The 262,108-nt window shown below is 44.1% G+C and overlaps 4 protein-coding genes and 2 long non-coding RNA genes across 9 annotated transcripts; 3 read left to right on the forward strand and 3 right to left on the reverse strand.

Annotated features, from left to right (window-relative positions):
- The first annotated feature begins 82,108 nt into the window (after positions 1 to 82,108).
- On the forward strand, positions 82,109 to 85,083 carry foxg1b (forkhead box G1b). Its single transcript, XM_024804615.2, has one exon. The coding sequence runs from the start codon at positions 82,521 to 82,523 to the stop codon at positions 83,700 to 83,702; it is 1,182 nt and encodes a 393-aa protein (XP_024660383.1). The 5' UTR covers positions 82,109 to 82,520; the 3' UTR covers positions 83,703 to 85,083.
- Positions 85,084 to 118,977: 33,894 nt separating this feature from the next.
- LOC101464861 (uncharacterized) lies at positions 118,978 to 153,807 on the reverse strand. Of its 2 annotated transcripts, XR_013101306.1 has the most exons (5): positions 153,652 to 153,807; positions 153,279 to 153,564; positions 150,078 to 150,229; positions 149,768 to 149,985; positions 118,978 to 124,075 (listed from the first exon to the last, which is right to left on the reverse strand). It is a non-coding gene; the product is annotated as an uncharacterized LOC101464861 (long non-coding RNA). The 2 variants fall into 2 exon arrangements; XR_013101307.1 differs by lacking the exons at positions 153,279 to 153,564; positions 153,652 to 153,807 and adding an exon at positions 150,556 to 151,122.
- A 1,083-nt stretch (positions 153,808 to 154,890) lies between these two features.
- On the reverse strand, positions 154,891 to 162,928 carry LOC111501244 (uncharacterized). Its single transcript, XR_002721444.2, has 3 exons — positions 162,764 to 162,928; positions 155,321 to 155,550; positions 154,891 to 155,210 (listed from the first exon to the last, which is right to left on the reverse strand). It is a non-coding gene; the product is annotated as an uncharacterized LOC111501244 (long non-coding RNA).
- Positions 162,929 to 169,238: 6,310 nt separating this feature from the next.
- Positions 169,239 to 231,142, reverse strand: slc30a6 (solute carrier family 30 member 6). Of its 2 annotated transcripts, XM_014411834.3 has the most exons (15): positions 230,888 to 231,142; positions 229,537 to 229,583; positions 228,286 to 228,372; positions 219,559 to 219,643; positions 205,194 to 205,236; positions 204,495 to 204,560; positions 196,041 to 196,121; positions 189,339 to 189,374; positions 186,097 to 186,191; positions 181,966 to 182,014; positions 173,694 to 173,813; positions 173,210 to 173,312; positions 173,057 to 173,104; positions 172,247 to 172,315; positions 169,239 to 170,016 (listed from the first exon to the last, which is right to left on the reverse strand). In XM_014411834.3, exons 1-15 carry the CDS (start codon positions 231,069 to 231,071, stop codon positions 169,384 to 169,386), a joined length of 1,746 nt encoding a protein of 581 aa, XP_014267320.1. In that variant the 5' UTR covers positions 231,072 to 231,142; the 3' UTR covers positions 169,239 to 169,383. The 2 variants fall into 2 exon arrangements, with proteins under 2 accessions (XP_014267320.1, XP_076747517.1); XM_076891402.1 differs by lacking the exons at positions 219,559 to 219,643; positions 229,537 to 229,583; positions 230,888 to 231,142 and having other exon boundaries at positions 228,286 to 228,354.
- A 7,146-nt stretch (positions 231,143 to 238,288) lies between these two features.
- sult6b1 (sulfotransferase family, cytosolic, 6b, member 1) lies at positions 238,289 to 245,510 on the forward strand. Its single transcript, XM_004570618.3, has 7 exons — positions 238,289 to 238,583; positions 239,735 to 239,847; positions 241,966 to 242,055; positions 242,370 to 242,496; positions 244,075 to 244,169; positions 244,253 to 244,409; positions 244,534 to 245,510. Exons 1-7 carry the CDS (start codon positions 238,388 to 238,390, stop codon positions 244,659 to 244,661), a joined length of 906 nt encoding a protein of 301 aa, XP_004570675.2. The 5' UTR covers positions 238,289 to 238,387; the 3' UTR covers positions 244,662 to 245,510.
- Positions 245,511 to 247,067: 1,557 nt separating this feature from the next.
- znf365 (zinc finger protein 365) lies at positions 247,068 to 256,727 on the forward strand. Of its 2 annotated transcripts, none has more exons than XM_004570620.2 (6): positions 247,068 to 247,429; positions 248,245 to 248,906; positions 248,989 to 249,298; positions 249,769 to 249,940; positions 250,165 to 250,211; positions 251,423 to 256,727. In XM_004570620.2, exons 2-6 carry the CDS (start codon positions 248,255 to 248,257, stop codon positions 251,646 to 251,648), a joined length of 1,407 nt encoding a protein of 468 aa, XP_004570677.1. In that variant the 5' UTR covers positions 247,068 to 247,429; positions 248,245 to 248,254; the 3' UTR covers positions 251,649 to 256,727. The 2 variants fall into 2 exon arrangements, with proteins under 2 accessions (XP_004570677.1, XP_004570676.1); XM_004570619.2 differs by having other exon boundaries at positions 247,072 to 247,429; positions 250,162 to 250,211.
- The last annotated feature ends 5,381 nt before the right edge of the window (positions 256,728 to 262,108 follow it).

A 262,108-nucleotide genomic window follows, 5' to 3' on the forward strand; every position in this document is an offset into this window, starting at 1 on the left:
CGAAAATTGTGACTTTAAACTGAACGGCGCACCCTGGTGGCAACGCTGTTCACCATGAAAAATGAAGTGGCTTTTAAGGGGCTTGGAAAGTTTAAAAAGTCTTGAAATTTGGCGCACACCTCCAATGTGCATAAGGCTTTGTTGTTATGTGATCATTTTCATTGAATAGCGCAAAATGGCTCCACAGCGCCCCCTACAAAATTTCAAAACATCAGCCCCAGCTCTGTGTTTTATGTATGAGTCTGAAACCTGGTAAGCTTATAGGAGATATCAAGATGTACAAAAAAGTCTCTTGGAGCAATATCCCAAATCCAACAGGAAGTCAGCCATTTTAAAATTAATGTGTAATTTTGGCGACATTTTCCCCTCTTTCCAGGTATTGTTCTTTGACGAACTCCTCCAAGGGATTTCATCATATTGAACCAATCTCCAGTGTGTGGAATCTAAAGACCTTTGTGATGTTAAATTGCGAAGGTTTTTACGTTCAGAGAAACGGGGTGGTCATGGCGGCACGTGGAGTTTGAATCACTCTCCAAAAAGCAGTAATCTGCTGTCACTCAAAAACACAATGTCCAATCTCTCCCAAACGTCTAAGGTGTGATGAGACTCGAGCTCGGAAATGTTTGGTATGCCATTTGTCGGTAATAGTTAGAGCGCCACCTATTGGGACGACTATAATCATGGTTCAATGAGATGAAATGTTAGCTGGTGGTTAAATGCATGAATTCCATCAATGTCACATCAGATCGGACGTGCTGGTTTTAGGTGTTGGGCGTGGCTCGACGCGCCGGGGGTGCGAGGGCCCTCATAACGCTGCTTGCAGCTTTAATTATTATTATTATTATTCACCCCAAACAAGGGCCTTTTTGAGGGCCTAAACATGCTCAAAAACTCATGAAATTTTGCACACATGCCAGGTCTGGTGAAAAATTTTGTATTTTAATGGTTTTACATATGAGCACTGGGAAATGGCTCTACGGCGCCACCTATGCCTTGTTAAATGCAGCCCTACGACCACATCGTTTGAGCTACATGTATGAAATTTGGCACACATGTGTATCATGCCAAGACGAACAAAAAAGTCAGTGGGCCCATTGACGCAAACCCAACAGGAAGTCCGCCATTTGGAAGAGAAGGTGACATTTTGTCTCTAATTTTGCCATTTCCATGCCTCGAACTTTAACGAACTCCTCCTTGGCATTTGTTCCTATAAGCTTCAAATTTGGACAGTGTCAACTACACCCTTGTGCCATGTTAAATTGCGGAGCTTTTGAGTTTTCACAATACTATGAGGCCGTGGCGCCATGGCGAATTTCGATGACTCGCCATGAAAATCTTATTGCCTCTCATTCTGTCATACATGTTCCAATCTGGACCAAAGAGCACACATATGATAAGGCTCCACCCCTGAACATATTTCAACTGCCATATTTGACATCAAGGACAGCGCCACCTAGTGGGAACAGGAAATGTCATGTTTTACACTTTGGGGTACAGTATAGTGATGGGTGACATCTGCAGCCTCAAATTTCTCCAGGAAAGCCTTAAGGAGTTGGTCTTGGGTTACAGTGAAAACTGTGAGTTTTCGCGAAAGGGTGTGACCCCAGCAGCATGGCGAACTTTGATGTCACGCCATGAAGAAACAAATTAGTATAACTCAATGAAATCCAGTCTGATCAGTACCAGACTTTACAGGCATGATGTCAGACGTGCCCTGAACAGATTGATGTGCCCATTGTCGGAAATACGGACAGCGCCACCTAGTGGCAACAGGAAATGTCATGGCTTTAATTTTGTTGTACTGATTTTCACAGGTTCATCGTGGCCACCTCAAAAGCGGTGAATATCACCATCAGTCCCTCGTGATGCTTCAGTGCAAAAATTGTGACTTTAAACTGAACGGCGCACCCTGGTGGCAAAGCTGTTCACCATGAAAGATGAAGTGGCTTTTGAGGGTCTTGGCAAGTTTATAGAGGCTTGAAATTTGGCGCACACCTCCAATGTGGTTAAGGCTTTGTTGTTATGTGATCATTTTCATTGAATATCCCAAAATGGCTCCACAGCGCCCCCTACAAAATTTCAAAATCACAGCCCCTGCTCTGTGTTTTATGTATGAGTCTGAAACCTGGTAAGCTTATAGGAGATATCAAGATGTACAAAAAAGTCTCTTGGAGCAATATCCCAAATCCAACAGGAAGTCAGCCATTTTAAAATTAATGTGCAATTTTGGCAACATTTTCCCCTCTTTTAAGGCATCGTTCTTTGACGAACTCCTCCAAGGGATTTCATCAGATTGCACTATTCTTCAGTGTGTGGAATCCAAAGACCTTTGTGTTGTTAAATTGCGAAGCTTTTTACGTTCAGGGAAACGGGGTGGTTATGGCGGCACGTAGGCTCTCAATCACTCGCCAAAACGCAGTAATCTGCTGTTACTCAAAAACACAATGTCCAATCTCACCCAAAGGTCGCAGGCATAATGAGACTCGAGTTCAGAAGTGTTTGTTATGCCATTTGTACATAATGGTTAGAGTGCCACCTAGTGGAACGACTAGCTAATCATGAATGAATGAGTTGAAATGTTAGCTGGTGGTTAAATGCATGAATTCCATCAATGTGACATCAGATCGGACGTGCTGGTTGTAGGTGTTGGGCGTGGCTCGACGCGTCGGGGGTGCGAGGGCCCTCATAACGCTGCTTGCAGCTTTAATTATTATTATTATTATTATTCACCCCAAACAAGGGCCTTTTTGAGGGCCTAAACATGCTCAAAAACTCTTGAAATTTTGCACACATGCCAGGTCTGGTGAAAAATTTTGTATTTTAATGGTTTTACATATGAGCACTGGGAAATGGCTCTACAGCGCCACCTATGCCTTGTTAAATGCAGCCCTACGACCACATCGTTTCAGCTACATGTATGAAATTTGGCACACATGTGTATCATGCCAAGACGAACAAAAAAGTCAGTGGGCCCATTGACGCAAACCCAACAGGAAGTCCGCCATTTGGAAGAGAAGGTGACATTTTGGCTCTAATTTTGCCATTTCCATGCCTCGAACTTTTGCGAACTCCTCCTTGGGGTTTGATTTCATAACCTTCATATTTGGTCAGTGTCAACTACACCCTTGTGCCATGTTAAATTGCGGAGCTTTTGAGTTTTCACAATACTATGAGGCCGTGGCGCCATGGCGAATTTCGATGACTCGCCATGAAAATCTTATTGCCTCTCATTCTGTCATACATGTTCCGATCTGGACCAAAGAGCACACATATGATAAGGCTCCACCCCTGAACATATTTCAACTGCCATATTTGACATCAAGGACAGCGCCACCTAGTGGGAACAGGAAATGTCATGTTTTACACTTTGGGGTACAGTATAGTGATGGGTGACATCTGCAGCCTCAAATTTCTCCAGGAAAGCCTTAAGGAGTTGGTCTTGGGTTACAGTGAAAACTGTGAGTTTTCGCGAAAGGGTGTGACCCCAGCAGCATGGCGAACTTTGATGTCACGCCATGAAGAAACAAATTAGTATAACTCAATGAAATCCAGTCTGATCAGTACCAGACTTTACAGGCATGATGTCAGACCCGCCCTGAACAGATTGATGTGCCCATTGTCGGAAATACGGACAGCGCCACCTAGTAGCAACAGGAAATGTCATGGCTTTAATTTTGTTGTACTGATTTTCACAGGTTCATCTTGGCCACCTCAAAAGCGGTGAATATCACCATCAGTCCCTCGTGATGCTTCAGTGCAAAAATTGTGACTTTAAACTGAACGGCGCACCCTGGTGGCAACGCGGTCCACCATGAAAGATGAAGTGGCTTTTGAGGGGCTTGGAAAGTCTATAGAGGCTTGAAATTTGGCACACCCCTCCAATGTGATGAAGGCTTTGTTGTCATGTGATCATTTTCATTGAATAGCGCGAAATGGCTCCACAGCGCCCCCTACAATATTTCAAAACATCAGCCCCAGCTCTGTGTTTTATGTATGAGTCTGAAACCTGGTAAGCTTATAGGAGATAATAAGATGTACAAAAAAGTCTCTTGGAGCAATATCCCAAATCCAACAGGAAGTCAGCCATTTTAAAATTAATGTGTAATTTTGGCGACATTTTCCCCTCTTTTCAGGCTTCATACTTTGACGAACTCCTCCAAGGGATTTCATCACATTGATGCGATCTCCTGTGTGTGGAATCTAAAGACCTTTGTGATGTTAAATTGCGAAGCTTTTTACATTCAGGGAAACGGGGTTGTTATGGCGGCACGTGGAGTTTCAATCACTCGCCAAAAAGCAGTAATCTGCTGTCACTCAAAAACACAATATCCAATCTCTCCCAAAGGTCGCAGGTGTGATGAGACTCGAGCTCGGAAATGTTTGTTATGCCATTTGTCAGTAATAGTTAGAGCGCCACCTAGTGGGACGACTATAATCATGGTTCAATGAGATGAAATGTTAGCTGGTGGTTAAATGCATGAATCCATCAATGTGACATCACATCGGACGTGCTGGATTTAGGTGTTGGGCATGGCTCGACACGCCAGGGTGCGAGGGCCCTCATAACGCTGCTTGCAGCTTTAATTATTATTATTATTATTATTATTCAGGCGAAACAAGGGCCTTTTTGAGGGCCTAAACATGCTCAAAAACTCATGAAATTTTGCACACATGCCAGGTCTGGTGAAAAATTTTGTATTTTAATGGTTTTACATATGAGCACTGGGAAATGGCTCTAGAGCGCCACCTATGCCTTGTTAAATGCAGCCCTACGACCACATCGTTTGAGCTACATGTATGAAATTTGGCACACATGTGTATCATGCCAAGACGAACAAAAAAGTCAGTGGGCCCATTGACGCAAACCCAACAGGAAGTCCGCCATTTGGAAGAGAAGGTGACATTTTGGCTCTAATTTTGCCATTTCCATGCCTCGAACTTTTGCGAACTCCTCCTTGGGGTTTGATTTCATAACCTTCATATTTGGTCAGTGTCAACTACACCCTTGTGCCATGTTAAATTGCGGAGCTTTTGAGTTTTCACAATACGGTGAGGCCGTGGCGCCATGGCGAATTTCGATGACTCGCCATGAAAATCTTATTGCCTCTCATTTTGTCATACATTTTCTGACCTTGACCAAAGTGAACACATATGATAAGGCTCCACCCCTGAACATATTTCAACTGCCATATTTGACACCAGGGACAGCGCCACCTAGTGGGAACAGGAAATGTCATGTTTTACACTTTGGGGTACAGTATTGTGATGGGTGACATCTGCAGCCTCAAATTTCTCCAGGAAAGCCTTAAGGAGTTGGTCTTGGGTTACAGTGAAAACTGTGACTTTTCACGAAAGGGTGTGACCCCAGCAGCATGGCGAACTTTGATGTCACGCCATGAAGAAACAAATTAGTATAACTCAATGAAATCCAGTCTGATCAGTACCAGACTTTACAGGCATGATGTCAGACCCGCCCTGAACAAATTGATATGCCCATTGTCGGAAATACGGACAGCGCCACCTAGTGGCAACAGGAAATGTCATGGCTTTAACTTTGTTGTACTGATTTTCACAGGTTCATCGTGGCCACCTCAAAAGCGGTGAATATCACCATCAGTCCCTCGTGATGCTTCAGTGCAAAAATTGTGACTTTAAACTGAACGGCGCACCCTGGTGGCAACGCAGTTCATCATGAAAGATGAAGTGGCTTTTGAGGGGCTTGGAAAGTTTATAGAGGCTTGAAATTTGGCACACACCTCCAAATGGATGAAAGCATTGTTGTTATGTAACCATTTTCCTTGAATAGCGCAAAATGGCTCCACAGCGCCCCCTACAATATTTCAAAACATCAGCCCCTGCTCTGTGTTTCATCTATGAGTCTGACACTTGGTAAGCTTGTGTAAGATATCAAGATGTACAAAAAAGTCTCTTGGAGCAATATCCCAAATCCAACAGGAAGTCAGCCATTTTAAAATTAATGTGTAATTTTGATGACATTTTCCCCTCTTTTCAGGCTTCATACTTTGACGAACTCCTCCAAGGGATTTCATCATATTGAAGCATTCTTCAGTGTGTAGAATCTAAAGACCTTTGTGATGTTAAATTGCGAAGCTTTTTCCGTTCAGGGAAACGGGGTGGTCATGGCGGCACGTAGAGTTTCAATCACTCGCAAAAAGCAGTAATCTGCTGTCACTAAAAAACACAATGTCCAATCTCTCCCAAAGGTCGCAGGTGTGATGAGACTCGAGCTTGGAAATGTTTGTTATGCTATTTGTCAATAATGGTTAGAGCGCCACCTAGTGGCATGACTATAATCCTGGTTGAATAAGATGAAATGTTAGCTGGTGATTAAAAGCATGAAATCCATCAATGTGACATCACATCGGACGTGCCGGTTTGAGGTGTTGGCAGTGGCTCGACGTGCCGGGGGTGCGAGGGCCCTCATAACGCTGCTTGCAGCTTTAATTATTATTATTATTAGGGCCCGAGCACTGAGAGTGCGAAGGCCCTATTGTATCTGCTCCGTTTCTTATTATTAGGGCCCGAGCACTGAGAGTGCGAAGGCCCTATTGTATCTGCTCCGTTTCTTATTATTAGGGCCCGAGCACCGAGAGTGCGAAGGCCCTATTGTATCTGCTCCGTTTCTTATTATTATTATTATTATTATTATTATTATTATTATTATTATTATTCACCCCAAACAAGGGCCTTTTTGAGGGCCTAAACATGCTCAAAAACTCATGAAATTTTGCACACATGCCAGGTCTGGTGAAAAATTTTGTATTTTAATGGTTTTACATATGAGCACTGGGAAATGGCTCTACAGCGCCACCTATGCCTTGTTAAATGCAGCCCTACGACCACATCGTTTGAGCTACATGTATGAAATTTGGCACACATGTGTATCATGCCAAGACGAACAAAAAAGTCTGTGGGCCCATTGACGCAAACCCAACAGGAAGTCCGCCATTTGGAAGAGAAGGTGACATTTTGGCTCTAATTTTGCCATTTCCATGCCTCGAACTTTTGCGAACTCCTCCTTGGGGTTTCATTTCATAACCTTCAAATTTGGACAGTGTCAACTACACCCTTGTGCCATGTTAAATTGCGGAGCTTTTGAGTTTTCACAATACTATGAGGCCGTGGCGCCATGGCGAATTTCGATGACTCGCCATGAAAATCTTATTGCCTCTCATTTTGTCATACATTTTCTGACCTTGACCAAAGTGAACACATATGATAAGGCTCCACCCCTGAACATATTTCAACTGCCATATTTGACACCAGGTACAGCGCCACCTAGTGGGAACAGGAAATGTCATGTTTTACACTTTGGGGTACAGTATTGTGATGGGTGACATCTGCAGCCTCAAATTTCTCCAGGAAAGCCTTAAGGAGTTGGTCTTGGGTTACAGTGAAAACTGTGACTTTTCACGAAAGGGTGTGACCCCAGCAGCATGGCGAACTTTGATGTCACGCCATGAAGAAACAAATTAGTATAACTCAATGAAATCCAGTCTGATCAGTACCAGACTTTACAGGCATGATGTCAGACCCGCCCTGAACAGATTGATATGCCCATTGTCGGAAATACGGACAGCGCCACCTAGTGGCAACAGGAAATGTCATGGCTTTAACTTTGTTGTACTGATTTTCACAGGTTGATCGTGGCCACCTCAAAAGCGGTGAATATCACCATCAGTCCCTCGTGATGCTTCAGTGCAAAAATTGTGACTTTAAACTGAACGGCGCACCCTGGTGGCAACGCGGTTCATCATGAAAGATGAAGTGGCTTTTGAGGGGCTTGGAAAGTTTATAGAGGCTTGAAATTTGGCACACACCTCCAAATGGATGAAGGCATTGTTGTTATGTAACCATTTTCCTTGAATAGCGCAAAATGGCTCCACAGCGCCCCCTACAATATTTCAAAACATCAGCCCCTGCTCTGTGTTTCATCTATGAGTCTGACACTTGGTAAGCTTGTGTAAGATATCAAGATGTACAAAAAAGTCTCTTGGAGCAATATCCCAAATCCAACAGGAAGTCAGCCATTTTAAAATTAATGTGTAATTTTGATGACATTTTCCCCCCTTTTCAGGCCTCATACTTTGACGAACTCCTCCAAGGGATTTCATCATATTGAAGCATTCTTCAGTGTGTAGAATCTAAAGACCTTTGTGATGTTAAATTGCGAAGCTTTTTCCGTTCAGGGAAACGGGGTGGTCATGGCGGCACGTAGAGTTTCAATCACTCGCAAAAAGCAGTAATCTGCTGTCACTAAAAAACACAATGTCCAATCTCTCCCAAAGGTCGCAGGTGTGATGAGACTCGAGCTTGGAAATGTTTGTTATGCTATTTGTCAATAATGGTTAGAGCGCCACCTAGTGGCATGACTATAATCCTGGTTGAATAAGATGAAATGTTAGCTGGTGATTAAAAGCATGAAATCCATCAATGTGACATCACATCGGACGTGCCGGTTTGAGGTGTTGGCAGTGGCTCGACGTGCCGGGGGTGCGAGGGCCCTCATAACGCTGCTTGCAGCTTTAATTATTATTATTAGGGCCCGAGCACCGAGAGTGCGAAGGCCCTATTGTATCTGCTCCGTTTCTTATTATTATTATTATTATTATTATTATTATTATTATTATTATTCAGGCGAAACAAGGGCCTTTTTGAGGGCCTAAACATGCTCAAAAACTCATGAAATTTTGCACACATGCCAGGTCTGGTGAAAAATTTTGTATTTTAATGGTTTTACATATGAGCACTGGGAAATGGCTCTAGAGCGCCACCTATGCCTTGTTAAATGCAGCCCTACGACCACATCGTTTGATCTACATGTATGAAATTTGGCACACATGTGTATCATGCCAAGACGAACAAAAAAGTCAGTGGGCCCATTGACGCAAACCCAACAGGAAGTCCGCCATTTGGAAGAGAAGGTGACATTTTGGCTCTGATTTTGCCATTTCCATGCCTCGAACTTTTGCGAACTCCTCCTTGGGGTTTGATTTCATAACCTTCATATTTGGTCAGTGTCAACTACACCCTTGTGCCATGTTAAATTGCGGAGCTTTTGAGTTTTCACAATACTATGAGGCCGTGGCGCCATGGCGAATTTCGATGACTCGCCATGAAAATCTTATTGCCTCTCATTTTGTCATACATTTTCTGACCTTGACCAAAGTGAACACATATGATAAGGCTCCACCCATGAACATATTTCAACTGCCATATTTGACATCAAGGACAGCGCCACCTAGTGGGAACAGGAAATGTCATGTTTTACACTTTGGGGTACAGTATAGTGATGGGTGACATCTGCAGCCTCAAATTTCTCCAGAAAAGCCTTAAGGAGTTGGTCTTGGATTACAGTGAAAACTGTGACTTTTCGCAAAAGGGTGTGACCCCAGCAGCATGGCGAACTTTGATGTCACGCCATGAAGAAACAAATTAGTATAACTCAATGAAATCCAGTCTGATCAGTACCAGACTTTACAGGCATGATGACAGATCCGCCCTGAACAGATTGATGTGCCCATTGTCGGGAATACGGACAGCGCCACCTAGTGGCAACAGGAAATGTCATGGCTTTAATTTTGTTGTACTGATTTTCACAGGTTCATCGTGGCCACCTCAAAAGCGGTGAATATCACCATCAGTCCCTTGTCATGCTTCAGTGCAAAAATTGTGACTTTAAACTGAACGCCGCACCCTGGTGGCAACGCGGTTCAACATGAAAGATGAAGTGGCTTTTGAGGGGCTTGGAAAGTTTAAAAAGTCTTGAAATTTGGCGCACACCTCCAATGTGGTTAAGGCTTTGTTGTTATGTGATCATTTTCCTTGAATATCCCAAAATGGCTCCACAGCGCCCCCTACAAAATTTCAAAATCACAGCCCCTGCTCTGTGTTTTATGTATGAGTCTGAAACCTGGTAAGCTTATAGGAGATATCAAGATGTACAAAAAAGTCTCTTGGAGCAATATCCCAAATCCAACAGGAAGTCAGCCATTTTAAAATTAATGTGCAATTTTGGCAACATTTTCCCCTCTTTTCAGGCATCGTTCTTTGACGAACTCCTCCAAGGGATTTCATCAGATTGGACCGATCTGCAGTTTGTGGAATCTAAAGACCTTTGTGATGTTAAATTGCGAAGCTTTTTACGTCCAGGGAAACGGGGTGGTTATGGCGGCACGTGGAGTTTCAATCACTCGCCAAAAAGCAGTAATCTGCTGTCACTCAAAAACACAATGTCCAATCTCTCCCAAAGGTCTCAGGTGTGATGAGACTCGAGCTTGGAAGTCTTTGTTATGCCATTTGTACATAATGGTTAGAGCGCCACCTAGTGGAACGACTAACTAATCATGAATGAATGAGTTGAAATGTTAGCTGGTGGTTAAATGCATGAATTCCATCAATGTGACATCAGATCGGACGTGCTGGTTTTAGGTGTTGGGCGTGGCTCGACGCGCCGGGGGTGCGAGGGCCCTCATAACGCTGCTTGCAGCTTTAATTATTATTATTATTATTATTATTCACCCCAAACAAGGGCCTTTTTGAGGGCCTAAACATGCTCAAAAACTCATGAAATTTTGCACACATGCCAGGTCTGGTGAAAAATTTTGTATTTTAATGGTTTTACATATGAGCACTGGGAAATGGCTCTACAGCGCCACCTATGCCTTGTTAAATGCAGCCCTACGACCACATGGTTTGAGCTACATGTATGAAATTTGGCACACATGTGTATCATGCCAAGACGAACAAAAAAGTCAGTGGGCCCATTGACGCAAACCCAACAGGAAGTCCGCCATTTGGAAGAGAATGTGACATTTTGGCTCTAATTTTGCCATTTCCATGCCTCGAACTTTTGCGAACTCCTCCTTAGGGTTTCATTTCTTAACCTTCAAATTTGGACAGTGTCAACTACACCCTTGTGCCATGTTAAATTGCGGAGCTTTTGAGTTTTCACAATACTATGAGGCCGTGGCGCCATGGCGAATTTCGATGACTCGCCATGAAAATCTTATTGCCTCTCATTTTGTCATACATTTTCTGACCTTGACCAAAGTGAACACATATGATAAGGCTCCACCCCTGAACATATTTCAACTGCCATATTTGACCTCAAGGACAGCGCCACCTAGTGGGAACAGGAAATGTCATGTTTTACACTTTGGGGTACAGTATAGTGATGGGTGACATCTGCAGCCTCAAATTTCTCCAGGAAAGCCTTAAGGAGTTGGTCTTGGGTTACAGTGAAAACTGTGAGTTTTCGCGAAAGGGTGTGACCCCAGCAGCATGGCGAACTTTGATGTCACGCCATGAAGAAACAAATTAGTATAACTCAATGAAATCCAGTCTGATCAGTACCAGACTTTACAGGCATGATGTCAGACGCGCCCTGAACAGATTGATGTGCCCATTGTCGGAAATACGGACAGCGCCACCTAGTGGCAACAGGAAATGTCATGGCTTTAATTTTGTTGTACTGATTTTCACAGGTTCATCGTGGCCACCTCAAAAGCGGTGAATATCACCATCAGTCCCTCGTGATGCTTCAGTGCAAAAATTGTGACTTTAAACTGAACGGCGCACCCTGGTGGCAACGCTGTTCACGATGAAAGATGAAGTGGCTTTTGAGGGTCTTGGCAAGTTTATAGAGGCTTGAAATTTGGCACACACCTCCAATGTGACGAAGGCTTTGTTGTTATGTGATCATTTTCATTGAATATCCCAAAATGGCTCCACAGCGCCCCCTACAAAATTTCAAAACCACAGCCCCAGCTCTGTGTTTTATGTATGAATCTGAAACCTGGTAGGCTTATAGGAGATATCAAGATGTACAAAAAAGTCTCTTGGAGCAATATCCCAAATCCAACAGGAAGTCAGCCATTTTAAAATTAATGTGCAATTTTGGCGACATTTTCTCCTCTTTTCAGGCTTCATACTTTGACGAACTCCTCCAAGGGATTTCATCATATTGAACCATTCTCCAGTGTGTGGAATCTAAAGACCTTTGTGATGTTAAATTGCGAAGCTTTTTACGTCCAGGGAAACGGGGTGGTTATGGCGGCACTTAGAGTTTGAATCACTCGCCAAAAAGCAGTAATCTGCTGTCACTCAAAAACACAATATCCAATCTCTCCCAAAGGTCGCAGGCGTGATGAGACTCGAGCTCGGAAATGTTTGTTATGCCATTTGTACATAATGGTTAGAGCGCCACCTAGTGGAACGACTAACTAATTATGAATGAATGAGTTGAAATGTTAGCTGGTGGTTAAATGCATGAATTCCATCAATGTGACATCAGATCGGAGGTGCTGGTTTTAGGTGTTGGGCGTGGCTCGACGTGCCGGGGGTGCGAGGGCCCTCATAACGCTGCTTGCAGCTTTAATTAGGGCCCGAGCACTGATAGTGCGAAGGCCCTATTGTAATTGCTCTGTTTATTATTATTATTAGGGCCCGAGCACTGAGAGTGCGAAGGCCCTATTGTATCTGCTCCGTTTCTTATTATTAGGGCCCGAGCACTGAGAGTGCGAAGGCCCTATTGTATCTGCTCCGTTTCTTATTATTATTATTATTATTATTATTATTATTATTCACCCCAAACAAGGGCCTTTTTGAGGGCCTAAACATGCTCAAAAACTCTTGAAATTTTGCACACATGCCAGGTCTGGTGAAAAATTTTGTATTTTAATGGTTTTACATATGAGCACTGGGAAATGGCTCTACAGCGCCACCTATGCCTTGTTAAATGCAGCCCTACGACCACATCGTTTCAGCTACATGTATGAAATTTGGCACACATGTGTATCATGCCAAGACGAACAAAAAAGTCAGTGGGCCCATTGACGCAAACCCAACAGGAAGTCCGCCATTTGGAAGAGAAGGTGACATTTTGGCTCTAATTTTGCCATTTCCATGCCTCGAACTTTTGCGAACTCCTCCTTGGGGTTTGATTTCATAACCTTCATATTTGGTCAGTGTCAACTACACCCTTGTGCCATGTTAAATTGCGGAGCTTTTGAGTTTTCACAATACTATGAGGCCGTGGCGCCATGGCGAATTTCGATGACTCGCCATGAAAATCTTATTGCCTCTCATTCTGTCATACATGTTCCGATCTGGACCAAAGAGCACACATATGATAAGGCTCCACCCCTGAACATATTTCAACTGCCATATTTGACATCAAGGACAGCGCCACCTAGTGGGAACAGGAAATGTCATGTTTTACACTTTGGGGTACAGTATAGTGATGGGTGACATCTGCAGCCTCAAATTTCTCCAGGAAAGCCTTAAGGAGTTGGTCTTGGGTTACAGTGAAAACTGTGAGTTTTCGCGAAAGGGTGTGACCCCAGCAGCATGGCGAACTTTGATGTCACGCCATGAAGAAACAAATTAGTATAACTCAATGAAATCCAGTCTGATCAGTACCAGACTTTACAGGCATGATGTCAGACCCGCCCTGAACAGATTGATGTGCCCATTGTCGGAAATACGGACAGCGCCACCTAGTAGCAACAGGAAATGTCATGGCTTTAATTTTGTTGTACTGATTTTCACAGGTTCATCTTGGCCACCTCAAAAGCGGTGAATATCACCATCAGTCCCTCGTGATGCTTCAGTGCAAAAATTGTGACTTTAAACTGAACGGCGCACCCTGGTGGCAACGCGGTCCACCATGAAAGATGAAGTGGCTTTTGAGGGGCTTGGAAAGTCTATAGAGGCTTGAAATTTGGCACACCCCTCCAATGTGATGAAGGCTTTGTTGTCATGTGATCATTTTCATTGAATAGCGCGAAATGGCTCCACAGCGCCCCCTACAATATTTCAAAACATCAGCCCCAGCTCTGTGTTTTATGTATGAGTCTGAAACCTGGTAAGCTTATAGGAGATAATAAGATGTACAAAAAAGTCTCTTGGAGCAATATCCCAAATCCAACAGGAAGTCAGCCATTTTAAAATTAATGTGTAATTTTGGCGACATTTTCCCCTCTTTTCAGGCTTCATACTTTGACGAACTCCTCCAAGGGATTTCATCACATTGATGCGATCTCCTGTGTGTGGAATCTAAAGACCTTTGTGATGTTAAATTGCGAAGCTTTTTACATTCAGGGAAACGGGGTTGTTATGGCGGCACGTGGAGTTTCAATCACTCGCCAAAAAGCAGTAATCTGCTGTCACTCAAAAACACAATATCCAATCTCTCCCAAAGGTCGCAGGTGTGATGAGACTCGAGCTCGGAAATGTTTGTTATGCCATTTGTCAGTAATAGTTAGAGCGCCACCTAGTGGGACAACTATAATCATGGTTCAATGAGATGAAATGTTAGCTGGTGGTTAAATGCATGAATCCATCAATGTGACATCACATCGGACGTGCTGGATTTAGGTGTTGGGCATGGCTCGACACGCCAGGGTGCGAGGGCCCTCATAACGCTGCTTGCAGCTTTAATTAGGGCCCGAGCACTGACAGTGCGAAGGCCCTATTGTAATTGCTCCGTTTATTATTATTATTATTATTATTATTTCGGCAAATGAATCGGCCTTTTGAGGACCTAAACATGCTCGAAAACTCATGAAATTTTGCACACGCGTCAGGTCTGGTGAAAATTTACGTATTTTAATGTTCTCAGACATGGCCAGGGAAAATTAGCTCAGTAGCGCCACCTAGAAAAATGAAAAATGCGAGCCCCCGGTATGGGTATCACCTACATGTTTGAAAGTCGGTACACCTATATAACGTTCAGAGTCGAACAAAAAAGTCTATTATGGCAATGTCCTAAACCCAACAGGAAGTCCGCCATTTTGGATTGAATGTGACATATTGGCTCTGATTTTACCGTTTCCATGCCTTGTACTTTAACGAACTCCTCCTTGGGATTTGGTCGTATAAGCTTCAAATTTGGACAGTGTCAACTACACCCTTGTGCCATGTTAAATTGCGGAGCTTTTGAGTTTTCACAATACTATGAGGCCGTGGCGCCATGGCGAATTTCGATGACTCGCCATGAAAATCTTATTGCCTCTCATTCTGTCATACATGTTCCGATCTGGACCAAAGAGCACACATATGATAAGGCTCCACCCCTGAACATATTTCAACTGCCATATTTGACATCAAGGACAGCGCCACCTAGTGGGAACAGGAAATGTCATGTTTTACACTTTGGGGTACAGTATAGTGAAGGGTGACATCTGCAGCCTCAAATTTCTCCAGGAAAGCCTTAAGGAGTTGGTCTTGGGTTACAGTGAAAACTGTGACTTTTCGCCAAAGGGTGTGACCCCAGCAGCATGGCGAACTTTGATGTCACGCCATGAAGAAACAAATTAGTATAACTCAATGAAATCCAGTCTGATCAGTACCAGACTTTACAGGCATGATGTCAGACCCGCCCTGAACAGATTGATGTGCCCATTGTCGGAAATACGGACAGCGCCACCTAGTGGCAACAGGAAATGTCATGGCTTTAATTTTGTTGTACTGATTTTCACAGGTTCATCGTGGCCACCTCAAAAGCGGTGAATATCACCATCAGTCCCTCATGATGCTTCAGTGCAGAAATTGTGACTTTAAACTGAACGGCGCACCCTGGTGGCAACGCGGTCCACCATGAAAGATGAAGTGGCTTTTGAGGGGCTTGGAAAGTTTATAGAGGCTTGAAATTTGGCACACACCTCCAATGTGATGAAGACTTTGTTGTCATGTCATCATTTTCATTGAATAGCGCAAAATGGCTCCACAGCGCCCCCTACAATATTTCAAAATATCAGCCCCTGCTCTGTGGTTTATGTATGAATCTGAAACCTGGTAGGCTTATAGGAGATATCAAGATGTACAAAAAAGTCTCTTGGAGCAATATCCCAAATCCAACAGGAAGTCAGCCATTTTAAAATTAATGTGCAATTTTGGCGACATTTTCCCCTCTTTTCAGGCTTCATACTTTGACGAACTCCTCCAAGGGATTTCATCATATTGAACCATTCTCCAGTGTGTGGAATCTAAAGACCTTTGTGATGTTAAATTGCGAAGCTTTTTACGTCCAGGGAAACGGGGTGGTTATGGCGGCACTTAGAGTTTGAATCACTCGCCAAAAAGCAGTAATCTGCTGTCACTCAAAAACACAATGTCCAATCTCTCCCAAACGTCTCAGGTGTGATTAGACTCGAGCTCGGAAGTGTTTGTTATGCCATTTGTACATAATGGTTAGAGCGCCACCTAGTGGAACGACTAACTAATCATGAATGAATGAGTTGAAATGTTAGCTGGTGGTTAAATGCATGAATTCCATCAATGTGACATCAGATCGGACGTGCTGGTTTTAGGTGTTGGGCGTGGCTCGACGCGCCGGGGGTGCGAGGGCCCTCATAACGCTGCTTGCAGCTTTAATTATTATTATTATTATTATTATTCAGGCGAAACAAGGGCCTTTTTGAGGGCCTAAACATGCTCAAAAACTCATGAAATTTTGCACACATGCCAGGTCTGGTGAAAAATTTTGTATTTTAATGGTTTTACATATGAGCACTGGGAAATGGCTCTAGAGCGCCACCTATGCCTTGTTAAATGCAGCCCTACGACCACATCGTTTGAGCTACATGTATGAAATTTGGCACACATGTGTATCATGCCAAGACGAACAAAAAAGTCAGTGGGCCCATTGACGCAAACCCAACAGGAAGTCCGCCATTTGGAAGAGAAGGTGACATTTTGGCTCTAATTTTGCCATTTCCATGCCTCGAACTTTTGCGAACTCCTCCTTGGGGTTTGATTTCATAACCTTCATATTTGGTCAGTGTCAACTACACCCTTGTGCCATGTTAAATTGCGGAGCTTTTGAGTTTTCACAATACGGTGAGGCCGTGGCGCCATGGCGAATTTCGATGACTCGCCATGAAAATCTTATTGCCTCTCATTTTGTCATACATTTTCTGACCTTGACCAAAGTGAACACATATGATAAGGCTCCACCCCTGAACATATTTCAACTGCCATATTTGACACCAGGGACAGCGCCACCTAGTGGGAACAGGAAATGTCATGTTTTACACTTTGGGGTACAGTATTGTGATGGGTGACATCTGCAGCCTCAAATTTCTCCAGGAAAGCCTTAAGGAGTTGGTCTTGGGTTACAGTGAAAACTGTGAGTTTTCGCGAAAGGGTGTGACCCCAGCAGCATGGCGAACTTTGATGTCACGCCATGAAGAAACAAATTAGTATAACTCAATGAAATCCAGTCTGATCAGTACCAGACTTTACAGGCATGATGTCAGACGCGCCCTGAACAGATTGATGTGCCCATTGTCGGAAATACGGACAGCGCCACCTAGTGGCAACAGGAAATGTCATGGCTTTAATTTTGTTGTACTGATTTTCACAGGTTCATCGTGGCCACCTCAAAAGCGGTGAATATCACCATCAGTCCCTCGTGATGCTTCAGTGCAAAAATTGTGACTTTAAACTGAACGGCGCACCCTGGTGGCAACGCTGTTCACGATGAAAGATGAAGTGGCTTTTGAGGGTCTTGGCAAGTTTATAGAGGCTTGAAATTTGGCACACACCTCCAATGTGACGAAGGCTTTGTTGTTATGTGATCATTTTCATTGAATATCCCAAAATGGCTCCACAGCGCCCCCTACAAAATTTCAAAACCACAGCCCCAGCTCTGTGTTTTATGTATGAATCTGAAACCTGGTAGGCTTATAGGAGATATCAAGATGTACAAAAAAGTCTCTTGGAGCAATATCCCAAATCCAACAGGAAGTCAGCCATTTTAAAATTAATGTGCAATTTTGGCGACATTTTCTCCTCTTTTCAGGCTTCATACTTTGACGAACTCCTCCAAGGGATTTCATCATATTGAACCATTCTCCAGTGTGTGGAATCTAAAGACCTTTGTGATGTTAAATTGCGAAGCTTTTTACGTCCAGGGAAACGGGGTGGTTATGGCGGCACTTAGAGTTTGAATCACTCGCCAAAAAGCAGTAATCTGCTGTCACTCAAAAACACAATATCCAATCTCTCCCAAAGGTCGCAGGCGTGATGAGACTCGAGCTCGGAAATGTTTGTTATGCCATTTGTACATAATGGTTAGAGCGCCACCTAGTGGAACGACTAACTAATTATGAATGAATGAGTTGAAATGTTAGCTGGTGGTTAAATGCATGAATTCCATCAATGTGACATCAGATCGGAGGTGCTGGTTTTAGGTGTTGGGCGTGGCTCGACGTGCCGGGGGTGCGAGGGCCCTCATAACGCTGCTTGCAGCTTTAATTAGGGCCCGAGCACTGATAGTGCGAAGGCCCTATTGTAATTGCTCTGTTTATTATTATTATTAGGGCCCGAGCACTGAGAGTGCGAAGGCCCTATTGTATCTGCTCCGTTTCTTATTATTATTATTATTATTATTATTATTATTCACCCCAAACAAGGGCCTTTTTGAGGGCCTAAACATGCTCAAAAACTCATGAAATTTTGCACACATGCCAGGTCTGGTGAAAAATTTTGTATTTTAATGGTTTTACATATGAGCACTGGGAAATGGCTCTACAGCGCCACCTATGCCTTGTTAAATGCATCCCTACGACCACATCGTTTGAGCTATATGTATGAAATTTGGCACACATGTGTATCATGCCAAGACGAACAAAAAAGTCTGTGGGCCCATTGACGCAAACCCAACAGGAAGTCCGCCATTTGGAAGAGAAGGTGACATTTTGGCTCTGATTTTACCGTTTCCATGCCTCGAACTTTTGCGAACTCCTCCTTGGGGTTTCATTTCATAACCTTCAAATTTGGACAGTGTCAACTACACCCTTGTGCCATGTTAAATTGCGGAGCTTTTGAGTTTTCACAATACTATGAGGCCGTGGCGCCATGGCGAATTTCGATGACTCGCCATGAAAATCTTATTGCCTCTCATTCTGTCATACATGTTCCGATCTGGACCAAAGAGCACACATATGATAAGGCTCCACCCCTGAACCTATTTCAACTGCCATATTTGACATCAAGGACAGCGCCACCTAGTGGGAACAGGAAATGTCATGTTTTACACTTTGGGGTACAGTATAGTGATGGGTGACATCTGCAGCCTCAAATTTCTCCAGGAAAGCCTTAAGGAGTTGGTCTTGGGTTACAGTGAAAACTGTGAGTTTTCGCGAAAGGGTGTGACCCCAGCAGCATGGCGAACTTTGATGTCACGCCATGAAGAAACAAATTAGTATAACTCAATGAAATCCAGTCTGATTAGTACCAGACTTTACAGGCATGATGTCAGACCCGCCCTGAACAGATTGATGTGCCCATTGTCGGAAATACGGACAGCGCCACCTAGTGGGAACAGGAAATGTCATGGCTTTCATTTTGTTGTACTGATTTTCACAGGTTCATCGTGGCCACCTGAAAAGCGGTGAATATCACCATCAGTCCCTCGTGATGCTTCAGTGCAAACATTGTGACTTTAAACTGAACGGCGCACCCTGGTGGCAACGCTGTTCACCATGAAAGATGAAGTGGCTTTTGAGGGTCTTGGCAAGTGTATAGAGGCTTGAAATTTGGCACACACCTCCAATGTGACGAAGGCTTTGTTGTCATGTCATAATTTTCATTGAATATCCCAAAATGGCTCCACAGCGCCCCCTACAAAATTTCAAAACCACAGCCCCAGCTCTGTGTTTTATGTATGAATCTGAAACCTGGTAGGCTTATAGGAGATATCAAGATGTACAAAAAAGTCTCTTGGAGCAATATCCCAAATCCAACAGGAAGTCAGCCATTTTAAAATTAATGTGTAATTTTGGCGACATTTTCCCCTCTTTTCAGGCTTCATACTTTGACGAACTCCTCCAAGGGATTTCATCAGATTGGACCGATCTGAAGTTTGTGGAATCTAAAGACCTTTGTGATGTTAAATTGCGAAGCTTTTTACGTCCAGGGAAACGGGGTGGTTATGGCGGCACTTAGAGTTTGAATCACTCGCCAAAAAGCAGTAATCTGCTGTCACTCAAAAACACAATGTCCAATCTCTCCCAAACGTCTCAGGTGTGATGAGACTCGAGCTTGGAAGTGTTTGTTATGCCATTTGTACATAATGGTTAGAGCGCCACCTAGTGGAACGACTAACTAATCATGAATGAATGAGTTGAAATGTTAGCTGGTGGTTAAATGCATGAATTCCATCAATGTGACATCAGATCGGACGTGCTGGTTTTAGGTGTTGGGCGTGGCTCGACGCGCCGGGGGTGCGAGGGCCCTCATAACGCTGCTTGCAGCTTTAATTAGGGCCCGAGCACTGACAGTGCGAAGGCCCTATTGTAATTGCTCTGTTTATTATTATTATTATTATTATTATTTCGGCAAATGAATTGGCCGTTTGAGGGCCTAAACATGCTCGAAAACTCATGAAATTTTGCACACGCGTCAGGTCTGGTGAAAATTTACGTATTTTAATGTTCTCAGACATGGCCTGGGAAAATTAGCTCAGTAGCGCCACCTAGAAAAATGAAAAACGCGAGCCCCCGGTATGGGTATGACCTACATGTTTGAAAGTCGGTACACCTATATAACGTTCAGAGTCGAACAAAAAAGTCTATTATGGCAATGTCCTAAACCCAACAGGAAGTCCGCCATTTTGGATTGAAGGTGACATTTTGGCTCTGATTTTACCATTTCCATGCCTCGAACTTTAACGAACTCCTCCTTGGGGTTTGATTTCATAACCTTCATATTTGGTCAGTGCCAACTACACCCTTATGCCATGTTAAATTGCGGAGCTTTTGAGTTTTCACAATACCATGAGACCGTGGCGCCACGGCGAATTTCGATGACTCGCCATGAAAATCTTATTGCCTCTCATTCTGTCATACATGTTCCGATCTGGACCAAAGAGCACACATATGATAAGGCTCCACCCCTGAACATATTTCAACTGCCATATTTGACATCAAGGACAGCGCCACCTAGTGGGAACAGGAAATGTCATGTTTTACACTTTGGGGTACAGTATAGTGAAGGGTGACATCTGCAGCCTCAAATTTCTCCAGGAAAGCCTTAAGGAGTTGGTCTTGGGTTACAGTGAAAACTGTGAGTTTTCGCGAAAGGGTGTGACCCCAGCAGCATGGCGAACTTTGATGTCACGCCATGAAGAAACAAATTAGTATAACTCAATGAAATCCAGTCTGATCAGTACCAGACTTTACAGGCATGATGTCAGACCCGCCCTGAACAGATTGATGTGCCCATTGTCGGAAATACGGACAGCGCCACCTAGTGGCAACAGGAAATGTCATGGCTTTAATTTTGTTGTACTGATTTTCACAGGTTCATCTTGGCCACCTCAAAAGCGGTGAATATCACCATCAGTCCCTCGTGATGCTTCAGTGCAAAAATTGTGAGTTTAAACTGAACGGCGCACCCTGGTGGCAACGCTGTTCAACATGAAAGATGAAGTGGCTTTTGAGGGTCTTGGCAAGTTTATAGAGGCTTGAAATTTGGCACACACCTCCAAATGGATGAAGGCTTTGTTGGCATGTGATCATTTTCATTGAATAGCGCGAAATTGCTCCACAGCGCCCCCTACAAAATTTCAAAACCACAGCCCCTGCTCTGTGTTCTATGTATGATTCTGAAACCTGGTAAGCTTATAGGAGATATCAAGATGTACAAAAAAGTCTCTTGGTGCAATATCCCAAATCCAACAGGAAGTCAGCCATTTTAATATTAATGTGTAATTTTGGCAACATTTTCCCCTCTTTCCAGGCACCGTTCTTTGACGAACTCCTCCAAGGGATTTCATCATATTGAACCAATCTCCAGTGTGTGGAATCTAAAGACCTTTGTGATGTTAAATTGCGAAGCTTTTTACGTTCAGTGAAACGGGGTGGTTATGGTGGCACTTAGAGTTTGAATCACTCGCCAAAAAGCAGTAATCTGCTGTCACTCAAAAACACAATGTTCAATCTCTCCCAAAGGTCACAGGCGTGATGAGACTCGAGCTAGGAAATGTTTGTTATGCCATTTGTCAGTAATGGTTAGAGCTCCACCTAGTGTGACAACTATAATCATGATTGAATGAGATGAATTGTTAGCTGGTGGTTGAATGCATGAATTCCATCAATGTGACATCAGATCGGAGGTGCTGGTTTTAGGTGTTGGGCGTGGCTCGACGCGTCGGGGGTGCGAGGGCCCTTATAACGCTGCTTGCAGCTTTAATTATTATTATTATTATTATTATTCACCCCAAACAAGGGCCTTTTTGAGGGCCTAAACATGCTCAAAAACTCATGAAATTTTGCACACATGCCAGGTCTGGTGAAAAATTTTGTATTTTAATGGTTTTACATATGAGCACTGGGAAATGGCTCTACAGCGCCACCTATGCCTTGTAAAATGCAGCCCTACGACCACATCGTTTGGGCTACATGTATGAAATTTGGCACACATGTGTATCATGCCAAGACGAACAAAAAAGTCTGTGGGCCCATTGACGCAAACCCAACAGGAAGTCCGCCATTTGGACGTGAAGGTGACATTTTGGCTCTAATTTTGCCGTTTCCATGCCTCGAACTTTAACGAACTCCTCCTTGGGATTTGGTCGTATAAGCTTCATCTTTGGTCAGTGTCAACTACACACCTGGGCCATGTTAAATTGCGGAGCTTTTGAGTTTTCACAATACCATGAGGCCGTGGCGCCACGGCGAATTTCGATGACTCGCCATGAAAATCTTATTGCCTCTCATTTTGTCATACATTTTCTGACCTTGACCAAAGTGAACACATATGATAAGGCTCCACCCCTGAACATATTTCAACTGCCATATTTGACACCAGGGACAGCGCCACCTAGTGGGAACAGGAAATGTCATGTTTTACACTTTGGGGTACAGTATAGTGATGGGTGACATCTGCAGCCTCAAATTTCTCCAGAAAACCCTTAAGGAGTTGGTCTTGGGTTACAGTGAAAACTGTGACTTTTCGCAAAAGGGTGTGACCCCAGCAGCATGGCGAACTTTGATGTCACGCCATGAAGAAACAAATTAGTATAACTCAATGAAATCCAGTCTGATCAGTACCAGACTTTACAGGCATGATGACAGACCCGCCCTGAACAGATTGATGTGCCCATTGTCGGGAATACGGACAGCGCCACCTAGTGGGAACAGGAAATGTCATGGCTTTAATTTTGTTGTACTGATTTTCACAGGTTCATCGTGGCCACCTCAAAAGCGGTGAATATCACCATCAGTCCCTTGTGATGCTTCAGTGCAAAAATTGTGACTTTAAACTGAACGCCGCACCCTGGTGGCAACGCGGTTCACCATGAAAGATGAAGTGGCTTTTGAGGGGCTTGGAAAGTTTAAAAAGTCTTGAAATTTGGCGCACACCTCCAATGTGGATAAGGCTTTGTTGTTATGTGATCATTTTCATTGAATATCCCAAAATGGCTCCACAGCGCCCCCTACAAAATTTCAAAACCACAGCCCCTGCTCTGTGTTTTATGTATGAGTCTGAAACCTGGTAAGCTTATAGGAGATATCAAGATGTACAAAAAAGTCTCTTGGAGCAATATCCCAAATCCAACAGGAAGTCAGCCATTTTAAAATTAATGTGCAATTTTGGCAACATTTTCCCCTCTTTTCAGGCATCGTTCTTTGCCGAACTCCTCCAAGGGATTTCATCAGATTGCACTATTCTTCAGTGTGTGGAATCCAAAGACCTTTGTGTTGTTAAATTGCGAAGCTTTTTACGTCCAGGGAAACGGGGTGGTTATGGCGGCACGTAGACTCTCAATCACTCGCCAAAACGCAGTAATCTGCTGTTACTCAAAAACACAATGTCCAATCTCACCCAAAGGTCGCAGGCATAATGAGACTCGAGTTCGGAAATGTTTGTTATGCCATTTGTACATAATGGTTAGAGTGCCACCTAGTGGAACGACTAGCTAATCATGAATGAATGAGTTGAAATGTTAGCTGGTGGTTAAATGCATGAATTCCATCAATGTGACATCGATCGGACGTGCTGGTTTTAGGTGTTGGGCGTGGCTCGACGCGCCGGGGGTGCGAGGGCCCTCATAACGCTGCTTGCAGCTTTAATTATTATTATTATTATTATTCACCCCAAACAAGGGCCTTTTTGAGGGCCTAAACATGCTCAAAAACTCATGAAATTTTGCACACATGCCAGGTCTGGTGAAAAATTTTGTATTTTAATGGTTTTACATATGAGCACTAGGAAATGGCTCTAGAGCGCCACCTATGCCTTGTTAAATGCAGCCCTACGACCACATCGTTTGAGCTACATGTATGAAATTTGGCACACATGTGTATCATGCAAAGACGAACAAAAAAGTCTGTGGGCCCATTGACGCAAACCCAACAGGAAGTCCGCCATTTGGAAGAGAAGGTGACATTTTGGCTCTAATTTTGCCATTTCCATGCCTCGAACTTTTGCGAACTCCTCCTTGGGGTTTCATTTCATAACCTTCAAATTTGGACAGTGTCAACTACACCCTTGTGCCATGTTAAATTGCGGAGCTTTTGAGTTTTCACAATACTATGAGGCCGTGGCGCCATGGCGAATTTCGATGACTCGCCATGAAAATCTTATTGCCTCTCATTTTGTCATACATTTTCTGACCTTGACCAAAGTGAACACATATGATAAGGCTCCACCCCTGAACATATTTCAACTGCCATATTTGACCTCAAGGACAGCGCCACCTAGTGGGAACAGGAAATGTCATGTTTTACACTTTGGGGTACAGTATAGTGATGGGTGACATCTGCAGCCTCAAATTTCTCCAGGAAAGCCTTAAGGAGTTGGTCTTGGGTTACAGTGAAAACTGTGAGTTTTCGCGAAAGGGTGTGACCCCAGCAGCATGGCGAACTTTGATGTCACGCCATGAAGAAAGAAATTAGTATAACTCAATGAAATCCAGTCTGATCAGTACCAGACTTTACAGGCATGATGTCAGACCCGCCCTGAACAGATTGATGTGCCCATTGTCGGGAATACGGACAGCGCCACCTACTGGCAACAGGAAATGTCATGGCTTTAACTTTGTTGTACTGATTTTCACAGGTTGATCGTGGCCACCTCAAAAGCGGTGAATATCACCATCAGTCCCTCGTGATGCTTCAGTGCAAAAATTGTGACTTTAAACTGAACGGCGCACCCTGGTGGCAACGCGGTTCATCATGAAAGATGAAGTGGCTTTTGAGGGGCTTGGAAAGTTTATAGAGGCTTTAAATTTGGCACACACCTCCAAATGGATGAAGGCATTGTTGTTATGTAACCATTTTCCTTGAATAGCGCAAAATGGCTCCACAGCGCCCCCTACAATATTTCAAAACATCAGCCCCTGCTCTGTGTTTCATCTATGAGTCTGACACTTGGTAAGCTTGTGTAAGATCTCAAGATGTACAAAAAAGTCTCTTGGAGCAATATCCCAAATCCAACAGGAAGTCAGCCATTTTAAAATTAATGTGTAATTTTGATGACATTTTCCCCCCTTTTCAGGCCTCATACTTTGACGAACTCCTCCAAGGGATTTCATCATATTGAAGCATTCTTCAGTGTGTAGAATCCAAAGACCTTTGTGATGTTAAATTGCGAAGCTTTTTCCGTTCAGGGAAACGGGGTGGTCATGGCGGCACGTAGAGTTTCAATCACTCGCAAAAAGCAGTAATCTGCTGTCACTAAAAAACACAATGTCCAATCTCTCCCAAAGGTCGCAGGTGTGATGAGACTCGAGCTTGGAAATGTTTGTTATGCTATTTGTCAATAATGGTTAGAGCGCCACCTAGTGGCATGACTATAATCCTGGTTGAATAAGATGAAATGTTAGCTGGTGATTAAAAGCATGAAATCCATCAATGTGACATCACATCGGACGTTCCTGTTTGAGGTGTTGGCAGTGGCTCGACGTGCCGGGGGTGCGAGGGCCCTCATAACGCTGCTTGCAGCTTTAATTATTAGGGCCCGAGCACCGAGAGTGCGAAGGCCCTATTGTATCTGCTCCGTTTCTTATTATTATTATTAGGGCCCGAGCACTGAGAGTGCGAAGGCCCTATTGTATCTGCTCCGTTTCTTATTATTAGGGCCCGAGCACTGACAGTGCGAAGGCCCTATTGTAATTGCTCTGTTTATTATTATTATTATTATTATTATTCCGGCAAATGAATCGGCCTTTTGAGGGCCTAAACATGCTCGAAAACTCTTGAAATTTTGCGCACGCGTCAGGTCTGGTGAAAATTTACGTATTTTAATGGTTTTACATATGAGCACTGGGAAATGGCTCTAGAGCGCCACCTATGCCTTGTTAAATGCAGCCCTACGACCACATCGTTTGAGCTACATGTATGAAATTTGGCACACATGTGTATCATGCCAAGACGAACAAAAAAGTCTGTGGGCCCATTGATGCAAACCTAACAGGAAGTCCGCCATTTTGGATTGAAGGTGACATTTTGGCTCTGATTTTGCCATTTCCATGCCTCGAACTTTTGCGAACTCCTCCTTGGGATTTGGTCGTATAAGCTTCAAATTTGGACAGTGTCAACTACACCCTTGTGCCATGTTAAATTGCGGAGCTTTTGAGTTTTCACAATACTATGAGGCCGTGGCGCCATGGCGAATTTCGATGACTCGCCATGAAAATCTTATTGCCTCTCATTCTGTCATACATGTTCCGATCTGGACCAAAGAGCACACATATGATAAGGCTCCACCCCTGAACATATTTCAACTGCCATATTTGACATCAAGGACAGCGCCACCTAGTGGGAACAGGAAATGTCATGTTTTACACTTTGGGGTACAGTATAGTGAAGGGTGACATCTGCAGCCTCAAATTTCTCCAGGAAAGCCTTAAGGAGTTGGTCTTGGGTTACAGTGAAAACTGTGACTTTTCGCCAAAGGGTGTGACCCCAGCAGCATGGCGAACTTTGATGTCACGCCATGAAGAAACAAATTAGTATAACTCAATGAAATCCAGTCTGATCAGTACCAGACTTTACAGGCATGATGTCAGACCCGCCCTGAACAGATTGATGTGCCCATTGTCGGAAATACGGACAGCGCCACCTAGTGGCAACAGGAAATGTCATGGCTTTAATTTTGTTGTACTGATTTTCACAGGTTCATCGTGGCCACCTCAAAAGCGGTGAATATCACCATCAGTCCCTCATGATGCTTCAGTGCAGAAATTGTGACTTTAAACTGAACGGCGCACCCTGGTGGCAACGCGGTCCACCATGAAAGATGAAGTGGCTTTTGAGGGGCTTGGAAAGTTTATAGAGGCTTGAAATTTGGCACACACCTCCAATGTGATGAAGACTTTGTTGTCATGTCATCACTTTCATTGAATAGCGCAAAATGGCTCCACAGCGCCCCCTACAATATTTCAAAATATCAGCCCCTGCTCTGTGGTTTATGTATGAATCTGAAACCTGGTAGGCTTATAGGAGATATCAAGATGTACAAAAAAGTCTCTTGGAGCAATATCCCAAATCCAACAGGAAGTCAGCCATTTTAAAATTAATGTGCAATTTTGGCGACATTTTCCCCTCTTTTCAGGCTTCATACTTTGACGAACTCCTCCAAGGGATTTCATCATATTGAACCATTCTCCAGTGTGTGGAATCTAAAGACCTTTGTGATGTTAAATTGCGAAGCTTTTTACGTCCAGGGAAACGGGGTGGTTATGGCGGCACTTAGAGTTTGAATCACTCGCCAAAAAGCAGTAATCTGCTGTCACTCAAAAACACAAAGTCCAATCTCTCCCAAACGTCTCAGGTGTGATTAGACTCGAGCTCGGAAGTGTTTGTTATGCCATTTGTACATAATGGTTAGAGCGCCACCTAGTGGAACGACTAACTAATCATGAATGAATGAGTTGAAATGTTAGCTGGTGGTTAAATGCATGAATTCCATCAATGTGACATCAGATCGGACGTGCTGGTTTTAGGTGTTGGGCGTGGCTCGACGCGCCGGGGGTGCGAGGGCCCTCATAACGCTGCTTGCAGCTTTAATTATTATTATTATTATTATTATTCACCCCAAACAAGGGCCTTTTTGAGGGCCTAAACATGCTCAAAAACTCATGAAATTTTGCACACATGCCAGGTCTGGTGAAAAATTTTGTATTTTAATGGTTTTACATATGAGCACTGGGAAATGGCTCTACAGCGCCACCTATGCCTTGTTAAATGCAGCCCTACGACCACATCGTTTGAGCTACATGTATGAAATTTGGCACACATGTGTATCATGCCAAGACGAACAAAAAAGTCTGTGGGCCCATTGACGCAAACCCAACAGGAAGTCCGCCATTTGGAAGAGAAGGTGACATTTTGGCTCTAATTTTGCCATTTCCATGCCTCGAACTTTTGCGAACTCCTCCTTGGGGTTTCATTTCATAACCTTCAAATTTGGACAGTGTCAACTACACCCTTGTGCCATGTTAAATTGCGGAGCTTTTGAGTTTTCACAATACTATGAGGCCGTGGCGCCATGGCGAATTTCGATGACTCGCCATGAAAATCTTATTGCCTCTCATTTTGTCATACATTTTCTGACCTTGACCAAAGTGAACACATATGATAAGGCTCCACCCCTGAACATATTTCAACTGCCATATTTGACATCAAGGACAGCGCCACCTAGTGGGAACAGGAAATGTCATGTTTTACACTTTGGGGTACAGTATAGTGATGGGTGACATCTGCAGCCTCAAATTTCTCCAGGAAAGCCTTAAGGAGTTGGTCTTGGGTTACAGTGAAAACTGTGAGTTTTCGCAAAAGGGTGTGACCCCAGCAGCATGGCGAACTTTGATGTCACGCCATGAAGAAACAAATTAGTATAACTCAATGAAATCCAGTCTGATCAGTACCAGACTTTACAGGCATGATGTCAGACCCGCCCTGAACAGATTGATGTGCCCATTGTCGGAAATACGGACAGCGCCACCTAGTGGCAACAGGAAATGTAATGGCTTTAATTTTGTTGTACTGATTTTCACAGGTTCATCGTGGCCACCTCAAAAGCGGTGAATATCCCCATCAGTCCCTCGTGATGCTTCAGTGCAAAAATTGTGACTTTAAACTGAACGGCGCACCCTGGTGGCAACGCTGTTCAACATGAAAGATGAAGTGGCTTTTGAGGGTCTTGGCAAGTTTATAGAGGCTTGAAATTTGGCACACACCTCCAAATGGATGAAGGCTTTGTTGGCATGTAACCATTTTCCTTGAATAGCGCAAAATGGCTCCACAGCGCCCCCTACAAAATTCCAAAATATCAGCCCCAGCTCTGTGTTTTATCTATGAGTCTGAAACTTGGTAAGCTTATGGAAGATCTTAAGATGTACAAAAAAGTCTCTTGGAGCAATATCCCAAATCCAACAGGAAGTCAGCCATTTTAAAGTTAATGTGTAATTTTGGCGACATTTTCCCATCTTTTCAGGCACCGTACTTTGACGAACTCCTCCAAGGGATTTCATCACATTGGACCGATCTGCAGTTTGTGGAATCTAAAGACCTTTGTGATGTTAAATTGCGAAGCTTTTTACGTCCAGGGAAACGGGGTGGTTATGGCGGCACTTAGAGTTTGAATCACTCGCCAAAAAGCAGTAATCTGCTGTCACTCAAAAACACAATGTCCAATCTCTCCCAAACGTCTCAGGTGTGATGAGACTCGAGCTTGGAAGTGTTTGTTATGCCATTTGTACATAATGGTTAGAGCGCCACCTAGTGGAACGACTAACTAATCATGAATGAATGAGTTGAAATGTTAGCTGGTGGTTAAATGCATGAATTCCATCAATGTGACATCAGATTGGACGTGCTGGTTTCAGGTGTTGGGCATGGCTCGACGCGCCGGGGGTGCGAGGGCCCTCATAACGCTGCTTGCAGCTTTAATTATTATTATTATTATTATTATTCACCCCAAACAAGGGCCTTTTTGAGGGCCTAAACATGCTCAAAAACTCATGAAATTTTGCACACATGCCAGGTCTGGTGAAAAATTTTGTATTTTAATGGTTTTACATATGAGCACTGGGAAATGGCTCTAGAGCGCCACCTATGCCTTGTTAAATGCAGCCCTACGACCACATCGTTTGAGCTACATGTATGAAATTTGGCACACATGTGTATCATGCCAAGACGAACAAAAAAGTCTGTGGGCCCATTGACGCAAACCCAACAGGAAGTCCGCCATTTGGAAGAGAAGGTGACATTTTGGCTCTAATTTTGCCATTTCCATGCCTCGAACTTTAACGAACTCCTCCTTGGGATTTGGTCCTATAAGCTTCAAATTTGGACAGTGTCAACTACACCCTTGTGCCATGTTAAATTGCGGAGCTTTTGAGTTTTCACAATAGTATGAGGCCGTGGCGCCATGGCGAATTTTGATGACTCGCCATGAAAATCTTATTGCCTCTCATTCTGTCATACATGTTCCGATCTGGACCAAAGAGCACACATATGATAAGGCTCCACCCCTGAACATATTTCAACTGCCATATTTGACCTCAAGGACAGCGCCACCTAGTGGGAACAGGAAATGTCATGTTTTACACTTTGGGGTACAGTATAGTGATGGGTGACATCTGCAGCCTCAAATTTCTCCAGGAAAGCCTTAAGGAGTTGGTCTTGGGTTACAGTGAAAACTGTGAGTTTTCGCGAAAGGGTGTGACCCCAGCAGCATGGCGAACTTTGATGTCACGCCATGAAGAAACAAATTAGTATAACTCAATGAAATCCAGTCTGATCAGTACCAGACTTTACAGGCATGATGTCAGACCCGCCCTGAACAGATTGATGTGCCCATTGTCGGAAATACGGACAGCGCCACCTAGTGGCAACAGGAAATGTCATGGCTTTAATTTTGTTGTACTGATTTTCACAGGTTCATCGTGGCCACCTCAAAAGCGGTGAATATCACCATCAGTCCCTCGTGATGCTTCAGTGCAAAAATTGTGACTTTAAACTGAACGGCGCACCCTGGTGGCAACGCTGTTCACCATGAAAGATGAAGTGACTTTTGCGGGTCTTGGCAAGTTTATAGAGTCTTGAAATTTGGCACACACCTCCAAATGGATGAAGGCTTTGTTGTCATGTGATCATTTTCATTGAATATCCCAAAATGGCTCCACAGCGCCCCCTACAAAATTTCAAAACCACAGCCCCAGCTCTGTGTTCTGTGTATGAGTCTGAAACCTGGTAAGCTTATAGGAGATATCAAGATGTACAAAAAAGTCTCTTGGAGCAATATCCCAAATCCAACAGGAAGTCAGCTATTTTAAAATTAATGTGTAATTTTGGCGACATTTTCTCCTCTTTCCGGGCATTGTTCTTTGACGAACTCCTCCAAGGGATTTCATCATATTGAACCAATCTCCAGAGTGTGGAATCTAAAGACCTTTGTGATGTTAAATTGCGAAGCTTTTTACGTCCAGGGAAACAGGGTGGTTATGGCGGCACTTAGAGTTTGAATCACTCGCCAAAAAGCAGTAATCTGCTGTCACTCAAAAACACAATGTCCAATCTCTCCCAAACGTCTAAGGTGTGATGAGACTCGAGCTCGGAAATGTTTGTTATGCCATTTGTCTATAAGGGTTAGAGCGCCACCTAGTGGAACGACGAACAAATCATGAATGAATGAGTTGAAATGTTAGCTGGTGGTTAAATGCATGAATTCCATCAATGTGACATGAGATCGGACGTGCTGGTTTCAGGTGTTGGGCGTGGCTCGACGCGCCGGGGGTGCGAGGGCCCTCATAACGCTGCTTGCAGCTTTAATTATTATTATTATTATTCACCCCAAACAAGGGCCTTTTTGAGGGCCTAAACATGCTCAAAAACTCATGAAATTTTGCACACATGCCAGGTCTGGTGAAAAATTTTGTATTTTAATGGTTTTACATATGAGCACTGGGAAATGGCTCTACAGCGCCACCTATGCCTTGTTAAATGCAGCCCTACGACCACATCGTTTCAGCTACATGTATGAAATTTGGCACACATGTGTATCATGCCAAGACGAACAAAAAAGTCTGTGGGCCCATTGACGCAAACCCAACAGGAAGTCCGCCATTTGGAAGAGAAGGTGACATTTTGGCTCTAATTTTGCCATTTCCATGCCTCAAACTTTTGCGAACTCCTCCTTGGGGTTTCATTTCATAACCTTCAAATTTGGACAGTGTCAACTACACCCTTGTGCCATGTTAAATTGCGGAGCTTTTGAGTTTTCACAATACTATGAGGCCGTGGCGCCATGGCGAATTTCGATGACTCGCCATGAAAATCTTATTGCCTCTCATTTTGTCATACATTTTCTGACCTTGACCAAAGTGAACACATATGATAAGGCTCCACCCCTGAACATATTTCAACTGCCATATTTGACACCAGGGACAGCGCCACCTAGTGGGAACAGGAAATGTCATGTTTTACACTTTGGGGTACAGTATTGTGATGGGTGACACCTGCAGCCTCAAATTTCTCCAGGAAAGCCTTAAGGAGTTGGTCTTGGGTTACAGTGAAAACTGTGACTTTTCGCAAAAGGGTGTGACCCCAGCAGCATGGCGAACTTTGATGTCACGCCATGAAGAAACAAATTAGTATAACTCAATGAAATCCAGTCTGTTCAGTACCAGACTTTACAGGCATGATGTCAGACCCGCCCTGAACAGATTGATGTGCCCATTGTCGGAAATACGGACAGCGCCACCTAGTGGCAACAGGAAATGTCATGGCTTTAATTTTGTTGTACTGATTTTCACAGGTTCATCGTGGCCACCTCAAAAGCGGTGAATATCACCATCAGTCCTTGATGATGCTTTAGTGCAAAAATTGTGACTTTAAACTGAACGGCGCACCCTGGTGGCAACGCTGTTCACCGTGAAAAATGAAGTGGCTTTTGAGGGGCTTGGAAAGTTTAAAAAGTCTTGAAATTTGGCGCACACCTCCAATGTGGTTAAGGCTTTGTTGTTATGTGATCATTTTCATTGAATATCCCAAAATGGCTCCACAGCGCCCCCTACAAAATTTCAAAATCACAGCCCCTGCTCTGTGTTTTATGTATGAGTCTGAAACCTGGTAAGCTTATAGGAGATATCAAGATGTACAAAAAAGTCTCTTGGAGCAATATCCCAAATCCAACAGGAAGTCAGCCATTTTAAAATTAATGTGCAATTTTGGCAACATTTTCCCCTCTTTTCAGGCATCGTTCTTTGACGAACTCCTCCAAGGGATTTCATCAGATTGATGCAATCTCCTGTGTGTGGAATCTAAAGACCTTTGTGTTGTTAAATTGCAAAGCTTTTTACGTTCAGGGAAACGGGGTGGTTATGGCGCCACGTAGACTCTCAATCACTCGCCAAAACGCAGTAATCTGCTGTCACTCAAAAACACAATGTCCAATCTCACCCAAAGGTCGCAGGCATAATGAGACTCGAGTTCGGAAATGTTTGTTATGCCATTTGTACATAATGGTTAGAGTGCCACCTAGTGGAACGACTAGCTAATCATGAATGAATGAGTTGAAATGTTAGCTGGTGGTTAAATGCATGAATTCCATCAATGTGACATCAGATCGGAGGTGCTGGTTTTAGGTGTTGGGCGTGGCTCGACGCGCCGGGGGTGCGAGGGCCCTCATAACGCTGCTTGCAGCTTTAATTATTAGGGCCCGAGCACTGACAGTGCGAAGGCCCTATTGTATCTGCTCCGTTTCTTATTAGGGCCCGAGCACTGACAGTGCGAAGGCCCTATTGTAATTGCTCTGTTTATTATTATTATTATTATTATTATTATTATTATTCCGGCAAATGAATTGGCCGTTTGAGGGCCTAAACATGCTCGAAAACTCATGAAATTTTGCACACGCGTCAGGTCTGGTGAAAATTTACGTATTTTAATGTTCTCAGACATGGCCAGGGAAAATTAGCTCAGTAGCGCCACCTAGAAAAATGAAAAACGCGAGCCCCCGGTATGGGTATGACCTACATGTTTGAAAGTCGGTACACCTATATAACGTTCAGAGTCGAACAAAAAAGTCTATTATGGCAATGTCCTAAACCCAACAGGAAGTCCGTCATTTTGGATTGAAGGTGACATTTTGGGTCTGATTTTACCGTTTCCATGCCTTGTACTTTAACGAACTCCTCCTTGGGATTTGGTCCTATAAACTTCAAATTTGGACAGTGTCAACTACACCCTTGTGCCATGTTAAATTGCGGAGCTTTTGAGTTTTCACAATACTATGAGGCCGTGGCGCCATGGCGAATTTCGATGACTCGCCATGAAAATCTTATTGCCTCTCATTCTGTCATACATGTTCCGATCTGGACCAAACAGCACACATATGATAAGGCTCCAGCCCTGAACATATTTCAACTGCCATATTTGACATCAAGGACAGCGCCACCTAGTGGGAACAGGGAATGTCATGTTTTACACTTTGGGGTACAGTATAGTGATGGGTGACATCTGCAGCCTCAAATTTCTCCAGGAAAGCCTTAAGGAGTTGGTCTTGGGTTACAGTGAAAACTGTGAGTTTTCACGAAAGGGTGTGACCCCAGCAGCATGGCGAACTTTGATGTCACGCCATGAAGAAACAAATTAGTATAACTCCATGAAATCCAGTCTGATCAGTACCAGACTTTACAGGGATGATGTCAGACCCGCCCTGAACAGATTGATGTGCCCATTGTCGGAAATACGGACAGCGCCACCTAGTGGCAACAGGAAATGTCATGGCTTTAATTTTGTTGTACTGATTTTCACAGGTTCATCGTGGCCACCTCAAAAGCGGTGAATATCACCATCAGTCCCTCGTGATGCTTCAGTGCAAAAATTGTGACTTTAAACTGAACGGCGCACCCTGGTGGCAACGAGGTTCACCATGAAAGATGAAGTGGCTTTTGAGGGGCTTGGAAAGTTTATAGAGGCTTGAAATTTGGCACACACCTCCAATGTGACGAAGGCTTTGTTGTCATGTGATCATTTTCATTGAATATCCCAAAATGGCTCCACAGCGCCCCCTACAAAATTTCAAAACCCCAGCCCCAGCTCTGTGTTTTATGTGTGAATCTGAAACCTGGTAGGCTTATAGGAGATATCAAGATGTACAAAAAAGTCTCTTGGAGCAATATCCCAAATCCAACAGGAAGTCAGCCATTTTAAAATTAATGTGCAATTTTGGCAACATTTTCCCCTCTTTTCAGGCATCGTTCTTTGACGAACTCCTCCAAGGGATTTCATCAGATTGCACTATTCTTCAGTGTGTGGAATCCAAAGACCTTTGTGTTGTTAAATTGCGAAGCTTTTTACGTTCAGGGAAACGGGGTGGTTATGGCGGCACGTAGACTCTCAATCACTCGCCAAAACGCAATAATCTGCTGTTACTCAAAAACACAATGTCCAATCTCACCCAAAGGTCACAGGCATAATGAGACTCGAGTTCGGAAATGTTTGTTATGCCATTTGTACATAATGGTTAGAGTGCCACCTAGTGGAACGACTAGCTAATCATGAATGAATGAGTTGAAATGTTAGCTGGTGGTTAAATGCATGAATTCCATCAATGTGACATCAGATCGGACGTGCTGGTTTTAGGTGTTGGGCATGGCTCGATGCGCCGGGGGTGCGAGGGCCCTCATAACGCTGCTTGCAGCTTTAATTATTATTATTATTATTATTATTCAGGCGAAACAAGGGCCTTTTTGAGGGCCTAAACATGCTCAAAAACTCATGAAATTTTGCACACATGCCAGGTCTGGTGAAAAATTTTGTATTTTAATGGTTTTACATATGAGCACTGGGAAATGGCTCTAGAGCGCCACCTATGCCTTGTTAAATGCAGCCCTACGACCACATCGTTTGAGCTACATGTATGAAATTTGGCACACATGTGTATCATGCCAAGACGAACAAAAAAGTCAGTGGGCCCATTGACGCAAACCCAACAGGAAGTCCGCCATTTGGAAGAGAAGGTGACATTTTGGCTCTAATTTTGCCATTTCCATGCCTCGAACTTTTGCGAACTCCTCCTTGGGGTTTGATTTCATAACCTTCATATTTGGTCAGTGTCAACTACACCCTTGTGCCATGTTAAATTGCGGAGCTTTTGAGTTTTCACAATACGGTGAGGCCGTGGCGCCATGGCGAATTTCGATGACTCGCCATGAAAATCTTATTGCCTCTCATTTTGTCATACATTTTCTGACCTTGACCAAAGTGAACACATATGATAAGGCTCCACCCCTGAACATATTTCAACTGCCATATTTGACACCAGGGACAGCGCCACCTAGTGGGAACAGGAAATGTCATGTTTTACACTTTGGGGTACAGTATTGTGATGGGTGACATCTGCAGCCTCAAATTTCTCCAGGAAAGCCTTAAGGAGTTGGTCTTGGGTTACAGTGAAAACTGTGACTTTTCACGAAAGGGTGTGACCCCAGCAGCATGGCGAACTTTGATGTCACGCCATGAAGAAACAAATTAGTATAACTCAATGAAATCCAGTCTGATCAGTACCAGACTTTACAGGCATGATGTCAGACCCGCCCTGAACAAATTGATGTGCCCATTGTCGGAAATACGGACAGCGCCACCTAGTGGCAACAGGACATGTCATGGCTTTAACTTTGTTGTACTGATTTTCACAGGTTGATCGTGGCCACCTCAAAAGCGGTGAATATCACCATCAGTCCCTCGTGATGCTTCAGTGCAAAAATTGTGACTTTAAACTGAACGGCGCACCCTGGTGGCAACGCAGTTCATCATGAAAGATGAAGTGGCTTTTGAGGGGCTTGGAAAGTTTATAGAGGCTTGAAATTTGGCACACACCTCCAAATGGATGAAAGCATTGTTGTTATGTAACCATTTTACTTGAATAGCGCAAAATGGCTCCACAGCGCCCCCTACAATATTTCAAAACATCAGCCCCTGCTCTGTGTTTCATCTATGAGTCTGACACTTGGTAAGCTTGTGTAAGATATCAAGATGTACAAAAAAGTCTCTTGGAGCAATATCCCAAATCCAACAGGAAGTCAGCCATTTTAAAATTAATGTGTAATTTTGATGACATTTTCCCCTCTTTTCAGGCTTCATACTTTGACGAACTCCTCCAAGGGATTTCATCATATTGAAGCATTCTTCAGTGTGTAGAATCTAAAGACCTTTGTGATGTTAAATTGCGAAGCTTTTTCCGTTCAGGGAAACGGGGTGGTCATGGCGGCACGTAGAGTTTCAATCACTCGCAAAAAGCAGTAATCTGCTGTCACTAAAAAACACAATGTCCAATCTCTCCCAAAGGTCGCAGGTGTGATGAGACTCGAGCTTGGAAGTGTTTGTTATGCCATTTGTCAGTAATGGTTACAGCGCCACCTAGTGGGAACAGGAAATGTCATGTTTTACACTTTGGGGTACAGTATAGTGATGGGTGACATCTGCAGCCTCAAATTTCTCCAGGAAAGCCTTAAGGAGTTGGTCTTGGGTTACAGTGAAAACTGTGAGTTTTCGCGAAAGGGTGTGACCCCAGCAGCATGGCGAACTTTGATGTCACGCCATGAAGAAACAAATTAGTATAACTCAATGAAATCCAGTCTGATCAGTACCAGACTTTACAGGCATGATGTCAGACCCGCCCTGAACAGATTGATGTGCCCATTGTCGGAAATACGGACAGCGCCACCTAGTGGGAAGAGGAAATGTCATGGCTTTCATTTTGTTGTACTGATTTTCACAGGTTCATCGTGGCCACCTCAAAAGCGGTGAATATCACCATCAGTCCCTCGTGATGCTTCAGTGCAAAAATTGTGACTTTAAACTGAACGGCGCACCCTGGTGGCAACGCTGTTCACCATGAAAGATGAAGTGGCTTTTGAGGGTCTTGGCAAGTGTATAGAGGCTTGAAATTTGGCACACACCTCCAATGTGACGAAGGCTTTGTTGTCATGTGATAATTTTCATTGAATATCCCAAAATGGCTCCACAGCGCCCCCTACAAAATTTCAAAACCACAGCCCCAGCTCTGTGTTTTATGTATGAATCTGAAACCTGGTAGGCTTATAGGAGATATCAAGATGTACAAAAAAGTCTCTTGGAGCAATATCCCAAATCCAACAGGAAGTCAGCCATTTTAAAATTAATGTGTAATTTTGGCGACATTTTCCCCTCTTTTCAGGCTTCATACTTTGACGAACTCCTCCAAGGGATTTCATCAGATTGGACCGATCTGAAGTTTGTGGAATCTAAAGACCTTTGTGATGTTAAATTGCGAAGCTTTTTACGTTCAGGGAAACGGGGTGGTCATGGCGGCACTTAGAGTTTCAATCACTCACCAAAAAGCAGTAATCTGCTGTCACTCAAAAACACAATATCCAATCTCTCCCAAACGTCGCAGGTGTGATGAGACTCGAGCTCGGAAATGTTTGTTATGCCATTTGTCGGTAATAGTTAGAGCGCCACCTAGTGGGACGACTATAATCATGGTTCAATGAGATGAAATGTTAGCTGGTGGTTAAATGCATGAATTCCATCAATGTGACATCACATCGGACGTGCTGGTTTTAGGTGTTGGGCGTGGCTCGACACGCCAGGGTGCGAGGGCCCTCATAACGCTGCTTGCAGCTTTAATTATTATTATTATTATTATTCACCCCAAACAAGGGCCTTTTTGAGGGCCTAAACATGCTCAAAAACTCATGAAATTTTGCACACATGCCAGGTCTGGTGAAAAATTTTGTATTTTAATGGTTTTACATATGAGCACTGGGAAATGGCTCTACAGCGCCACCTATGCCTTGTTAAATGCAGCCCTACGACCACATCGTTTGAGCTACATGTATGAAATTTGGCACACATGTGTATCATGCCAAGACGAACAAAAAAGTCTGTGGGCCCATTGACGCAAACCCAACAGGAAGTCCGCCATTTGGAAGAGAAGGTGACATTTTGGCTCTAATTTTGCCATTTCCATGCCTCGAACTTTTGCGAACTCCTCCTTGGGGTTTCATTTCATAACCTTCAAATTTGGACAGTGTCAACTACACCCTTGTGCCATGTTAAATTGCGGAGCTTTTGAGTTTTCACAATACTATGAGGCCGTGGCGCCATGGCGAATTTCGATGACTCGTCATGAAAATCTTATTGCCTGTCATTCTGTCATACATGTTCCGATCTGGACCAAAGAGCACACATATGATAAGGCTCCACCCCTGAACATATTTCAACTGCCATATTTGACATCAAGGACAGCGCCACCTAGTGGGAACAGGAAATGTCATGTTTTACACTTTGGGGTACAGTATTGTGATGGGTGACATCTGCAGCCTCAAATTTCTCCAGGAAAGCCTTAAGGAGTTGGTCTTGGGTTACAGTGAAAACTGTGACTTTTCACGAAAGGGTGTGACCCCAGCAGCATGGCGAACTTTGATGTCACGCCATGAAGAAACAAATTAGTATAACTCAATGAAATCCAGTCTGATCAGTACCAGACTTTACAGGCACAATGTCAGACCCGCCCTGAACAGATTGATATGCCCATTGTCGGAAATACGGACAGCGCCACCTAGTGGCAACAGGAAATGTCATGGCTTTAACTTTGTTGTACTGATTTTCACAGGTTGATCGTGGCCACCTCAAAAGCGGTGAATATCACCATCAGTCCCTCGTGATGCTTCAGTGCAAAAATTGTGACTTTAAACTGAACGGCGCACCCTGGTGGCAACGCGGTTCATCATGAAAGATGAAGTGGCTTTTGAGGGGCTTGGAAAGTTTATAGAGGCTTGAAATTTGGCACACACCTCCAAATGGATGAAGGCTTTGTTGTCATGTGATCATTTTCATTGAATAGCGCGAAATTGCTCCACAGCGCCCCCTACAATATTTCAAAACCACAGCCCCTGCTCTGTGTTCTATGTATGATTCTGAAACCTGGTAAGCTTATAGGAGATATCAAGATGTACAAAAAAGTCTCTTGGAGCAATATCCCAAATCCAACAGGAAGCCAGCCATTTTAAAATTAATGTGTAATTTTGATGACATTTTCCCCCCTTTTCAGGCCTCATACTTTGACGAACTCCTCCAAGGGATTTCATCATATTGAAGCATTCTTCAGTGTGTAGAATCTAAAGACCTTTGTGATGTTAAATTGCGAAGCTTTTTCCGTTCAGGGAAACGGGGTGGTCATGGCGGCACGTAGAGTTTCAATCACTCGCAAAAAGCAGTAATCTGCTGTCACTAAAAAACACAATGTCCAATCTCTCCCAAAGGTCGCAGGTGTGATGAGACTCGAGCTTGGAAATGTTTGTTATACTATTTGTCAATAATGGTTAGAGCGCCACCTAGTGTCATGACTATAATCCTGGTCGAATAAGATGAAATGTTAGCTGGTGATTAAAAGCATGAAATCCATCAATGTGACATCACATCGGAGGTGCCGGTTTGAGGTGTTGGCAGTGGCTCGACGTGCCGGGGGTGCGAGGGCCCTCATAACGCTGCTTGCAGCTTTAATTATTATTATTATTATTAGGGCCCGAGCACTGAGAGTGCGAAGGCCCTATTGTATCTGCTCCGTTTCTTATTATTATTATTATTATTATTATTATTATTATTATTCACCCCAAACAAGGGCCTTTTTGAGGGCCTAAACATGCTCAAAAACTCATGAAATTTTGCACACATGCCAGGTCTGGTGAAAAATTTTGTATTTTAATGGTTTTACATATGAGCACTGGGAAATGGCTCTAGAGCGCCACCTATGCCTTGTTAAATGCAGCCCTACGACCACATCGTTTCAGCTACATGTATGAAATTTGGCACACATGTGTATCATGCCAAGACGAACAAAAAAGTCTATGGGCCCATTGACGCAAACCTAACAGGAAGTCCGCCATTTTGGATTGAAGGTGACATTTTGGCTCTGATTTTACCGTTTCCATGCCTTGTACTTTAACGAACTCCTCCTTGGGATTTGGTCGTATAAGCTTCAAATTTGGACAGTGTCAACTACACCCTTGTGCCATGTTAAATTGCGGAGCTTTTGAGTTTTCACAATACTATGAGGCCGTGGCGCCATGGCGAATTTCGATGACTCGCCATGAAAATCTTATTGCCTCTCATTCTGTCATACATGTTCCGATCTGGACCAAAGAGCACACATATGATAAGGCTCCACCCCTGAACATATTTCAACTGCCATATTTGACATCAAGGACAGCGCCACCTAGTGGGAACAGGAAATGTCATGTTTTACACTTTGGGGTACAGTATAGTGAAGGGTGACATCTGCAGCCTCAAATTTCTCCAGGAAAGCCTTAAGGAGTTGGTCTTGGGTTACAGTGAAAACTGTGACTTTTCGCCAAAGGGTGTGACCCCAGCAGCATGGCGAACTTTGATGTCACGCCATGAAGAAACAAATTAGTATAACTCAATGAAATCCAGTCTGATCAGTACCAGACTTTACAGGCATGATGTCAGACCCGCCCTGAACAGATTGATGTGCCCATTGTCGGAAATACGGACAGCGCCACCTAGTGGCAACAGGAAATGTCATGGCTTTAATTTTGTTGTACTGATTTTCACAGGTTCATCGTGGCCACCTCAAAAGCGGTGAATATCACCATCAGTCCCTCATGATGCTTCAGTGCAGAAATTGTGACTTTAAACTGAACGGCGCACCCTGGTGGCAACGCGGTCCACCATGAAAGATGAAGTGGCTTTTGAGGGGCTTGGAAAGTTTATAGAGGCTTGAAATTTGGCACACACCTCCAATGTGATGAAGACTTTGTTGTCATGTCATCATTATCATTGAATAGCGCATAATGGCTCCACAGCGCCCCCTACAAAATTTCAAAATATCAGCCCCTGCTCTGTGGTTTATGTATGAATCTGAAACCTGGTAGGCTTATAGGAGATATCAAGATGTACAAAAAAGTCTCTTGGAGCAATATCCCAAATCCAACAGGAAGTCAGCCATTTTAAAATTAATGTGCAATTTTGGCGACATTTTCCCCTCTTTTCAGGCTTCATACTTTGACGAACTCCTCCAAGGGATTTCATCATATTGAACCATTCTCCAGTGTGTGGAATCTAAAGACCTTTGTGATGTTAAATTGCGAAGCTTTTTACGTCCAGGGAAACGGGGTGGTTATGGCGGCACTTAGAGTTTGAATCACTCGCCAAAAAGCAGTAATCTGCTGTCACTCAAAAACACAATGTCCAATCTCTCCCAAACGTCTCAGGTGTGATTAGACTCGAGCTCGGAAGTGTTTGTTATGCCATTTGTACATAATGGTTAGAGCGCCACCTAGTGGAACGACTAACTAATCATGAATGAATGAGTTTAAATATTAGCTGGTGGTTAAATGCATGAATTCCATCAATGTGACATCAGATCGGACGTGCTGGTTTTAGGTGTTGGGCGTGGCTCGACGCGCCGGGGGTGCGAGGGCCCTCATAACGCTGCTTGCAGCTTTAATTATTATTAGGGCCCGAGCACCGAGAGTGCGAAGGCCCTATTGTATCTGCTCCGTTTCTTATTATTATTAGGGCCCGAGCACTGAGAGTGCGAAGGCCCTATTGTATCTGCTCCGTTTCTTATTATTATTATTATTATTATTATTATTATTATTCACCCCAAACAAGGGCCTTTTTGAGGGCCTAAACATGCTCAAAAACTCATGAAATTTTGCACACATGCCAGGTCTGGTGAAAAATTTTGTATTTTAATGGTTTTACATATGAGCACTGGGAAATGGCTCTACAGCGCCACCTATGCCTTGTTAAATGCAGCCCTACGACCACATCGTTTGAGCTACATGTATGAAATTTGGCACACATGTGTATCATGCAAAGACGAACAAAAAAGTCAGTGGGCCCATTGACGCAAACCCAACAGGAAGTCCGCCATTTGGAAGAGAAGGTGACATTTTGGCTCTAATTTTGCCATTTCCATGCCTCGAACTTTTGCGAACTCCTCCTTGGGGTTTCATTTCATAAGCTTCAAATTTGGACAGTGTCAACTACACCCTTGTGCCATGTTAAATTGCGGAGCTTTTGAGTTTTCACAATACTATGAGGCCGTGGCGCCATGGCGAATTTCGATGACTCGCCATGAAAATCTTATTGCCTCTCATTTTGTCATACATTTTCTGACCTTGACCAAAGTGAACACATATGATAAGGCTCCACCCCTGAACATATTTCAACTGCCATATTTGACATCAAGGACAGCGCCACCTAGTGGGAACAGGAAATGTCATGTTTTACACTTTGGGGTACAGTATAGTGATGGGTGACATCTGCAGCCTCAAATTTCTCCAGGAAAGCCTTAAGGAGTTGGTCTTGGGTTACAGTGAAAACTGTGAGTTTTCGCGAAAGGGTGTGACCCCAGCAGCATGGCGAACTTTGATGTCACGCCATGAAGAAACAAATTAGTATAACTCAATGAAATCCAGTCTGATCAGTACCAGACTTTACAGGCATGATGTCAGACCCGCCCTGAACAGATTGATGTGCCCATTGTCGGAAATACGGACAGCGCCACCTAGTGGGAACAGGAAATGTCATGGCTTTCATTTTGTTGTACTGATTTTCACAGGTTCATCGTGGCCACCTGAAAAGCGGTGAATATCACCATCAGTCCCTCGTGATGCTTCAGTGCAAAAATTGTGACTTTAAACTGAACGGCGCACCCTGGTGGCAGCGCTGTTCACCATGAAAGATGAAGTGGCTTTTGAGGGTCTTGGCAAGTGTATAGAGGCTTGAAATTTGGCACACACCTCCAATGTGACGAAGGCTTTGTTGTCATGTGATCATTTTCATTGACTATCCCAAAATGGCTCCACAGCGCCCCCTACAAAATTTCAAAACCACAGCCCCAGCTCTGTGTTTTATGTATGAATCTGAAACCTGGTAGGCTTATAGGAGATATCAAGATGTACAAAAAAGTCTCTTGGAGCAATATCCCAAATCCAACAGGAAGTCAGCCATTTTAAAGTTAATGTGTAATTTTGGCGACATTTTCCTCTCTTTTCAGGCTTCATACTTTGACGAACTCCTCCAAGGGATTTCATCAGATTGGACCGATCTGAAGTTTGTGGACTCTAAAGACCTTTGTGATGTTAAATTGCGAAGCTTTTTACGTTCAGGGAAACGGGGTGGTCATGGCGGCACTTAGAGTTTCAATCACTCGCCAAAAAGCAGTAATCTGCTGTCACTCAAAACCACAATATCCAATCTCTCCCAAACGTCGCAGGTGTGATGAGACTCGAGCTCGGAAATGTTTGTTATGCCATTTGTCGGTAATGGTTAGAGCGCCACCTAGTGGAACGACTAGCTAATCATGGTTCAATGAGATGAAATGTTAGCTGGTGGTTAAATGCATGAATTCCATCAATGTGACATCAGATCGGAGGTGCTGGTTTTAGGTGTTGGGCGTGGCTCGACGCGCCGGGGGTGCGAGGGCCCTCATAACGCTGCTTGCAGCTTTAATTATTATTATTATTATTATTATTATTATTATTCACCCCAAACAAGGGCCTTTTTGAGGGCCTAAACATGCTCAAAAACTCATGAAATTTTGCACACATGCCAGGTCTGGTGAAAAATTTTGTATTTTAATGGTTTTACATATGAGCACTGGGAAATGGCTCTACAGCGCCACCTATGCCTTGTTAAATGCAGCCCTACGACCACATCGTTTGAGCTACATGTATGAAATTTGGCACACATGTGTATCATGCCAAGACGAACAAAAAAGTCTGTGGGCCCATTGACGCAAACCCAACAGGAAGTCCGCCATTTGGAAGAGAAGGTGACATTTTGGCTCTAATTTTGCCATTTCCATGCCTCGAACTTTTGCGAACTCCTCCTTGGGGTTTCATTTCATAACCTTCAAATTTGGACAGTGTCAACTACACCCTTGTGCCATGTTAAATTGCGGAGCTTTTGAGTTTTCACAATACTATGAGGCCGTGGCGCCATGGCGAATTTCGATGACTCGCCATGAAAATCTTATTGCCTCTCATTTTGTCATACATTTTCTGACCTTGACCAAAGAGCACACATATGATAAGGCTCCACCCCTGAACATATTTCAAGTGCCATATTTGACATCAAGGACAGCGCCACCTAGTGGGAACAGGAAATGTCATGTTTTACACTTTGGGGTACAGTATTGTGATGGGTGACATCTGCAGCCTCAAATTTCTCCAGGAAAGCCTTAAGGAGTTGGTCTTGGGTTACAGTGAAAACTGTGAGTTTTCGCGAAAGGGTGTGACCCCAGCAGCATGGCGAACTTTGATGTCACGCCATGAAGAAACAAATTAGTATAACTCAATGAAATCCAGTCTGATCAGTACCAGACTTTACAGGCATGATGTCAGACCCGCCCTGAACAGATTGATGTGCCCATTGTCGGAAATACGGACAGCGCCACCTAGTGGCAACAGGAAATGTCATGGCTTTAACTTTGTTGTACTGATTTTCACAGGTTGATCGTGGCCACCTCAAAAGCGGTGAATATCACCATCAGTCCCTCGTGATGCTTCAGTGCAAAAATTGTGACTTTAAACTGAACGGCGCACCCTGGTGGCAACGCGGTTCATCATGAAAGCTGAAGTGGCTTTTGAGGGGCTTGGAAAGTTTATAGAGGCTTTAAATTTGGCACACACCTCCAAATGGATGAAGGCATTGTTGTTATGTAACCATTTTCCTTGAATAGCGCAAAATGGCTCCACAGCGCCCCCTACAATATTTCAAAACATCAGCCCCTGCTCTGTGTTTCATCTATGAGTCTGACACTTGGTAAGCTTGTGTAAGATATCAAGATGTACAAAAAAGTCTCTTGGAGCAATATCCCAAATCCAACAGGAAGTCAGCCATTTTAAAATTAATGTGTAATTTTGATGACATTTTCCCCCCTTTTCAGGCCTCATACTTTGACGAACTCCTCCAAGGGATTTCATCATATTGAAGCATTCTTCAGTGTGTAGAATCTAAAGACCTTTGTGATGTTAAATTGCGAAGCTTTTTCCGTTCAGGGAAACGGGGTGGTCATGGCGGCACGTAGAGTTTCAATCACTCGCAAAAAGCAGTAATCTGCTGTCACTAAAAAACACAATGTCCAATCTCTCCCAAAGGTCGCAGGTGTGATGAGACTCGAGCTTGGAAATGTTTGTTATGCTATTTGTCAATAATGGTTAGAGCGCCACCTAGTGGCATGACTATAATCCTGGTTGAATAAGATGAAATGTTAGCTGGTGATTAAAAGCATGAAATCCATCAATGTGACATCACATCGGACGTGCCGGTTTGAGGTGTTGGCAGTGGCTCGACGTGCCGGGGGTGCGAGGGCCCTCATAACGCTGCTTGCAGCTTTAATTATTAGGGCCCGAGCACTGACAGTGCGAAGGCCCTATTGTAATTGCTCTGTTTATTATTATTATTATTATTATTATTATTATTTCGGCAAATGAATTGGCCGTTTGAGGGCCTAAACATGCTCGAAAACTCATGAAATTTTGCACACGCGTCAGGTCTGGTGAAAATTTACGTATTTTAATGTTCCCAGACATGGCCAGGGAAAATTAGCTCAGTAGCGCCACCTAGAAAAATGAAAAACGCGAGCCCCCGGTATGGGTATGACCTACACGTTTGAAAGTCGGTACACCTATATAACGTTCAGAGTCGAACAAAAAAGTCTATTATGGCAATGTCCTAAACCCAACAGGAAGTCCGCCATTTTGGATTGAAGGTGACATTTTGGGTCTGATTTTACCGTTTCCATGCCTTGTACTTTAACGAACTCCTCCTTGGGATTTGGTCCTATAAACTTCAAATTTGGACAGTGTCAACTACACCCTTGTGCCATGTTAAATTGCGGAGCTTTTGAGTTTTCACAATACTATGAGGCCGTGGCGCCATGGCGAATTTCGATGACTCGCCATGAAAATCTTATTGCCTCTCATTCTGTCATACATGTTCCGATCTGGACCAAAGAGCACACATATGATAAGGCTCCACCCCTGAACATATTTCAACTGCCATATTTGACATCAAGGACAGCGCCACCTAGTGGGAACAGGAAATGTCATGTTTTACACTTTGGGGTACAGTATAGTGATGGGTGACATCTGCAGCCTCAAATTTCTCCAGGAAAGCCTTAAGGAGTTGGTCTTGGGTTACAGTGAAAACTGTGAGTTTTCGCGAAAGGGTGTGACCCCAGCAGCATGGCGAACTTTGATGTCACGCCATGAAGAAACAAATTAGTATAACTCAATGAAATCCAGTCTGATCAGTACCAGACTTTACAGGCATGATGTCAGACGCGCCCTGAACAGATTGATGTGCCCATTGTCGGAAATACGGACAGCGCCACCTAGTGGCAACAGGAAATGTCATGGCTTTAATTTTGTTGTACTGATTTTCACAGGTTCATCGTGGCCACCTCAAAAGCGGTGAATATCACCATCAGTCCCTCGTGATGCTTCAGTGCAAAAATTGTGACTTTAAACTGAACGGCGCACCCTGGTGGCAACGCTGTTCACCATGAAAGATGAAGTGGCTTTTGAGGGTCTTGGCAAGTTTATAGAGGCTTGAAATTTGGCACACACCTCCAATGTGACGAAGGCTTTGTTGTTATGTGATCATTTTCATTGAATATCCCAAAATGGCTCCACAGCGCCCCCTACAAAATTTCAAAACCACAGCCCCAGCTCTGTGTTTTATGTATGAATCTGAAACCTGGTAGGCTTATAGGAGATACCAAGATGTACAAAAAAGTCTCTTGGAGCAATATCCCAAATCCAACAGGAAGTCAGCCATTTTAAAATTAATGTGCAATTTTGGCAACATTTTCTCCTCTTTTCAGGCTTCATACTTTGACGAACTCCTCCAAGGGATTTCATCATATTGAACCATTCTCCAGTGTGTGGAATCTAAAGACCTTTGTGATGTTAAATTGCGAAGCTTTTTACGTCCAGGGAAACGGGGTGGTTATGGCGGCACTTAGAGTTTGAATCACTCGCCAAAAAGCAGTAATCTGCTGTCACTCAAAAACACAATGTCCAATCTCTCCCAAACGTCTCAGGTGTGATGAGACTCGAGCTTGGAAGTGTTTGTTATGCCATTTGTACATAATGGTTAGAGCGCCACCTAGTGGAACGACTAACTAATCATGAATGAATGAGTTGAAATGTTAGCTGGTGGTTAAATGCATGAATTCCATCAATGTGACATCAGATCGGACGTGCTGGTTTGAGGTGTTGGGCGTGGCTCGACGCGCCGGGGGTGTGAGGGCCCTCATAACGCTGCTTGCAGCTTTAATTATTATTATTATTATTATTCACCCCAAACAAGGGCCTTTTTGAGGGCCTAAACATGCTCAAAAACTCATGAAATTTTGCACACATGCCAGGTCTGGTGAAAAATTTTGTATTTTAATGGTTTTACATATGAGCACTGGGAAATGGCTCTACAGCGCCACCTATGCCTTGTTAAATGCAGCCCTACGACCACATCGTTTGAGCTACATGTATGAAATTTGGCACACATGTGTATCATGCCAAGACGAACAAAAAAGTCTGTGGGCCCATTGACGCAAACCCAACAGGAAGTCCGCCATTTGGAAGAGAAGGTGACATTTTGGCTCTAATTTTGCCATTTCCATGCCTCGAACTTTAACGAACTCCTCCTTGGGATTTGGTCCTATAAGCTTCAAATTTGGACAGTGTCAACTACACCCTTGTGCCATGTTAAATTGCGGAGCTTTTGAGTTTTCACAATAGTATGAGGCCGTGGCGCCATGGCGAATTTTGATGACTCGCCATGAAAATCTTATTGCCTCTCATTCTGTCATACATGTTCCGATCTGGACCAAAGAGCACACATATGATAAGGCTCCACCCCTGAACATATTTCAACTGCCATATTTGACATCAAGGACAGCGCCACCTAGTGGGAACAGGAAATGTCATGTTTTACACTTTGGGGTACAGTATTGTGATGGGTGACATCTGCAGCCTCAAATTTCTCCAGGAAAGCCTTAAGGAGTTGGTCTTGGGTTACAGTGAAAACTGTGACTTTTCACGAAAGGGTGTGACCCCAGCAGCATGGCGAACTTTGATGTCACGCCATGAAGAAACAAATTAGTATAACTCAATGAAATCCAGTCTGATCAGTACCAGACTTTACAGGCATGATGTCAGACCCGCCCTGAACAGATTGATATGCCCATTGTCGGAAATACGGACAGCGCCACCTAGTGGCAACAGGAAATGTCATGGCTTTAACTTTGTTGTACTGATTTTCACAGGTTGATCGTGGCCACCTCAAAAGCGGTGAATATCACCATCAGTCCCTCGTGATGCTTCAGTGCAAAAATTGTGACTTTAAACTGAACGGCGCATCCTAGTGGCAACGCGGTTCATCATGAAAGATGAAGTGGCTTTTGAGGGGCTTGGAAAGTTTATAGAGGCTTGAAATTTGGCACACACCTCCAAATGGATGAAGGCATTGTTGTTATGTAACCATTTTCCTTGAATAGCGCAAAATGGCTCCACAGCGCCCCCTACAATATTTCAAAACATCAGCCCCTGCTCTGTGTTTCATCTATGAGTCTGACACTTGGTAAGCTTGTGTAAGATATCAAGGTGTACAAAAAAGTCTCTTGGAGCAATATCCCAAATCCAACAGGAAGTCAGCCATTTTAAAATTAATGTGTAATTTTGGCAACATTTTCCCCTCTTTTCAGGCATCGTTCTTTGACGAACTCCTCCAAGGGATTTCATCATATTGCACTATTCTTCAGTGTGTGGAATCCAAAGACCTTTGTGTTGTTAAATTGCGAAGCTTTTTACGTTCAGGGAAACGGGGTGGTTATGGCGGCACGTAGACTCTCAATCACTCGCCAAAACGCAGTAATCTGCTGTTACTCAAAAACACAATGTCCAATCTCTCCCAAAGGTCGCAGGTGTGATGAGACTCGAGCTTGGAAATGTTTGTTATGCTATTTGTCAATAATGGTTAGAGCGCCACCTAGTGGCATGACTATAATCCTGGTTGAATAAGATGAAATGTTAGCTGGTGATTAAAAGCATGAAATCCATCAATGTGACATCACATCGGACGTGCCGGTTTGAGGTGTTGGGCGTGGCTCGACGTGCCGGGGGTGCGAGGGCCCTCATAACGCTGCTTGCAGCTTTAATTATTATTATTATTATTATTCACCCCAAACAAGGGCCTTTTTGAGGGCCTAAACATGCTCAAAAACTCATGAAATTTTGCACACATGCCAGGTCTGGTGAAAAATTTTGTATTTTAATGGTTTTACATATGAGCACTGGGAAATGGCTCTACAGCGCCACCTATGCCTTGTTAAATGCAGCCCTACGACCACATCGTTTGAGCTACATGTATGAAATTTGGCACACATGTGTATCATGCCAAGACGAACAAAAAAGTCAGTGGGCCCATTGACGCAAACCCAACAGGAAGTCCGCCATTTGGAAGAGAAGGTGACATTTTGGCTCTAATTTTGCCATTTCCATGCCTCGAACTTTTGCGAACTCCTCCTTGGGGTTTCATTTCATAACCTTCAAATTTGGACAGTGTCAACTACACCCTTGTGCCATGTTAAATTGCGGAGCTTTTGAGTTTTCACAATACTATGAGGCCGTGGCGCCATGGCGAATTTCGATGACTCGCCATGAAAATCTTATTGCCTCTCATTTTGTCATACATGTTCCGATCTGGACCAAAGAGCACACATATGATAAGGCTCCACCCCTGAACATATTTCAACTGCCATATTTGACATCAAGGACAGCGCCACCTAGTGGAAACAGGAAATGTCATGTTTTACACTTTGGGGTACAGTATAGTGATGGGTGACATCTGCAGCCTCAAATTTCTCCAGGAAAGCCTTAAGGAGTTGGTCTTGGGTTACAGTGAAAACTGTGAGTTTTCGCGAAAGGGTGTGACCCCAGCAGCATGGCGAACTTTGATGTCACGCCATGAAGAAACAAATTAGTATAACTCAATGAAATCCAGTCTGATCAGTACCAGACTTTACAGGCATGATGTCAGACGCGCCCTGAACAGATTGATGTGCCCATTGTCGGAAATACGGACAGCGCCACCTAGTGGCAACAGGAAATATCATGGCTTTAATTTTGTTGTACTGATTTTCACAGGTTCATCGTGGCCACCTCAAAAGCGGTGAATATCACCATCAGTCCCTCGTGATGCTTCAGTGCAAAAATTGTGACTTTAAACTGAACGGCGCACCCTGGTGGCAACGCTGTTCACGATGAAAGATGAAGTGGCTTTTGAGGGTCTTGGCAAGTTTATAGAGGCTTGAAATTTGGCACACACCTCCAATGTGACGAAGGCTTTGTTGTTATGTGATCATTTTCATTGAATATCCCAAAATGGCTCCACAGCGCCCCCTACAAAATTTCAAAACCACAGCCCCAGCTCTGTGTTTTATGTATGAATCTGAAACCTGGTAGGCTTATAGGAGATATCAAGATGTACAAAAAAGTCTCTTGGAGCAATATCCCAAATCCAACAGGAAGTCAGCCATTTTAAAATTAATGTGCAATTTTGGCGACATTTTCTCCTCTTTTCAGGCTTCATACTTTGACGAACTCCTCCAAGGGATTTCATCATATTGAACCATTCTCCGGTGTGTGGAATCTAAAGACCTTTGTGATTTTAAATTGCGAAGCTTTTTACGTCCAGGGAAACGGGGTGGTTATGGCGGCACTTAGAGTTTGAATCACTCGCCAAAAAGCAGTAATCTGCTGTCACTCAAAAACACAATATCCAATCTCTCCCAAAGGTCGCAGGCGTGATGAGACTCGAGCTCGGAAATGTTTGTTATGCCATTTGTACATAATGGTTAGAGCGCCACCTAGTGGAACGACTAACTAATCATGAATGAATGAGTTGAAATGTTAGCTGGTGGTTAAATGCATGAATTCCATCAATGTGACATCAGATCGGAGGTGCTGGTTTTAGGTGTTGGGCGTGGCTCGACGTGCCGGGGGCGCGAGGGCCCTCATAACGCTGCTTGTTAGGGCCCGAGCACTGAGAGTGCGAAGGCCCTATTGTATCTGCTCCGTTTCTTATTAGGGCCCGAGCACCGAGAGTGCGAAGGCCCTATTGTATCTGCTCCGTTTCTTATTATTATTATTAGGGCCCGAGCACCGAGAGTGCGAAGGCCCTATTGTATCTGCTCCGTTTCTTATTATTATTATTATTATTATTATTATTATTATTATTATTATTATTCACCCCAAACAAGGGCCTTTTTGAGGGCCTAAACATGCTCAAAAACTCATGAAATTTTGCACACATGCCAGGTCTGGTGAAAAATTTTGTATTTTAATGGTTTTACATATGAGCACTGGGAAATGGCTCTACAGCGCCACCTATGCCTTGTTAAATGCAGCCCTACGACCACATCGTTTGAGCTACATGTATGAAATTTGGCACACATGTGTATCATGCCAAGACGAACAAAAAAGTCAGTGGGCCCATTGACGCAAACCCAACAGGAAGTCCGCCATTTGGAAGAGAAGGTGACATTTTGGCTCTAATTTTGCCATTTCCATGCTTCGAACTTTTGCGAACTCCTCCTTGGGGTTTCATTTCATAACCTTCAAATTTGGACAGTGTCAACTACACCCTTGTGCCATGTTAAATTGCGGAGCTTTTGAGTTTTCACAATACTATGAGGCCGTGGCGCCATGGCGAATTTCGATGACTCGCCATGAAAATCTTATTGCCTCTCATTTTGTCATACATTTTCTGACCTTGACCAAAGTGAACACATATGATAAGGCTCCACCCCTGAACATATTTCAACTGCCATATTTGACACCAGGGACAGCGCCACCTAGTGGGAACAGGAAATGTCATGTTTTACACTTTGGGGTACAGTATAGTGATGGGTGACACCTGCAGCCTCAAATTTCTCCAGGAAAGCCTCAAGGAGTTGGTCTTGGGTTACAGTGAAAACTGTGACTTTTCGCAAAAGGGTGTGACCCCAGCAGCATGGCGAACTTTGATGTCACGCCATGAAGAAACAAATTAGTATAACTCAATGAAATCCAGTCTGATCAGTACCAGACTTTACAGGCATGATGTCAGACCCGCCCTGAACAGATTGATGTGCCCATTGTCGGAAATACGGACAGCGCCACCTAGTGGCCACAGGAAATGTCATGGCTTTAATTTTGTTGTACTGATTTTCACAGGTTCATCGTGGCCACCTCAAAAGCGGTGAATATCACCATCAGTCCCTCGTGATGCTTCAGTGCAAAAATTGTGACTTTACACTGAACGGCGCACCCTGGTGGCAACGCGGTTCAACATGAAAGATGAAGTGGCTTTTGAGGGGCTTGGAAAGTTTATAGAGGCTTTAAATTTGGCACACACCCCCAAATGGATGAAGGCTTTGTTGTCATGTGATCATTTTCATTGAATAGCACGAAATTGCTCCACAGCGCCCCCTACAAAGTTTCAAAATATCAGCCCCTGCTCTGTGTTTTATCTATGAGTCTGAAACTTGGTAAGCTCATGGAAGATATTAAGATGTACAAAAAAGTCTCTTGGAGCAATATCCCAAATCCAACAGGAAGTCAGCCATTTTAAAATTCATGTGTAATTTTGGCGACATTTTCCCCTCTTTTCAGGCTTCATACTTTGACGAACTCCTCCAAGGGATTTCATCATATTGAACCAATCTCCAGTGTGTGGAATCTAAAGACCTTTGTGATGTTAAATTGCGAAGGTTTTTACGTTCAGGAAAACGGGGTGGTCATGGCGGCATGTGGAGTTTCAGTCACTCGCCAAAAAGCAGTAATCTGCTGTCACTCAAAATCAAAATGTCCAATATGTCCCAAAGGTCGCAGGCGTGATGAGACTCGAGCTCGGAAATGTTTGTTATGCCATTTGTCAGTAATGGTTAGAGCGCCACCTAGTGGGACGACTATAATCATGGTTCAATGAGATGAAATGTTAGCTGGTGGTTAAATGCATGAATTCCATCAATGTGACATCACATTGGACGTGCTGGTTTTAGGTGTTGGGCGTGGCTCGACACGCCAGGGTGCGAGGGCCCTCATAACGCTGCTTGCAGCTTTAATTAGGGCCCGAGCACCGAGAGTGCGAAGGCCCTATTGTATCTGCTCCGTTTCTTATTATTATTATTATTATTATTATTATTATTCACCCCAAACAAGGGCCTTTTTGAGGGCCTAAACATGCTCAAAAACTCATGAAATTTTGCACACATGCCAGGTCTGGTGAAAAATTTTGTATTTTAATGGTTTTACATATGAGCACTGGGAAATGGCTCTACAGCGCCACCTATGCCTTGTTAAATGCAGCCCTACGACCACATCGTTTCAGCTACATGTATGAAATTTGGCACACATGTGTATCATGCCAAGACGAACAAAAAAGTCTGTGGGCCCATTGACGCAAACCCAACAGGAAGTCCGCCATTTGGAAGAGAAGGTGACATTTTGGCTCTAATTTTGCCATTTCCATGCCTCGAACTTTTGCGAACTCCTCCTTGGGGTTTCATTTCTTAACCTTCAAATTTGGACAGTGTCAACTACACCCTTGTGCCATGTTAAATTGCGGAGCTTTTGAGTTTTCACAATACTATGAGGCCGTGGCGCCATGGCGAATTTCGATGACTCGCCATGAAAATCTTATTGCCTCTCATTTTGTCATACATTTTCTGACCTTGACCAAAGTGAACACATATGATAAGGCTCCACCCCTGAACATATTTCAACTGCCATATTTGACCTCAAGGACAGCGCCACCTAGTGGGAACAGGAAATGTCATGTTTTACACTTTGGGGTACAGTATAGTAATGGGTGACATCTGCAGCCTCAAATTTCTCCAGGAAAGCCTTAAGGAGTTGGTCTTGGGTTACAGTGAAAACTGTGAGTTTTCGCGAAAGGGTGTGACCCCAGCAGCATGGCGAACTTTGATGTCACGCCATGAAGAAACAAATTAGTATAACTCAATGAAATCCAGTCTGATCAGTACCAGACTTTACAGGCATGATGTCAGACCCGCCCTGAACAGATTGATGTGCCCATTGTCGGAAATACGGACAGCGCCACCTAGTGGCAACAGGAAATGTCATGGCTTTAATTTTGTTGTACTGATTTTCACAGGTTCATCCTGGCCACCTCAAAAGCGGTGAATATCACCATCAGTCCCTCGTGATGCTTCAGTGCAAAAATTGTGACTTTAAACTGAACGGCGCACCCTGGTGGCAACGCTGTTCACGATGAAAGATGAAGTGGCTTTTGAGGGTCTTGGCAAGTTTATAGAGGCTTGAAATTTGGCACACACCTCCAATGTGACGAAGGCTTTGTTGTTATGTGATCATTTTCATTGAATATCCCAAAATGGCTCCACAGCGCCCCCTACAATATTTCAAAACCACAGCCCCAGCTCTGTGTTTTATGTATGAATCTGAAACCTGGTAGGCTTATAGGAGATATCAAGATGTACAAAAAAGTCTCTTGGAGCAATATCCCAAATCCAACAGGAAGTCAGCCATTTTAAAATTAATGTGCAATTTTGGCGACATTTTCTCCTCTTTTCAGGCTTCATACTTTGACGAACTCCTCCAAGGGATTTCATCATATTGAACCATTCTCCAGTGTGTGGAATCTAAAGACCTTTGTGATGTTAAATTGCGAAGCTTTTTGCGTCCAGGGAAACGGGGTGGTTATGGCGGCACTTAGAGTTTGAATCACTCGCCAAAAAGCAGTAATCTGCTGTCACTCAAAAACACAATGTCCAATCTCTCCCAAACGTCTCGGGTGTGATGAGACTCGAGCTTGGAAGTGTTTGTTATGCCATTTGTCAGTAATGGTTAGAGCGCCACCTAGTGGGAGGACTATAATGATGATTGAATGAGATGAAATGTTAGCTGGTGGTTAAATGCATGAATTCCATCAATGTGACATCAGATCGGAGGTGCTGGTTGTAGGTGTTGGGCGTGGCTCGACGCGATGGGGTGCGAGGGCCCTCATAACGCTGCTTGCAGCTTTAATTAGGGCCCGAGCACTGAGAGTGCGAAGGCCCTATTGTATCTGCTCCGTTTCTTATTATTATTATTATTATTATTATTATTATTCACCCCAAACAAGGGCCTTTTTGAGGGCCTAAACATGCTCAAAAACTCATGAAATTTTGCACACATGCCAGGTCTGGTGAAAAATTTTGTATTTTAATGGTTTTACATATGAGCACTGGGAAATGGCTCTACAGCGCCACCTATGCCTTGTTAAATGCAGCCCTACGACCACATCGTTTGAGCTACATGTATGAAATTTGGCACACATGTGTATCATGCCAAGACGAACAAAAAAGTCTGTGGGCCCATTGACGCAAACCCAACAGGAAGTCCGCCATTTGGAAGAGAAGGTGACATTTTGGCTCTAATTTTGCCATTTCCATGCCTCGAACTTTTGCGAACTCCTCCTTGGGGTTTCATTTCATAACCTTCAAATTTGGACAGTGTCAACTACACCCTTGTGCCATGTTAAATTGCGGAGCTTTTGAGTTTTCACAATACTATGAGGCCGTGGCGCCATGGCGAATTTCGATGACTCGCCATGAAAATCTTATTGCCTCTCATTTTGTCATACATTTTCTGACCTTGACCAAAGTGAACACATATGATAAGGCTCCACCCCTGAACATATTTCAACTGCCATATTTGACACCAGGGACAGCGCCACCTAGTGGGAACAGGAAATGTCATGTTTTACACTTTGGGGTACAGTATTGTGATGGGTGACATCTGCAGCCTCAAATTTCTCCAGGAAAGCCTTAAGGAGTTGGTCTTGGGTTACAGTGAAAACTGTGACTTTTCACGAAAGGGTGTGACCCCAGCAGCATGGCGAACTTTGATGTCACGCCATGAAGAAACAAATTAGTATAACTCAATGAAATCCAGTCTGATCAGTACCAGACTTTACAGGCATGATGTCAGACCCGCCCTGAACAGATTGATATGCCCATTGTCGGAAATACGGACAGCGCCACCTAGTGGCAACAGGAAATGTCATGGCTTTAACTTTGTTGTACTGATTTTCACAGGTTGATCGTGGCCACCTGAAAAGCGGTGAATATCACCATCAGTCCCTCGTGATGCTTCAGTGCAAAAATTGTGACTTTAAACTGAACGGCGCACCCTGGTGGCAACGCGGTTCATCATGAAAGATGAAGTGGCTTTTGAGGGTCTTGGCAAGTTTATAGAGGCTTGAAATTTGGCACACACCTCCAAATGGATGAAGGCATTGTTGTTATGTAGCCATTTTCCTTGAATAGCGCAAAATGGCTCCACAGCGCCCCCTACAATATTTCAAAACATCAGCCCCTGCTCTGTGTTTCATCTATGAGTCTGACACTTGGTAAGCTTGTGTAAGATATCAAGATGTACAAAAAAGTCTCTTGGAGCAATATCCCAAATCCAACAGGAAGTCAGCCATTTTAAAATTAATGTGTAATTTTGATGACATTTCCCCCCCTTTTCAGGCCTCATACTTTGACGAACTCCTCCAAGGGATTTAATCATATTGAAGCATTCTTCAGTGTGTGGAATCTAAAGACCTTTGTGATGTTAAATTGCGAAGGTTTTTCCGTTCAGGGAAACGGGGTGGTCATGGCGGCACGTAGAGTTTCAATCACTCGCAAAAAGCAATAATCTGCTGTCACTAAAAAACACAATGTCCAATCTCTCCCAAAGGTCGCAGGTGTGATGAGACTCGAGCTTGGAAATGTTTGTTATGCTATTTGTCAATAATGGTTAGAGCGCCACCTAGTGGCATGACTATAATCCTGGTTGAATAAGATGAAATGTTAGCTGGTGATTAAAAGCATGAAATCCATCAATGTGACATCACATCGGACGTGCCGGTTTGAGGTGTTGGCAGTGGCTCGACGTGCCGGGGGTGCGAGGGCCCTCATAACGCTGCTTGCAGCTTTAATTATTATTATTATTATTATTCACCCCAAACAAGGGCCTTTTTGAGGGCCTAAACATGCTCAAAAACTCATGAAATTTTGCACACATGCCAGGTCTGGTGAAAAATTTTGTATTTTAATGGTTTTACATATGAGCACTGGGAAATGGCTCTACAGCGCCACCTATGCCTTGTTAAATGCAGCCCTACGACCACATCGTTTGAGCTACATGTATGAAATTTGGCACACATGTGTATCATGCCAAGACGAACAAAAAAGTCAGTGGGCCCATTGACGCAAACCCAACAGGAAGTCCGCCATTTGGAAGAGAAGGTGACATTTTGGCTCTAATTTTGCCATTTCCATGCCTCGAACTTTTGCGAACTCCTCCTTGGGGTTTCATTTCATAACCTTCAAATTTGGACAGTGTCAACTACACCCTTGTGCCATGTTAAATTGCGGAGCTTTTGAGTTTTCACAATACTATGAGGCCGTGGCGCCATGGCGAATTTCGATGACTCGCCATGAAAATCTTATTGCCTCTCATTTTGTCATACATGTTCCGATCTGGACCAAAGAGCACACATATGATAAGGCTCCACCCCTGAACATATTTCAAGTGCCATATTTGACATCAAGGACAGCGCCACCTAGTGGAAACAGGAAATGTCATGTTTTACACTTTGGGGTACAGTATAGTGATGGGTGACATCTGCAGCCTCAAATTTCTCCAGGAAAGCCTTAAGGAGTTGGTCTTGGGTTACAGTGAAAACTGTGACTTTTCGCAAAAGGGTGTGACCCCAGCGGCGTGGCGAACTTTGATGTCACGCCATGAAGAAACAAATTAGTATAACTCAATGAAATCCAGTCTGATCAGTACCAGACTTTACAGGCATGATGTCAGACCCGCCCTGAACAGATTGATGTGCCCATTGTCGGAAATACGGACAGCGCCACCTAGTGGCAACAGGAAATGTCATGGCTTTAATTTTGTTGTACTGATTTTCACAGGTTCATCTTGGCCACCTCAAAAGCGGTGAATATCACCATCAGTCCCTCGTGATGCTTCAGTGCAAAAATTGTGACTTTAAACTGAACGGCGCACCCTGGTGGCAACGCTGTTCAACATGAAAGATGAAGTGGCTTTTGAGGGTCTTGGCAAGTTTATAGAGGCTTGAAATTTGGCACACACCTCCAAATGGATGAAGGCTTTGTTGGCATGTGATCATTTTCATTGAATAGCGCGAAATTGCTCCACAGCGCCCCCTACAAAATTTCAAAACCACAGCCCCTGCTCTGTGTTCTATGTATGATTCTGAAACCTGGTAAGCTTATAGGAGATATCAAGATGTACAAAAAAGTCTCTTGGTGCAATATCCCAAATCCAACAGGAAGTCAGCCATTTTAAAATTAATGTGTAATTTTGGCAACATTTTCCCCTCTTTCCAGGCACCGTTCTTTGACGAACTCCTCCAAGGGATTTCATCATATTGAACCAATCTCCAGTGTGTGGAATCTAAAGACCTTTGTGATGTTAAATTGCGAAGCTTTTTACGTTCAGTGAAACGGGGTGGTTATGGCGGCACTTAGAGTTTGAATCACTCGCCAAAAAGCAGTAATCTGCTGTCACTCAAAAACACAATGTCCAATCTCTCCCAAAGCTCATAGGCGTGATGAGACTCGAGCTCGGAAATGTTTGTTATGCCATTTGTACATAATGGTTAGAGCGCCACCTAGTGGAACGACTAACTAATCATGAATGAATGAGTTGAAATGTTAGCTGGTGGTTAAATGCATGAATTCCATCAATGTGACATCAGATCGGATGTGCTGGTTTTAGGTGTTGGGCGTGGCTCGACGCGCCGGGGGTGCGAGGGCCCTCATAACGCTGCTTGCAGCTTTAATTAGGGCCCGAGCACCGAGAGTGCGAAGGCCCTATTGTATCTGCTCCGTTTCTTATTATTATTATTAGGGCCCGAGCACCGAGAGTGCGAAGGCCCTATTGTATCTGCTCCGTTTCTTATTATTATTATTAGGGCCCGAGCACTGAGAGTGCGAAGGCCCTATTGTATCTGCTCCGTTTCTTATTATTATTATTATTATTATTATTATTATTATTATTATTCACCCCAAACAAGGGCCTTTTTGAGGGCCTAAACATGCTCAAAAACTCATGAAATTTTGCACACATGCCAGGTCTGGTGAAAAATTTTGTATTTTAATGGTTTTACATATGAGCACTGGGAAATGGCTCTAGAGCGCCACCTATGCCTTGTTAAATGCAGCCCTACGACCACATGGTTTGAGCTACATGTATGAAATTTGGCACACATGTGTATCATGCCAAGACGAACAAAAAAGTCTGTGGGCCCATTGACGCAAACCCAACAGGAAGTCCGCCATTTGGAAGAGAATGTGACATTTTGGCTCTAATTTTGCCATTTCCATGCCTCGAACTTTTGTGAACTCCTCCTTGGGGTTTCATTTCATAACCTTCAAATTTGGACAGTGTCAACTACACCCTTGTGCCATGTTAAATTGCGGAGCTTTTGAGTTTTCACAATACTATGAGGCCGTGGCGCCATGGCGAATTTCGATGACTCGCCATGAAAATCTTATTGCCTCTCATTTTGTCATACATTTTCTGACCTTGACCAAAGTGAACACATATGATAAGGCTCCACCCCTAAACATATTTCAACTGCCATATTTGACATGAAGGACAGTGCCACCTAGTGGGAACAGGAAATGTCATGTTTTACACTTTGGGGTACAGTATAGTGATGGGTGACATCTGCAGCCTCAAATTTCTCCAGAAAAGCCTTAAGGAGTTGGTCTTGGGTTACAGTGAAAACTGTGACTTTTCGCAAAAGGGTGTGACACCAGCACCATGGCGAACTTTGATGTCACGCCATGAAGAAACAAATTAGTATAACTCCATGAAATCCAGTCTGATCAGTACCAGACTTTACAGGCATGAAGTCAGACCCGCCCTGAACAGATTGATGTGCCCATTGTCGGGAATACGGACAGCGCCACCTAGTGGGAACAGGAAATGTCATGGCTTTAATTTTGTTGTACTGATTTTCACAGGTTCATCGTGGCCACCTCAAAAGCGGTGAATATCACCATCAGTCCCTTGTGATGCTTCAGTGCAAAAATTGTGACTTTAAACTGAACGCCGCACCCTGGTGGCAACGCAGTTCACCATGAAAGATGAAGTGGCTTTTGAGGGGCTTGGAAAGTTTAAAAAGTCTTGAAATTTGGCGCACACCTCCAATGTGGTTAAGGCTTTGTTGTTATGTGATCATTTTCATTGAATATCCCAAAATGGCTCCACAGCGCCCCCTACAAAATTTCAAAATCACAGCCCCTGCTCTGTGTTTTATGTATGAGTCTGAAACCTGGTAAGCTTATAGGAGATATCAAGATGTACAAAAAAGTCTCTTGGAGCAATATCCCAAATCCAACAGGAAGTCAGCCATTTTAAAATTAATGTGCAATTTTGGCAACATTTTCCCCTCTTTTCAGGCATCGTTCTTTGACGAACTCCTCCAAGGGATTTCATCATATTGCACTATTCTTCAGTGTGTGGAATCCAAAGACCTTTGTGTTGTTAAATTGCGAAGCTTTTTACGTTCAGGGAAACGGGGTGGTTATGGCGGCACGTAGACTCTCAATCACTCGCCAAAACGCAGTAATCTGCTGTTACTCAAAAACACAATGTCCAATCTCACCCAAAGGTCGCAGGCATAATGAGACTCGAGTTCGGAAATGTTTGTTATGCCATTTGTACATAATGGTTAGAGTGCCACCTAGTGGAACGACTAGCTAATCATGAATGAATGAGTTGAAATGTTAGCTGGTGGTTAAATGCATGAATTCCATCAATGTGACATCGATCGGACATGCTGGTTTTAGGTGTTGGGCGTGGCTCGACGCGCCGGGGGTGCGAGGGCCCTCATAACGCTGCTTGCAGCTTTAATTAGGGCCCGAGCACCGAGAGTGCGAAGGCCCTATTGTATCTGCTCCGTTTCTTATTATTATTATTATTAGGGCCCGAGCACTGACAGTGCGAAGGCCCTATTGTATCTGCTCCGTTTCTTATTATTATTATTATTCACCCCAAACAAGGGCCTTTTTGAGGGCCTAAACATGCTCAAAAACTCATGAAATTTTGCACACATGCCAGGTCTGGTGAAAAATTTTGTATTTTAATGGTTTTACATATGAGCACTGGGAAATGGCTCTACAGCGCCACCTATGCCTTGTAAAATGCAGCCCTACGACCACATCGTTTGGGCTACATGTATGAAATTTGGCACACATGTGTATCATGCCAAGACGAACAAAAAAGTCAGTGGGCCCATTGATGCAAACCCAACAGGAAGTCCGCAATTTAGAAGTGAATGTGACATTTTGGCTCTAATTTTGCCATTTCCATGCCTCGAACTTTTGCGAACTCCTCCTTGGGATTTGGTTGTATAAGCTTCATCTTTGGTCAGTGTCAACTACACACCTGGGCCATGTTAAATTGCGGAGCTTTTGAGTTTTCACAATACTATGAGGCCGTGGCGCCATGGCGAATTTCGATGACTCGCCATGAAAATCTTATTGCCTCTCATTTTGTCATACATTTTCTGACCTTGACCAAAGTGAACACATATGATAAGACTCCACCCCTGAACATATTTCAACTGCCATATTTGACACCAGGGACAGCGCCACCTAGTGGGAACAGGAAATGTCATGTTTTACACTTTGGGGTACAGTATAGTGATGGGTGAGACCTGCAGCCTCAAATTTCTCCAGGAAAGCCTTAAGGAGTTGGTCTTGGGTTACAGTGAAAACTGTGACTTTTCGCAAAAGGGTGTGACCCCAGCAGCATGGCGAACTTTGATGTCACGCCATGAAGAAAGAAATTAGTATAACTCAATGAAATCCAGTCTGATCAGTACCAGACTTTACAGGCATGATGTCAGACCCGCCCTGAACAGATTGATGTGCCCATTGTCGGGAATACGGACAGCGCCACCTAGTGGCAACAGGAAATGTCATGGCTTTAATTTTGTTGTACTGATTTTCACAGGTTCATCGTGGCCACCTCAAAAGCGGTGAATATCACCATCAGTCCCTCGTGATGCTTCAGTGCAAAAATTGTGACTTTAAACTGAACAGCGCACCCTGGTGGCAACGCGGTTCACCATGAAAGATGATGTGGCTTTTGAGGGGCTTGGAAAGTTTATAGAGGCTTGAAATTTGGCACACACCTCCAAATGGATGTAGGCTTTGTTGTCATGTGATCATTTTCATTGAATAGCGCGAAATTGCTCCACAGCGCCCCCTACAAAATTTCAAAACAACAGCCCCTGCTCTGTGTTTCATCTATGAGTCTGAAACCTGGTAAGCTTATGGAAAATATCAAGATGTACAAAAAAGTCTCTTGGAGCAATATCCCAAATCCAACAGGAAGTCAGCCATTTTAAAATTAATGTGTAATTTTGGCGACATTTTCCCCTCTTTTCAGGCTTCATACTTTGACGAACTCCTCCAAGGGATTTCATCATATTGAACCATTCTCCAGTGTGTGGAATCTAAAGACCTTTGTGATGTTAAATTGCGAAGCTTTTTACGTTCAAGGAAACAGGGTGGTCATGGCGGCACGTGGAGTTTCAATCACTGGCCAAAAAGCAGTAATATGCTGTCACTCAAAGACACAAAGTCCAATCTCTCCCAAAGGTCGCAGGTGTGATGAGACTCGAGCTCGGAAATGTTTGTTATGCCATTTGTCAGTAATGGTTAGAGCGCCACCTAGTGGGACGACTATAATCATGATTGAATGAGATGAAATGTTAGCTGGTGGTTGAATGCATGAATTTCATCAATGTGACATCAGATCGGAGGTGCTGGTTGTAGGTGTTGGGCGTAACTCGACGCGATGGGGTGCGAGGGCCCTCATAACGCTGCTTGCAGCTTTAATTATTATTATTATTATTATTATTATTATTATTCACCCCAAACAAGGGCCTTTTTGAGGGCCTAAACATGCTCAAAAACTCATGAAATTTTGCACACATGCCAGGTCTGGTGAAAAATTTTGTATTTTAATGGTTTTACATATGAGCACTGGGAAATGGCTCTAGAGCGCCACCTATGCCTTGTTAAATGCAGCCCTACGACCACATGGTTTGAGCTACATGTATGAAATTTGGCACACATGTGTATCATGCCAAGACGAACAAAAAAGTCTGTGGGCCCATTGACGCAAACCCAACAGGAAGTCCGCCATTTGGAAGAGAAGGTGACATTTTGGCTCTAATTTTGCCATTTCCATGCCTCGAACTTTTGCGAACTCCTCCTTGGGGTTTCATTTCATAACCTTCAAATTTGGACAGTGTCAACTACACCCTTGTGCCATGTTAAATTGCGGAGCTTTTGAGTTTTCACAATACTATGAGGCCGTGGCGCCATGGCGAATTTCGATGACTCGCCATGAAAATCTTATTGCCTCTCATTTTGTCATACATTTTCTGACCTTGACCAAAGTGAACACATATGATAAGGCTCCACCCCTAAACATATTTCAACTGCCATATTTGACATGAAGGACAGCGCCACCTAGTGGGAACAGGAAATGTCATGTTTTACACTTTGGGGTACAGTATAGTGATGGGTGACATCTGCAGCCTCAAATTTCTCCAGAAAAGCCTTAAGGAGTTGGTCTTGGGTTACAGTGAAAACTGTGACTTTTCGCAAAAGGGTGTGACCCCAGCAGCATGGCGAACTTTGATGTCACGCCATGAAGAAACAAATTAGTATAACTCCATGAAATCCAGTCTGATCAGTACCAGACTTTACAGGCATGAAGTCAGACCCGCCCTGAACAGATTGATGTGCCCATTGTCGGGAATACGGACAGCGCCACCTAGTGGGAACAGGAAATGTCATGGCTTTAATTTTGTTGTACTGATTTTCACAGGTTCATCGTGGCCACCTCAAAAGCGGTGAATATCACCATCAGTCCCTTGTGATGCTTCAGTGCAAAAATTGTGACTTTAAACTGAACGCCGCACCCTGGTGGCAACGCAGTTCACCATGAAAGATGAAGTGGCTTTTGAGGGGCTTGGAAAGTTTAAAAAGTCTTGAAATTTGGCGCACACCTCCAATGTGGTTAAGGCTTTGTTGTTATGTGATCATTTTCATTGAATATCCCAAAATGGCTCCACAGCGCCCCCTACAAAATTTCAAAATCACAGCCCCTGCTCTGTGTTTTATGTATGAGTCTGAAACCTGGTAAGCTTATAGGAGATATCAAGATGTACAAAAAAGTCTCTTGGAGCAATATCCCAAATCCAACAGGAAGTCAGCCATTTTAAAATTAATGTGCAATTTTGGCAACATTTTCCCCTCTTTTCAGGCATCGTTCTTTGACGAACTCCTCCAAGGGATTTCATCATATTGCACTATTCTTCAGTGTGTGGAATCCAAAGACCTTTGTGTTGTTAAATTGCGAAGCTTTTTACGTTCAGGGAAACGGGGTGGTTATGGCGGCACGTAGACTCTCAATCACTCGCCAAAACGCAGTAATCTGCTGTTACTCAAAAACACAATGTCCAATCTCACCCAAAGGTCGCAGGCATAATGAGACTCGAGTTCGGAAATGTTTGTTATGCCATTTGTACATAATGGTTAGAGTGCCACCTAGTGGAACGACTAGCTAATCATGAATGAATGAGTTGAAATGTTAGCTGGTGGTTAAATGCATGAATTCCATCAATGTGACATCGATCGGACATGCTGGTTTTAGGTGTTGGGCGTGGCTCGACGCGCCGGGGGTGCGAGGGCCCTCATAACGCTGCTTGCAGCTTTAATTAGGGCCCGAGCACCGAGAGTGCGAAGGCCCTATTGTATCTGCTCCGTTTCTTATTATTATTATTATTCACCCCAAACAAGGGCCTTTTTGAGGGCCTAAACATGCTCAAAAACTCATGAAATTTTGCACACATGCCAGGTCTGGTGAAAAATTTTGTATTTTAATGGTTTTACATATGAGCACTGGGAAATGGCTCTAGAGCGCCACCTATGCCTTGTTAAATGCAGCCCTACGACCACATCGTTTGAGCTACATGTATGAAATTTGGCACACATGTGTATCATGCCAAGACGAACAAAAAAGTCTGTGGGCCCATTGACGCAAACCCAACAGGAAGTCCGCCATTTGGAAGAGAAGGTGACATTTTGGCTCTAATTTTGCCATTTCCATGCCTCGAACTTTTGCGAACTCCTCCTTGGGGTTTCATTTCATAACCTTCAAATTTGGACAGTGTCAACTACACCCTTGTGCCATGTTAAATTGCGGAGCTTTTGAGTTTTCACAATAGTATGAGGCCGTGGCGCCATGGCGAATTTCGATGACTCGCCATGAAAATCTTATTGCCTCTCATTTTGTCATACATTTTCTGACCTTGACCAAAGTGAACACATATGATAAGGCTCCACCCCTGAACATATTTCAACTGCCATATTTGACACCAGGGACAGCGCCACCTAGTGGGAACAGGAAATGTCATGTTTTACACTTTGGGGTACAGTATAGTGATGGGTGACACCTGCAGCCTCAAATTTCTCCAGGGAAGCCTTAAGGAGTTGGTCTTGGGTTACAGTGAAAACTGTGACTTTTCGCAAAAGGGTGTGACCCCAGCAGCATGGCGAACTTTGATGTCACGCCATGAAGAAACAAATTAGTATAACTCAATGAAATCCAGTCTGATCAGTACCAGACTTTACAGGCATGATGTCAGACCCGCCCTGAACAGATTGACGTGCCCATTGTCGGAAATACGGACAGCGCCACCTAGTGGCCACAGGAAATGTCATGGCTTTAATTTTGTTGTACTGATTTTCACAGGTTCATCGTGGCCACCTCAAAAGCGGTGAATATCACCATCAGTCCCTCGTGATGCTTCAGTGCAAAAATTGTGACTTTACACTGAACGGCGCACCCTGGTGGCAACGCGGTTCAACATGAAAGATGAAGTGGCTTTTGAGGGGCTTGGAAAGTTTATAGAGGCTTTAAATTTGGCACACCCCCCCAAATGGATGAAGGCTTTGTTGTCATGTGATCATTTTCATTGAATAGCGCGAAATTGCTCCACAGCGCCCCCTACAAAGCTTCAAAATATCAGCCCCTGCTCTGTGTTTTATCTATGAGTCTGAAACTTGGTAAGCTCATGGAAGATATTAAGATGTACAAAAAAGTCTCTTGGAGCAATATCCCAAATCCAACAGGAAGTCAGCCATTTTAAAATTAATGTGTAATTTTGGCGACATTTTCCCCTCTTTTCAGGCTTCATACTTTGACGAACTCCTCCAAGGGATTTCATCAGATTGGACCGATCTGAAGTTTGTGGAATCTAAAGACCTTTGTGTTGTTAAATTGCGAAGCTTTTTACGTTCAGGGAAACGGGGTGGTCATGGCGGCACTTAGAGTTTCAATCACTCGCCAAAAAGCAGTAATCTGCTGTCACTCAAAAACACAATATCCAATCTCTCCCAAACGTCGCAGGTGTGATGAGACTCGAGCTCGGAAATGTTTGTTATGCCATTTGTCAGTAATAGTTAGAGCGCCACCTAGTGGGACGACTATAATCATGGTTCAATGAGATGAAATGTTAGCTGGTGGTTAAATGCATGAATTCCATCAATGTGACATCACATTGGACGTGCTGGTTTTAGGTGTTGGGCGTGGCTCGACACGCCAGGGTGCGAGGGCCCTCATAACGCTGCTTGCAGCTTTAATTATTAGGGCCCGAGCACCGAGAGTGCGAAGGCCCTATTGTATCTGCTCCGTTTCTTATTAGGGCCCGAGCACCGAGAGTGCGAAGGCCCTATTGTATCTGCTCCGTTTCTTATTATTATTATTATTATTATTATTATTCACCCCAAACAAGGGCCTTTTTGAGGGCCTAAACATGCTCAAAAACTCATGAAATTTTGCACACATGCCAGGTCTGGTGAAAAATTTTGTATTTTAATGGTTTTACATATGAGCACTGGGAAATGGCTCTACAGCGCCACCTATGCCTTGTTAAATGCAGCCCTACGACCACATCGTTTGAGCTACATGTATGAAATTTGGCACACATGTGTATCATGCCAAGACGAACAAAAAAGTCAGTGGGCCCATTGACGCAAACCCAACAGGAAGTCCGCCATTTGGAAGAGAAGGTGACATTTTGGCTCTAATTTTGCCATTTCCATGCCTCGAACTTTTGCGAACTCCTCCTTGGGGTTTCATTTCTTAACCTTCAAATTTGGACAGTGTCAACTACACCCTTGTGCCATGTTAAATTGCGGAGCTTTTGAGTTTTCACAATACTATGAGGCCGTGGCGCCATGGCGAATTTCGATGACTCGCCATGAAAATCTTATTGCCTCTCATTTTGTCATACATTTTCTGACCTTGACCAAAGTGAACACATATGATAAGGCTCCACCCCTGAACATATTTCAACTGCCATATTTGACATCAAGGACAGCGCCACCTAGTGGGAACAGGAAATGTCATGTTTTACACTTTGGGGTACAGTATAGTGATGGGTGACATCTGCAGCCTCAAATTTCTCCAGGAAAGCCTTAAGGAGTTGGTCTTGGGTTACAGTGAAAACTGTGAGTTTTCGCGAAAGGGTATGACCCCAGCGGCATGGCGAACTTTGATGTCTCGCCATGAAGAAACAAATTAGTATAACTCAATGAAATCCAGTCTGATCAGTACCAGACTTTACAGGCATGATGTCAGACCCGCCCTGAACAGATTGATGTGCCCATTGTCGGAAATACGGACAGCGCCACCTAGTGGCAACAGGAAATGTCATGGCTTTAATTTTGTTGTACTGATTTTCACAGGTTCATCGTGGCCACCTCAAAAGCGGTGAATATCACCATCAGTCCCTCGTGATGCTTCAGTGCAAAAATTGTGACTTTAAACTGAACGGCGCACCCTGGTGGCAACGCTGTTCACGATGAAAGATGAAGTGGCTTTTGAGGGTCTTGGCAAGTTTATAGAGGCTTGAAATTTGGCACACACCTCCAATGTGACGAAGGCTTTGTTGTTATGTGATCATTTTCATTGAATATCCCAAAATGGCTCCACAGCGCCCCCTACAAAATTTCAAAACCACAGCCCCAGCTCTGTGTTTTATGTATGAATCTGAAACCTGGTAGGCTTATAGGAGATATCAAGATGTACAAAAAAGTCTCTTGGAGCAATATCCCAAATCCAACAGGAAGTCAGCCATTTTAAAATTAATGTGCAATTTTGGCGACATTTTCTCCTCTTTTCAGGCTTCATACTTTGACGAACTCCTCCAAGGGATTTCATCATATTGAACCATTCTCCAGTGTGTGGAATCTAAAGACCTTTGTGATTTTAAATTGCGAAGCTTTTTACGTCCAGGGAAACGGGGTGGTTATGGCGGCACTTAGAGTTTGAATCACTCGCCAAAAAGCAGTAATCTGCTGTCACTCAAAAACACAATATCCAATCTCTCCCAAAGGTCGCAGGCGTGATGAGACTCGAGTTCGGAAATGTTTGTTATGCCATTTGTACATAATGGTTAGAGCGCCACCTAGTGGAACGACTAACTAATCATGAATGAATGAGTTGAAATGTTAGCTGGTGGTTAAATGCATGAATTCCATCAATGTGACATCAGATCGGACGTGCTGGTTTTAGGTGTTGGGCGTGGCTCGACGCGCCGGGGGTGCGAGGGCCCTCATAACGCTGCTTGCAGCTTTAATTAGGGCCCGAGCACCGAGAGTGCGAAGGCCCTATTGTATCTGCTCCGTTTCTTATTATTATTATTATTATTATTATTAGGGCCCGAGCACTGAGAGTGCGAAGGCCCTATTGTATCTGCTCCGTTTCTTATTATTATTATTATTATTATTATTATTATTATTATTATTATTATTCACCCCAAACAAGGGCCTTTTTGAGGGCCTAAACATGCTCAAAAACTCATGAAATTTTGCACACATGCCAGGTCTGGTGAAAAATTTTGTATTTTAATGGTTTTACATATGAGCACTGGGAAATGGCTCTACAGCGCCACCTATGCCTTGTTAAATGCAGCCCTACGACCACATCGTTTGAGCTACATGTATGAAATTTGGCACACATGTGTATCATGCCAAGACGAACAAAAAAGTCAGTGGGCCCATTGACGCAAACCCAACAGGAAGTCCGCCATTTGGAAGAGAAGGTGACATTTTGGCTCTAATTTTGCCATTTCCATGCCTCGAACTTTTGCGAACTCCTCCTTGGGGTTTCATTTCTTAACCTTCAAATTTGGACAGTGTCAACTACACCCTTGTGCCATGTTAAATTGCGGAGCTTTTGAGTTTTCACAATACTATGAGGCCGTGGCGCCATGGCGAATTTCGATGACTCGCCATGAAAATCTTATTGCCTCTCATTTTGTCATACATTTTCTGACCTTGACCAAAGTGAACACATATGATAAGGCTCCACCCCTGAACATATTTCAACTGCCATATTTGACACCAGGGACAGCGCCACCTAGTGGGAACAGGAAATGTCATGTTTTACACTTTGGGGTACAGTATAGTGATGGGTGACACCTGCAGCCTCAAATTTCTCCAGGAAAGCCTTAAGGAGTTGGTCTTGGGTTACCGTGAAAACTGTGACTTTTCGCAAAAGGGTGTGACCCCAGCAGCATGGCGAACTTTGATGTCACGCCATGAAGAAACAAATTAGTATAACTCAATGAAATCCAGTCTGATCAGTACCAGACTTTACAGGCATGATGTCAGACCCGCCCTGAACAGATTGACGTGCCCATTGTCGGAAATACGGACAGCGCCACCTAGTGGCCACAGGAAATGTCATGGCTTTAATTTTGTTGTACTGATTTTCACAGGTTCATCGTGGCCACCTCAAAAGCGGTGAATATCACCATCAGTCCCTCGTGATGCTTCAGTGCAAAAATTGTGACTTTACACTGAACGGCGCACCCTGGTGGCAACGCGGTTCAACATGAAAGATGAAGTGGCTTTTGAGGGGCTTGGAAAGTTTATAGAGGCTTTAAATTTGGCACACACCTCCAATGTGACGAAGGCTTTGTTGTCATGTGATCATTTTCATTGAATAGCGCGAAATTGCTCCACAGCGCCCCCTACAAAGATTCAAAATATCAGCCCCTGCTCTGTGTTTTATCTATGAGTCTGAAACTTGGTAAGCTCATGGAAGATATTAAGATGTACAAAAAAGTCTCTTGGAGCAATATCCCAAATCCAACAGGAAGTCAGCCATTTTAAAATTAATGTGTAATTTTGGCGACATTTTCCCCTCTTTTCAGGCTTCATACTTTGACGAACTCCTCCAAGGGATTTCATCAGATTGGACCGATCTGAAGTTTGTGGAATCTAAAGACCTTTGTGATGTTAAATTGCGAAGCTTTTTACGTTCAGGGAAACGGGGTGGTCATGGCGGCACTTAGAGTTTCAATCACTCGCCAAAAAGCAGTAATCTGCTGTCACTCAAAAACACAATATCCAATCTCTCCCAAACGTCGCAGGTGTGATGAGACTCGAGCTCGGAAATGTTTGTTATGCCATTTGTCAGTAATAGTTAGAGCGCCACCTAGTGGGACGACTATAATCATGGTTCAATGAGATGAAATGTTAGCTGGTGGTTAAATGCATGAATTCCATCAATGTGACATCACATTGGACGTGCTGGTTTTAGGTGTTGGGCGTGGCTCGACACGCCAGGGTGCGAGGGCCCTCATAACGCTGCTTGCAGCTTTAATTATTATTATTATTATTATTATTCACCCCAAACAAGGGCCTTTTTGAGGGCCTAAACATGCTCAAAAACTCATGAAATTTTGCACACATGCCAGGTCTGGTGAAAAATTTTGTATTTTAATGGTTTTATATATGAGCACTGGGAAATGGCTCTACAGCGCCACCTATGCCTTGTAAAATGCAGCCCTACGACCACATCGTTTGGGCTACATGTATGAAATTTGGCACACATGTGTATCATGCCAAGACGAACAAAAAAGTCAGTGGGCCCATTGACGCAAACCCAACAGGAAGTCCGCCATTTGGACGTGAAGGTGACATTTTGGCTCTAATTTTGCCGTTTCCATGCCTCGAACTTTAACGAACTCCTCCTTGGGATTTGGTCGTATAAGCTTCATCTTTGGTCAGTTTCAACTACACACCTGGGCCATGTTAAATTGCGGAGCTTTTGAGTTTTCACAATACCATGAGGCCGTGGCGCCACGGCGAATTTCGATGACTCGCCATGAAAATCTTATTGCCTCTCATTTTGTCATACATTTTCTGACCTTGACCAAAGTGAACACATATGATAAGGCTCCACCCCTGAACATATTTCAACTGCCATATTTGACACCAGGGACAGCGCCACCTAGTGGGAACAGGAAATGTCATGTTTTACACTTTGGGGTACAGTATTGTGATGGGTGACATCTGCAGCCTCAAATTTCTCCAGGAAAGCCTTAAGGAGTTGGTCTTGGGTTACAGTGAAAACTGTGACTTTTCGCAAAAGGGTGTGACCCCAGCGGCATGGCGAACTTTGATGTCACGCCATGAAGAAACAAATTAGTATAACTCAATGAAATCCAGCCTGATCAGTACCAGACTTTACAGGCATGATGTCAGACCCGCCCTGAACAGATTGATGTGCCCATTGTCGGGAATACGGACAGCGCCACCTAGTGGGAACAGGAAATGTCATGGCTTTAATTTTGTTGTACTGATTTTCACAGGTTCATCGTGGCCACCTCAAAAGCGGTGAATATCACCATCAGTCCCTTGTGATGCTTCAGTGCAAAAATTGTGACTTTAAACTGAACGCCGCACCCTGGTGGCAACGCGGTTCACCATGAAAGATGAAGTGGCTTTTGAGGGGCTTGGAAAGTTTAAAAAGTCTTGAAATTTGGCGCACACCTCCAATGTGGATAAGGCTTTGTTGTTATGTGATCATTTTCATTGAATATCCCAAAATGGCTCCACAGCGCCCCCTAAAAAATTTCAAAATCACAGCCCCTGCTCTGTGTTTTATGTATGAGTCTGAAACCTGGTAAGCTTATAGGAGATATCAAGATGTACAAAAAAGTCTCTTGGAGCAATATCCCAAATCCAACAGGAAGTCAGCCATTTTAAAATTAATGTGCAATTTTGGCAACATTTTCCCCTCTTTTCAGGCATCGTTCTTTGACGAACTCCTCCAAGGGATTTCATCATATTGCACTATTCTTCAGTGTGTGGAATCCAAAGACCTTTGTGTTGTTAAATTGCGAAGCTTTTTACGTTCAGTGAAACGGGGTGGTTATGGCGGCACGTAGACTCTCAATCACTCGCCAAAACGCAGTAATCTGCTGTTACTCAAAGACACAATGTCCAATCTCACCCAAAGGTCGCAGGCATAATGAGACTCGAGTTCGGAAATGTTTGTTATGCCATTTGTACATAATGGTTAGAGTGCCACCTAGTGGAACGACTAGCTAATCATGAATGAATGAGTTGAAATGTTAGCTGGTGGTTAAATGCATGAATTCCATCAATGTGACATCAGATCGGACGTGCTGGTTTTAGGTGTTGGGCGTGGCTCGACGCGCCGGGGGTGCGAGGGCCCTCATAACGCTGCTTGCAGCTTTAATTATTATTATTATTATTATTATTATTCACCCCAAACAAGGGCCTTTTTGAGGGCCTAAACATGCTCAAAAACTCATGAAATTTTGCACACATGCCAGGTCTGGTGAAAAATTTTGTATTTTAATGGTTTTACATATGAGCACTGGGAAATGGCTCTACAGCGCCACCTATGCCTTGTTAAATGCAGCCCTACGACCACATCGTTTGAGCTACATGTATGAAATTTGGCACACATGTGTATCATGCCAAGACGAACAAAAAAGTCTGGGGGCCCATTGACGCAAACCCAACAGGAAGTCCGCCATTTGGAAGAGAAGGTGACATTTTGGCTCTAATTTTGCCATTTCCATGCCTCGAACTTTAACGAACTCCTCCTTGGGATTTGGTCCTATAAGCTTCAAATTTGGACAGTGTCAACTACACCCTTGTGCCATGTTAAATTGCGGAGCTTTTGAGTTTTCACAATAGTATGAGGCCGTGGCGCCATGGCGAATTTTGATGACTCGCCATGAAAATCTTATTGCCTCTCATTCTGTCATACATGTTCCGATCTGGACCAAAGAGCACACATATGATAAGGCTCCACCCCTGAACATATTTCAACTGCCATATTTGACATCAAGGACAGCGCCACCTAGTGGGAACAGGAAATGTCATGTTTTACACTTTGGGGTACAGTATTGTGATGGGTGACATCTGCAGCCTCAAATTTCTCCAGGAAAGCCTTAAGGAGTTGGTCTTGGGTTACAGTGAAAACTGTGACTTTTCACGAAAGGGTGTGACCCCAGCAGCATGGCGAACTTTGATGTCACGCCATGAAGAAACAAATTAGTATAACTCAATGAAATCCAGTCTGATCAGTACCAGACTTTACACGCATGATGTCAGACCCGCCCTGAACAGATTGATATGCCCATTGTCGGAAATACGGACAGCACCACCTAGTGGCAACAGGAAATGTCATGGCTTTAACTTTGTTGTACTGATTTTCACAGGTTGATCGTGGCCACCTCAAAAGCGGTGAATATCACCATCAGTCCCTCGTGATGCTTCAGTGCAAAAATTGTGACTTTAAACTGAACGGCGCACCCTGGTGGCAACGCGGTTCATCATGAAAGATGAAGTGGCTTTTGAGGGGCTTGGAAAGTTTATAGAGGCTTGAAATTTGGCACACACCTCCAAATGGATGAAGGCATTGTTGTTATGTAACCATTTTCCTTGAATAGCGCAAAATGGCTCCACAGCGCCCCCTACAATATTTCAAAACATCAGCCCCTGCTCTGTGTTTCATCTATGAGTCTGACACTTGGTAAGCTTGTGTAAGATATCAAGATGTACAAAAAAGTCTCTTGGAGCAATATCCCAAATCCAACAGGAAGTCAGCCATTTTAAAATTAATGTGTAATTTTGATGACATTTTCCCCTCTTTTCAGGCTTCATACTTTGACGAACTCCTCCAAGGGATTTCATCATATTGAAGCATTCTTCAGTGTGTAGAATCTAAAGACCTTTGTGATGTTAAATTGCGAAGCTTTTTCCGTTCAGGGAAACGGGGTGGTCATGGCGGCACGTAGAGTTTCAATCACTCGCAAAAAGCAGTAATCTGCTGTCACTAAAAAACACAATGTCCAATCTCTCCCAAAGGTCGCAGGTGTGATGAGACTCGAGCTTGGAAATGTTTGTTATGCTATTTGTACATAATGGTTAGAGCGCCACCTAGTGGCATGACTATAATCCTGGTTGAATAAGATGAAATGTTAGCTGGTGATTAAAAGCATGAAATCCATCAATGTGACATCACATCGGATGTGCCGGTTTGAGGTGTTGGCAGTGGCTCGACGTGCCGGGGGTGCGAGGGCCCTCATAACGCTGCTTGCAGCTTTAATTATTATTATTATTCACCCCAAACAAGGGCCTTTTTGAGGGCCTAAACATGCTCAAAAACTCATGAAATTTTGCACACATGCCAGGTCTGGTGAAAAATTTTGTATTTTAATGGTTTTACATATGAGCACTGGGAAATGGCTCTACAGCGCCACCTATGCCTTGTTAAATGCAGCCCTACGACCACATCGTTTCAGCTACATGTATGAAATTTGGCACACATGTGTATCATGCCAAGACGAACAAAAAAGTCAGTGGGCCCATTGACGCAAACCCAACAGGAAGTCCGCCATTTGGAAGAGAAGGTGACATTTTGGCTCTAATTTTGCCATTTCCATGCCTCGAACTTTTGCGAACTCCTCCTTGGGGTTTCATTTCATAACCTTCAAATTTGGACAGTGTCAACTACACCCTTGTGCCATGTTAAATTGCGGAGCTTTTGAGTTTTCACAATACTATGAGGCCGTGGCGCCATGGCGAATTTCGATGACTCGCCATGAAAATCTTATTGCCTCTCATTCTGTCATACATGTTCCGATCTGGACCAAAGTGAACACATATGATAAGGCTCCACCCCTGAACATATTTCAACTGCCATATTTGACATCAAGGACAGCGCCACCTAGTGGGAACAGGAAATGTCATGTTTTACACTTTGGGGTACAGTATAGTGATGGGTGACATCTGCAGCCTCAAATTTCTCCAGGAAAGCCTTAAGGAGTTGGTCTTGGGTTACAGTGAAAACTGTGACTTTTCGTGAAAGGGTGTGACCCCAGCAGCATGGCGAACTTTGATGTCACGCCATGAAGAAACAAATTAGTATAACTCAATGAAATCCAGTCTGATTAGTACCAGACTTTACAGGCATGATGTCACACCCGCCCTGAACAGATTGATGTGCCCATTGTCAGGAATATGAAGAGCGCCACCTAGTGGGAAGAGGAAATGTCATGTCTTACACTTTGTTGTACTGATTTTCACAGGTTCATAGTGGCCACCTCAAAAGCGGTGAATATCACCATCAGTCCTTGATGATGCTTTAGTGCAAAAATTGTGACTTTAAACCGAACGGCGCACCCTGGTGGCAACGCTGTTCACCATGAAAAATGAAGTGGCTTTTGAGGGGCTTGGAAAGTTTATAGAGGCTTGAAATTTGGCGCACTCCTCCATTGTGCTTAAGGCTTTGTTGTTATGTGATCATTTTCATTGAATAGCGCAAAATGGCTCCACAGCGCCCCCTACAAAATTTCAAAACCACAGCCCCAGCTCTGTGTTTTATGTATGAATCTGAAACCTGGTAGGCTTATAGGAGATATCAAGATGTACAAAAAAGTCTCTTGGAGCAATATCCCAAATCCAACAGGAAGTCAGCCATTTTAAAATTAATGTGCAATTTTGGCGACATTTTCTCCTCTTTTCAGGCTTCATACTTTGACGAACTCCTCCAAGGGATTTCATCATATTGAACCATTCTCCAGTGTGTGGAATCTAAAGACCTTTGTGATTTTAAATTGCGAAGCTTTTTACGTCCAGGGAAACGGGGTGGTTATGGCGGCACTTAGAGTTTGAATCACTCGCCAAAAAGCAGTAATCTGCTGTCACTCAAAAACACAATATCCAATCTCTCCCAAAGGTCGCAGGCGTGATGAGACTCGAGCTCGGAAATGTTTGTTATGCCATTTGTACATAATGGTTAGAGCGCCACCTAGTGGAACGACTAACTAATCATGAATGAATGAGTTGAAATGTTAGCTGGTGGTTAAATGCATGAATTCCATCAATGTGACATCAGATCGGAGGTGCTGGTTTTAGGTGTTGGGCTTGGCTCGACGTGCCGGGGGTGCGAGGGCCCTCATAACGCTGCTTGCAGCTTTAATTTATTTTTTGTTTTTTTTACTTTTTCATTTTGCAACTTATTGCATAAAACATATTGTCCACTTAATTTAGGGGAAAAAAATCACACTGATGATGTTGAAGTCTCACAAACTTAACTATGATACACTCGGCTTTACAGGGTGAATTAAAGCCCACATGAACCATGCAGTGAGCAGTCAATCCCAGTTATTTGTTTTCCAGATATTCAAATGAGCAGAAAACCAGTGTTCCTGTGGGACTGTGGGACACAACGTAAATACTGTGAACAGGTGTTTGTAGCTTTTAAAAGCAAACAGCAGGGTATTATATTTCATATATATTTAATAAATATACATAATTAAAATGTTATTTTGAGTTCTTTTCCCCCATTTCAGTCATGTTTCAGTTTCAGTCATGACAGGTATGTTTTTAGTTTAGGTTTATGTTTCCGTGTTGTTGGCTTATCTCACACGGGCCCAAGTTTTATGAAAGTCACTGCAATTAAAACACAACAGAGGCAAGAAGCCTGAAACGCCACAGAAACCTAAGACGCAGCTGCTGTCCTGTTTATTTAGATAGATCTGAAACATTAGGTTTACATCAGTTAAATAAATGGTTTTCCTCTATTTCTGTCACGGCCCCGGTGCCTCACCGGCTGAGTCCGTGTTAGAAACACGTTTTTGTTCTCTCTCTCTTCCCCCTGCCGCAGCGGTGCTCACTGTGGGCTCCCGCCCCCGGCCCACGCACCTGTGCTCGTCATCACACCTGTCGCCAGTGTTGGGAAGGTTACTTTTAAAATGTATTCCATTACAGAATACAGAATACACGCCCCAAAATGTATTCTGTAACGTATTCCGTTACGTTACTCAATGACAGTAACGTATTCTGAATACTTTGGATTACTTAATATATTATCATGCTTTTTACAACAACGTGAATGTACTATTGCTGTGTGATTTATTACTATTACTGAAGGTCCGCGACTCCGAACTGTAGTAAAGGGACCTCTGACTAATACGGCGGGGTCCCTGTCGGCTCGTAGCCGAAAAATAGCTTTACTTTGTTGTGTGGGTCAACTTTGCTTGCGAGAGACAGAGAGAGGTGTTGAAAGACTGCTCCAACGGAACTTATTGTTTTCGGAGGAAAACAGGAACACGGTGTACAGTCGAGTCTTAATAGCTTACTTACAACTGGGCTCGTCAGGCACTCTTCTTGGCTGCAGTGGTTATTATTATATTTACATGCTTCCAGCTCCCGTTTTTCCTCGATGACAACTCGTACCTTTCCACTCCCCTTTTTCTCCCTCCTCGCGCTCACAGACACATAACGTGTATGGCAGTCCATTCTCCCTGCAACACGGACTACACTGAACATGATGCTACATTCTTTAGAGCTATGCTTGTAGCATTCAGCCTGTTAGCTTAGCACAACAACAACAACAACAACGAAAAGGCGCTCTCTCACCCAGGAAACACACAGTCACAGAGAGAGAGAGAGCGTCGCCCTGTAACCATGGCAACCATAACGCTGCCGCCTGGAACAACAGAACGTAGCTGTCAAACAAAACCCAAACAGTCCTGACCCGCGACAATATGAAACAGGAAAGTACCGCAGTGTAATCCATTTATTTCAACAAAGTAACTGTATTCTGAATACCACCTTTTTAAACGGTAACTGTAACGGAATACAGTTACTCATATTTTGTATTCTAAATACGTAACGGCGGTACATGTATTCCGTTACTCCCCAACACTGCCTGTCGCTGATTGCTACAATCAGAAGGGCTTCTTAGGATGGCAGACCTACGCTACTCATCACTGGAACATTGAGCCACCAGCATCAGTTATTCTGTGATCAGCAAGTCTGAGTCTGTTGGTCTTCATGCGACCTCGTGCTAATTGGATTTTTCTGTGTGTGTGTGTGTGTGTGTGTGTGTGTGTGTGTGTGTGTGTGTGTGCGTGCGTGCGTGGATCTTCCCTGGACCCGTCCCTGTATCTTTGAGTGAGCGAGAGGAGCGTTGGAGGAAAAGGAGTGGGATCGTTGCTGAGAGAGTGGGGTGTGTTTTCGGACCCTTCCCCTCGGACCGCTCTCCCGAACACTTTGCGTAGACCTGGTGACATCACTGTAAATAAACGCACTGTCAGTTTTTGCAAAGGTCTCCTGGTCTGCGCCCGAGTCCGTCTACAAAACGTGTCAATTTTACGATAGAACTTGAAAAATCCATTTAACTCAAACATAAGCAGAGCTTCTTTACTTTGATGTGCATCATTAGATGTTTGGTCCTGTGGATGCGCGTGACTTTAACACATCTTTTATAAGTACTGAGCACTTAAAGCAAAAGTATTTTTTAAATGTGGTGCAACTTTTGTCTTTTAACCTGATGTTACTTATTTTTCTTAAATTAACAATTTTGCTTTTTTTTATTGCGTTTTTTGGCTGTAGGTGTGGTGTTGTGATCTGTGTGTGTTTCTGTGTTTGCTGCAAAAATATATATTTACATTTATTTAAAACACAAAATTCTTGTGCCATCACTTTTTATGTATTCCATCTGTTCTGAGCACAGAGCTCTGAACAGATTTATTCCCGATCCCGATTCCACAAGCCACGGGGCCTTCTGCTGTGCAGGTTTAGTTTTTGTGTTTAGAGTTTGAAGCAGGATTGTCCAACTCGTTTTAGTTCCTCACAGATCACAGAGAAAGGCACAAAAACCTTCACATATCGAGTTTCTGTAACTGATTAATATTTTACATCTTTATGATTCAAATAACTGTTTTTGATCTTTAAATGTCTCCTGTGTAGTGAAGCTGGCACAGACGGTAACACAATTATACAACCCCTCAGATTAAAAGCCTTGTTTCACACTTTGGCTCATGTGACCACTCACATGATTAATGTTAATTCAAAGACCCTCGGACCACCTCACACAGGAGTTAAAGACTCGGGACTCTTTAGAACTGAAGAAAACTTCTGGATGAGAGGCAAACATCCTCAGGAACAAAAGAAGTCCTCCAGCTGCCTTTTCCCACGATCCTGGTGACTGAGAGCCGACACAGACTAAAAATCTCTTATAACAGTTCAACCAGGAGCGGTTACAAAGACTAATAACACACAAACACACAGAATAAGTCCACAAATGTACATATGAGATAATGAGCATAGTAAAGATCAGGTTCAGTCACTGCAGCAGTCAGAGGGGGTCAAATTGGGATCAGCTCCTTCAACTGAGGGGAACAAATTCACTACAAGTTCTTTCAAGCTGGACTGATGGATTAAGTCTGCTGAGAGGCTGGAATGTGGACCAGAAAAACAAAAGGTGAAACGAAAGACAGGAAGTAGAAGCACGAGAGACACACGGACAAAAGCATGATCAAAATAAAGCAAGAGGACGAAGAAGAGATAAGATAAGCTTTACTGTCACCATACGCTCTGCTAGTCTGCAGTCATACCATTAAAACATCCTGATGACTGCAAAGAACAAAAAACACAAGAAGCAGGAACTGGCGGCCAATAAAAACACAGGGAGCAAAAACCTCAACGACAAAAAAACAAAACAAAACACCCCAAAACAAAAGCTGGACTCAAACAACAAAAACACTTAAAAAACGATCAGCTGGGCCGGAATCTGGCTCCAGAGCCACATGTTAGACACCACCGATGCAGGCAGGCTTCAACAAACGTGCCAAAGTTTCCAGTCTGACCCAGTGGACACTAGGGTGCAAAATATAAGGCCCGGGGCCCAGAATGAGCCGGGCAAAGACACAACCGGAGCGCTTTGGAAAATGTTTAGGAAAGCTTTTGGACTTTTAACTGTATTCCTATGAGTTTTCCTGCTGACAAATGTCTCCTCCACAGCCACACATACTTTACCAAAGAAATAAGTACTTAATAAACAATTACATTTTTTCCCCACTGTCTACTATAGAAATGTTATTTTAAAAACCCTAAAAAAGAACAACCTTCTGTGTGAAAAGAGTTTCTGCTTTAGGAAATTCCAAATATTGCAGGGGCGTAGTTTAAAAAATTAAATGGAGAACCGATCTTTGTTGTTAAAAATGCTTCACAAGAGTGAAAATGTCTGAAATTGTAAATTATTTTTACATGTTGACAGCTTGTTTGAATAAAGTGTTTTGCATGTAATGACCTGTAAACTGAGAAGGTAAATTCAGTGCGTTCTTTTTAAATCTCCCCTCTGATGGTCGCTCAAACTGCTCTGTCTGCTGCACACAAACTGACACCGGAAGCAACTGTTCACATGGATCAGTCCCGCCTGCTGCCGACAGGAGGCGCTCTGGCTCCAGCGTGAGACCCGCCGCCTCTGCTGTGTGTGCGTGTTACTGCCGACACGATGATTTTTATTAGGAGACAATGGCGCTTCTCTCGGTGCCCTCCTCCTCTCCATCCCCAAACACACAGACGCACGCGCGCAAACACACACTGTGCGTGCACGCGCCATGTTTGCCGACATGAATTCAAACTATTATTGTCGCCGAGAAAACAAAGCCCCGACTGCCCGTGCGCTTTTACGCACGCGCACACCCATAAGCGGACGTGCGCTTTTACGCACGGGCTTGGCGCACACACAAGAGGTGGAGGGAACTGTGCGCGCGCGCGTAAATATGGAACGATGGGGAGAGAGAGATTAAAGGGGAGCAGATGAAGTGACAGGTTTGTGAGGCTCGAGACAGGAAAGGTCGGAGGTTTGGAGACGGAGGCGCGCGGAGAGCGAGAGGAGGAGAAAAGAGGATTTGTTGACAAAATCACCAAGTTGGAGAAGCTCCTCCTCTCCGTGATGTCGTCGGAACCTCCTTAATTACTAATTTCTCCACATCCACGCCACGCTCTCTCCCTCTCTCTCCCTCCCTCCCTCTCTCTCTCTCTCTCCATCCATGCGTCTCTCATCCTGAGCCTCCTTTCTCTCTCCTCTCTGTCTCTCTCTCGGATCACGGAGGTGGAGGACCTCGGAGTTGTTGTTGTGGTTGTTCATTTTTTTTTATTATTTATTCCTGGTTTTGTCGGGAGAGCCGCCACCGGGCATGGAGGATGTAAAAGACCCGCCGACCGTGCACCGGTCCTCCTCCTTCAGCATCAAGAGCCTCCTGCTGCCCTCCAAGTGCGAGCGTGCGGACTCCGCGACGGTCGCGATCCACGGAGCCCCGTGTCTCTCCCCGGGCTCCGACTGCGAGAAGTCTCTGGACCCCCCGGAGGTGGACTCTGCGGCCTCCACGCTTCTAGAGCCGGAGAAACCTGGCAAGGAGGAGCCGGAGGAAGAGGAGGGGGACGGAGGGGGAGGCGGAGGAGGGGACGGCGGCAAGGCGACACCGGAGCAGAACACCGGCGGCGGCAAAAACGGGAAGTATGACAAGCCTCCGTTCAGCTACAACGCGCTGATCATGATGGCCATCCGGCAGAGCCCCGAGAAGCGGCTCACGCTCAACGGCATCTACGAGTTCATCATGAAAAACTTCCCGTACTACCGAGAGCACAAGCAGGGCTGGCAGAACTCCATCCGGCACAACCTCAGCCTCAATAAGTGCTTCGTCAAGGTGCCTCGGCACTACGACGACCCGGGCAAGGGCAACTACTGGATGCTGGACCCGAGCAGCGACGACGTGTTCATCGGCGGGACCACCGGGAAGCTCCGCCGGCGCTCCGCCACCTCTCGGGGCAAGCTGGCGATGAAGCGCGGGTTGCGCTTCGCTCCTCTCGGGCTGGGCATCAACGAGCGGAGCAGCAACCCGCTGTACTGGCAGCTGTCCCCGTTCCTGTCCCTGCACCACCACCACCATCACCCGCACTACAACGGCTCGTCCGCCGGCTTCCTGAACCAGGCGGCCGGCTACGGCTCGCTGCTGCCCGCCGTGGAGCAGCTGAGTAACGGGGAGCTGGGCCGCTCGCTGCCGCTGGGCCTGACGAACAGTTACGGGATGAGCTCGTCGCCGGTCGGGCTGCTGTCCGGTCAGCCAGGATACTTCGTGTCAGGGAGCCAGCACTCGGCGGCCCCGCCGGGGGGGGGAGGCGGCCCGCCGCCCGCGGCTCCTCCGCCGCCTCCTCACCTCCCGCAGGGCGCTCCGGGCTTCGGCGGCTCCCCACAGGCGCTGCTCTCGGACTCGCTCAGAAACAGCTCGCTACCGGCCTTCTCCCCCGGTGTGTCCGCGGGGTTCCCCGGGGTGCTGTCCCACCAAAAGAGGGTGACCCCTAACGCGTTCCTAAACTGACCCCCCCACGCACACACACCCACACACCCTGGCTTCGTGGACTGCGCCGGGACGAGGACGCACAGACGTCACGTTAAGGGCAAATAGAAAGTGGTAAACATCAGAAATGTGTGTATGAATCCATAAATGAAGCGAGACTTCTGGCCACACGGAGTGCGATGCACAGCTCGGCTTCATCTTTACTTTAAAAGGGAGAAACTTTTGTTACCGCCGGTCGTCCAACTGTAAACTAGACTTGCCAAAGGTAACACTATAAGTATATTTCAAACTATTTATATCTTGTACAAAGATTTTCAGTACTTTGTTTGTCGTTTATTTATGTTTTGTATTTATTGTATTTAAATTCTATTCGTCAGTGTTTGCGCTTCAGTATTAAGAAAACGAGGGGTGGGGCTGGAAATACGACAGGGTTAATAATTATTTATGAATTTTGAGACAATCGAGGAGGAAAAAAACGAGACAATCAAAACTTTTATTTTGTGTTTTACTGGGAGGAAAAACACGTGAACAAAGCCTTAAAATTGGAAACGATCAGGGTTTTTGAGAGGAAGCAGAAGCCTACAAATCATATCTCAGGTTTGACCTCTGAATTAGAACAATGCGATTAAATAATGGTGTTAAAGCCGCTCTGTGTGAAGAGTTTCCTTCCAAAAATAATTCGATGTATTTTTCGGCCTTCGTGATCACTAAATCCAGAAAAGTGTGTAAATGTTTTTGGAACAAACTCTTCAGCTGTAATTATGCAAACACGTTTTTTTGTTCAGCATCAACACGCAGACTGTTCACTCCGTTTATTTTGCTGTGTGTGTGTGTTTGTGCGTAAAGGCCTGAATGAGCGTAAAAGCTCCTGCGCATGTGCGCTCAGAGCCGCCGCACAGCCCCTCTTCTTCTTCTTTTAACTTTCTCTGCCGTCTTCTCGCTTTTTTTCTGGCCCGCTGACCCGCTCTGGTTCCTGGAGAACATTTTTAAGTGACCCGCGGAGGCTTGTGGCCTCTGTGCTGCTGCTGGGACTATTTTCTTTCCTTTTAAGGGGCTCCAACAAGCATCAGGCCCTCACACACACACGCACACACATAAAGGCCTATTTACATGTAGCTTTGGTCATATGAAAAACTTTTTTCACCAGATTTTTTTCTTTTCTAATGTTTTTTTTCTTTTTGATTAGAGAAGAGTTTAAAATAATGAAATGAACGAAAATCAGAGCGTCCTCACAGCCATGGAGTCACTTTATGTTACCTTTAGGAGACAGCCATTAAAAAAACGAATAATTTAATAGTCAGAGGAGTCGGAGGCGTGGGAAGAGTTAAAAACGTGCATGACAATCAATGAAACTGGAGATGCTTCAGGCCAACTGAAATCATATATATGCAACTTATTTTTTTTTTTAAATATTCTGCGGAGAAATAAAGTCATCAGAAAGTTTCTCATGTGTCAGCTGACCTCAGCAGGAAGGGAGGGGCATATATTTAACATTTAAGATGACACACACACACACACACACACACACACACACACACACACACACACACACACACGCACGCTACAGGGAGGCTTTAGTGAAAATAAAAGCTGATGTGGAAAATAAATGTAAAAAACTTTATATATTAAAATCCAGGTTTTTGCACATTTTTGTTATTTGGAAAAATATTTTAAAGTATTTTTTGTGACTTTAGTCGAACACATGGTCCAAAATTTTATTCTTTATGACTTTTTTATATTAAAAAAAAAAAAAGCTAATGTCTTTCCACCGGAGCCACGTGGACGTATTATTATATACAGATGTGATTTGATTCAATTTCCTCAGTAAATATGTTTCTAAAATATTTTAGCTCACAAAATAAAACAACGTAAACCAACAAAAGGAAAAAAGGAGCGAGTTTGACACTTTTAAACATTTTTAATCAAGAGAAATTATTTTTAATCTAACCGCCGATTCTTCACTTTAAACGTGAGCAGCGTTTGACAATCAGTCCCGATCACTGTGGTATTGATCCTCAGATCTCAGGTGGATCCAAGTAAAAGCAGCTTTTCAAAAATAAAATGCAACAAAATGCTTGTGATCATTTTAAAAGTCGAATATAAACGTGGTGTTAATTTCAGAAAAGAGAGAAAAAAAGGAAATAAATCCAAGTGAGAACGTTTCAAAACAGGAAGCAAACATATGGATCATAATGTTTCACATCTGGGCTTTTATTGTAAAATAAACAGAATTTAGAATTTTGAGTGTAAATGAGCTGCAGGTTGGATCCTTCAAACAACTGAGTGCGCACACAGGAAACAGGAAGCCACCCCCCCCATCGCCAACTTTGTTTTTTATTGTTACTTTTTACAGTGCAAACATATAAACTTATGTAACCTCGGTGAAATAAAAGCCTCATGCAGCTCAGAAGACGCTGACCTTCACACACACACACACACACACACACACACACACACACACACACACACACACACACACACACACACACACACACTGCAGGTCTGTCTGTGGGGAAACTTTGGGGGAAACTGTCGGCTCGGTTTTTCTCTCTGTCACTTTTTTCATTCTGGGTTTGTAAAAATTGTTTTTGATTTTTGGGGATTTGTTTGGTTTTTATTCTTTTTTTGCACTTTTGTAGTTAGACATCACTCAGTTGTACAAAGTCTGTAATGTCTGTTTCTTTGCTGTCTGTGTTTTATTTTTCCAGAGAAACTAAACTTGATTAAAAAGGATGAAATAACCTGAAGCAGAGTTTCTGCCTGATGATGTGTGCAAACATCACAAAGCAATAAGTTTTTATTCAAAGTGCGCACACAGACGCGTCACTGAGGCTGTGAATGAATTTCTGTTTCAGTTGACGTGCTGTTTTTTATTGTTTTTCATTTCTTTAAACTTTTATGAGACTTTGATTTGCTCCATAGTGAATTGCATATTTTATTTATTTTTTATATTTTTATTTACTAAATCATAAGTCAGGTGTGCATTTATCACATGGGAGCTTTTGGAAGATATTTTTATTTGATATTAGTATTAAATTGATTATTTGATAAATGATTTAGTCATGCTAACTGCAGTTTTTAGTTGTATTGTGACTTATTTGACCGTTTTGGTTCCTTTAGGGTTATTATGAGGCCTGTTTATTGGCCTAATTTATGTTTCTATGATTTTTTTGTCCCCACGGTTTTTCCAGAAATGTTTAACGTTTTGTGCATAAAGTCTGAAAAAAACAGGTTTACTTGCAGTAATATAGATAATTTTATATATAGATAAATATATATATAGATATATGGTCATTAATAATATTATTGTGTCTTTCTACCTCTTTCATTTTGAACGTTTGGCCTTCACACTCACATATTTATACATTTCTTTCTTCTGTTTTCTCGGCTGCGCGGAGGCTCCTTCACAGCTCTGTGTTAACACTGATGTCAACAGGAGGGTTTTCAAACTGACTCTTTAGCTCCATAACTTTTACTTTGAACAGGCCAGTTTTCATGATTTGATGATTCCAGGTTTATTTCAGCTGCTTTATGATTTGTTTTCTTCTCTGTTGTTTGAGTTCAGTCTGAAAAAGTGCATCCAGTCAGTTTACACACAGCCTGGGCTTTGCTGAGTCGAAAGTCACATGATGTGTGTGTGTGTGTTCAGCCACTCATTCAGCTGTACTCAGAAAAAAAAGACTAAAATGAGAGGAAATTCAAATGTAAATGGGAGTTTGATTAAAGCAGATTTAGTGTTTTATGGATGTTTAAAATAAAAATGTAACAGAATTCAGACGTGAGTGTAAATGTAGATTCTAATCTTTGTGTTTATTTTTGCAGCTGTGAAACATTTTATTTTCTCAGAACCTGAAATTCACTGAACAATATCAAAATTATTATAATGGAGAAAAGAATGAAGCTCAGCAGGTTAACAGAATAACATTTGTTTAAAGGGATTAAATGTCGGCTTTACTGAGACGACCTTATAAAATTATTGTGACTTTTTGTAGTGTTACACTTTTCCAAAACAAACGGAGAAAAAACACACATAATAAAGGTAAAGATTAACACTACGGTGATATTTTGTGTCACAATAATATCATTAGAATAAGTTATTTTGCAATAATTGTAGTGTCGTGTTATTGTTATTGGTAAAGACGTTTCAGGTTTAAGATAAAAATCTAATTTTGAAGATAATTTTTTATAACACAAACAATAATGTTGTTGCTGTGAATTCTTTTTATTTGTTTTTGGAGGGTTTTTGTTCCAAATTAGACACAAACAATGAAGTTAAAGATGAATTTGACTTTTGCACTAAAAAAAAAATCACAATAATGTTTTTGTAAATTCTTTTTGTATTGTGATGTTTTAAAAAAATAATAGTCATTCTTCTTTTTGTACACTTTTGTAAAGTTAATCCTCACTTTACTAAACTTTTATTATTATAAATTAAACATTATTAATACACAGTAATAACATGTAATTTTTTCTTTTTTGTTACAAACAACACAAAACGAGACACAACACAACAAAGCAGTTTATATGTTTTAATTATTGTGATATTGTAAAAATACATTTATCATGAATTATTTTTGCCACAATAATCGTAATAGTGATATTATGATAGTCCAGCATTTAGCCTGAGCCATCTCCGGATCACAGTAGATTTACAGTATTGTTATTTTTCCTTTTATATCCACATATCTCATACCTGTGGATAAGTTTAACGCTTGTTTTTTTACACTGTTAAAAGTGAAATTTAAGAACAAACTCAGTGAATGAGATCAATATTACACTTTTTCAGTGGTCTGAGTTTAAATTAAATCAGTAAATTTGAAATAGCATCCACACACAGCAAAGTTTGCCTTGTTAGCATTTTTCCACCTTTATTCCGAGTTATGCTTGCTGTCATTGGTTGTTGTGCTTTGGGGGCAGAGGGGGATCAGAGGGTCGAGTGGGTTGTGTGCAAAGCGTCCTTGGGCAAAACGCTGAACCTCGAGTGACCCCTGATGCCTCCACTGGAGTGTGAGAGTGAACGTAGGTAGGCCTGTGATTAAAAAACACACTGTGAGTCCTGAGTTAGAGTAGAAACGTTTTATAGACGTAAAAGCTAACGTGGCCTCCTTCATCATCTTCACTGTCGCATTGTTAACCCGGAGGCCTGCTGGGTGTAAGTCACCTGGGCATTTTTATATATTAATGTTTTTATTTGATGTGAGCAACAATGGTTAGCTAACGGATCTTATTAGCCAACTGTTACCATCACCTCTTTTAAATCACAGCCAATCGAGCTGTAAATCTTTTGATTTAAATAAAGTGACTGAAAGCATTTCAGAGCCATGCAAACTGAATTTAAGATGATGTTTATGACCTTCTGTTGCTTTTTGAGGACCCGTAGATACTCTGTTCCTTTAAAGTCTGTAACTGATTAAAAAACAAACAAACTACAAAATGTTAGTTTTTCAGTAAAGATGACAAAATCAAGACAAACACCAAAAACAGACATGCGGCCACCTGTATGTTAATCAGCCAGGTGCCCAGACTACAGTCAGGACAATGAAATAAACTCAATAAATGAATCTCAAGTTACTATAAGCACTGAGAAACCAAGTTATGTGCACCAGTCATGATGGTAACAGTAACAAAAATAATGACCCCAAACTGCTCCGTTTTATGCACTCCTGCAATCTGTAAGCTGCAGAGTCGGGTGAGGGAACTGTGTCCGTCAGGATTTGGGGGGGTGTTATTACCGTTGACCACCGAGAGGTTAGACCAATCAGGAACTAGGATTGTCAGATGTGTGTGTGACAGCATCAGGTAGTATTAGCGTGGACTCTAGATCCGTCTGTGGGTTGTTTTTAGTGTTGACCCTGTTTACCGTCGCGCACTAACAGTTTAACCGACGAAGTCGAGATGATGATAAATCTGCGAGACTTCAACCAGAAAACTGGAGTTTAACTCTCACATGGATCCATTATCTTCTGAGTTTTATTTAGTCTGATTTAAACATCATTGGTTAGGTTGAGGAAACAGTTTGTGTTAATCTCCTTTTACAATGATATAAAAGAAGAAGCAACAGAAGAAAATCACAAACGTTAATATCAAAGATGTTTGTACAAACATGTCACATGTGATGTGGAAGCAAATATGTTGAAACCAAAATGTCCGTGCTGCAGTTGAGGAGACGGGACTTAGTGTCTGAGTTAAAGTGAGACTTTCAACCCGGCACAGATCAAAAATCCACGTTTATGAAATATTAGATTTTTAGAGTAAACAAGCAGACTCAAACATTTGGTGCCCAAACCTCACTGTGTAAATTAAATTGGTGGTGTTCGCTCTCTCTGCGCTAGAGTATCACTTCCTGTTCCTGTTCCAACACACAGTGGTGTTTTGTGTAGCTTATCTGCATAGATATCTAATTAAAAGCTTATAGATAACCTGTTATTTCATAGTATAATCTTCACGTGCTTCTGAAGCACACTCTCTGTGTACTCACTACCTGATTTAAAGCTAAAGTTTTCACTCACTGTCTTTACTGTTTCGCTAGCTTAGCTTAGCTCGTAGCCGACTTGCAGCATGGCCTCCTCGCCTGCCCCCCCATGCTCTCCTGCTCATTGTGTCACATGCTTAGTTCTCCTCGACCTCCTTCAGCAGTAAAATCTTTGAAAGTAGTTCGGGGCCATAAAACCAAACAAATCTGATGTGCAAACTTAACCCAGCAATGAACTGAAACAAAAGTAATGTGATGATCAAAATGATCGCTTCCACTCAGAGTGGACATTGTGTCTGTGTGGACACCTGAACAGGTGTGAGGAAATAAAAGTGACACGGCTGTTTTTCTTTGGGAACCTGAATCAGTGGATTAGATTTCGTGAGAATTTCACACATCAGATGAAGTCAAAAAGGCCGACTGACACACAAATGTGGGTTTTAGTGTATTTCATGTTTCACTGCTATCAGAGAAAAGGCTTCTCTTCTTTGATTTATGGGCTCTTCGGACAGGTGTTTAGGTGTTTCCTGTCCTCAGAAGTATTTCATCCTTAAACACATCTGAGACGGAGGAAGTCTCGGTCTCTGACTTCCTGTCTCAGAGTGCGTCTGTGTCCCTGCAGCTTTAAGAGGAGTCTCTCTGGGAGAATTTAGGTCAGCGCAGCACTTTGGTCTGCTCACTTGTTCTGGCAGCTGGGACGGCCCCGGGGGGGGGGGGGGCTAGGAGGAGGAGGGTGCCTAATGATGTAATTGTGCCTGAGCGAGTGATGTCACACCCAACACACACTGACACACTCACAGGTCCCGAATCAGTAAAAGACTCCCCAGAACCAGAGCTGGTGTAGGATTGGTGGCAGAGCACACACTTCCTGTTGGGTCGTATCAGTGTATCAGTAACACGAAAGCTTACCCGGCTAACGTCAGGTTTAACTCTGGTTTCAGTGATGCTGTTGGGCTCACTTCTTATGCCTGCTGCAGAACTCTTTATGTTCCAGGTAAAAGGAGCGCAGGTACGAACCCCCTACTGACCAATCAGATATCTGGACAAACAGCGTCACCATTCCTGAAGGTTCCTCACAGAGAGTGAGACGCTTCCCTGTCCCAGTCCGCCTACAGCTGTGCAACATCCAGGGTCCTTATCCCAAGGCATGGGAAACTCTCAGTGTCCAGGGCCTCAAAGTAACGAGGACCGGGCGCGGAACCACAAAGGAGGAGAAACACCCCTTCAAAATAAGACAGGAAGTGACTTAAAGGACAGAGGTGGGCTTACTGGTACAAATGTGTAATTGTGACTTTACAAAGTTATGATGCCAGAAAATTAATTATCAGCATGTAAGATTTTTCCATCGTGTAGATCAGAACCTGCAGATTCCTCTCAGCTGATTTTGATTTTGGAGCTCCTCACTCTGACGGTTTGTTCCAGTGAGTCACACACACAGTGGCGTGTCTAGAAAATTTTTGTTGGGGGGGCCAGGTAGGGGCACAGATTTGGAGAAGGGTGGCAGATTTAATTGGCAGATAATGTTTAAAAAAAAAATTCTACCAACCCTTAACCATAATTCAATAATCCTATAAACCTAATAACCAAATGCACTTTTAACTCTTATTAGAATGAGGTTTTAACCACTACGGTGCAAAGTTTTTAGATACTGCGTTGATAAAGTACAAGAGATACAATCAGTGCTTTGTCAGTGTTTACTCAGCATTCAAGGACAGCAATATTTGCATAGTATTTTTACTGACATATAGTGCACATATGTTTTGGGCAAAAACATTTTTGAATATTAAAATACAAACATTTGTAGCAAACAATTGACAAATTAGCCATTCCAATGCAAAACTTTCTCTGCCTGTTAAAAAAAGAAGATAATCTTCTCACAAACTGGTGTTTGATTTTGAAACAGGAAAAAAGTGGAGAAACAAATGAAAAGACTAACATTTGAATAAAACCTGAAAGAAAGTAAATACTTTCTATGCTGCCTTATGGTAAACTTTGGTAATATTGATAAAGAACAACACTGGCTGATGATGAAATACATTCAGCTGGCATGGTGACACTGCCAGTATTAACCTGCAGGGCTGGACTGGGACAGAAAATCGGGCATTTTGACTACAGGCCGACCCACCAGGTATTAAAGCCATAAAGCCTTTGACTGAAAACAAACCCTGTTGTGACAGTGATGTACAGTCTTGTTGGTATATGTATGATTTCTATACATTTTACGTCAGATAAAAACTTTGGTTGTAAGATTTAGATAATTATTTAATAAAAACTAGGTATTTTAAATGAGAATAAGAAAGAAAAGTATTTCTTTGTGCCCCCTCTCCCTGTTAATGCCCTACCTGGCCCCCTGGCAAAACTTTGCTAGACCCGCTCCTGCACAGTTACCAGCTGTCAGCTACATAAAAAAGGATCCTGGTGGGTGGTCTTCACGTTTCCCTCTCACCAGATATCCAAACCGACATCATGACCAGCAGCTTTACAGCTGTGGCTCCAGCAAACATCAGCTGATACTAGAAATTAATATTAAATAAATTCTAACAACAGCTGATCAAGCTTAAACGTGCTGCTGTTGTTTAGCGCGACATCTGCTGGTTTCGTCTTTCTGGCGCAAAGTGGGCGATAAACAAACAAGAGAGAAAAGCCGATCAGCTGATCATCGATCAGTTTCATGATTGAAGTAGCAACAGGAGAGGGAGGGGAGAGAATGAGAGAAGAAGAGGCAGCTGTGCAGCGTAAAGACAGAATAAATCCAGCTTTGTGTCTTTTTCCATTCTAGCTGAAGTTTGGGACAAACTGCGTCTCTTCTCAGCTCAACACGAAACGTGTAATATTTTCTCTGAATGAGGGACCATTCCATTTTTTTAAGGAGCCGTTGGCAACTCTACTAACTAACCTTATGAATAAAATAAAGTTCACTATCAGTAACATCATAGCAACCGAACAGCTGTATAAAAACTCCAAGCTGGCTAGAACGCAGTATGAGTTATTGCAACTGACAGTAAAAAGTCAGCACAACGAAAATAAACTCCACCTAAACTTGGTTTATATCTGACCCAGATAGACTGCAGGTCATAACTTCTTACCTGAAGTTCAGTTCACCTGACACTCGGACTGGCGGCTGCTTCGGGGCTCTCCTCCTGCCTCCCCTTCCCTCATCCACCTGCTGCCTCTGTGGAAGCCCCGTCATAGCCACCACCAAACAACGGAGTTATTTCTACACATCGACCTGCATCTGGCCAATCCACCACCTCTCATTGTTCATGCCATTACAAAAAAAATAAAAAATAAGTCAAATAAGCCCGATGGCCAGTCCAGCTATGTTAACCTGCAACCAAATCTGCAGCTCCATACAGCAATGTTACGACTTAGATTATATCTTATAACTCAGAACTCTTATGTTAGCTCCCCTCTGTAGCATACTGTCTGAAATATTCCACAGCTGCAATAATTCTTTAAGTGTTATTTTTTCCTTGGTATTCTAATTTCACCGAAGTTTACTAAACTCAACAAACTTAATATTACTTACCGGGACATTTATTCTGTCCTCATTTTCTTTCACCGAAAAATTGTTTCCTGCAGTGACGTCTTTCGTGCTTGGCTCTCCTACCTTTGCTAACGTGATGCACATAGCGCAGAAGCCGATGCTGCATTCACTTACACTCGGATATCTGAGCGTCACCGTGAAAACATAATCGGACATTTGATATTTGATTGAATTTTATTGTTTTGCCTTTGGGGTGGCACCTGGGGTGGCCAGTCTGGTTGGGGGGGTGGCCTGTGCCCCCCCAGGCCACCCCGCTGGACACGCCATTGCACGCACAGTCACCTCCTTCCAACACTGACAATACTGAGCTGTCAGGAGCTGCAGCTGGGTTGATGAGATGACTAAAGCATGCAGACTGACCTTTGACCTCCTCAGTGTTGGCTGTCATGTCTTTGATCCAGGATGTGAGAGACGCAGAGTTTGCATCACCGATGTTCGTGTTGTCGAGGAGCCGTTGGGTTGCAGATGTGCACCTACATGATTCAACAGTGAAGTTCAAACATGAACAAATGTTTGATATCCAGGATTTCACACTCACATTATCTCAGATGGTTTTTCAGCCTGCTGCTGTGGGCTGAGATAACCGTGTCCTGAAAGATAAAGTGCAAAAAGAACACATCAGACCTTCCTTTCAGTTATTTCTGATCTGAACCTGGTCGCACTGCTGAAGTGCTGAAGAGTGTGATCGAGTGAACATGTTGCTGAAACTGGAGCTGAGCAGGATTTAAGCTGACAGACGGACAGACGGCCCTCATGCAGGTGGATTACTGTGACTCAAAGGTATTCACAGCCTTCACGGCTCAAACACACAAAGAAAATCTAAAACAGCATCAGATGAAACCTATAAGCTCCATTTCAAATCTTTTACTCCCTCAAAGAATCAAAGCTAAATGACAGGCTTTTATTTTGAAGTTTCAGAGTCAAGCAACCTTTGCTTATCCTCGCTCTGATCTGATCGAGTCTTTCAGCTCAAATAAAGATAATTATGGAAAAAAATGATGAGCAGCAGAGTTTCACGCTGCTTTGTGAAATATTTCCAAAATGAAATGGGATTATTTATCGGCCGGCGTTTTTTCCAGGTTTACAGACTGAAACATCCACCTTTGCAGGCGTGGTGCCACGAGCCTCACATAGAGATGAAGATTTTAATTAAGCTCAATGAGGAAGATCTCTTCTGCCATCATTCCAGCTTTGCTTCGTTAGTTCTGTTCTGCTTTATTACGACACTTTTTTTAACCAATAAACTCTCTGCCTGAGTTCTCTGAGCCAATCAGCTTCACTGTGTTCCCCCTCTCAGGCTGCCTGTCATCCAGGCCGTCCAGCGAATCTCATCCGAAATCTTCATGAACCATCAGCTTAACCTTCTCCTCCACCACAGGGTCCAGTCTCCGTGATGTTACGGTTCATTTACACGAGCGTGACACGTGTAGGAGAAAACGTCGGTACCAAACGAGCCAATCGCAGTCACCGTAGGCTGCGATGGCGAATGCGCAGTTACACGAAAGTGAGTTTCACTCGTGTTCCTGGACACAGCTGAATGCTTTGGGTCCGATGTAACTCTTCCTCTTCCCAACTCGATGCTCCTTCAGCCTCTCTGCACGGCTGCTGTGGTTTTTTGTTATACTGGTGCAAAGCAGGAGATCAGATGTTCACACGAGCCAGTGGCAGCGTGTTAACCTGAGCGAGCCGATCCCAGCCTGCATGGTTTCTGTGGGCGCGTGATTCTCTAAGTGATCAAACACAGAGGGAAAACTTTTCTGGCATTTGGTTTAAAATAAAAGTCTGAAAAGACACATTCAGGTGCAGAGAAGCGATATTTATCAGTGACAGCAGAAACATGAAGGTGGGTTCGGTTATTAGCTTATTTATAGCCAGAGTTACACATGATGAGTCATTAAAGGGAGATAAATGATTAAAAAACAAACAAACTGTAAATGTGTCGATAAAACAGTTCAGATTTTCTTCAGCGTGACGATTTGAAAGATGCTGTTTAAAGTCTTCAGGTTTCTTTGTGTGAGGAAGACGAAGACATCTCAAGAAACCAATAATAAGGAAGCCAGAGGTCAGAGGTCACACCTCCCAGAGCTTCAATCCAATTTAACGGGAAGCTTAAAAGCAGTTTAAAGTTTAAAGTTCAACCAGAGTTGAATCAGTTAAAACAAACTTAAATCCCCTGAATCATCCAGTTTGTCTGAACAATGATAACTGCAGTCTGATCAAAGCTGCGAGCGTCTTAGCGCTAATCAGCCGCTCCTCTTCATCGATGGGATCAATGAGGTCCCAGACAGGAAGTGTCAGCGCCTCGCTCTGCGGCGGCGGGGAGGTGACTCCTTCTCAAACAGCCTTCATCCTGTTTTTGAGCTGTTAATAATGTGTCTGCAATTCTCCACAAACAGACTGATCCAGTCACAGCGGACAGATACAGATGTGAGGTCCCTGCCAGGGAGGGACATACTTCACAGCATCTCCGACATTAGCACGAGGCGTCCCTCCGTCAGTTCACCGGTCGGGCAGTTCGACACAGACAGCTGTGGTTAGTGTCAGAGAAACCAGTCTGGGACTGGGACTGATCATTTCAGTATTTTTGAGGACATGTTGCCTAATCTCAGAATACACAAACCCTTCCACAGATTCCTGGATCCAGCTGTGAACTGACATGTGGTCAAACATCTGTTTCACCACATCTGGTAAAAATGTCATTTTCATGCAGAACTTTTCTTTTGAGTAACCTTCAAACTGACCGAACCAAAGCAATGGCGGCTAATTACCGCCACGTTTCTTTGAATGCAGAGCAGGCAGCGAGGTCCCGTCGTATCTGGAGCAGCTTGGTGAGCCTCTGCTTTGTTACTGCCACGTCTGTAAAGTCCTGCCACGCCCATCAGCTCACCTGCTGAGTATTTAAGGACCGTCTCTGTCGTACAGATCGTTAGTACTAACACAGTAGTAATGAGTTTAGGCTCTACCTGCTTTCATCCTTAACTACATGTTCTTGGTATTTACCTGAGTTCTTCTTCCTCCTGTGTTCATCTGCTGTTGTTGTTTCCTTCAACCCTAAAAAATAAACTCACCTGTCCGATCGCTCTCCACTGCAGTAGACTCTCCAAGCTTGTAGCTCGTCCCATCCAATGCTTCGCCACCTCAGTGCGCACCTGTAACCTGTGACTGTACCACGTATAGCACTCTGCTTCTGATTTCTGTTAATAAAACTTGCTTCTGTCACAGTGCCTACATTTGATCATGACAGTGGAACATGTGTGACTGAAATAAACACAGCGTGGGTCTCTAATGATGGCCAGTCCTGTCCGAGGACAACAAGTAGCAAACATCTCTACATAAATGCAACAAACAGTTTTGTGTTGAAGGCTGGAGCCTGTAATCGTCGTCAGCTCTCAGCCTCTCGGGTTTGATGTCACACGTGTTAATACCTGATTCTCTTTTGTCTGCCGTCACATCAGGTATTTCTGCCCGTAATCTGTTCGATAGCGACGGTTTCAGATATCAAAACACGAGCCGGCAGACGTCTCTGCTGCTCGCCCGTTCACGCCTGACGGATCCAGAAAACCCTTCAGGACAGACGCACTCAGCAGCACGAAGTCCTGCAGGAAATTAGACTTGATGCAAACTGTTTAATACAATTCCTGTATTGTACATTGTAAATTATATTTTTTGCTCCTAAAACAGTAGATGTAAGAAAATTAAGTAAATATATTTGATAAAAACATGTATTAAAATATTTTGTTGCATTTGGTTAACAGTTCTAAATCAACACTTTCACATCTGAAGTCGGTTATTCTGTTAAAAAAAATGTTCAAATACATAATATAACTACACAACCCGGGATCACAACTAAGTGTGAAATCAACACGCCAGTCCACGCTTCGTCTCTGCAAAACATGAAATGTACAGACATGCAGACGTTACAGTAACAACGCTGGACATCATTAACACGTTTACATGTTTCACTTGAAGTGGAAAGTTCGAGATCCTGAGATGTTAAGAGGCTGAAGTACCTGCAGCTTCATCCTGTTTACATCATACATGCTTCCCTTAGGCAGCATCATTAGCAGACATAGCATACATTTACACTGCTATGCAGATGACACCCAGCTCTATCTGTCCATGAAGCCAGATAACACACACCAATGAGTTAAACTGCAGGAATGTCTTAAAGACATAAAGACCTGGACGGCCGCTAACTTCCTGCTTCAGCAGATGGCCCCGCCCCTCCCTGAGCCTGGATCTGCTGGAGGTTTCTTCCTGTTAAAAGGGAGTTTTTCTTTCCCACTGTCACCAAAGCACTTGCTCATATGATTGTTGGGGTTTTCTCTGTTTTCTTTGCGGGTCTTTACCCTACAAAATAAAGCGCCTTGAGGCAATCTGTTTTTGTGATTAGGCACTGTATAAATAAATCTGAATATAATTCACGCCACAAGTTAAACGGCAAACATCTAAAGTCTGCAACAAGCTTCTCCTCAGTTTCCTCTGTAGAGTCAGCGATGGCACTGAGAAAAACATTTGGTTCAGTTTATTTCAAATCTTTGGGGAGTTCTGTTGAAGCCTGCTGGACTGCAAGTTGTAAAAATGACACTAAAGAGGTTAAACTGTGATGCCAAGAGGTCCTGACCAAGAATCAGCATGTGAAGAGTCGGGAGTGACAAATTTTAGCGAGTGTCAGTGATTTTGTGTGAAATTCGCAGAGGCAAAGGCGAGGAAACGATCAGATAAGCTGCTGGTTTGATCCACAAACAGAGGCTCAATGTGACCGGAAACAAAACTAAAGTTCTCATTCGTTGAGCTCAGACTGAAGATCGCTGCTGCACCGATGACTGATTTTCAGTAAGTGACATTTGATGCTCATTACTCTGGATCCTGCTGATACCGGCGTGCTGTTCATGTGCTGTTTCCCAGCATTCTTCCTCACTGTCCTCGGGTTGAATTAAACTCAAGTGAGCGGCATCACATTGGGAGAGTGCTCTGTGAAAAAGATGAAGATTATTTTTCTGATTTGGTGGAAGGTTTTTGAGATTTTGGGAAGTTCATGAAGTGGTCAGAACATAAAGTTTTTCACTTCAAGTTTGGAAATATGAGACAAAACTCCTTTGAGGTAAAACATCTGCTCGTTGCTGAGTAGACCTGGTCACGTCATCCATCCTGCATCTTTAATTACCCGACACGTTGTGCCGTCTGTTAGTAAATATCAGCGCTGGAGGCTGGAGGCGTCACCGGGGGACGTGATGCTGGCAGCTGACTACAAAGTGTGTGATGAAAATTTAAAAAGTGAGACAAGGTTTCAAACAGCGTCTACTTTGGTGTCTAGTTTCTGCCACGCTCTGCTGCCCTTTATTTACCACATAGTGTCTGCGAAAACAGAAACACTGAGCGCGAAGCGGGCGGACGATCGACGAGCGGCAGCGTTGAGGATGCGGTCCACACAGGAACTATGTGTGAGTAAATCTATGAAGGCTGAACCTCCACAACGTCTTTAGTCCTCGACAGTCAGAGCTGTGCACAGGCTGCATAATGAAAACTGCTCAGGGCACAGTGTGAACAGCACAACATATAGGCTGACATATTACACACTCAGACTTTCCCTGCTGCAGACTCTGAAAGTGCTGACGTGCAGCTGCGCGGCTGTAACGACCGAGAGCTGACGTCCTCTGGGTAACGTGTATGTTTGAAACAAAGTCGAGCTGCTTGGACTGAAACAGAAATCGTCTCCTTAAAGCTTGAGGCTCCTCCGCTTTCTTTCCACTGAACGAGCTGCTGCACAGGCAATAAATATGGGTTAATGAAGGAAGGGCGACTTCCACACGTCTGCTGTCTGTTATTTCAACCCACAGTTGGGAGGTGGAATATCACATCTTTAGTCCATCGTTGTCAGTTTGAGCAAATAAAAGTCAGACAGTGAAACACAGACACTGTTGTTCTTCTCTGTAGCAGCAAACTGTAAGCTCTGTCTGAGCACTGAGGGGACACATGAATGGAGGGTTTTTGCAGTTTTCCTGCATCCTGGTGAATTTTTACGCATTAATTTGAGTAAAAAAGCTGATAATTCTGTCTGATCAGGCTACTTTCTCTCTTCTCTTCCCCTAACCCTTACTGCTCCATCCTGGGGTTTACTGGAGGTCTCTTCCTCCCCACATCACCAAAATGCTGCTCCCAGCATCATCTGATAGTTGGGTTTTTTCTCCACTATTGTAGTCTTACTTTATAAAGCACCATTCTACAGCTGTCAAAATTTGTGCTACAGAAATTGAAATTATTTATATCTATGTTTTTGCTTAGGAAAGTAATTTCCTTAAATGTGCATATCTGTGGTACCTGGTCAAAAATAATAACCCCTGGATTTTAATAGCTCAGAAGTTCAAAGCTTCCTGCACATTCAGAACATCAACAGATATCTTTAATGGTGCGAGGCAGGAGAGGATCGGGCCCAACATGCAGACTCATAGGCATTTTAACTAAAACACAACTTTTTTGCTGAATTACCAAGAGAATGAACCAAGAAAGACAGGAAACCTAAACTGAGATACAGTAACCGGGCAGAACACAGCCGGAGGATGATGGAGACGGCGGCGCTGGACAGATCGGAAACACCTGGGGAACAAAGATGAACATGATACATGCAGGACAAGAGGCTGTCAAACTAAAACAGGAAGTACGAGAAACACACACCAGGACACAGAGGGAGAAGAGCGAGGGCGAGAGACAGACAATGAAAACCACAATGAAAAATGTGTTATGACGATGTGTGAATGCTGTAGGGAGCAGCCACTGGTGAGAGTTGTAGTTGTAGAGTCCATCAAGGAGCTGTGGCATGAGCACCACCTGTATTACTACACCACGTTCTCACGACAGGATTATTCCAATAAACCGAGGACATTGTGCCTGATAATTATTTGCATCCTCCTGTAGCTTTACTCTATAAAGAGCTAAAGCCTCCAAAGTGTCAGGAGTAATAAGTCCTGACACTTTGGAGGTGTTTGTGGACTAAAAGTCAAGAATGTGGGACACTGCTTGTCTGTGATTTGGAGAGCCCAGTGTGTGCTGCCGACGCAGAGGAAACAAATTCTGTGGTGGATACTTGGCACGACATCGGCAAACAGCCCACTGACCGATGATTGAAAACACCGACCTCAGAGAGGAGAGTTTGCCATCAGCTGAATATACTTCACGAATCCGTGTCTGGCTTTGTAGTGAGAGAAAGTTTGTGCTGAAGAACTCATTTACGTCACGTTTTTATCAACTACAGCAGAATCAGATATTGTCTGTGAGGAAGGGATTTTCACATTTTTGAGATTCAAACTTGCCGTGCGACACGCACACACATCGAACGCGTTGTGTTTCTGAGGAAAATTCTTCAAATGCAAAACATGGAGTTGACATGAAGCCACGATGAGCTGGTCCTGATGAGACTGAACGAGAGAAAGAAGAAACAGATTCCTCAGCAGCATCAGGCAGAATTTCACGGTTTGATCCAGGATTTGAGGCTTTTGTGCTTTTCAGGACGTCAGTGGCTCAGTTTGGGCCTCTGATAGTCATTTCAGAGAGGCGACTGACCCGCAGCAGCGTTTAGCTGTGTGTCCAGAGATGGGCAGTAACGCGTTACTGTAATCTGATGACTTTTTTCAAGTAACGAGTAAAGTAAGTACTATTGCAAAATCGGTAATTAGATTACCGTTACTTTCCCGTAGGAACGCTGCGTTACTGCGTTACTAAAACCGTGATTTTTTTTGCGAGAATGTCTCATGACAGTGACGTAAGCGAGTGCGACGTTAGTGACAACAGCTGTGTGCAGATCAACAATGGATCACATATCGATTGTGGGAGAGAGTATGAGCGTGCAGCGTTTAAAGCGTGGAAGTACTGACCTTACTTTGAGTTTGATTCCATAAAAAGTGACAAAAACATTAGTGTCCGCTGTGCGTGGGAAGAAAACTTCTTTTTACAGCGAAAAAACCCCTAAACTTCCAAACAAGCACCAAGTAGCTACGACGTAATGGGAAACTCACAGAGAAACTCGCGGATTCTTCAACTGACCGCGGCACACCTGCACCAGGGTAAACCTCCGCCTACCCCCAGTCCTGCTTTACAGGTGAAAATAGAGCAACAGGACCGCTGAGGTTTTGACTTTATTTATTTTCTGCTGTGTTTTACTTGCATCTATTTGAAAGAGTGAGTGTAAACACAAAAACTATTTTATTTTATGTGCTGGAATGTGCAGAAAATAGGTTTAAATGTTAAACTAATTTATTCAAGTCAGAGAATGTTGCAGATAATTAAATTTTTGCTTGATGCATAAAGTTAAAAGATTAAAACTAATAAAACAAGTTTTAAAAAGAGACTTTTCCATCTGATTACATTTTGTATGATGGATTATGCAGAAAAAGTAGAATTGGGCTGAAGATCTATCACTTTACAAGCAGGAGGTCAAGTTCAAATATTAAAGTATTAAAGTTCAAACTGACCATTATTTGTTTGACTTTGTTACTTTTTCAGAGGGTTGTTACTTTTTTACACTATTGTTACTTTTTCCAGATTACTGTTACTCTCTTAAATAGAATCTGTTACATCAGACTCATTGTTACGTTGTTGCTCTTACACACTAGAATCACCTGTAAAATGGACTGTTGTTTCTTTGTAGCGAATATTTTTGAAGCAAAACGGCTCCAACCGAAGAAGAAAATAATCCACAGTTTTCATGAGTGGGTTTTGCAGAATTAGAAGCAGAGTTTATGATCTCAGATTTATTTAAAATTAAAGCGAATGATTAAAACCCTCAAACGACCTTTATAGCGTCAGCGGGTCATGTGAGCACAGACCCACCTCAGGTCGAGCTCGTCGTCATTAACACGAGCACTGAGACGGACAGCTAACAGCTAACGCTAACAGGTTGTGCCACATCGTTATTGTTGTTTATGACTGACGTGTGCAGAGCTGCAAACACCCGGATGGGTGTGCAGCTTTTTAAAAGATGACAACACCCCCCGAGGATGAGAAACGCCACAAGGACACGAGGAGGAGGCGTGCTGGTAAGAAAGCACAGCTATGATACTTTGATTTGTTTCAGGTGAACACATGCTGACGTATTGAGGAGACAGTTTTTAGTCTAATTTGCATACATAGAAGTTATTTCTGAAGTGATGAAATTTTGTTGCAAAAAGTAACTTCTTTAAACTGAATTTTGTATTTAATACTTTTCGTATGTGTAAAGAAATCCATAAACTTAAAAAAGTAACAGCTTCAGATGGTTTTAGTCTTTTATGTCATGTCTCAAAATATCTTCAGAATCAGGAAAGAAAAGTCAGAGCTGGAGGAAATAAACTTCAACACAAGTTATTCTGAATCATAAACACGTTTCAGGGTTTAAAAAGAACTGGAAGTATCGGTTTGTTTGATTAGACACCAACGATTCTGGCTGTCAGGATGTGGTGATTTCCAAGCAGCGAGTGAAGGCAGCACTGTGTGAATGCAGCAGGTAAAATCAAATGGAGAAAAAGAAAAAATCATGTCTGTAACAATCTCAGGTCTGAAAGAAATGAAATGGTTCAAAAATTATTTTTGTTTTATTCTGATTTTCATTTTGAAATTTGAATATTTAAAAAGTTGCTTTTGGTGAAACAAAAAAATAAAATATATAAAAGAATATAAAATATAAAAAATAGAATATAAAAAAATAAACCAACTTTGTGAAAATGCTGATTTTAAAACAAACGCTCATTTTAACCTTTTCACTTTTCAGAATTCATGTAAAATATTGTTTTTACCTCATTTATTTATTTATTTATTTATTGTTTTTGTGGGCGGAGCCTGGCACATCTCCACCTGCAGATGTTCAGTCATTGTGGAAAAACAACAGTTTTACCTGTACTCAGCTATATCCACAGATATCAGGAGGTTACTGTATAAACACAGAATATTTGTTACTGAAATGTTTCACATTTGTTTGACTTTTTCATAGCTGTTGGTGAAACAGGTATTTAAAAAACATGTAAATGTTAATGAAGTTAAAAAACATTAATCTGCAACATAAAACTTTAACAGTTTAAATGTTATGTACACAAAATTTACAAATGTGTACATTTATTTAAAATTTAAAAATATATTTTATGGCAGAAATTGTGATTGTTGCAAAACATTTTGTAATTTTTATTACAAAAGTAACAAAATAATAATAATAAAAATAAATAAATAAAAATAAAATAAAAAAGTTAAGTTTCTGTTTTGTTTTGTTTTTTAATTACGTTTAAAATTTTTGAAGTTTAACTTTCTTTTAACCAAAAAGGAAACGGGAACTAAACCGGAGAAAAGCCTGCGAGTCTTTGCATAAATGGAAATAATAATAAGGAACCTCATTTTTTTATACATCTAATACAATTTTGCCATTAAATGTGATTTTGAATGAAGACAAAGACGTCCTGTGTGACTGTTCTTGGTCTTCTGCAGAGAAACGTTCAGAGCTGATTTTAGACTTTACAGCACACAACAGGAATGTAGAGCAGCCAACCCCCCTCCATTGCACACATACGAATGTAAAACAGCACCAACACACTTTAACCCCATTAAGACGCGGCTTTAAATAACTTCCTGCTCCTGTGTTTTGACAAATGACTCACTTGCTCACAACATGATGAAAAAATACCCACTCAGTCGTTTTTTGATACTCAGTATTTACACATATTGTCTCATTTATACTCATTTCTGTTACTGTTGCAAAACAGTAAAGAAGAAGCAGGTTTCTGCTCATCAAACATCAAATTTTCCTTTTGTCGTCAATATTCTAACACATGTTTCTTCTGGTTTTAATCGTTTGCACATTTTCGTAGTTAGTTTGTTATGATCAGAAGATGTTGGAACAGTAAAGAGAAAATAAGATAACTGATTTCTTTTAAAGGATTAACAAAAGGCCATAAATTGCTTTAACGAGCTGTGATTGTACCAAACATCCTGGAGTCCTCGAATCTCTAAATTTAACACCTCAGACCTGCTCTAATGGCACGATTAGGCTCCCGTGAACCTTAAATTCGGTCTTTAAACTCCTAATCTGGGAGATTTTAGACTTCACTTTGGTTCTTTCAAGATCGCGTTTGGTTGTTTTGACACTTAAAGTTGCTCGTTCTGCGTCACTTTTAATCTTCGTGTCACTATGAAAAGTTTTCAGGGGTTCGTTTCCTAAAGCAAAAAAGTTAAACGCGCGTTTGAGCGGCTTCGACACGTCAGTTTGGTTTTTTCTGCCAGCCGTGTTTTCTTTCGAGCTTTCATTCGTTGGAGTTGAATCGCTCACGCGGCGGTCGTCGGGTTTTGGCAGCGACCTATGGCCTTGAACTCTCAGTGGGCTTTTTTAAGGGCATCGACTTGCACAGCAGCCAAAACGCAGCAAAACTGTTCTGCAGTATTTTCAAACAAACAACGCAGGAAAAAAAAAGAAGCTCTGACCCGGGCAGCCGCGGCGCCGCTCTCACCCCGCCCCCCGGTGAAGATCGCGTGCAGAATCTAGGCAACCCTGAGCGTGCTGAGGGAGCGCTTGCTGCTGCGACGTGACCTTCCGTTCCCTTCGCCAAACAGCCTGTCGATGTGGGGGCTGCCCGACTTACCGAGCATGCTCAGTAGCGTCCGCAGCGTTTCGTGACAACACTAATCGTCTGCATGGATCACTGGCACGCAGAGTCACTTCTAATTAGAATTATCTCAATCTTCTGCAGGATTTCAGGCATTTTTTCTCTTTTTTCGTGGAGCGCCGCCGCCTGAGTGGTCCACCCAAGTGCCAGTTTCCCCTCTGACTCCGCCCCCTGCTCCCTCCCTCCGAACCGTCACTCGCTTTCTGCAGCCCGGCCTCCCTCCCCCCAGCTTTCCTTTCCTACTATGAAACAAGAAAACACAGGAGGTGGAGGAAGGCGGGCGATCCTGACCCGCTCTTCATCCTCACCTCGTGGCTTCACGCTCTATTACCTATGCGTGCTTCATCTCGACCGTGTGTTTGCTGCACATTCCTCGCCCTCCATCGTTCCTTCCTTCCCGTCTTGTGACCGTCTGCATTCACGCAAACGTCTGCAGGTTTTCCAGACTTACAGTTAAAGTCAGCCGCCTTCCCTCCAGCTGACCCTCTCCTGAGACGTCAGCCATTTTTAACCCACTTCCTCCATCAGAGAGGAGGTGAAAAGTGATGGATGTCGCCTCAACCAGCTCGGATTATAGCTGGTACCTCACAGAGTAGCTAAAAGCGGGAGGAAAGGATTCATTCTCCGCCGATTAACTCTGTTGTTTCTTTAAAACCACCTTCGTTTGTCAGGGTTTAATCTCCGTTTCCTTCCCCGACACCCTCCTCTGAAAGGGAAGCACAGAAAGCTGCAGGGCTCCAGCTTTACAAGCAGGAGGTCAAAGGTCAGAGTTTCACTCAGAAAACACCTAAAACGGACAAATAGAAATCTTCACAGCTCCACTCAGAATGAGGGGAAACTGCGAGAACACTGGACAGTTTCAGACGAGTCGAGAGCAAAAGTTCAGACGACTTTCTCTGATTTTTACGCCCCAAAAGCCGAAGAGTTCAGGAGGGAAGGCGAGGCCGGATTTTAACTGTCCGCCGACGGACAGATGGACGGGCCGGCGGGGCTCAGACAGGCAGGGAGGGAAGAGCGAAGAGACAGAAACGAGAAGAAAGCGTCAAGCCGGGCAGACGGCCGGTCAGTCAAAGAGACAGAGAGACAGACAGGTGTGTGCAGCGATCGGACGGCGAGATTTAAACAGGCAGGCAGTCAGACGGACAACCTGCCCAAGAGTTAGACGGACAGGCCGAGAGACAGGCGCAGGTAACGCTTCCTCAGAAACACGCCGCAGGTCGGAGAGGCTTTTTTCACGTTTGGATCTGAAACTGTCCGAGGTTTCAGGTGGCAGCGAGCGCGGGGGGGCGATTTTTGTTTCCTGTCTGCAAATCTGTGAAATCGGATTAAACATGAGTTTTAAAGGCTGATTCTGATGTCTGCTGATATTGTGTATTTGTCTCACTCTCAGTAAATCCCACGAAAGCAGCAGACCCACAGTAAATGTTCGCTACACCACCGTCTGATAGATCCTGTCATCCCTCTGCGCCGCTCAGCCCCGCCACTGTTAAAGTTTCACCTCACGTCACCTCGGCTCGCTCGGACACCGTCGCCAAAGTGTTTCTGAACCATCAGCGTCAAACAGGTTTCCATCTTTTCCTTCCAAAGTCCAACCGAAAGCTCTTCTCCTTCTTTCTTTAACTCTTTAATCTCCACGTGGAAGCAAAGTGGAATCAGCTGCTGCTGTCTGACTGAAAGCATCAGGAGACGTCAGTGGCAGAACCTGACGTGTTACATGGAGGTCAGAGGTCGTGTAGAGGACCCAGCTGCAGGATGCTGAGGTAGGCAGGTAAAATCAAAAAGGTGAAACCCACAAAAACATGAACAAGACGGTAAAACCAGGAACTAAAGCAGGAGAAACTCCTCCTGGATCACTAAAACAGCTGATTTGTATTTCCTGCTGTCGAACAGGTTTTACACTCGTGTGCATCATGACGTGTTTGTGTCTGTCTCCTCATCCTTTTATAATCCTCCAGTAATAATTCACCTTTCTTTATCATGTAACCAATCAGACTGCCGGGACAGACAGGCCGACATGCTACGACGTCCACGGACGTTTCCACAACCGAGCGGCTCCAACAGAGGACACGCAACGGTTTCACTGAGTCACAATATGAACATTTTCAAGACTGAACCTGTCGTCACATCAGGAGCACTCCCTCACGCTGTCAGCTACAGTGAATCACGCTGGAACACCAAAACCCTACCAGCGCTAAACGTCCAAACTAATCCTTGAACGGTTTCATCCCGTTTGTTCCAGATTATTGGGAACTTTCTCAGAAAGGACTGCTGGAAACATGGCGGTCGGTTTCACAGCTGCTGAAGGATGGTGAGGGTGATGAAGGAGAAGCTCTCCACAGAGGAGGCAGCGGGACGTGGAAACTGTATTTGACCAACAGATTTGGGTTTTTGGCTGAGCGTAAAGTCGTGAAGGGACGTTAGATTCTCTGCTTCTAGCTTCTCAAATTGAACATTTCTGCTGTTTATTCACAAATGTGGTCAAAATTGTGGATTTTTCACTCGCAGGTCATCTTCCTCCATCATCTGAGGTCTTCCTCTTTCCCTCCTGCCCGGCATCTCCCCTCTTCACATGTTCAAGTTTTATTATAACGATTAAATGTTGAATAATTGAATCATGGCCATGAACATCGGCCTATTCTGTAATATTAAAAAGGTTTTGTTTCACTTTTACACACAGAAACCGACATGAGAAGGTGGATGAAGCAGGAGAACATGGTGTGTTTGTAGGGCAGGCATCGCTGAGGAGACGGAGCAGAGGGGACGAAAGCAGGACACGGCTGATGGAGTGCGCAAAGAGAGGAGGTGGAGGATGGTAGAGCAGGAGGATGGTTGGTTAGTTGGTCGGAGGGGGAGGATGAAGAGACACGATAACAGCAGGAGGGAGGAAACAGCAAATGAGATGAAGACTGTAAAGACTCGTGGGGGGAGCAGAAGGTTCATGGAGCATGTGGAGGATAGAAGCAGGCTAAGGAAGGAAAGGTGAAACCGAGACTAATGCAGGAGGGGGGGAAATCACGAGCTCGCCCTCAGTGCCCTTCGGCCTCCTCGGGCTCCATGATTATTGACGTGTTTCTGAAAGAAATGCATTGTGGGAAATGTGGTCGAAACATGACATGAAACTGTTTAAGATGTTTTCTCCAACAAATAAATGTAAATGATATTTATTATGGAGAGCAGCAACTGCAAGCCAAGGACACAGGTAACAACTAACACTGTAAACATTGTGTGTACATCATTTATTTGTACTTTAATAAGATCGATAGTTCCTGTGTATGCCTTCCTTGTGTTTTTTCAAAATAAAGATTCTGATAAAGACTAAAGGATTAATGAAGCCGTGGTAAATATATCAGGGGACAGATGCTCAACCTGAGGCGGGAATACCAGTCAGCTACAAACCTCGGCTCAGTGAACGGATGTCTTTATAGAAATGTGTTTTTAGGGAATGTGGGTGCACCGTGATTGGTCCACCTGTAAGTCCGTCAGCTGTTTGACCACATGAGCGCAGGAAAGCATCAAAAACAGTAGTAAAAAATTAGAGACAGCTGCGATCGTCATCCAAATGACAGCGAGGCGACAGACGGTGCCGACATCCAATGGTCACAAGAACCATGAAAAGTTCCTGTGAGAAAGAAACGAGTACGAGGAAATAAAAAAGGCCACAACGAGGAAGTTTCACAGCGTGCAACCCAGAGGAAGCTTTGAGGTTTTATCCATTTAAGTAAGTGATTGAAGTAAAGGCACCGCCTTCCTCGACCTAAACACCGACGCTTTTGTTCCCTGACGGAGCGGCAGGCGTCCAGACCTGAACCTCGACCTGAACCTCGACCTGTGGGACTTTGCAGGGCCACCATCCACCCCGACCACCTCCGACTCACTCGTCCACGACAGCTCAAATGTGACGTCTTTATTTTAACCGTATTTATTCCCACAACAAAGCGTTTCACTGGCATGTTTGAGATCAGCGGCGTGTTTAACCTGCAGAACCTGACGGGTCATCTTTGGACCTGTTTTCACTGATTAGCAGTAACAGATGACATGATTACATTTTTATTTCTGTATTTTTATTTCTGCACAAACAAACATGGCTGACTCTGACCTCGGGCTACAGATCACATGACCCTGAGCCGAGGGCTTCCTCACTCCTTCATCTTCATCGGCTTTTATTGTCTTTTATAATCATGTTTTTATCATTTCTGTTCTTTTTCACGTGTTATTTGTACTGTTTTTGTAACTTTGTGGCTTTTATGAACATCCCGGTTCAGTATTTCCATGTCTGTCAAAGAAAACTTGCATATCGTGGCTCAAGAGTTGGGAGGTCGCCTTGTAATCGGAAGGTTGCCGGTTCGAGCCCCGGCTTGGACAGTCTCGGTCGTTGTGTCCTTGGGCAAGACACTTCACCCGTTGCCTACTGGTGGTGGTCAGAGGGCCCGGTGGCGCCAGTGTCCGGCAGCCTCGCCTCTGTCAGTGCGCCCCAGGGTGGCTGTGGCTACAATGTAGCTGCCATCAGCAGTGTGTGAATGTGTGTGTGAATGGGTGGATGACTGGATATGTAAAGCGCTTTGGGGTCCTTAGGGACTAGTAAGGCGCTATATAAATACAGGCCATTTACCATTTACCATTTAAATAAAGTTATTATTTGCTGCTGTTGTTGATTTGAGGAGAAAAGGGAAAGGAACAGGAAGTGATGGGACAGCGAAGCAGAGCTGTAGGAAAGAAGGAGGAGGAGGAAAAAGGAGGCGAGAACATGAGGAGAGAGGAGTGAACGGAGGAGACGAGGAGGAGGTGGTGAGGCAGGTGGGTAAGCCAGGGTCAGCTAAAGGCCTCTGCACTGGAAGAGGGCGTGGCCAGCTTGACCTTCCTCTGCGCCCTCCTCTGCCTCCGCCCCCGTAGAGCCCTGTGTGCTCATGGGAACTTTCTGCAGCCAATAAGAGCTCACTGGAAACCAGCGTGCAGACCAATGAGATCCTCTGGTAACCACCGTGCCTTCCTTCACTCGTCTTCCTCCTCTTCTTCGTCCCCTTTTTGTTCTTCTTCTGAGTATTTGCGTTCATGCCCGTTGCGTGACCACTAATCACTTCAGAGGTCGAAGCGGCTCGAGCAGCTGGGCGCATCCACCGCCGCCGCCGCAGCTCTGATCAGCTGATCAGCTCAACTCGGCTTGTGGTTAATAATGTTGGGGCAACGGCGAGATGTTTTGCTCCGTAAGGAGGCTTCCCGCTGCCGCTGAGGGGTGGCGCCGTCTGAGAGGTCAAAGGTCACAGGCGCTGCGGCAGTAAACACGACTTCCTGTAAATGTTTGAGGAGAAGCTCGTGAAGACGTCGAACTTTAAAAATTTCATTTTATATGCATCAGATTCACTTTAAACTGTGTGCTGGGATGTTGGCACGCGCAGGCTTCCATACATGGAAACACACACACACTCCTGATTTTACATCCGAGGACGTAACGCAGAACAAACGCAGTTTTTTACCTGAAACATTCATCAGCCATGACTGCTCCCCCATGAACACACATTCTGTGTCTCACAGCTGTGTTTTACACATAAACACATTTATTGGCATTTCTGGGTTTGCAAATCTTAAAACAAGCACAGCTACATTAAAAACCACTTTGATACATTTACTATATACTGGTTTTAAACCAGTGGTCTAACTGGGTCACTGTGCATTCATAACATAACACTAACGTATCATCGATTATTAATGAGCTCGTGAAATGAATGGAAAGCATCCATCCAGCCTGCATTCACTTTAAGTTCATATAAAATTATCATCATTTCTAAATTAGCAGCTAAAACCTATAAAGGTGGTGCAGATCTATTTTTATTTAATTTAGTTTAATGTATCATTCTGCGTGTTTGTTTCTGATTTTTTTGTGGTTTTTGGCTGATTTTTTAAAATAATTCTAAAATGTGCTTAGAAATAAAATTGACTTTTAATTAAATTAAAGTGAAAACAATTATTGGACTTTATAGTCACATATTTTTAGTCATTTATGTAAAAAAAAAAGAAATAATAAAATGAAAAATCTTTAAAGTTATCTTAAAAAGAAAAATAAGATTTCTTGTGTTTATTTTGGTGAAACAGGAAGTCTTTTTCTTTTACAATATGAATATTAATGCACGTTACAGACTGGTTTCAGATTTTAATTTTGCTTATAGGGCTTTTTTGTTTTGTTTTTGTAGAGTTTTAATGTTATCCTGACACAACATATAATAATGTAATAATAATGCTTTATAAACGGGCGTTCCTGTGTCAGCAGGTCTCAGTGTGATGACAGGAGAGCTTTTCTTCAGCTGTGAACAGCACAAACCTGCAGTTTGGTCTTTTATTAAACAGCCTCACAAAAAGCAACAAATAAGCAATAACATCAATAATAAAAGCCGCACAGGTCTGCGGAAAACGCGCAGTGCGTTTGAGTGTTTTGCGTTGTTCTCGGTTTGAGAATCTTTTTTGTCTTTTTTCTTTTATCCCACCTGACTCTTTACTTTCTTTTTCTTTATTTCCTGGTTTTTATAAAAATCATTTTGTTACTTTTTGCAGATTATTACAGTTTTTCCCTCTAATGCAGCATTGTCTGAGGTTTTATTTTTTCCGTTTGAGTCTCGAGCGGCTTCTTTGTCCTCGGAATTAAAATGAAACGTGTTTCAACTTTTCTTTCTCCTCGTAACAACAAGGAAATAAATGAATCTCTATTTCCTTTAAGAGTGTGAGAAGCAGCTGCCGAGGGTGAAGTCTCGGTTTGGAACCTGGAGCCTCGACACGGAGATCAGGCTGTTTGTTAAACGTTAAATAAAAGTTCAAGTCTGAGACTTTTTAAAAAAAGTAAACCGTAACTTTATCCGTCAGAGGAGACAGAAACGCAAAAACAGTGACGGTAAAAAGTCCGCAAACGGCACAGATATATATATATATATTTTAGTATTATTTAGTTATTATCGGAAAAAGCGTGTTGATGATTTCGATTTGATTTTTCTCGGTAAAATAAAAAAGAAGCAGAAAAGAGTCACAGCCAGGTTACCAAAGCGGAAACTTTGATGGTTTTCCTGCAGCGAGCAGCGCTGAAATCAGCCAACTATTCATGATTTTCACTTTAAAATAATAATAATAATAATAATAATAATAATAATAATAATAATAATAATAATAATAATAATAAAAATCCACCATAAACTGTCAGAAGGACAATTATGCATATGCAATTATGAATATGATTAGGCAGCTAAAACTTATTAGCTGATGTAATAATACTTTAAGTCTAAATGACATTAAATTACATCAGAATTAATTAAAGTTTGTCTGAAGAGCTTATTACACGTTTTTAAGTTTTTTAAGTTTCTCCTGTTTGAAATGTTATTATTGTGTATTTGCATGATTGTGGAAAGAAATAAATTCTTTAAAGTAAAAAATCAGAAAACACATTTTTGTTTTAGATAATAAATAATAATGACGAACAGATATTGTAGCTTCCACGAGACTTTGTCTGTAATAAAACACAGTTAAACTTTAATGTGTTTTTCTCTGTTAACCAGCAAAATAAATCAGAACTAATAAAGTTTGATGTGAACTTTATGAAAACAGTTTTCAGAGAGTTTATGAAGCTGTAAGCAGGCGGGCAGAGAGAGGTGAGCTTATGATCACATCCACAAGCACCCAAACTGACCACACTGATTAGTAATCAGATTACAATGACAATCGTTATTAGGTGTGTGTGTGTGTGTGTGTGTGTGTGTGTGTCTGCGCAGCTGTAATCAGGCTGTAGTCATGATGCTAAAACAGAACATGGATAATGATGAATCTGAACTTTGCTGCTAAAAGTAAAAACATTTCTGAAAGTTTATTAAATTTTAGATTAACCATCAGAAAGTGTGAGCACATAAACAAGTGATGGAAGCAGCATTTATATTATTCACTTAAAAGAAACAAAAGCATGCTGTGGTATGCTAATAATCTTCTTTTAAAAGTAATTTTAACATGAAATAAATAAAATCAAACACTCTACCATGTTTATTACTGTTGCTTTACATTTATTGGTGTGTTTGTTCAGACAGAGACACTTTTAGCTGTTTTTATACAGTTTCTCGATTTTTGATCTTTAAAAATGCAAAAAATCTATTTTGTTTTTAAGAAGGATTAAGAATGACAACAAAGGAGCAAAATGTACAAAAATAAATAAATTTAAAAAAAAATTAAATTACACAACATAGATGGGATTTTATTAAAAGCAGTCCTGACGTGTTTTAATTGTAACATTCGCTCTGGGAAAACTGACAGACTGAAAGTAAAAGTCAGTTCACCAAAACGCTCTGAAGCCGCACGGACACATGTTGGGACTTTTATTTTGTAGGAGGCGTGTGGCTCTTGGCTCCCAGTGGTGTCAGGCATCGTGTCGCCGAGGCTCATTTTAGTGACACTGGATGAAAACAACATCCGCCGCGTGCCCAAACTGCGAAGACGTTGCTGGGAATTAGAGGATAATTAGGCAGAAAAAAACGAGCTGACCAGCGGCCGTTTGCTCACATCCCATTTCTTCTCCTCAGCTCAGCGTAATCTGAGAGGACGCCCCGGGCTGCACTTTACAGTTTGAGTCGAGTTTAAATAGGGGAGGAAAAAAACCAAATACAGCAACCTGTTATCCAGCAGGACTCGGCTCAGTGAAAGCAGTGTGTGCTAACATGAGGCCGTTTGCTGCCTGCAGCCATGACACCAATCTGTGACTGTAATCAGCCCACACCAGAGGACTGATCGGTCCCATCCAGCCTCACGCCAACGTAATCTTCCCTAAAAGTGTGCGGACATTCATATGATGGATGTCACTCCGATATTCCAGCCTTAATCTGCGGCTCTGACAGCTTCCACTCTTCTGGCTTCATTCTTCCCACCAGATGTTGACCCTGCAGCGAGGATTTGCCCCCACGGAGGAAGGAGTTATCCCTTAAACTAACAAACAGGCCGAGCTTCCAGGCCTGAAGACTGCGTTCTTTTAATGCCCAGCAGGGGGAGACTCCAGAGGATATCTGAGTGCATAGAAGTGGAGGAGAAAATGAGCCTACTTCTCATCTTATTAAAACAGTTTCCTGACGAGTTTATCGTCTCGCTCTCTAGTTTCAGGTCCTACGAAACACAACGTGAAGTTCACTTTGTAAAATATGATCACATTAGAGTCAACACGGACAGTAAAACTGGGGCTGATTTAGGGCGGGGCAACCTCCTGACTGAAATGCCCTGAAACTGCAACAGCATCAAAGGTCAAACGAGAGGTCAACGTTTAGGTTAGTTTGTATAAACCTCCTGTCGGATCTCTAATCTGCTGACTCAGTGTCACAAATGTCATTTGTCCCCTCTGTAGAGGAATTATGTGAAGCAGTAGCGGTTTTAGATACGGGCGACACGGGCGGTTGCCCGGGGTGGCATCATGGTGGGGGCGGCATCACGGGCCTCGGCAAATTTTTTTTTAAAAAATGATCGTACTCGTGCTGCCCCGACGTCATGCCAGCGCATATTGTGAATGTCACAGGCACCGATCGGTTTTCTATCGCCCATTTGCTGGGAGTAAGGGCGCCCTTCGTTTGCGAGGTGCGCCTGCTGCTTGCGGCACAGGGAGGAGAGGGCGGTTTGGTATCCGTTTGCATACCATGCATACTCTCTCTCTCTTCATATGTGTGTGTGTGTGTACAACAGTTTTATGTTAATGTACAATCCTTAATATGTTTTGTGTGTGTGTGTGTGTGTGTGTGTGTGTGTGTGTGGGGGGGGGGGGGGGGGGGGGGGGGGGCGGCGCCCGAGGGAGTGTTCGCCCAGGGCGCCAAACAGGCTAGGATCGCCACTGATGTGAAGTACGAGTTACGAAAAGTTTATTATGGGCAAATTCTGTGAATGTTTGAGAGATTTTTATCCAGCTCGACTGCTCATTCTATACATGCATGTTTTATAAAAACACTGAGATCAGATCAAAATGAACTTAATTCTCCAAAATAACTCCCTGAATAACAACCCAGAGCCATTTCAAGGCTGCTGCCGAGTGACAACACGTGCCTCTACTGCAGGAAGCATGGCCTGCATCATAAATGCCCCCAAACGCACTGCAAACAGCATCTTCCTCCATGAAGATCTTATGAAGGAGGGAGTCATGGACAGAGACCAGACAGTGTTTTAACATGGGAGTCTACGGGGACGGGCTCACTGCTGCCTCTGCTGGACATCAGAGGAACTGCAGGGTCAGGGACTTCCAGCTTTGTACCAGGCAAAGTTAGACTTTATGATTTTTGTTAGTAGCAACACAAATTGGAAAATGTGACTCAGCGGTTTCATAACTGATCTGGTGATAAATGTGTTGTCCAACAATATTCACAGCTGAGCATCAGCTTACATCTACTTCAGGTTCCTGTCTCTTAGCCATGAAAGTCTTCATCTTCGAAAAATGTGGTGATAAAAACAAAGATAAAAAAAGATAAAAGAAGATTTGTAAATACCTCAGATGTGCGTGGTTTAACTGCAGTGGTTCCCTTCAGTTGTGTGGTGCAGATGGAGGAAACATCCACAGCACACCGACCGTTAGTGAACAGGATGCAGCTGGCACACAGCATCACAGGGCAGATGGTGGAGGAACACTAAGCAACAGGGCTGATGGGAAATGTGGTCCTTAATCAGAGAGAGGAGGACTCAGAATACAGCGAAGGCTGCAGGCTGTTTACAAACCCACCAACAATAAGATGCATAAAACAGAATCATGTCGAACGTTTCCAGGTGTAAGCGATGATTAATAGTCTTTGAAGGATCAAAGCTAACCCTAAGCTGTTTGCTGTCATGGAAACAGCAAGTCCCCTCCACCCCACCCCAACCACCATCTTTACTGAGTGCCAGTAGCTTGCTATACATTTGCTCCTGACCTGTGCCAAGACAAAGGCTTACAGGTCACTAATGTTAGGCACTGCTGAGGGATAAAGGTCTTTAATAAGCCTCACAGTAGATATTTTAGGCTTAATGGATGAGGGAAGGAAACCGAGTGGGAATACACAAATACCTGCGGCATCGGTCCAAAAAGGGAAGCACGTGTGACATTACGTGTGCTCCCATCCACCTGTTTAAGGCACATTTTAGTCATGATGGAACACGTCCTAAATTTCACAATAAGAATTCAGTTTTTCTCCTTTGTAAATCAGAGATGGATGAAGATGATGGAAAAGTCCTTTAGCAGCAAAAACCCAAATCGGACACTTCCTGTAGCTCCAGAGTCGCTCTGTTCATTATGTGTCTGCTTGAACAGCTGTCTTTGGCCATGAACAGCACCTCAGCTGGGCTTTCACAGCGATTAGTGTCGACAGAGCTGAGCCGTCCGACTTCCCGATACTGAAGCTGTCCGTGAGATCAGCTCAAAGTGCCGGGAAGCTGTTCCTCAGTGAACTGGAGGAAGCTCACTTTGTATTTGTGACGTCTGATTTTAAATGAAACAGCACTTCTGTCCTTCAGTTTTCCTTAAAAGGAAGCAAATGAAAACATCAGCATTGTGCTAAAGTGTGCTGATTGGCTGGTTTAGGATTGAGGCCGTGCTCCATGGCGATGGCGCTCATTTCCAAACAATAACTGTAGAAGCGTAGTTACAGCGTCAGTCACACAGGTGACTTCCTGTGATCGTTTGCATGAAGGACGCCGTCCTGTCTGCTGACACGAGCGAGAGCACGTCCAGGCCTGAAACTCAAAGCTCGAAGAATATCTGTGCAAAGACGTGGACTACAGAGGGAAAACTGAAAATATGGTGGACGCACGATAAAGAGGGAAAACAGACACGCAGGGAAGGTAAACGAGAGGAAAAGCAGTTACTGAAAACTCTAAAAACACGAGTTTTTCCAAGAAAAATATGAAATTGCTGGTTGGTCGATTTAATTGTTGACTATCTTCTACTCTACAGATGAGTGGGCGTGTCCAAACTCAGGTGTTGATTTAACCAATGGAAATGAGGAAAAAGAAGAAAGGAAGGAGAAACTGACCTGTTAGTTTTATAGAAAGTGAGAGAAAATATTGATGAAGATGATGAGCTGAGCTTTAACAGCAGCACTGTGGATTCAGACTCATGAAGAACCTTTGTGATTATTTTCCAGAGAGGTGCAAAGTTTGGCCTCTACGCCCAGTTATTGTTCATTATTTCACTGATATAAAAATATAAATAAACATCTAAATATGATTTCACTAAATGTCTATTCTTGGATGTGTCTTTAGTCACAAAGTGAGATAAACATCCCTCCACCCTCAGGTCACAGCTCAATTAACTTGTAGGTTCATTTCTAATAGATCCATATTTATATATGATCTACTATAGATAGGTAGGTAGGTAGATACAACTTGACTAAAGGCGGCAGCTCTATTGCTGGAAAAACAAACTTAAAAACATAAATACATGAATACTAAAGAAACAAATGAAACATGAACGAGAACTAAAAAATCTGGTCAGTAGTGACTGGACTTGACCGGACTGGAGAACATGGACCTACACACAGCAACGTGGAGGAAGCAGCAACAAACAGGGGAAGACTGAGGACTTAAATACACCGCAGGGTAACGAGAGGAACAGGAAACACAGCTGGGAGTAATCAGACATATCGAGACAAAAGGAAGCAAAACTGAACACAGCAGGACGCGAGACTGTCAAAGTAAAACATGACGCATGCACAGAGACACAGACGCTGAGACATGACTGACTGCATATGAAACACAGGGACTGAAAACTAGAAGCTAAAAACAACAAACATGAACAGAAAACCATCACGACAACTAAAACCATGAATAACAACAATCAAGGAATAAACACACAGAAAACACTGGATCGCAGCCCCAGTGCTGTGACTGGGATCATCGGACTGGTCAGTCCTGATCCTGGTCTGTTTGTGGCTCACTGAAGGCTGTAGTTCATCACGTGTGTGCTGATTTCTCTTCATATTTCTTATTGCTCACACAGACTTTGCTTTCTAGCACTCTGATATGTTATAAAAACAACCAAACATTTCTTTAATACATTTGTTTTGTGTAAAATCAGGATGTTGTTAATTTTCCTATGCATTGATTAACTGAGGTCACCAACCTGCAAGTTGCTTTTAAACTAAGTTAAAATCGAACTAACAGACGTTCAGTTATTTCTGTCCGTGCCGGGGCTCGAACCGGCAACCTTCCGAATACAAGACGAACTGCCAACTCTTGAGTGAGTATGATAGCACCCAGGCTCTGTGTGCTCAGTAAAGTGTGTTTGATTATAAAGACCACGCAGATGAAGCTCAGATCAAACTTCCTATAAAAAACTCTCAGACTTTTGCTTTTACGTGTGCACGAGCGTCAGCGGGCCTTCAGGGGTCGCACGCCTGGAAACACCAACAGTAAAAATATCCCTTTGTTTACGGTGAGTCGGTGTAACCGGACCTATCGCTCAGAAGCTCACCGCATTAGCGCAGCTCTGAGGGAACATCATATTTTCTGTTTACTCATTAACCTGCAGACTGGCCGGACTCCAGCACACAGGCTCACAGGTCAGCCAGGTTAGAGCCTCCTGAGAGATGCTGCCTGATAACAGGAGGCTTTACTGCCCAGCTTAATCCTGTGTACCAACATTAAGAGCTGTGTTTGGCCACAGAGTCCACAGCCAACAGCTGCATTAACACTGCGTGACTCGAGGGGATGAGTCGTATTTTTGTTCGTTTATGGAGGATGCCGTGATGTTTTGTGCTGGCGGCGTGCGGCAGAAACAGGAAGTCGGCCCATGTAAACACCTAGAATCTTTTTTTTTCTTAAGATGAGCTCAGGGGCAGATTTGGTCACAAATAACTTTTTTTCCCCACCAACTAAATCTTCCAATGGAAACAGGATTGGAAACATTTGTTTAGCCTAGCTTAGCATAAACCCCAGCAGCACAGGGGAACGCAGCGACTGATTAAGTCTGATATCTCAGTGAACGTCACACTAATAATGTCCCGATATAACAAACTATTCAAACACCTTCATACCCTGAAGTTTATCTGGTAATTATGTTAAACCACTGCTGGTGACAAAACATGCAGTTCCTGTGACGTCCACTGGAGGCTCCAGCAGTGAGTCAGCCCCCACAAAGCCCCATGTTAGCAGAAATAAACATGTCGGGCCTTCTGGAGCATTTTAATGACATCATCTGACCAATAATATGGCTGCAGTGACGTCACTGCACTAACAGAACATCCAAGACTCTGAGCCCAGTTTCCTGAGTGAAATATGAGGATTTTATTTGAATGTTACTCGGCACTAATTCTGTCGCTTTAATGTTCTTACACAGTTTATAGATGCAGCTTGTTAGCTAACATACCTAGCATTAGCTCGTGATGTTGTGGATCCAAAATGTAGACACAGAAAACAGGTGAGATTTTAAAAAGGCAGGAGTTTAATGAGGCTGAGGGTAATCAGGGAAGTGGAGGCAGCTGAAGACAACGGGAAGAAAACTAAAAGTAAGGCACTACTAACTATCAAAATAAAGCAGGAAGTGAGAAGTCGCAGACACACAAATGAACTTAATACAGGAGGATTCAGTGTTGCCAACTTAGTGACTTTGTCGCTATATTTAGTGAGTTTTCAGACCCCCTCAGCGATTTTTTTTCTGAAAAGCGACTAGCGACAAATCTGGCGACTTTTTCTGGTGTTTTTGGAGACTTATTTATGACGACTTTTTGACATAAAAGCACGTATCGCTCTTACTCTCAACAAGCAGCTGTGCTGCCGTGGGCAGTCAGTTCTTCTTTTACTCTTATGCTGTTTTGTGGATCACAAGGTTTAAAACTACTTATAAACACACACACAAAGTAACTCCACCATTTCGGGTCACTTTTGCGGGTCCAAGCCCGGGTAAAGGAGCAGGGTTGGAACAAAAAAACAAAATCAACAATCGCTAAAAGAAATTTAATTTGTATTTAATTTGTAGTTCTAAATAAATTCTAAATGCATTTAGGACGTTTTTTTACTCGCTTTATGTCTCTTCCACGATGTTATTTCTCTCTCCAACAACGTAGCATAACCAATTATGCAAATTAGGCGATGACGTCATTTAGCGACTTCTAGCGACTTGCAGGACAGCCAATAGCGATTTTCCTTACTGAGGAGTTGGCAACACTGGGAGGATTAAACACCGAGGGAAGAACTAAACTCAACCAGGAACTAAGAACGGACTAAAGTCTAAATACACGATAAAAGGAGACTACATGATGAAAATATGAGCAATGATCAAACCAAGAATCAAAATATCTAAATAAACAAAAATGGAAAGTCCAAAAACTCTGGGTCAAACAATCCAGGAGCGTGACACTGAGGGGATTCTCCAAGGTAAAGTATCAGATAAATATGGCTCATTTTAAACTGTGAATCATGCAAAGCTGCTCTGGATGTGGAAATGAGCAGCTGCCTTCTTCAAAATCCGAAGTACAGCAAAGGAACCTGCTTCATGAAAACGGGGAGAAAAGAATGACGACCGAGCACTGACTTACAGACATCGTTGACTCTGCAGTGTGACGCAGGCAGCAGAGTTTACATGTCAGTGACTGTGACAGCGCCGTTTAGACAACACAAAGGAAACTGCACCAAACTTCCCGTTTAAACCTTGGCAGAGAAGAAAGTAGTGATTAGGATCTCACAGGCATTTCCTCCACAGCCAACCATATACTTGGCACAAGGGAAAACCCGAGCAGGCCAAATCCCTGGTGTGCTTGATGACATGTGATGTAATTGAGGTAACGACACGGCGTGGGAAGCGCGAGGAGGTCTTTGTGGGTCTGTATGAGAGTGGGAGGGGAGCAGCGGGAGACGACATGGACGAGAAGAACAAGGAGAAGAGGAGGAGGAGGAGAAAGGGGGTCCTGCTGGCTGGCTACCTCGACCTCTCCTCGGGGGTGGGGTGAAAAGGTTAAACAAACAGGTCATCGCGGCGGTGTCGGTCCTCGTCCGCAGGCGTCAGCGGGCATCCTAACTGCCACTCGGCGGCCTGTTGTTGTAGGAGCCGCCGTTCCTCCCTCCATCAGCACCACATGAACATGGAGCAAACGTTTCAGCGCGGTGGGCGTGGCCCGTTCTGCCACCTCGGATGGTTACTGTTGTTCTTTTAGTCGAACATTTCGTTTCCAGGAAACTTGAAACACAAGATGTTTTTAAAAATGACCAATTAAATCAGTGTCGATGACATCAGAGGAGGAGTGTGCTTCTGTTCTCACCCAGCACAGCAGCAGTACTAACAGCTGTAGTGTTTGTAAGCAGCAGGTCACAGACGTTTGAGCGTCTGCACCGTAAATCCAAGCATAATACATGATTTATAAAGCAGCGGATGTAAAAACAAACACGTCAAACACCAAAACCTTCGTCCTGCTGCTTTGTGAGCAGCTAAACTCGGTTGTGTAGTTGTTTGTTTGCATCTGTTTTTATTTTAATTACAAACCCATAAACATTTTATTGATAAAGTTAAAGGCTGAAGAATCAATAACTCTCTTTAAATATTGTTTGACATTTTATACAAAGCACACGGTTTAATATTTTAATGAAGGAAGAACTTTAGATATGCAACAATCAATAAATGTATTTATTTATATTTACTTTGTTATTTTAATTGAAGCACTTTGATGAACTTTTGCTACATTAATGATGAATTTTACATATTGAAGATTTCACATGACATTCTCTCATGACATGATGATGTCACCCAAACTTCATCCTGTTATCCCTACAGTGTCGGCGTCTGCGCCGATGTGCTATTTTTATAGCGGCTTATTTCAATAACTTTATCGATAATCAGCTGGACCGTTCCACACATCGAGCTCCACACACAGTGTCACAGTCCCTGGGTGGGTTTGTGATTCTGTTTTGAGGATAATTTACGTTTGTATCCCACTTTGGGTTCAGCGTGTCTGGGTTGTTCAGTCTTTAGTTTTCCTTTTGTGTTTGCAAGCCTCATTTATCTTCTGACACTTTGTATTACTTCGTGTTAGTTACAGTTACTTTCTGTTAGTTTCCTGTTGTGTTTTGTGTCCTTCGGTGTCTCCTGTGTCACGTTTCTCCTGTTTTACTTCCTGTTTTATTTTGATCTTGTTTAACTTCCCACTGTTTGGTAAAGTTGTCTCCGTATCGCTTTTGTATATATTGTCTCAGTCCTCCTTTGTCCTTTGCCGTGTTGTCTCTCTAAGCTGTGTTCCCTCACTCTGATTTCCCAGTTTCCTAGTATTCCTAGAGTTCTCAGATTTAACTCCATGTCTCGCTCCTTGGACTTTTTTCTCCCGATCAGCGTTAACGATCGTTTGAGTTTGACACGTGGGTCGCGCGGTTGGGTCTCTAAGGTGCTCCCACACATCTCAATATGACAGCGAAATGCTGCTGCTTCTCTGGGCCTGAGCAGAAAACTGTCCTGTGATTTGACCAATCAAAGAGTTGTTTTGATACTATCAGACAGAGACCTGGTAAAAGCTCTGTTGTCCTGTAAGTGTAAAGACATATTCAGGGTCTGTACTCCTGGCAGCATGATTGATTCTGTTTTTTGATTTTGTGGTTTTTGTGATAAAGCCCACAGATCACAAACACTCGTGTCCCCTCTGAAGTCAGTGCACCACCATAAAAAGAGACTTTCTATGCTTGTGACTCAGGCAAAGCCTCATGTGGAAAGACGGTGATACATGGTTGTGTGACAGCCAGTTAATCAACACATCGGCTCTTTAATAATATAAGATTGTGTAAGTGAACTGAAGCATTGCAGGTCTGACTTTTCCGGTGCTACCCACATGGATTATTTCACCTCCCAGTTCAGGTTTTTCTTCTTCTGTGACCTGAGAACGAGGTGCGCCAACATCGCCGCAGCAGAGGTTGAAAGCAGGATTGCAGAGCGTGTGAAATGTGAGATGGAAGCAGAGTTTTTAAATGCACGTCGGTGCTACGCTACACTGACCGGACCAACTTTGCTAATGGTCTCTCTGGCTTCTGGCCAATGCTGTTCCCCCCAGTAATCTCCTACTTTTCCCACTTTGCTCTTTAGTTTCGTTACTCTCCAGTGCAAGGCGTTCAGCCTGACCTCTGCCACCTGTCCTTTCATTCCTCCTTTTCCCGTCTTTCTGTCAGTTTAACTTCATCTACCCGCCTTTTTTTGGTCGTTTTCTGAGCACTGCACTGCATTAAGTTTGACCTTTTGTCTCTTTTCTCATGTCCATCAGGTTCCTCTCTGTGTTCTTTCTCTGTCCATGTCTTCCTTTGTGTAATTGGGTCTGTTCGTCTCTATGCTGCCTGAATGGAGGAGAGGTTTAACTCCTCCTGGATTAGGGACCCCTGTGGTGAAGTGAAGGCATGAAAGACAGAGGAGAGGACACGCTGATGCTGACATTCATGGGTTTGTCCTTTGGCTAATCTGAAGCCTCGGAAGATTTACTAAAAGTCACAAAATCATTTTTTAACATGTCAAGAACCAGTCCGGAGAGATGGGAACAACCCAAAGCCCGGATTCAGACTTCAACTTGAAAGATGGAGTAAGACGTGGGAGCGGGAATGTTCTGAGTTGGATCACAGCGTTCAGTGTTTTCCACTTAGTGCTGAGGGTTCAGCTCTCCTCAGTGGTTTCAGTAGTAAATCTGACCTCTGAGATGAAAGCCTCGCTGTCCTCGTCCAGCGGTCATGATAACTGTCAGGAATTTGTCCCGGGCGGGGCGGCGGTCACGCCTGGTCAAACCTCTTTGCTGGTCTTTCTCCTTCCTCTGTCACCGGGCTCACTGAGCCGTCTCACCAACACGAGCTGTTAAAGGCAGAAAATCAGCCCAAATTAAGATTTACTCCTCCAGCATCAGTTGTCAGGAGGTCAAACTGCAGATATGATGCTAATAAGCTTAGCTTTTTCATTAAATGCAGATCAAATAAAATTTAGTTTGACTTCACACTCACTCATGCACAGAGATCGTACTGCCAGGGCTGGGGCCCAATGAAGCACAAAGAAGGCCTCTGGCATGAACATGTGTACTTCTATCAGGAAGATTTGGTAAAAGACCCGAACATCATCTTTGCAAACATCACCCTGCACAAGGTTTCCAGTCTCAGCAGACTCGACTGCCAGACTCTCTCAGCAAGAGACACAACAAGCGACTCTTATCGCTCGATAAAGTCGTGGTAGCAAATACTAAGTCTGAATAAAGCCAAACAGTAAGACGCTCATTTGCATCCAGAACTAGTTTAGAGATACTGAACGTGCAGTTTGGCCAAAAACCTGCAGGTCCTCTGACATCCACGTGAGACTGGCTCCAGCGGTGACTCAGTTCCCACGGACTCTTTGGTAAAATGCACAACTTTTACAGCAAACATACACATTTACAGCCTGCACAAGCATGAAGGTTTGTTGTTTTAAACTCGCCTGTTTAATTTGCTAGGCGCTCCTGGACTGGACCTGTGTGACGGTTCTTGGATTAGAGGAGGGGCTCATTTAGAGTCATGTTGTTGTCACCTGGGCTGATTGACACAGCACAGGTCCAAACATCCGAACATCACATCAGTTACTGATGAACTAACAGCATAGTTAAGTGATGTATGGGCTCTCTGTGCACAGACTTTGGATTAAAAAATAGTGATAACGTTAAAATCATGGTTTTCAAACAGAACAGTTACAGTACATCACTCAGAGTTTACTTTACTACTTAGTGACAGTTCAGGCTATCGGATACTGGAGATACTGAATCACTCGACTCCATCACTGAAGGGCTCCGCCCTCAAGGATGACATCATGGATGTCAGTCTTTAATATACAGTCTATGGCTGGACTAGTGATACACAGAAATAGGGAGTCATAATATTAAAATATTAATCATATATTAGTATCAAATATAATACAATTAATATGATATTAATATTAGATTTTAGACACTGTGACTTCAAACTGGTGACAGTTAAATTCAAACAGGGCCAAAACTTTTAGGGAATAAATTCAGAAACAGATTAACGCGCGTAATTCAGTTTTACATAAATAACAGTAAATCTCACTGATTTGGAGTAAAATGAAAGTTATAAATCAGAGAAATCATTTACATTTATCATGTGCTGACTTTTAAGTCTCTGATCACAGTAGCTCCATGCTTAAATATCATGTCTTAAAAACGTTTTAGGTACAGCTGAAGCCAGCTGCTGGTTTTCAGGTCTTCATGTGCAGGTGTTTGGGGGTAGCTGGGGCTGGAGGGAGGAGCATCAAAAATAAACAATCACAGTTTCTGTTTCTTTTTTAAAAATCACACGACAGGGACGTCTAACAAAGCAACACCTTCTTGGTTCACCATCAGCCCACCTTCAGACCATCGTGGTGGACTCGCTCGTGGCAAACAGGCTGCTGAAGCTAGTTTGGTTCGATGCCTGAACTCATACAAAGGACTGTGTGCCACTTCAGCCGGTCTGAAGCCGGTCTGGGCTCCACCCGCTTCCTCTCATCTTCCTCATTTCCATAAAAGTGACTTCACCTCTGGCTGTGCGTTGATGGTCTGTTAAGAAAAGATGACGCTCTGCACGCTTTGTTTCCAAACGTCGACTGACAACAGGCGCACGACGCTCCACTTCCAGGGAAAAACTCTGAGGAACAAACTGTCCAGGCAGAACCAGACAGGCCTGATGTGAAGTCTGCATCACGCTGATGGCGCAGATGTTTTCCTTAGATTTCAGATTTAGACACTAATGGACGGCTTCGTGTCATCTGAGTCAATTTAAGTCTTTCTCTTTAGACTCGCAGGTCTGTTTGGGATTTCTCGTGGTCACATCATACGACTGTAAGGTAAATAGAGCAGCTGGAGAGGTAATTACCAAGAGTTCATCAGCAGATCATTTGATTGTCTCAGATTTCTCCTCCTTTGTTTTAGAGCCCGTGAAGACGGATGTTTCTCAGACAGTTTAAATTCTGCATCAGATTTGACGTCCAGAGGATGGTGACATGCTGAGTAAGCCTCTCGATAAGCTAGCTCTTATGTTTATAAATATTTCTAAATTTCCTCAGCTATCACTTTAATTACATTATGGGCCAGAACATTAGGAACACAAAGGAGAAACAGGGCTTTTGTGATTTTTCTGTTTTCAGAAAAGATCATGAACATTTATAACAAGATGTTTAAACTCCAAAAAAGAGCAAAAAGTCTTAGGATATTTAGACGTTACGTTCTCACTGACAGAGCTGAAGGGTTTTTACCGTTAGCAGATTATTACCCTTTATTCTGATTTCCAATAACACATATTAAGACAAATTTACTCAGATCGACTTTTCATGTCACGGTGTTCAGGTTGCTGAGAAAAATCCACAATACAAAGCCTGCAAGGTGACGGCCAAAACCTACCAGAGAACAAACCAAGGACACTACGCACCCCAAAGACTGAGGGGAAGGACAGGGCTATTTATATAGATAGATATTAGTACAGATAACATATATACAGATACGTAGATGATCCTGGTCCCACGGCCAGTAACAGAGTGAGCTTCATCCCGACTGATCAGCACCTCCAGGAGGAGTTGGGGAACAGTCACTGTGATCGTTATCGATGATTTCAGGTTAACGGGCACGTTTACTTTAATCCCCCCGCGCTCTTCCTCGGTCGACGGCTTCACTCAGCTGTTTGTTTTATGTTTCGCTGTCATTATTAAAAGTTTCATTTCTTCTTTTCACTTTTGCCTCTCAGTTAACTTCATGCAGCGAAGCTTCAACACAGTTTTCATGAACCTGGAAAACACGTTTCTGTATTTCTGTGATGAAAACACAAATTCAGACCAGAAAAAATTGTCACAATGATCAAAAGAAGAAACTGTGAGGACGTGAAATGTGTTTGATTGTATCGGTGCTGCTGATTCGCTCTTTGAGATATTTCTCCCAGGCCGGACTGAGACCTTGTTTTCCAGCCGGCGCTCCACCAGGCAGGGTGCAGTAGAGAGCAATTACACCACCATCTGCCCTGCAGGGATTTACTGTGGTTTACTGGTCAGGATTTTACAGGCTGCGTTCAATAAACATATTCAAACATTTTCAAACAGCACGCAGCCATCTCTCCGGCCTGTTGTGTCTTTCCCGGCTGTAATTACACTGGTGTTTCCACAACCGCCGTCTCAGGTTTCACAACGCGGCAGGAAGCTAAAGCGGCGACTAATCAGCTGTAATGGAGGAAAGAGCTGCCGCAGATTAAAGGCTGCTCACGATCAATATGGCCGACATTTCTACATGTGCTTACACATGTCATCGCCGCCAGGGAAAACCTCGATGGCAACGGAAACACGAAGATGCTCTGAGAAGTCGTCGGCGCCCTCGGTTTTCCAAAGGATTATTACCATGTATTGTGAAAGGTGATATTTCTGTTCTTTTCTTTCACTGCTAACGTTTGTTAGAGCAACAGCAGGCTGGAAAACGAGGAGCAGCACGTTATGTTGCCACAGCAGAAAGTGATAAAGCAAAAATCTCATTTTTGTCAAAAAATGCTGAAAATCAGCCTCCAAACCTCTGTGTGCTTTGACAGGATGTAAGGAGAATCCAGGGATCTTTAGATCTGCTCTTTGAACTCTTAACTGGGAAAGATTAAAAAGTACAGCAGATATTTGTAAAATATTTGTCCTGGACGATGAAGCAGGATTAGAGGAAGAGTATCTGGTCCAAACTGGCATCATGATAGACAGATTCCTTCTAAAAGATGGACGATTGTCAATAATGGATTTAACAGATGTCAGGAGTGTTGTGTTGATTTTTCAGCTCTGTGTGAGTGTTCATCTGTCTTTGTGGGAGTGCTGGATCTGTGAGGCCATGTGATAAAGACCAGAGGTTTGGCTGCCTGACTGGTAACACGCAGGTTGCTGGTTTGAGTTCTTGTTGAGTCTGTCATCTACACCATCACTGAAAAAGCCCACACAATGTCCAGAAGTCCACAGCTACAGGACGGTTTCATCTGTCTACAAATAGTAAGAATCAACATCTGCACATTTATTTTCTGTTGCAGCTTACACACACACACACACACACACACACACACACACACACACACACACACACACACAAGAAGTCTGTTCTGGGATTTTTTTTGGATTTTTTTTGGATGTTACTGAGCTCTGTGCAGCTCAGCTCTCCACCCTCACATACAAAAAACGGCAATACTATTGCACACCAACAGGTGATGTCACTACAGCCACCTTTTATATACACTAGTGGACAACAAAGTACACCCTCCTCCTCCTTCCATTCTCAAGTTTTCTCAGGACATACTAAAAACCATCTGCTCCTTTGCAGGTCTTAAATAAAGAGAACCTCACCCTGTGTCGTTAGCTCTTTAAAAGATGAAGAAAACCGCAGAAACAGTGTGTGAAAAACTGGAGAGGGCACGTTGCATTCAGGTGCTGCTAATCAGATACGCTAATTAATGAATTCATTAGTGAGCGTGAGCACATCTGTGAAAGCAGAGGTGTTGCAGTTGTGTTCACACAATGTCAAAAGGACATCAGTGTGGAGAGTGTTCTGCAGCCCGTCATCAAACAGTGACAAACATTCAGTCGAATCATCAAGACGGCTCCCAGTCCTCCCAGTAGTGGAGTGACCCCAGGCCACACCGAGCGCTGCTCAGAGGAGCTGCAAAAACCCAAAAGCTCCACCGCAGACTCTACAGGCCTCAGTTAGCAGGTTGAAGGTTAAAGGTCATGGCAGGTTTGGAAAGGCTAGCAGCACAGCTTAGGTTTGCAAAGCTGCATCTGAACAAAGAACAACTGCTGGAACAGACGAGACCAAAGAGGAGACGTTTGTCCTTAATGCACAAAACCAACTCCTCAGACCAGCTGTGAGCACGGGGAGGAGTGGACCGTGAACTCCTCAGTATACCGAAGTAGAGTCAAATATGTCCCACAGCTACAGGACAAAGATCCAATCACAGCAGCAAATCTGCAACAGAACAGCTGAAAAAGGACAGATAGAAGCTGCAGCGATGGTCCAGAGTGCAGAGCTCAGAGAGCTGTGCATGAATGGATGCTGCAAATGTGAAGTCGAAGCAACGACGCTGATAAAGTCACACAGGAAGCCATCCATGCTGCACATGTATCACTGTACAGCTGCTGTGTTTGGCCTGGTGGGGTCGGTGGGCGGGTGGGTGGGGGGCATTCACTGATAATCAGGCATCTGGAAACAATGACAATCAGAGAACAGGAAGTGCTCAATCAATGGGACGGCACACGTACGATTATAGCACACATACAGAGAGAACATGGACACACACTGAAGCTCACAGAGACCACAACAGTCACACCTGCTGTTTCACACACACGGACAGCATCGTCCAATCACAGCTGCTTATAATCATAAGGAGGAGCTGTCACATGATCACAGACAAACCGACCTGCAATAAATCCTCCAGAAACCAGAGCAGCTAGTCTGATTATTCACCCAACCTCAGACACCCACTTCATTACGTCAGCGCTAATCATATCACATCCCCACAAATGATTTTTACCCTGACCCCCCACCCCCACCAATGGGCAGCTAAAATTAAATGTTTGTATTGATTTCAGGGGAAATAAGGTCTGAGGTTTAAACAGGAACAAAGTCTTTTTTCCCAGCACAGAGACGAGAGGAAACACGGTTAGTTTGAGTCATTTATCAAAACAAAGGCACAGAAATACACTGAGATATTAAAATAATACGGAGGAGATTAAAATGCAGAAGAATAAACGTGACCCTGAAAGTCTGTGAGTGCCCAGATCAGAGAGGCGTGATTTTATTATTATCATGTTTCTGTGACAATAGAAACTGTATTTGTTTCCTTTATTTCTTTTATTGTTTGGATTCTGAGAAAAAAAATTCTGGAATCTTTTTACTTTTTTACATTTGTTTATTCAGTTTGAAGATTTAATATTTATTAAACAAATCAAAATTTCAGTTTTGAACATTTTATGACAAGACTTTAATTTCTCTATTATTCTTTGCCATTAGTATCTCCAGTGGCGTGTCCAGCGGGGTGGCCGTGCCCCCCCCAGACTGGCCACCCCAGGTGCCACCCCGAAGCTAAAACAATAAAATTCAATCAAATAGCAAATCTACGATTATGTTTTCACAGTGAAGCTCAGATATCCGAGTGTAAGTGAATGCAGCACCGGCTTCGGCACTATGAGCATCATGTTAGCAAAGGAAGGAGAAAGACGCACTGCAGGAAACAATTTTTCGGAGAAAGAAAATGAGGAGAGAATAAATGTCCCGGTAAGTAATATTAAGTTTGTTGAGTTTAGTAAACTTTAAATTACAATCCCAAGGAAAAAATAACACTTAAAGAATTATTGCAACCGTCGAATATTTCAGACAGTAGACTGCTGGGGGAGCTAACATAAGAGTTATGAGTTATAAGATATAATCTAAGTCGTAACATTGCTGTATGGAGCTGCAGATTTGGTTGCAGGTTAACATCGCTGGACTGGCCATCGGGCATACCGGTGGGCTGATGACTTTTTTTTTGTAACGGCATGAACAATGAGAGGTGGTGGATTGGCCAGATGCTGCCGATGTGTAAAAATAACTGAGTTGTTTGGTGGTGGCTATGGCGGAGCTTCCACAGAGGCCAGCAGGTGGATGAGGGAAATGGGGGGCGGAGGAGCAGAGACCTGAGGTGGCCGCCGGTCCGAGCGTCAGGTGAACTTCAGGTAAGAAGTTCTGACCTGCAGTCTGTCTGGGTCAGATATAAACCAAGTTTAGGTGGAGTTTCTTTTCGTTGTGCTGACTTTTTACAGTCAGTTACAACAGCGGTCTCCAACCTTTTTTGCGCCACGGACCGGTTTATGCCCGACAATATTTTCATGGACCGGCCTTTAAGGTGTCGCGGATAAATACAACAAAATAAAACCAGTACCGGTACCGAAAAAAAGAAAATTTATTATAACACACGTGAAAAGCCCCAGGAAAACCGAGTAAACGATAAAAACGATAACAAAATAACGCTGAAAACCGATAAAAACCCTGAAAACTAAACATTTCACACCTGAGCCTCAACTCTCGCGGCCCGGTACCAAACGACTCACGGACCGGTACCGGTCCGAGGCCCGGGGGTTGGGGACCGCTGAGTTACAATAACTCGTACTGTGTGAGCTAGCATGACGGAGTTCCTATACAGCTGGGTGGGTGCTGTGATGTTACTGATAGTGAACTTTATTTTATTCATAAGGTCAGTTAGTAAAGTTGCCAACCGTCCTGTAAAAAACAAAATCGTCCCGCATTCAGAGAAAATATTACGCGTTTGGTGTTGAGCTGAAAAGGAACACAGTTTGTCCCGGACTTCAGCTAGAATGGAAAAGACACAAAGCTGGAGTTACTCTGTGTTTACGCTGCACAGCTGCCTCTTCTTCTCTCATCCTCTCCCCTCCCTCTCCTGTTTCTACTTCAATCATGAAACTGATCAATGATCAGCTGATCGTCTCTCTTGTTTGTTTATCACTTTGCGCCAGAAAGAGGAAACCAGCTGATGTCGCGCTAAACAACAGCAGCACGTTTAAGCTTGATCAGCTGTTGTTAGAATTTATTTAATATTAATTTCTAGTATCAGCTGATGTTTGCTGGAGCCACAGCTGTAAAGCTGCTGGTCATGATGTCGGTTTGGATATGTGGTGAGAGGGAAACATGAAGATGAAACCAGGAGATGTCCTTACTGAACCATCAGAGCTGTGATGAAGAAACAGGTTTACCTTTTAGGTCACATGGATGAGTTGAAGTTATGAACTGTTTCTGAGAGACAAATAACACCAGGATCCTTTTCTAAGCAGCTGACAGCTGGTAACTGTGCAGGGGCGGGTCTAGCAAAGTTCTGCCAGGGGGGCAGGTAGGGCATTAACAGGGAGAGGGGGGCAGAAAGACATACCTTTCTTTCTTTTTGTCATTTTAAAAATCTAGCTTTTATTAAATAATTATCTGAATCTTGCGAATTATACGTAAAATGTATAGAAATCATACATATACCAAAAAGACTGTACATCACTGTCACCACAGCGTCTGTTTTCATTCAAAGGCTTTATGGCTTTAATACCTGGTGGGTCGGTCTGTAGTGAAAATGCCCAATTTTCTGTCCCAGTCCAGCCCTGCAGGTTAATACTGGCAGTGTCACCATGCCAGCTGAATGTATTTCATCATCAGCCAGTGTTGTTCTTTATCAATATTAGCAAAGTTTACCATAAGGCAGCATAGAAAGTATTTACTTTCTTTCAGGTTTTATTCAAATGTTAGTCTTTTCATTTGTTTCCCCACTTTTTTCCTGTTTCAAAATCAAACACCAGTTTGTGAGAAGATTATCTTCTTTTTTTAATAGGCATTGGTTTTGCATTGGCATTGGCTAATTTGCCAATTGTATGTTAAAAATGTTCGTATTTTAATATTCAAAAATGTTTTCACCCAAAACATATGTGCACTACATGTCAGTAAAAATACTATGCAAATATTGCTGTCCTTAAATGCTGAGTAAACACTGACTGATTGTATCTCTTGTACTTTATCAACGCAGTATCTAAAAACTTTGCACTGTAGTGGTTAAAACCTCATTATAATAAGAGTTAAAAGCACATTCGGTTATTAGGTTTATAGGATTACTGAATTATGATGAACGGTTGGTAGATTTGTTTTTAACATTATCTGCCACCCTTCTCCAAATCTGTGCCCCCACCTGGCCCCCCCAACAAAACTTTTCTAGACACACCACTGAGTATCTCGGAGCTTTTATTGTTGCTGCTTTTACAGCAATAATATTTTTGGTTGTTTATTTTTATTCTGCACTTACAGAATTAATATGTCAACAATAATGTTGAAATACTTTTTTGTTTTCGTGTACTTCATTGATCCCCTGTAGGGAAACTACTCTCTGCATTTAACCCACTCACTCAGTGAGGCAGGGAGCAGTGCTTAGGGACGGTGCCTTGCTCAGGGGTACCTCAGGGTAGCTGTTCAGTGGATTTGAACCCCTGACCTTCCGATTACGGGGCGAGCGATCTACCTACTGAGCTGAAAAGTTAAATGTAGAGCTCGATTACTGAAGTTCAGGTTCATAACCTAAACTTACATTCATTCACATTTTATAATAATAAAAAAGACATGACAGCACTGACCGAGTGCACAAAATAACAAGAAAAGTTTTTACTGAAGTTTAAATCCGTCGGGATAATTTCCCAATCACTCAAAAAAACTGTTGACTGAAATGTGATTACTGCAAGTTTTCTGTGTGTTTAGTTCTTTAAGCACAATTTAAAATGTCAAATCTGTTCACATCAAATGAAATGGCTTGCACACGTTCAGCGTACACCAAACACATTCCTGAATGATTCATTATGTGAATCAATAAACTTTGGATTTTATATATTTCAGTTGCATTTTACTCAGAATTATTGCTTCAGGTTTATTGAGAGTGAAGAACAATTGGAGAAGTCGCCTCCTGCTGGCCATTGGACAGAATACAGGTTTCATGCACTTCAGAACCCGCAGACGCTACATCCATCTTTTATATACAGTACGCTGTTTCTTCCTGTGACGCTGGACGTTTTCCTCACACGACAGAACACCCGCGGATGACGCTGACTGTGACCTGATGCTAAACTAATAAAATGTGTTCGTTTAAAGCAGCTTCAGCCCCGGCTCAGCAGCCAGCACGGCCGTCTGCAGCTCACGTTTGCTGTCTGTGTTTTCCATGATAGTGAGCCATGGCTTAGACGAGGCCTCTGCATTTACAGTACAACTTAAACTTTGGGACAGATGGCCTGACGTTCTGTTTAAGCTCAGAGGGTTTCCCGCCAGCATACTGTAAGCCCGGCGACCCACCACGCCTAAGTTGCCCCCTGTCGGGGCTCAGCACCCGAGGAATATTAGACATAAACAACAGCACTTAAATAAGATATTCATCGTTTTGACCTGCTGCACACCTGTGCAGGATGCACCCTGCATATGAGAGCCTCAGGCTGTTGGTGATGGAGAGCATGCAGCAGCTGCTGAGATCGAGGCTGTAACGCTGATCTAATATCAGACTGCAGTTATGTGGTTTCAATAAATGTGTTTTGATGTGCTTAATAAAACCAATCAATCAATTAAACAGGAGATATGAGCGTGCTGTCAAACTGCAATAATGGACACACAAGTGTGTGTGTGTGTGTGTGTGTGTGTGTGTGTGCTGTACTGTAAAACACACAGAAACTTGCAGATGTTCTCTACCCCAGCCCTCAGGAAAACACACAAAATTGCTCATTTATGTGCAACATTTACACACACGCAGACACACACACAGACACAGACACACACACAGACACACACACACGCAGACACACACACAGACACACACACACACAGACACACACACACACACAGACACACACACAGACACACACACACACAGACACACACACACACACACACGCAGACACACACACAGACACACACAGACACACACACAGACACACACACACACACACACAGACACACACACACACACAGACACACACACACACAGACACACACACACGCAGACACACACACAGACACACACACAGACACACACACACGCAGACACACACGCAGACACACACACACGCAGACACACACGCAGACACACACACAGACACACACACACGCAGACACACACACAGACACACACACAGACACACACACACGCAGACACACACACACACAGACACACACACACACAGACACACACACAGACACACACACACACACACACACAGACACACACACACACACGCAGACACAGACACACACACAGACATGCAGTCAAGCAGACAAACGTGCATGAAGTCACATTTTTTTACTACAGCGTCTCAGATTCTACAAAAACGCACACAGACGTGAGCGTGATGACACACAGCATGTCTTATCCAAACTGCAGGCCGGGACACAGCAGATGAGTCCTGGGGGCAGAAACAGTGAACCACACGGCTAAAAATAAACACAAATACACATAATACAGCTAAAGTGAGCACGGCGCTCACGGTCGCAGGGTTGACAGTCATCCGCTCGTTAAATCCTGTCTTCTTAACTGTTTATGGGGCCAGGTTCTTTTTTCATGTCCTCAAAACTAACTGGGAACCAGTTTGAAACACTTAGTTCTCCCAGGTGTTAGAATAAAGCGACACCCATGTAAACTAAAATTTACAACGACTGCCAAGTTAGGAGGAAGTTAACTACAGACGATCCAACTGGAGGATTCCTAAAAAACAAAAACCTTCAGCTCTGCTGGAAGAAAAGAAAACGAAATCTCAGCCATGTTTGGAGGAGAATGGTAAATGGCCTGTATTTATATAGCGCTTTTCTAGTCCCTAAGGACCCCAAAGCCCTTTACATATTCACACACACATTCAAACACTGGTGATGGCAGCTACATTGTAGCCACAGCCACCCTGGGGCGCACTGACAGAGGCGAGGCTGCCGGACACTGGCGCCACCAGGCCCTCTGACCACCACCAGTAGACAACGGGTGAAGTGTCTTGCCCAAGGACACAACGACCGAGACTGTCCAAGCCAGGGCTCGAACCGGCAACCTTCCGATTACAAGGCGAACTCCCAACTCTTGAGCCACGATCGAAAGACAAGTATCAGACGCGAAAAACAGACCAAACTTCAGCTGAGAGAATGTGACCAACGAGATGATCGGCGTTCGGTGAGGCCGTGAGCTTTAAAAAGCTGAGCTTGAAGACGAGCTGACTGTGAACAGAGCCGGAAAGGCCCAACGAGTTTTTACGGTCTCTTATTTAAAGAGTTAAAAGCACGAGAACCTCGTCCGGTGTAGGAGACGCTCAGATATCAACACTTGTTTACTATGAATACAGTTGCATTTCAGTTTTGCAACAGTCGTGTTAAAGGCAGCTGCGGAGGAGAGCGTGCACAGAGCTTTTTAACACAATCCTGGAGGGCGAGGGGACGATGAAGAGAAGTGTGCTGGTGATGAAGCTGATGAGCCGCGCCGTGAAGCTGAGCGAGCAGCAGTGTGGCTCCATGCTGATCACGGTCCGTTACAAGCATCAGAAAGGAGGGTTTCTATTATTCGCTCACGATTTGTCGGCACGCGTCACAGTCGTTAGTCGGTGAAGTCACGGTGGCTACATCCACCGTCCACGAGGGACGCAGGTGACTAAGCATGCACGGTAGAAAAATGAATGAATAATAAAAGTAATAATAAAATCAGGCAAAGTCAAATAGAGAAGAAAAACATCTTTGCACTTGAGCTGCTTCCTGATGTGCCAGCTGTGCTTTTGATGCTTCTGCACCTCCGTCACAGGGCAGGGATGGATGGAGGCACTTCTCTCTGCTGCGGGGAGACATCGTGGAGGTCGGAGGAGTCGCAGGGACTTTGTTTCCAGAGGTAAGGGTTCTGCTGAGTTTGCACATTTTTTCTTTTTTGCTCCGCCTTCCACTCGATGGTCATGCTGATGTTGTAAAAACGACTCAGTGAAAGATCGGGGAGATTTGTGGTTTGGGTTAAAACGACCCGTTAACGGCAACAAGCCTGTTCGTTCACACGTAACGGGAGTGATCGCTGTCACCTTTGACATCGAGCACAGAGCCACAGCACACACGGCTCTGCAGACACCCATCAGCCACGCCGGCACCTTTGAGGAAGCGGTACAGACTGAGGCCTCGGCGATCAGCCTGGCTGGACTGCTACAGCGGTTCCAAGTGTAGGTGTCTAAAACCAGATGCTGACTGGTGTGCACACGAAGCTGCGTCTCCGTAGATGCCAGAGGGACGAGGCGTTGTTGCTGCTGCGTTACATTTCAGCCACGTTGAAAAGCTTTGATCAAACTTGTCTTGAACTTTAAGAGCTCGCTGTTACCATTTGTGCAGTGATAAACATTCAAATGTGTGAACTCAACATTTTAAACACATAATACGCCCTAATGCTCGCTCACACACACACACACACACACACACACACACACACACACACACACACACTCACACACACACACACACAGACTTATGGCTCGCTGCCAGCGTCCAGCTGTACAGCCGTTAATGATCAGTGAAGTGATGACCACCAACGGACTGGTAATGAACCGAGCCAGACAATGAAAGAAGCGTCTGCACGCCCCGCCACAGTGCACGCACACACACACACACACACACATTTACACTACATTGTAATGGAACAAGATGGCCGATGCGTCAACACAGAGGTCACTGGGTGTGATGGGGGAAAAGCGAGGCTGTCGGGGGTTAATGGCGCAAGAGGGTGTGGGGTTCACACACACACACACACTCCCACGCACTCCGGGGTTTGTTTTCGTGCAGGTGTCGCCCGCTCGCACACGGAGGGAAGCGAAGGCGGCGGTGAAAACAAGGAGCTGCCTTCCCTGGACCCTGTATGTATGTATATATATGTATATATTGTACTATTCTTAGTTAGCGTATTGTCTGTCTTGTCTTAATGTTGGTTTAAAATGGAGCACTGTAACAAAAATAATTTCCCCCAGGGATCAATAAAGTATTCTGATTCTGATTCAGTCTGCAAAAGTTTTCCAAACAGATCAACTGCAAACGAAAACGGTTTGCGGACACAAAATGGCGGCGCTGGCCGGGAGTGCTTTGGTGCCACTGTAGAGCTGCAGGAGGGAGGCGACGCTCGAGCCTCCTGGTTTTTGCTGCAAAAAGAACATTTTTCCTCCTCCGGTCCTTCTGCCGTCGAGCCCGAGCCGATCCAGCTTTTGTGAGGTGCGTTCAGGGTCGTGGTCGTCTTGTTAAAAGAAGTCGTTTCCACTCACAGTCTTCGTTTTAGCCTCTCACGGTGGAGTAACTCTGTGTGATCCTCTCAAAGGGAATTAACATCACGGCTGTTTGGGCTTTCTTGATGCAATAAAATATAAAAACCTACAGAAAACGTGCGAGCCGCCGTCGCAGTTTCACGACGCTGAAAAATCCTGAAAGTGGAGATAAAATCGTCCCGTTTGAGTCGAGATTACGTTCCTCTTCTCACTTTATTCAACGTTTTCCTACAATTACACGGAATTTACTCGACTGCAGAGCAGCGTCCTGGTGATCGTCGGTGTCCAAAACGTCTCGAAATAACGTACATCAACCTAGTTTTAATTAAAGAACAGCATGAATGTAAAACTCTGAGAGCTCCAGGTTGAATCCATCGTTTTAAATGTCGCACTTTGAATTTACCGTCAAGAGTGCAGCGATTTCATATTTCTGCTTTTAAACCGTTACGGCTTCGATTCCAAACCAAGTCAGGACATCAGAGTGTTTGTGTGTGAATACTTCAAAGATGGAAAAGAAATACGGAAAGTGTAAGAAATTTAAAATTAGGAATTTTTATTCCGTTACTGAGTTAATTAACTTTAATGTCAGAGCGTTGGATTTTATTTTAGCAGAACAAGGTAAAGACACTAAAAAAAAAGTTGAAATAAAAATTTATAGAACAGGATATTAAATAAATGTATTATTTAATATGTATATATATGTATATATTTGTGTGTTTTAATGAAGCGTTTCATCTCTGGAGGTAAAATAGAAAAAACACAAAATATGTAAAATATTTCCAGGTCACGTGAGTTTTAAAAACAATCCAGACGAGTTATTAAGAAATCATTATAGAGTAAAAAAAACTTCTCTGGTAATAATAATTAAAAATATACAGTTACACCTCATTTAAATAAAATCAGCACTTCTGGAGTTTTTATGCAGCTCAGTGTGTTTTAATGTTGATAAAAAAGTTGGATAAAGAAATGATATAATGTATGTATTTTACACAGCATATATTTGTTACCTGTAATAGAAGCAGATGATCGTTGTTTTATTGAGGTTTCATTATCAAAGAACTCTTTCTGGATGCTTCTTTACTTTTGTGTGAGAAAAATGAGATTTTTCAATCACTTTGATTCTTACATGCATTATTACAGCCTTTCGTTTATTACTGCAGTAATACTTCACTTGGTTTGTGCAGGATTAAAGGAAAAATAATAACCTGCAGCAGGTTTATGATGCATAGATGTGGCCGAACGTTGATCAGACATCGGTGAATAAATCAGTGCTCCTTTATGTTTGCGATATTTAAGTTTAAATGATGGACAATAAGTGCAATAGTGAAATTAACTTTCCTAAATTTAGTGAAAATGTGGTGCGGCTATTCGATGTTTTGGTAATAACTGTTAATAAGCAGGATTTGTGTGGTTGTGTTCACAGTGTCGTGTTCACAGTGTTGTGTTCACAGTGTCGTGTCCACACACAGACGACAGACGAGCCGCCGTTAAAAAGAGGAACTTCCTGTTGGGAGCTGAAGCCTCACGTTTAGCGCGACGTCTCATCGTGTTTTTGACCCCGTGTTGTTGTATAAACTCGTGTCAGGTTATGTCAACATTAAAGTACTGTTCAGCCATCCACACTTCCTGTAGAGCACCTGCCAATCACAGGGTGTGGGCGGGCACAGTGACATCATCACATGTAGCCTAGGATGTGCCCCGCCCCTCGCCCAGTATGAGCTGGGAGACGCACTGCGACCCTCTGCCGGGTGACACTGGTACCACCGTGAAGAGTTTTGCTTCTGATTACAGCAACTTTATTTATTTAGTTGTTTCTGATATGAAATGAATAAAATGTTCAGGTTTCAGTCACGCTGTGCAGTTTCGTGTCGGGCAGAAGAAATCCAGATTACGTCAGGAGCTCTGCTCGACCTCTACGTGGTTCTCAAACGCTTGCTGGTCGACAGGGGCAAGAAAGATTTCAAATTTTAAATCTATCCACTGCTTTAATCAATCATAAACAAAGGTAAATATAACAGCTGTGAGGCTACAGATGACCAAAACTACAAATACAGAAACTTTAAAAATAATGTTAATGTGGGCAAAATTACACAAAATTCAAAGATTTTGAACTCTAATATAAATTAATTATATATAAACAATTCTAACATTTAACACAGTAACAATTTTCAGCTGGTTTATATTAGAATATAACAGGTGTGACGCTGAATTAAAAGCAGAAATGCAAATAAAATTAATTTATAGATATAAAATAAAATAACACAAAGGTAACTACAGACGCAAATGTCAGAAATCCATTTGTCACATTTTATATCTGAACACCCACACTTTTTTAATATATTTATATTATTACTATATATTTGCTGAGGTGTACAGTGATCAGGTGTGTCCCTTTTGGGAAACTACTTTCATCCCGTCTCTCCGGATCTACATTGTGGGAAACTTTCCTAGGGATCAACCAGCTCCAGAAAGTTAAGACTTGTGAGTGTGAACGGGAAGTGTTTATCTGAACTCTGGATACATCCATACTGAAACTCCGAGGTAATACGGAGCTGAAGTGAGAGCTAACATAGTAAAGTGCTGGTTTAGGGGAAAGTGGAAACAGGATATGACAGAGTACAAACACCGTCACCGTCTGTGACCTGCACGGTTTATCTGTGAGCCAGGTCCTAATCTGCTTTGGTTTTAGAAAATGAGAAAAACTGGAATAATTAAGTTTTCCCGTGAAAATATCTCAGATGAAACTGGATCCAGAGATCATTCTGGTTTCACAGGCTTACTTAAGTCTCACAATGCTCTGAATGCTTTACATGAACTTCGCTTCGGCCACGTCGGCCCTCCCACTAACAACACGTGCACGAACACGGTCCTGTCCTTCAGTGCTGTTCTCCGTTTTGTATAGATACAAGTTTGAGGGAACCGTTTCATATTTGCGTGATCTATTGTCTCATCATTCAATCACCCAGGTAGGAAACGCTAATCTATCCCCAAATATTGGGAATTCCTTTGTTCACAAACATAAAAGTGTATGCTCTGCTATTACATTTTAAAAAATACTAAAAGAAAGAATTTATTTTATTGCAAAGTGTAATTTTGGACAGATGGATCAACAAACGCAGCTCTATCAGCTTTTTTTTTAAACCCACCACACTTCACTCACAAAATATTCAAGGTTAACAAATGCTGATTTTTTTTCAAAACATCATGTTCTTCCTCATCTCATTTATTTCTTATTTAATAATTTATTAATTAATCTAAGTATTTGTACCTAAAATGGGCCAAAGCCTGCTCCGTCCACGTCTTGAATGACCCACGCTGCCCTCTGGATGCAGAGAACAAGCGTTGCTGGAACCTGGAGCACAGAAGCTGCCGTCTGGTTGTATTTCAGACTTCGCGTTCTTGTGTTTGCAGAGAAGAGCTCAGAGCTGGTTTCCACTCTGCTGCACATCCACAATGGGAGCTGCCCAGTACGAACACACACTGTGCTTTTAATAATTACCGTCCACTTCCATGCATGATATTATTGCATGTATTACTGTAGGGTCTACCTTCAAAATATAAAGAGCCTCAATATTTAAAAAAAATGAATTGAATATTATGATCTTACAGCTGACATCTCTAATTATAGTTTAATAAGAGGTATTTTGTGAATAAATAAAACCTATAATTTATTTATACTGTATAAATATTAAAAGTACTTCTACAATAAAACATAAAAAAATTAATAGTTTCAAACAATTTAAATGAAAAACATTTTTACGTGTATTTATTTCTTAAACTTAAAACATGATAAAGTTGTTTCAGTTTATATTCCTGAGAGTTTTCATTACAAGCAGTAAAAAAAATGCAAAATAAATAGATAAATCCCCACAAACACTTTCTTACATGACAATGCTGACGGATGCCAATAGGCACCAGTATGGCCCCCAAACTTTATGAACTGGTCTGAGTCTGGATGTACCGTGTACGGTACTCTACACCAGCCTTTAACATTTGGTTCTTTCTCACTAGCCTGCTGCATTAAGACGTTCTTTCGAGTACTGATACACAAAATGTGCACTGTATGCACTCACTGTGAGTGTACTTTAAAACTGTGTTGCTCCGTTACTGATTGCCATCATTGACTGTGACACAGAGGCTGTGTTCACATGTACGGGAGGATTTTTCCTCAGCACAGTAAACTCAAATGTCAAAGAACATGAAGAAGAATTTCCCTTAAAATCTGAGGTTATTGTACAAAATCTGTCACGTAATAGGACAGAGGGAGACGTTAAACCTTTCTGTATTTGTAACATGTGGTAGTGCAACAAAACGCACACACACACACACAAACCTACCTTAACATGAATGATTCTAATGTTTTTGGCCACTTCACAACATTTAAGATTAAAACAGGTCGGTGCAAGTAACATATAATATAGCATAAATATATGTGATCAAAGTTTAGTTTAAAATATTTGTAAGTATTTAAATTATTTTTATTCGTTTACATTTACAATAATTCATTTTGATAACGTACAAACGTTTTGCTTTGAATTGTTCTGAACTATACAGTAAGGAACCGTTCAAAAGTAAAAATAGTTGATTACAAGTCTGGAACTTTGTTAATGTAGAAAAGTGTTCAAGTACTTTCAGCAAAGTATTTGTACTTTGCATGTACGTAGTAATTATGCAGCAGAACAAACACAGTTTAAAACTGTCAGTCACGTATGGAGTAAAACGTCTGGTTTTTATATCAATCGTTTGCACTTTTCCAACTAAGTTGTTAAAATAAAGTTCAGCTGTTATGGGTATTACAGATGAAGTAAAATTAAAATGTAATTATACGACAATTATTATTAATTATTATTATTATTTAGGAATTAACGGGATGGACAAAATAACAGAAACAGCTCGATACAAGAACAATAACCTCATAAAACTTTCTACATTCCCCTTTTCACTGCTAAATTTCACCAAAAACAAACAATGTTAACCAAATGTTGGATTTCTTTGCAACCCGACTCTGAGGTATTTTTGACAGTTCAACATCTTCTCTGTCTTCTTCTTCTTTCTTAAACTTTCTCTCAACTTTCAAACGGTTTCTTACCACGACCACAAAGTTGATTATTTTTATGTCTTGTACATCAAGTTTAAAATATTAGCATAGTGTGTTGGTGTCACAAAAGGTCATACAACCCCTTTGTATGACACTATCAGGAACACTGACCATATAACTGTAATAAAGGTGTAATGTATCACAGAATAGTGTGCCTAATAAACTGGCAGCTGAATGCTTTTCACAGATGCTTGCAGTGTGTTTGTTTGAGTCACAGCTGAACTGTTTGCACAGAGTTTGGTGTGTTTGAATAAATGAAGGAGACGTTTTATTTTTCATGCCCGCTCCTACAAAACAGAAACGTGTAGATTAATCCTGACCTTACAGATGTAATCGAGGATGTAAACAACATCCAATTGCTCCTTGGGGTCACTGAACGCAGCCGAGGTCGGCCCCTGAAAACGAGATTTAAACCTACACGAGCGATTGTGTGTTTGGGAGTAAAGGGATCGCTGATTTTAAAAATACAATAACTGTTGTTAGTCTTTCACCTCCAGAATCGGACTGAAATAATAACATGCAACAATATTTAGAGACTGCAGAGCTCCTGTAATCTCATTACAGTGAAGTCTGAAAAGCAAACCTGCACTCACATGTGTTTTGTCTGTTGCTGAACGACCTCAGCTCGGTTTTAATCCCATGAAACTTCCTGTTATTTCCATTTTATGATCCAGATTTAAGGTCAGATCTCCTTATCCAACACCTCATACAACAACAACAACCAGCACATGGCTCTTCTTCTTTCATTTCCCTTCCACCTCCACGTTTTAGACTCCCCCAAACACACCGGCACAAACAACCTCAGACCATCGGGTGGTCCAGGAGGGAGTCTACTGCCCCCTCATGGACCCCAACTGAACAGTTCCACAGCAGCTCGTTCACACATGGACCAGTATGCTGACATATTTGGTCCTGTGCTATTTACTCTGTATGTTAGCAACCTGAATTAAAGCGAACGACCTGCTACAACTTCACAGATGTACGCTGATGATGCCATCAACTATCCACACGCTAAACCAAACAGGAGACTGCAGAAGAACTCTGAGTTATACTGGTCCACATATCCGATCCATGTTTGCATCCCAGTGTCAGTAACACTCTGGAAAGGGATCCAGATGTGTTTCAGTAACAGGAAAACGACGATCAGTATCAGAAAATATGAATGTAACAAACTTAAAACACAGCGAAGAGACTTAAAAGTAGTTTGCCTAACTTCAGACGTCTCCTCCTGAGAATGGAGGGAAAGTGTTTTTTGTGATTTCCTTCCTTTTTGGAGCTAAAAGAGGTCACTCAAACACACCAGATATCCAGAAAGCCCAGGATGTGTCCTCGACAACGGGGCAGCTCAAAAGATAGACCAAAAACAAATGTGCATTAAAGAGGACATTAATTAATAAGTTGGTTCCCATAAGGATACTGTAGGCTCTTTAGTTTACATTATAAACCACTTTGATGTGACTGCTGTTGTGTTTTGGCTCTATATAAATTTAAGTGAATTAAATTGAATATTAGGAAGAGTTTGTGTTCTTTAAGTTTGACGGGATACGTGGTTATGTGTTTGTTTTATCATCCACATGCTTCTGCTCTTGTCTGTGAATAGATTTCTAGATGTAGCGTCTACAGATAGGCTGCAGATAACAAAGAGTATCTTCAGATAAATTACACAGACTTTGAAACTCTCCTGCCTGCAAAGCAGCTCCGTCCAAACCATCAAACCTGTAGCATCTGCTTTAACATAGAACAGCACAAACCTGTCCCGCTGTCTCGTCTTATGTGGGACTGCATTGAGGTTTTAGTCTTTTTTCCTACATTCTGGTGGTGTCCAGTATTTCCAAGTCAACGCTTCTTTAACTTCAACACCGCAGCAGCAGTCGGCCTCCTTCGGACACGCTCAACCACGAATCATGTGCCTCAGTGGCGATCTGGAGCAGTGATGGAGCACCGATAAAGAATGAAATACTATAGATAAGTGAAGCCGGCGGGAAGTTATTTTTGCTATATTATTCAGTTATGCAGAGTTTACTGTGCCAAACAGCTTCATGGATTTAAGGGAATAAATGAATGTAGCAATGCATGTTTATATTATTCACATAGAGACTGAGCTGGGGTAAAATACAGTATATTTGTCTGTCACATGCTGAATACCAGACCTGTATCCTGCACACGAGTCACCTGCCACACTGTGGGCAGGGTGAACGGGTCGGGGGGGGGGGTCTCAGATCCAGGATTAGATCCAGTCTGGCTTAGAGTAGACCTCAGATCCATCACAACTGTTTCCATATCCCAATGCATTATTCAGGCTTTCCTATCCTATCTTTAATTCCTCTGGGTGCATATCCGTGTTCAGCAGTGTATGCTTTAATGTTCTGTTAATCAATAATTCATTAAGTTTGTCTATATTAACAGCTCGTGTGGTCATGTCTTTGTTTCTCTTTTAAGTGTAAGAAAATGTGTTATAGAAATCACATTTTCATTTCAAGTCACTCCTATTTTTTCTCTTTAATGAAGAATACATCAGTTATTGCTCGTGTTTTGTAAATAAAATACAAGTTCTATTATTTTTTGCTCTTTTTAATAAAGACGTGCATGCTTACACTGAGAAAGAGTAAAATTACCATTCTTGGTAAAATTTGTTCTGCACGTTCTTTAAATCCTTTGTTGAAATCGTTATCATGAGTAGGTTCTGTTTTTGGTAGCGTTCGTGTGCATTCGTGTCCCTCTGTCAACACCACAGCTCATTTTCAAGTTTTGACTTTATGCTGATAAAACTCAGTGGGGGTGTGGAGTGGGGTCGTGTCTACGATCCATAAAAAAATGTAGCTTACATCCATTTAGCTCTAAGGTCAACTTAATGAATTATTGGTGGAAAATTGACAAAAAGCCTTAAAATTTAGGAACTACGACTCTTAAATGTTTGGTGCTTCTAAATGTATTAATGTGCTTTTATTTGATCTTAGATTTTTAGAATATTTGTTCATATTTAAATATCCAGTAACATTGACTTTATTGGTAATCAAAAGATAAATATTACATCTAATTCGCACAGTTATTCAGGTGAAATGTGTTGTGAATATCACAGAAAACTAGCTCTCCGTTTCTACTTCCAGTTTAAGCTCTCGGTTGAGTTTGTATGAGCCGTACGTCATAAACTGCTGCAAATATTTTTAGAATCACTAACCAATGACAACAGCGTCAAGTCACGTGAGTTTGAAAAGCTGCGTTCATGAAAAAAGCCTAAACAGAGCAGGACTGAAACCCTCGTGATGCCGTCCACGTTAGTTCGAGGTCCAGGCTCCTCTTTTTCCTAATGCCACATCTAAAAAATTCAATATACTTTCAGTTATTTATCAATTTGATGCAACACATTTTAAGACCACAGTTTTGTGTTGGAGTAAGCCCAAAGCTCTGGCTCGCTTAAGCGATCAAACCCCAGCAACACTTTTGACGCAGCTTCAACACTGTTTACACGTTTATAACACGTTTATAACCTGAGAAAAGTCCATTGTGGTGTGAAATCGATCATACTTGTAATGCTGAGATATGCTTTAACATGCAATAGTGGGACAGTTCCTTACACTGCAGGATGCAAACACAAACATTTAATTAAATGGATTCAATTCAGTTTCATTCACACAGCACCAAATCACAACATGTCACAGCTGTCAATTCATCTGTCATCATGAGAAACACGAGTCCAGTGTGACCTCATGTGGGCAAGATTAATAAAATGACTTAAAACATAATTTTGCATTAGTGTAAAAAGTTCACTCTAAAAATCCAACTTTACTTATAGAGCAAAAATAACACCAGTGACCAAAGTGCTCTCCAGTAAAAAACAGATAAATCTCATACATTAAACGACAAAGAAAATTAAACAATATAAACAAAATGAACAAAATAAAGAAGAATAAAAACCCTGACTGCACGCTAACTCTGGTCCTACTCCTAAAATGGAAAAAGGTGTTTTTAAAAGGCCGGATGGGAGTGTTGGGCGGCCGCGTCTGGATCCGTGGCTCTCACAGTGAAGACCATCCCGATGGGCCCGAGCGGCTGCAGGGGGGGATATGAACTAATGAACTCGACGGCTAAATACACAAGATGACACGGTGCCAGGTTTGTGTTACTGCGCTGAGTTTTTGTGATATAATTGAGTTTTGAGCCTGTTTGAGGTTTTAACTCCTGTTGTTGGCCTCCTCAGAGCTCCCACTGTTTGGATCCCCTGATTTGTTTCTGCAGGTTTGGTTTCTTTGTCAATTTTTAAGCTTTTTAATCATTCATAATTGGGGTTGCTCTAAGTTACTTTCACTTCCTTGTCCCTCACATTTAAATCTACGACACCATGAAAAGAGTTTACGATGCCATCCTGCTGACCTTCGTTTGACTCGAAGTCGATGTGTTTAAAATCGCGGCCTCGCATTGTTTTTGATTTTTAAAGGATGAGGGAGAAACACACAGACAGGGCCTGAAAAGATGTGACTGCACAAAATTAACATAAAACAATTAGATTTAAAAATGATGCGGGGGTTGGAAAATTGTTGCATTTGAAAGGTGTTTCATTTTGGGGGGGCTGTATGGTTGGCAGTATGAGTTATTTATAATATGATAAGAGCGTTATGCATTATTCTGTGAAACGTTAGTTATGCATGGTTTTTCTATCTAATTGTGGTGTTCAAAAACAAATTACACTCATCTGGTGGCTGGGAACTGAAAAGAAAAGTGTAATACAAGTAAATAAACCACTTTGCCAGCAAACCAACAAACCACACAAACTCAGCAGCTCTGTAGGGGCTGTAATGGCGGCAGTTTCATCAAACACCTGGACGTGAGCTTAGATTCACAGGCAAAGCCAACAAACAGGCCGATGAGCCGGGAAAGCTGGTGTCCGCTCACTCAGGACTCACCAACGACATATTTCACAATACATTAAATCTGCCGTCCCCAGCCTCTTTTGCGCCACGGACCAGTTTATGTCCGACAATATTTTCACGGACTGACCTTTAAGGTGTCGCGGATAAATGCTACAAATAAAACCAGTACCGGTACCAAAAAAATATTTATTAATAACACACAGGAAAGAAAAAAACAGGGAAACCGAGTTCAATTCTCGCGGCCCGGTACCAAACGACTCGGGCACCAGTACTGGTCCATGGCCCGGGGGTTGGGGACCGCTGCATTAAATAACCAGCTGCTAGCTTCCTGCTCTCTTAGCACAGGCCTTTAGGCCGTCATCATGTGACCTGATGCTGACGCTCGGCTCAGGTAAAGAATATGACTCCATTTGTGAGCCAATATATCGGCTATTTAAAATACCACAAATAATTGATACAACAGATTTAATCACAGTCCAGTTATTAGTAGCTGGAAGTGCTGCCAGAACCCGCTTGAGCACCACTGAAACGAGCATTTCAGCATTTGAACGCTAACGTTTAATTTATTAAAACTGGTGGAAAGAAAAACAAGATGTAAGCCCCGGCTAATCCTGCAGTCACACGAGGGAGAAACAGGGGTGCTTTAGTGACGAAGACCAACCACTAACTATAGGACTTTAACCAGAATACAACCAGTTGGCATCCAGCTTAGTCAAGTCCCCTACTGCAAAGACACGTCATAGATGATCCGAGTTAATCGATGCAGACCAGCTTAGATTGTTTACAACCTGCATTTATAAATCAGACTGTAATTATTTGACAGTGATTGTTGGACTGTTTGCAGATCGGTTGCTTTTCTACCATTTTCTACCAATCAGTCTGTGACAGCAAAAACACTGAATGCAACCACTGATTGTTGGTCATCACGGGGAGGTTACTGTGCTCTGGTGTGAGTAAACCCTAAGTTTCAGTGGTGATAATTATGAGCTGGTGTTTGGAGCCATATTACAAATTGTAAAACAGACAGAAATGTTGGTTAAACAAAGTTCTGCTTAAAAAGCCTTCAGCTGGACTTTTAGATGTTGACTTCATCAGTCAAAAGTAGCTTACCTGAAAAACACGCTGCTGTTTTGCTCTTAGTGTCAATAAAGTGGTGTTTGGGATTATAATTTACAAAACAAACTCATCTTATATTCATTAAACATGATCAGGGAAGTGTTTATAGAGTCCATAGATAAATTTTGTCATAGACAATCGTGTTTTTGCAGCCAGAGAAGTCGCCCCCTGCTGGATACTGGAAAAAATGCATTTGCTTTGTTGACAAAAAACCAATTGTAACTTTTTATTTGAATTTTTCTTTTTAATCTCCTTCAATCTGTTTTCAGCTTTCCATCTGAACCAAATTGCACAGTTAATCCACTGTATATAAAGGATGGCCTGAACCACTGTGACATCACCCATCGAGGTGTCCAGTTTGGTTTGTCCTCCTTAGATTGTTGCTGGTGTTTACAGAAATAACCTGAGCTCTCTAGCTTCTCCTTAGCTGAGGACTGGCTGTCTCTGCTTGCAGTTTGTTGCTAGCACACTGATTCATATTGGCAGAATATCGCCTCCATTACAGGTTTCCAGTTATTTAAATCCACACCTTCCAACCAATCAGAATTCAGAAGTTTCAGCAGCATAACAGCACCGAAGACACCAGCCAGACTGAGCTGAGAGTCAACAGCTGCTGTCTCAGTATGAAAACACGAGTCTTACCTTAAACCTCTCCGTCACCTGAAGTCGCGCTCAGTGGATGTCCAGCCAGCCAATCAGAGCCACCGCGGTGCCGCTCGTTCAGAGCCGATGAACCGAGCCAAACGCCCTCCAAATCTGCTGCTGCTGTTGTGCAGTGCTGGACTGAAGACCCATAGCGACGCAGGTCCAGACAGAGACGCCCTCCCGTGCCTCTCCCAGCAGCCTTCAGGAGTGTGTGGCTGAAATACAAAAGAAGAAAGAGGCCAAGGGATGAGTGAGCGCTTCGGCGTGCAGAGGAATGTCTTAATGACTGTCTGTCTGTGTATCTAACCTCATGTCCGTCGTCCCGCTGCTCTTTTATGCTCCAAACCGAGAGTGTGACCTCAGTGCGTGTGAATTAGAGCTTAAACAGACATGAATGAGGAAATGTGAGGCACACAGTGCCTGAGAGAGTCTGAGTATCGTCAACAGTCAACAGAAAACCTGCAAGAGGTGAAAACATGACATTTAATTTCATGCAAGCAGAGAAACACGATTAAATACACTCGACTGACTTACAGCATCACATCTGCATTGTACTGTCATTTTACACTGTGCTGCTACACAGCGCACATACATGTGACACACACTGGAAAATATACTGAAATATTCAAAGACTGACAGTGAAAAATGTGTTTTTAAATGTATTGAAATGCACTCACATTAAATAAAATTAGCTACTTGTTAGTTTTTACTTTCAGTATATTAGCTAGCAAAGCAAAGCAGGTGCATGTGGTTCTCATTAGATGAGGTGAATACTATTGTTTTACTTTGCTCTTTATTTCGTGCTCGAGGGCGTAAAAATCCTGCACTGATGTGTTGATTGCAGTGTCACATTTACCCATTAACACTTCAGGGGAGGATTTTTTTTTTCACCTGTTGAGAGAAAGAAATAATGTGCAAGCTAAAATAAGAAATGAGGAAATGCAAAAAGGCTGAGTAGAAAATGTTGTTTTACTCAAATCAAATCTGCATTTTAGCATTTATGTCACTGAACTGATACGAGATAGTGTGCCATCTTAGGACAACCTTACGGTGGCCCTGAGAGGCCAAACGGACTGCAACTAAAGAAAACACCAGCAATAAGAAAAACGCTGCAAAAGCACACAAAACACAACGGAAAAAGGAAAAAACTGATTTCCAAAAGCACAAGGGAAGTGTTTCTGGGGAGACAATAATCCAAAAAATGCTGAGAACTGAGAGACACTTAAAAGCGGAGGATCTGTCGATTTTGTGAGGAAAGAAAAGATGAACAGTAAGTGTGTTAGCCTAACTATTAGCACAAAAATCCGTCATCAGTATTTTATGAATCATGATAAGACACACCCACCATGTTTTGAGTTCCTGCAACTGGTGCGTCGGGTTATTGTCTCCCCAGAAACACTTCCCTTGTGTTTTTTCCTATTTCCGTTGTGTTTTGTGTGCTTTTGCAGCGTTTTCCATTAATGTTCGCCAGTGTTGGTCAAGTTACTTGAAAAAAGTAATAAGTAACTAATTACCGATTACTTGCCCAAAAAAGTAATCCCGTTACTTTACTGATTACTTATTTTCAAAAGTAATTAATTACTTAGTTACTTAGTTACTTTTTAAAAACACGATTTACAACCTGAAGAGGTGATAGAGCGATAGATCTTTCAGCCCAATTCTACTTTTTCTACATAATCATCATACAAAATGTAATCAAATGGAAAAGTCTCTTTTTAAAACTTGTTTTATTAGTTTTAATCTTTTAACTTTATGCATCAAGCAAAAATTTAATTATATGCAACATTCTCTGACTGGAAGAAATTAGTTTAACATTTAAACCTATTTTCTGCACATTCCAGCACATAAAATAAAATATTTTTTGTGTTTTCACTCAGTCTTTCAAATAGATGCAAGTAAAACACAGCAGAAAATAAATAAAGTCAAAACCTCAGCGGTCCTTTTGCTCTATTTTCACCTGTAAAGCAGGAGTGGGGTAGGCGGAGGTTTACCCTGGTGCAGGTGTGCCGCGGTCAGTGGAAGAATCCATTACGTCGTAGCTACTCGGTGCTTGTTTGGAAGTTTAGGGGTTTTTTTCGCTGTAAAAAGAAGTTTTCTTCCCACGCACAGCGGACACTAATGTTTTTGTCACTTTTTATGGAATCAAACTCAAAGTAAGGTCAGTGCTTCCACGCTTTAAACGCTGCACGCTCATACTCTCTCCCACAATCGATATATGATCCACTGTTGATCTGCACACAGCTGTTGTCACGAACGGCGCACTCGCTTACGTCACTGTCATGAGACATTCTCGCAAAAAAATCACGGTTTAAGTAACGCAGTAACGCAGCGTTCCTACGGGAAAGTAACGGGAATCTAATTACAGTTTTTGCAATAGTAATCCCTTACTTTACTCGTTACCTGAAAAAAGTAATCAGATTACAGTAACTGCCCATCGCTGATGTTCGCTAACCTTCACTTCCTGTTACGGAAAACGTTTAGCCGGTAGTTTCAAGAATCCTGTTTTACCCCCCGGAAGGTCATAAAAACGGGATTTACTTAAAGGGGTTAACTATTCATAAATCAACAGGCTGAGTGGTTGAAGAGATGATTATGAAGCTACATATCAGACTTTAGTATTTTTAATTTCAGCCTCAGCGGGCTGATGATCGAAAAATGCTCTGACATGCAGTTTTATCCAGGTAACTGAAAGTATCAAAATGAATCTGTGCAACAGTATCTGCTCTAAAAACATCTTTTGGGAGTATTTCCCAATTGTTATTAATATTATTATTGTTTTACTATTTAGTGAGTCCAATTTTTCCATATTTCAAATATTATTTTATATACTTTAAAGAAATACAGAATATACATATTCTATATAAATATTTAGATAAAAACATTACTGGAAACATTTCTGTCGTAATACTACCAAGGCAAACACAATAAATCCACAGCACCAGATATAAAAGTCCAAAGAACTGCTTTGATAATCGAAGCTGAGATATGGAAACGCAACAAAGACGAGAGAAACACGAGGTTTAAACAACATTATGTGTCATTTTACACGTTTGTTTCTTTAACTGAAGCCCAAAAAGTTGTATTTCACTATGTTGAGATATCTCAGAGATTAAATATGTTCCCAAAATTTGCAGTGGGACAAGTGAGGAAGTAATGACCAGCAGGTGAACCAATCAGGGAGGAGCAGACCATCACAAACACTGACATGAACGCTCAACAAGATGTGAGAGACAAGGAGGCACCAAGTCCAGTAAATAAAAACAACAACTTCTCAGTAGAAACCACAAAGTGAAACAATAATGGAGACATGAACCAAAACACAGGATCGCACGACAGCCAATCAGAAAACCACAGAGTCAAACAGAAGCAGGATCTCAACGATATGACACGAAATCAGAGTCAGCGTTAGAATAATAACGAAATCTTTCAAAGCTTCAAACACTAGAATAAAAAACCCAAACAGGAAGTTAAGCACCAAGACCTCTCACCATCAGCGACCATCACCCACCTGTGCTTCCAACAAAGCCTTTAAATCAAAACTAATTTTTCTTGCGACCACTTTGGCAGCGTGGCTGTCAATCATGTCGATCATGTGATGGTAGCAGCAGGCATGCGCCAGTCCCAGGAGAGTCTGCAGTCGTGGCTTGGATGGCGTTGCTAGCTCCTCATCGCTGACAGGATCCAAACACAGACGCTTGGTTCCATCACAGGAAGTGAACAAGAAGTTGAGGTTAGTGCTTCCTGCACTAAAAACACCTTCTGTCCAACGTTAACGTGAAGCAGTCTACCTGTACCTGGGATGTTGATGACCACAGGACGAGGTTAAAGGTCATTCACAGGATCAAATCCACTGATTTAGAAACAGATTTTTAAAATATTACCTGATATTGTCCAGATGTGACTTTGTGTGAAACACGCGTGCTCCAAAGACAGTAAAACTACAAAACTGACAAAAAAAACTACAGATTTAAACATTTAGAGTGACATCATGCATGTTTCCCATAATGCAGTGCAGTCTGCAGTTATTACTGCACAAGAGAGTTCAAAGTTAATGTGCACGATACACAGCACCTACATGCAAATAGAAGGTGTGTGTGTGTGTGTGTGTGTGTGTTGGTGTTGTTGAGACAGAGCCCCCCCCCCCCCAGACAGTCTGGCGTTCAGCCAGGACTGATCGGGGTCCCGAGACGTCCCAGAGAGTGACCCGAAGACTCGGCTGTCGGTCCGCATGAGCATCAAACACACACACACACACACACACACACACACACACACACACACACAGCAGTCAGTAGAGTTGGGGGGGGGGGGGGGGTGCTATCTGAAGGTAAAGGAGGGGTAAACTCCTCTCTCTCTCTCTCTTGGCTCCCTCTCTTGGACCAATCACAGATCTACAGGCTGATGGAGCTTAAATCCCAGAACAATAAACTTCTGATCAAATAATCCTTAAAAATAAGTAAAAAGTTGAGACGTGACTGCAGATACATGAAGAGGAAGGACTCGCGCTGTAAGGGCCGAGGCAACGATTCAAAGTACTCAGTGCGGACAGAATGTAATAATAATGTTTCCAGATGTCACACAGACTCAAACTGTCCAAATCAAGACGGAATAACTCCAAAACAAAAGTCATAAAATCATTTATTTGCTACCTGACACATGCAGACAGCGTCACAGCAGTCCTACAAAAGCCTCTGCAGCCGGACCAAAACACCTTTGTACTCTTATTTTGAAGGACGACTTCACTTTTGAATATGGTCAGTAAACAAAAAGTGCATGTACACAAAATCCTGTCACATCTGAGGAAACTCATTAATTTGCCCATAAATAAAGTTCAACGTCTGTCATCATCGTTTTTCTTTTTATATTAGTGTTTATGTTTATTTTGTTTTGACTTTTGAGTTTGTTTGGCTGAGTTTCCACTGCACGTTTGCTTGTTTACTTTGATTTCATCGTCAGATCTACAGCACAGGTGTTAAATATAAAAACACTGATTTTTGTAAACAGTCGACTCTCACTGATCATCCAAAGCCTCGTTAGATGAACGAGTTCTAAAACTGAAGATATTTACTTCTTTATTTTTTATTAATTATATTTATAAGGATATTTCTTTTCATAAAATGCTTGTTTCAAGTGTATTTTATTATTATTCTAATAATCTTGGTTATAATTATCGTATCAAGCTGTTGTCAGACGTACAGATCCAGTGTTTGACTTTTACGTATCTCCTGTGAACGTCACATGCTGAGCAGTGTTACCATGTTTCTGAAGTTGTGGCCTTTTTCTCCCGGGAACACGCAGCAGCTGAACCTTCGCACACAGTCAGGGTGAGATTTGTTTCTCTGGTCAAAGCGCTGCTTTGTTAGAAGTGACCTTCAGTTTTTAAAAGGTTCCTCCGCTCCCTCCTCTTCATCAGCACTCAGCACGTCCTGAAGGACAGCGCCTGAGAGGAGCAGGTGGAAGGAAGAAGGTTGGTCTGTGGAGTATTTACTTCAAAAAAATGATCACAGTTAATATTATTGCATCGGTCAGATTTAAATATTTGTTTATCACCTCCCGGGATCGTTTACAGATGATCAGCTCATCACAGAGCTGGAGGGGACATGAGCTTTGATGATGATGCTTTTCTGGATTTCTTTCCTTTATTCAAAGACTCTGACTCAAAGAGTCTGACTCCACTCTGCCCTGTGTGACCGCAGCATGGACGCCCTCCACCCTGATTCTCAGAGGCTCGCCGGAGTGCATATGTGCTCCACAGATATCAGCTGTTTCCTCACCTGAAACTAAAAGTATATTTAGAAAACAAACACGTCGTACGTGTTATTATCCTGCCTCCAATTTTCTGCAACATGCAGTCCGACCTTCAAACCAGAGATATTGAGGTCACATGTTCAGATTTCTGATCTCTGGGCCTTGTTTACCCCTTCTCTCTCTCGCTCTCTCCATCCCCTTATTCACACACACACACACACACACACACACACACACACACACACACACACACACAGAAGCACACACACACACACACACCCCTCAACCCTCTGGCAGTTATCTGTTGTATGGAAACACAGCTAACCCTGCTGCCCTCCGATTGTTCCTGCTAAACCAACCAACCAACCCAGCTGTCCATCCATCCATTCATGCATTCATCCACAGTCAATACGTTACCTACTGTTAAACACACACACACGCACACACGCTGACATTTGCAGCTGAAACACGGTGGAAACTCAAGCTGGTATCGACTTGAAATTTGGAGAGATTTGCTCAGTGCAGCAAACTGCATCCACACACTCAGCTGCTCCTGTTTCTACTGCCCCGGGCTCAAACGCTGACATTTTGTCTGCCGCCGCATCGCCGCTGAAAACGCCTGACTGTGATTGATTAATCTGCCAACACAGAGTTATGTATCTGCACTTCTGATGATTAATGCCAAACGATTTTAAAGACTAAAGGCCGATAACTCTTTAATGAAAGCGTCTCAGGCTCCAGAGGTTTGTGTTCACTGTTTTAAAACTCAGTAAATTACATTTGTCTGCAGGTGAGACAAAGCAGGATAAAACAGGACACTGTGTGATGCTAACAGGTTGATTTTAGTTAAGTGAAAGACTAATTATAGTTCTTCGTCAACTTTAAGAAAAACGTTTTTTTGGTGCCATTTCAATTCTTCATTTATATTTAAAATTAAGGAATAGTTTGTTTTTCAGTTTACATTTATTTAATCCTATTAAATAATATGATTTGAATTACTAATATTACTAATATTTAATTTTAATTATGATTTAAAGAAAGGACATATTTAAATAAAATATGTGTTTAGATAAATTATTATGAACAAAATAAGAATATAAATATAATCAAAGCCTTTTTCCCTCTCTATAAATGTTAAATATTTCAGGCATATTTAAGTCCAAAAAGGTTTAAACTAACTTCCAAATATAGATTCTAAAGAAAGAAACCTGCAGTTCCCCTGATGCCCAGCAGGGCGGCAGCAGTGAGTCAGTCCCCATAGACTCCCATGTTAAACCTTTACAGCAGAAATAAACACGTTTACAGGCTGATACACAAACTGATTGGTCTCTATAGATAATTTCCTTTCAAAACACCTACATGTGTTTTTATAACTTAAATTGTATCAAGGCTCAACATCTGTATTATTAAGGCGGGGCCTCTTAGCTACCATAGTATTACCTGATAATTTAGTGGTTCACCTGTCCAAAAGGGGTATGGCTCTTTAAAACTAGGATGGCGATGACCACAGTGGGGTCTCAGATCAAACCAGTGACATCACCACTGGGTGGTGTCTCGGTGGCTACGTCCATCATTAATATATTACAGCCTATGGATTACTATTGTCTAGTGACAACTGCAATTATTTTTAAGGAATATGGACGAGGTGGGGCTGATGGATGGGCCGATAGACTTTAACCAGAAACAGGATGTGGTGGAACGGGAGAATGCTCTACATTCAATTTGTTTAAGGCAAAGCTTAAAAACTGGTTATGGACAAATCAAGTGTGTGATCATGTATGAGTTGTATAGTTTTAATGTTTTATTTGGGAACAGAATGGTGTGTATGTGTAAGTTTGGTGATGGAGTTTTTATTATGAATGAATGATGAATTTTTATGAATTATTATGCCTATTTTTTATGCTTAAGGACAACAGATGGAAATTAGCCCTTGGCTATAATCTGGTATGTTTACATTCATGTATTATTTTTTTTTACATTTATGTTCATTAACATGCACTGTCCTAAATAAAATAAATAAATATTCACATGGTGATGAAGTCATGTCGACATAGAGCTAAATCTCTGAGGAATGTTTGCAGCTGCTTGTTGAATCTGTGAAATGAAGAATTCAAACAAGTCTGAAGGTAAAATAACAAAGTGTACCTAATGAAGTGGCTGGTGAGTTATTTTTCATCAGTGGAATACCTCCCACTGTGCAGGACAGGGATAACCAGTGTGCAGTACCATTACTACCAGCAGTGCTACTGAAATACTGCTTGTAGTAATAAGTTCAAGAAAAGATGGAAGCAGCGGCGTCACAGTAACTGTAGGATCAAGTATCAGGCTTATCAGCCTCGTCTCGGAACAGAGGACGCCATCATCTACCTGCTCAATCGTGTCTACACCCATCTGGACCAGCCGGCGAGCACTGTGAGGGTCATGTTTTTTGACTTTTCCAGTGCTTTCAACACCATCAGGCCGACCCTCCTGGGTGATAAGTTAGCAGCGATGCAGGTGGATGCTTCTCTGGTGTCCTGGATTGTTGATTACCTGACAGGAAGACCACAATATGTACGTCTCCCACAGTGTGTGTCTGACAAGGTGATTAGCAACACAGGGGCACCACAGGGGACTGTCCTCTCCCCCTTCCTCTTCACCCTCTACACCACAGACTTCAGCCACTGCACAGAGACCTGCCATCTTCAGAAGTTTTCTGATGACTCTGCGGTGGTTGGATGCATCAGCAGGGATGATGAGACAGAGTACCGGGCTGTGGTCGACTCCTTTGTCACGTGGTGTGAGCAGAATCATCTGCAGCTCAACGTGGCAAAGACCAAGGAACTGATCGTGGACTTCAGGAAGACCAGGAAACACTTGACCCCTGTTTCAATCCAGGGGGTCAGTGTTGACATTGTGGAGGACTATAAATACCTTGGAGTACACATTGACAATAAACTGGACTGGGCTAAAAACACCACAGCACTTTACAGGAAGGGCCAGAGTCGTCTCTATTTTTTGAGGCGACTGAGGTCCTTCAACATCTGCCAGAAAATGCTGAGGATTTTCTATGAGTCTGTTGTGGCCAGTGCGATCCTCTATGCTGTTGCATGCTGGGGGAGCAGGCTGAGGGTCGCAGATGCCAACAGACTTAATAAACTGATCCGTAAGGCCAGCAATGTTGTGGGGATGGAGCTGGACTCCCTCAAGGTGGTGTCGGAGAGGCGGATGCTGTCCAAGATAAAGACAATGTTGGATAACACCTCCCACCCACTCCATGACATGTTGGTCAGTCACAGGAGCTCGTTCAGTGAGAGACTGAGATTACCGAAAAGCACCACTGAACGACACAGGAAATCATTCCTGCCTGTGGCCATCTCCCTGTACAACGCATCCACTTAACACACTGTTTGCTGCTACAGCTACACATGTTTCTTTTCCAAATATTTATTTATAAGTGACTTATGTATGTATGTATGTATATATATGTATATATTGTACTATTCTTAGTTAGCGTATTGTCTGTCTTGTCTTAATGTTGGTTTAAAATGGAGCACTGTAACAAAAAATAATTTCCCCCAGGGATCAATAAAGTATTCTGATTCTGATTCTGATTCTGATTCTGAAGTACTGGAGTCAGCATTCAGAAAGCCAAACACACACACACACACACACACACACACACACCCTATCCATTGTTAATGGGAGTGAAGCACTCAGTGTTTGACTGTGGGTGAGCGAGGAGGCGGCGGGACGTCAAACAGCATCAACGTCAAAACGAGCAGCATTCAAACTCAGCTCAACGTCGCCGCCCTGCTGCTGCAGCAGGAGCACTGCACCTCATCGGACCTCAGCCTGTGTTCTCTTTAACTGTCTGCAGTTTTACATGATTGCATCTGCTCTCTAAACACAGTCACAGCTCACATTTATCAGACTGTAAATGAGAGGAGACCAGTTTGTTCTCACGGTAACTCAGTTTATGAAGATTAGGGATGGGTATCGTTTAGGTTTTATCTGATACCGGTGCCAAATCGGTACTTTTGAAACGGTGCCGGTGCTTAAACGGTGCTCAAACCGGTGCTTAAAGAATGGAGAACACAAAATTGGTCCAAAAACCTCTCATGTTCATCTGTTTTTTGTAAAAAGATAACAATGTTAGCCTTTTCTGCAGCTATGGGGCATATATGGTATCACTCTTGGCTGGAAGCTTAAACAATGGAAAAAACACAAACTTAAAACCTCTCATGTTTAACTGTTTTCCACTTTTTCTTTGGTCATTTTAGCCTTTTTGGCCAGGGTGAAGGGAGCATCTGCCATCACACAAGAAGACAGCCGCATGTAGCTATGATGATGTTTGCTAGTTCACCTTACATGCATTAATGTAATAACGTGGTTAGTCTACTCAACGTAAATTACACACCAACAACATTAAGCTACTCACGCAGAGAAGAACGGCTGCTGCTGCATCATCATCCTCATCATTTCTGCTACACTGGCAGGGCTAGGGGCCAGGACTCTCCTCTTCGGGTTTTTGGGGGATGTTGCATAACAGGCAACCCACCTGCAGTAGATGTGCCTGGTGTGAGGTCTCGCAGCAAGCTATCAAATACGGCGCATTTCTCGGCTTTTAAAAAAAACGCTATGCGTCTCCAGGTGTTTCATCAGATTCTTGGTGTTACCTCCTTTGACAGTATCACAGTATCAGCTTAAAGCACTTGTTGCTGCTGAGTTTGCATATTTTGCTGTGAAGTACAGCCAGACTTTTGACCGCTTTGCCTTGGACATTTTTAATCTGTAGCTCTGCTCTAACAGAACTTACGTACCTGGCCCCGCCTACTATTCTCGGAAACGTAAAATGATTGGCTAGAAGTGTATCACAGCTCAGGAAAAAAAAAGCACCGAAATAAAGCACCGAAATGTGCGCTGCTTTTCGGTCTGGTTACTACCGTTTATGTCGCACCGGACACCGGTACCCATCCCTAATGAAGATATACTGACATGGTTGTTGGAGCTAAGAGATGAGCCTCAAATCTGTGAAAGTATCTGTGAGCTGAAGACGTCGCTCCAACCTACGCTTTGACTGGTCATTGTACACACTGTTTGTATTTTGAGGAAAGTTTCTGCAGGAATCGTGTGTTTGTGCATCTCCACACATTTTCTGCCATCATGGGTTCAGATCACAGCAGGAGCGTTTCAGAGGAACGTTTTATCCACAGAGTCTTTGGAATTGAAATCTTTGTCTTCAGTGGGAACGATTACATCACAGCTGGAACGTAATGGAGCTGGTCTCGGTGTATTCCTGGGAATTCTGCTGTCAGCTACACTCCCTGTCTTTGTCAGTTTGCCCTCCTTTCTAACTGGCCCATCTCCTGTCTGAGCCCCACACATTTGCATCATCGCTTGGAGGCGTTACCTGTTCTGAGGTAAGCTAGCCTCAGGTGGAAGGGTGTCATAAAGTCCTCCAATACAGCGTCTCCGCTGATGCTGCCTGCGAACCGCACTCTGAAGGTGCTGCGAGTGCTTGTGTCCGATATGTGCCTGAGCCCATAATCTCAGACTGGAAGTCTTTTTGCAGCCGCAGTTATCGCCCCCAGTGGCCATTAAAAGTAATGCAGGTTTAAGCTTGCAGTGCATAGCACAGGAACGCTGCTGGCTTTAAACCAGGGGTGGGCAACTCCAGGCCTCGAGGGCCGGTGTCCTGCAGGTTTTAGACCTCACCCTGGGTCAGCACACCTGAATCACATGATTAGTTCATTACCAGGCCTCTGGAGAACTACAAGACATGTTGAGGAGGTCGTTTAGCCGGAGGGACAACAATCTGCTATGATGCTTGAGGGCTAAAAATGAGCATATGACATCATTAAATGCTGATGATGTAGTGCTGTTTAAAACAATATTATTAAGAACAGACTGAGCACAGAGGTCAAATTCAGGGGCTCCAGTTAGCTGAGGCGAAGCCTCGCGGACAGCTAGCACCTATAGAGTCATCTGTGACATCATTCAGTTGTCAGTCAAAGAGGCCACGCCCCTAATAATGCTAAATTTGAGCCTACACAGGTGAGTTAAAAATAAAACCCTCTGGGTTGTTATAAATGGGGAAGTAACGATAGAGAGCACCGTATCAGGCTGCAAACATTCTGCAGGTGGAGCAGAAGGACGCCCGTTTTAATTTTTGAACATTTAAAACACAAAGTTCAGAAAGTGAAGAAGTAGGTCTGAATATTAAGATCCTATTATCACTTTTATCTCACTGATCTGTGGTTGGAGCTCTCAGAAAAAAAATCCAGGATTTAAACAAGTTGACAAATCAGCTACAAGAAAAACGAGTGTGTGTGTGTGTGTGTGTGTGTGGTGATAAAAAAAGATTTTGGTTGCTTTAAGAGAGGGAAGCAGCTGTAGTGTGTGTGTGTTGCTGGATGTTAAACAGACAGTGATTGTGGCTCTAAGTGTTTCTGTTCGGCCTCGGGGGATTAGGTCGTTGACTTTAATGTTCCCGCGGAGCTCGGCGCTGTGTGTGTGTGTTGCGTCGGATTAGTCTCTATTTGAAGTGTGAGGTCGCATCTAATCTGCAGGTCGCTGTAAACAGATGCAGTGATCCCGCCTGTCTGAACACAGTGTTCACTGCCAGCGTTACACAACACGCGGAGATTAACACAGTGATTTCATTCTGATCACACAACTGCTTCCTGTGGAGGGCCGACGTTTCAAACGAGGCGGCTCTGAGGAATCAGAAAATGACAGCAGGAAGAATTACAGCATTAGTGACGCACAGCCTCAGCCACAGGTAGAGATCAGGTGATTCACGCTCTGATTTTTAACCAACTTTAACAAGAAAACGTGGATTTGGTTCATGAAACAAAGACAAAATCTATTTTACACTCACTGTGTGGGGCTTTTATTGTGAAAGGCGAGGATGGGGGGAAAACCTTTTCACACGTGATTAAAACTAATCGTTTTTCAACAACTGGATCGGGCTGAGACAGATGTGAACAAAATGCAGTCTGGTTACGACTGATCAGGAGTGGTTCTCCGTCGATCTGCGACCCTGAGCTGCAGGGAGTGACCAAAAAATGAGGTCAAAGACACAAGTGGTGGAAATGAGCTTCCTTTGTCTGAGTTCACCAGATGTGACGACTGTGGTGTGAATCTAGCGACATCCAGTGAGCATGTGCAGGAAAACCCTCCTGTCTGACACATTACATGTCTGCCTTTTTAGACTTGATGTTTTACCCAGTACGAACCAAAAAGGAGTCACTGTAAACTCACCAGAAACCAGCTTCGACTTCCTGTCGAGTGCCAACACAGGTGCTGCCCCCTAGTGGTTCATTAAAGAGACTCCAGTATCGATAAACTTCCATAACAGCTCCATGGTGCTGTGACCACAGCGGTATGATGCGATGCGCAGCCAGATTCAGTTTCAGCTCAGATTTCTGGAACCTGCTGGATATGAAATGACTGAATTTAGTCTAAACGCCTGCGTTCAGAGGGCGTCACTTTCTTTTACTCATTTCCTGTTTTTCTGCCACCAGAATGTTCCTGCACAGAGTTATCAGGAGCATGTGATGGCTGGGAATTAGGAAGTATTGTTAAAGCTCGACTTTACAGCAGCCAGAAGGACCCATGTGAGGCTAATATATAATTTATCACACTGAGCTTATGTATCTCCTACAGACCGCGTACAGGATGATAGCGCTGTCTCCCACAGGACGCAAGAAGTCACTGAATGTTGTACCGAGGATGAAAATGATCCAGGGACAAAACACAATGCATGTGATTGGCAACTCTGCAGCATTCAGTTGCAGACTGACTTTAGTGAGTGTTTGTTTGCTTCACAATCTCAAAAAGATCAAAGGTGACGTGAGATAACTAACAAAATCGCAATATTTGTTATTCCGACACTCTGCATTTGACAAAACGTAAAAAATCTGGTGATTCCCACTTTGTGCTAACTCCTTCAGAGTCCTCGTATCTCAGCCCAACTGAACACTGATGGTGGCTTTTGAATCTTCATCCTCATCATCAAAGCATAAAACCATGAGGAGAAGCAAAGCTGCAGAATGAAAAGCTCGATGTTGGCTTTTCCTTTAATCTGTCAGCCATATAAACGACGCGATCACCTCTGAAAGTCTATTCGAGCGACCAGCCATCAGTGAGGTCACAGGCCCCGCCCTTCCCCTCCAGGTTTTCTGCTCCAGTTGGCGCAGCTGAGGTCAGGGTTTGTGACCTCAGAGGACCTCTGACATCATTATCGCCCCCGCGGCTGCTGCTGCGGCTGCCATGACCGCACTGAGCACGTGCACCACATCTCTGCTTTTCATGCAGATATCCTTCTACGCTGTAATCCTTCTTAACCCGACATATTCCTAAAAGACCAGCAGAGCCTCAGTCACCTCCCTGCAGCCGCGCTCCACCTCCAGCAGGCTGCCCTACATACGCTGCTCTCCTCCTCCTCCTCCTCATCATCATCATTGTATTCCAGTCAGTTTTTTTATCCTCAGAAATCACACGAGAAAAAAAAGCATGCAAACTTGCACTAAAATCTGTGAAACAGCGAGGTGAAAGGTGAACCTGGTGAATCTGGTTCGACTATTCTTCACCTGTAGTTTGAATGCTGAACATTTGCCTGTCACTATACAGAGATGTGCTTCTGAATGTGGACGATGTGTCTTCTGCTGCAGTGATGCAGTTCTGCTTGTGTTGAGTGATGCAAACAACTGATCGATCTAAACGCTTTAAATGTCAAAATTGATCATTAGACTTTTTTATGACACAACAGCGGTGAGTGTTCCCACCTTCTGCTCTTTGTAACTTAACGCCATCTTTCCGTTTTCGAGTTTTGGACATGATTTTGGAGGATATATCTTCGCAGCAGCGATTGACCGCAAAGTAAAGCTACCGGAAATGTACAACCCCACATCCGGTCTCAAACGAGGAAGTTAGCATTTTCTCGTGCACAGGGTCAATCAGCTCAAATCCAACGGCAGCCTTTGGAGCTGTTACAGGAACTATTATTACTAGAGACACTGAGACTGTGAAGGAGACCAAACAGGTGCGCTCGAAGTAAAGAGATCTTCACTCTGCCTGTACATTACATCAGCAGGTGTTTGCTTCTGCATAAACCCTCCAACACTGCCTATAAATATCATCATGGTCGCTCATTTAATCTCTAATAAGAGAGCCAAGAGATTTGTCCAGATCTGACTATTTAAATGTCAGAAATCTATTTTTTTTTCAGCTTGTTTGGTTTTTTAAGGTGAGATCCTGACTCCGCCCTCCTGAAAGAGTAGTGGAATGTCAGCAAGCAGTACTCGAGTAAATGTACTTCTACTTTCCTCGTTAGGTTGCGTGTACGCAGTCGGCCGGTGTGACCTGAGCTGACCGTGGGGCGGGCAGCGTCGACCTCGGCGGTGTCAGATTTGACCCAGAAAGCAGCGGCGCTGCACTGATCCTGTTCATTTGGTGGGGATTTTGGTCACAGATTACAAAAGCTCAATACCATTTGTTTTGTAACAAGCGTGTGAAGTCAACACTCATAAAAACGCTGCCACTCCGGACTTTGAAATGCTGCAGGACCTCGTTACAGGCTTAATGACTGTTGAGCACATCCAGCGCTGAGGGAGCAGAAGCTCCCGCTAAGCTTTCCAAGGAAAAGTACTTCTTTGATTGTTTGGTCAAAATCTCCTCTGAAAGCCGCAGAACAAAACCAGAGGAGGGATTATCCTCCTTTGGAGAGGAAATGAAATTCTTCAGAAGAGGCACTTAAACGGGTTCCAGCTTCTGCGAGTGTGTGTTGGGGGGAAATACGAGCGGCGCTGTGCGACTTGTTAGCTCCAACAATTTGACATATCATCCAAAAAACGAGGCTCCAAAGCTCATTAGAACAACAGAAAGCGCAGCTGTGGGCTCGGCAAAACCAAACATCAAATCCTGAAAGATGAAGCCAATGAGGAAGGAAAAGCTGCAGTTCCTCTAACGTCCAGCGGAGGCACCAGCAGTGAGTCAGTCCCCATAGACCAGAAATAAACATGTTTACAGCCTGACACACAAACTGCTTCGTCTCTATGGGTAATTACCACCTTTGTAACACCTGTACAGGTGGAGAAAGCTTAAATTGTATTAAAGCTTAACATTTGCGCTAATAGGAACGTGGCCTCTTTGACTGACATCACTAGCATTACCTGATAACTTAGTGCTTTACCTGTCTTGCTAAAACCAGGACGGTGATGACCACAATACTTAAACCAGTGATGTCACAGTAGCTACAGCCATCATTTATTTACAGCTTATATTTTTAAGACACACCCTCTAATGACAGCTGTAACAATGACTGAAGGATGGGGGGGGAGGTCAGGTTGATGGAGCCGATGCACTTGAACAGGAAACTGATGTTTATGTCCAGTTTCATATCAGTATCTTAACCACATCTGTGCCTGTGTGATGCACAATTACAGTTTATTAGTGCATCTTCTTAATAGAGCTTGCTAGCATTAGCACTTTACCCTCGGGTGCTGAATGTAGTCCCTTCTGGCATTATCCAGAGCACTACTGTTCAGACTTCAGCCTTTTATGTACAGCCTAAGGTTTACCATCAAGTGACACTGCCCTCTAGTGGTGACTTGAAAAAGGGACAGAGGTGGTTAGGGTGGATGGATGGGTCAGCAGATGACAAAATATCTCCTTTGTGTCACATTTCAAAGAAGGTCTTGCCGTTATCTGTGTGATGTATCCATACAGGCTAACACTTTGCATCCCATGCTAGCTAGCATAGCTAGGCCAGTTTAAGTGGCAGCAAAGTGGCGCTTTGAACCCTGCTCAGTGTTTCTGACACATTCAGATTCTACAAAAATAGGCACACCTTCGTTCTTCTGAAAGGTGAAAGGCGTGCTGAGGACATAAGGAGGTGATCAGCTGCCTCTTCAGTGAGTTTTATGTCTCAAAGATGGACTTGAGCATGTCATCTATCCTCAGTGTTTTACTTCTGCTGCTGAAATTTATGATAAAGTTTCATTTGGTGGAGAGCTGTGTCTCATGTATTTGAAACTCCTCAGATTTGAGCCAAGCCCTGCAAGGATCCTGATCACAGAGGAAACATGAAGCTCGGAGTAAAACGTGTGAATGTTTCATGGGGAAGGAAATGCTTTTGTCAGTTTGCGTGAGGCTCAGTGATGCGTTTCTGTGAGAGACGAGCATCACTGCGTTTACCGCAGGAGGAGCCCGAGAGGGGACGAGTGTGTCGGTAAACATTTGGTCGCGTTTGGCACATTCTGGGACAAAGTTTGAACACGCACCTCTTTAGTAAACTCCTGGGAAAACGGCGAGCTTCCCTCCGTGCCCAATCTTCTCCCCATCGTTGGATTTGAACAAACACAGTGATCAATGTGCTGGAAAAACAGCGAAACTTGGGCCTATTAGCGGTTTTTGGAGACCAGGCGGGTCCCTCAGTAACGGGGTCAGGAGTCTGTTGGCCTCCTAACACGTTGCGACTCCGCCGGCCTCGAAGCTGTCTCCTCGCTTCATTCTCATTCGCTGGCCCACAGCGTCTCTCACTCATTCGAATATTTTCTGGGCTGATGAGGATGCGAGGGCGGCGAACCGAGGGCCGAGAGGGTAACGTAATTGCAGGGGACAAAATAATGACCAGTTGCAGCAAAGTCGCTAAAGTGTGTCATCCATTAAAATGCAAGCGTGTGGCTGAGCACGCTTTGTGGCGTCGGCCTCGTTGGATGTGACAGCAGAAACAAGATGAAGTGAGGACACGCCACAGCGGCGTCCTCAGACCCTCTGATGCTTCCAGGGTTTTGAAAACTGTTCAGGACCTAACAGGTCCATGAGCTCCACATCACAAAATGATCCGGACGTAGATGGGATCACAGCTGGAAGATGACCTTAATTTAAGTTTGATCCAGTAAAAAGTGACAAACATTAGCGTCCGCTGTTCACTCTGCGTGGGAAGAAAACTTGTTTCTACAGCGAAAAATGAAACTTCAAATCTGAGCGAGCGGCGAGCACGCTGCCACGGGAACGTGACATTGACAGAGAAATCCCCACTGACACGCCCGCTGTGGGCAAACCTCCACCCGCCCCACTCCTGCCAAACAGGTGACAACAGATGTAAGAGCTGCTCAGTCTTTGATTTTATTTATTTTCTGCTGTGTTTTACTCGCATCTATTTGAAAGAGTGTAAACACAAAACAGTGTTTTATTTTATTTTATATGCTGGAATATGCAGACAATAGGTTTAAATGTTAAACACATTTCTTCTTGCATATAGTTTAATTTTTGCTTGATTAATTTTTGTTAAAAGATTAAAACTAATAAAACGAAATAAAAGTTTTAAAAGGAGACGTTTTCATTTGATTCAGTTTATATGATGCAGAAAAAATAGAACTGGGCTGGAAGGTCTTTGTCTTTATTACGTACTCAGGTTGTGTATCATGCTTTTAAAGAGTAACTAAGTAACTAATTCGTTTTGAAAATAAGTAACTTTAAACGTGTTTTTCTGCCGTCGTTATGAAGTTCAGCAGAGCAGTCCAAACAGCTGGAAGCATAATTTAAAAGTACTAAATGGAGGTCCTGTAGAATATTCATAGTATGAAGGTAAAACTTTGGATTTATTAAATATAATAAAGTTATTAATCTAAAAAAAATCAGCTGATTCTGAGGGGGTCAGGTGAACCAATGGGGACCTGTCTGTGTTTGTATTGGGCGTGAGAGAGGACGGGCTGTCTCAGTACAGACAGAGGATCATCAGGTAGAAGCTGAGAGGTCAGAAGGTCACCAGCGTCCTACAGGACACGATGAGGATTCCAAAGAGCTCGGCTCATGTTCACAAAATCAGACGAAGCTTCAGATGTTGAGAAGAGTCAAGAATGTCTTCAGTCAACTTCCAACCTCAGAAAACATCAAATTTAAGAAGTCGGGAAAGTTTTCCTGGCTCGGACTTCAGAACTTCAACGATTTGCTTTTAACGACTGGAGCAGAGGCGTCACAGCCCAACATTTAGTGTCATTAGGAACTGTTTGAGTTCTTTTGGCTTCACTCTGTTCTCCTTCAAACATTCCCTCGACCTCCTGAAACTGAAGGACAGCGAGGAGGAAGAGGAGCTGATTTGTGCGACTGTACCCAAAGCCTCATGGCCTCTTTGTGAGCTCGTCTGATGGGGATGTGCAGCCCTGATTTCCTGATTAGGACCCGCCTAAATAAAAGCTGGTCTCCTCCTCCTCATCATCCCCACACGCCAGGACGCGGGAAACCTCGTACAGGGGCGGAGTCACTGATGGTGTTTAAAGTTTAATAGTTGATGGACTGAGCAGATTTATGGACCGGATAAAGATCTGGGAAGTTTCCTGATCACTTAGGTCTCACCTTTGCCCCGTGACGCGGAGCTCCACCACGCTGGACGAAGTCGGTCTGTGAGGAAGTTCTTCGTTAATAAAATCTGCATGAAAACGACTCAAACGAAAAGATAAACGAGGATTTCTGATGTTTGGTGAATCTCGGGTGAGACGTGGAGTTCGCTGTGATACTTGTTTCACGCAATGCTGGAAATATTAAACATCAAACTCTTTCAGACTCAAAGACTTTTATTTTTTTAAGGAATGTTTGCAGGAAAAAAAAGCTTACAAAGTACGAGCACGCCACTTTCTAACCGCCAAACCTCACGATCAGTCCCATAACAAAGAAAGCACTCAAAGATACGCGGTGGTCTCCTCATCCGGACAATAAATACATCACCACCATCGCTCCTCTGAAGTCATCGACATCTAACACCAGAAACTGGCGCCGTCGTCGATGCTGTGACGCCGCTGCCTGACTCGACGTTCCCGAGGAGCCGACCGTCACAAATGAATTTCGAGTACCCGAAAGTCCTGAACCCGCCGGAGCGGTCACGGCCGGTACTGTCGGTACTGCGACTGTGAAGCCAGAGGGTTTCCGAAGCGCAGCGGCGCCGTCGACCCGCCAAACGCAGTTCTGTAGCTCTGAGAGGACGGCCCGCCGCCACTGCCCACGCCCAGTCCGAGCCCGACCCCCAGACCCTGTGTGCCCAGTCCCATCCCGCCACCAGGCCGCGCCAGGCCCTGATTCAGCATCCCTGTGTAGGGGGTCGACCCGTAGGAGAGTCCCAGGCCTCCGTACGGCCTGTGGGTGTGGTGTCCCAAAGCGGCGAGGACCATCGGCTGCACGTTCCTCCCCGGAGTGTCGAAGGAAAACTCCGGAGGGGGGCTGGTGGGTTTGGAGGGGGTGGAGGTCAGCGGGTCGAAGTCTCCTCCCGGGGACAAGAGCAGAGGAGGCAGCGATGAGGCGAGGGCGGCGTAGCCATCGGCAGCACCCAGCGGGGAGGCAGCGGGCGAGGAGGACGAGGAGGAGGAGAGGGCCCCGGTGAGGAGGGGCCGGGACCAGTCGTCTTTGAAGATCTGCACGGTCAGCGTGGAGACGAGCGGCAGCAGCCGGTTGGTGACGTGAGCCAGAACCAGCTGCTCGTTGGCGTCGCGGCGGATCCGGACGTGGGCGGAGCCAGCCTGAAACACAAGAACAGAGAGAGAGAAGAGCTAACTCTTCAGTAACTGCTCAGCAAAGCGATTAAATACAAACACGCTCCAGACCAGATCAATAACACACAGATTACAGTAAGCCTGATCATGCAGTTCCTCTGACGTCCACACGGGGCTCACTCCACATACACGCCTATATTAAAATGCCCATACGATGTCTATCGATGCCCAAATATGGTCATATCTGGCTCCGAAAACCCAAAATGAAGCAAAAAAAAAAGCTTCAAAATGCAGAAACCAGCGGGTTATGTGACGGTGGCCACGCCCACATGGCCTGAAGTGTCTTCAAGTCCGTGACCCCGTTATCGGTGCGCAGACACGAGAGCGATCATCTGATCCAAAATCATGCAAACAGTTCAGATCCAAACTCGGAGACAAACAAAGATGTCTCCAGTGTTCCTGCAGCGCTCCTCGGGCAAACCGAGCGGCGTCACAAACGTGCGCTGAAACGAAGCTTAGCTGGACCCTAAACGCTGTTAAATCCAACCTCTCTGACCTTAAAACATTAAACACAGTTTGTCATTTCTGTTGTTGGGAATATTCAGACCTCACAAGGACAGACTCCCTCTCTTACACACGCACGCACGCACACACACACACACACACGCACGCACACACACACACACACACACACACACACACACACACACACACACACACACACACACACGCGCACACACACACACACACGCACGCACACACACACACACGCGCACACACACGCACACACACACACACGCGCGCACACACACACACACGCACACACACATGCAGAGCAAATCGCCCCATGGGGCAGAAGTGCAGTCAGGGGGTCAAATCAGTTTGGACAGCTGCTTTGTTAGCAGTGGGCCAACAACCAACAGTTGTGTAACTGCAGCAGCATCACAAACGACAACACGAGGGGCGGCGGCATCGACAACACGAATACAAACAATAAAAACAGCATCAGGGCGAGGTAAACACGGGCGCTGCGCCACCCGGAGGCAGGCAGAGGAACGGCGGCCTTCATCCTTCATACCAGAGAGGAGCTTTCAGCAGACACACGCCTAACACAGAAGGTTTGGCCTGTAACCATGGATACTGTGGTGATGTCATCTTTAACCCCACAGACATGAGCCTCGGCTGGAAAACGCCTCCGTGCCTCGCAGCTCTTCGTTTACAGGAGATCCAAGAAGAAGTCTAAACTCAACCTGAAGTCGCCGATTTCAACCAAATTTAAACCTTGACAGGCTCAAAGCACCCACCCCTCCCACCCCATCGCCCCACCTGACCCAACCACTCCACCCATCTAAACCACCGGAACCAATGGGTGTGTTCACTGAAGTCTCGAGGGCGCTGCAGGGTGGATAAATTTGACTAAACGTTGTGTTTTGGTTTTATTAACATGTATGAGCCGAGTGATATGAAACTGTGCTAGCCTTATGTTAGCGTCTCAGTACAAAACTCCAACAGGAAAGCTGCTAATTTAAGATAATAAGCTATAAAGCAGAACTGAAAGCTGACTCATGAAGTGCAGATGAACTATTTTATCCCTGTTTGAACTTTGTTGTTTTTCATTAGCGACAGCTTCACTTTTACTTCCTCACTTTGTTTTTAGGACGTTAAAAAAACGCAGGAAGTGGACAGGAAGTTCTCCTCGTGTGAACCTTCAGGCTCAACAGCAGCACGGTTAAATTATCCATAAATTATAATGAGCATCTGAGCCCGGCAGAGGAGACTGTCGGTGTGTGCGCTCCTCTCTGTGTGCGTCCCGCCCTGAAAGCCAGCTGGGTTTGTTTGCGTTGCGACGACAGCAACACAAACAACAACAACAACAACAACAACGCACCCCCAAAAAACAGAGAGGGAGAGGAGGGGGGAGCCAAGTCTCCGCATGAATGAGTCGTTCCTTCTTTTTGTCTCGTTGAACAAATCCCTGCAGATCATCGCTCTAATCCGACGAATGACGGAGGAGCGGACGGAGGAGGGAGACGGGACAAACTCAACAGGAAGAGGAAGAACCGTCAGAGAGGAACTGATCAGCAGACCCTGAGAGACCTCACTTATTTATTTACTACGAGTCTGCAGAGCTGCACTCAGGCTCAGCCCAGGATACGTTTTCCTTATGGGGCTTCACTGATTCTAACGCCAGCGATCCGACGCCATGATTAACTGGATAAGTTAATCCAGAGTTTCTCCGTCGGCCTCTGTCACTCACCAGACATCCAAAGCCAACAGTCCAGAAGTGCTCGTTTCGGACCTCCAGCACCCCGTCCAGAGTCGACACCTGATTGGACACAAGAAGGCACAAATAGCCAATCATAATCAGTCAGTGTGCTGTTCTCTCAGCTGTTCCTAATAAAGTTTAACGTGGTTTACGGCGTTTGCTCGCTGGTTTCCGTCTGACGTTGACCTCGTGTTGTGTCTGAAGGACTCAGAAACCAAGCTGCCGTCACCGTTAACGTGAATGAAGGAAACATGAACAGCAGCCATGTTTGGAGGGTTAGCTCAGGACTCGTTAACTCTCTTTAACTAAAGTTCATGTTGTGAGTCCCTGATGGGCGGAGACGAACGCCATCGTACGACAGGAAGCTGAAAACGGAAGCTGTGAAATGATCCGCCCAGTCAGTAATCTGCTACTTCGTGGTTTGGATTGACTGTGAACGAAGTCGAGATCCTGAGCGTCGGTGAAATCGCAGTCGGCCCCGAGGCGGCCGGTCAGCTGCAGAGGTTTGAAATTTGGAGTTTCTGCACAGTTTAATGGTGCAGTGTGCTGGACACCCGATCGATACGTCAACAGTTACATTTGCGCTTGAAATTTGATCTTAAATGCCAAAAGTGACAGTTTTATGCAACAATCTGGACTCAATGTAAGTGATGTATGAAGCCTCGCAGGGAGAATTTGATTGGTGGATCCAGTTTATGTTTGGATTTTAAACTCTGGTTATGATGAATTCTGGGATAAAACTAAGCAGTAGAAACACTTCCTGATGTTGCAGTAACGCTGCGATAAAGCGCCGGCTCTCACCTCTCTCAGAAGCTTGTCCAGCTGCCCGATGATGTGGGAGGGCGTGGTCTGTGGGCGAGAGGTGGTTAATAATCATGATCACGTGGCTTCCATACCTGCATCATATTTTGGGGTTAAAGGCCAAAGGGGAGCGCACTGTCCCGTCTGTCTCACCTGCAGCAGCACTTTGCCGCTGTACACGCTCATGGGATACATGGTGCCGAAGGTCATGAGGGCGATGGCGACCGCAGACGCCGTGTCCACCGCGTTGAAGTTGCTGAGCACACAGATCACGGACACGAGAGAAGAAATGGTTCATCAAACATAAAGAAGATTTCCACTTTTCTAAAATAAATAAACGACATCACTGTCACCACCACAGATCCTGATATAATCCAGTCTGTAAATGAGCCGATACAAGCGCACAGTTCACTCTGAGGAAGACTTCAGAGGAATAAATGACAATATTCATGTTATTCGTTGAAGCTGGTCGACATTTTCATCTGTGCACGTTTGCCGCTCTAAGCTCAGCACAGCTGAAGATATAAAAGGGAAGCAGGGATGGAAACGGCATCAGCTGAACAAACTCGGGCTGGTTAAACAGATCGTGGACGAGCGTGAACGTGGGGATTTACATCCACGCAGATTAAATTCTTACTTGATTTCGATGAGCATGTAGGTGATGCACAGGGACAGAGCTCCCGCCATGTTGATCAGGACAAAGGGGTTCATGCGAGGCAGCAGCACGCTGCTCAGGCCTGGAACGATGCCACACAAACTACACACAGACACACACAGGGAAACAAACAGAAACAGGATTAGTGCACATGATCACCTCCACATTCTCCCACTGAACAAACTCCAAAAGCTCCTCCAGCGTCAATAAAACATAAAAATGATTAAAATACGACGAAACATGAAACAGGTCACTTCCTAAGGAAGCTTCCTTTACGTATGTTTCCTACATCCTAGTTTTGATTTATAATTTTTTTTCTAACTGTATATTATTAAAAATAAGTGCAGTTATGCTCACGTGCATGTTCTTTATGATTATAATGAAATTGTAGTTTTAAAGTAAGCTGCCCTTAAACTTGGTGAAGATGCAAAGCAGAGCCGAGCAGCCTGTTTGGAGACTTGTTTGGTGATCGTTGTGAATGAAACTGTCATTAAAATCAGACCAACACTCGGAGGAGCAGCAACGTTATCAACTGTGCAAGGACGGATGTGTGACAGTCACCTCCCCGTCGCACGAGCTCATTGGTCGTGCAGCGAGCGAATTAAAAAAAACAAAACTGTAAACATCACGTACGATGCGTCCCGGAGGCGTCAGATGAACCAGGAGACCTATTGATCCATGAATCACTCAGCCTCAGCATTAATAACTCCTCCTCCACGTCTCGCCAGCTGCTCACGTGAAAACTTTCTGCCGAAGTTAAAATCTGTGGTTGGATTTGCTTCTGTTCACGTTTGCGCCCGTCGGCTTCGCTGCACAAAATCAGACTGTGCAAAAATAGGTGTGAACACACCTGAGGGGTTCTCGACTGATGACCTCACAGGGTTAACAGGACACCCTCACCTCATTGGCTCATCGCAGACACAGCAGCAGGTTCAACTTGTTAATAAAATGTCAAATTCTCGCACCTCTGAGTCTGTGTGCTCTCAAGTCTTTCTGGCGTCAAACAGGTAACAGGTGCGCAAAGGTATGAATTTAAACTGACTTCATAGTTTCATAGTATCTGGAATTCCTGAAACCCAGCAGCGTCTCTGGGAGGCAGAGCCCTGAATCCTCCGGTGTTTATATTTGTCTTCAGGTTTAGGCCTTTAACCCGATCACGCCATCATAATGGACTTTAGGGGGATTTGAACTGGACCTGATGGGATCATTCTTGTTTTGTTTCATGTTAGTTTAAGCTCCGACCGAGCTCCCGCACATCCTGCCTGAGCATCGGAGAAGAGCCGTCACACAAAAAACTCCCTCTCAGTTCATGCCAACAGCAGCAAATGGTTTAATGTGGGAGGAGCCGACGGGGACGCTGATCTAAACGATCCCGGGAGTTAAACGCTAAGGACCTGCTCCAAGAAGCAGCGATCCCGACTCCATGATCATCAGAAGGACGAGGAAATAGGCACTGAAGATGAAATATAGTTTATCCCACAGTACAAAAGAAAACCCTGATAAATGATAATAATACAGTGAAATATCAAAAAGAATTTAAAATGGTTTATTAAATACAGTCACATGTATCAGACAACAGCAGATATTAATATTTATACAGATACATGCTCATTATTTGCTGCTGGTTGGATAATAATAATAATAATAATAATAAAGAAGAAGTAGTAACAAATATAATAAAGGTGTGCGATGAAAGTCGACCACAGGAACAGTTTGACCCCTCGACCTTTATTGTTCCTCTCAGCTGAGGTCAAAGGTCGCGCTAGCGTAAAAAACAGCACCTGTGGAGCTGTGGAAAGTTTCGGTTTCTTGCTCAAAGGCACTTCAGCAGGAAACGATGCATGTGACAGGACCTAATGTGATGTGACAGCGTGACGTGATGCAACGCGGCGTGACATGCGGTGGCGGGATGGTGTCCCAGTGGAGCGCCACACGTCGCGGTTCAGAGACAGCGGCGTGGCGCCGGATGTTCGGCCTGAGAAGACTCGACTGAAAGAGGTCAGAGAGGACCGCCCATCGATGACGCCTCGTCCATAGACGAAGATCGAACGCAGCCTGTGGACGGGCTCGCCGTCATTTTATAAACAGCTAAAGAGAAACGTTGGCCTCAGGACACGCTGCCAAAAATCCTGCTGTTCCAGCTGTGGCAGAAGAAAAGGACATCCTCCGTCCTAATCCTGCCCCAAAGCCTAAAAGAGCACCTCTACGGAGGGCCCACAGTGCCAACAACCAAAATCCATAACATGAAACGCAGCAAAAAGACCTCGCGCCCCTGGTGAGACTGAATATGTCACATGGCCGCACTCTGCCGCCGCTGCCTGGGCGTGTATCATTAGATGATGATTAGAAAGAACGCAGAGACACGCATGTCAACACGTAATTAACGTCAAACATGTCATTCAGAGAGGCGTGTGCTCGCCACGGGCGGAGCTGGAGGAACAGACGAGGGGGGGGGGGACATCACATGTTTAGCAGCAACAACAGAAATGCACGCGCTCCTCCTTTAATGTCTTCAAGGTCAGCTGACGGCGTCATCAGATCCTGCGGCGGCTCCTCGGACGGTGAATAATCGAGGGCCGGGCAGGACGCGGCGATGTTAGCGGGATACTCGAGCACATGTTGTGATTCACCGGAGGACGCTCCGCGTTCATATCTGAGCCGCGGCGAGGAAACCTGAGCGATGATTCACGACACGGGAGCTGCTGGGTTCCCCTCGCCAGGCTTAGGAGGTGCTTTTATGTCCCCGCAGGACCTTTGCGGGGACATAAAAGGTGTCTTAGGTGTCTTCCTCATCATCATCGTCACTGCTCGTAGCTTTAAGATTGCAAAGATTCATCAGGATCATTTAATTAAAGAAAAAAATGGATGTTTGGAGAGTTTTTTCCTTTAATTTACGTAAAACTGAGGCACAGACGAAACAAAATGACCATCTGATCTTGTTACTGAAGGAAAGCTCCGGGCTCTTTAATCTGACATTCAGTGAAAAACTGAGTCTGCACACTGTGAGACTTCCTGTCTTTAGTGTTGGACTGGAAAGAGCAAAAGACAAAAAGGAGGCGAGACTCAGAGTGTCGAGGATGAGCCTGACAATCCCAGCGATCCCATAATCCCCGCTGATGCATTGATATAATTTGACATGTGACCTTGTGTGTGCTCATCCAGAGCGGCTGCAGGATTTAAGCAAAGTCACAAACGAACTCTTGATACTCCGTGGCGCTCTCCCGGCTCCACAACGAACCCGATAACAAGAAGACAAACGCCCAAACTGCAACCCGTTAACCTGTGGGAAAACTCCAGTTTAGGTAAGGGGCGGAGCCTGGACACAGCGCTGCAGGAGGCAGGACCACGACTACTCGATCACTGTGAACTCTCCAGGCTGAACGCGGGCTCGACTGAAGCGCCGTCCGAAGCATGCAGCGATCTGCTTAGGGGACCAATCACATTTAAAGTTGCTGCTGGTTGAAGTCGTTCACGCCCATTGGAGACAAATGATTGTTTATTTGAAACAACGACAACGGAGTCGGTATAAATGCACGCGGTCCAGCGCTGAAGCTTTGAACTTGGCGTTTTCACTGATACCATCTGAGGAACACCTGACACCTCATTAACCACTGAGCACACCTGGGATAATCCTCTAAAGCCCGTCCACGTTTAAACCAATTAACTTGTTGCGTACACTTTGTAGCCGGTCACTAGTGGACATTCGTAGATAACCCTTTAATGCTTTTACCACCTCGTGCATCATTCAGCAGCATCCTTGACTCACGCTGAGTGTGATGCAGGTTTGAATCTCTGTCAGAGGTTCTGATGGAGCTGCAGGGAATTACGATCGACATGTACGGACATGTTTCATTTCTACTAGGGATGGACCGATATCACGCATCGGTCCGATACTGACCTAGATTACTGGATTGGATATCGGAGAGACATAAAAAAATCTAATCTGACCCATTCAATATCACCAAAGCACCTCCCAAAACTAGCGACACGGCGTAATTCAGCTCATAACGTTAGCACGTCGGAGCAGTATGCGTCACGTGATAGAGCGGCTGTGGCGTGCGAGACCTGTCGGCGGTCTGGTTGAGCATTTGAAGCCTGGCTACCAAAACGGCATTTCAAAGTAACAAAGTGGCATCGTGCCATCTCTAATTTCTACACTGCAGTTTGTTTATAAATAACGTCGTTCCCGTGGCTACGCTTTTAGCATCCCGGCCTAGTTCCAGAAAACATCTGCAGGAAAAAAACTCCAGATCAACACAATTTAAGACAAACTGGTTTCCAGTCTCAGCTTCCACCCACAAATATCAGGTGTGCAGATATTCAGCTCCCTGCAGCCTGACTCGAGTTCACAGTGAACTGTGACGGACCCGTGGAATTCAGGAAGCAGGGAGGAGTACAGACTCCTCCCTGCTTCCTGAATATGAAACAATAATTTACATCCAGCCTGTGAGCACATAAAGGCATCAGGAAAGGTAAAATTCATGCAAGGTGAAGCGTTATTGGAGCCAGTGTGACTGCCCCCTGCTGGCCGTCAGAAACACTTCTCTGTTTGCGACACGTCTCAGATCCGGGAGCTACGGCCCGACGGCTCCCGAGGGAAACGTCTGCATTTCGAGCCGCTAAAAGCTTCTCCGTGTTCAGCAGCGAGCGTCTGACTGAGCCGTGTCTGTTTGCTGCTGAGCAGGTACTCCGCTGTGGCTTTTTAGAGCTTCTCCTCTGAACACAGACGCCTGCTGCGAGTGAAAACAACGCTACGGGCAACCGCTCTCGCGCTGTCACAATATTTTCACATCGTCATTAGAAAAAAACGCCAGTTTAAAAAAAGAGAGAGAAGAAGACGCTCAGTGATACAGCAAGTGTTTTTTACTTCAATGCAAAAGGAGTCCTGCATACAATAACCTGAAATATGACACAACACAGCAGCTCAATGTAAACATCACATGATCTGCAAGGCAAACAATTAAATATGTGTAAAGACTTCAGCTCATACAGACGTTCAACGATGAACATCTGCAGTCACACATCTGTCTGCTGCCCAGGTGTTTGGGGGCTAATCTAAGCTCATTGTGACATCACTAGTCTAGTCCAATCATCTTTGTGCTGGCCTTCTCCAGGCCAATCAATTTAGATGGAAAAAAGAAAATAAAGAGAAAATTAAATTACCAACTGAGTTAAGTTGGTAGAGATTTCTAAGTGTCGAATGATTTTGACTGTGGTCAGACGTCCTGCCTGCACGGGCAGAAAAAGGCGTGGGACTCCGTGACCTCCGTGGCACAATCACGTCTCCTGTGACCAACAAGTCGCCTCCATCAGAGGTCAACCATCCATCATGTTATCAAGGTGATGCAGAGACTAGTCTCCGCCCACCTGAGAGCACAGGTAGAACCTCCCTTGACCCTGAGAGGTTTGCACGCAGACTGAATCTGGGGGTGGCTGATGCAGTCCTCTGCATGCACGGTTAGAAACGCCTCCTCTGGTTCCTCACGTGCATTGACACGATTCAGCAGCTGCTACTGAGAGAGAAGCTGCAGGAAACACCTCAGGAGGCGATAACGTCTCCATTCCTGCTCACCTTCGACACTTTGAGGTCAGAAACACTCTGGATGTGTTAGTGATGTTCAGGAGGAGGAGGACAGATCTGCTCCTGCATGTGATAGCAGCAGAGATGGTGAGAGGACGGCTACACAGCTGCCGTCTGGGACAGGATGTCAGGGAGGTCCAAGAGTGCGCGTACCTGGGCGTCCACATTGATAACAGGCCAAGCTGCAAGACCAGTGCAGAGGCTGGATACGAGAAGGATCCGAGCAGGCTCTGCTTCCAGGGAAAGCACCACAGTGGATTTCTGCAGTAAGATGGGGGAGCAGCATCGAGCTGCAGCCTCCAGCAGATGGGATAAACTGATCAGGAAGTCGGGCTCTGGGATTGGAGGTCACCAAGAAACAGTGTCCATCATGGATAATCCCGACCACCTCCTGCTCCTCCTCTAACACACAGGAGCTGCCCTGAGCGCAGACGCAGGAAGACACATCTGCCAGATGTTGTTGTGACTCTTCATCATGTCTGCCGTAACAAACGCACAAATCCAGACATAATAAAGAATTTCTCATCTCTGTATGTAAACGTAGACAAATGTGCTATAAATAAAGTTACTATTTAAAAAAAACTGAAGACGGTGCAGCGATGCTTGGAAGTAACCGGACGAGCAGGATCAGGGCTTGTTAATCCAAATCTGCACGTTTTTTACTTCCTCTGTCTCTCTCCTCCCCGGTGGCAACTTACACACACACACACGCACACACACGCACACGCACACGCGCACACACACACGCGCACGCACACGCATACACACACACGCACGCACACACACACACACACACACGCACACACACGCGCACGCACACACGCACGCACGCACACACACACGCGCACGCACACGCATACACACACACGCACGCACACACACACACACACACGCACACACACGCATACACACACACGCACACGCACACACACACACACACGCACACACACGCGCACGCACACACGCACGCACGCACACACACACACGCGCACGCACACGCATACACACACACGCACGCACACACACACACGCACACACACGCGCACACACACACGCACGCACACACACACGCACGCACACACACATGCACAGAGCTCAGGCTTCTGGCTGGTGAGGCTGACCGAGCAGCAGGCTTTATATAACCCAGTTGGCCCTCAGACCATGCTGGGGTTAAGTGGGGACAGGCTGTGATAACACACACACAGTAACACACACACAGCATCTCTGTGTGTGTCTCTCCCACACGCAGTCAAAGAGTGGAAACTAGGCTGGGACGTCCTGTTCACTTCTGCCCTCTCAGCCAATCACAGCGCAGTTCTGTTGCACAACTCTCCAGGCTGTCACCCTGAGTAACCCGCGCCGACTGAGCCGCTGACTCTCAGCGTGTGTGTGTGTGTGTGCGTGTGTGTGCAGACATCGTATATTTCACCCACTTCGGATGCCGGAGCGATGCAGCAGCATGGAATATTTATCACAGGAGCAGCAGAGGCTTCAGAGCCGGTCGACAGGTTGCACACGGGAAGTTGCCTTTGGTGTTTCATCAGACGCGACGACACAATTATCAAACACCGATTAATGCTTCATGCTTTGATTGCATAACTTGACATAAGGAAGCTGAATTCTGGGAAGCATTTCAAATTTCTGATTCCATGTTTCTATTTTTGGATTCGACTGCAGCAGCTTTGCACGATTCACTGTTAAAAATAATCAACGTTTACCTCACCTGCTGGATAATAAGCCCCGCCCACATATAAAGCACATCGTGCGTCACCCGACTGCCACCTAGTGGACAGTCTTGGCTACTCGCTTGCTTATTTGCCGCCTCTCACACGTATGTAAAGAGCAACCTTTGTTCTCATTGGCAGTCACTGGGTTTGGACTGATTTCATCAGCCAGCAACGACTCGCCAACCACTCGGGGAACACAAACTTTTTCCTGGAGACGTGTGGCTGTCAGAGGGTCATCGGCCAGTCTGTGTGTCTGCGTCACTGACGCCTTATTTCGCTTTCATTTGCTTAATGTCACTTCCTGAGGTCATCAGCCATTGTCCAACTCTCAATTCTCCCTCAGCTCTAAAAATCAAACACTGCGGCGCCGCTGAGACTCAAAACGTCCAAATTCCTCCAGTTCAAACGGACGGATCAGTGTGGCTGTTTCCCCGGGTCGGCCACGACCCAGGCTGAGAGTGACGGGTGTAGGGGTTTGATGATGCTGCAGAAGAGTCGTGCCTGTTGTTGCTGACGTCTCGTTCTCTTAAACCAACCATCGATCGGCCTCAGAAAGACTCGCGGTTATGATAATATTCACTGAACTAACGCAGCATCAGTGGCGTAGCTTCGGAGGCTTTTCCTTCCTGACCAAGGAAAACGTCTGCAGTTCTTCTGGGCGTTGATCCTCCGGATCAACAGAATTTAAGACAAACTCTGCTCTGGTGCAAAGTCTCAGCTTCCAACCACAAATATCAGGTGACCAGAAACTGTCAGCGGGGGGATATTCAGCCCCCTGCTGCCTCGCCTCTGCAGACAGAAACTGATCTAACAGCTGTTTCTGAGAAGACAAATCAATGAGGCTAACCTTTGACCCCAGAGGCCATACACCTGGGCACACACAGGGTGTAACATACAGGATGGATGTGTGTGTGTGAGTGTAAGCAGAGCGAGGAAGCGTCCTTACCTTCGACTTAAATCTGCCACATGCTCCTGAAGCCAACTGCTGCTAGCCGCTGAGGAGAGAGAAAGATCGGTTTAATACAGCAACAAAAACCACACGCAGCCTGTCTGAGGGTGGAGCGGTGGTGGAGCGGTGCACGGACACGATGAGCCCGGCTCGTTGATGGCTGCACTTGTTAAACTGTTCAGATCAAACACGAGGAAACTGGGGTCAGTGTCCCATTTAAAACCAAAGGAAGGTTATTTTTAACCTCCTAACTCTTTGATGGCATTTTTAATCTTTGCTATTTGGGCTGACTGCGACCTGATGAATGTAAAAACAAAGAGTTGCCTGATTTTTGTTTCTGACAAAAATGTGATGTCCACATATGAGGAGCCAGGTCCTCGGAGGTTAGACTGAGTTGACTTTCTTCTTTTTTTAAACTTTTCTGTTTTGGAAAATGTGGTTTCTGCCCTTCGAGCCCTTCATGATGTCACTCCTGTATTTAACGCCTCTGCCTGAATACAAACGTGATTGGTCGGATCATCAACACTGATCGCAGACCCTCTCACCTGCGCCACATTAATCTTACAGTTCTCATTGGATAAGAGCATGGGCGGTGCTGGAAGGTAACTTATTACATTTACTCGAATACTTCTGTGCTATGGTGCCATGGTTTTCTGGAAATACATCAAATACTCAACTTTGTAATTTATACTTTTACAAGGGTATTATTTTATGTAATATTTTAAGTATAAGATTCTGTATTATTAAAGTTCATGTTTAGATCAGAGTGAAGATTAAAGGAACAACGTTTTTTATACTTATGTGCTCACCGCACACGTATGACCCCAGCTGTAGGAATATTTTCTGCTCATAAAATTGTTTCCTGTTTCTGCTCCTGCATCTTTTCACTACAGGCTTTGATTTTGTCGCTGAACACAGCCGAGCTACGAGATTTACCGCTGCAGGTACTCAGTGCTCAAAGTGACGATTAACAGAGCTCAGCTGACAGAGATGAGTCGGGCTTATGAACAAAATGATAGAAAACCATATCGGATCTCTTTCTGAGTCAGCTGTAGAGGAAGCAGGTGTGACAGACTCCGCCCAGCCTGCGTCCTGGCCCGGGTCCTTCAGCGTTACAGTTTCAGACACGATGACGCTTGTTGTGGAGGAACGGAGAAGCTCGAGATGGAGAGTGGAGGACACGTTTCTGTCTCAGTGCTGCATGAAGGTCCCAGCTGTTTCACTCCACAGCTGCCTCCGTCAGCTCCATCCTATAGATCTGACACTCGCAGACTCCCGCTCACCCAAACCTGCAAAACTGTACATCGCAGTTTTCTTCTACTTCTTTTTTGGTTGTTGGGTGGGCGGGGGTGGGGGGAATCTGATTACAGTGTTTAAAGTGAGGAGGGTGTAGCCGCCTCCATGATGAGGGATAAAAACACCTCCCACTCGTCTTTAAAAAAAGATAAGCGCTCTCGCTCGGCTGCGCCGTCCCACCTTTAATGTTTGAAGACGCCGCGAGGCCCGAAGGCTCAGCGTCGGGTCAAAGGCCCTTCACATCCCATCCTGCTCAACCCCCGAGTGTGTGTGTGTGAGGGAGAGTGTGTGTGCTCTGTTTGTTTTGCTAGCAGGGTGAGTCAGTCTAAACAAACATTTTAATGGAGTGACTTATTTATGATCCGTGTGCACGAGGACGCCGTGTGTGTGTGTGTGTGTGTTGGCATGTCTTTCTGCTCGCATGGCCCCCTGGCACACTACATTACCACAGTCTGGAACATGGTTGCGTAATGCACTTTTAGTCTCGCTCCATCAGAGATGCTGTGTGTGTGCGTGCGTGTGTGTGTGTGTGTGTGTGTGTGTGTGTGTGTGTGTGTGTGTGTGTGTGTGTGTGTGTGTGTGTGTGTGTGTGTGTAATGAGTGAGAGATTGTGTGCTTCAGCAAAGTTAAGTGCCCGTGTGTGTTTGTGTGCGAGCGTGTGCAGCTTCATCCCCCTCCTGTTCCAAAATGTCAGATGTTAAGTGATGTTGAGACTGCTCTGAACGCAAGAACAGACAGCTGACGAACGCACGCACACACACACACACACACACACACACACACACACACACACACACACACACTCTGACCTCATTCATCGGTAGACTGTTCATGCAGTGAGTCAGCCGGAGAGGAGAGGAGACGAGGGGAACACATGAGAGGAAAGGAGAGGAGGAGAGGATCTGTCGGTCTCCTTCCATCTTTTTATTTCTCCACATGATGACGGTTTGGATTTTTAAGGAGAAATGATGGGAAAAGGAGGCTGGAGTGAAGGAATGAAGGGAGCAAAGAAGGCTCTAAGCTGTGTGGCTTGTTGTTTATGGACCTTTTAGGCTCCTCCTCCCTGCACAGGTGTACACCTGAGGTTTATTTTTACCTTTTCATCCATCAGATTTTTCAAGTTCAGTTATCGCTACGAATCTCAGGTGGACTTCAACTCCAACATTAGTCCTTTTTCTGCTCTGGAGAATTTTAATTCCAGTTATTATAGGCAGGGTGGAGCGGGTGGAGACGAGTGTCAGGGGTGAGCTGTGACAGAAGGTGAGCAGGAAGACTGAAAGAGGAGGTTTAAAGATGGCGCTGAGATGGCGATGGTTTGGAGACGGTGGAGCTGAGCTGATGTTCGCTGGGAGCGAGCGGGATCATCTCCTCCACAGAAGTCTGCATCCTACGTGGGTGGACGGCCAGTCGACTCCTGGTGCTTTTAAATGTTCTTAAAAGGGACTTCAGGAAACCTTCAGGAGCATGGAGCTGCGTTACCCCTTTAAGACCTACCATAGAACCAAGTCCGCCAGAGCTTACTTTATATTTTTACATGCTGCGGAGCCACTTCTGGGAGCATTTCAAGCTGCTATACATCAATACAACTGTTATAGCCCAAATTTTAATAATATTTATGCATTAAATCCATAGTAACCACATTAATTGCAAAAAAGTGCAACAAACTACTGAAATATTGAAATCGTTTTTTTTTTTAACATATATTTCTAATTAGAGAAATTTAAGAGGTTTATCCCTCAAAACTTTAAATACAAAAAAGTTGCAAAAAATAGTTTACAACAACAGGAAATTAATTTTGAGTGCCTTCATAGTTTTATTTTTGAGATACAGCAATTTTTATACACTGCAGGAAAAACAAAAAACAATCCTATGATGCAAATTTGCAAAGAAAACAGCAGGTGCATCAAAATAAACTATTTCCAGCAGTGCAATTCGAGTTCTAAGCATCCCAGAAACTATTCAGAAAAGCATAAAGTCAAACATGACTTTATGCACCAGTATAAAAAACACCAGTATAGGCTTTTAAGGCCTACAAGTAAAAAACTACATTTTCCGCGAAAATGACGTCACTTCCGGTTTCGGACAGGTAATGGCGGACATGCGATAGTTCGCGCTGACGTCTGTTTCACTGTGGGAAGTGTTACGACAGCTGATCGGATCAGCAAAGCGTTTTTCTGGAATATTACGTTTTTGTTCCTGCAAGCGCTTTTTATGCAATTTTTGCAAAGCTATATGTGGAAGGAAAACGTGACCGAGGACAAGCTGATGGCATAAGATGTAAGTACAACTCCTCCGGTTTCATATGCAAAAAAAATTATTGCGCTAGCTTACACGGTTCAGGTTCTACAGGGATTTAAAAATAGTTACACAAAACGGAGCGTGCTGCTCTGACCGGCTTTAAAGGGTTAAAGCTTCAAATCTAAAGACATTCATTTCACTCTTGTTTGTAAAAGGCTCTGAATCCATTAGGTTTGGGTAGAACTCAGTCCGTTTTTGATATGTGCTTCAAAATGATGCCCCAAACCTTTAGATAACACGTCTCACAGAAATCTTAGTGATGGGTTGAGATAACAATAGCAACTGCATACACACATTCTTGTTTTGCTATCTTAGTGAGGACATCTACTTGAAAAATAAATGCCTAACCCTTAGCCTAAGCCTAACCATAACCCAACTGTAACCCTGACACTAAAACCACATTTTGAGTCTCAAAAATACCTTCAAACTTGTGGGGACCCCACGAAGATATGAATACACACACACACACACACACACACACACAGCAGGTGGGGACACGCACTGGTTTAACTGCGATGAAGAGGCAGGACGTACCTTCTGAGACGTAGGCGAATGGTTTGTTCCTGACCGACAGTAAAGTCAGCAGGTTGAAGAAGAGAGCGACGAAGGTCCCGACCAGCAGACGCCCGCTGCAGACAGAGAGAAACACGTTCAACATGTTATCCAGACACGGTTAGGTCTGCAAACGTTCCCACAGGAACACAGGGTTCACATGTAGGCACGACAGATCTGAATCAAAGGATCGGACTCTGATCGCCTCAATTCAAGGAGCCAAACACAAATATTGCTTTAAAAGTTTATGACTGCAGTCGCTTTTGTACATTTTCAGATAAAGAAGTAGAATAAAGTCCATGAAATAAATCTAAGATACACTTTTTGTATTTTAAATATACGTGTTAAAGGAATGACGGTAGATTGTGGATGGGATTAAGATGCTGGAACGATGGCTTCAACTTATATTTGCGTTTTCTTTCTATTTAAATGAAATAATTTGTGCTGGCAACCTCAGGTGTGCCATCTTCTTTATATATTGCGTTCACTGAGATTTTTGTATTTTTTAGCTGCGGCTCTTTGAGCATCGAGCTCTGATCGGCATGGATGGATTTCCATCGATCAGAGTTGGATTCAGGAGATGATGAACGGCGTGCTGCACAGAACTGTAGAGGTTACGAGGAAAGGTGAACGCTGTGAACTCCAATAAGTCTTTGAAACATTTGAAATTCTTATGATTGGTCACGAGGTTATTGTAGTTATCTAAAACTAAAAACTTAAACTTGACCTTTAAAAAACTGAAACCTCGAGAGTTTCACTTACTAAACAAAACAAACACTGAAACAGTGAAGTGGAGCAAACAGACTGAGCCCCCACGTGGCCACACCCTCGCCTCCCCGAGACCTTTTCCAGCGATCGGGCCCTCAGATCATCTGATCAGGGTCCACATCGACCGCGCTCTCAAGGCTGTACCTCCTAAAGTGTGACGCAGCCCTGAAAACGCACGTTTACGGGGTCGCCTTTCCTTCATCTGTCATCACTGATCTTATTCAGCTACAGCCATGGATGCTGGGATATGTACGCCTCTTTAACTGGTGAAGCACTGCTCTAAGACACGCTGTACACATAAAGGTAAAACTTTTAGAGGATCATCGGACCAACAATTTTAAGGTCTAAAATCTAAAAAAAAAAAAAAAAGACGTCATCAGCAAGCTAAACAGCTGAAGTACAGATTAACGTTTTTAATTAACATCCTTGTAATAAGAGCCTGTAAATAGATGCTTAGTAAACCATGTTAATGAGACTTAATAAACAAACAAACACAGAGTTTGAGCTCGACGGCTGTTTGAGTGATTAAAATTTAATGGTTAATGTTTTTAAGGCTTTGACTTTGTGTCCCCAGAAGAAGTCGAGTGACTGTGTAGTATGAGCACAGATTTACACACACACACACACACACACACACACACACACACACACACACACACACACACAGACACACACACACACACACACACACACACACACACACACACACCAATACACTAATCACACGGGACAATCCATTTAAGAGCCTAGAAATTTGGTCCAAACAATCAGCGGGAGGCGAAACGCTGCCCGACGGTGAGCCAGAATAACTGGATGATAACCTCCTCCTCCCTTTAAAAAGGAGATTAAAGAGAGAGAGAGTGTGTGTGAATGTCTCTCGCTCGGTGGACACCTTTCATGCCGTCCAATCACATCTCGTCAGAGAGGAGCAGAGTGGGGGGCGGGGGGGGGGGGGGGGGGGGGTAATCTCGTCACAAGAGACAGGTTTAAAGCTCGCTGTTTTATTTTATAAAAGCCGTTGCTAATCTGCTTTAGAACCGAGAGAGATGGACAAAGATGGAGAGGGGACGAGCGAGAGAGGAGAAATTATATTGCAGAAATCAATAATCATGATTGTTTTGGTCAGATTTTAAAACAACTATCACTGACTCAGGGTCGTCTGCTAGGGAGTTTAGGGGAGTCGTCATGTAGTCAGTATAAAAGAGGGCCGCAGTTTCTGAAACACGAAGCCGATACTGCCCTAAACCTGCATTCTATTTAATATCCACCAGGGGGCGACAGGTGTGGGACGAAAAAGACTTCTAGACCTGCTGAAACTAAGAGAAAACTGTCAAAATCAACAACCTGTAGTGATGACTGGAAAAATAACAATCGGTGAGCTGGTTCTAAAAGCGAGGTTGAGACGAGCGATGGAGGCAACCACCAATCAGAGTGAAGGGTACGACTGATTGACTTATTCTGAGTGGTAAACATATCAGAGGGCTACCTGTGGATCCTGAAATACCAACCACCAGATACAAAACAATGCATGAAACTTAAACTAAAGTTATCGAAGGATCACTTTGCATGAACGCGGGACATCAGCGCGAGGTGTTTCTGACATGGAAGGCCAGCCTGAAACCTCCACCATGAGAAGTATTGCTGTGTCACGTGGGGGTAACAAGAAGCTTGGGCAGCATCAGGTTATCCCCAAGCTTTCCTGGACTAACCCGGGGTCTCCTTTTGGTTTGGAACTCCAAAGGGAGGCGTCCTGACATCCAGGAGATGAACTCGGCTGACCACTTCCATCTGAGTTCACGACCGTTAGCAACTCAGCTCTCTTTACCGCGATGGTTTGGTACAGTGCTCGCATCACTGGGACCGTCGAGAAACTAAAATATCAACCAGCGACTTCCCATTCAGACGCAAACTGAGTTAAACTTTGATGTTTGGCTGCGCCGATGCCTCAAAGGTTCAGTAAAACCTCCACGCTCCACCTTCCCAACGCTCATATCTCCACTCTGATTACCTTGATGTTTATTCCAGACTTCACAAGAAATCTGAACAACCTACAGAAAACTCTGAAACCAGGAAAACACTCGGTAGGTATGGAAAACATAAACGATACCACCGAGGGAGGAAGCATGGACAGATCTTACTGGTCTGCTTTAGTTGGTGTATGCAGACTGGTCAGTGAAGGAGGCAAGGGTTCAGCGTGCTGCTGTGGACAAACACGATCCTCCGACTCAGTCCCAATCCCGCCGTGTTTGTGGGTCTGTCTGACCCAGTTTGTTTGGGATGTTCTGTTCTGACAACAGCTGGCAGGCTCTGTGTGTGTGCTTTTACAGACACACACACGGGGGTATCATGCTGTGTCTGTTTACAATGTCACATGGGAATTTGTGTGTGTGTGTGTGTGTGTGTGTGTGTGTGTGTGTGTGTGTGTGTGTGTGTGTGTGTGCATGGGTAATACTTACGTATGGACCTCAGGCTGCTCCATGAAGCGCTCCACACTAACAAAACAGAAACAAACACCGTCAACAACAGTGGCCAGGTGGGACTACACTGTGTGTGTGTGTGTGTGTGTGTGTGTGTGTGTGTGTGTGTGAGCTAGAGGCAGAGTGATCGAGACAAATGAAATGAATCAAAGGAGACAAGGGGTGAACAAACAGAGAGAAAACAGGAAATACATTAACACACATGCACGCACAAGCATGCATGACATGGTTTCATCTGGCTCCGCCCCCTGTGCTGCTGCCCTACTGAGCCTTTCATGGTGTGCACAGACCCCCCCCACCTCCCCCAACATGCATGCACGCGCACACACACACACACACACACACACACACACACACACACACACACAAAGCTTTGTGTGTGTGTGTGTGTGTGCTGCCTCGCTCACAGGAAGGAGCAGAAACGAAGAAAATCGCAGACCTTTAAATTAAACTGCTGTTTAACAGCAGCATCAAAACCGTGAACGTCCACCAGCAACACACAGGAAGATTTAACCCTCGAGTGCCCGGTCTGGTGCACAGTCACCAAACATGAGTGTATCAGATGAAATGGTCACAACTTTTAACCTGTTCATTTGGGTTTCTACTCGTAACTGAAAATCCTCCAAAGAGAGCCATGTTTCCTGACTTCCTTTCGTAAACCACCTCAACCTGACGGAGCTGCAACTCCACGCTGCCTTCAGAGCTCCTCCTGCATCTGCAGCCTCATGGTTCTGGTCATCCAAGAGTTCATGACAGAGGGAGCCACAGACAGAGGGACACGAGGAGAGAGGGAGCCACAGACAGAGGGACACAAGGACAGAGGGAGCCACAGACAGAGGGAGACGAGGAGAGAGGGACTCACAGACAGAGGGACACGAGGAGAGAGGGAGCCACAGACAGAGGGACACGAGGACAGAGGGAGCCACAGACAGAGGGAGACGAGGAGAGAGGGACTCACAGACAGAGGGACACGAGGAGAGAGGGAGCCACAGACAGAGGGACACGAGGACAGAGGGAGCCACAGACAGAGGGAGACGAGGAGAGAGGGACTCACAGACAGAGGGACACGAGGAGAGAGGGAGCCACAGACAGAGGGAGACGAGGAGAGAGGGACTCACAGACAGAGGGACACGAGGAGAGAGGGAGCCACAGACAGAGGGACACGAGGACAGAGGGAGCCACAGACAGAGGGACACGAGGACAGAGGGAACCACAGACAGAGGGACACGAGGACAGAGGGAGCCACAGACAGAGGGACACGAGGAGAGAGGGACTCACAGACAGAGGGACACGAGGAGAGAGGGAGCCACAGACAGAGGGACACGAGGACAGAGGGAGCCACAGACAGAGGGACACGAGGACAGAGGGAGCCACAGACAGAGGGACACGAGGAGAGAGGGACTCACAGACAGAGGGAGACGAGGAGAGAGGGACTCACAGACAGAGGGAGACGAGGAGAGAGGGAGCCACAGACAGAGGGACACAAGGACAGAGGGAGCCACAGACAGAGGGAGACGAGGAGAGAGGGACTCACAGACAGAGGGACACGAGGAGAGAGGGACTCACAGACAGAGGGACACAAGGAGAGAGGGAGCCACAGACAGAGGGACACGAGGACAGAGGGAGCCACAGACAGAGGGAGACGAGGAGAGAGGGACTCACAGACAGAGGGACACGAGGAGAGAGGGAGCCACAGACAGAGGGACACGAGGACAGAGGGAGCCACAGACAGAGGGAGACGAGGAGAGAGGGACTCACAGACAGAGGGACACGAGGAGAGAGGGAGCCACAGACAGAGGGACACGAGGACAGAGGGAGCCACAGACAGAGGGACACGAGGACAGAGGGAGCCACAGACAGAGGGACACGAGGAGAGAGGGACTCACAGACAGAGGGAGACGAGGAGAGAGGGACTCACAGACAGAGGGACACGAGGAGAGAGGGAGCCACAGACAGAGGGACACGAGGACAGAGGGAGCCACAGACAGAGGGAGACGAGGAGAGAGGGACTCACAGACAGAGGGACACGAGGAGAGAGGGACTCACAGACAGAGGGACACGAGGAGAGAGGGAGCCACAGACAGAGGGACACGAGGACAGAGGGAGCCACAGACAGAGGGAGACGAGGAGAGAGGGACTCACAGACAGAGGGACACGAGGAGAGAGGGACTCACAGACAGAGGGACACGAGGAGAGAGGGAGCCACAGACAGAGGGACACGAGGACAGAGGGAGCCACAGACAGAGGGACACGAGGAGAGAGGGAGCCACAGACAGAGGGACACGAGGAGAGAGGGACTCACAGACAGAGGGAGACGAGGAGAGAGGGACTCACAGACAGAGGGACACGAGGAGAGAGGGAGCCACAGACAGAGGGACACGAGGACAGAGGGAGCCACAGACAGAGGGACACGAGGAGAGAGGGAGCCACAGACAGAGGGACACGAGGAGAGAGGGACTCACAGACAGAGGGAGACGAGGAGAGAGGGACTCACAGACAGAGGGACACGAGGAGAGAGGGAGCCACAGACAGAGGGACACGAGGACAGAGGGAGCCACAGACAGAGGGACACGAGGAGAGAGGGACTCACAGACAGAGGGACACGAGGAGAGAGGGACTCACAGACAGAGGGACACGAGGAGAGAGGGAGCCACAGACAGAGGGACACGAGGAGAGAGGGAGCCACAGACAGAGGGACACAAGGACAGAGGGAGCCACAGACAGAGGGAGACGAGGAGAGAGGGACTCACAGACAGAGGGACACGAGGAGAGAGGGAGCCACAGACAGAGGGACACGAGGACAGAGGGAGCCACAGACAGAGGGAGACGAGGAGAGAGGGACTCACAGACAGAGGGACACGAGGAGAGAGGGAGCCACAGACAGAGGGAGACGAGGAGAGAGGGACTCACAGACAGAGGGACACGAGGAGAGAGGGAGCCACAGACAGAGGGAGACGAGGAGAGAGGGACTCACAGACAGAGGGACACGAGGAGAGAGGGAGCCACAGACAGAGGGACACGAGGACAGAGGGAGCCACAGACAGAGGGAGACGAGGAGAGAGGGACTCACAGACAGAGGGACACGAGGAGAGAGGGAGCCACAGACAGAGGGAGACGAGGAGAGAGGGACTCACAGACAGAGGGACACGAGGAGAGAGGGAGCCACAGACAGAGGGACACGAGGACAGAGGGAGCCACAGACAGAGGGACACGAGGACAGAGGGAACCACAGACAGAGGGACACGAGGACAGAGGGAGCCACAGACAGAGGGACACGAGGAGAGAGGGACTCACAGACAGAGGGACACGAGGAGAGAGGGAGCCACAGACAGAGGGACACGAGGACAGAGGGAGCCACAGACAGAGGGACACGAGGACAGAGGGAGCCACAGACAGAGGGACACGAGGAGAGAGGGACTCACAGACAGAGGGAGACGAGGAGAGAGGGACTCACAGACAGAGGGACACGAGGAGAGAGGGAGCCACAGACAGAGGGACACAAGGACAGAGGGAGCCACAGACAGAGGGAGACGAGGAGAGAGGGACTCACAGACAGAGGGACACGAGGAGAGAGGGACTCACAGACAGAGGGACACGAGGAGAGAGGGAGCCACAGACAGAGGGACACGAGGACAGAGGGAGCCACAGACAGAGGGAGACGAGGAGAGAGGGACTCACAGACAGAGGGACACGAGGAGAGAGGGAGCCACAGACAGAGGGACACGAGGACAGAGGGAGCCACAGACAGAGGGAGACGAGGAGAGAGGGACTCACAGACAGAGGGACACGAGGAGAGAGGGAGCCACAGACAGAGGGACACGAGGACAGAGGGAGCCACAGACAGAGGGAGACGAGGAGAGAGGGACTCACAGACAGAGAGGGACACAAGGAGAGAGGGAGCCACAGACAGAGGGACACGAGGACAGAGGGAGCCACAGACAGAGGGACACGAGGACAGAGGGAGCCACAGACAGAGGGACACGAGGAGAGAGGGACTCACAGACAGAGGGAGACGAGGAGAGAGGGACTCACAGACAGAGGGACACGAGGAGAGAGGGAGCCACAGACAGAGGGACACGAGGACAGAGGGAGCCACAGACAGAGGGAGACGAGGAGAGAGGGACTCACAGACAGAGGGACACGAGGAGAGAGGGACTCACAGACAGAGGGACACGAGGAGAGAGGGAGCCACAGACAGAGGGACACGAGGACAGAGGGAGCCACAGACAGAGGGAGACGAGGAGAGAGGGACTCACAGACAGAGGGACACGAGGAGAGAGGGACTCACAGACAGAGGGACACGAGGAGAGAGGGAGCCACAGACAGAGGGACACGAGGAGAGAGGGAGCCACAGACAGAGGGACACGAGGAGAGAGGGAGCCACAGACAGAGGGACACGAGGAGAGAGGGACTCACAGACAGAGGGAGACGAGGAGAGAGGGACTCACAGACAGAGGGACACGAGGAGAGAGGGAGCCACAGACAGAGGGACACGAGGAGAGAGGGAGCCACAGACAGAGGGACACGAGGAGAGAGGGACTCACAGACAGAGGGACACGAGGAGAGAGGGACTCACAGACAGAGGGACACGAGGAGAGAGGGAGCCACAGACAGAGGGACACGAGGAGAGAGGGACTCACAGACAGAGGGACACGAGGAGAGAGGGACTCACAGACAGAGGGACACGAGGAGAGAGGGAGCCACAGACAGAGGGACACGAGAAGAGAGGGAGCCACAGACAGAGGGACACGAGGACAGAGGGAGCCACAGACAGAGGGACACGAGGAGAGAGGGAGCCACAGACAGAGGGACACGAGGAGAGAGGGACTCACAGACAGAGGGACACGAGGAGAGAGGGAGCCACAGACAGAGGGACACGAGGAGAGAGGGAGCCACAGACAGAGGGACACGAGGACAGAGGGAGCCACAGACAGAGGGACACGAGGAGAGAGGGAGCCACAGACAGAGGGACACGAGGAGAGAGGGACTCACAGACAGAGGGACACGAGGAGAGAGGGAGCCACAGACAGAGGGACACGAGGAGAGAGGGACTCACAGACAGAGGGACACGAGGAGAGAGGGACTCACAGACAGAGGGACACGAGGAGAGAGGGACTCACAGACAGAGGGACACGAGGAGAGAGGGACCCACAGACAGAGGGTAGGTGGACTGACAGATCTAAAGCTGAGCTCAGTCTGATAACACGTCTGTATCAAACCTCACATTCCTCCTTTGCATCACTCGTGAAGAAGAACATCCCAGAATATCTGAGCGCTCTCTCAGCACAGTGAGGTTCTGGGACTAAACACCTTCGTGGTTAAATTTAGGCAATGAAAATGAGGTGCAGGCTGTTTTTCATCCATGTCACCTCTGTGAGTCTGCACAGAGAGACAGACTCTGCAGCAGTAAATCTCGTGACCCTCGGTGTGTTAGGTCGGAATTAGAAGCTCGCCACACCAATGATCCAGCTCATGTACGAGTCGTGGTGAACTTGACGTGTTGAATTTACCTGAGACGTTTCACTGACAGCTGCAGTGCAACTGAAGACTTTAACCTCACTGAACCACAAACCGATCGGCTGTATTTAAACCTGATGGGATTTTTGCTTTTATTAATGGAGCTAATCAAGTTTACTCTGAGTAAATCACTTTATGCAGCATTCAGGTTTGCAATATTAAAACTAAGACTCAGGCTAAGCTGCAGAGTCCTGACTGAGCACAGACAGAGAGCACATTTCCCCATCATTAGTGTCTCTGTGGAGAAATGAATTTAAAATCCTTAAACGTCAGGCCCGATTAAAGACCTCGTAGCAGCACATCATCCACACACTGCAGGCTGACTCGTGGTTTGCAGAGTAACTCAACGTTATAATGGAAGGCAGAGCAGTCAGGACTCTCTCCTGTGGAGCGAGTCGCAGTAATAAATACAAATGAACTTTCTGTGAATCTGATTTTCCTCTTACACAAAGGCCACGTTTACAAAGTACTCTGTGGTATTTTAGGTGTGTGTGGTCAGTTTTCCTCGACGCTCCATTCATAAATGCATTTATGCAGGTTGATAAATGCTGAGGCCAATATTCCCAAAACACACACGTGTCTGCAGATGAAAGCGTGAACAGACCTGTGTGTGTGTCTGTGTGTGTTTCAGTTTTCTGGAAAGGGAAAGGAACCCCTCCCTCCCCTAAGAACTGACCGCAGGACAACCTCACACAGGCCACCTGAAGGTGTGACTGTGTGTTTGTGTGTGTGTGTGTTACACTGACAGACACAGCTAGGCAGTGACATTCCCACAGTCTGAAAAACATCTCTCACACACACACACACACACACACACACACACACACACACACACACTACAGCAACCCACTTGCCCAAAAAGTGTTTGTGTTGTAGAGTTTAGCAGAAAAACTATTTCACACCCATTTTTGTCCACTTGTTTAACATCAGTCTCATCACAGTTTGCAAGAACTATAACTGTCAGTTTGTGAGATCACTATTTAAAAAACGCTGGCAGGAGTAAAGAAAGAAGGACTTTTTCCAGAAGAACGATTGTGTTTAATCGAGATAAGGCTTAGACGTGAATGAAGTGTGTGTTCACACTTTTACCCGAACAAACCACAGGTTCACAAACTTTTGAATGTTCAAGAGGATTAACAGTGTGAGTGAGAGAGACCTACACACCTTTCCTTCAGGATGAACAAAGCTCCCAGCTGGACGAGAACAGTGGAGGCAAAAACTGCCAAAACTTCCAGTCTTTCAAACCTGCAGACAAGAGGAACACACACACAGTCAGATATATATACACGACACACCAACACACTCATCAAAATCCAAAAACGCTGATGTTTTGGACTCATGCTGGTGTACGGTCACTTCCTGACGGCTTTGAGCACCTATAAGCAATATTCCCACTGCAGCAGCTTCGGCGGCCGAGGGAGATCTTCTCAGCATTTATAGGGTTGGATGCTTGATTCAGATTCTGGGTCTAAAGGTTTCCCTGAAACACCTCAAGAAAAAGAGATTACGATTTCTATTTTCATGGGCCTCTGTCAAAAACAAAGTAAAAAACGGTAGATTAAGAGCAAAAAAGGACAATTATGGAGTAAAAATAGTCAAATATAGAATAAAACAGAATGGAGTTTATTCCTTCCAGACTCAAACATGAAGCTGAGGTCTGTCGTCTCCGAGCCTCGGGACACGTCCCTGCTTTGGGTTCACACTTTAATGCTCATGCACAGGAACATAGCCTGACATAACCTCTCCACAGGGAGACAAATGAACCGCTCCGCTCTCTAACACCAGCTTTACTCTGTGAAGCATATTCAAATATAGTCACTCAAATATACATTAGATCCATCTCACTACAATAACCTGAACCAGGATGTGCCACAGCTGCAGATGCATGTCAAATCAAAACGAAGCAAGCGTCGGCCTCAGGGCGAAGAGATGAAGCTGCGACTCAAAGTACTACAGCTGCAGTTCCTCTAGTGCCCACCAGATGCTCCATCAGTGAGTCAGTCTCCATTAGGGCTGGGTATCGATTTTGATTTCTATGATCGAATCGATTTAATTCAATTTGGACTCAAACGGTCAGAAAAATTATAATTCTGATCATTTATCAGCACATCTCCATATTTTATATATGTATAAAAACAAAGCTGACACTGTGAGACTTCGTCAGAGGAGTGAGCATCACAGCAGACGCCTTTGTGTCAAAGTCACTGAGGATAAAACAGAAAAACATGAAGCACATTTTCCTGTCCTGTCCTGTTTCTAACAGAGAACCTTAAAAATATTCTGCACTCGATCAAAAACTGAGGAAAACCATGAATCAACATCTTTACGTTACCTGATGCTGCTGAAGTGAAGCAGAGCAAAGTTACAGAGGTTTGATTACAGACACAATGAAGCAATTTGGCATCACTTTAAAAAGTTTACATTTCTTCCTGACTGAACAGCAGAAATGAGGCTTTACTGTCATTTTTGGAGGAAAAAAAAACAGAGGCCGACAGCACTGAACACAACTGTAGACTCGTGCGTAACAAGCAAGAGAATAATGCAGAAAACTGAGATGTTTGATGGTAAACTGGTCTCTGAGTACGCTGAGAGAGAGCGCTGTGAGGAAGTGTGATTTTATCGTGGTGGAAGCAAAAGTAAAAGAGAATTCATGACGATGTTTATCGAACGTGTAGTTCGGATCTTCTTTTGCTGCTGGTTCAGTGAACTTTGGCTGGAGTGATGAAACCTGCAGCCTCAGAATCTGTGAGACGTCGGCTTTCAGCCCCGGGGGCGTGTCCGTACCATCGAGTGACCGTGTACCTGCTCTCATTTACTGTTTCACCTGTTTGGCGGGTGCTGAAATAGTTCTGTGACCTTTAACCTGAGATTCTGGCGTTTCTGGCAAAATGTATTTATAGTTAAAAATCGATTCAGGATTTAATGAATGAATATCGTTTTATTCAAACTAAAATCATTTTGAATCGGAAAAAACGATTTTTTAAACCCACCCCGAGTCCCCTGAGACTCCCAGGTTAAAGTTTACAGCAGAAATAAACATGTTTACAGCCTGATGCACTGATGTACATTTAAGGAGGACTGGTTCGGTTTGAGTCTGCAGTCTCAGAGGAGGAAGCTCATGTAAAACATACTGACGGCTGCATTACGTGTGAGTATTCTCTGTGAGGAACCAAAGCTCAACACCAGCTGATTCAGACCGGAATAAACCCTTATGTCACCAATAACAACCATGAATACACCTCTGAGTTTAGTCAAAGTCAACTTTATTGTCAATTCTGCCACATGTACAGGACATACAGAGAATAGAAACTACGTTACTCTCAATCCCTAGATAAAATAGCAAATGAACATTTAAATATAAGAGTGATTAAAAAATGCAGGTAAAATAATTAAAAAGTAAAAATTTAAATAAATACAATACAATTTTACATATAACAAGAAAGCTATACAATATACAATATAATGGGTAAATGACATTGGGTGTAAACCACCTTAACTCCACCCTCTCACATCCACCCGGTTTATCGGACACATTCACACGTTCTTTCCTTTCACAGGAAGTACAGTTTCTCTCAGAAGACACTTTGATTTCCAGGTACCTGTTTAGCCCCTCCCTCTCGCAGTCATTTGTCCTGACCCTGCAGGTGCAGGTGAGGTGAACAGATCGGGGCTAAGAGGCTGAGTGGATTCAGTCTCAGCTCTAAAGAAGAAACTTGGCTGCACAGTTAGAGGTTTGATTTCTGAATGTGACCGTGTTCAGAAATCTCTGAACCTCTCAGCCGGTGTCGTCACCGCCGTTTGTGGCAGCACATCGTGTGGGCGGGACTCGTCACCAGGGAAAAATGGGGATGTCTATTTCCGAGCAGCGAGATAAGGCGGACAGAGACAGGAATGGGGCGACGCCAGTCCTTTGCACAATGGTGGCGACAGTGGTGATGAGCTGTCAAGATACTGTTGCCATAGAGACAAAAACCAGAGACTTATGAAGCGACTGGATTTGTCCAAAGTCCTTCAATCTCAGAAAAACGCAAACCCTGTTTAAGTGCGAACACTGATGGATCTGAACTCTTTCATACTTATTTTTCCTAAAGATAATTATAACATGTGCCAATTCCTGTTTTTGATTTTAGACCAATAAGATTCAGCAGCTCATAGGACCGCCTTCAGCAACAATAAGCTGCTGTGATGGTTTCTACTCTTCTTTACGGCGTTGCTTCAGCTCACAGAGGTTTTCAGCACAGCTCTTTGAAGCTGCAGCATCTCAGTCAAGCTGAGCTCTGCGCTGTGACATCACCATCGCTGCAGCTTCATTCTGTCCTTCTTCAGCTGTTCTGTTGCAGATTTGCAGCTGTGATTGGATCTTTGTCCTGCTGATGACTCAGTTTGGTCCAAGCTGTAGCTGTGGGACACATGTGACTCTACTTCGGGCGATCGTGGCTCAAGAGTTGGGAGTTCGCCTTGTAATCAGAAGGTTGCCGGTTCGAGCCCCGGCTTAGACAGTCTCGGTCGTTGTGTCCTTGGGCAAGACACTTCACCTGTTGCCTACTGGTGGTGGTCAGAGGGCCCGGTGGCGCCAGTGTCCGGCAGCCTCGCCTCTGTCAGTGCGGCCCAGGCTGGCTGTGGCTACAATGTAGCTGCCATCACCAGTGTGTGAATGTGTGTGTGAATGGGTGGATGACTGGATATGTAAAGCGCTTTGGGGTCCTTAGGGACTAGTAAAGCGCTATATAAATACAGGCCATTTACCATTCTGTATACTGAGGAGTTCACGGTCCACTCCTCCCCGTGCTCACAGCTGGTCTGAGGAGTTGGTTTTGACAAACGTCTCCTCTGTGGTCTCGTCTGTTCCAGCAGTCTTGTTCTTTGTTCAGATGCAGCTTTGCAAACCTAAGCTGTGCTGCTAACCTTTCCAAACCTGCCATGACCTTTAACCTTAAGCCTGCTAACTGAGGCCTGTAGAATCTGCAGTGGAGCACAGCCCGGTCTGACCTCAGGGGGACTTTGCTGGACGTCCATTCCTGAGAGGACTGTGGCATTAACACACACCTGAACGCTCCAAACCTCTGCTTTACAGATGTGCTCACTCTTACTGATGCTCAACTAATCAAGTGCGTTGATTAGCAGCACCTGTCTGGTAATCAAAACAGGCGGGGGGGGGACAAGGTCTTGTGAGAGACTTTACTCGACGTCAGCGGGCTAACTCCCGACGCCTTCAGGTTAATGGGTTCCTCGTCTCACCAGGACTGCAGAGTGGGGACGCTCACAGATGACTCCTAAATAAAATCCCACATAGTTCCCACTGATGTGGGGTCAAAGGTCACACTCTGCTCTGCAACCTCCTGTGGTTAATCTACACAGGCTCCACGTAAAGCTGCCGTCTGCTGACATCATCATGTGTGCCCCTCCTCCTAGTTAAAGATAAGATCAATATTGATCGTACATAAAGTCAGTTTAGTGAGGACGCGTTATTACCGTCCATCACGCCGCTGACTTAAAGAAGTGAGTCACTGCTCAACCTGGAAACGCGCTCAGTGCTAATGAATCAACACCACGCTGTCGGGTGGTGGCGATGATGTTTTGGGGGAAACAGAATTAGAAGCTGCCTCCTTCGCTCTGACAGCCCTGTCACCGTGCAGATGACAGCGCCGCTATTCATGGTTTATAATTGTTTCAAACATTTGAGTCTAAACATTTATTCACCCTGTAAATCCACTTTATTGTGTTATATTCACACATTAATGCAGCATATGAAAGCTCTTGGTTACTTTTAGAATTTAACTGTTATTATGTGAAATTCTTTTCATGTAACTGAGATATTTTATTTCTAACAGTTTGCATTTAGTGTTTAATTTCATGTTCTTAACGTCTGGGATGAAAAAAAGAATATTTCTGATTAAAAATACTTATGGGGATAGTTTTGACTGCTAATTTAAATGGCTGAATGATAACGTCCCACTGTGATCAGGTGGTCATCACCGAGTGAAGATCTGGATCGTGTTTATCTTTTCATTATTCGTCAGCGTTTATTTTTTGTTTGATGTCCTTTATTAAATTGTACATTTACTGTTTTCTTGTTTTTATGCATCATGTCTTAATTTTAATGAACTGTAAATTGTCTTTATCCAGCATCATTTCATACAATTTATTTTATTTGTATATTCTAAACATACTCTGGGTATAATTACAGTTAACTGGTCATTTTGGGCACATAAGCTCCGCCCACCTACTGATCAAACTTTTGGTTTGTGAGGGATAGCCAATCAGAAGAACGCTGATTTCATGGAGGAATTAAAATAGTTTGAGGATGATCCTACAGGCTGCAGAAAAGCCCAGAATCAGTAAAATATGGATTATTTTGAACTGTGAATCATGCAAAGCTGCTCTAACAGTTAGAATAAAAATATGGAGCTGGATAACTTTCATGATAAGCCTACTGTGATCAAACTAAACTGCAGCCTGAGGTGGTCATGAGGTGCTAAGCATTAGAACAAACATGGATCAGGCTAATTCCTGAAAAGACCAGTTCAGCTCCGGTGGGGTTTAAAGGAGTCAGACACTGGTTGAACTGGGCTGTGGGCCATTTAGGTACTGAAAGTCCATTAGGACACACACACAATTGCAGACACACAAACACACACTTGGGCATTATTGGTGTCAACTGAAGCTGAAAAGCAGATTTCCACACGATCACCAGTCTCCCACACCTCAAGGTCAGAGATCACCTGTCAGCTGCAAAAGCACTGTTTAGCCAGCTCACAGACACACACAGACAGTAAACTGGCTGTGTGTGTGTGTTCGTGAGAGACACACAAACAAATGACAGCGCATAAACAAACACAGATGGAGCCCAAACCAAAGGAAGGAAGCGATGCTGATACATTCATGTCAGTAACGACTGCAGTAAATATAAACCAACGGATGCCTAAAAATAAATCTCTCAGGTCTGGACCTGGAAAACGAGTCTACAGTCTGGAGTGGATCACGGCCACAGAAGGTCGCTGCTAATTTCACTTTTCAGAGGCCGACGTTTAGCAACGAAAACCAAAAGCAAAGGCACAAAGCATGAAGTAAGGAGAGCCTTCAAGAGAGTGAACACCAGGAAAGCAGCAGGACCAGACGGCATCCCAGGTCGTATCCTCAGAGACTGCGCATACCAGCTAGCTCCTGTGTTCACTGAGATATTCAACATCTCTTTATCTCAGTCGGTGATCCCCACATGCTTCAAAGAGTCCATCATTGTTCCTGTCCCGAAGAAACCCCACCCTGCTTCTCTCAATGACTATCGCCCTGTAGCCCTCACCTCAGTAGTGATGAAGTGCTTTGAACGCCTGGTCAGAGACTTCATCATTTCTTCACTACCAGACACACTGGACCCACTACAGTTTGCTTACCGTCCAAATCGTTCCACAGACGATGCCATCTCTCATCTCCTCCACACATCACTCACTCACTTGGACACTAGAAGGGGGAATTATGTTAAAATGCTCTTCATAGACTACAGCTCTGCATTTAACACCATAATTCCCTCCACACTCACCACCAAGCTGGAGCATCTGGGACTCAGCTCATCTATGTGTCAGTGGATCTCCAACTTCCTAACTGGCAGACCACAGGCAGTAAGGATGGGCGGACATGTCTCAGCCTCCACCACTCTCAGCACTGGAGCCCCCCAGGGGTGTGTTCTGAGCCCCCTGCTGTACTCTTTGTACACATATGACTGTGTGGCCACTACCAGCTCCACCACCATCATCAAGTTTGCTGACGACACCGTCGTGGTGGGCCTGATCTCTGATAACAACGAGACGGCCTACCTGAAGGAGATTAGGAATCTGGAGAACTGGTGCCAGAGGAACAACCTCCCTCTAAACGTCAGTAAGACAAAGGAGCTGATAGTGGACTTCAGCACTAAGCAGGAGAGGAACTACCAGACCCCCGTCATCAACGAGTGCCCAGTGGAGAGAGTGGACAGCTTCAAATACCTCGGAGTTCACATCACGCAGGACCTGTCATGGTCCTGTCACATCAACACCGTGGTGAAAAAGGCCCGTCAGCGTCTCTACCACCTCAGACGCTTGAGAGACTTCCAACTGCCCTCCAAGGTGCTCAGGAACTTTTACTCGTGCACCATAGAGAGCATCCTGGCGGGAAACATCTTAACCTGGTTCGGGAACAGCACCATGCAGGACAGACGAGCTCTACAGAGGGTTGTGCGGTCAGCTGAGCGCACCATCCGCTCCGAGCTCCCTGACCTGCACTCAATCTACAGCAGGCGGTGCTGGACCAAGGCCAGGAAGATGGTGAAGGACCTCAGCCATCCCAACAACAGACTGTTCTCTCTGCTGAGGTCAGGAAAGCGATTCCGCTCCCTGAAGACCAACACAGAGAGACTGAGGAGGAGCTTCTTCCCGCAGGCGATACGGTCTCTCAATCACACCACCACACAGTACTGACCCACACATACAGTTCTTACACACACACTGGACTTTCTGGACTTTGGTTTTGCACAACACTGGTCACTATATTCTTCATTTCCGGTTAATACTTGTACAGCTGCTGTTATTGTGTATATATTTATTTATATTTAGATTTCTTCATACATTCTTATATAGTTCTATATTGTGTATTGTGTATTTTGTTGTACAGTTATTTTATTTTCAACTTTAATTTATATATTTTATCTTATTCTTCCCAGTTAAATTTACCCTTCATTCTAATTTGTGTTGTACAGTTATTTCATTTTTAACCTTAATTTATATTTTATTCCTTCCTAGTTAAATTTACCCTTTTTAATTTTTCATATTTATTTCCTATCTTATTCATAGCCTTTTCCTTTTTTTTGTTCTCTTTAGGTCACGAGCAGTTGTCCAAGCATTTCACTACATATCGTACTGTGTATGACTGTGTACGTGACAAATAAAATTTGAATTTGAATTTGATCCCACAAATCTGCTCAGAAATACTGCAGCGTGCACTAAAAAGGATGGGCTCGCTCAAAATTACACTTCAAAAGAAGTACAGCAAAGCATCGACTGTATAATAAAGATGGAGCTAATGACTGTGCATTCATTCTTTGTTAAGTCCCATTTTTATGCTTCAACTTAAGCATTTTACAAAGACAGAAATACCTGCTAATTAATGCTGGAGCTCAGACGTCACAGACAGTCTGTTCAAACGATATCTGGGGTCCAACTGTAAAAACACGGCCCAGAGGTCCCATTCAGAGGACAGCTAGCAGCTACGGCTACTGTCAGTCAAAGAGGCCACGCCCATAATAATGGAAACATTTTGGTTTTAATACAATTTAAACAGCTAAGTTATAAAAACCTTTTCTCCCCGTACAGTTGTTATGAAATGATCTATAAAAACCAGAACAGTTTGTGCATCGAGCTGTAAACACGTTTATTTCTGCTGTAAAGTTTAACATGGGAGTGAATGGTGATGGACTCACTGCTGCCTCTGCTGGACGCTAGAGGAACCTCAGCATGGAGGTGGTTTGATCTAAACCAGGCAGAATTTACTGATATCTGAGCCGTTTGAATAAAGATGTTTATTCAAAGAAAATGTATATAAGTATAACTGTGGTGTACAACACGTTCTGGGTTATTATGGTGGACTCACCCAAACGAGTAGACCTGGCTGGGTTTCTTCATGGTCACCCAGGAGCTGATGAGACAGGTGATCAAACTGCAGGTCAGAGGAAGGAGAAGAGGAGGATGAGAGGAAGCAAGGGTGATGGCAGGGAAAGAGAAATTGGGTGATTGATGGAGTGGATGGAGGAGGACAGACGAGAGAAGGGCAGATAGGAAGAGTCAGCGAGAGACAAGCGGCAGAAAAAAGAAACCAACACGACACAGAGGTCGGCCCAAGTTCACCTCCTCCTGATTTATTTTTCATTCATAACATCTCAGAATTTATTTTTCATAAGGAGCAGAACATGAAGGTACAAAGCTACGCTGAGCAGGCTGAGTGCAGTCTGCCATCAGTTTCTGCGCTCAACCCGTCGATCAACCTGCCAAACATCTTCAACCGGCTCTAATCTATTAGACTAGTCTAGTCTGCAACCTGCTCCGGAGTTTCTGTAACTCTCCCGAGACTGTTAAAGACCTCAATAAATACAAACTAAGATTAAACAACCACATTTTGTGTCACGTTAGATTTTTTATTTTTTTAAATGGAAACCTCCAGACACCAGTGGCAAACCTGTTCTGCAGAAGCTTTCAGTTATCCAGAGCTACACTGTCACGTTTTAATAAACTATTTCAACTTTAAAGTGCCAATAAAATCAGAGGAAACAGAAATATGAGGTAACCCACTCACCTGAAGAGGTCAAAGATGGTGAGGTACGTGTAGGCAGTTAAAGCTGAAACGACAAAACAAAAAAAGACAGTCGAGTTAGAATTTTTGTAATTTCATGTATTTGAGGATTTATCTTCATCTACATTCTGGACGCATGTATACGCATAAAAGAGGTAACTGATTAGAATAAGACATTTAATAAAATTACCCACAACATTTAAATTGTCTTCTTTTGGTGAATTAAATGTCATGAATACAACTTCGTGTATTAACCAGCATCTGTAATGAAGCGAGAGGTTGATTCATCACATCTCTGAGACAGTTCTAACATCAAACTGTGTCTGATGGAGTTTGGCAAAAACACACAAACTGAAACACAAAGTCTGACCTGCAGATCTGTTGCCATCATCTGGTACTTACAGTTGCAGCAGATTAAATGTTTTTCACTGACTTTAAAGTGAGTGAAGGTGCTACAATCAGTTTGTTAGCAACGAACTGAAAAGTGCCCACGGTCGGACACCCATCCATCAGGGTAAAGAGAACTGAACAAAGTTTGTACACAGAGAAGTCAAGCTCAGCACTATAAAATGCCAAATCCACAGTGCTTGCCTATGAAAATTTAAAAATAAACATAAATTAAAAGCCAAAGTGAAATCTCTCCTTATATATCGAACAGCGTTCTGTTCTATAATCTCCTCTCGCTGCCTGTTTGCATCCGTCCTTTAATTACTGCCATCTTATGGTCACAGTTTGCTATTGTCTCTGGAAGCAAGGCCTGAATCTGTCGAGCTGAGCAGGCAGCAGCTTTTCTTTGCTGTAGTTAGCTTGTACGCATTAACAAGCTAACTACAGTAGCTTGTTAACATATAGCTTTCATTGTTATTTGCCTGCTTAAGCTAGTGGTAGAAAGCTAACAGCTCTGTATTAAGGTGAGGTAAGACGTTCTTCTTTGATCTCAGAGATGGTAAAGCTTCGCTTTCTAACAGTATCGAGTCAAAAATGGTAAATATATTTCATGTTCATTTATTCTGGTCTTACTGACCACTCAAGGTACCTGATACCTCAAAAACATGCCCATTAGTGCAGCATGTTGTCTATCACAAACACACATATACACTGATGGATGCATTGGGGACAACTGGGTGTTCTGTCTATGGCCCTTCCAAGCCACTGTAGATTATTTTGGGATGCTAAAATAATCCCTAGGCTTAGTGAAATCTAATATTTTTACCCAGTTTGGGGCATTTTGTTGGCATTTCATCCTTGAGTTGTACAGTGTGAGGTTTACTGTTCATAAATTAACTTCCATGTAATCCAGCGGTTGCTGGTGCGATCAGGGGAACACACGGAGAGTTTTACGACTGTCCAAATGAAACGGGTCGGTTTATACAGATTGTTTACTACCAGGCTTGACTGCTAGCCACTAAATCAGTCACTGAGTTAACAAGTCAGTAAATCACGCGGGCAGACAGTCAGCCAGGCTTTCACCGAGTTAATCACCCAGACTAATTACCTGGCTCGTTTCCAGCCAGGTAAGCTGAAGCGGCAGTTAGCCAGTTAGTAGACCAATTAGGCAGTCGGCCAACAAAGTAATCAGTCTGTTAACCAGCCAGATACAAATATCGGCCTGGCTTAAACCCTGCCAGTCCGTCTGTCGATCTTTCGGCCCGTCTGTCTGTCCTAATGCTTGCCTTCCTGTAATCAGGCTGTGCTGTGGGGGATGAGGAGAGCGGATTAGAGCGGCTTTGTGCTGAGAGGAACATTTTGTTTCCCCACCACCGCCGTTCATGTTGGCCAACCTGACGTCCTGTAATCCTGACAGAGAGGCCCCGCGGCAAAAACCCAAAGAGAGGCAGACGGACAGAGAGGGAGACGGGCGGGAGGGCTGAGTGACAGATCGACAGGCTGGGAGAGGGAGGCGGAGGGAGACAGATGGATGGATCGAGGCAGGAAGACGGGCAGAGAGAGGGAGGTGAGAAGGCGGATAGACAGCATGATGGACGTGTGGACGGACGGGTGCAAAGAGGGAAAGTGAAAGAGTGAGAAAGAGTGAGAGACGACCCCTAAATGTGGCGAGAGTAGACAAGAAAAGGGAGATTGAACCAAAGAAAAGTGTTTTATAACAATGGTTTGGATTCTAAAAGAAAAATCTATTCACGTGATCCTCGTGGAGAATAAAGTATGACTAGTCTCTGTACAGGCGCCAGTGCGACCAACAGCAGTTATTTCAACTTTGATGAGCATGAAGTCGTAAACAGTTCATGGAAAGACAAGAAGCCCTTCTTACATACCGATTACATCCTTCAGATTGATTGCTAACAGCTGTGGCTCTGATAAACTATTAATAAATTATTTACAGTTAGATTACTGCTCAGTGCTCCAAATCAATACCCACATTTATCATCTGTTCAGCCTTTTAATCACGTCCTGCTGTCACAGAGGGACTGGAATAGTTTTTTCCAGACTTAATGTAAGAACTCGTCAATAACACTGATAATCTAATTAAAATGTGAATTAAAATACATTCATGTCAGTTGTACTTAGACACCATCCACCTGCTTCATCGCGGCCCCGGCATGCTCCAACAGCCAGTCAGACAAATTTGCTTCGTTAAGTAACAAAAAAGAAAACAGCAAAGCAGGAAGCCGGCCTCCAAACCAGTCCAGAGGTATCAGAACTGAGACACTGGGCCCTGATTTAGGGGCTTTTCCTCCCCGCTGTTACTGTGCTGGCTCATCGTAGGGTCTTTACCTTACACGCCTCGAGGAGACTGCTGCTGGGATTTATCACCATATAAACAACTTTACTGCACTAAATTTGACCTCTGACCTCAGTCAACACTCCCCTGTTGAGTTTCTGGTCCCGTGCTAGCAAACAAGTGTGCGGGTGCCAGTTTCTGTTAGTGAACAGCCCCACAAAAAGGCGACGCTACGTGGGGCGCATCGCCTTTCACCGATTCTGTTCATAACTTTCATGGACAGCAGCTGCAGCCACGGAGCGGACTGTGCTGGGTTTGGTGGTCGTTTGATTCAGAAAGCAGCGACCTCCACATCAGACTGTTAAAGCTTCAAATCAAGTGTGAAGTGGCACCTCCACGCCTGAGCCTGTGGTTCTCTTAGATTTCACCTGTCCCACATCTGATATGAGCCTTTAAAGTTTACCCAGAATGCAATTTTTAACGTTTTCTCCAGTATCAGAAACTTTTGGTATGATTCTGATGCTCAAAGCTGGTCACAGACGCAGGAACTTGTGTTCACACTGTGACTCTGGGGGTAAACTGATTTGGTTGACTTACAGTAATATAAAATAATTTTCAGAAGGTCCTTTTGCTGACTTAATTTTGATATGCAGCAGCTCATCTCTCCACGGGGATCAATGAGCGTTGATGTCACTGTGTTGAATTAAGAGCTGTAGACAATAAAAGCAATAATAATACAAACGCTGACATCACAGTGACCCTGAAACAGGCCGCAGCAAATCAATACGTGGGCTGAAATTTCCCCTTGCTGTGCTCAGATAGGTTTACATGTACACTGCAGCGCACACACACACACACACACACACACACACACACACACACACACACACACACACACACACACACACACACACACAGAAGCCAGTTGAATTCCTGTCCCAGCCTCCTGCTTACAAACACTGACACCCAGAGGACGTGTGGATGTGATACCAGAGCTGCAAACACAGCAGACAGGACATTATTCATCTGTAACACACACTCATACTAAAAGGAACAGATGGAGAACATTACGCTGAGCTACAAAACAAGAAAACACACACACATACATGTATATTAGAACATGTAGAGACATAAAGGCCCCAGAGGACCTGAACTCAATACTCAGAACAGAACGAGAGGATTAAGATCCCTGTGTTTGTTTTCAGGAATGATCGATGGAGGGGAGGGCAGCAAATCTGTCACAACCACTCGTCTCTCTTTATTTTTTTGGCTCAACTCTTCTGTTCTCTTGGTTCCACGTCTTTCCTGGGTTTGCATTCCTTCTTTGATGTTTTAGAAGAAACAAAGTGTGAGGATTTAAAACAGAAGGAAGAAGGAAAGCAGCCGGGAGTGGACGGACAGATGAGAGAGGAGAAATACGAGCAGCAGGATGAATATTTAATGGTGTCTGCAGAGGAGAAGCCCAAACACACACACACACACACACACACACACACACACACACACACACACACACACACACACACACACACACACACACACACACAGGAATCAGAATTAAAACTATAAGCGCACACTGGCAGACGGATGCTGCACCTTCACAGGTTGCAGATTCAGAATTCGTGTGGCCCATTTTCTAAGAAAGTTTCTACGAGTGCATCTAAACCAGCTGCCCCTCCCATAACCATCATGTCCTCATGATGGACTCCTGCTTCACGGTCTTGGACTGCAGCTGGTGGTGTTTGGGGCATTGAACCAGCTCTCCACCTGCTGCAGGGTCTGGTTAGCGTGGCCTTCCACCTCTCACCACCTCCAGGCCAGAAGGACTTCCATCAGCAGCTGGAGCCTGAGACTGTGACACTGGAAGAAACCTATCAGAGAGAAGCTAGACCAACCAGCCCAATGAGCCGGCCTGCAGAGCAAACAGGCAGAGCACAGGACAGCTGGTTAGGACTGCCATCACCAGCTGCATCATAGCAAGGACCGCCTCAACAGCAACCCGACCAGCAGCAGGCACAAAGATGGCAGAACTGCAGTGAGAGCATCACCCATTCGTTCTGAACTTCGACGCGTCAACGTCAGCATTTTAGATGCCGCCATGTTGTTTTGATATGGATGAAAGGGCGGAGCTTTAGCCAATAAGCTAAAGCTTCTATGCCCGGTTAGCAACAGCATCCACACTGATCTGCACTAATTAATGCGACATGAAAAACGATTTAAATACCAAGAAAACTGGAGCTGAGTTAGTACAGTGACCTCACAGCAGCCATGTTATTGGTCAGATTAATCATTAAAAATGCAGCACAACTTCCACCTCACCGCTTTCTGTTTGGGGCAACAGTTAGACACTAAACCCACATTTTGAGTCTCAAACTTATGGGAACCAAAAGCCTGGTCCCCATAAGTAAACTTTCAATTTTTGGTCCCCACAAAGATATGAATACACACACACACACAAACACAAAATCGGGATCTGGATGTGCTAACCACAGAAAATAGCAGCTTAGTGTCATTGGTTCCGGCAACCAGTAAACTGACACACACACACACACACACACACACACACACACACACACACACACACACACACACACACACACACACACACACACACACTGGTCGTGGTGTCAGTTCAGCTCTTATGTGGTGCAGATGTAAACTAAAAGCTTCTATCGAATGCCTCAACTGCTGCGGTGAGGAGGAGGATCCTCGGGGACGAGGAAGAATATGAGGAGGAGGAAGAGGAGACGGCCGGGACACGGGAGGAGGAGGAGGTGCACTGCTGACCACTGAGGAGGAAACTTTAAACTGGAGAAGGCAACACACACACACACACACACACACACACAAACGCATGATCACAACACTGCCTATAATATCAGCATGCAAACACTCAATACACACGTGCTGATCAATACACACACACACACACACACACAGACACACACACACACAGACACACACACACACAGACACACACACACACACACACACACACACACACACACACACAGTCTTCATCAGCTTAATGTGAGGAAATAAGCTGGAAATCAATCAAATGAATAAGACTGGGAACCATCGTGTCCATACGATCATATTTTAATTATTTAATTGGTCAAACAGAAACACAGACACGCCCTCGACATCTTCGGCAGATCTTCGTCGATATGAAACCAGAGCGACGCCGCTCTCAGTCAGACTCGTGTCTCCACGTGGGAGTTCAGAGGCAGCTGGCTGTGATATGTTAAACCACACAGCCCCCCCCCCCCCCCCCCCCTGACCCCGCAGCCCCCTCCTCGGGCACTGCTGATGAGGATAATCAATAAAACACGATGAAGATAAGCAGCAGGGCTGTGTTAAGGCTGCCTCTGCTGACTTGGATCTGCATTTAGGAGGAATTTCAGAGCCAAAGGACCATCTTCATGACAGATCAGGTAAACCCCCCCCCCCCCCCCCCGAGACACTGTGATAGGCTTATTAAATGCACACAAAACCTGACCTTCATTCAAAATGAAAAAAGGCTGAATTTTTGTGCTTTTCAATCATTTTCCAGTATTTCTGAGTCCTCGTGATTCCACAAAGTCCTGCAAACACTCACGTGGAACTTTCAGGACAGAAAACTGCAACCAAATCCGTTTTCTCCAAAATCTGTTTATTAATGACCGGTGGAGCTCTGGTATGGTGGGATCTGTGGTAGTCTCAATAAAGAGCTTCATGTCTCAGGAACAGAAGCGAGCGTTGTTACCCTGCATGTTGGTTCTGTTTGCTGATTTCCTCTAAGTTTGTCTCCAACCGTGTGGGACGGACGGCTGCTCAAAACAGGCGACGGCACATTAATCCTCCATGTTTGGTTCAGGCCGGCCTACACGTTAAGGCGGGCATGGAGCACATACAGTCGAATCACTCCGGTCCTGCTTAAAATTCCTGCAGTCTGAACCCAAACAAGCCGTCGTTAGAATGAAGTGACTGCAGTTTGCAGCAGGCTGTGCCTTTAAAGGTGGGACCCCTGGGAGCACATTCACAGACATCAGTGTGTTTAGGAGATCGAGTCATAGGAAGAGCCAGGAGCACATGTGGTGGCTGTTTGGGGAGCAAGAGGAGTGGATCCCTCTCTCTCACACACACACACACACAGCTACAGCAAATGTGTGTGTGTTGGCTGTACTGAAGGCCCCGTGGGACGAACTGCTTCACCAGCTGTGTTCTGACACACAGGAACACTGAGGGCCTGGGGACAGCACACACACACACACACACACACACACACACACACACACAGAGAGATCACATGTGTGCACTCAACCGTGTCGGGATGAGAAACAAACAAACTCATGGATATGCACACAAACACTGCAACAGCCGAAAATACGACTGAAATATTCCAACTTCTAAAGTCAGTGCATGAAAACCGTCTTTTCTACTCGAATTTAAAACAAAACTCCAGGAAACATCAGATTCTTTTTATCATCTGTCTCAGACTGAAACACGACTAACAAAATCAAACTAAGATGTGCACATCACAAAACCCCCCACAGAGGGCAGGTCTTCTATTCTGAAATCGCACACCTATCCTTTCATTGTCTTAATGTGAGAAAGTCAAACACACACACACACACAGGCTCAGTCTTCAACTCTCCCGAGGACGGAGGAGCAGGACGTGTGTTTATTCGTCTGTTGAAGACACTTGACCTGGATTGTCTGAGCTGCTCTGGGCCGAAAAACAGCTGGAGATACACACACACACACACACACACACACACACACACACACACACACACACACACACACACACACACACACACACACACACACACAATCAAAATATTTAAACTATATATTGAACCTGGGCATTAATGTGGGTTGTATGATTTTAGAAATGTTAATTCAGTGAAATATTCAGCTGCTCAGCCGCCACACAGGATCCAACCTGCACATCTGCACTGACTGTACGGGTGAAGATCTCAGGCAGGGTACGAACCACCACCACCCTAACGCTTTTAAATACAGCAGTTATTTTAAATAAATCCACAAGTATGGTCTGCCATCAGAAACCATTTCTGGGTCCAAACACTCGACCGGTGCCATCAAATGATCAGCGCACAAAAAACAAAGCAAAAACAGAGCTCAAAGTCGTGCTGATGAAAGCCTGGAGAGGCCGAGGATGACATATGACACATGACATCTGTGCCCTGAAATAAATAAATAAAGGTCAAAGAACTGAATTAAGAGACGAGAGGCTCGTCCCACCCAGGAGCTGCTGCAGGGAATAAAGTTTATTCAGTCTGGAAGCCTCGAAGCAAACACATGCAACATGCAATTAGGTCCAACTCTGTGAAAGGAGGAGGAAAACATGAAGAGCCTCTGAAAGATGGAGCAGCCATGAGCTGGGAGGAGGGTGGGGTCAGGGGGTTGAGACAGACAGGAGAGAGAAGGAGGTGAGTTCAGGTAAGTGCTGAGAGGTGTGTGTTTGTCAGGGAAACAGAGGGGTGTGTGTGTGTGTGTGTGTGTGTGTGTGTGTGTGTGTGTGTGTGAGAGAGAGAGACAAAAAGCTGATGTCTTCATTTTGTAGAAAGCTGAAAAACGATCCAGTGGTCCACTGCACAATTTGATATGGACACACACACACACACACACACAGATCTGAAGAATCATCATCAGATTAAGTTTCAGCAACACTGGCTGCTTAAACAGCGTGTGCACACGCACACACACACACACACACACACACACACACACACACACACACACACACACACACACACACACACACAGATCTGAAGAATCATCATCAGATTAAGTTTCAGCAACACTGGCTGCTTAAACAGCGTGTGCACACGCACACACACACAGACACACACAGTCTGAGCTCTCACATTTAAAGAGCTTTTTGTAGTTTCCCTCTGCAGTGCTCGACTAAAACTTTCACCAGCAGGGGGCAGAGTTTCACCAGTGTGGTGACATGTTTCGTGTGCCGCAGGTTTCGCTTTTTCACTTTTATATAAGCCCACATGTCCCACAGAGCTGTAAAGAACAACTTCCTCATTAACACTGATATAAAGATTACAGCACTGCGCCACCTTGTGGTATAAAATGGTACTGATGTGGGCCTGTCTGATCATTACTGTGTTTTCTTTGAAAGTAAAATCTCAGCCCACATAAATATATCAACAACAGTGATCACAAAACGGTGTATAACTGAAGACAGTAGTGCAATTTTTAACCAGGTCTTCCCATTAACACCTGACCTGTCCAGAGGTTCAGTCAATGAGCTCGTCAATAGCTTCAATGCAAAAATGTTAAATGTAATGAATACAATTGCTCCCATTAAGGTGAAGGTTATCTCTGGAAGGAAAAAGTCTCCATGGAGAAACTCCACACTGGTGAAAAATGAAAAAAGAGAGTGTAGGAAAGCTGAGCGCAGATGGAGAAAAACAAACCTCCAGGTTCATTATGACATTTATAAAGAGAAACTTCACAATTATAATTTACAACTGAGGAATGCAAGAAGGTCCTACTTCTCTGACATCATCACTAAAAACAGCCATAATGCTCGGGTCTTATTTTCTACAGTTGACAGGCTAACAAACCCTCCTGTGCCAGTGGCAGCTGAACTTCATTCAACCATGGCCTGCAATGACTTTGCCAAATTCTTCACTGAAAAAATCCAAAAGATTAGACAAGCAGTTGGTACATCAACAGCAGATCCAGGATATGTACTGTGTCCACCGAAAAACTGTTTAAACACCATCAAACAGTTTCACCCTATTAACAGCAAAGACCTGGAGGACATCTTAGGTCAACTGAACTCCTCCTCTTGCTGTTTAGATGTCCTGCCAACAAGTTTTTTCAAAAAGGTCTCAAAGACTTTAGAGTCAGACCTGTTACAGATCGTCAACTTTTCTTTATTATCAGGTGTGTTTCCAGAATCACTAAAAACTGCTGTAATCAAACCTATACTGAAAAAGGACAATCTTGACAAGACACAAATGAACAACTACAGGCCGATCTCAAATCTCCAATTTTTAAGTAAGATCATTGAAAAAGCAGTTTCTCAACAGCTCAATTACTTCTTAAAACTGAATAATTGCTACGATGCCTTCCAGTCAGGTTTTAGACAGAACCACAGCACTGAAACCGCTCTGACCAAAGTGTTTAATGACATATGTCTGAATACAGACAGTGGAAAAATGTCAGTCCTAGTTTTGCTGGATCTCAGTGCTGCATTTGATACAGTTGACCACAACATATTACTCAAACGACTGGAGAACTGGGCAGGTCTTTCAGGAACTGTACTAAACTGGTTCAAAACATACTTAGAAAACAGGAAATACTTTGTATCAATAGGTAACTTCACATCTGAGCAGACAAGTATCACATGTGGAGTTCCCCAAGGTTCCATCTTGGGACCCCTTCTGTTTAACATTTACATGCTCCCACTGGCACAGATTATAAAGAACAACAAAATAAACTATCACAGCTATGCAGATGACACACAAATATATATCACAATGTCACCAGGAGACCGAGGCCCTGTACAGGCTCTTGGTAAATGCATTGAGGAAATCAATGACTGGTTGTGCCACAATTTTCTCCAGCTAAACAAAAACAAAACTGAGGTAATAGTCTTTGGCGCCAAAGAAAAACGATTACAGGTCACCAGAGAACTTCAATCTATACATCTAAAAACCACAAACCAGGCGAGAAATTTGGGTGTAGTGATGGATGCAGACCTAAACTTAGAAAAACACATTAAGACAATAACAAAGTCAGCTTACTATCACCTCAAGAATATTTCAAGGATAAAAGATCTGATGTCTCAACAGGACCTGGAAAAACTAGTCCATGCATTCATCTTTAGTAGGCTTGATTCCTGTAACAGCATCTTTACAGGTCTACCTAAAAAATCAGTCAGACAACTACAGCTCATTCAGAACTCTGCTGCTCGAGTCCTCACTAAGACCAAAAAAGTGGACCACATCAGTCCAGCTCTGAGGTCTTTACACTGGCTGCCTGTCCGTCAGAGGATAGACTTTAAAGTTCTGATGCTGGCCTATAAAGCTCTGAATGGTTTAGGACCAAAATACATCAATGACCTCCTGACCCAGTATGAACCTTCCAGATCCCTCAGGTCATCTGGATCCGGTCTTTTATCAGTTCCCAGAGTCAGAACCAGACACGGAGAAGCTGCATTCAGCTTTTATGCTCCTTATATCTGGAACAAACTCCCAGAAAGCCTCAGATCAGCTGAAACACTCAGTTTATTTAAATCCAGGTTGAAGACTCACCTGTTCTCAGCTGCATTTGAATAAAGCACCAAATCCACACTTTAAGCTTAAATTTCAAAACTAACATTTTAACTACTGATTTTATCTGTTTTGATTTTATATACTGTTTTGTTTGTTTGTTAATTAGTTAGTTTGTTTGTTTGATTGTTTTAATCAATTTTAAATCATGCTTTTTACTTGTTTTTGTTTCTAATGTCTCTGTAAAGCACTTTGAATCACCTTGTTGTTGAATTGTGCTATACAAATAAACTTGCCTTGCCTGATTACAATGGTGCAGCGTGGTTCGACTTCTTCTGTGTCATAGTGATGGTTTCGTCCAACGCCGTTGATGCCTGTGGTTGTTTGCATTGAACCGTTTTTAAACCTATGAATTTACCTTTTTAGGCATCGTTGACGGAGCCTGCGTTAACCTGAACATTCACATCGTTGCTTTGTCCAGATTTCAGCTAATAAATAATCAGATTCATCATATTAGACAATCTCAGTCGGCTCGCTCGTGATGTAAGACTGAAGTTTCATTTATTCAAGACAGGCACGTGTTTACAGGTAACTACAGACTGTGTTTTTATGTCTTCAAATATATTTTTTCATTAATTTGGTTTATTTGATGTATATTTTATCATTTGTAGGATCACTTTATAGTCTCTCTGTGTCGCAGTTACACACAACGTGAGGTTAGCACTGGCTTTCTTTTTGCTTTCACAATGACAATAAGGTAACAAATGTAACGTTTCCCTCTGATTTAGCTTTAAATACCTGCTCCTCTCCAACATTTAAACCAGGTTCCTTCTGTCTGCAGTGACGTCATTGCTGCTTCTTACAGTTATGCAGACCACCCTGACATGCCTTCATCTGGATACAAGTGCTGTGCAAAAGGCCTGAACCACCCTCATTTCTTCCTTTTTTGCGTAGATGTGTTGTTAGGTTGGGATAAAGTAAGATTAGGCTGAGATTAGGGTAAAAGCTCAGGAAACTGACTGTAGAGAACATGCCATCCTCTGATGGCTGTAAATCTATGGTGTGTATTTAAACGTCAGCTAAGCCATTAGTCATGAGCTAAAGAGTGTCTGCAAAGGGAGGTCAGCGGGGACACGTCTGCGTGCGTGGGGGGAGTCACATATATGTGGCTTATGCTTCATTTAAATGAAGGCTGCCTCTGCACCACAGGTGCTGGATGTACACATTTTATTTCAAAGGCACCAGAAAACACCAGCAGCTGCAGTGAAGTACGAACAAATTAGCCTCCAAGTTAAACTACATAAAAATGTCCAATAAGTCGCCTGTAAATGAGGCATTAGATTTGTCTCCAAGCATGACATCATTGAGAATGTTGGCATGATTTAACTGAGCTGGTCGGCTCCTGTGATGCTGCTGTGATGCTGCACAGCAACATCACTGCAGCATCACAGCAGCATCACAGCAGCATCACAGCTCTGTGTCCAGTTCTGAAAATCACAGCAAATCTTTTTTTGCACACATGAAATCAAAAATTTTAAAAAATAAGTGTGTAGGTGTGAACCTGTGAGGGTCTGTGCATCCACGCCTCATACGTGTGTGTGTGTGTGTGTGTGTGTGTGTGTGTGTGTGTGTGTGTGTGTGTGTGTATTGGCCTCAAACTAATGAGGTGGAAGATAAACAGTGAACGTTCCACATCATCAGGGTCATTAGCCAACAGCTAAGGACAGGAGGAGATCTCATTGGATCTGACACACACACACACACACACACACACACACACACACACACACACACACACACACACACACACAGCTGATAACTAATTGACATAAATAAATCGGAATAGTTTGACAAAAATGAAACAAAATTGCTCAATGAGCTGAAAATGAAAGACAACAATATGAAATCTTTAAACCTTCCTGTCTCAAATCATCGCTCAACATCATCTCCACCCGCTCCACCCTCCCCTGCACTCATGATGATGAAAGAATGAGGAAGAACATATTCTCTCAGATAACAGAGTTTTTAGGAGGAAGGATTTTCCAGTGGCTCCATCTGAAAAGTTCAGAGAAGCAATTCTTCTAAAAACTCCGGCCAGGGTGGAGATTTCCGAAAACTTCGTTTTTGCATTTACGTGTGGACGGGATAATTTTTTAAAACGAAAACGGAAAATCTCCGTTTTCAAAAATACCCGTGCACGTGTGGACGTAGCCTTAGTTTCTGTGTTTAGATCAGTTTTAGTTAAATGTAAGCAGTATCAGTCTAAATACAATTAGGGAGTGTGTCTTTACATGCCAGAAAAAGAGGCGGAGCCTGGACTGGAATCATGAGCTGCACAAACGTCGCCCAACAAACACGAATGTACCAGACGCCACAGCGTGAGCGTCGCTGTCTTTTTCTCAAAGGGTGCATCCATAAACACAAGCACGTGTCGTACTTCCTCGTAACCTGGGTTAAAGTTGTGTTTGCTGCTGAGGTCGGAGGAGACTTCCTCGGTGCAGAGGACTGTCTGACAGCGTTGAGACCGGCCCGCTGTCTGCGCCCGTTGTTCTCCTCGGGGCCGAGTATCGACAGCGGTGTCGCCTTCCCCTGTTTGTTCGATACCTCTGTTCTCTGCTTCCTGTCTGTGCGACACCCGACGCCACCACCCCGTGTGTGTGCGTGTCTCAGTGTGTGCGTGTGTCTGATGCCGCAGTATTTGCAGGCAGAGCAGGGGATAAAGTTGCATGTTGTTCTTTTCATGGCAGCGTTTTTCAGAGCGATGGATCCCTGAGAGGATTTAATGTTGGTGGGCATACACAGGCCTCGCTGACCATAAACACGCCGCCTCACCCTGCAGCTGGAGGCAGACGGAGCATCAGCACAAACACTAAATAATCAAACCTGAGCTCGTAACACTCACACGAGTTTAAGCTGCGACAACCGATATTTCAGGCTTTTGGAAATGTTTCTCTCCTCGGCATCATTCCCACCGATCTATGAATCCACCGACCTGTGAGCAGACGTCTCCTTCCCATCTGCACAGCTCTGAGACTGATTTAAACCTGTCTCTTTCATATACAGCGAGCAGAGCTATGAGGTGGAACGGCTCTGCTGTGCTGCTGAGTTTGGAGAGGAAAAAATAAAGCGCGCCTGTCAATATGACAGATGTGTTCTCTGTGTTGTAGCACCGGAGGGCGAAAGCAGACGCTGTGAAGGACTCTGTTTCTTCAACGTGCCCTTTAAAGTGCAATATTTTGACTGAGGTGACCTCCCCGCCGCCGCCGCCTCAGACACACGCACACAGCAGCATCGGGATCAGCCTGACCCCCTGCGGCGAGACGATCCTGCCTGTGTTTGTGTGTGTGTGTCTGTGTGTCAATCTGTGTTTACGGTGTGTCGACAGGTATCTCTGCCGGTTAACATCCGAGACTCCGAGAGAGTGTGTGTGTGTGTGTGTGCTCACCCATGCTGTTGGTGGAGCTGCACCACATCAGCAGACAGCCGGTGCACAGCAGGTTGAGCACCCCGAACAGCAGGATCCTCCACGACTGCAAACGACAACAAACAAACAAGAAAGCCGTCAGAGAGCGGCGGCTCAAGCTCCGGGTCGAGGCCCCGCTGAGGCCCCGTCATACCAACAAGCAGTCCTTTAATCAGCATCACATCGACGAGAGGCACGAGGGACTTTACTTCACTCATAGTGCTGAAGAAATGTTTTGAAGCTGTTTTGAAGCTTTTTACCGACTGGGATGGATCAGTGTGGTTAACCATATGAAGCAGAACAGATACAATTATTTTAAGTTTATTTGCACACGTGAGGCAAATCTTTTTCGAACATGCAATAATAACAAAAAGGTTCATAAGCGAGCAGGAACACCAGTGCTCCTCAGACATCTTTACATCCGGCGAGCAAGGAGCAACGTCAGCTGATCAGAGTCAGGCTTTGATCAGCTGACACTCAGTAAACCAAACAAAACTCAGAGTGACACAAGAGTTTTTTTTTAATACATTTTTTGAGGCTTAATCACGTCTCAACCACTCACCACAGACAGCTCTCCTCTAACAGGCAATCAGAGCTCCAATCGGATTGGGAGCTGCTGGTTTTGGCTCTCGGACGGAGAGGGTGAGTTTCCCACCTGCAGTCCCGCCGCTCTGAGCTGAGTGAACGAGGCTCGCTGAGGTCTGAATCAGAAACACGAGCCCAGAGGAAGGTCACATTCAGAGCACGAGAGCAGGAAACGGGCTCGGTGATGACAAAGAGCAGCTCTGCCCGTCAGGAACATCTGCAGGGCCGAGCCTCTTATTCCAAACAGAGAAATAAACGAAGCAGAACACCAAGCGTATACAGCGCTGAGCCACGCCTCATTTCTTTAGATTTTGCCTCGAGGAGCCAGGCTGTCTTGTAATTCTTAAACAGGTCTTGAGAAATAGTTCTCCAGATTATCTGAAGGTATTTTTAAGTTGTTCTCTGGACATTGGCGGCTTTTTCACTCATTTTCAGTGCAGTCCATGTACTTGATCATTTTCACCGCAGTTTCATGTTTGTTAAACCACCTACGACTCATTCAAGCAGAAATAGCTTCAAACTCAAAGCATGAATCAGTGTTATGTCTACACACAACTGAGCACCTGTTACCAGCAGGTGTTTCCATTTCTTTAGTAGAATCTATGAAAAATGCCAAAATCTGACATAAAATAGTATTTTTGCACCAACAAGGTGAAAAAAATTTGCTGAAAACTTGGCATATGGAGCACAAAAGAAGAATTTCTTCTTCTCCTTTTTATTTACAACAGATCAGAGATGACCTGGACCTTCAGCTGATCGTCTACTGTTGACTGAAGCCTCCTCAGAAATGTCTCGTGAAAGGGCGGCTGTCAGTATTTCCATGTATGTTTGCATGTTTCAATAAATTACTGCATCTATTACTGCAGCAACACATAAAGAAGGCCTGGCTCAAGACTTTTACACAGTGCTGTGCTTCTTAGCACTTAATGATACGCACCAGCAGACCCATACGCAGCATTTATAAAGACATAAAATAGGCCCTAAAGCAGGCCCTTGTGGAACTCCATATGTCATGGTGGCTCAACTTTACCTGAGAAAGCTACACCAGTGTTAGCTTCTGTCCTCATGTGTGGTTTGTGTTGGTAACCAGTAACGAGGCGACATTAGTGATTACTGGATGTTATTCCCAACAGGAAACCTTTGTGATTTTTTAAGGGAACATCCAACTTGACTCAAAGAAAATCCTGCTATTAAACCAATGTCTTCCTTCTCTTACCCCAACCAATCACAGCAGATGGCCCCGCCCCTCCCTGAGCCTGGTTCTGCTGGAGGATTCTTCCTGTTAAAAGGGAGTTTTTCCTTCCCACAGTCGCCAAAATGCTTGCACATAGGGGTCATATACATTTTCTCTGTATGGTCTAGCTTACAGTATAAAGCACCTTGAGGCGACTGTTGTGATTTGGCGCTGTATAAATAAAACTGAATCGAGAAGATTTCACTTTTAACAACAGAACAGCTGACCAAAGTGCTGTACAAAAACAAAAGCCTGGTTAGCTGATCTAAGCTGATCATGGGACGATCGTGGCTCAAGAGTTGGGTGTTCGTCTTGTAATCGGAAGGTCGCCGGTTCGAGCCCCGGCTCGGACGGCCTCGGTCGTTGTGTCGGTCGTTGTGCAAGACACTTCACCCTACTGGTGTTGGCCAGAGGGGCCGCTGGTGCGATATGGCAGCCTCGCTTCTGTCAGTCTGCCCCAGGGCAGCTGTGGCTACAACTGTAGCTGCCTCCACCAGTGTGTGAATGTGAGAATGAATGAATAGTGGAATTGTGAAGCGCTTTGAGGGTCTCGAAAAGCGCTATATAAATGCAATCCATCATTATTATAAGAGAACTCGACGGCACGTGAGGGTGAAGCTCGCACAAATAAGAAGAGGCAAGAGACGCATTCCTGTTGTCTGCATAAAGCTTTGTTGTTACAATTTGTTTTACATCCTTTAGTTAACAGTCAACAAAAGAAATTTAACTGCGTCTTCCTACAATGACAAGTAAAAGATCTCAATCTTAACCTTAATAAAACGCATTTTTTTAAAAAGCACATAAGGCGCATTTAAATCTCTGTGGGTTTTATGGGCAAACACACAAAGGTGACACAACTCCAACAGAGTCCGCAGGTAAACGTTGAGTGTTTTTACTGTGAGTACAGCCTGTTCCCTCAGCCTGGATGTGCAATCAGCAGAATTTTCAATGAAGAGAAAAAACCTTGAGTCCAGGCTGCGTGTGCACGTGTGTGTGCGTGCACGCCTGTGTGTGTGCGTGCACGCCTGTGTGTGTCAGAGGGGAGAGAAATGAGAAATGGAGGGAGGCGGGCGAGCGACTGTGTGTTTGTGTCCTGGCCTGTCACTTCGTGTTGGAGTCATATGCCGTGGTGGGGAGCGCCGAGTGCTGTGAAATCTACAATTACTGTGGTGTGCTGTGTTATGACAGCGTTGGGGCGTCTGGTGACAGCACTAGCCAGCGACAGGCATGGGAGACCTTCAGTGTGTGTGTGTGTGTGTGTGTGTGTGTGTGTGTGTGTGTGTGTGTGTGTGTGTGAGAGAGACAGAGAGTGTGTGCAAACACAGAGACAGCACTCGAGCCAAAACACCCCCCCACCTTCGCTTCCCTCCACGTATGCAGAGGGCCCAGGGGAGCGCGCACAGCGGCCACATTGCGACGCTCTGCTGCCCCCGTTTGTCTGTCAGCGGCCTCGCCCGGCCGTCCGGCGGCAGCGTGACGGCGTGCCAGCATATTGAGGCTACATGTGACACTGGAGTGACAGAGGGTCAGTCACCAGGTACTGTATTAAAATCCCGAGTCGCTGCTGATGCCAGGCGCATCACGGCATCACCACGCAGCGCCAGGCACATGTGTGTCATCGTGGCGAGCAGAGGTGTGACTCACACCAGTCTCGAGACTTTGTGCAGAGCGGGATTGTGGGATATTTTTTTGTGTGTGGCGAAACCCACCGAGGCTCGCTTTAGGTGGCAATTAAAACACAAGGAGTGACCTCCGATGACCTCGGTGTGGCGCTCAGACCGCGCCGACAGGCCTCGCTGTCTCCAGGGTGGCAGTGTTCTCCTCTCAAAATAAACCCACTTACATAATGAAGCGGCGGCGGCTGCAGACGAGTTTTCCCGCTCGTTTGAAGCCTGCCAGCCTCTCCCTGCCGCCCTGCAGTCGTGTCCTTCCCGATGTCCCCGTTCAGCTTCGTCGGGACGTTTTGCTTTCAAAACGTCGATGCAGCTCCCCAACCCTGTGCTGAGGGAGAACTGCAAGAAGCTTCCACTTCTTCTTCCCAGGTCTAAAGTCTCCTCCTGTGTTGGAGGAGGATCTCATCAGCGTCATTCTCAGTCTCTCCAGCAGGTCTCTGTGGCACAGTGGTCCAGTGGTTAGCGCCGGTGCAACAGACAGTCCAGGGTTTGAATTCGGTCTGAACACATGCACGTTCAGCTAAACTTGTGATTCTAAATTGTCTGTAGGTGTGAATGTGACTGGTTGTCCATCTCTCTTTGTTAGACCTGTGATGGACCAGCGACCTGTCCAGGTGTACCCGCCCCTGTCCCGCCCTGTGTCAGCTGGGATTGGCCCAACCCCCCTCAGCTGACTTTTGGTTCGTTTTCAGTGTTTTCTTCCTGCCACGTGATGTCGTTTGTCTTGACGAAGTTCTGAAGAATTTTTTTTTGGTTTTGAAGCCCTTCAGTCTCAGATGCCGTCCGACGGTTATGGGGCTGCAGTCGGCACCAGTAACGGCCTTAGTTTGGGTCGAGGATCGTCCGGTGTCTCAAAAGACAGCCAATCAGATCCTCCGGCTCAGTGCTGGTGACATTTTTTGGGGTCTTCCACTTGATTCTTTTGTTCCATAACCCTCAGGATCCTTTAAGAAATTCCAAATGACCGTCTCACTGCGTCCCTGTTTATGCAACACGACCACGTTCAGGGTTTGTTTACCTTTGCCATCAGGACTACCTGACAGAACATGACAATGAATCCACATTTTTGCACCGATTTAAAGACACGTGGTCCTAAACCTTTGATCACCTGTTTCGATTTAAGTGTTGTTTTCAATAAATTGCTTGAAAAAAGTTTCTGTCTCACTCACATTTCTTCTTGTTGCATGTTGAAGCTCTACTTGGAACCTTGTTGAGATCCAAAAATGCAAAATATAATTTTTTTTTTTTGTTGTTGTCATTTTTAAAGTGGTTTTAAACTTTTGATCAGGACTGCACCATCTCTCTGGCCAACTGCCATTACATTTGAACTAGCCTGACTTCAGTGCTGCTGATTTTCCTCCATCGTTTTAGAAATCCTTCAGGCAGCACTCCTTTAAGTTCTGCTCCTTGTAAATCCTTGTTTTAACGTAACAGCTGGGAGGAGAGCCGCACTGATCGCTGAATGGGGCCGTTTTTAACGCTCAGTTTGTCTGATGTCAGGAACTAAAAGAAATGGCTGCGAGCAGAACATACAGCTGGAAGTCTGACAGTAACATAATCACACAGTCACATCCGTTTCTGTAGACCGTGAAGCCGCAGGTAGCTGCTGCAGTATTCTCCTGAGCAACAGGTGTCGCCACTCAGACGATCCACCACACATATGAAAGGAAGATTCGAAACTAGAAGCAAAGCCATTAAAAAGTGTTTTTATTTTTAACAGAATGTTTCATCTTTTTGAACATCTGCAGCATGTCGGTCTATAAAAATCTGAATCTGTGAGCTTCTGAATGGATGTGTCATTAACACGCTGGTCAAAGGTGACACGATCGTACACTCGCGTCTTCAACCAAGAGGTGCACCACCAACCGAAAAGACATCAAAGCAGCCACTCGCAGTTGTGTCCTTGATCCAACACAGCTGATTCAAATGGCTAAATGACCTCCTCAACATGTCTTGAAGTTCTCCAGAGGCCTGGTAATGAACTAATCATTTGATATAGGTGTGTTGACCCAGGGTGAGATCTAAAACCTGCAGGACACTGGCCCTTCAGGCCTGGAGAGGTCCACCCCTGGTCTACATACTACTCTTTTTCCATCATCACACACAGCTCGCCGTTTGTGCCTCTTTCACACGAACTCGTAGTCAGACTGGGAGAGCCCGTGCTGACTTTTCCAGTTGGTAACCACCTTTATGTGACCGCTTGGCTGACATTAGGAAACAAAGGCCATCCCCCAGCTGGCGCAGGACGCGTGTTCATTTTGAGGCACATTTAGGCAGCGAGAGTCTGACGCCGACTTCGTTTCACAGACCTAATGTCAGCATTTATGGCATGAAACCTGCAGATTTCAGCGATCAGTAAAAATATCTGCATCGTGCTGATAAAACCTCAAATCAGATGTTGACGAGCTTTATTGCACAAACAGGAGATGTAAGCGGAGACTGGAGGCGAGGCGCTGAGGAAGCACGTCTCAACTTTTGCTGCTTTGAATCGCGTTTGGTCGCTAAGCCGTGTACGACACTGCGTAATCCAATCCCGGGCTCTACGGGGAGGCTGGACCCCCTGCTAGTGCATCACCAAAGTGGATTATAGCACAATAACACACACACACACACACACACATTTAATCCTTTCACATTCATTACCATGCCTTCAGTGTTTTTGCTTTTTTTTGTCCTGTTCTGAAACATTTTTAGCTCCACATCTGTGCCTGTTTTGTTTTGGCTCTACCTTATTTTTTAATGCACTGTAATTGTATTTTTATTTATAAGCAGGAATCAGTACAAACTCTGCTTCTGCTCCTTGTTTTTATGTTGTTGTTGAATATTTATGTGTACAGGGGGAAATCGCAGAAGAAGAACCCTCCCTGGGATTTAAAGTCGTGTTGCAGGAAGGGCGAGAGATGCTGACGAGACGCCTACAGCAGGCGGCTGAACCGGAGGCTGCAGCAGGAGCCAGAAGCAGGAAAACCAGGCATGAACACAAGCCTCGTGTGCGATGTCTGAAGCACTAACATTTGCACTACACAGCTCCTACCAGCATTTAATTCAAGCTGCTCAGATTTAGGAACTTTCAGACGATCTGAGCTCTGAGCGAGGACAGCTGGGTTTCAGTGAGAGTTAAGTGAGGAAGGAGAGTTAACCAAAGGACACTCAGTATATTTATTCCATGTCACCGTTTTGTTTTTTGTTTGTTTGTTTGTTTTATACACTGGGATTATTCTGCTTGTTACAGCTGGAGATGTTTTCACATTTTGTGATGGACTGATCCAACTTTTTCCCGTTCTCCTCCGATACTGCAGCTTTGGGAATCGGTTGACCCCGAGCACTGATCTGATGTGTGTGTTAAAATAATACCGGGGCCAAGTCCTCACCTTTTCCGTGGATCCAAGTTTTCAGGTCGTGATGATGATACAGGCCCGGACGCTAAATGCTCACCTACGAGCCCAGCCTGGCCTTAGAGATAAGCGGAGGAGTTAAAAATAGATCCGTTGCTCCTTCGTGTTGAAAGCGAGCCAGCTGAGGCTGCTCAGGCGTCTGCTTTGGATGCATCCAGAGCGCCTCCCTTTGGAGGTTTTCTGAGGACATCCAGCTGGGAGGAAACCTCGGGGTAGACCCAGAGAAAGAAACCCAAACCTGAGCGTGATAAAAGCGTGTTCCCATTTCTGCTCAGTCTTTCTTTCCCTTTTTATTGTCTGGCTTTTAAACCGCACGAGTTCTAATGACTGTTTATTCACTTCATCTTTTATTCTTTTAGCTCCACAGCACCTCCCGTTTCAAGCAGAACTGAAAGGAAACTTCAGAGTTAAATGTGCCCAGATTTGGTCACCGAGCAGCGATCTCTGCTGGAAACGCCGCTAATAAGTCAGAGGTGGTGGAAACCTCACGGGGTTGATGGAGGGTTGTTTTAAAGGCCTGGAGTTTGATGTTAAAGGATTATCTGGATCCAGACCGAGCGTGGACATCGACCAAATGAAGTGACAGGCTGACGACGATCACCCACAGAGACTAGCCGCCTCCTGGTGTGGGTGATCCTGGTGAGTGCGTGCCATTTGCTTTTACAGCCTGTGATTTGGTCATTCGAGGGTGAGTAGGAGTGACACAGGAGACTTTAAATTAAAAACACATAATATATCCACACATCCTTTAATCTGATGACCTCTTCACTCAATTCAGCACATACATGCAGACTTTGGGAAGTCCACATGGATCTCCCTCTTTTTCACACAGACTGTTCACCTACATCAGCCACAGCTGAAGTAAATATCACTCAGACGGAGCACAAACACAAACTCAAAGGTTTCACTGCCAAAAATCTCGCTTCTGTGTGTTCATATGTTCATAGAAATGAAACCTTACACTCAAAGTAAGCCTGATCTGCGATAAGGTGTGTGTGGTATTCCCAGTGAGTTTTTACCATTGCAGTTAAAACACCCAGCGCTGCATGTTCATATAAAACAACTTTCAGTCTTTTTTTTTTAATCTACAGGTCTTTATGATGTCAGAGAGAGAGACTCATGTGCAGAAGCCCCACCCACCTGCTTTTCAAACCTTATTTTTCCAAAAGCAGCCAATCAGAAGAAAGTCTTTGGAGGAAGGAGGAGCTAAAGCAGCTTGTCTCACACTGGATGAACTGAGGGTGCCGTATAAGAAAAATTATTCTGAGCTGTTAATCATGCAGAGCTCACCACAGGGCTGTTTGTACCTGCCACGGCTCATCTAGTGTGGAACAAATAATAAAAGCTGGTTTCTGAACAGATTTTGGTGATTTTGAAACTGCACAGAGTCACAGGTTGACTCATCAAAGTTTAAGGGAAAGGTTTGCTACTAAAATCCTAAATTCTGCTCGGTTTAATCTTCCAGAGGGAATATTCTAAACTTTAACCAAAAAGCAGCAGCAAAACAGATGACAGCAGGAAGCAGATGAGCGGAGGCTGTGCCGGCGCTCCGAGGACCTTTAACGAGCCAAAGAACGTGAAATCAGCTCACGAATGACAGTGTTTTCCTCTGAGGGTTTCATCCCTGCTGGAACACGGTGACCTTTCAGGAAAACAGGATTACAGGAGGTGTTTGGGCTGGGCTCGGCGTATGACACACAGCGTCTAACCAGCTTATCGGGATTATAACGTGAGGATCCTTCAGATGATCGCCGCTCAGTGAAAACGAGAGGAGGCCGAACAACCAAAGCCCGGAGAGGACACGACATGTTTCATCACTTACTCGTCTGTCTGAGGACACCAGCCTGAACTCCTGCAGAAGCTTCCCAAAGATGGATCTGTGCGTCTTCCTGAACGGGTGAATAGTCCCCTGAAAATTCAAAGCACACGAGGAAGAGCCATGAGAAGCAAAATAAAAGCCCTCGGTCCGGCTGTCAGTGAAATTAAACTACGATCAGGTCCAGAAGAGCGGCAGGCAAACATTGACCTACACCGCCACCATGTGGTTGCGTGTTGTAGCACATTTATTTCAGCTTCCCGATAACCTCAAGAACAACTTTATTCTAAGTTTGTAACACTGAAGGAAAATAAATCACAGTGAAGTCGGCTCAGTTTTCCATCCTGGGTCAGATCCACGAAGCCCACTCTGATCTTCATGGGCTGGACGAGTGAAACTTTGCCTTCTGTCAGTGTAAACAAGTTTAATTACACATTTAAAATCCCTGCTACATGTTAATAAAACAAAAATCACACATCTCAGCTTTTCTTCATGAGACACAGATTTGCTGTAGAAAATGGAAAAATGTCTTTCTGTAAAATGTTAATTCTAACATTTAATTGTTTATCGGTCACTTTGGTGCAGTATGAATCAGCCATGAGCTCTTTATCAGCAGGAAAGCAGCAAAACGGCTGAAAATACAGTTCAAAGTTCAGACGCCCTCCTTTACATTTTCCAAAGCTTGGAGACCTTTTCCAGGGAAATGTGCAGAGACGGGCTGACAGATTCATGCAGGGAAAGTGTCACAGCAGCACACGATGACTGCCTGGCCAAAGCAGCACTCACATTAGAGGCACTGAGAACGATCAGACCAGGGTTTCAGCTAAAATTCTGCGGATTTTAAAGAAGACAGAAATGTTTTGAGGTGACACCAAATTGAGTCTAACAGTTTTCAGCTTTTTGATGTCGTCAGATGACGACTAATAACTCTGTAAAACCCAAACGTGTGCTTAAAAACAGCTGAAACCCAGAAAAACAACACTGCAGAAACTTTACCCCAAAGAGTATGTTCATTTAAATATTTAATATCTGCATTTTTCTGACAAATGACTGTTTTGCATCACACATGAAAGCCTTAATTAAAGCTTTGCCTGCCTTCTTTCTACAAATCCTTTGTTCCAGTGTCACACTGGAGAGAATTTCTCTCTCTCTCTGTGGCCAACCCTCCACTCCTCGGAGTTTGACTGTGTTTGAACCCACGTGGACCATTGGAGACATAAGAGAGAAACTATGACTGTGAAACCTGAGGAAACTCACCAGGACGTAGGTGTCGTGCTCGTGCTTCTTCCTGTGCATCGGGACGTCTGTGGACGACAAAAATCAGTCAGTGTGTTACAGCACAACTACAGAAGGACTTAAAAGTGTGATTACAGCCTTATAGGACAGAAACGTTTGTCCCGTCTCAGGTTTTCCAGGTTTCCAGCTTTTGATTGACTGGGTCACAGCTGATGTGGTCCTCGATGCCATGCACCATCACTAGTTCTCAGAAGAACTACATTTAAAGCTGGAGCACATTTTTCTGCTTTGCAGCCTCCGTTAACTCATCAGAGCTGCATATAAACCAGTTCTCCACCTGCTGCAGGTGCTGATCCTTCATCTTGTAGCAAAGAGACAGTCAGGTCAGCAATCTAACCAGGGCTTTCCACAGATCAGATCCCTTCCATTGTTCGGCAAAAGGGTGTTTTTGATCCAAGTGGTTGACAATTTTAAAGATTTATCTGATTATTCATAAGAGGTCCAAACCGATATTAACACACTGAGCCATCTCCCTGTACAACGCATCCACTTAACACACTGTTTGCTGCTACAGCTACACATGTTTCTTTTCCAAATATTTATTTATAAGTGACTTATGTATGTATGTATGTATATATATGTATATATTGTACTATTCTTAGTTAGCGTATTGTCTGTCTTGTCTTAATGTTGGTTTAAAATGGAGCACTGTAACAAAAAATAATTTCCCCCAGGGATCAATAAAGTATTCTGATTCTGATTCTGATTCTGATGTTTCAGCTGATCTCACATCAACCACGAGACAGCAGGACATGAAAAGATTCTTCCATCCACTGTCTCCTCCAGCTTCTCCATCTAAAAGGAACTAGTTTCCTATAAAATACCTGCACACATACTTCACAGGTGTAGCGAGCAGATATTAGTGAGTCTTTCTTTAACAATAAGATGAAATGGAGCAGTTACCATCAGGTTCTGCTGACTCCAGCAGAAAGATGGCCCTAACCCTGGAGTGTGAGCCTGTCGCTTTTACAGCTGTGCTGGTTGTTGCTGGATCCACCAAGAAGGACCAAAAAGAGTCACGTTAGGCTGATTATTTAGCAGCAACACGGGAGCCGGTGGAGGACTCCTGCTTCACCCTTTTCCATTAAAGGCGAGGAAGCAGGAATGGTGGAGGAGTGCAAATACGCCGTTTAAACGTTAAACTGCTTTCTACGAACTGATTACGAACACCAAAAAAGACGACAGGTCTAACTGACTCAAACCGGCCGTTAGCCACGGTGCTAGTGTCGTTTCAGCCGGTAACTAGTCGGTAAACTCCGGAGCAGCTGATTGAATACGTGTTGTTAGCCGTTAGCCTGCTAGCATAACAAACCTGAATCCTTGATGTTGAGGACATCCACCGACACCATGTCCGGTTTATCCAGCGGCCCCACCTTCCTCTCCGTCACCCCGGACGGCACCACGTCCGGCTTCGGGCCGAACTTTCTCGGGTAAAAGTCCCCGGCATTGTGATAAGATAGACCCGAGGACGTGGACATCATTCCGTCCATCGCCATTTTGGACTTCCTGTTCCCATCAGTCTGTTCTTTCTTTTGGTTGCGCCGCGCATGCGCCACTCCACCAATCAGCGGAAGCGCTGAACGTTTACAGATCATCTATGGAAGACCATTTGGGCTAAGGCTTTTTTTTTTTACATATAATTGAAAAATTGAAAAATTAGAATTTAAAAACTGTTAGTGTTTGCTCCAAGTCCCGAGAAACTGAAAGACAGGGCATCCTGCGCCAAATCAAACATGTTACAAATGGAGCATGACGAAGGAAAAGCTCGAGTGTAGAGGTGAGGGTAGGGACAGCAACTTAAGAAAACACAGGCAAATAGAAACACGCTGCAAAAGTGCACAAAATACAACAATTTTTGGTTAAAAAAAAAAAAAAATATATATATATATATATATATATATATATATATATATATATATATATATATATATATATGGCGACATAGTAACTTGATGGACCCTATTCTCTCTCGGGCCAACACGGAGATGCTGATGCATGCTTTTATTACCAGTCGCATTGATTACTGTAATGCCCTGCTCTCTGGTCTCCCTAAAAAGAATATTTCAACTTTACAACTTACAAAACTCTGCAGCTCGTGTGCTGACGAAGACCAGAGGGCGGGCCCACATTACACCGGTTTTAGAATCGCTGCACTGGCTCCCCGTGTGTTTCAGGATCGATTTTAAAGTTCTTTTATTGGTTTTTAAATGTCTTAATGGTCTTGGGCCTTCTTATCTCTCAGATCTGCTTTTACCATACGAACCCTCGCGGACCCTGAGGTCCTCTGGTACTGGCCTTTTGATTGTCCCTAAAGTCAGGACACATACTCACGGAGAGGCAGCTTTTCAGTGGTATGGTCCTCGTCTGTGGAACAGCCTGCCGGAGGAGCTCAGGGCCGCAGAGAACGTACATGTTTTTAAGAACAGGCTCAAGACCCACCTTTTTAATTTAGCTTTTACTTAGCGTTTATTTATTTTATGCTTATTTATTCTATCCTGTTATTCTATTATTAATTTAGGCTTTACCTAATATTTATTGATTTTATTCTTATCCATTTTTTAATCTTCTTACTCTATTTATATTTATATTGTATCCCGTTCTTATTTATTTTATCGTTTTACCCTGTATATATCCTATTGTGTCATATCTCCAGTGTTTCCTCGGAGGGCACTCTCTGCACCGGGGCTGTGATCGACCGTGGCTGCTGGGTCTCTGGGGTCCTCTCAGCCTGGCTGGGGGCCTCCTTTGCCTCCCTCCTGCTGTGTGCCCGGCCTGGAGGCTGCGGTCTGTGACCGGCTCTCGGTGCAGACGGCTCCCTGTGATAGTGTTTCCTCACTTGGCTCATGTGAACCCAGCCCAATTTTTACTCTTTAAGTGTGCGTGTGTGTGGGTGGGGGGGTGGGGGGGAGATATGTGTGTATTCACATCATTTATGTTAATGAGAGTGCAGGGAGTGAGTTGGAGGGTGGGGTGGGCTGCTTTTAACTATGTAAAGCACTTTGTGCTACATTTTTTGTATGAAAAGTGCTTTATAAATAAAGATTGATTGATTGATATATAAGGATGCATTATCTATGAAAGAGATAAATATTGTTCTTTTAATATATGGTACCCCTACATTTGTCTGAAAGCTTACCTGTATAAAAAAAAAGAAGAAAGAGAAAGAGAGAAGGGGAACGTGAAGGACAGACAGAGAGGTGACGGGCTCAGGTGGTGTACAGAACTACAGAAACAGCACAAGGAGTACTTCCTGTTTGTGTTAGTATTAGGGCTACTAAATAAGATGAGAGCTACATGTTCCCCCACTGGCCAAGCGTCTGGCTCCTGTGAATAAACTCGTTTCTCCTTAAAACAAACGTCGGTTTAGCTCGACACCACTAGCAGAACCAGCTTAGTGTAATCGACCCTGATGTTTGTGCATCACTGTAAAAGTGAAATTCAGCTGAGTGTTCCCAGCATGTGTGTGGGTGTCACATGTTCCGTTTTGGGATATTCTGCCATTATTTATCTATAACATCGTAACCGCTCTGTGAGGTTGATGTCAGTCTGTGAACGCCGTGCGTCATAAAGGCTTTAAAAACAAGTGGAACCTGAGCTGCACTGAGATCACTAATGTCACGTGACTTTGCCAACATTTGTATCTCTACATAAATCAGTGAGATTAAACGCAGTACACACTTTTAGAAGTTTACTCTTTGGCTGTCGGCCATTTAAAAACTTATCCACCGCCACACTTCCATCAAATCACTTTCCCAGAAACACTTCTGATTTCTTTCCAGATTTTTTTCTTTTTCCTTTTGCATTGTTTTCCCATTTCTGTTGTGTTTTATGTGCTTTTGCAGAGCTTTCTATTTGCAGTTCGTTTGGCCTCTGAGGGCCACCGTGCATTCAGGTCTCACAGGCAGTTCAGCAGAATACTGATATTTTGCACTTAAAAACCAGATTGATAGAGCCTGATCACTGCGCTGTGTGCGGCTTATTTAGTGAGTGAAGCTCCTGAACAAACGTGCCGAGGCACATTTGTGATTCAGCTTTCTCTGTTTGCCTGATTACCCTTTGCAAAACCTAACTAAAACCTTCACCACCAGGGGGCGGCGATGTGACAGTAGGTGTTTTATCTTCTCCTTATCCAGCTCAGGGTCACCGTGAGGTCACAGCCGGATGTTGAAATAATTTCATCTTTAAAATCTTGATATTTAACTTTAGCTAACGTCAGTTTTCACAAGACAGAAATTCTACTGATTTCTCTTTCTCATAAAATTTATGCCAAAAATATTAATAGTATAAAGTGGCTAATATTTTTAAAAAGTTTTGCTAGATGTAAATATTTTTGTCCATGTTGCCACTGAGCAGCGTCCTCTTCTCTAACATCAGTCTGTGATAGTCTGATGGAGGATTCCAGCTGCTCAGCTTCATCCTGTTTTTCCTCGTGATGCTCCAGATGTTCCAGATGGCGGGCCGGTTCAGCGGCTTTTCTCCTACGAAGCCGTGCTGCTGGAATAGATGCAGTCACCTGTAAAATCTGCCTCCAGCTAACAACGTCTTGTTGCCATGAAATAATAAAACATGTCAGTTTGAACATTTCATTTGTTTTGTCTTCTATTGTGAATAAAATCAATGCATTCTGTTTTTACTCACATGTCATGCGAACTTACAACTTTTTGAGAATTTTGATATAAAGAAATAGTAAACTGAGATATGTTCATACTTGATAAACGTCAGCCAACACCTTTTCTGTCACTAATCTGTGTTCTTCCATTTTACTCAAACCTCTGCTGCCTTTTATTTACTTTCTAATCGTGATTATGGCGATCAGTAAAACTCGGGAACAGGCCTGGCATCATTCTGATGAAGTGAAATCATTCCCAGCAGAAACAGACGCGTCTTTGTAGGTGTTTGAAACGCCAGCAGGAAAAGTCAGCAGGGTGTAAAATCATTCATTAATTAAACACTTTAAGAGAAAGATGAGGAAGCGTGACGGATTCAGGCGTGGAAATGTGTGTGTGTGTGTGTGTGTGTGTGTGTGTGTGTGTGTGTGTGTGTGTGTGTGTGTGTGTGGGTGTAATCTGTGGTTGCTCCTTTGCGTGGAGCTGAATGGAGTTTTTTGTTTGGGACAGTTTGCAAATGACACCGTGAGGCCCCGATCGCCGCTGTGGCCGAGAGGGGCCCCGGGCGGAGAGCCAGGATGTAAGACAGCGAGTGAAGAGGGGAGGGGGAGGGGAGTTATCTGAGGACAGCAAAGAGGAAGGGTGAGGGACCAGAAGAACAAGCGAGCGATTGAGACTGGCAGATTCTTTTGTTTTTAGACCAAAGGTATTTTTCTCCGTCCGGCTTCATCTCAGAGCCCTGAAAAAGGATCTGCTTCTGATACATCTGCTAACCTTCAGAACTAAAGTGCCCCGGTGCAGCAGGGATGCTGCTGATTGTTTGAGCTTTTAGATTTTGGTGCAAATCAAACTAAGACGTAGCATCACTGAGTTCCATCTTCAGTCTCTCTCCTGATTTTTCTGCTCTACGTGACCCGAAGAGAAAAAGGTTGCGAGTAAAACCAGCCGGCTCAGAACTTATGAGATGAAATGTTTCATCTAAATTTACAGAGAAAAAGACACAAACATGCAGATGATGGAAAAACACCCGAGATCAATAAAAATGGAAAAGTTTGATTTTTATTTTAAAGGTTTACAAATTTAAAAGACAAAAACATCAAAATCATCTGTAATTTTTTTAGAAAACTGACATTTATGAATGAAAGCAGTATCTGCATACAGATGGCATTAACATTGCATGTTAGGATATTATAAAATAAGGTCAGGTTTATTTATTAAGCGCTTTTCATAGACAGGCAACAAAGGTTAAAATAAAGAAAACATTAAGTAATAAAACAGACAATATAAACAATGCAAATTCAAAACAATTCAAAAGTGTTGATTAACTGAAGGCCTGTTTAAACAAACACGTTTTAACTGCTTGTTAAAGGATTCCACAGAGTCAACAAACGTAGTTGTGGTGGGAAACTGTTCCACAGCCTTGGTGCCACAGACTGAAAGGCTCCGCCCCCTTTTCACCAACCAACAAACTGTGAGCCTGTGAGCAAAGACCACGAGCAGCAGTGTAACAATAATATTTTTAACATACGTCAGAGTCAAAGGAGCTTGCAAAGAAAAGCGTCTGGACTTCTTTAAGTTGCTTGAAGACGTTTCACCTCTCATCCAAGAAGCTTCTTCAGTTCTAAGGTCAAATGGTGGGGAGTCCCAGATATAAACCTAGTGGGAGTGACCCCCCACAGAGGGACAAAAGGACCCCCTGATGATCCTCTAATCGCCTGAGCCAAGGTGGGAAACTGGGCGTGGGTCCCAATCAGCCAGAGTTTCGGGTGAGTTCATTGTGAAACCTGGCCCCACCTTATCATGCGAATTCCTGAGATCAGATGGCCCAGGATGTGAGTGGGCGTTAAGGCGTCTGGGAAGGGATCTCAAAGGGAAACTCCCACTAGGTTTATATCTGGGACTCTCCACCATTTGACCTTAGAACTGAAGAAGCTTCTTGGATGAGAGGTGAAACGTCTTCAAGCAACTTAAAGAAGTCCAGACGCTTTTCTTTCCAAGCTCCTTTGACTACGATGACCTGGATGACTGAGAACCTTCACAGACAACATACGTCAGAGTTGGCTCAGAGCGATCCTGCCACAGAGAGTCGGTCCTCATGTGCAGCTGCTAAATGACGAGGGGCTTATGTGTGTTGATAATGCAAATAACGCACACATGCAAACACAAGCAAGGAGACCAAGCAGAAAAGGGACGAATAAAACACGACCTAGAACATGTTATGAGTAAATGGTGACCTCGTGAGTCTCAGGATAACTCCACCTGAAGACCTGAAAACATTTTGATGATGACCTGTTTACAGTGTTCAATACTCTTAAATAAAGGGTGTATTTGATGGTAATTATTATACAGTTTGTCGATTGCTGTTCTTCATTCTTTTCAGACGTCAGACGTCTATTTTGTCATCACACTGTGACTCAGGTGTGAGCCCACTGGACAGCTTTAGTGGACAGATGTTAAAGTTCTGTAGTTTTCCCTGTTGATAAAGACTCCCACCACTCATTGCCACCCATACAACAGTGCTGTCAGGGTCCTGGGTCTCCCCACCCAGCATGTTTAGTTCTTTGTGATTTTTGTATTATTGTACTTGTGTGAGTTGTTCTATGGTTTCTAGTTTCGATCCCTTGCCCTTCATGTTTCTCTGTGTCCCCTCTGTTCTGTGTAGTCTGTGTCTGCATGTTTGAGTTCCCCTCTGTGTCTCTCGGTTCTTAGAGTCCTCTGCCTTATGGTTTGTGTCTCTGTGTTTCTTAGTTGCTGTCTCCACTGTGTCAAGTTTGCGTCTCTGTGTCATACTTCCTGTTTTACTTTGAAGGTCCGTGTCTTATGTGAATGCGTCCTGCTTTGCTTGTCTCGTCAGTCCTGATTTCTCCCAGCTGTGCCCTCCTTCTGTGTCTCATTCCACTCGTTACTTCCCAGTGTATTTAAACCCTGTGTTTCTCTGAGTCAGTGTTGCGTCGTCCCTCATGCTGTGTGGATCTCCCTGTGAGTTTAGGTTGTCATTCTCCAGTTTGGGTTGCTTTTGTATGCTTTTCCCAGCCAGCAAATAAAGCTGTGGTTTTGAGTTCACCCCTTGTGTCTAAGAGCCTGCATTTTGGGTCCAATTCCTGCCTGCCACACAGCGATTCATGACAAATACAAGGACATTTTCTGTGAATAAATGAATTTTCTACACGTTTATCTTTTTATCTCCCGTCCGGCTCTGCAGCAATCACAGTTATTGTCTGAAGGACAAGAAAAATACCCAACAGATTTATTTTCCCAAGTAGGCCAGTACAGCTTTTGCTATACTGCTGACACGAAGGCAGACGAGTGAATCGCGTGTGGAGGACTGTTAGATAACTCACAGCCTCACCCACAGGGACCCGCATGGACCGGGGCTGAGCAGGGCGCTTTTCCTCTGGAGGAATGTAGCTGTGTATGCCCTCAGTGCAGCCACTGAGGCCTCTTTCTAAGAGACTGACACATAATAGCTTCCTGAGGTTTGTATGATAAATGAATGAGGATTAGCCCCGCCCACTTATAGCACGCTCTGCTCTTGGAGCCTGGCTCTCGTTTTGGCCTTGAAACAAGTTTTCTTAACTTTTTCGGTGTCCGGGAATTAGACACAGGCTTAAATAAAGGCTTCACTTGTATTCAGGTGTCAGGTTATGAAACCCCACAACTGGTTAGTTCTGTGCAGCAGGAGTGCAGTGATGGGCTGAGTTGGTCATAAGAGACAAATACATGACAAAAAAGACACGAATGCTTAAATGTGTTTCACTAAAGCAGCAGTTTAAAAAGCTTCCTGTGCCACTCGTCATTGTCGGCTAATAGTTCACATTTAGAGGATCGCTTCAGGAAGCTGTTTACAATTCACCGACCAGAAAGGAGCACAGGAAGCTCATCTGTAACGCTTGTGTGTGTGTGTGTGTGTGTGTGTGCGTGTGAGTCAGTCTGGCACCTCCATATGGTGAACCTTGTCCAGAGATCTCCATTCAGCCTTCAGCCACGCCTCCATGAATCCAGGGTTTTCTGCATATTTGTGTGTGTGTGTGTGGAGGGGGAGGTGCTTGATGCCTCCTCCTCCTCCTCCCGTTGTTCCTACTTTACACACACACCCTTTTTCCTCTGTGTCTCAGTTCTGCTTTCTCACTTTCAGCTCCAGCAGCGTCTGCAGCTTCTCCCGAGTTTCCTTCCTCTTTGAGTCTCTGCTCCGTGCGTAAGTCAGGATGAGCGGCGAGGGACCGATGGGCCCGCTGCAGGCCAAGATGCTGAAGGCGAAGGAGATGAGCGACGAGGAGAAGGTGTACAGATACAATGGTGTGCTGTACTCGACCCTCCTGTCTCCCAAGGAGCATTTAAAGTGTCTGGAGAAGATGCAGGCCAGAGAGGACGACATCATGCTGGTGGCTTACCCCAAATGTGGTGAGTAATGCTGATCGAGTCAAAAAGATCTGTTAATGAGCTGAAGATGAGAGCCTTTCATTTAAAAACGCCAACATGTTTTTAGTCGTGTTTAAACTCCATCAGACGGTGTGACCTCTGACCTATGAGCTTTCTAGGTGCAATCCCTGAACTCTTCACTCTGCAGCAGCCAGACTCCCTCAAGAGTGCACGACAATGTGCAATCAATCATGAGCCGACTACTCAGAGATGATTTAAAAGGCGAGGAAAAGGTTCACACGCCGGATATTAATCAGAGCAGGCAAACAAATCCAACAGGGAAACCAGCTGTAAAACAAAGACAGAGAGGAGGTCAACTTTAGGGGCAGGGCAAAGATTACAACAGCGGGAAACACGTGAAACCAGGAAGTGACGAGTCTGAAATGAGAGCACAAAAAACAAACAGACGAGTATCAGGGAAAAACGGGGAAGCCGCCACAGTTGAAGTTCGGGACCTCCTCGGCTCATTTTTACTTCCTTATTTTGTTCTTAGACAGCTGTGCATGACTAACAGCTCAACACTGATCCTTTTCCTCAGACGAGCAAAGGGATACCCCTCTCTGTGACATCATGCAGATCTGAGAGTATAAAAGCTGTGTGAGCTTTAGTCTCACAGGGAAACACTGAGCTCAGCATTAGAAACATGTTTAATGTGAACATTCACCACCACTTCATATCAAATCTACCAGGTTACAGCAAAAGTTGAAACTTGTTTTCTGTTGGAGAAACTTTTTAAAGGCCGTCAGTGGATGGTAGCTGAGTCTGCCCTCTGCTGGGACCTCTTAAAAACACTCTCCTGATGACTTCATGCTCTTGGCTGCTTATTTCAGGTCATATTGAATAAAAGGTTTTAGCTCAGTTAGTAAAATGTACATTTTTGGTCATTGAAGTGTCAGAAAGGATTATCCAATATATTCTCATTGACTAACAGCTGATGATTGACAAGCCAGTGAGCGTGCGGCTCTTTGGCTAATGTTCCACCAAAGCCAGCGTCATGCAAATATAAGCAAACAGATCTGCACAGAAACGACCAAAGAGAGCACGAAAGGGTTATAGGCCTTATATCTGTGTAATCTCTGCAATGATAGCACAACCGCACGTGTGTGTGTGCGTGTGTGTGTGTGTGTGTGCAGGTTTCAACTGGATGGTCGGGGTGATAAAGAAGATCATCACAGCGGCTACAGGCGTGAAGTCGGAAAGCAAACTCCCACCGCTGATCGAGTTTCATGGACCAGAAAATTTAAAGGTTGTGTGTGTGTGTGTGTGTGTGTGTGTGTGTGTGTGTGTGTGTGTTGTATAATGTATATGAGACACTAAAAATCAGTCATTATTATTACAGTTATTGTTAGAAGCCGGCCTCCTGTCTGCAGGTGTGCTGTACAGGTGAAAGGTTGAGCCGTGCAGAGCGCCTCTGTGTTTGCGTGACACACCTGCTCCTGTGCAAACACAGATACCATCTAACAGCGCGGGCGCGGCGACACGTCTGAAGCACTTGTGTGTGTGGTGCTTTTAGCTATATGATAAACAGGCATGGTTTAAGAAACTGGAAGGCTTTGCTCCAGGGGAGGCACATTCACTGTCTGCAGCGTTCGTGTCTCTCAGTACAGTTTATAGCCGTTACCTTCTGATGAAAATAAAGATGTCATTCAAACCCAGAAACCACGGAAGTGCATTTTCCCCTCATGCATTTTTCTTTAATGTGAGCTCATTTTTACTGTTAGGCTCCACTACAGTGGCTTTGCATGATTCGCTTCAGAATAATCTGCATTTATATCGTACTGGGCCGACTGTGGGCTAAAACCCTAACCCAGATTACTAATTTAACAGTCTGAACACTGATGTTTGTAAAATATGCACTAAAATAAGACAATATTTCATCAGCTGCTGCTACTGGCCGAGCCTTGTTCATTCAATTTAACAATTAAAAAATATAAACATAAAGTAATTAGCAATTATTCGGACTCTCTCAGTTCTATGTGACCGGGAGAAGGCTGTCCGTTTTCTCATCGTTACAATTTTAAACCAAAACACATCAAATAAATTAAAGAAGCAGGGCTCGTTGTACTGGAACCCCGGAGCACACATTGATGAGGAGCTGTGTGGATGTTATTTTACAGCACAGTACTGACGAGGTCCCTGATCCACATCTGGATTCCTGTCAGGCTTCTCCTCAGCGTTCAGTCACTGAACGTCTGTGAGCTGCTTCAACATTTTATGAGATAAAAGGTTTAAATCAGACCCCGAGATGAAGATCACATCTATGTAAAAACAGAGCAAAATGTCTTTTCAGTCTTTGCTTTCTTCAGGAAGTTGGTTTGTCTGCTCCCATGTGGAAGTCATTTAATAGGCTGATTCCTACACAGTTCATGTTTAGAGTATGGAGGCCTTTTCCTCAGTTTCTTTTGACAGCACTGATTTGATCCCAGAGTCGCCTGAGGAAGAAAAACCAGTAAAACCTGTGTTTAATAACTGCAAGTTAAAAAGTACAGTTAGATCACACGTGCCTGCCTAAAGTAGAAGAACTAATATATTTGTATGAAGTCATATTAGGTGAAAGGTTGGATTCAAGCACGCCAACTTAACTGTAATCAAACAGTTTGTGTAGTGAATATTTTAAAAGAATAAATCCTGAAACTACGTTTAAACGTTTGTGTTTACAGCTTGACTGCAGCTGAAATCACTTCCAGGTGTGACGTAATCATGTGAAGCAGCTGCTTTGTTTGTTCCTGTTTGGATTCACAGCATTTTCCTCATAATTTTCCAAAACTTAAATTCGGTTTAGCTGGAAATAAATCAAAGATACTTAAAAAATAAAAAAATAAAAAAATAAAAAAATAAATTTGTATTTATGTAGCACCTTTCAAGACAGAATCACAAAGTGCTGCACATAAGATTATAGCAGTCAACAAAGTCAACAGAGTTCAGCATTTTTGTGGTTTGACTCTGGGAAAAGCAGCCGATTGGCTCACTGAGGAGCAGATGTGATTCCCTGAAGGTGCTTTTTCACTTCCTGTTTGAAAGAAAAGGCACATCTGGACGTGTTGCAGCTGTTCAGTCACAAACGTGCAGACAGTAATTCATCGTGAGTAATTCACCCTGTAGCATTACAACCCTGACAAATTACAGCACAGGAAGCAAAATCCTTAAAAGCAAAGTCTGGAAATTCTGCAAATTTGCTTTAAGCAGACTGAATCGACCCAGAGAATGTGAAGCTGCAGACCTTTGGTACACTGGGTTCCTGAAAAGCCACACCCTGGGCCAAAGTGTTTGCACAAGCAACGCCTTCCCTGCTTTCACCACAACAAGACTCTAAGTGCATGTCACAAAATGTTGGGTAAATATGGTATGTTTTGTCCACCCTCAGAACGTGGAAGAAGCTCCTTCTCCAAGACTTCTGGGGGCTCACCTTCACCCCGACAACATTCCTGCTTCCTTCTACGAAAAGAAGACTAAGGTGAGTTTCACGAGCTCTGCAGGAGACGTTCAGCTGCATACTGCTGCCACAAGCATCTGTGTAAAACTCAAGCTCTCATTCCCACAACGAACTGCAGCTTTTCCAAATGTAACCCCAGGATTTAGATGCTTGGTTGATGACAGTGGAAACTCTGTAAGAAAAAGAACAGACCGACGCATGGACCCTGCTTTGAGGAAAAATGTGGCCAATGTTCAGAGTAGTTGTAACTGTTGTTCCCGTCTTTCTGTTCTTGTATCCTTTCTCTCCTCTCTCCAGGTCAATAAAATCTCATTTGTGTGGTTTTTCTTGCACAGATTCTGGTGGTCTTCAGAAACCCGAAAGACACAATGGTCTCCTTCTATCATTTCTCCAACAGCAACCCAGCGCTCCCATCCGCAAAGTCCTGGGACACCTTTTACTCCCAGTTCATGAGTGGAGAAGGTGAGCAAACAAACCGAGCATAATACTTATTAATGTGAGGAACGCTGGACACTCTGTGGTCCAAACCTTGTCCATAAAAATACCAGCTTTTGTTTCACTCTTTGATTTGGCTTCATAATCCTGAGCCTTGCTGCACTTGTGGCCTCACAAACAGCACATAGTGCTGACTCAGCAGGGTCACGGTGGAAATGTTGGATTGGTCCAAGTGGGGCAAAGAGCTGCTGTGGCCCCACTTAGTGAGTTTGCTATGAAGCACTGCAATAAAACAGTTAGTTTAGTTGCTTATCAGGCCTGGACTGAGCACAGAGATGCTTGTCAGAGTATAATAAACACAGATACCATAACCTGTAAGTAAGAGATTTATAATGTCTATTAAAAGAGAAAAAGTACAGAAGAAATACTCGGTCCAAGACTGTGAGTTTCTGTGATTCTGAAATTGGATTTAAAAAGAGCAAAAATTATTTAAAATAAATTCTTCTGACTGTAAAGAAAACTATCAACGAGTGGCACAGAAGTTACTGCCAAGAGTGTATTAAAAAAAGGCCTTGGTTAGCTTGAGACACCAGAGATTATTCCATCAGGTTTATCACTAGACAGTACTTGGTTTGCTAAAATTACTCAGCTTTAGGTGTGAAAAACGATTTAGTCAAAGGAGCTTGGAAAGAAAAGCGTCTGGACTTCTTTAAGTTGCTTGAAGACGTTTCACCTCTCATCCAAGAAGCTTCTTCAGTTCTAAGGTCAAATGGTGGAGAGTCCCAGATTTAAACCTAGTGGGAGTTTCCCCCCACAGAGGGACAAAAGGACCCCCTGATGATCCTCTAATCGCCTGAGCCAAGGTGTGAAAACGGGTGTGGGTCACAATCAGCCAAGGGTGAGCTCATTATGAAACCTGGCCCCACCCTGTCGTGTGATTTCCTGAGGTCAGATGGCCCAGGATGTGAGTGGGCGACTGGGGACCATGACCCTCGTGGGGACACTCCCATAGGCCTTAAAATCTGGGACTCTCCACCAGTTGCTTTTATAACTGAAGAAGCTTCTTGGATGACGCTTTTCTTTCCGAGCTCCTCAGACTACGATGACTGAGAACCTTCACAGACATAAAAACTATTTAGTTTAGCTTTGGAAGCTAAAAATATCTTGGTCAAATTTAGGCGTTAAGAATGGGTTAAGCAATAATTTGGTTACCTTTAGGTCCTAAAAATTACTTCAGAGCTTCTGAAAAAACTGTTTCTGAAGCATTAGAATGAATGAGATTATTGATTTGGAAATCAAGCCATCGTCAATACTGGGAAGAACCCTGACAATATGTTTTTGTGAAAAAATGACTTCATAGATTCAAATCGTTTTTGATTAATTCATTTGAACCTAGACCTGGAAATTACACGTCTCAAATTGAGATATTCTGATATGATATATATAATTTATTCAGATTAAAAAAATCTATAAAATTTGATTTTAAATCTGAAGACTAGAATTACAGAAGCATTTCTAACTAAGCATGGGAAAGAGTGGCTTCGATTTTGGGGGCCATCTTCTGACCTGGTGATTCATTAATTTTTTGTCATTGTTTGTGTGTAGTTCCCTGGGGGTCTTACTTTGACCACGCCTTAGGTTGGGAGAAGAAGATGGACGACCCCAATGTCATGGTCGTTACATATGAAGAGCTGAAACAGGTAAAGCTGCATTTGACATAGAACAGTTAGACACCGCAGGGGTTTGTGGTAATGTGCGGTAATGATTCTTCTGTTTCCCGTAGGACCTGAGCGAGAACATCCGTAGGATCTCCAGCTTCTACGGCTTCAGCCTGACAGAGGCTCAGGTGCAGCAGATCGCAGATGCGAGCACCTTCAAAGCCATGAAGGAAAGCTCCAGCAGCTCCCACGGCAATATGGGGAATGTCTTCTTCAGGAAAGGTGCCCAGAAAGTAGCGTAGAAAACGAGAAATGCATACTGTGATACTTAGCCAACATCTTATCAATCCTCAGGTGGAATCCAAATGCAGCTGTTTCACTTTGTGATGTTTGTGTCCCTGCAAAGGTGAGGTTGGAGACTGGAAGAACCATTTCACACCAGAGCAGAGCCGAGAGATGGACGAGGTCTTCAACAAACGTCTGGCAGGAACAAAGATAGGAGCCAAACTTAACTATCAAGCACACTGTCAGTAGGAGGAAGACACAGGAGAGCTTTGGGAAAAGGCATCTTTATGTGGGTTTACCTTTAATATTGTTAAACTTAAATTAGTGGATGAGGCTCAGTTCACAGCCAAAGACCCACTGTTAAAATCTCAAGTAAAACAAGCAGAAAAAAAGGGATAGAAAGAGGGAAAACCGATCTCATGATTCAAGCATTTTAACCCCAATATGCAAATGTAGTTTCAACCGAAGTCTGATTGTGTTGTGATTAGAACCTATTCTGCTCATTTCCAGCTCCATATTTCTATCCTTGGACTGGAGTAACTTTGCATTATTCACAGCACCAGTATTCAAGCAATATATGCACCACCCACTTCTCAATTTGAACATCAGATGGGGGTGGGGCTCCTGTGCCTCAGATGACCTCTTTTTGACATCATACAGATCCAAGAGTAGAAAAAACTGTCACAAACTGAGTGTTTATAGCAGTCTGCAACCGGAGCTTTTGACTGACAGGGATTATTGTATCTCATTATTTAAAACTCTGGTCAAGTTTAATATGAACATCCATCATTAGACCAGGAAATAAGGAAAACTAACTCAAACTAAAACCGCTTTTTGTTTCCTTTAAATCACATAAAGTAGATAAAGTGAGAGATGTTTGGTGTACTCCTGATGATTCAAATCAAATGAGCACACTCGTTCGAACGGCAGCTACCTGGAACCATGATGGTGCAGTTCAGGAAACACTCCTGTGGCTGATTCTGTGGCAATCAAACAATACTGTAAAACAGTCACATTTTGAGTTACATGTACATTACTACAAACAGCACATCGCTGGAAGATATCATTGCAATAAACAATAGATCTCTTTTGTCTTGACTCTGTCGGGTTTTTTATGATGAAACAATTTTAAAGTTTACTCTCGGGGGACATCTGAATGTTTTGAGGAAGTTGGATGACTTTAATCTTAAATCTCAAAAGTTTAGCTTTTCAATCTTAATTTAAGGTACAGTCAGTACTTTTTCTGGCTATTTTGTCTTTTTTTTTAAAAGCATACTGTATCCATAAATGTCCATGGAACAGTGTGTAATTAAATTATCCAACAAACTGTTCATTTTTGTATTTCCTGATCTTTTGCTAAGTGATGATATTATTCAAATATGTTCAAATGTAATTTGTATGAAAAGTATTTCTTAAACAAACTGTAGTAGAAATATACAGCCAGCTGTGGCTGGTAAGGGATAAAATCTGATGGTAATGTTTTTTATCTATGGCTGACAAAACCCTGTTTGTCCTATAACAGCCACCATAGCTGCAATAATACACTTAAATTGGGAGAAGTAAGAAAACAGAATTCAGCTGATTGCAACCTGCAATCTACTGACATCTAGTGGTGAAAAATTCTACATACTGAACCTTTAAGCTGTTTGTTTAATGTTGTGTTGAAAGTAACTGCTGTTACAAAGGAATTTTCCACTTTTGAGATAAACAAAGTATCTAAAAAGAAATAAAAATGATATCTATCCCCAGAAGTTAAGATATTGTGTTACAGTAGCCAAAACGAAGCTAATAAAATAGCTTCATATAAAATGTTATAAAATAATAAAAAGCTATTTTTGTAAAAATAAAAGATTGCTCGAAATGGTACAAATAAAACATAACAAAAAGTAAAAATAAGTAACATTTTAAATAAGACAGATTCAATGCTTTTTCTTTTTGGTCATTCTTACACATGTATTCACATGAAACGAACATTTGCACCCAAGTCCAGCGAGACCTGAAAACCAAAAAGAGTGAAGACACAAAAGCAGCAGAACAGAAAACACATTTACAGTCTTATTTAGTATACATAAGAAAATCTTTTATTATTATTATTATTATAATAATAATGGGTGGCTGTCGCTCAGGTGGCAGAGAGGGTCAGCCACTAATCAGAAGGTCGGTGGTTCGATCCCAGGCTGCCTCCTGGCTGCATGCCAAATATCCTTGGGCAAGATACTAACCCTGTGTTTGCCTACTGGTGGTGGTCAGAGGGCCCGGTGGCACCCGGTGGGGCCCGGTGGCGCCTGTGTCCGGCAGCCTCGCCTCTGTCAGTGTGCCCCAGGGCAGCTGTGGCTACAATGTAGCTTGCTATCGCCAGTGTGTGAATGTGTGTGTGAATGGGTGAATGACTGAATGTAGTGTAAAGCGCTTTGGGGTCCTATGGACTAGAAAAGCGCTATACAAATGCAGGCCATTTGACCATTTTACCATATAAACAAGAAAATGTTCAGGCAGAGAGTGAACATTTCAGAGGCTCCAGAGCAGTGCCAGAGTTCAACAGTCTTACAACTTGCTGGAAAAAGTTCCGCAGTTGTTCATGCACCGATTACTGCACTAGTTTTCACAGTGCATGTCAGTCTCATTGTTGGTGGTGATGCATCGCCATCCCAGCTTTCAGGTTTTTCCTGAGCAGTCATATGACAGCAGTAAAAGTAAAAAAAAAGAGGAAAACTTCTAATAAATACGTTTAAAACGGAAAAAGAAAGAAAGAATAAAAACCTTGAATATGAATAAATGAACAAAACCAACAGTTTCGCCCGCACCCTGGACGGAAGTGACGCATTTGATCTTATTTTGAAACGTTTTCCCGGATGTGGCTGGTCAGCGGCGCTGCTAGCTTGCTGTCTGGTCCTATGTGTCCTGAATGAATGACATCATGCAGGCTGCTGTTTGCGTCGGGCTGCGAGCGGACTCCTTCAGACAGTAACGGGTCATCTGGGAGTGTCATCTGAAGGCAGCCGTTAAAGCTGCGCGCGGTAAGAGAGTTTAAATCCTTCCGCCGTGATTCAGCGATTGTTTCGGTCTCTGCTAACCCGCTTGGCTAGGCTAGGCTAGCAGCTGCAGCCAGGTAAAGCTAACGGTGCAGCTTTGTGATAACGACAGGTACCTGTTGTTCAGACTCGGGATCAAACAGACTCTGAGGGGGAACCGAGGGGGAAGTCCTCTCCGTTTGTGCTCAGCCGGTCCGAGCTCACTTAAAATCACATATTTTCGGTCTATATTAACTACAAACACAATAATCCTCCAAGGTAACAGAAACTTAACATTAGCCCAGGTGTACATGACTATGTATATGTGTTTAAAACCCCCAAAACAAAACAAAACAAATAAGCTGTGTAAAATGAGGCTTTCATCGCCCATAATAATCTTTTTTGTCTTTTTATTGTAAAAAAGAAATGCACTGCACATTTAAATAAATTAAATAACTGAATTGAAACGAGGATGTGATGTTGCACTGTGTCTTTGTGGATCTACAGAAACCATATGATAGACTGTCAAGTATGTGAAGGTGGTGCAGGATATGTATGAGGTGGGGTGTGTGAAGGGCTGACAGGTGGGTTTACATCAGGGGTCTGATCTGAGCCCCTTGTTGTCTGCAGTGGTGATGGACAGATGAGGTCAGGCAGGGTTATCTCTAGACACCCTAAAGGTTACCAAGTTTGTGTCTGCTGTAAAGTTGGACATTCTAACCTGGGAGTCTATGGAGTGGGTGTTTGAGCTAATGCAGCTTTTGTAGTCAGTAAATTAGGGTCTTCAGTCTTTCAGCACTAATCCCCTCCGTACTTCTCAGGTGTAAGGTGATGCAGCAGAAGTTGTGTTCCCGAGGTTCTGGATCCTTCCTTTTAGAGAGGAACGGCCAGGCCTGCGGCGCGATTGTGGACACTGTCACTCCCTGTGACCTCCCCTTCCGCTGTCCCCGCTGTGGCGAGCAAGAGCGTTTCCACAGTTTGGCTTCCCTCCGCGCTCACCTCGAGTACCGCCACTCGTATCGCTCACCAGACATGGTCACTGAAGGGTTCAGCATTACCGGGAAGCTCCCCGACCCGCTGACGGCAGCTATCCCGTGGCACGACATGAGCCTCCCGACGCGTAGGGGGCAGCAAAGTACAGGGAGGCCACCTCATGTCCGCTCTCTCAGCGACAGCAGAGACAGCGGATACCTCCACTCATATGGGTCTGCGAGGAGGCGCACCCAGAGCGTTGGGGTAGGGACGCAGGCGGAGGAGGAGGAGGACGAGGAAATCGATGTGGGGACAGAAGACGAAGATGTGGAAGAAGACGAGGAGGATGAGGACGATGAGGGTGAAGAGAGAAGTGGAAGCAGAAATGAGGAGGATTTGAAAACTTCCTCAAAAAAGTCAGACCATCACCACATCAACCACCATCACATACTGTTCCCCCCACTTGGCCCTCCACCGGACCCAGATCTGGACCTGGATCTGGATCTGACTGGTGGGTTTCTGGAGCAGAGTGTTGCAGTATCAGAATACATCTGTTTTTTGCAGTAACGTCTCGTCTTGTTTGCACCTACCAGAGCATAACTCCTACTCCGGTTTGGAGACGGCAGCAGCCTCGGCTGCAGTGCGGCAGCGGCTGGCCAGCATTCTGAGGGCGGCCGATAGCACCATGCAGCGCCGGCTGGCCAGGGTGAGCACCGAGCTGGCTCATACCGACACGGAGCTCCTGTGTGAGCGTGCTCACTCACAGCATCTGGCCCAGGAGAGGCAGGAAGTTGCAGACAAGGAGAGGTCGCTTAGCCGACAGGTGGATGTGGCTGTGATGGTTATTGCCGCGTTGAGGGAGCAGCTCAACGCCTCAGAGAATGAGCTGGAGCGGCGAGAGAGGTGAGGCGGGCAGGATCTCACTGATGTGGTCTGGAGCAGCGGTCCCCAACCCCCGGGCCACGGACCGGAGTCGTTTGGTACTGGGCCGCGAGAGTTGAGGTTCGGGGGTGAAATTTATGTTTTCAGGGATTTATTCTTTTGTTTGTTAAGAATAAATCTTCATTTTTTTTTGGTACCAGTACTGGTTTTATTTTGTTGTATTTATGCGCGACACCTTAAACGCCGGTCCGTTAAAATATTGTCGACCATAAAACGGTCCGTGGCGCAAAAAAGGTTGGGGACCGCTGGTCTGGAGGATGTGCCAGGTGGATGGTGCTGGACTCCAGGGTTGCTCCTTGTCTCTGATCCTGTTTATGATATTCATGGACAGGATCTGAAGGTGCAGCCCGTTATTTCCCTTTTGCCTCTCTTGCATAGCTGGGGGTGAATGGTATATTTAAGTTATGAATTGGGTGATTTTTGCTTTGCAGGGAAGTGTTAACCATCCAGAAGTTTCTGGAGGCGGCGGTTCGCCAGGAGACGTGCGGCAAAGTTCGAATCCAGCATTTCATCGAGAATCTGCTGAGACGTATCGCTCTGGCCGAGAGGCTGGTGGAGTATTACCAGGTCAACGGTAGTCCGCCACAGTGCAACCACTACAAGGTACTGTCTTTGGTTGTTTTTATTCATTCATTTATTTATTCTAGTTGTTTTGTAAGTCTTTGTGTTTCTTTATGTCATTTTATGTTTGTTTTTTCAGCTGCTTTTAAATAACTTTTACACTGACAGACTGAATTGATCCTGACTTTTCCAGTTATGATGTTTTACTGTGGTGGGTTATTGCTCTGATGAAGGCCTGATTCTTGTGATTTTTATGACCTCAGCAGCACCAGCAGAAAACTGATAACGGCCCTCACAGAATAACTAAGAGCAGGTGAGTCCATCGTTACTTTGAATAAACAGTATTAGCAAATTTTCAGACTGAAATCAAGGAGAAATATTAAAGTGTTAACTGGACACAAACAGGTTGAACCTTATACTTATATTATTAAATACTGCTAAAAAATGTAGGATTTAAAATCGTATTAAACTCTGGCCGCCCTTCTCTGAGCCTGGTTCTACTGGAGGTTTCTTCCTGTTAAAAAAGAGTTTTTCCTTCCCACTGTCACCAAGTGTTTTCTCATACAGGTTTGTCTGATTGTTGCGGTTTTCTCTGTATAATTACATCATAAAGTGCCCTCAGGTGACTGTTGTTGTGAATTTGTGCTATATAAATAAAGTAGATTTGAATCCATATTTGTTCCTCTGAAAGTGCAGCATTACAGCAGCTGTTTCCTTTTCCTCTTGGCTTTTTATTGCAAATCATTTGAATTTGAGCTGAGAGGGAGGAAAGTCGTCAATAACCGATGGGGTGTAGGTGTAAAAAGGTTTGTTGCTCAGCAGGAACTGGCCTCTGACAGAGCAGGTAATCTGCTGCTGTTGGTCTAAATCAAAGTCAAAATCATCCAGGAGCTTTCTCGTGTCATCTGTCGGGTTTCTCTGTGGTGTTCTCATGTTTAATTCATGGCTCAACATGGGATGCTTTGTGCTTTCGCTCAGTGACTGCAGAGGGATTACCACACTCTCTCTGTGTGCGCTCAGGTCAGATGCTGTTTATCTTCAAAGGTTCTTGTTGAACTTTGTTCGTCGTGTGAGACCAGCTGTTCGGTCCAGCGTGTCCGTAAAAACCGACTAATGTTGCACAGCAGGTTCTGTCTGTTTTTGCAGTTAGATGGAAGTTTGTCATTTTTGAAAGTTTTCATGTCTTACCTGATCGGGTTACTCTTGTGTCTTCGATGTAAAGTTGCTGAACATAAAAGGATGTTTGGTGCATTTTTCTTTCTTGTTTCGTGTCAAACTCATAAGGATTTGTTGAGCTTAAAGAGATCATCGGTGATGCAGGTGAAAAGGCAGCATTTGAGGTGCTGATGGTCTCCAGGCTGGACACCAACCAGGGACAGTTCTGGTTTATCATCAGTGTGACTGGCTACCCGCTCCTACTGTGTAAAATGTAATTGAGGCGTGAGTGTTTCCATCATATGAAGTTAAAATGACAGCTTCCTTCTCTTGTTTGTTTGTTCGTTCATGTCTGAGTTTCGTCTCCAGGTCAGCAGGAGGTCAGCTGTCCTCGTCTGGTCTCGCTGACAGCAGAACTCAGTCCTCGTCCCAGTTCGGCGGACGTCCTCCGTTCTCCAAACCAGGCGGAGACCGAGATCGGGAGCGGGAACACCGGGAGCGCCTAGCTCAGTCATCCCGGCTGTTCTGCCGGCCTGAACACAGAGACGACATCTGGAACCATCAGCGGCGCCGGTCCGCTGGGTACGAGGACTAGACCAGCAGAGAAAGACCAGAGGGAGGGGTGTCAGGGGGCAAGACTTTATCACACGGTGACTTCATTCCAGTACGTTAACCTATGGAAAAGTAGCTCCCATCAACATCAGACTTCTTTTACACCACTTCTCATCTTAAAGCTGGATTTGTTAGTCTGACTCCCAGGAGTCCAAAAGTTAAGTATTCAAATACTAAACAGTAATAAATTTGACATGAATATTTTTGTCATTGCAAATTTAGACCAAATTTTCTAAAATGATTTTAAAAAGGATTTTTTGTATCTGGCAGATTATTTAAAAATATTTAATTATTTATACTTTAGTGCTTCTCCTCCTGAAAACTCCATAAATGACCCGTGGTCTCTAATAATAATGGAGGGAAAACTATATATAAAAGATGGACGTAGCTTCCAGGTCTGAGAAGTGGTGCCAGTGTGGAAGTGCCTTAAACCTGCATTCTTTCTAATGGCCAGCAGGGGGCGGAGTCTGATGACAAGAAGAAGGCTATGTCACCATTAAAGGTTCTGCTTACTTGGTTTTTGACCCAGTGCATCCAGCTTTTACATAAAATCTATTGGATAAAATAATTCTGAAGATGATAACAGATTATCATGGCTCCTTCCTCCGAACAGGGTTTACAACATAAAGCAATAACAAATATGACTCCATGAGCTCTTTGCATCAGACACATTCCACTTTTAATTGATTGCTGTAATTTTGGTACTTTTCCATAGATTATTAAACTGGAGTGGAAGTGTAAACTGTTACACTTGGTTCTTTTTCCTTTGGATGTATGACTGGGTAAACCTTCGATATTGAAACATAGAACTGAATTCTGTCTGTTAAGTATAATAGTTCATTTTATCTTCAGGTACAAAGGTGTGCTTTCTATTCGTCTGTTGATTTATGATTTAATGCCCGTCTGATCACAGAATTTGAATTTGACGCCTGATGACACGTCCTCTCCTCTGGTCAGACCTTCACATCCTGGCCTGGTTCGCTCGAAAACTCCTGATCAGTCAAGTTATCGTGTCTCTGCCTGTGCTTTCTAAGCCAAATCATCACCCGGGACCATCTCGATAGTTTAAGATTTGTTTAGTCTGTTATTGTTCAATCACATCTTAACAGCCCATCACAAGTGAAACTTTGGCTTTCTGCTGAAGGAGGAGGTACAAGGAGCTAAATTCTTACTATTCCAAGAGAAATCCTGGGTCCTTGCCTTTGCATGGTGCACCCAACTCTACTGTCTATCCTTTCTAGCATTGACTGTTTTGGGCTGTGCCCAACTGGTTCCATGTTTCAAGGCTGCTTCAAAGGTCTGGTTTAAATCCTTTTCCGCTCATAGTCTGGGCTATTCCTCTCCAAGGGAGGATCCTGGTATGTAAAGGGTTTGCATAGCCACAGTCCTTTTTCTTTGCTTGATGGAACCAAATTCAGTGCCATTGTAGTCGTGGCTATTTCAGGTGATACCCAACTCCAGCTCTTTTGGGCTCCACCCATCACCATTACCCCTGGTTTGGCTTTGATAGCTTCTGGGCAACGTTTATCACTTCTAGTTGTCAGTTTTTATTGAGGTTACTCAGAAAAGAAAACCAAACACACCCGGGACCTGTTTGCCTTGGAAAACTCTAGCAGGGTTTTTTTCTCAAACAGTGATGTTCCCAGGATCACAGAGGCACACAGCCCTCTTCACCAGCATAATGAGGTGATTCTTCAGTGAACGTATCTGGGAAAATGTATATCTGAGAATCCCATTCCCGAGTAAAGTGATAATAAGACTGAGGGTGATGTGGTTGATTGCAGTAAGCTGTTGATGACCACCAGTTTAGTTTGTACGAAGAGGAATCGGCTGAGGTGGTTTGAGCAATTAGGATGGTCCTGTAACACAGGACCCACACACACGACTGGGTTGTGCTTGAACTGTCCTTTATTGAGCATACAACGTCTTTCTTTCTGCGGTTTTTGGCACCAGCCTCGGACACGCTCTGAGTGAAGTTGATTTTCAGTAACGCCTCCTTGTCAGCACTGATTTGGTTTTTAAAGCACAGGCACAAGTTCGATGATGCCAGACCCGGGTCAAATCTGTTCAGCATGTAGCTGAGAGGAGTTTCCTTCGAAGATCGATCTGCTTTTGATGCATAGAGAGGAAAGATGACAACAGGTGATAAGTAAACATGGAGGAAACCGCTTCCTTCTACACTACTCAAATAAGGACGAAATGTTGCAGAAATGGGCGATGATATTTTAGCGGTGGGTTTGATGTGGTGCTGACACGCTGCCGCCACCATCTCGACTCCACCCCACTGGACTCTGGGTGTGGACACTTGTTGGAGTAAAATGATCTGTAGCTGCTCGGTTGCCTGTCTCTTATCATAACACCGAGGGCAGGGCAAAATGCGGGACCTCGATATCGTGTCCTGAGTCATTACTGCGACGTCTGTAGATGATGTCACATGTCCTAGACGATGACGCCCATTGCTAAGATGTTTTAACTTCACTTCTAAGGAGCTGTCATGCTATCCATCGGTGAGAAACTTACCGACCTGCTGCCAAAGCAGGATTTCATCAGTGGTGTGGCGGACTTAGAAAAACTAAAACAGCACAACTTTTTGGACGGTTTGTCCCATTTCAGACAATCTGAACTGAAAAAAGACCCGAAGGCTTGTTGGCGTAGCCGACGCCCTTTAGTGGAGACGATTGAAAATAGTCCCCAACAAGTGCAGATGCATTTGGAGAGGCTTGCTTTTTTGAATATAGCTGTCCAGGTACATGAAGGAGCGCTTTGGCCCAGGTCTGGAGGACGCCACACACTTAACGAATGTATGAGTTAATTTATAGCTCACAGTGAAGCGACGCCGTGCTTCAAGTCCCGACGTTTCGGGCTTTAGCTCGCGCTCCTTCACGTCTAAACGGGTGGAGATTCTCCAATCACACACGAATGACGTCACGTCAGCGCTTTCATCCAAAGTGACTTAACAGTGCCGTGAATGCGTACAGTCCATTTGCAGTATTCTTAACGACTCACGACGGCTTGTTTAACAGAATCATTCCTCGATCCGTTTACATTTCTGCACTCATCTAATGTTAGAATGTAAATGTAAAAAAGGCAGTATTTGGTGTAAACTGTATCTTTGCTGTCGTCGGTTTAGGTTTTGTTGATGGTGTTGATATTTTATATACAGAGCTGTTACATGTCATCAAGTGGAGGTGGTGGTCCTACAGTAGTATAACTTGACCGGACTTTTGTATGACTTGCAAATAGAAATCATTTTATGTCTAACAGGGTGCAGGTTCTGGAAACATTTCAGTATTTCCTAAATTATGTCATGCAAATTCGTCTTGGAAATATGTAATTATGGAAGCATATTACCCTGCTGCTGCTGAGGCGCTACAGCATGAAATCTGTATTATCTATTATTCTCTCTTTCTTTCCAGTTAGTCGGTGTGAATTTGACTTTCGATTGACCTTGTCAGATCTTTGAGAATTGAGCTTCCAGGCACTCTTTTTGAATTTCAGATTTACTAGAATATATTTAAAGCCAATTATATGTTTGTGTTTTTATTGGAATCAAACTGAGATGTGAGACGTTTGGTAGTAATGTAGAGTATATCTTTGATATTAATGTCCTGTGGTCAAAAATTGGATTCGTGTCCCTGAAACGGTATTCTTGAATTTCGCCGCTTGGAGAAACCTGATGCTGATAGGTTTGGATAAACCGACCACTGAGCACTGCTGTTGTTGACATAAAAACCCCGTCTCTTGATGGGCATTAAGCTTAGAATCGGGGAGTGATCCAAACCATCCAGCACCACACTAATGACTAACCTCATGCTGTGGACGGATCTTCTCAGATGTTCTCTCGGCTGAAGTTTGCCTCATTTTTTTAGCATCTTTTTCCTGCCGTAAGTTGCCATCTGTCTCTGGCCATCGGAGACCTTCATCATGAACAGTTCAACGTCATCCTCTGTCTGCCATCTGGTAATGTGTTCATATCCTGGTAGAAGCTTGCTGCATGGTGTCTGGCAGGTCTCTGGATATGAAACATAACGGTATTCTTGGGAGACATTACGGCTTTGTAGCTCATGATTTGCTGCTGTACGGTCATGTGACAGTCAATAAGTGGTTTTTCACTCCCGTTGGTAAACATTCAGTGGCTCTGTGCACGTGCGGTTCCTCCACCTACAAGTTGCTGAATTTCATGAAGTTTCTCGAGGTTTCTGGCGACTTCCTCTTCCTGTGTGGATGCCACTTTACTCTGCCGGTCAGGGATGACGTACCAGCTTTAAGTTTTGGGTTTTTTTTATTCAGACAACAGCAGATCTCTTGGAAGTGTGCGGGCGTTGGGTTCGACTCTGAACTGCTTCCTGTTTTGTATTTGGAAAATGGAAGAAGATGCATGAAGCAGCCCTACTACTACTACTACATATGTAGCTATTGTGTTACTGTGAAAGCATGCTTCATATGTAGCAAAAAAATCCTATAAAATACTGTTATCTTGTACTACCATGTGTACTTTTGTAGCAGAGCGAGGTCTATTTTAATGGTATTTGAAGGAGAGTTGCACTAAACCATCCAAGAGAGCTTCGCTTGGCACTGTTGGATGTCTTTCGATGGGAAGAGGGATGTATAACGGACAATCAGCAGGGTTCGTGCACAGGTTTGAAAGAGTTTTGAAATGTTTGGGGTGATCGATGTGCAAGAGGCGGTTCAAGTGTGCAAGAAAAGAAAAGTATTGTACCTGATGTATTGTTTGTTTGAATATGACTCTCTGCCTTTCTTGCAGTAAGGTGGTAGAGGTGACGTTAGCTTTTCTGTTTGCGTAAAACTTCTAGCAGCAGCGTTCTGTTTGATATTCTTGATTTCTCAACTTTTGTCCGTAGGGATTTCATTTGCAGAAGTAATCTCTAGGTTTGTGCCTTCACTCAAGAACTCTGTACTCTGTAAAAAAACAAACTTAAAAAAAAAAACACTGTGCAAAAATGCAATACTGTGAAGATCTGGAACACTTTATGTTGAATCCCGTCGGTCGGTATGTGTGATAGCCATCGAAGATTAAAGAACAAATATGACGCCAAGACGAGATCTGCTGTTTTGTCTGTTTTTCTTTTATAAAAGATCATTCAACAGAAGTCTTAAAAAGGGGGTCAGTTTCATGCTTCATGTTCATGCTGTGCAAGTTTAATGAGTGATTAATGACATAATGAAGTTATTGCTACATTAGAAGTGATAATGATGAATGAGCCCCTCGATACGAGGAGACAACATTTCTAGAACATTTAAAAAAAGCAGCGAGGGGTGCATTACCAACCGCTGGCTGTTTGTGGTACGCCTGCAGGTTTATGACCTCCCACTGTGCAAGTTCTTCCTCACCAAACAAGCCTGTATGAGCCTCGCTTTGTCACGGCCATGATGTCGCAGAGATGTTGGAAGCATTAAATTGTCCAAAGTTTATTGCAAAACTAACCCATTAATATTAAGACGACTCGTGTCATGAAGCTCCTGAAACACAGATTTTGTGCTGATGTTAAAGCCGGAGGAGTTCTGCAGCTGTGGAGTTACTGAGTCAGCCAGGGTTGGTCACTTTTACGCACCTCAGCAATCGGTGACCTCACTCTGTAACTCTAGTCTGACACTTACTGGCTGAGCTGCTGTACTTCAGCTTTGCAACTGAACCACTTACAGCGTATCAGGGAGGAAATTCGTTGAGCTGACTTATTGCAGCTGTGGACCATGGTGCACCTGTGGCAATGGGACTGGGAACGCCTGCATTCAAAGATTATGAGGTGTGACCTAATAACAGTGTACCTGCGAAAAGAAGAGGTAAGTGCAAAGCTAGCATGGCCTACAGATCCCCAACATCCAGATGCACACATTCAGAATAAATTTCAAGCAAGCCTGAAAACGCTGGGAAAAGATGAAAACAAGCAGATTTGTGTGTTTTTGAATGTAACGTTTCCAACATGAAAGTCTTCTGACTGTTGGAAAACTTCTCCCAAGTCTCTGTTCGAGTTAACCAAAGTAACCGACCTGTAGTTATCCAACTGTTTTATGGTAGTACTCGTATCTGGCCACTTGGTGTCACTCTTCTCACATAAATACAGGTGTGGCACCTTCGCTACTTCTTTGGTTGCTATTCTTGCATTTCCCAGAATGCCTTCTGTGAATGTTCAGGCTGTTATCCTCGCAGTAGATGACGGGAGACGTTTCTAAAGCTCTGTCACGCCCGCTCATCGTTACAGGTTATGTCCTGTAAACACCATAAATCATTACAAACTGCTTAGAAACAGGCGACTCATACGTGCAGCAGAGTCACAGAAATGAAACGAGAGAGTGGCGTAAAGTCTGTAAACAGGTTTAATGTCTTTACGGTGTTTTGTTAGGAATAAGTCAAGATTCCTTCATTAAAAACAAGCCCAGGGGTTCTGAACCTATGGCCCGAGGGCCAGAATTGGACCGCTAAGAGTCCAGCCCGGCCCACTGCGTGGCTCTGGAAGGGAGGGCACAGATTTTAAAATAAGTGGTAGTAAAATACTTTCAATATTTTCATTAAAGTTTTTAGGTAATGGATAAAAATTTAAATGATTGTAAAAAGTTCCTTCTTTTTTACTCTCTGAAAAAAAGTAATATTTTTCATAGAAAAGACTTTTTCCTTTGCTTTATTATTTAAGGAGAATCTGGGAATTTGAACCATTTTTCAGGAATTTTGCACATTTATTTTTTAACATTTAATCCAGAAACATCAGGCTGACAGATTTCATCCATTTACTGCAACAGTATTTCTTTATCATATCGAAGAACTGAGATGTATTGTTGGGATTTCACTTTTTTTTCTTCTATCACGATATCTGAGACAGAAAAGTGGAGTTTAAGGTCAAATTGGGCTGAATGAGCCTCATCCGTGGTTTAGACATTTCAGTTTGTCAGTGTCTTGTCAGATTTATAGATCAGTGTAAATGAAGATCTGTTAGAGGGAGCTTCTTCCATATGATGGTGCTGACATGACGACTCCAGGAAATGTTTTTAACTTGAAAGAAATAGGGGTTAGAAGAAAAATCTGTTTATGAATTTCTGCAGGTATGAAGTGATAAATTGTAACTTTTTATATTCAGACATATTTTTGTTGTTCCTGTGATCGTGTGATGTGTGTGAACAGGGCATGGTGGGAACTTGCACAGTGGTCGGGATGGAAGAAACCAGCGGTTAGCCACAGCTCATTCCAACCCCCCTGGACTCTGGGGGGCTCGTCTGCCCGCCTCTCTGTCTGTGAGGACATATGAACATGATTAAGATGACAGCTCTGTTTCTTTTTTCATCTTTCTGATGATTGTTTCTCAAGTCCAAGATGTCCAAAGAAGCCGGAGGCAGAGCACAGAAATACTCTGTGAGGCTAAAACGCTGTCCTGTTTCTCACGTCCGTCCAAAACTCTGAAAACAGACGGAATCGTAGTGAAGATGCTGGCTTCACGTGAGGGTGGACTGTGAACAACAGTAAACGTGATCGGTGTGCCGTGAGTAAAAGCATCGATGCGTGGGCCCGAAACATGAAGCTTCATAAACTGTAGTTCCTCTAGTGTCCACATGAGGCTCCAAAAAGCGAGCCAGTCCCCCAGCTACAGTAACTGGACCTCTGGTCTGTACTTTTGGAGACTTTTAATCCAGTACTTCGGTTTTCCGTGTGCTTTACTGCATTAACAGAAACCTGTGCTCTAGTTTGAGATTTAAGGATTTTCTTTGCCTGATTAATAGTCCAATTAGGGGAGGCTGAGCAAATCATCTAATTGGAAGGTTGCAGGTTCAATTCCTGGCTGCTTTGGTCTAAGTTTCCTTAGGCAGTATACCAAACCCAGAGTTGTTCCTGATGCACTCATTGGAGCATCAGTGTTATAACTAATTCATCACTCTGCATTTAAAAAAATTAAGTTCCCTAATAGAATATCCGACATGTCCAAATTCAGTTACGCTGAGTTTAAAAATGCCAGTAAATGTATTCAGTCGTGTAAACGGTCCATCAGCGTGTATTGTGTATTGTTATAGTTTGCATAGTTTCATAGTCACTGCAGCAGGACATATTTTAGGCTTCTGAGCTGTCAGCGAACAGTTTCCACTCATCTGCATCACTCTCACAGCCCAGCGCACCCCAAAGACCTTCAACAACAACAACACACACAAGGTCATCGTGCATTTCAAACACTGGATTAAGATCGGTCTTGTGATGCCTGTAAAAAGCAAATTTGGCTCCTGGAGGCAGGAGGTTACTCTCACTGAGCCGACAGCTGCTTCCTCTGGCAGATCTCATACTCAGTCATTTAACTCTGGCTAAGTGAGTAACTGATGAGCTCCAAGGGGATGGATCTTCAAAGTCTTCATCACCAGAATAATGTGCATCTGGAGGCAAAACATGACCATCAAGTTATCCACACACGCCCAACACACTGAATCAGGTGTCATAGGTCGTCTTGGTTTTCTGGTTTCAAACCAAAATAAGTGAAGCATTCGCAGATGAAAGCTTCGCGATCGTGTTTACTTGTGTCACATCTGCAACGGGTGTTATTTATGACATCAGCGACCCCAAATTAGTAAAGAACTAGTGTTAGATTTGATACAGCAAATATAATCACTTAAAAATCAGAAAACACAGAACTGGAGAGGACAAAACACTAACGGTGAGACTCAAAGAACTGGAGAAAGTGTTTATGTCCACGTTTTATAAACCATATATGATCCAACAGCTGCTGAAGTAAACCATCTGTTATGGCCAGGATGGCCGGTGTGTTTAAGGTGTGGACCCAAAATCAGACACACAAAGGACAGGACGAAAGTTAAAAAGCGAGCCATTTATTCAGGCTCATGAGAAACACAAAAAGCAAAGGTGAACTATAACAAGAACTCGGATAAGCAAACGATGACATGAACCTGAACCGAAGCTTGAAAATAATCCTGCGAATTGAAGAACACGATGCTGAACAGAGGAAGACAGAAGACGATACACAGGAGGGCAATGAGGGAAGTGAGAACACCTGAAGAAACACAGCTGACACAAATGAACCTGAACAGCAGGGAACACTGAACATGGAACAGCAGACCCTTCAAAGTAAAACAGGAAACTTAAAAGAATGTGGACAAGACAACATGTAAGACTGCACAGAGGACAGGAAACGACTCAGGAGACAGAAAAAACATAAACTAGACCAAAACTCAACTAAAACAAAGTAATAATAACAAAAATGTAACATTTTCTTAATGTTTAATAAGCAGAGAGAATTCAGAATTCGCAGCCCCCTGACAGCATCTGATGGTGTGAAGACAGTTTGACATAAATCAGTGCAGAGCTCACAATTTGATTAAGCAGCCACTTCAAAGTTGAATAAAGATGTATATTGACAGAGTCACTATTCTGTCACTTTGCTTAATAAATAGTAAATACTTGGATCATCGTGTCCACCACATGTCTGTTTTCCTCCCATCTGAACAGAAATTCTTCACATGAAGCATTTGTTTCTATTTCTGCTTCTTCTCCTGGTTTTTGACCTACATCAGCACCATCTGCGTGTTGGGAAAAACCATCCGGCTGTCGATCCTGAGGCCACGGCAGAATGTTAAATGTCTTGTTATGTTATGGTTCCTAACTGTGCTCCAGCCTGTCAGTAAATACTGCAGGCTGGTGTTGATCTTTCATGGAGAGAGTAAACACAATAACACGGCACTTTGACGTCACCGCGGAGGCTCGCACGGCCCTCTCAGTCCTCTGCGCTCCGCCGTGAAATCGTGGCTTTGACGTAGGGAAAAAGGACGCTGTGTGAAGCGGCCGGTCGGCGTATCGCCGGACGCATCTACAGATTGTAACCGTGGCGCCTGGGCCGTGTGGGCTGCAGATAACAGGTTTCTGGGAGCACAGACACACAGCACAGTTGTTGTTGTTGCTCTGATACAAAGGAGACATGCGTGAGGCTGACTTCAGAGGCAGCATTCATAATGCAGCCTCTGACCGACGCTGTCACTTCCCAGCATTTAGGAATCAGTCTGAATTATACGTCTCAGTACTTTAATACTACCTGTAAACGAAAGCTTTGTGTTTTTTGATTGAGTGTTTTAAATAAGTTCTTTTAAGCTATTTAAAAGGAGGTGATGTTGTACTTTTTCAGATCTTTGGAGCATTTTAAAAGAAAAGTGATGAATACTAGACCTTATTTTTATTATTTCAAAAGAAATAAACAGTACTATTAAGTGTTGTAGCTTTGTGTGTTCATACTTGGTGCAGGTAACGCTGATTCTGACGGAAAGGTGTCAGTATACACAGATCATTACAGTTCATGGTGTTTGAACTGCACCACCAATGAGCCCCTTAGCATCCAAACTGGACCCCAGAAGTAGTGTGATACTTTGGGCCATGTCCTGCTGGGAAACCTTGGGTCCTGCCATCCATGTGGATGTTTTCTAACGTGCAGCACCAACCTGAGCATC

The sequence above is a fragment of the Maylandia zebra genome, linkage group LG13 (genome assembly GCF_041146795.1).
Source record: "Maylandia zebra isolate NMK-2024a linkage group LG13, Mzebra_GT3a, whole genome shotgun sequence".
Classification (NCBI taxonomy): Eukaryota; Metazoa; Chordata; class Actinopteri; order Cichliformes; family Cichlidae; genus Maylandia; species Maylandia zebra.

Bases quoted from the DNA above. Each gene is read 5' to 3' on its own strand.
- foxg1b (XM_024804615.2), top strand. From the start codon at position 82,521: ATGGAGGATGTAAAAGACCCGCCGACCGTGCACCGGTCCTCCTCCTTC.
- slc30a6 (XM_014411834.3), bottom strand. From the start codon at position 231,071: ATGGCGATGGACGGAATGATGTCCACGTCCTCGGGTCTATCTTATCAC. The intron at 229,584-230,887 runs GTTTGTTATGCT...TGTCGTCCACAG, and splicing joins CCTCAACATCAAGGATTCAG to ACGTCCCGATGCACAGGAAG. The intron at 170,017-172,246 runs GTGAGTGACAGA...CTTGTGTTTCAG, and splicing joins CTGTTGGCTTTGGATGTCTG to GCTGGCTCCGCCCACGTCCG.
- sult6b1 (XM_004570618.3), top strand. From the start codon at position 238,388: ATGAGCGGCGAGGGACCGATGGGCCCGCTGCAGGCCAAGATGCTGAAG. The intron at 239,848-241,965 runs GTTGTGTGTGTG...GTCCACCCTCAG, and splicing joins ATGGACCAGAAAATTTAAAG to AACGTGGAAGAAGCTCCTTC. The intron at 242,497-244,074 runs GTGAGCAAACAA...GTTTGTGTGTAG, and splicing joins CCAGTTCATGAGTGGAGAAG to TTCCCTGGGGGTCTTACTTT.
- znf365 (XM_004570619.2), top strand. From the start codon at position 248,255: ATGCAGCAGAAGTTGTGTTCCCGAGGTTCTGGATCCTTCCTTTTAGAG. The intron at 249,941-250,161 runs GTACTGTCTTTG...TTATGACCTCAG, and splicing joins CACAGTGCAACCACTACAAG to CAGCACCAGCAGAAAACTGA. The intron at 250,212-251,422 runs GTGAGTCCATCG...TTTCGTCTCCAG, and splicing joins CACAGAATAACTAAGAGCAG to GTCAGCAGGAGGTCAGCTGT.